A 217,217-nucleotide genomic window follows, 5' to 3' on the forward strand; every position below is an offset into this window, starting at 1 on the left:
AAGGTTTTGTTCACATCGGCTACCAAGAGCGTTATCACACAGTCATCAAGAACAGCTGGTGCTCTTGTGCATACTTCAGTGTTGCTTGCCTCAAAGTGAGCATAAAAGGCATTTAGCTCAAATGGTAGGCTCGAGTCACTGGGCAGCTTGTGTCTGGGTTTCCCTTTGTAGTCCGTAATAGTTTTCAAGCCCTGCTACAACCGACTACCGTCAGAGCCGGTGTCACTTTTCAGCCTTGGGTGAATTTTGACTTGTTCTATTGTCCAGCCTATAGATAGCCAGAGCGAATTTACAGAAGCACCCGAATGTCCATTGAGAAAGCACAACGACTATACCATTTAGCTAAGCTTAGAATGACAAGAATAATCAAGTCAATAAACGTTGGGTAGTTAGATAGCCTTTAGTTAAAATTCTGGCAAGTTTGTTGTATAACTACTAACATTAGGTAGCTAGCTAACATACCAGTACATACTGCTGTAATGATCTGCTATGTGGTTCGTAAGGACAGCGTAGCAAACAAATTGTCAGCCAACATAACGTGTAAGGTAACTTATTTGAAAAGTCATTACTTTGAGTAGCAAGCTACCCCTTGGTCATTAGGAAAAATCTGGTCTGTGATAGGAGTTTAGCTCGGCTATTAGACTATTCTTCAGTAAAGGTTGAATAGTCTATTGTTCAGCTATTAGCCCTCTTCCCCAACTTGCAACAAATTGCTGTTCCCACCTCATTCCTTTCCCTCTTCCACGCGTCATCATTCTGCTCCTGAGTGGCTTGCTTGTGGGTGTGCTGGCAGGATATGGCAGCATCTTCGGTTGTGCGTCAAGAATTCTGCGGACACCTACGAAGATGGCATCTCAGGTAAGCAGCACTGGGCTGTATTGACATGTCCTAAAAATGACATCTGCTGCCTTAGATTGAACGGTCATATCTCAGTTATTGTTTTCATATCTATAAAAAATAATCTGTTTTCTTTACTTTCAGAGAGTGAGCTGACCAAGGGGTTGAAAATGTAGATATTGCCAGATGTTCACTGTCCGAGGAACAGGCCGTGGAAGATTTATTGCCGGCAAAAGTGTCCATAACCAGAGGTAATTAAACTGTTCTGTGTTCTTTTTCTCCATCTCAGGCGTCTTGTTGTACATGGAACCTGTCTCACATGCATTAATTAAAAAAACCTTAAGATGTCAGCTGCTAGTTTTCAGATTTACACCACATAAACACAGCCATTTTCACTGGACTAACTGTTGCTGCCAAGTCATGATTTCCCTGGGGGTTAGTCTTGCAAGAACCAAGTGGTGAGACACATAGCCCTCTATATTTAAATGTTTCAGGTACACTCCGATAGGTGTCAGCGTCACATACAGTATCTTCTATTGACAGTATCTTCTATTGTTTGTCCTTTAGACAGGTCAACATTCACAAAGCCTTTGGGCCTGACGGATCACCAGGATGTGTAGTCAAAGCATGCGCGGACCAACTGTCAAGTGTCTTCACTGACATTTTCAACCTCTCCCTGACTAAATCTGTGTCTGTTTTTCAGCATAAAGTACTATGTAGCCACTTAGTGTGGACATCAGGTGAGACCACACACACACAATAACAGTCTCTCTTCTTCACTTCGTCTCTCCCCCCTTTCTCCCTAAATCCTCTAGGTTATATCAACTGTTTTGGTGAACCCTTCCCACATCTGAACTGGCTGACACAGAGGGCACAGCATGATCATAGGTGAGATGTGACATGGTCGGGTCAACAGTAAGCATTATTAAAGAGATGTAGTAGTCCCAGAGGTAATGATCCAAGGTCAGTTTTGCATTTCACCTCCTGATTTAACTGTGTTAGAATAGAAAAAAAACATGCTTATTCATGCTATCTCTCTATCCATTTGTCACTCGTCTGCAGGTATGCTTTGATGTGAGAGAAGAAGCCAGTCCCGTCATCGCCAACTCACCCGCTCTTAAGATAACCTTCGGGCCAATTGGGGGCCCAAGGCTGGTTAGGAGACACCATTGTGATGAACTGAGAGAATATTAGGGTAGCACTGTAATTCATGAATCATATGCTGTCTGTCGCTGTTTTTACCTCTTTCCTTTTCTGTCTTCTACACCTCTCTCCCCACCTCGTCTTTCTTCCTCGTTTCATAATGCACACCATATGGGCATTGAATTACAGATTGAACTTGTATTTATAATATTAAAATTGTATATAATTATAATGCATTTATGTATCTATAACACCTGGATAATGAACTTCTTTCAATAAAGCTTTTCACATTCTCCACTGGTTGAAATTAAGTATCTAATTTAAATACTATCCTGTGTCCTCAGATTAATGCAGATGAAGGGAGTTAGATATGCATATGTTGTTCTCTGTATATATGAATTACAAATCAATCATGTTTCTAGTCTATTGCATAGTGAAAAATGTGTAATCATTGATGTCCCAGGAGCGGTAAACACAGTTGAAGTGTATATTTGTTATACATACATGCAGACACAGCATCATTCAAATAATGGAGTTTGATATGACTGAAAAATAATGTCTCAGAGATTCATACCTGAACCACACCTTTATTTACCAAGGAAGAGTATATGATCAGTGAATATATTCAATGTACAGGCTACAATGCAGGAATCTCATGCGTGGTAATAACCACAGTACATGTGTATGTAGGACTTGCATCCTTAGCACAATAAAGTCATTATATTCTACTTTATCCATAGGCTTCATTAATGCCATTCAGACTTGAAGTTGATACAACAACTCTGACAGCTGAGGTTCATAGATTTGTATGAATATTAGTTCAGAACCTAATGTTTTAGGGTCCATACACAGATTGGCTACATACTGTAGCTAGCCACACATCCATAGGCATACAGTTATTTTTATCCTCCACTACCCAATAAGCAAGTAAATAGTTAGCAGGCTATGTTACTTCAGGTCAAATCAAATCAAAATCAAATCAAATTTATTTATATAGCCCTTCGTACATCAGCTGATATCTCAAAGTGCTGTACAGAAACCCAGCCTAAAACCCCAAACAGCAAGCAATGCAGGTGTAGAAGCACGGTGGGTAGGAAAAACTCCCTAGAAAGGCCAAAACCTAGGAAGAAACCTAGAGAGGAACCAGGCTATGAGGGGTGGCCAGTCCTCTTCTGGCTGTGCCGGGTGGAGATTATAACAGAACATGGCCAAGATGTTCAAATGTTCATAAATGACCAGCATGGTCGAATAATAAAAAGGCGGAACAGTTGAAACTGGAGCAGCAGCACGGCCAGGTGGACTGGGGACAGCAAGGAGTCATCATGTCAGGTAGTCCTGGGGCATGGTCCTAGGGCTCAGGTCCTCCGAGAGAGAGAAAGAAAGAGAGAAAGAGAGAATTAGAGAGAGCACATGTGGGGTGGCCAGTCCTCTTCTGGCTATGCCGGGTGGAGATTATAACAGAACATGGCCAAGATGTTCAAATGTTCATAAATGACCAGCATGGTCGAATAATAATAAGGCAGAACAGTTGAAACTGGAGGTGCATTGCAAGGCAAGCTTACAAAATTGTACATTCAATTTGCAGTAAATGCTTTAGCTAGCTAGATTCTTTACATCCACTGTTTCACAAGACGGTTTTCTCAGGAGTCCCTAAAACATTAAACAACACAAATTATAAATTCATTATCCTAACACTAGCTAGCTGGCTAATGTCAGCTAGTCAGATAACTTGCTAAATAGCGATTTTTGTAAATTAACTTTGTGACAGAAAAATATGTACAAACGTTTGTCTCTACATTAACTAACATATTCCTCTCAATTGTCAATTTTTAGCTTGACTCGTTATGACGTTATAACAACTTACATCTGGTTCCACCGTAATGTTTTGTCAGCCATCTTTGTTGAAGAACGCCACAAGGCAAGGGTGGTTCGCGTCAAATTTCATGATTGGAACCTCTAAATATGATTGGTCATATAAAAACCTTGGGACCCAAAGGCATAATGAGTGCTCTAACTCCCCCTTGTGGTGGTCTGGAGCAATGAAGCCGTGACGCTGGGTACTTCTAAGTCCCGTGGTGCAAGCTCGCAACTTTTAATGGAGGAACCACTGTAGTAGGATTCAATCTTAATCCTGTATTGACGCTTTGCTTGTTTGATGGTTCGTCTGAGGTCATAGCGGGATTTCTTATAAGCGTCTGGATTAGTCTCCCGTTCCTTGAAAGTGGCAGCTCTAGCCTTTAGCTCGATGTGGATGTTGCCTGTCATCCATGACTTCTGGTTGGGATATGTACGTACAGCCACTTTGGGGACAATGTCATCGATTATTGATGAAGCCGATGACTGAGGTGGTGTATTCCTCAATGTCATTGGATGAATCCCGGAACATATTCCAGTCTGTGCTAGCAAAACAGTCCTGTAGTGTAGCATCCGTGTCATCTGACCACTTCCGTATTGAGCGAGTCATTGGTACTTCCTGCTTTAGTTTTTGCTTGTAAGCAGGAATCAGGAGGATAGAATTATGGTCAGATTTGCCAAATGGAGGGCGGGGGAAAGGTAAAGGTGGTCTAGGATTGTTTTCCCCCGGGTTGTACATGTGACATGCTGGTAAAACTTTGGTAAAACTGATTTAAGTTTGCCTGCATTAAAGTCCCCGGCCACTAGGAGCGCCGCTTCTGGGTGAGCATTCTCTTCTTTGCTTATGACCTTAGAGAGTTGGTTGAGAGCAGTCTTAGTGCCAGCTTCGCTTTGTGGTGGTAAATAGACGACTTACGAATAATACAGATGAGAACTCTCTTGGTAGATAGTGTGGTCGACAGCTTATCATAAGGTATCTCGAGACGTCTTTAATATTAGACATCGCGCACCAGCTGTTATTAACAAAAAGACACACACCCCCACCCCTCGTCTTAACAGATGTAGCGTCTCTGTTCTGCCAGTGCATGGAAAATACCGCCTGTCAGTTTCTTCGTTCAGCCACGTCTCGGTGAAACATAAGATGTTACAATTTGTTATGTCCCGTTGGTAGGATAATCTTAATAGTAGGTTATCAGTTTTATTTTCCAACGATTGCACATTAGCAAGGAGAATGGAAGGCATTGGGAGTTTGCACGCTCGCCTCTGGCTTCTCAGAAGGATCCCCGATCTGCATCCCTTTTTCCGGGCGTCTTTTCTTCACGCAAAAGGCGTGGATCTGTGCCTGTTCCAGTGAAAGCAGGATATCCTTCTCGTCGAACTCGTTAAAGGAAAATGTTTCTTCCAGTCCGCAATGAGTAATCACTTTTCTAATGTCCAGAAGTTATTTTCAGTCATAAGAGACGGTAGCATCAACATTATGTACACAAGTAAAAAAATAAGTTACACAAAACGCAAAAACAAAATAACAAAATTGCACAATTGGTTGGGAGAATGTAAAACCTCAGCCATGTTCTTTGGCGTCATCTTCATGATACGACTCTATGGATGAAAAAAGTTGCTTGAAAGGCATGAACTCTGCTTTGTTTTTTTGCACATTAGTCTCTCATTCACAATTTGATAATGCCTCAAATTTTAAGGTGACATCCCCTTTGAGTGGCAGTAATGCATCCTAAAAAAATCCATGACTTTTGCTGCCAGTGGCCGTTGTGCCCTTGGCCCAGAGTGCTGCATTGTTCCCTTCTCCTTGAGTGCTGCCGGGTCTGAAGCACCTCTCACTCACATGGCTCTCCGTCACTTCATCGGGTATTTCTCACAGGCTAGAAGTGAAGACAGACACATCGGGGATGCAACTGCGGGTGTCCTTATCCAATTCCGAGGTGCGTATTGAAGATATTGAAAGAACTGTCCACATTTATTTTTCATCAAGCAACAAGATGAGTAGGCCTAATGAACAGCTAAAGCACTAGCCTATGTCAATCTACTATCCCACATAGTACAAAAGTTGACCTATTCTATTCTATACGAGAAATTAATATTCCAATATTGGGGATATGATAGATCCCAAATTAATACAACCACTAGCATAAAAAAAACGTTTTTATTCAATGTGACTGACACAACAGATCACAATGTTTAGTTTAAAATGCCGATAAACTATTAGGCTATTTCTTCACAATACGATTATGCATGTAATACTTTTATTATAAAGGTGCATTTTTATGGTGAAAATGATCTTCCCCAAACTTGAAACTCAAGCGCTGCTTATGTATGCCAGTTAGACTCTACACCCCTTGTAAAGTGAATTAATGTGTTTAAATTTAAGTTATTTAGTTGTGATACAAACCTTATCAAAACATATTGGCCTATGGGCTAGGCTACATGAGGTGTGTGACTATGATTAGAAAATGTCACAAAAAAAGTAATTGTTTCTTGTCTTATGCTGGGCATCATTCACAAGTGATAATATATCATTCACAAGTGATAGGCTAATATTGTCACCCATCAGACTATTCTTGATCTAATCTTGTCTTTACACATACTAAATAATATATGTGTGAGATTTGTTTGGATTTAGAATGGACCATTATCATGCACCTGTCTCGAAACAGGGACAGTGGGAAAAAATACATACACTTAAAATAACAAATGGAGGATGCTCTTCCCGTGGTTCATTTTCATGCTATCCAGGTAGGCTATATTCCTGTTGTAAAGATAAGCAATGTGCTTAATATTAACAAAGTTGAGAAATAAATATATTAGGCCTAGCCTATAAATCAAATCAAGTCACATATTATTTGTCACATACACATGGTTACCAGATGTTAATGCGAGTGTAGCGAAATGCTTGTGCTTCTAGTTCCGACAGTGTAGTAATATCTAACAAGTAATCTAACAATCCCCAACAACTACCTAATACACACAATTCTAAAGGGGTGAATGAGAATATGTACATGTAAGTAAATGGATGAGCGATGGCAGAGCGACATAGGCAAGGTGCAATAGATGATATAAAATACAGCATACACATGTGATATGAGTAATGTAAAATATGTAAACATTATTAAAGTGGCATTATTTAGAGTGGCATTGTATAAAGTGACTAGTGATCCATTTATTAAAGTGGCCAGTAGTTGGGTCTCAATGTAGGCAGCAGCCTCTCTTCCTCTTTTTAATAGAGGCCATCACTCTGTTTTCTTGCGCAATTGCATAGCCTATAGAAATGTTGCGCAACATGAGCTCATCGGCTAGATTATCGATTACATTTGCATTGATGTCAGCGTGATTAGAGGGACAATACAGTTCTGAATACCAGGGAGTTAGGAAGTTGGTAGGCTATTAATGACCATCAACAGCATCAGAGCTTGAAGGAGCCTAATTATCCTGACTAAACAGTCACGTAGAATTTTACTGCATTCATGACTCATGACCTTCCTATCTGGCCAGCCATACCTAGGCCGACCCACTTACAGTAGCTATCTGGCCGGCCAGCCAGCCGGACCTACCTCTCTGGACGGCCGGCCAGCCATAGTTACAGTGCATATAGAAAGTATTTAGACCTTTACTTTTTCCACATTTTCTAAAATGGATTAAATCATTCCCCCCCTCATCAATCTACACACAATACCCCATAATGACACAGCAAAAACAGGTTCTTAGAAATGTTTGCAAATTAATTGAAAACAAAAAAAACTGAGAACCTGCCGAGTGGCTCAGCGGTCTAAGGCACTGCATCGCAGTGTTGCTGCATCACTACAACATAGGGTTCAATCCCACTACAGCCTAGGGTTCAATCCCAGGTTTGGCGGGTCATGTTTCGGAGGACGCATGACTCGACCCTTGCCCCTCCTGAGCCCGTTGGGGAGTTGCAGTGATGATACAAGATCGTAATCACGAAATTGGGGAGAAACAGGGGATAGAAATTGCAACAATTAAAGCCCCCCCTCCTGCCCCAAAAAATTAAATATCGCATTTACATAAGTATTCAGACCCTTTACTAAGTACTTGGTTGAAGCACCTTTGGCAGCGATTACAGCCTCAAGTCTTCTTGGGTATGATGCGACAAGCTTGGCACACCTCTATTTGGGAAGCTTCTCCCATTCTTCTCTGCAGATCCTCTCAAGCACTATCAGGTTTGATGGGGAGCGTCTCTGCACAGCTATTATCAGGTCTCTCCAGATCAGTTTCAGTCTGGGCTCTGGCTGGGCCACTCAAGGACATTCAGAGACTTGTCCCGAAACCACCCCTGCATTGTCTTGGCAGTGTATTTAAGGTTGTAGTCTTGTTGGAAGGTGAACCATCACCCCAGTTTGAGGTCCTGAGCGCTTTGGAGCAGGTTTTCATCAAGGATATCTTTGTACTTTGCTCCTTTAATCTTTCCCTCGATCCTGACTAGTCCCCCAGACCCTGCCGCTAAAAAACATCCCCACAGCATGATGCTGCCACCACAACGCTTCACCGTAGGGATGGTGCCAGGTTTCCTCCAGACGTGACGCTTGGCATTCAGGTCAAAGAGTTCAATCTTGGTTTCATCAGACCAGATAATGTTGTTTCTCATGGTCTGAGAGTCCTTTAGGTGCCTTTTGACAAACTCTAAGCGGACTGTCATGTGCCTTTACTAAGGAGTGGTTTCTGTCTGGCCACTTTACCATAATGGCCTGATTGGTGGAGTGTTGCAGAGATGGTTGTCCTTCTGAAAGGTTCTTCCATCTCCGCAGAGGAAGTCTGGAGCTCTGTCAGAGTGATCATCGGGTTCTTGGTCACCTCCCTGACCAAGGCCCTTCTTCCCCGATTGCTCAGTTTGGCCGGGCAGACAGCTCTAAGAAGAGGGTTGTTGGTTACAAACTTCTTCCATTTAAAATGATGGAGTCCACTGTGTTCTTGGGGACCTTCAATGCTGCAGAATTATTTGGTACCCTTCTGTGCCTCGACACAATCCTGTCTTGGAGCTCTATGGACATATGGCTTGGTTTTTGCTCTGACATGCACTGTCAACTGTGGGACCTTATATAGACAGAGTGTGCCTGGATAAGAACCCTGCGTCAGCTAATGTGCATAGCCAGAATGTACGCAAGCTAGAACAGGCTGGCTACGTGGTGAAGCTGTCACCGGAGGATATGAGAAGTGCCAAGCAGAACTGGTACATCCCCCACCACGTTGTTTACCATGACGGTAAGAGCCGCCTGGTTTTCAATTGCTCAGCAGAGGGGGTAACCTGAATGACCAGCTGCTGCCGTGGCCTAAGCTGGAACCCTACTCCACCGAGTGCAAAACCTCCCTCAGTATCAGCCTCTCCTGTGTTTCAACAGCAGGGCAACGAGGACGTGCTGGATTCATTGGAAAGGGCGTTGTATGTCGACAACTGTCTATAGTCCCTCTCCTCTCCAGAGCAGGCCCGGTAGCTGCTGGACAAAATGAGAGCCCTGCTGGCCAAGGGCGACTTTGAGATCAGGCAGTGGGCTAGCAATGTTCCAAAGGTCGTGGTCCACATGCGCACGGAGGCCAGGTCAAAGAGCTACTTTCCCACCTGATGGATATTACCATGCCACACTGCTACACACCCCTCAGTGTCGACTTGGATATTACACCTGCCAATCTTCTTTTTTGTGATGCTTTCGAGAGGTCCTACGGCTCTGTGGCCTACTTGTGTGGCATGGATGAGCAGGGCCACACACACAGACACACACACACACACACACACAACACTCACCATTCCACGCCCCAAGCTGAATGCAGCTCTCACTGGGGCAGAATGTAAGGAGCTGTCTGTGCCCCTAGGTCAGATCCCTTCATGGTCTGACTGCACTACTGTGCTCACCTGGCTTAGCTCAGAGTCCTGCAGGTATTGCCAGTCATGTGAAACCATAGATTAGGGACTAATTTATATATTTTAAATTGGCTTATTTCCTTATATGAACTGTAACTCAGTAAAATCCATGAAATTGTTGCATGTTGCTGTCAGCATATGCACTACTGGTGTTGAAGTCAGGTGCAGGAGAGCAGAGAGTTGTGATCAGGCGCACACTTTATTTGACAGAAGCAAACAATAGACGGACGCAACAGTGTCCAACAAACCTCCAGCCAAAGGTAAAAGTGCTACCAGCCGGGACAGTGCGTCTGCCTTAACATTTTGGGAACCTGGTCTGTAGGACAGGGTAAACACAAAACGGGTAAAGAACATGGCCCACCTTGCCTGACGAGGATTCAGTCTCCTAGCTGCCCGGATGTACTCCAGGTTGCGGTGGTCAGTCCAAATGAGGAAATGGTGTTTAGCCCCCTCAAGCCAATGTCTCCACGCCTTCAAAGCTTTAACAGCTCTCGGTCCCCCACATCATAGTTCCGCTCCGCTGGGCTGAGCTTCTTCGAGAAGAATGCACACGGGCGTCGCTTCGGTGGCGTGCCCGAGCGCTGAGAGAGCACGGCTCCTATCCCAGGCTCAGACTCGTCCACCTCCACTATGAACGCCAAAGAGGGATCCGGATGGGCCAGCACGGGAGCCGAGGTAAACAGAGCCCTTAGGTGCCCAAAAGCCCTGTCCGCCTCAGCCAACCACGGCAAATGTACAGGCCCCCCTTCAGCAGTGAGGTAATTGGAGCAGCCACTGGCCGAAACCCCGGATCCGGTAGTAATTGGCACACCCTAAAAACCGCTGCACCTCCATTACCGTGGTGGGAGTCGGACAATTACGCATGGCTGAAATGAGGTCACTCTCCATCTCCACCCCTGGAAATGTAGAAAATGCGATACCCTAGGAAGGAGACGGCCTGCTGGAAGAACAGGCATTTCTCAGCCTTGACGTGCAGGTCATGCTCCAACAGTCGTCCAAGCACCCTGCGCACCAAGGACACATGCTCGGCGCGTGTAGCGGAGTATATCAGAATGTCATCGATATTCACCACTACACCCTGCCCGTGCAGGTCCCTGAAAATCTTGTCTACAAAAGATTGGAAGACTGATGGGACATTCATCAACCTATACGGCATGACGAGGTACTCATAATGCCCTGAGGTGGTACTGAACGCCGTCTTCCACTCGTCCCCCTAACGGATACGCACCAGGTTGTAAGCGCTCCTGAGATCCAGTTTAGTGAAGAAGCGCGCCCTGTGCATTGACTCAATCGCCATGGTGATGAGAGGTAGCGGGTAACTGTACCTCACCGCGATTTGATTGAGACCTCGATAGTCAATGCACGGGCGCAGACCTCCCTCCTTATTCTTCACGAAATAGAAACTCGAGGAGGCGGGTGAAATGGAGGGCCGAATGTACCCCTGACGCAGGGATTCAGAGACATATGTCTCCATAGCCGCCGTCTCCTCTTGCGACAGGGGATACACGTGACTCCTGGGAAGTGCAGTGTCTACCAGGAGATTTATCGCACAATCCCCCTGTCGATGGTGTAGTAATTGAGTCGCCTTCTTCTTACAGAAGGCGAGAGCCAAATCGGCATATTCTGGGGGGATGTGCACAGTGGAGACCTGGTCTGGACTTTCCACCATGGTAGCACTAACGGAAAACCCTACACACCTCCCCGAGCACTCTCGCGACCACCCCGTTCGAGCCCTCTGTTGCCATGAAATGGTGGGGTCATGACTAGCCAACCAGGGAAGGCCTAGTACCATGAGAAATGCAGTAGAGTCAACGAGGAAGAGACTGATTCTCTCCTCGTGACTCCCCTGCGTCACCATGGCCAGGGAGATGGTTACTTCCCTAATTAACCCGGACCCTAACGGTCGACTATCCAGAGCGTGTACCGGGAAAAGTCTAACCACAGGAATAATGGGAATCCCTAAACTAAGGGTGAACGCGCTGTCAATGAAATTCCCAGCCGCACCTGAATCGATGATTGCCTTATGCTGGGAATGTGGGGAAAACTCAGGAAAACAAACATGCACAAACAGGTGGTCAGCAGAGGGCTCTGGATGAGAGTGGTGCAGACTCACCCGGGGTGACGCCAGAGAGCCCTGCCTGCTGCCTCGACTCCCAGAGGGACCAACCCGGCACCGACCGGCAGTGTGCCCTCTGTGGCCACAGATGGTGCACATGAAGGCCCCTCCTCCAGCCTCCCTAAGCGTAGCCCCCCCCCCCCCCAGCTCCATGGGTGCTGGAAGACGGAACCATTAAAGCCCTCTCTGGACGTCCGCTGGTGACCAACAGGTTATCCAACCGGATGGACAGATTGACCAGTTGGTCAAAGGTATGGTGGCATCCCTGCAGGCCAACTCCCGCCGGACGTCCTCGCGCAGGCTGCATCGGTAGTGGTTGATAAGGGCCCTGTCGTTCCATCCTGCTCCGGCTGCCAAGGTCCTGGGGTCCTTGGGGCAAACTCCTGGGCGCTCCTCGTCCCCTGCCTCAGGTGGAAGAGCCGCTTGCCGAGGGAGCTGGGTGAACGGTGGCCAGGTATAGGTCCAACTTTAATAGGAACCCCTGGCACTGTGCTGCCGTCCCATCATACTCCCTGGGAAGGGAGAGACGCATCCTACTGGGACCGGATACGGGGGGGACGGGTATAGGTACCCCTGGTTGTGCTGGTCGAGACTCCCTGTCTCTCCCAGCGGTTCATGGTCTGGACAACGCGATCCATCGTGGCGCCGAGATGTTGCAGCATTGCTGAGTGTTCTCGGACGCGTTCCTAAACTCCTCTAACCGGGGTTCCTGCTCCTGCTGACTCTATGGGTGGGTGTGGGATTCTGCCAGCGTATGTGCTACTGGTGTTGAAGTCAGGTGCAGGAGAGCAGAGAGTTGTGGTCAGGCGCACACTTTATTCGGCAGAAGCAAACAACAGATGGATGCAACAGTGTCCAACAAACCTCCAGCCCAAGGCAAAAGTGCAAAGCGCGACAAAGTCACAAATAAGCAAAAATGTTTCACAGCGAAAGCAATCCAGTTTATCAATCGCTCGACAAAACATTATGTACACCTAGCATCAAGTAGATTAGTCACAAAAATCAGAAAAGCTATCAAGTTAATTGTTTACCTTTGATGATCTTCAGATGTTTTCACTCACGAGACTCCCAGTTACACAATAAATGTTCCTTTTGTTCGATAAAGATTATTTTTACATCCAAAATACCTCCGTTTGTTTGGCGCGATATGTTCAGAAATCCACAGGAAAGAGCGGTCACGACAACGCAGACAAATTCCAAATAGTATCCGTAATGTCCACAGAAACATGTCAAACGTTTTTTATAATCAATCCTCAGGTTGTTTTTAAAATCTATAATCGATAATATATCAACCGCAACTTGTCCTTTTCAGTAGGAGAGGGAAAGGCAATGGCTGCCCAAACTCTGTTGCGCCAAGCAAAACGCTGCTGGCACCCAGCCATACAATGACGCAATGTTATCTTTCTCGCTCATTTTTCAAATTAAAAATCTGAAACTATGTCTAAAGACTGTTGACACCTAGGCCTGATATCCCTTTAAATGGAGCAAAGGCAGGCTATGGAACATGGAGTTTTCAAAATAGAAGCCACTTCCTGGTTTGATTTTCTTCAGGGTTTCGCCTGCAATATCAGTTCTGTTATACTCACAGACAATATTTGAGTATGAGTGTTTTCTATCATAATCTGTATATCTGTATATATCTGTCAATACTTATTTTCTACCATAATTTGCAAATAAGTTCATTAAAAATCCTACAATGTGATTTTCTGGATTTTTTTTCTCATTTTGTCTGTCATAGTTGAAGTGTACCTATGATGAAAATTACAGGCCTCTCTCATCTTTTTAAGAGGGAGAACTTGCACAATTGGTGGCTGACTAAATACTTTTTTGCCCCACTGTATGTATAGATTTGTAGTAAACCACTCTGGTGCCCTTGTAACATGAAAGCTGCTGCAAGGTCACATATTTCTGTCTGGGTAGTGTCTTCAAGTACAGAACCAGGCAACTGCAATAACATTGTAAATTATTGATCCGACAGACATTTACTGTTTGCAAATGTTTGACTACAAAATGAACGACCACAAGTGCTTAAAAGAACGCCTAAACTTAGGTCCCAGGCAAATGTTAGCAATATGTTAGCCAATCAGCCCAATCTTCTGTTTACGTCCAGACATTTACATATTTTGTCTCAACTGAGGCAGCGCTGGACAAAAAGTCTGCCTTTTGATGCATTCACTTACAATGCATATCTCTGGATTAAAAACAAATCCCTCTAAAGAGTCATGCTGAATTCCAGGAATGATAAGCATTCTTCTAAATCAGAGAACACAAAATCTTCTCCTTCTTCTCCTGGCCCTCCTTTTTCTGTCTTTCTTCATATGATAAATTAATCTGGTTCATCCATCCATACTTTTCCACCACCCATGCCATACCCACTCCAATCTGTCCCCCTCTATTTACCCTTATCTACACAAATTGGAACAAGGCTTTCAACCATCACCTCCAGAAAAATATGTACTGTAGATACCAACCAAACAAAAATATGGTTTCCCAGAATGCAGCATGTCTGACTGAATATACCTCATCTCAGTGTAAGGTTCTCTCTACATCTCCTCACAGAGGAAAGGAAACTCAACAGGAATGTGTATCTACTGCCAGGCCTGGGTTTTTCATTCTGTTATAATCCAATAATGCAGTGGAATGGCCAGCTTTGGACTTAGTTTGTGTGCTGCTGAATGCTGCTGCCTAACCAAGATAGAAGTCTATGTAATTTGTGAAAGCAATTTTGAATAAGCGAGAAAGTGGGTTGACTTTCATTAACGCTTTTATAAAGATCACCTTCCAAACCAGTATTATTGGCTATATTGCTGTCAGGGACACAGTCAGATGAATTTTCCATAATGTTCTGTCACATTTCAGAGAGCATAATGGCTTTCAGCGTTTCAACTTAAGCCCATAAACTTGAGATGCTAACATTGGGATTCTCTATAGGGATAGGCCTAATGTACATATAGCAATAGGTTCTGGGAACATTTTAATTCACCTCCCTAGTCTACATTTTGCAATGGACTCCTGTGGTGATATCCATATGAAGTATTACTACAAGACCCAATCAACAAGAGAACATGGATTTAGCTCTGTTTATTTCAAGGCACATCCAGAAAGACGATGGCAGCAGTTTACAGAAACCAGTATTTTTTTTTATGTACAGTACTGATTATTGTAATTCACCACATATGTCTATGCATCATGAGATTAATACAAAAAAACAGCCCTAAAACAAAACAATGGCATAATGATAAAATTGCTGCAGAAATTACATTTTTTAAACCAGCATGTAACATAAAACTAAATAAGGAGTGAACTACTTTCACTCACACATTTTTGTCTCAGCACCTTCCCCTTTTGATTTGTGCAGTATACAGTCATTACTCCATTCTATACAAGTCAACATTTGAACACAAGACATGCAACAAAGGGGAAAAACGGTTTCCTATCAAGGATGTGAAGGCCAATATCCCTGATCTTACTCACAAGACACTCCAAAAACCATCAAAGAACAGAATAACAGACATGCATTCTCTCTCTGAGAGAGAAAGAAAACCACAAGCAGAAATGCATCTAACACCCTCTACATCTCAATTTTAAAGCTGTTTAGTGTTTGGGGAAGGTAAAATACTCTGAAACATTTTTTGAAATGTGTGCTGAATGTTTACATGACCATGACACCATCTCACTTTCCGTTTTCTGTAAACAGTCTTGACAATTCATTACTAATTTCCTCTTGGCATTGTAAAGCTGAATCATACTGATAAGATTTCTCCATAATTTGTGGCGTACAGTTGTGAGATTTGAAAACACAACCATCAGCTAAGATTTACTGACAGTACCAAGGCTAGAGTGAACTTGAAAGTCCATCACTGCAGTTCCTCAAAGTTACCACAACGTAGGAGAAGAAGCCATCTTCTGATCCAGTTTCCTAACAGAGTTCACAGTCAGACCATACAGGGTCTGTTTTGCATGTCTCCCACAGCCGCCCAAAACAATAGATATTTAAAAAGGTGATATTAGATCATTACTATCCACCATAAAATGAATGGAAGAAGAAATACAAACTGCAATAATTTTTATTCAAATTAAATAATTTGTATTTTTGTGTTATTTTTGTGTTATTTTTACTGCATTGAGAGCGTGTCACTCTGGATACTAAAAACATATTCCACTCAGGGAAAGAGGTAGCCTAGGCCTAGCTGTTCCCAGGCTTTTTGAGAAACCGTGATTGAGGCCGTTGGTACTATGTGCCAAGAATTACAATCGGCAGAAAGCCTGGACTTGAACACCTCCCATTCCTTCAGTTAATTTCACACACCAACTGACCATAAAAAGGTGGAGACTCGTTTGAAAGAACCAAAATAAAGAATTATTACATATATTTTTTTTAATGCTCAGGAGTCTAAACTGTTCACTACACAGTTGAAGAAGTGAAGGCACATTTCCTAAAAACTCGCCTGGGACAAACGTAGTATCCTTAGGCAGACAGGTTGCCTCCCACATTAACAATGTTCCAGCACACACGTCTGCACAGGTAAAAGTGTTGGTTGGGCTAGGCGGAAATGGACGCACAGAAAATACAACCAAAGCCTTATCCAGTAGCGGATTTAGGTATAGGCGACATCAATCTACAATACACACACAATACACCAGAATAACAAAAAATATTTGCAAATGTATTACAAATAAAAAACTGAAATATCACATTGACATAAGTTTTCAGACCCTTTACTCAGTGTTTAGTTGAAGCACCTTTGGCAGTGATTACAGCCTCAAGTCTTCTTGGTTATGACGCTACAAGCCTGGCACACATGTATTTGCGGAGTTTCTCCCATTCTTCTCTGCAGATCCCCTCAAGCGCTGTAAGGTTGGATGGGGAGCGTTGCTGCACAGCTATTTTCAGGTCTCTCCAGAGATGTTAGATCTGGTTCAATTCCGGGCTCTGGCTGGGCCACTCAAGGACATTCAGAGACTTGTCCCTAGGCTACTCCTGCATTATCTTGGCTGTGTGCTTAAGGTCGTTGGCCTGTTGGAAGGTGAACCTTCACCCCAGACTGAGGTCCTGAGCACTCTGGAGCAGGTTTTCATCAAGGATCTCTCTGTACTTCACTCCATTCATCTTTCTCTTGATCCTGACTAGTTTCTAAATCCCTGCCTCTGAAAAACATTCTCTCAGCATGATGCTATGACCACCATGCTTCACCGTAGGGATGGTGCCAAGTTTCCTCCATACGTGACGCTTGGCATTCAGGCCAAAGAGTTCAATCTTGGTTTCATCAGACCAGAGAATCTTATTTCTCATGGTCTGAGAGTCTTGAGGTGCCTTTTGGCAAAGTCCAAGTGGTCTGTCATGAGCCTTTTACTGAGGAGTGGTTTCTGTCTGACCACTTTACCATAATGGCCGAATTGGTGGAGTACTGCAGAGATGGTTGTCCTTCTGGATGTTTCTCCCTTCGCCACAGAGGAACTCTGGAGCTCTATCAGAGTGACCATTGGGATCTTTGTCACCTCTCTGACCATGGCCCTTCTTCCCCGATTGCTCAGTTTGGCTGGGTGACCAGCTCTAGGTGGTTCCAAACTTCTTCCATTTAAGAATGATGGAGGCCAGTATGTTCTTGGGGACCTTCAATGCTGCATAAATATTTTGGTACCCTTCCCCAGATCTGTGTCTCGACACAATCCTGTCTCGGAACTCTACAGACAATTTTGCTCTGACATCCACTGTCAACTGTGGGACCTTATATAAACAGGTGTGTTCCTTTCCAAATCATGTCCAATCAATTGAATTTAACACAGGTGGACTCCAGTCAAGTTGCAGAAACATCTCAAGGATGATCAATGGAAACAGGATGCTCTTGAGCTCAATTTTGAGTCTCATAGCAAATTGTCTGAATACTTATGTAAATAAGGTATTTCTGTTTTTGCAAACATTTCTAAAAACCTATTTTGGCTTTGTCATTATGGGGTATTGGGTGTAGATTCAAATCAAATCAAAGTTTATTTGTCACGTGTGCCGAATACAACAGGTAGACCTTACAGTGAAATGCTTACTTACAGGCTCTAACCAACAGTGCAAAAAAGGTACTGGGTGAACAATAGGTAAGTAAAGAAATAAAAACAACAGTAAAAAAAACAGTGGAAAATAATAGTAGAGAGGCTATATACAGTAGCGAGGCTATATACAGGCACCGGTTAGCCGGGCTGATTGAGGTAGTATGTACATGTAGATATGGTTAAAGTGACTATACATATATGATGAACAGAGAGTAGCAGAAGCAGAAAAGAGGGGTTGGTTTGTGGCGGGACACAATGCAGATAGCCCGGTTAGCCACTGTGCGGGGGCACTGGTTGGTCGGCCCAATTGAGGTAGTATTGGCATGAATGTATAGTTAAAGTGACTATGCATATATGATAAACAGAGAGTAGTAGCAGTGTAAAAGAGGGGTTGGGGGGGGGGGGGGGGGGGGGTCACACAATGCAAATAGTCTGGGTAGCCATTTGATTACCTGCTCAGGAGTCTTATCGCTTGGGGGTAAAAACTGTTGAGAAACCTTTTTGTCCTAGACTTGGCACTCCGGTACCGCTTGCCATGCGGTAGCAGAGAGAACAGTCTATGACTGGTGTGGCTGGGGTCTTTGACAATTTTTAGGGCTTTGCTCTGACACCGCCTGGTGTAGAGGTCCTGAATGGCAGGCAGCTTAGCCCCAGTGATGTACTGGGCAATATGCACTACCCTCTGTAGCTTCCTGAGGGGGAATAGGCTTTGTCGTGCCCTCTTCACGACTGTCTTGGTGTATTTGGACCATTCTAGTTTGTTGGTGATGTGGACACCAAGGAACTTGAAGCTCTCAACCTGCTCCACTATTGATGAGGAAAAGACTGTAACATAACAAAATGTGGAAAAAGTATCGGAGTCTGAATACTTTCCGAAGGCACTGTACACACTACATGTCCAGAAGTATGTGGACACCACTACAAATGAGTGGATTTGGCTATTTCAGCCACACCCCTTGCTGACAGGTGCATAAAATAGAGCACACAGCCATGCAATCTCCATAGACAAACATTGGCAGTAGAATGACCCTTACTGAAGAGCTCAGTGATCCTATGACGTGGCACTGTCATAGAATGCCACCTTTCCAACAAGTCAGTTCTTCAAATTTCTGCCCTGCTAGATCAACTGTAAGTGCTCTCATTGTTAAGTGGAAACGTCTAGGAGCAACAACGGCTCAGCCGCCAAGTGGTAGGCCACACAATCTCACAGAACGGGACAGTGCGTAGTGCTTAAAAATCGTCTGTCCTCGGTTGCAGCACTCAGTACCGAGTTTCAAACTACCTCTGCAGCACAAGAACTGTTCGTCGGGAGGTTCATGAAATGGGTTTCCATGGTTTGTTTGATGTTTGATGAGCAGGTGATTTGGTCATGTAGTGTGTATACAGTGCCCGTCAAAAGTTTGGACACACCTACTCATTCAAGGGTTTTTCTGTATTTTTGCTATTTTCTACATTGTAGAATAATAGTAACCAAAAAAGTATTTGGGATTCTTCAAAGTAGCCACCCTTTGCCTAGATGACAGTTTTGCACACTCTTGGCATTTTTTCAACCAGCTTCATGAGGTAGTCACTTGGAATGAATTTCCAATGAAGTAGATTTGTGGAATTTCTTTCCTTGTTAATGCGTTTGAGTCGATCAGTTGTGTTGCGACAAGGTAGGGGTGGTATACAGAAGGTAGCCTTATTTGGTAAAGACCAAGTCCATATTATGGCAAGAACAGCTCAAATAAGCAAAGAGAAACGACAGTCCATCATTACTTTAAGACATGAAGGTCAGTCAAGCGTCAGCTGGAAGAGTACATAAAAAAAGAGTATATCATTCCAGTCACCTGATGTAGACTGTCCTGGAGGCCAGGGAATTTAGAACAGGTACATCATCAAAGATTTTAGAATGCATGAAAAAAGTCTTCCATTTATCCCCAATCATAGAAAATACAGTAGATATATTCAGTCAAGCAAAAAAATAAAGAAATAAAGTCTACAAAGAAGAGGAACACACACACCAGTCTCCTTTTAAAGTGTGTATGTAAAAACAGTAACATAGTACCGAGGACAGGTGGTCCTCCCCTGGTCACACCATTCATTTGTTTGTGTTTTACTACCACCTGGTGGCTACATTGTAGACAAAGTAATAATAGTGTTTTAGCATAAGACGGAGGTGTATTCATTACGGAAACCGTTTATCGTTTAAGAACCAAACGGAAGCAAACAGAACAAAACGAGAGCTTCTATTGGACAAATTCAGCTAGGTCCCGCCCATTTGTTCCGTTTGCTTCCGTTTAAGAAATGTTTTGCAACCGATTCGGCGTAATGAACACGCTCCAGCGTGATCAATGGAAGATGGCGACGCGAGTCCTTCAGAGATTTGGCAATGGCCTGAGTCAGGCAAAAAACACGGCCCAGTCAACAGGACAGACCGTCGTTTTATCCAGGTGTGACTATTATTACTTTTTACGTTTAGGATTTAAAGCGTTTGGGTTCTGACTTTTGTTCCATTGACGATTTTGGAGAATAGAGGCTCCCACTGACTCGTTTATGCTGCAAGTGTGCAGGAGTGAACCTGAACAAATGACTGCTAGCAAGCTAGCATAAATAGCTAGCCAGTCAACTATTGGCCTGTCGTCTATTTGATAAGCTACTAATTAGTGCACCTTCTAATTTGAGCTATTCTAAAATGGTTACATTCTTGAAGTTAATGCACGGCATACCCAGTTACTAGTGTACGTGTCTGTCTAACAGTGAATTATTATCACACATGCTCAAGGTCATTATTATAAAGGTAGTGCTACTGTTGTGGATATACACTACATGACCAAAAGTATGTGGACACCTGCTCATCGAAGATCTCATTCCAAAATCATGGGCATTAATATGGAGTTGGTCCCCCCCTTTGCAGCTATAACAGCCTCCACTCTTCTGGGAAGGCTTTCCACTAGATGTTGGAACGTTGCTGCTGGGACTTGCTTCAATTCAGCCACAAGATAATTAATGAGGGCTGGGACTGATGTTGGCCGTTTAGGCCTGGCTTGCAGTCGGCGTTCCAATTCATCCCATAGGGGTACGATGGGGTTGATATCAGGGCTCTGTGCAGTTCTTCCACACCGATCTTGACAAACGGTTTCTGTATGGACCTCGCTTTATGCACAGGGGCATTGTCATGCTGAAACAGGAAAGGACCTTCCTCAAACTGTTGCCACAAAGTTGGAAGCACAGAATCGTCTAGAATGTCAGTGTATGCTGTAGCGTTAAGATTTCCCTTCACTGGAACTAATTGGCCTAGCCTGAACCATGAAAAACAGCCCCAGACCATTATTTATCCTCCACCAAACTTTACAGTTCACACTATGCATTGGGGCAGACAGTGTTCTCCTGGCATCTGCCAAACCCAGATTTGCCCGTTGGACTACCAGATGATGAAGCGTGATTCATCACTCGAGAGAACGCGTTTCCACTGCTACAGAGTCCAGTGGCGGCAAAAACTTTACACGCTTGGCATTGTGCATGGTGATCTTAGGCTTGTGTGTGGCTGCTCGGCCATGGAAACCCATTTCATGAATCACCCAAAGGAACAGTTCTTGTGCTGAAGTTGCTTCCAGATGCAATTTGCAACTGAGCGCAGATGATTTTTACATGCTACACGCTTCAGCACTCAGCAGTCCCGTTCTGTGAGCTTGTGTGCCGGCGTTGCTCATAGAAGTTTCCACTTCACAATAACAGCACTTAAAGTTGACCGTGGTAGGTCTAGCAGGACATAAATTTGACAAACTCACTTGTTGGAAAGGTGGCATCCTATGACGGTACCTGGTTGAAAGTCACTGAGCTCTTCAGTAAGGCCATTTTACTGCCAATGTTTGTGTATGGAGATTGCATGGCTTTGTGCTAGATGTTATACACCTGTCAGCAACTGGTGTGGCTGAAATAGCCGAATCCACTAATTTGAAGGGTTATCCACATTTGTGTGTGTATATATAGTGTAGCTTACTGTATTTTGCATGACATTAATTGACTATGTTACTACATCAGCATTTCTTTACCTTATGTCAACTAGTCAATGATGCATCATTTTTATTTTAAGAATTTTTAGTTCATAAGCACCATGATTGCGCGTGTGTACTGTATGTGCAGCAGTGGTAGTCTGTGGCAAGCTGTAACTGTCAATGCTTGTTGTTTACTTTGGAAACAGCCAGAGACATGCAAGAAATAGTACTGCATGTAGGAAACTACTGTCCATTTTCTCAAACATTGTGTGTAGGCAGCTTGGGTATCAACATCATACAGTGCATGTGTTACTATTATTATTCTTAGATAGACCTTGCTGTCATTCACCCGTGGAGAAATGTGGAATACATGCATGGGCAGATCTGACTTCAACTCACTACTCAGCAGTGCAATCCTTTGCTGCAGGAATAGATGAGTCAGTAACTTCATAAGATGTCTCCGTTCACATGTGTATTAACACTACCATCTGTATTTTTTTCTCCAGGGGGTTGTCAGCGTCAAACCATAGGAGTCGTGAAGACAGCTGGTTCAAGTCGCTATTTGTGCGTAAAGTTGATCCCAGAAAGGATGCCCACTCCCACTTGCTTACCAAGAATGAGGAAAGCAACCTCTACAAAATCCAGTGTAAGTTGTGCTTTACTGTAACTTGTTCACTTTAATTACTTTTTTATATTTCAGAGTTTTGAGTGCAGTGTAATAACCATAAGCATAATGTAGAAATGTGTAATTACAATACTTGTTTCACTGTACTTCCAGACCTTGACTGTAATGTAAAGTGTGACCAATTTAACCCCTTCCAACACAGAGGGCACTATGTCTAATAGAGCTTGTTCTGTTACAGTCCATAACGTGAAACCAGAGTGCCTAGATGCCTACAACCAGCTTTGGTAAGTAAAATGGACCTTGTTCAGTCTAGGCCTTTATACCTGAAGCCGCTCAAGTAGTAGCCATACTGAGGGTAGTACTGTCGCAAATGGTTGTTTAATTTGGTTGTTGAGTATGTGTGAAATATAAGGTAAACGGTAGTAGTAGCTGGGATATTATGACTGCACAGCTGGTGTCACTAGTGGGTTGTGCACCCTTACAGAAAAAACACATGCTTTCATGTGTGGAAAATCACATGACGTGAAAACGTGTCTTTGGAACACATGTTGCCACATGGTATGAAATTAACGTCACATAAGATCACGTGAAATTCATGTGGTTTTTCCGTAAGGGCAGGGTTTAGCCGAAATGTTTTCAGTTTTATTCCTGTGATGCAATTGACTCACTGGCATGGCAACAGTGTGTAGAATAATTTATCTATGCTTATACTTAAGATGACTAAATAATAATATCCTTTTACTTATCGTATAATCTGCACAACTGGTTTAGACACAGAAGACACCACCAAAATGCATATTTGAAACATTTGGGGTGGGGATTGTTATAGAGCATTCTATTTAGCTGTTGAAGTCCTAAGAGAAACCTGACAAGAAAGCTGCAGTGGTGTCTGTGCTAACATCAAATTATTGCATCCAGGCATCAATAATAACAGTTAATCTGTTATAGTCATAAGTCACATTTTTATATTATATATCAAACAATTATTATAAGGGGAACCTAGTCAGTTGCACAACTGAAGGCATTCAACCAAAATCTGTCTTCAGCATTTAACCCAACCCCTCCGAATCAGAGGTGCGGGGGGCTGCCTTAATCGACTTGCATGTCATCAGCACCCGGGGGGTAGTGGTTGTTAACTGGTCAAAGGCCGAACGGCAGATTTTTCCCAGCTTGCTGGCTTAGGGATACGAACCACCGACCTTTCGGTTACTGGCCCAACGCTCTTAACCGCTAGGCTCCCTGGTAGAATGTGTTTGTTATTGTTTTCCCTTGACAGTGAGGAGACCCTGCCATCTATCCATAATGATAAGTACTATCCATGTGAGCTGGTGGGTACCTGGAACACCTGGTATGGAGAGCAGGACCAGGCTGGTAAGAATGCTGGCAGCAGAGTACACACTCCTCCACTTTCTAGTCTAGTTGAACTGCACATTCTCTGGAATTGGCACACCTGTAGGGATATGCAACCTTAGTTCAGGAGAAATGGCCTTCATTGAACCAGTCTCGCACATTTTCGTAGTGATATGATGATTCAATTAAGTCGGCGTTACACCCACCTGGCAATAATAACAAAGCCTGCAAATAGTGCTGAGCGATTAACCGAAATGTTGGTTATTTTTAGTTTTTTAAACAACTAATCACAGGAGGTTGGTGGCACCTTAATTGGGGAGAACGGGCTCGTGTTAATGACTGGAGCAGAGTATGTGGAATGGTATCAAACACATGATGTACAGGTGTTTAATGCCATTCCATTTGCTCCTTTCCAGCCATTATTATGAGCAATTCTCCCCTCAGCAGCCCCCTGTGCAACTAATTGACGAATGTTGGTTCAATTATTTGAATACCATTTCATTAGCTTTTTTGTGTGAGCTCAATGCGCACATTGCACAGGTTCTCTAGAGTTAAATCAAATCCAGCCTGAACTGTGCGACGTAGTAGGGAGTTGTAGTTTCCAACAGGCCAATATTCTACATAGTTTAGCACATAAAACGTGGTAATTACCTACAATGACCATAATCCATTGTGCATATACTTGGCCGGTCTGTGTTTCTTTTACACCTGCTACAGATGAGAAGAATGTGCAATCGTGAGTTGATATAGAGAGCAGTTGTTACCTCAAAATACATGATATAAGTGATTAATAGTTGGTATTCAGCAGTCATAAAAGTATGCCTTATTTACTTTGAAGAACTACAAAATAATGATTTTGTCAGAAAGCATAGACAGCTGCTCTATAGAGATGAGATGTTGACTTGGAATTAAATAATAAAGTAATCAAATAAAACAAATGTAAAATACACAACAACTGAAATCATGTATTCAAGTAAAGTAATGGGCAGTGACTACCTGCTTATCAATTAATGGTTATTAAGTAATAAGAAGTAATGGGCAGTCACAACCATCATGGGACTTGTATTAATTGTTTTATTCTGTGTTACAGCAATCAACCTTTATAATTGAAAACTGTGATTATAGTTTTTATAGTCGAACCGAAACCAAAGCGACCTCAAAAAGCACTAATTGCTCAGCACCTGCAGACCTTTCCAGGACCAGTGTTGCCTAACCCCAGCCTACCCATATCATGTCTACACATGTCCGTAGTTACCTGGCTGTTGGTTTTGCATTGCTGAAATAATGCCCTTACACTTATCAGAAGGATTATGGATATGTCTCTGAATATGCTTATTATTGCTTTGCAAAGTAATTGCTGTTGTGTGTTTTTCCAGTCCATATGTGGCGGTATAGAGGAGGATACCCAGCTCTGACTGAGGTCATGAGCAAACTTAGGCAGAACAAGGTAACAAACTGTTGCATGACTGTCAATTCCTCCCCGGCAGCATCTAGAAGCCTTCACTTTGAACATAGTATTCTAGAATATAGCTTCATATGCTAGTATTGTCTGATGTTGCCTGTCACATTAAGTCATATACTGGGTGGCCAACCTTCCTTCTGAAGAGCTACTGGGTGTGCTGGCTTTTGCTCCAGCCCTACTATAACCCCTGGCTTATAATCTACAGCTAAAGAACCCCTCTTTAGATAGACAGTGCGGTATCATATGTGCTTATTGATATGAGGTTGACACCCAGATTGACGTTCATCCACAGGAGTTCATGAAGTACCGGGAGGAGAGAGGAAAGATGCTGTTGTCTCGTAGGAACCAACTGCTCCTGGAGTTCAGCTTCTGGAACGAGCCCATCCCCAGGAAGGGACCCAACATCTACGAGCTCAGGTCCTACCAGCTCAGAGTGAGTACTTAGTGACTGAACCTCATTAACCATAGTACTACTAGGGGTTTAGTTTAGGATGGTGCTATATTTCTGAACAAATATGAATCACCATGAGATAATGCAAAAGGTGGGCAATTGTTGACACAAACTTTGGAGAGTTTGTGTATGCTCTATGGAAACATTATGCTCATAAATGTAGGCCTATATTGCAATCCAGGTGAAAGGGACTTTATGATTAATTTTGAATCGTGGAGGAAATTGTGTCACACACTTTGATATTCCTGTAAAATACAAAACCTTTTTTCTTATGTTTCCTTTTTCCAGCCTGGTACCATGATTGAGTGGGGTAATTACTGGTAAGGTAATCTGATGACATTTGAACTACTCATCATCTTTACTTTCAGCATATAGTTTTTTTCTGGTTAACACTTTCTTCCCCACTTTCTCCTTAATTAAAGCTATTCCAGAGAGACACTATTTTGATACTCTGTTAGATCCTAGAGTGCTCAGGACTTAAAGGGAGATTATACTATTGTCCTTGCTATTTTCAGATTGAATTTAGTTGTTTACGTTCAACAGGAGCCTATGAGCCTGGATGACTCCATTCTCTCAGGTTTATGTTGAAAACATTTGTTTGTTTATGACAAATATTCAATATTTCAATGTTAATTAATTGTCCTGAATTATTCAAACTTGTCTGCCAAAATAAGTTTAATTTGTGATTGTGTGTACTCCCTCTGATTTATTTGATTCAGTAATTGATCAGAGTTATCAATTCTAATTGGGGAAAATGTAATTTAAAAAAAAGTCATGCCACATTGTTAAAACAACATGAATTAAGTCAGTATGATTTGGCTAATTAAAATTACTGTACATGATTGGTATTGATATGATTGTATATACGATGACTAATGGGACTGCTTCAGAGCCAATAGTGAAATGTCTCCAACCCCACACCATACAGTTTGCAGTCTCAATGCATGAGTACGTCCAATCCAACTGTCTGCATAGTTAACTGGTTCTGCTAAACTGGAATGTTAGTTTTCAAGCAAGTTCAATCAAACTGTATGAGTAGTCAAATGAGTGTCCAAACAGAGACACCACATGCACAGTAGCCCATTATAATTGTATATGGCTGCTGTGCTCGCCTCTTTGACAGGTCATCATGACAAATAAGAATATGTTCTTAATTGAATACTTGTATAAAGTAAGGTTAAATAGATATACAAATTATAATCTGCATGGGGTGGCATTGAGCAAATGTGAAGATGAAGCATTGGTTGTGGGGAAGTGTTGTGACTGATGCTGTGATTGGCATGTTTTCCCAAGGGCCAGAGCTATTGGCTACCGCCAGCACAATAGTGAGGCTGTCGGAGGGTTCTTCTCCCAGATCGGAAACCTCTACATGGTGCACCACCTCTGGGGTGAGGCCAGGCAGACCAGCTGTATCGCTCCTCTCTCCTTTCCCCTCGTTCATTCACACAGATCTAACATTCTTGTAGCCTCTCAGCCTAAAAGCCTAGTACATCTTATATACAAAGGTGTTATTCTTTTTCTAAAAGAAGTCTAACATTAATTTTATAATACAGTGTTTCATTGTTGATTTCAGCTTACAAAGACCTTGAGGCCAGAGAAGCCACAAGGAACGCAGCTTGGCAACATGAGGGTTGGGATGAGGTTGTGTATTATACAGGTCAGCAAAATCAGTTATGAAGTGTACTTTCACATAGTGTGCACACTTTTTAAATGAAAAATATGAACTCTCATCTGATCATGTATCTCTGTTTCAGTTCCTCTCATTCAGCACATGGACTCCAGAATCATGATCCCAATGAAGGCTTCCCCGCTGCAGTAACCTATGAGAGAACACAGAAGGCCGAATGCCAAACCTCACCTGTTTTTAAATGTAACAAAGTAAAAAATCTCACTGCCGTGGTCTCAAACTCTAGTTAATGTTGCCAACCAACCCCCCTCTGATTTGCTTTGTATTTTACTTTACTCATTTCTGACTTTGTACCCGCAAGCAATATTTGGTACTCAAAAAACATCACTGAGACACAGGAGGTTAAAATATCGTATCCCATCTGGAAACTGTTGCCTAAAATACTCTTTCTATAATTGGAAGAACTCTAAGGGACTGGCACAGGGCTCAACACTGCAAAATCAGCGTATTGAAACCTCCTGATAGTGGTTGGCTGGAGAACTGATGTCCAACATACTGGGTCATATTAACACTGGTCACTTGGCCACAGCTGATCTAGTATGTATATATATTTTAGAACCAACCAAAGTGCTGCTTTGGAAAGAAGGCTAGCCTAGCAGTGTGTTCTGTTTGCAGTGAATAAGATTTGGGCAACTGGGGCTCGACTTGACAAAAAAAATCACTATAGATGCACAATGTGTGATTTAGCGGTTATTTTGTTTATTTAATGTAAATATATGAATCACATTGTTGCATTGCAAAATTACACTTTTGGATGAAATCTGATCTAAGAAATGCTGTTACTGATTAAAACAGAGTGCTAGAAAGACAGTCCAAATGGCAAGTGCATTGTTACTGTATTTTGTCAGAGAATATCTACTTAATGGTCAATTATGTAACTTTGAAGTGAAGGCACTGAGCGGGATTATTTCTTCTTGGGATAATTTGTGTATTGTACTGTTAGACATTTACTGCACTGCTGGAGCTAGAAACAAGCATTTCGCTGCACCTACTTTAACATCTGCTAATCTGTGTACGTGAAAAATAAACTTGGATTTATTTGAGAACTGGTATGATGAATACAGAGCTAAAGCCCATTGCCTATTTTAACCCTAAATGTCTTGTGAATTTTTTTCAAGCGCATGTATTGATTGCAATCGTGGGCATTCTCTCCCTATTTCTTTCCCATCTGCAATAAGCTTGATGTGTTATTGTACTGGTTTAGTGCACATGGCTTGTTTTAGCCTTGTGGAGAAGATATTGCCCAGTTTGATCAGATTTAACATGTTTTTGGTTCGGCATAATGAATAATCTGTTCTGTGTTAAACCACAAGTCTAATATCATGGAAGATTTGTGCCCAGGTACAACTACCAATGTACTGAAATGAAAGTTTAATTGTGGAGTCATGCTGCTACTCGTTATGATTTTAAGATGTTTAAGGGTTGATAGTAACATGCCTCACACTAGTTTTTATTCCCTGATTTACAGGGTATTTATGAAAGGTGGCAAGAATTGTCAGCACAAAGTTATTCAAAGAGAAACTGGTAACTGGAAACTGCTTCCCTTTGTTGCCAGACTGTGCGCTAGCCAGTACAATATGGATGTGTTTGTCATTGTTTAGTGGATGGTACCATGAGTCTGACAAAGAAAACAAGCAATTAAATGACCACGCACACTCAGAACTGCATTTTACACTTTTACTATTATTAGTGTCAATAGCAAAATTAAAACATCTATAAATGCACATTTGATGGCACATATTGTACAATGCAGTAGTTATATTTTCCTGACCACTAAAGCATTGAAATGAGGACAAAACCACAAAAGTGCAGTTTAAAACATCCAGGATTGGGGTCAATTCAATTATTCCGGAATTAAACAAATGCTGAATTGAAATGGAATTGACTCCAATCCCTCCAAAAAGAATAACATTTGGTTAACCTGAATTATATTCTCTAGTAGAAAATGTAAGGGTCAAACCCAAGAAGACACTATTGTTGTAGAAACATTTTAATTAAAACATTTTTTTATTTTTTATTATTGACTGGAAGAAAAAAAGTGTGCATTGGATAAAACCATAAAAGGCACACCATTAGGTGAAAATAAAACACTGATGTTAGCATTAGTAACACTAGTTGTAAGAGGTTTCAGGTTTGTAGGGTATTTCTTTGTTAAATCTTCTCCAGTTCTTTTAGCAGCTCTCCAAAACTTGTGACGTACCACAAACTTTTCTCCTTTACTTGCTGCCTGACCACATTTCCACCAAATCCAATGAATGCATTCTGAAAAACAAAACAGTGTGCTGAGGAAAATTGCTTAAAAGGCAACCAGTGTCCATTATTCCAGTGTTACTTTACATTATAGCTGCCTTTAACACCTGACAATCTGGTACTGGGGTGTATTCATTAGACGCAGACCATAGCAAAACGTTTTGCAATGCAAACTTGAGTTTCTATTGGACAAATTCAGGTAGGTTCCTCCCCGGTTCATTCTGTTTGCTTCTGTTTGGTTCCTAGTGAATACACCCCTGTAATTGTGTCTTTGAAAAAGGCAATAATTAACTCCTCCACAGGCACTGCTCTGCTTTGCTGTTAACACTGCTCCCCCTAAAATGTGTTGTATGTGTGTTTCTGTGGTGTCTAGGAGTGTTGGGAGCAGAGACAAATATACACATTTCCTTCTCAAGATAGATAATGAAGTATTCTATGACAGAAAGCCGGAGATTACATAAATAGCAGCTTTAAATACTAGCTTGTCACCTGTCTTTAAGTGTATTGACAAAACACTTACTGCAGGGGGACAGGCCTCCAGGTCTGTGGCTCCATCGCCAATCATCACCACGTTCTTGAAGCCGTGCTTCTCCTTGAGCATGCTGATCACCTTCCCCTTCCCATTACTCTCAGATGTGGGCTGGGTCTCGTCAAAGCCAGCATACTCACCTAGGAGGAAAATATTATGGTTTGAATTAGTAAAGAATTCCTCCCTGTAGAGGCCAATCTACTGCTTGCTTGGATGAAACCAGCCCTTTGAAGTTCAGTTCAAGTTTTATTAAGTACAGTAAAATGCTTCACTTGCAAGCGCTACCCAACAGTGCAGTAATCAATATCAAAATAGTATAACTAATGCAAATAAAAAATATACAGACCCGCTAAAATTTTGGGCACCTACTCATTCAAGGGTTTTTCTTTATTTTGCAAAATTTCTACATTGTAGAATAGTGAAGACACTGAAATAACACAACACATAACCTAAAAAGTGTTAAACATGAAAATATATTTTATAATTTTAGATTATTCAAAGTAGCTACCCTTTGCCTTGATGACAGTTTTGCACACTCTTGGCATTCTCTCAACCAGTTTCATGAGGTAGCCGCTTGGAATGAATTTCAATTAACAGGTGTGCCTTGCTAAAAGTTAATTTGTGGAATTTATTTCCTTCTTAATAGATTTGAGCCAATCAGTTGTGTTGTGACAATGTAGGGGTGGTATACAGAAGGTAGCCCTATTTGGTAAAAGACCAAGTCCATTTTATGGCAAGAACAGCTCAAATAAGCAAAGAGAAACAACAGTCCATAATTACTTTAGGACATGAAGGTCAGTCAATATGGAAAATGTCAAGAACTTTGAAAGTTTCTACAAGTACAGTCGCAAAAATCATCAAGCACTATGATGAAACTGGCTCTCACGAGGACTGCCACAGGAAAGGAAGACCCAGAGTTACCTCTGCTGCAGAGAATAAGTTCATTAGAGATACCTGCCTCAGAAATTGCAGTCCAAATAAATGCTTCAGAGTTCAAGTAATAGACACATCTCAACATCAACTGTTCAGAGGAGACTGTGTGAATCAGGCCTTCATGGTCAAATTGCCAAGAACCCACTACTAAAGGACACCAATAAAAAGAAGAGACTTGCTTGGGCCAAAAACCACAAGCAATGGACATTAGACTGGTGTAAATCTGTCCTTTGGTCTGATGAGTCCAAATTTGAGATTTATGGTTCCAACAGCGTGTCTTTGTGAGACGCAGAGTAGGTGAACGGATGATCTCTGTATGTGTGGTTCCCACTGTGAAGCATGGAGGAGGTGTGACGGTGTGTGGGTGCTTTGCTGGTTTCACTGACTGTGATTTATTTCGAATTCAAGGCACACTTAACCAGCATGGCTACCCAGCATTCTGCAGCGATTCACCATCCCATCTGATTTGCGCTTAGAATAATTATCATTTGTTTTTCAACAGCACAATGACACAACACACCTCCAGGCTGTGTAAGGGCTATTTGACCAATAAGGAGAGTGATGGAGTGCTGTATCAGATGACCTGGCCTCCACAATCACCCGACCTCAACCCAATTGAGATGGTTTGGGATTAGTTGGACCGCAGAGTGAAGGAAAAGCAGCCAACAAGTACTCAGCATATGTGGGAACTCCTTTAAGATGGTTGGAAAAGCATTCCAGGTGAAGCTGGTTGAGAGAATGCCAAGAGTGTGCAAAGCTGTCATCAAGGCAAAGGGTGGCTACTTTGTAGAACCTCAAATATATTTGGATTTGTTTCGCACTTTTTTGGTTACTACATAATTCCATATGTGTTATTTCATAGTTTTGATGTCTTCACTATTATTCTACAATGTAGAAAATATAAAATAAAGAAAAACCCTTGAATGAGTAGGTGTGTCCAAACCTTTGACTGGTACTGTATATAATAAAGAAAACAATAATTATATATGCAGGGTCAGTGCCAATACCAAATGTACAGCGATACTGGAGTGAGAAGATGGCCACCTGTTTTTGCTTCAAGTCGTCAAACCAAAATAACCCATAATATTCAAACATTAATGATCATACAGTAATCAACTACAGTTCATCCCTGCAACAGTGTGAGGTGATTCTGATGCTGCTCTGATCTGCTCTTACCATTGAAGTAGAACTTGAGGCGGTTGGCATACACGTGATGGAGGGGAATGCTGAGTTGAGTGGCAACATGCTCCACGATACAGCGGAAACCGCCAGTGACCAGGAACACCTTCACGTTGCGCTGGTGCAGAGTATCAACAAGCTCCCTGGACAATGGATGGAATTGTGTCCATTTATTCTACAACATGCAGAAATTAGTACATGTTTCATAGGCAATTGTGCAACTTGAGGTTAGACAACCAGCTTGAAGAGACTACTGGAAGTTCAACCATTTTATGTGCGAATGACAATAAAATTACAATAGCCTCTGCTAATAATTAAATAGTGTTGAGTGGAAAAAAAATTGAGCAATTGAAATCAGCAACCACTTACTTAATACCTGTCGTCAACTGGGGAGGGTGGTCAGTTATCAGTTTGTTCACTTGTTCCCTCGAGCATCGGATGATTGACAGGCGCTCTGTCAGAGCGGTTTTAAAAGTCACTGACCCCCCCATGGCCTTGCGAGTCCTGAAATGAGAGAAACTCAATGTACTCAACAAATATGTTGAGAATGAAACATTTAGAACATAACATGTAGAAAATTATGGCACAGAGAAATGTACAGGGGAATGTAGATGGGCCTAGATAAACGAGAGAAGAAAGCACATGCTTTTCATCTTAAAATCATTAAGAATTGCTACACAGCATACATTTCTGTGACAGCATCTCCAACCCCGCAGAATTTGGCTAGCTCATCAATGCCTTCTTCTCTGATAATAGTGCTGTCAACATCAAAGCACACAGCGTCTGCTCTCCGGAAGATTTCCTTTGTCTGTGATAAAGTTGTCATTATGCTGAAACAAAAGCATGCAGGAGAGACAAAAACATAATTGATTGTTTAACTGACAGTGGTAATTTCTATTTGAACAAGACAGTACATTGAAAGTGCATCAGATAACAAGTAATTCAATTTGTCAATAGTAGACAGTTACAGAGGTCATGAGAAGGGAAAGCAAAGCCTTAACTACTTGAGCATGCATGAAGCATGCATAAGAGCATCAGCTGTTCCGGACGACTGTGTAATCACGCTCTCCATAGCCGATGTGAGTAAGACCTTTAAACAGGTCAACATTCACAAGGCCACAGGGCCAGACGGATTACCAGGACGTGTACTCAGAGAATGCGCTGACCAACCTGTCCCTGACCGAGTCTGTAATACCAACATGTTTCAAGCAGACCACCATAGTCCCTGTGCCCAAGAACACCAAGGCAACCTGCCTAAATGACTACCCTCACGTCTGTAGCCATGAAGTGCTTTGAAAGGCTGGTCATGGCTCACATCAACACCATTATCCCAGAAACCCTAGACCCACTCCAATTTGCATACCACTCCAACAGAACCACAGATGATGCCATTTCTACTGCACTCCACACTGCCCCTTTCCCACCTGGACAAAAGGAACACCTACGTGAGAATGCTATTCATTGACTACAGCTCAGCATTCAACCCCATAGTGCCCTCAAAGCTCATCACTAAGCTAAGGACCCTGGGACTAAACACCTCCCTCTGCAACTGGATCCTGGACTTCCTGACGGGCCGCCCCCCAGGTGGTAAGGGTAGGTAACAACACATCTGCCACGCTGATCCTCAACACGGAGGCCCCTCAGGGGTGCGTGCTCAGTCCCCTCTTGTACTCCCTGTTGACCCATGACTGCATGGCAAAGCACGATTCCAACACCATCATTTAAGTTTGCAGATGACACAACACCGTCAACGATGAGACAGCCTGTAGGGAGGAGGTCAGAGACCTGGCGGTGTGGTGCCAGGATAACAACCTCTCACTCAACGTGACCAAGACAAAGGAGATGATTGTGGACTACAGGAAAAGGAGGACCGAGCATGCCCCCATTCTCATCGATGGGGCTGTAGTGGAGCAGGTTTAGAGGTTCAAGTTCCTTGGTGTCCACATCACCAACGAACTATCATGGTCCAAACAGACCAAGACCGTTGTGAAGAGGGCACGACGATGCCTATTCCCCCTCAGGAGACTGAAAAGATTTGGCATGGGTCCTCAGAGCCTCAAAAAGTTCTACAGCTGCACCATCAAGAGCATGGTTGCATCACCGCTTGGTATGGCAATTGCTCGGCCTCCGACCGCAAGGCACTACAAAGAGTAGTGTGTACGGCCCAGTGCATCACTGGGGCCAAGCTTCCTGCCATCCAAGACCTCTATACCAGGCGGTGTCAGAGGAAGGCTCTAAAAATTGTCAAAGACTCCAGCCAACCTAGCCATAGACTGTTCTCTCTGTTACCGCATGGCAAGCTGTACCAGAGCACCAAGTCTAGGTCCAAAAGGCTTCTTAACAGCTTCTACCCCCAAGCCATAAGATTCCTAAACAGCTAATCAAATTGCTACCCGGACTGTTTGCATTGTCCCCCCCAGCCCCCTCTTTTTTTTTTTTACCCTGCTGCTACTCTCGGTGCTATATGCATACTAATATGCATGCAATAACAATGGTTGATACTGCAAATATATATTATTGAATGCCTAAATCAATTACACTTTCTTTGATATTTAGCTAACATTTCAACCTGGACTTAGTAAACATAAATCTGTCTCCCCCTATGTTGTTTTGTATGGTATGTATTCATTTGTGGATGTCCATCATCTATTTCGTATATGTTACGAATTACAATTCGTATTGTAAAAATACAATTCGTATTTTTATTTTATTTTTTACCTTTATTTAAGGCAAGTCAGTTAAGAATAAATTCTTATTTTCAATGAAGGCCTAGGAACAGGGGCAGAACGACATATTTGTACCTTGTCAGCTCGGGGAATTGAACTGGCAGTGGCGCTGGCAGTAGAAACAAAGAGCACAACAGCACCCTGCCCTTGGAGAAAACCATCCCGCAATTGAATTGTTGTGTAACACTCTCCCCGAGAAAAATGAATTGCATGCGCGCAAAAGGTAATGAATGCCATTGCCGGATTGCGTTTTCACTGCAATACATTTGTGCACGGTTGGCATCACAGAGCAAAACAATAGAGTTCATTTGAAATCATGCAATGCGTTACATAATGTATCAATTTAAGGACAATTTATGAATCTGCATTACCTGTACAAAGTGTCCTTGATGGTGTTAAATGGTACTCTTCATGTATTTTTTGGCATGTGCTGGACCTGCAAGCTAAGTCTAATTTATTCAATAAGAAAACAATTTTGTGTGAAATGTTCTTGGTTGATATAGCACTGTCCCCGGTTTCAGCATTGTCCGACTTCCCAGATGCATTCAATAGGTTCACTGGTGAGGAAGAGAAAGCTGCGCGAATCAAATGAAACCCGGTACGTGAGACCGCCCACTACTGTTTCCTTTTACGTAACGTTAGTTTACCCACTACGCAGTGGTGGCCTAATGCCACGATCGGTATAGCTCCTCCAATTGCATTGTCTTTTTGACAGTGTGACCAATGACATATCTCTTTTTACATCTACTATTTGCTTTTTATGTTCATACTCATAGCATTTCATTTTACACATGTGCAATACAAAGTTGTTGCTCATGATGGTAGAGCTTAGAAAGGCGCAGTGAGTGTACTTTGTAATTGATTTATAAATCACATACATTTATAAACAGCTCAGTTTGAACAGATTTGTATTATGTCCCGTTCAGCGCCAAATTGAATCTCGTGAACAAACAGGTTGACTCCTTTCTTTCGATATTTGAGTGAACTGTTGTTCCACCAATCAGGGTAATTTGGATTTCCGTCTAACAGCTGGCCAATGAAATACAGTAAGGCGGGACCACTGTCAATTTCCGCACGTGAAGCCCAGAGAGTTCCAGAAACCGGCCTCTGTTAGTTTAGCCGTTACTGTAAATTATACAGCGTGGATTAACTGAATAGCTCATGCTTACACCATGACTGCAATAAAGGCATTAAACCCGAAAGCTGAGGTGGCCCGTGCTCAAGCCGCTCTTGCAGTAAATATCAGCGCTGCGCGTGGTCTTCAGGATGTGCTCAAAAGTAATTTGGGACCAAAAGGAACAATGAAAATGTGAGTGCGACTGGTCATGCTAGCATGCTACTACTACTGCTGCTAGCTTTAGCTAGCATCGTGGTAGCCTGGCAGCCTGTAGGCCATTTATGGTATTAAACATTTTTCTTTTGTCAGATCCATTGTAGACCGTAGTTTCTAAGAAACTCATCTTGCTAGATAGTGGATTTCCTAGCCAACACCAAAATACTTGTTTTAACTAACGTTACTGTTAGTTAGCTTTGATTTAGCTAGCCGAATATGTACTAATAGGAACCTACCGTTACTAGTACAGTAGTACTCCTTAAAGGGATACTTCAGGATTTTGGTAATGAGGGCCTTTATCTACTTCTCCAGAGTTAAACTCGTTAAACTCGTGGATACCATGTTTATGTCTCTGCGTGCAGTTTGAAGGAAGTTGCTAACTAGCACAATTGAACAATGCACTAGCATTAGAACAGTCACTAAAAGTCTGAGCATAGCCGCGGGAACTATATATATATATATATATATATATATATATATATATATATATATATATATATTAGTGCCTAACCTCATTCCAGGGTTAAAAAATATATATATATATAAATTATTTTCTACATTGTAGAAATGGAGTGAAGACATCAAAACTATGAAATGACACATGGAATCGTGTAGTAACACCTCAAAATATATTTTGAGGTTCTTAAAAGTAGCCACCCTTTGCCTTCATGACAGCTTTGCAAACTCTTATCACAATGCTAAATAAATCATACTGGCTGGATTTCTGCCTGCTTGAACTCCAATAACTCAGATACACATGAAAACATGAAATGACCCTGGGAATCGATAGAACATCGCTCAGATGCACAAAAACAATATAACATTAAAAATGGGTGAAGCTTATCTTTAACCATAATCTAACCCCTAGTAGGCTGGACACATGACATTTGTAACGTTTTTCTCTAATAAAAACTAGTTCATTGCATCTGGGCGGCAGGGTAGCCTAGTGGTTAGAGCGTTGGACTAGTAACCGGAAGGTTGCGAGTTCAAACCCCCGAGCTGACAAGGTACAAATCTGTCGTTCTGCCCCTGAACAGGCAGTTAACCCACTTACATAGGCTGTCATTGAAAATAAGAATTTGTTCTTAACTGACCTGGTTTAAATAAAGGTAAAATAAAAAAAAATATGTCCCAGCTGCCTGCCATAGTTTAAGTAATCATGAAAAAAACAGCCTTATTTTAGGGCATTTTTTCACCCTGCCAGCTCCTATTAGTTCTGTCGAGCACTATGGCATCAACTCGCCTTCCGAACGTTCTAATCCCAGTTTATTGTTCAACGTCACAATTAGAGGTGGACCGATTAGTCGTAATGGCCGATTAATTAGGGCCGATTTCAAGTTTTCATAACAATTGGAAATAGGTATTTTTGGGCGCTGATTTGCCGATTTAAAAAAAAAAAAAAAAAAAAAAAAAAATTATATATATAAAATTATATATATAAAATTATTGATACCTTTATTTAACTAGGCAAGTCAGTTAAGAACACATTCTTATTTTCAATGACGGCCTAGGAACGGTGGGTTAACTGCCTGTTCAGGGGCAGAACGACAGATTTTCACCTTGTCAGCTCGGGGGTTCCAATCTTGCAACCTTACAGTTAACTAGACCAACGCAATAACGACCTGCCTCTCTCTCGTTGCACTCCACAAGGAGACTGCCTGTTAGGCGAATGCAGTAAGCCAAGGTAAGTTGCTAGCTAGCATTAAACTTATTTTATAAACAACAATCATAATCACTAGTTAACTACACATGGTTGATGATATTACTAGATATTATCTAGCGTGTCCTGCCTTGCATATAATCTGACTGAGCATACAAGTATCTATCTAAGTATCTGACTGAGCGGTGGTAGGCAGAAGCAGGCGCGTAAACATTAATTCAAACAGCACTTTCGTGCGTTTTGCCAGCAGCTCTTCATTGTGCGTCAAGCATTGCGCTTTTTATGACTTCAAGCCTATCAACTCCCGAGATGAGGCTTGTGTAACCGAAGTGAAATGGCCAGCTCGTTAGCGCCCGCTAATTGTCGTTGTATTGCTGGTTCGAGCCCAGGAAGGAGCGAGGAGAGGGACGGAAGCTATACTGGCAATACTAAAGTGCCTATAAGAACATCCAATAGTCAAAGGTTAATGAAATACAAATGGTATAGAGAAATAGTCCTATAATTCCTATAATAACTACAACCTAAAACTTCTTACCTGGGAATATTGAAGACTCATGTTAAAAGGAACCACCAGCTTTCATATGTTCTCATGTTCTGAGCAAGGAACTCAAACGTTAGCTTTCCTACATTGCACATATTGCACTTTTTCTTTCTTCTCCAAAACGTATTATTTAAACCAAATTGAACATGTTTCATTATTTACTTGAGGCTAAATTGATTTTATTGATTTATTATATTAAGTTAAAATAAGTGTTCATTCAGTATTGTTGTAATTGTCATTATTACAAATAAAAAAATTGGCCGAGTTAATCGGTATCAGCCCTTTTGGTCCTCCAATAATCGGTATCGGCGTTGAAAAATCATAATCGGTCGACCTCTACTTTAGAGACTAACTTAAAAGCTGACTGTATCATAGTTTATATACAACTAGTCTTATTGCCTTCTAGCTATACTCACATGTTAGCGACATAAGTCTACAATGCATCTAGTAATGTATTAAATATGCAAACATGACTCTCTAACAAATTATTTTTGTGTGCTTACTTGCAGGCTTGTATCAGGGGCTGGTGACATAAAGTTGACCAAAGATGGTAATGTCTTGTTGCACGAAATGGTAAGAAAAATGTTCCCATGAGTTTGATGCACAGTGAACACCCATGTCTGCTTCTTTTGTATCTCCCCTGGATTTTACTCTGTGCTAGAGTAAAGTTTGGTCTGTAACCTCTGTATTGGAGGAGTTGCATTCTCCTCCACATGTATTCAACAGACTAGTACATTTCATCTAACAGCTGTAACCTTACTAACTGTGAGATAGATTGCTTTATATTCTTGCTTTGACACTTATGTATTTTCTTCAATCAGCAAATCCAGCATCCGACGGCATCCTTGATTGCCAAAGTGGCTACGGCACAGGATGACATCACAGGTGACGGTACAACATCCAATGTGCTCATCATTGGGGAGCTCCTGAAACAAGCAGACCTGTATGTGTCAGAGGTGAGATTTGGCTTGGGAGAAGCCTCCAACATGTCATTGAAATACCCTTTTCAACACTGGTAGTTTCATTGTTGAAAGAAGGGATTTTGATGAAGAATTTCATTTTTAGCAAGGTTGTGTGATAGTTAATTGATAAATGTAGAATCGGTGCAACTAAAGCAGGTTGCAGAATCTGCATCCCAGTACCATTAGTTAACCCCCTATTCCTGTGTTTTTTCCCCCCCTATTCCTGTGTTTTTTTCCCCTAACCGGTTTTGTGATTTTCCCCCACCAAAAAGGGTCTCCACCCACGGATAATAGCAGAAGGTTTTGAGGCAGCCAAGGATAAGGCTCTGGAGGTGCTGGAGGAGATGAAGGTGACCAGAGAGATGGACAGAGAGACCCTCATCCACGTGGCCCGCACCTCCCTCCGAACCAAGGTCCATGCTGAGCTGGCTGATCTCCTCACAGAGGTAGGAGTGTGTGTTTGACTGTTTGTTGTGAGTGGTGGGTTGGAGAGTTCATGAATCTGGCTTACATTACTTTATTGCTTGTCAAGCAAGCACTTGTCCAGATCTGTGTTCAAACAATTTGAAATCTTTCAAATACTTAGAGCAGGGATGGGTAACTCCAGTCCGTGGGGGACGGAGTGATGTCACACTTCTTCCCCATCATGATCATCATCATCATGATATTCATTTTAGCTGATTTACTTGAGTCAGGTGCTGTTGCACTGTCTACCAGTACCAAAACGTCATGATGCTTATGATACCAACATTTTAGAATACCGTAGTAATGTTTCATATGATACTATTTACTTTTTTAGCCCTAGCGTTCTAAAGAACCTGATGGCACCTGTTGATAAAATGTTTATAAAGTCAGTTTTGTTTAAATATAGGTGAATTTAACTTCTTATGGTATAGGGGACGCTTGCGTCTCACTTGGGGGGAAAAACAGGGAAAATGCAGCGCGGCAAATTCAAATAATGATATAAAATCAAACATTCATTAAATCACACATGTAAGATACTCAATTAAAGCTACACTCGTTGTGAATCCAGCCGACATGTCATATTTTAAAAAGCTTTGCGGCGAAAGCATTAATATCTGATGATAGCACTGTCAATAAAGAGGTTAGCATATTTCAAACCTGCAGGCGCTACACAAAACGTTGAAATAAAATATAAAACATGCATTACCTTTGACAAGCTTCTTTTGTTGGCACTCCAATATGTCCCATAAACATCACAATTGGTCCTTTTTTTCCGATGAATTCCGTCCATATATACCCAAAATGTCCATTTATAAAGCACGTTTGATCCAGAAAAAAACAGCTTACAAAAACAGAACGTCACTATAAAACATTTCAAAAGTTGCCTATAAACTTTGCCAAAATATTTCAAACTACTTTTGTAATACAACTTTAGGTATTTTTAAACGTTAATAATCGATCAAATTGAAGACGGGGCAATCTGTATTCAGTACAGCAAGTAAACGAACTATGCTCCTTTTTACATCTTGTGCAACTCTCAATAGGGTAACCTTGTTCCAGGATGTGCTTCTTCTTCTTTGCACAAATGAATAACATCAACCAAATTCCAAAGAAAGGTGACATCCAGTGGAAGTGGTAGGAACTGTAAAATGGTCCCTATCAAATATCCCTTGGCAAAGACAGAGGGAACGGTCAGAGGCAAAAAAGAAAATAAAAAACCTGAACAGTTAGTCCTCTGGGTTTTGCCTGCAACATAAGTTCTGTGCCCGGTCTAGACGGCATGTAATGTTTTAAAAGTTGGTATGTGTGTTTGTGGGAGAGTGGTGTGTGTTTAAGAGTGCATGTTAACTGAATAGTGAAGGTTTCATGAGTGTTTTCCCCTTACTTACACAATGACATGCAGATCATTATGCATGTATATCACAGGCGGTTGGTGGCAGCTTTATCAGGGGAGGACGGGCTCGTGGTAATGGCTGGAGCGCATTTGGTGGATTGGTGTCAAACACATGGTTTCTATTAGTGATGCGCTGATTTTGCGGCCTTTTAACCACTTAACTGTACTAGAATGCTTATCACACACACATGGACGCAGCGGTCTAAGGCACTGCAACTCAGTGCAATAGGCATCACTACAGTCCTTGGTTCGAATCCAGGCTGTATCGCATCCGGCCTTGATTGGGAGTCCCATAGGGCGGCGCACAATTGGCCCAGCGTCGTCTGGGTTTGGCCATCATTGTAAATAAGATTTTGTTCTTAACTAACTTGTCTAGTTAAATAAAGATTACACACACCACACTGACCAAAAAGTTATTTTGTTGCCATTTACATATGTCCCCATTACCAGTAAAACATAATCAAAACCGATTTCTTTCACTTACTTGCTGTGCTGTTTCGTTGTTAATTTTGTCGTTTCATTCTCCACCAGGATTTCTATAAAATGCAGTTTGGGTCTTTGGTCAAATAGTGTTATTTGACACGTTCATACATTTTTTTTACATAGCGTAATCGATTTGTAATAACTATCAATCGTATTTCATGTCACAATTATTCATTCATCAATACGTATGCTATGATGCTGGTAGAGTTGTCTCGTGCTAGTCATAAAAATAAAATAAAGCTAGCTAGCTCATGGATGCAAACAATGTTCTTCCCCAAAAACATAGCAAAACGACATCTGTTTCAGTAGCTACAGTGGGGCAAAAAAGTATTTAGTCAGCCACCAATTGTGCAAGTTCTCCCACTTAAAAAGATGAGAGAGGCCTGTAATTTTCATCATAGGTACGCTTCAACTATGACAGACAAAATGAGAGAGAAAAATCCAGAAAATCACATTGTAGGATTTTTAATGAATTTATTTGCAAATTATGGTGGAAAATAAGTATTTGGTCACCTACAAACAAGCAAGATTTCTGGCACTCACAGACCTGTAACTTCTTCTTTAAGAGGCTCCTCTGTCCTCCACTCGTTACCTGTATTAATGGCACCTGTTTGAACTTGTTATCAGTATAAAAGACACCTGTCCACAACCTCAAACAGTCACACATCAAACTCCACTATGGCCAAGACCAAGGAGCTGTCAAAGGACACCAGAAACAAAATTGTAGACCTGCACCATGCTGGGAAGACTGAATCTGCAATAGGTAAGCAGCTTGGTTTGAAGAAATCAACTGTGGGAGCAATTATTAGGAAATGGAAGACATACAAGACCACTGATAATCTCCCTCGATCTGGGGCTCCACACAAGATCTCACCCCGTGGGGTCAAAATGATCACAAGAACGGTGAGCAAAAATCCCAGAACCACACGGGGGGACTTAGTGAATGACCTGCAGAGAGCTGGGACCAAAGTAACAAAGCCTACCATCAGTAACACACTACGCCGCCAGGGACTCAAATCCTGCAGTGCCAGACGTGTCCCCCTGCTTAAGCCAGTACATGTCCAGGCCCGTCTGAAGTTTGCTAGAGAGCATTTGTATGATCCAGAAGAAGATTGGGAGAATGTCATGTGGTCAGATAAAACCAAAATATAACTTTTTGGTAAAAACTAAACTTGTCGTGTTTGGAGGAGAAAGAATGCTGAGTTGCATCCAAAGAATACCATACCTACTGTGAAGCATGGGGGTGGAAACATCATGCTTTGGGGATGTTTTTCGGCAAAGGGACCAGGACGACTGATCCGTGTAAAGGAAAGAATGAATGGGGCCATGTATCGTGAGATTTTGAGTGAAAACCTCCTTCCATCAGCAAGGGCATTGAAGATGAAACGTGGCTGGGTCTTTCATCATGACAATGATCCCAAACACACCGCCCGGGCAACGAAGGAGTGGCTTCTTAAGAAGCATTTCAAGGTCCTGGAGTGGCCTAGCCAGTCTCTAGATCTCAACCCCATAGAAAATCTTTGGAGGGAGTTGAAAGTCCGTGTTGCCCAGCAACAGCCCCAAAACATCACTGCTCTAGAGGAGATCTGCATGGAGGAATGGGCCAAAATACCAGCAACAGTGTGTGAACCTTGTGAAGACTTACAGAAAACGTTTGACCTCTGTCTAGGCCAAAAGAAGGGTATTTAACAAAGTATTTAAATAAACTTTTGTTATTAACAATACTTATTTTCCACCATAATATGCAAATAAATTCATTAAAAATACTACAATGTGATTTTCTAGATTTTTTTTCCTTATTTTGTCTGTCATAGTTGAAGTGTACCTATGATGAAAATTACGGGCCTCATCTTTTTAAGTGGGAGAACTTGCACAATTGGTGGCTGACTAAATACTTTTTTGCCCCACTGTATATAGTTAGCTAACTAACTATATAGGTAGGTATCATCTAAAATAACCCTAATTTAGAAGACTGTTCTTATCTGATTAATGGTGGTTGGTAGGGCTGCACATTTTGGGGATTATTCAGACGTGGAAACTTTCCATGGGAATTAACAGAAATGTATGCAAATTAATATTAATACCATTTTTAAATATAGATGTTTTTTGCATTGGATATATTTATCATATGGAGACAGAAACAAACCTTTTTACCTTATAGTAGACATAATTGCAAATAGAAATAAAAACAATTTAGTTAAGAATTGAACTTTTAATTGAGTTCACTCTTCACATGGGATGATTTTATGGAACAACAAAAAGGGAATATTGAATGATCCCCAATGATCCATCGCATCTCCCAAAAATGTTTTGAACATGAGTAAAATGATAGTCCAGAAACTAAAGCTTTGGTTGTCTTCCTCACAGGCTTTCATGCCTTCTCACTGAACCTCTTCAATGTCCACCTATTGAACCTCAGATGCTGAGTGAGGCCTCATCTTCACTGTCACTTTCCAACCTTGTTGAGGATGGATCGTTGTCAAGCTCAAAAGGCCTAAGATTTGCCCGGATGGCCACCAACTTTTCAACCCTTGTATTGGTCAGCCTGTTGTGTGCTTTGGTGTGTGTGTGTTCCCAAACAAGGACCAGTTGCGCTCTGAGGCGGCTGATGTTGGTGGGATTTGGAGGATAATGGAGGCAACGGGAAAGAGCCTCAGATCCACCAAGTCCTTTCCACCAGGTGGATGATGAGATATGTTGGCACGACTGCCATATTGCATCTCCATCCCAAAGCACTTGATTTGAAGTGTACACACCAGACTGCTAAGAACCTTGCCCTCATCCAGGCCAAGGTGGTGAGACACAGTAGGGATGACACCATATTGACCATGTTGATCTCTGCACCATACAGGCTGCTCTTGCCAGTATGCTTGGGGTCCAACATGTACGCTGCGGCATGTATGGGCTTCAGGCAGACGTCTTCATGCTTTTTGATATATTTCAGAACTGCAGTTTCCTCTGCTTGGAGCAACAGTTAGTGGGCAGGGCAGTACGGATTTCTTCTCTTACAGCTGCAAGCAGAGTCTAAACATCAGACAGGATGGCATTGTCTCCCTCAATCCATGCAATGTCTACTGCTATAGGTTTATGGCTGCTTACCACTCTCCCAAATATATCATCCAGGAGGATCCTCTTGATGGGGCTGTCCACATCGGCAAACTGTGATATGGCCATTTCTCGGAGAGACTCCTTCCTCTCCAGGAGACTGTCAACACCCCAACGGGTGTTGCTGGGCAGCTTCAATGTGGTGTTCTTATTCTTCTCACTTTTCCTGGTGAGGTAGGTTGCTGCTATAACTTGATAACCATTCACATACCTAACCATTTCCTTGGCTCTCTTGTAGAGTGTATCCACTGTTTTCAGTGCCATGAGGAGCAGATTCAATGCATGAGCCGCACAGCCAATGGGTGTGATGTGAGGGTAGGACTCCTCCACTTTAAACCAAGCAGCTTTCATGTATGCAGCATTGTCTGTCACTAGTGCAAATACCTTCTGTGTCCAAGGTCATTGATGACTGCCTGCAACTCATCTGCAATGTAGAGACCGGTGTGTCTGTTTTCCCTTGTCTGTGCTGTTGTAGAATACTGGTTGAGGGGTTGAGATGATGTAGCTAATTATTCCTTGCCCACAAACATGCGACCACCCATCAGAGATGATTTGCTTGACCTTCACTTGAACTCTGTTGAACTCTGCATCCAGAAAATGAGTAGATAAAGCATGTCTTGTTGGAGTGTATGCTGGGCGAAGAACATTCATAAATCTCTTCCAATACACAGTGCCTGTGATCATCAGAGGTGAACCGGTTGCATACACAGCTCGAGCAAGACATTCATCAGCATTTCTGACTACGTTCCTCCATTTGGTCAAAAAACATTCTGATTCCAGGAGAACCATGAGCTGTTGCTATCGATAATGTGTCTGATTTATAGTTTTCACCTCAAATAGAAGTAGAGGGACTTTTGTCAGAGATTGCTTCTTGTGAGCGCTGAGGGAACATTATGCACTTGGCCAGATGATTCTGCATCTTTGTTGCATTCTTCACATATAATTTGGCACAGTATCTGCAAATGTACACAGCTTTTCCTTCTACATTAGCTGCAGTGAAATGTCTCCACGCATCAGATAATGAATGACCTTGGCATTTTCCTGTAAAGATTAAGGGAAAAACTTTTTTTTAAACCCCAAATACAATTCCATGTACAGATAAATAGTTAAGCAGTTAGATTAAACAACTCCTTTGTAAGATACATGTTTTAAAATGAAACATGTATGGAAACAGGTGAATTAACACACCCCAGTTAGCAGGTTCAAGCAAGCTAAAAACCCATATGGTAGCAAAAACTGTTAACAAGTTAGAAATGATTTAAACACACTTTGCTGTAGGCTTCTATTTACTAGTCAACAAAAAAATCATGTCATAAAATATATTCACCCAACCCAGTATTGTAATCAAAACATACCAGAGAGCATGCAGTCCTTGACTCAGACAGTGTAGTAGTGTGGGCTCAATAGCATCTCATTAGTGTGCAAGATCTTGAGAATCAGCTCTACATGTGATGGAAGAGTGCACTGCACGTGTGATGGAAGAATGCACTGTGCATGCAGAGGGTTGCAATTCCATTGAATTGGGGATAGTTTAACCAAAAAAATGCCACAAGACCTTGTGTATGGTAGTGGTGGCGCTTGGCTTGCATGTGCAAATTCAGAACACACAACATTCTAGAATAGAACTGTCATTTGACATGTCAAATGAACCGCTTATTTAATGCGTCAAATAGTGTTTGACGTGTATAATTTGACACGCAGACCCAAACGGCGTTCCATAGTATGTTGTGAAGCTAATAGCAGTGATGCTATTACTGTGGTACTCCGATAGGGCAACATCTGGAAAATAGCACACTTGATAAATGTTGTGAAGCTAATAGCAGTGATGCTATTACTGTGGTACTCCGATAGGGCAACATCTGGAAAATAGCGCACTTGATAAATGTTGTGAAGCTAATAGCAGTGATGCTATTACTGTGGTACTCCGATAGGGCAACATCTGGAAAATAGCGCACTTGATAACGTTAGTGTGTACCGGTGCTCGACCAGTCGCGAAAGCCAACATCACCCACGACAGAAAACGGTTGCTTGTTAAGGGCAATGAATTCCATTATCTTGCCGTTTTTTTATGGATTTCGCCTTTTGAGTTGTCTCACGGAAATTTTATTTCAAATGACTGCTCGATCCACACAGCAGACATTGTGGGTTAGGTTAGGAATGCCGTGTTGCACAAAATTTTCCGTAGCATCATTACGTCATTTACATATATTACATAGGTATGCATATCAACTTTGACATCGGTTTTGCACATCGCCATTAAACTAGACATCGGGCAGATCCCGATGTTGGCATTTTTAGCTAATATCGTCCGATTTCGATATGTTCACCGATATATCGTGCATCTTTAGTTTCTTTGTGTTTGATGCCTTTCCATTTGTGCCGTTCCAGCCATTATTATGAGCCATCCTCCCTTCAGCAGCCTCCACTGATGTATATTCCTTCCTCCCATTCAATGTGTGTGTTGTATTGAGTAGAAGTGTGAATTTCAGTGACAGGTTTTTGGAGAACATTTTGCAAACGTGAACAAGCGTCCGGGGCGAGCATGACGCTAGGCCACTTTTTTTGTTGTTGTGATTTTTACATTTTCACTCTGTGGACAAGCTCAATCAAGCAATACTGTAATTGATGTACTTGTACTTATCATTCAATCAGATGACATCTAACTTCACCCCCTCACTTTGTGGATATTTTGCAGGCTGTGGTGGATGCTGTGCTGGCTATCCACAGACCCAACGAGCCTATTGACCTGTTCATGGTGGAGATCATGGAGATGAAGCATAAGACTGACAGCGACACACAGTGAGTGTACATCTCTCTCATACACACTCACATGACAGTCACTGACACGGAGTCCATTCAAATTCTGTCCAACATTGTGACTTTTGTGTCCCCTCCCTAGGCTGATACGAGGCCTGGTGTTGGACCACGGTGCCCGTCATCCTGACATGAAGAAACGGGTGGAGGACGCTTTTGTGCTCACTTGCAACGCCTCTTTGGAATATGAGAAAACGTCAGTATAATGTTGGCGCAGCTAGCTTTGCCTTTTACTATCTGGAATATATTTGTAGGCATGGACACATTCTGTGTTACTCTCAGTAGTAGATGTATTCAGACAACATGCAAAAGCATCCTTTCACATCTTTACTAAGGTGAGTGCTGTCTTGTGCCTCAACTACTGCATGGAGAAGTTAATAGAAGTACAGCAGTTGAGTTAATTTAAGAAATTAGGCAATGCTCTTTTTAAGCAGCAGTGAATTTTGGTAATTGGAAAGTCACTATTTATAGGATGTAACTACTACAGTAAGGGGGCTTGTGGTGTGTCCGCCTATGTTGTATACTTTCCCAATGGAGTGTCCTCAGCAGTTTGAAAAGAGCATGCATGGGTTTATAAACTGTCAGTTCACATAAACCCCTGCTTTACTTTCAGCGAGGTGAACTCTGGCTTCTTCTACAAGAGTGCTGGCGAGAGGGAGAAGCTGGTGGCTGCTGAGAGGAAGTTCATTGAGGAGCGCGTGAAGAAGATAATCGAGCTCAAGAATGCAGTGTGTGCTGATAACAACAAAGGCTTTGTGGTCCTCAACCAGAAGGTATGACCAGGAAGTTGCTTTTTTCACCAGTGAAGAAATTATTTTGGAAATGTGGACTGTGATCTTTCAAAGGAAATTATTTGAAGACTCATGCAATACTATGACAGTACAATGAACATCCCTGTGTGCTTTATTTGAGCTGCATTCTCCTCCACATGTATTCAGCAGACCAGTACATTCAGTGTTGCACCATATTAAAGTTGTATTGATTGGAATTATATTTTTGATATTTAATGAACCCAACTGTATTTTCCTCACAGGGAATTGACCCATATTCCCTGGATGCTCTGGCCAAAGAGGGCATTGTAGCTCTGCGTAGGACCAAGAGGAGGAACATGGAAAGGTAAAATAAATATAGCCTGCCTCCATCTTTGTTTACAAGCTTAAACAGTGCATTTGGCTGAGGTACACTTCTTAGGCTTGGACCAATTATGTTACTCTTGTCAGTGGTAGAATCAGTCCGATACAATGCAAAAGCATATTTTCACTGCTACTTTACTAAATGTGAGTGCAGTCCTGTGCCTCACCTACTCAGTGGAGGAGTGAATACAATGTGTCTGTGTTACTACTTTTGAATTATTTACTTTGTTTTGTTGACCTGTCTGCCCCCGGTCTCTTCCCGTCCCCTCAGACTCACCCTGGCCTGTGGAGGTATCGCCATGAACTCTTTTGAAGACCTCACTCCAGAATGCCTGGGCCAGGCTGGTCTGGTCTATGAACACACACTGGTGAGTTAACATGCTGGTTCTTTACCTCATGACCAGAAAAAGCAGTCATAAATAGTCTATACCAGTCTGCTTCCCAAACAGTTGGTACAGAATTCCTCCTGTTGTGTGTGTGGAATCACTGTCCAAATTCACCACACTGAGTAAGGATACTAAAGGGGCCTATCAGCTTGCCTTGTCCCTTCTTTCCAATACTATGAAAATCTATGATTTGGTAAAAATGTGTATAAGATATCATGGTGGTGAAAGATGTAATGTTGTGGTTTATCATGAAGTTAAATATGTAGTGGTTTCTCCCCCATACAGGGTGAGGAGAAGTACACATTCATAGAGAAGTGTGGGAACCCCCGGTCAGTGACCCTGCTGGTAAAGGGACCCAACAAACACACCCTGACCCAGATCAAAGACGCAGTCAGGGATGGGCTCAGGGCCGTCAAGAACGCCATCGAGGACGGTACGTAACGCTGCAATGGAAGTTCAAACCCTGTTCATCTGGCACTCCAGGCAGGATTAATCTGAAACTATTTGAATCCTGCTCCATTAGGCTTTACCATAAGATGATATATTGAGTGGGGGAGTCTTTGATTTGATCAAGATGTGGCTGATTCTGTAAATGCTGATTGCTGAAATAGATTTGTAGGCATGGATGAATTCTGTGTCACTCTGTCAGTAGTGGATGCAGTCAGACACCATGCAAAAGGATCCTTTCATTTCTTTACTCAGTGAGTGCTGTCCTGTGCCTCACCTACTCAATAGAGGAGTGAATACAAGTCAAGCTTGGGACTATAAGGTTCTATCTGCTTTTTTATCTTATTTTATTGCCATAGCCTTGTTCTGTTCAATGTTCTCTACTTATGTATATACTTTAAATACCTCAATTCATGTGATTAAGTTCAAAAGAATACAAGATAGGAATTGCTGATACCATTCAAACCAATGAGGGTTCGGAACTTTAAAGCCAATTATCTCAATCATATTTTTGCAGATAGAACCTTATAGATAGAACCTAAGCTCTCGAAGTAGCTAGTTTTAGTGCATACACAAATTTCAGGTTACGTCCCACTGTCAAGACCCAAAAGAATGTTGATTAGTCTGGTCAGATGGCATCCATTCACATCTTCAAACTTAGCCTCAAATCACTTTATTGTGTTTGTCAATGTGTGCCTGACTGAGCTCTTCAGTACTGCTTATCAGCTGTTGTTCAGAGACTGACCCCAGTGTTGACTTTGCAGGCTGCGTGGTGTCAGGGGCCGGGGCCTTTGAGGTGGCTGTGCATGATGCTCTGATAAAGCACAAATTGTTAGTGAAGGGCCGGGCTCAGCTGGGTGTGCAGGCTTTCGCGGATGCCCTCCTCATCATCCCTAAGGTATGTAATGAGTCTTAAAACAAAGGTTTAAAGTTTTCTTTGTCAATGCCTTACATGCTTTGACATTCTATTGATATAATGCTGGCAATTAAGGATATCTAGCTTTTAGATTAAGGGATACTTTAGGATTTTGACAATTAGACCCTTTATCTACTTCCCAAGAGTCTGATGAACTTATGTTTCTGCGTGCAGTTTGAAGAAAGTTGGATTGTGAAACTACCTCTTAACTTCCTTCATACTGGACACCGAGACAAAAATGGTATCCACGAGTTCATCTGGCTCTGGGGAAGTACATAAGGGCCTCATTGACAAAATCCTGAAGTAACCCTTTAAGAAAAGTCTTGCTGTCTACTGCTAATTGGCTTTGTTTCTTTCTCTCCAGGTACTAGCTCAGAACTCTGGGTATGATCCAATGGAGACCCTGGTCAAACTCCAGACTGAGTACAAAGAGAGTGGTCAGCTGGTTGGAGTGGACCTGAGCTCTGGTATGGAATGTTTTTTTCCTAAAAGCTCAAATTGGGTGTATATATGGCTTTTTCACATCATACCCATTTCCTATGTCAAATAAAAAAACTATTAAAATTGACGCATTACCTTTCTTTAGGTGAACCAATGGTTGCTTCAGAAGCTGGGGTTTGGGATAACTACAGTGTTAAGAAACAACTCCTTCATTCATGGTAAGAAGAACACACCCTTTTAAAATCTCATATCAGTATTACCCTGTAGATTTAAGAATCAATGACCCTTTGGATTAAACTGATGTTGATTTGGTTTTTTTTCTGTACACAGCACGGTAATAGCCAGCAACATCCTGTTGGTGGATGAGATCATGAGAGCAGGCATGTCATCCCTGAAGGGCTAAGGTCAGAACCGATGACCTCTTGTGGATGACTACCGCTTAAGATTCTAGTTATTAGAGCAGTCTCGTAGAATAACTAGGGGAATAAATGGACCAGTATTAGGTTCTCATAGGTGATGAATGGAGAATGCTCTTGTTCCCCTGCTTGTTGATATGTCCCTTCTGTCATATTATACATGGACACTCCATTTCATCCCACAAATGAGTTAATTTCCCGCCCAAAAAATGTGTTCTTGTTTTGTTTTTTGCTATGGATCATACCAAGAATGTGTATAAACCTCACTCTTAGTATGTAATAAACCTGTAGCTTGGCTCTGTGATGTTGAGTTTGCAGCTCATTATAATCAGTATATTTAGTCATACATTTGCACAATTTAGGATGCATCAATTTCAGATTTATAATAAATAAAATTCATCCAAAAAATTAGCACACAATTTAAGTGTTCTAACACTCCCTTAAGCAATTTGCAGTATAACCTACAATGTACAGTACCAGTCAAGTTTCTTTATTTCTACATTATAGAATAGTGAAGACATCAAACTATGAAGTAACGTAAACAAATCCAAATATATTTTCCATTTGAGATTCTTCAAAGTAGCCGCGCCTTGACAGCGTTGCGCACTCAACCAGCTTCATGAGGTAGTTACCTGGAATGTAATTCAATTAACAGGTGTGCCTTAAGTTAATTGATGAAATCTCTTTATGCATTGAAGCCAATCAGTTCTGTTCTGACAAGGTAGGGGGGTAAACAGAAGTTGGTATTTTACCAAATAGGGCAAAGTCCATATGTAAAGAACAGCTAAAATAGGCAAAGAGAAACAACATTCCATCATTACTTTAAGACATGGTCAGTCTGGAATATTTCTTCAAGTGCAGTTGCAAAAACCATTAGGCGCTATGATGAAACTGGCTCTCATGAGGACCGGAAAGGAAGATCCAGAGTTACCTCTGTTGCAGAGGATAAGTTTATTAGTTAACTGCACCTCAAATGTTTCAGAGTTCAATTAGGAGACTGCATGAATCAGGCCTTCATGGTTAAATTGCTGAGAAGAAGAAAGAACAGACTTGCTTGGGCCAAGAAACACGACCGGTGGAAATCTGTCGAGTCCAAATTTGAGATTTTTGGTTCCAACCGCCCTGTCTTTGTGAGAGACAGTAGGTGAACGGATGATCTCCGTGTGGTTTCCACCATGAAGCATGGAGGTGTTGTGATGGTGCTTTTTTTGGTTAGAGATTTATTTAGAATTCAAGGTACACTTAACCAGCATTTTGCAGCAATACGCCATCTGGTTTGCGCCTATCATTTGTTTTTCAACGTGACAATGACCCAACACCTCCAGGCTGTGTTAGGTGCTATTTGAGCGAGGAGAGTGATGAAGTGCTGCATCAGATCACCCGACGTCAGCCCAATTGAGATGGTTTTGGATGAGTTTGACCGCAGTGTGAAGGAAAAGCAGCCAAGTGCTCAGCATTTGTTGGAAAAGCATTCCTCATAAAGCTGGTTGAGAGAATGCAACGCTGTCAAAGGCAAAGGGTAGCTATTTAAAATATTTGTTTAACACTTTTTTTGGTTACTACATTATTTCATAGTTTGTCTTCATTATTGTTCTACAATGTAGAAAAAAATAAAAAGGAAAGAAAATCACTAGCTTGATGGTACTAAGAAGCTTTTGCAGCAGTGCTGAGTTGAAGCGACCTTTTTAACCATAATGTAACACACTTCCCATCTAGGAATAATTCAGTAGGGTGCAATATTTCAGAACACAAATCTATATAATACAATGGACACCATTCTTTATCAATGCAGTGTCACTGGCTTTGAGGTCCAGAGTTGAGGGTATAAGTGATTGTTATAAACAGATATTTCACTGTGGATGTCATCTAGCTACTTGTTCTGTACTAAACACAGCGGACCAATATTCCTCAGTGCAGGTCTTGGAGGGTATAGTTCTAGGACATTTCTCACGTCTTCGTTATAATTAATCTATTGTTTAAAATGGTGGTTCTCAAACCTCTACTCTGGGACGCACAGAAGTTTAACAATTATGTTGTAGCTCTAAACTAGCTCACCTGATTCACCTATATAAGGCATTGATGATTAGTGACGAATCGAATCAGGTGTGCAAGCTCTGGAATAGATCAAATATATGAAACGGCTTAGAGTCCCCAAGGAAAGGTTTGAGAACCACTGGTTTTAAAGACATACCAGTCAAGCGACAAATAGCTGCAATCCATTGGCATGGATTTTTAGACCCAGCCTCCCCCTTTTTCCTCCAAACATAACAATGGTCATTATGGCCAAACAGTTCTATTTTTGTTACATCAGACCAGAAGACATTTCTCCAAAGAGTACGATCTTTGTGCCCATGTACAGTTGCAAACCGTAGTCTGGCTTTTTTATGACGGTTTTGGAGCAGTGGTTTCTTCCTTGCTGAGCGGACTTTCAGGTTATGTCGATATAGGATTTGTTTTACTGTGGATATAGATACTTTTGTACCGGTTTCCCCCAGCATCTTCACAAGGTCCTTTGCTGCTGTTCTGGGATTGATCTGCACTTTTCGTACCAAAGTACATTCATCTCTAGGAGACAGACTGTATCATTTCTGAGCGGTATGATGCCTGCGTGGTCCCATGGTGTTTGTACTTGCATACTATTGTCTGTACAGATGAATGTGGTACCTTCAGGCGTTTGGAAATTGCTCCCAAGGATGAACCAACCTTGTGGAGGTCTACAATTTTTTTTCTGGGGTCTTTACTGATTTCTATTGATTTTCCGATGATGTCAAGCAAAGAGGCACTGAGTTTGAAGTTAGGCCTTGAAATACATCCACAGGTACACCTCCAATTGACTCAAATTATGTCAATTAGCCTATCAGAAGCTTCTAATGCCATGACACCATTTTCTGGAATTTTCCAAGCTGTTTAAAGACACAGTCAACTTAGTGTATGTAAACTTCTGACCCACTGGAATTGTGATACAGTGAATTATAAGTGAAATAATCTGTCTAAACAATTGTTGGAAAAATTACCTGTGTCATGCACAAAGAAGATGCCCTAACCAACTTGCCAAAACTATAGTTTGTTAATTAACAAGAAATTTGTGGTGGTATAAAAGCTAGTTTTAATGACTCTAACCTAAGTGTATGTAAACTTCCGACTTCAACTGTATCTTAAGTCCATTAAAGGGACAATAATGTTTGTATTATGGTGTTATTTTGCTTACTGATGTTGTCCATTCCATAGACTTCTTTGAGAATATCAATCTCCTTCACTGTGGCCACTTTGATCTCCTCGATCTCTGCAGCCGAGATCTTGTCAGAAGGAGTGATGTCGATGATCTTGACTGCATAGTCCTGAGGCACAAGGACAGGAAAAACAAATGTCAAACAGCATCTTATTTAAAGGTAGTAAGTTACATCACACATTTCACGTTTTGATTTTATTTGTACAGATGAATACTTAAGTGGAACTGCACTTATTAGATTGCCATGTGTTCCTGAACAAAGAAACAATGTGCCCCTCCAGGGATTTGAACCGACAACCCTCTGATCACCACTCTATTCACTTTATAGGATGTAATCTCAGACACCAGAACTAAAATCTTGTGTAATTGCGTCAGTCACTATTAAATTCTGGGGGAGCATGGAGGTACTATAATTAGAGGGTAAACGTGTTAGAAAATGTACTGACGAAACTAGCGAAGTCTCAATCTCTTTAAATTGAAACTCTCAGCCAGTTTCGGGCCAGTCTATGGGCAAAATGTCCCCTTCCCAAATTTCAAAAATGCGAAATCATGATGTCCAAATGATAAGCGACAAATAATCTGCGTACCAGAACCAAGTTTCTCATTAGTCGTCGAATTCCAGTCTGTCGACAGATGCACATAACACAAATGGTAGTAGCATCTGTCCACGAGATTATATAGGACGTAATCCAAACCTAAGTAAACCAATACAGGACACAATGTATCTAATGCAGAACATTTACTTGAGCTAAAATCTCACAAGGCTGAGACTGATTGTCTATCCCTATCAGATAGATATTTACATATTTGAAGCACAGCTTTATATATTAAGGCAGCCTCTTCTACAACATGTTCATCCTTACCATTTTCTTTTTGAGAACCCTCTTCGAATGTAGGCCTACACCATATAATGACAAAGCTGCATTAGGCCACAAAAGCAAGTACCTCTCAGTATATTGAAATGCAGGTGTTCTCTCCATGTGTGCAGGAAACTGACACGATAATACAAGGGATGTGGATGTTATGCAATACTATACGGTGCGCTTTTGTGTGACCATGTCAGAGCCCACTGGCCCAATCAGAACAGTGGTATAGTGCGTCACCAGGAGTAATGGCTCATTTATTCACACACCCATGGTTAGGGGGTGTGTCCACTTCAAAACAACACTCTAGGGACATAAAGTGCACATACAATAGCTAGGTTGGAGTACTGTACATACTATAATACATTATCTCGTGATGGGATCTGGATTTGAGGTTTATAAAGGTTTTCTTAAAGGCAAATGGTTAGCTTGTGCTGACATGGGTAGAATGGCTCGGTTAGTTGGAGCATGATGTTGGCAACACCAGGGTTGTGGTGGGTTTTATTCCCATGTGGCCCACATACTGCATGTGTTTTTTTATGTACAAAACACTACAATGAATTGTCTCCTCTTTGATCTGTCCTGTCTTTGTTACATTTTTGTGAATTGTTGTGTGAATCCGAGTGGGATGACATGACTCTACAAGCTGACCAATGACTGGTAGTGTTCAGTGCCAAAACCTTGGTCCTAAAACATGTTCAAATGAACACTGCCCGGCTCAACAATGCAGTTTAGTTACGTAATGGCATACCGCTCGACTAACAAACTGCACACAGTGACACAAAGGATGTCACTGATGACAGGGTTTACTATTGAGTTCACAGAACCCAAACTCCCTTCCATAACCAGTCTAGACTGAGGTGAGGTTGGTGTGTGTTTAGAGTTGGACATCTCATTGAATTGGTTCTTTTGTTTAGAGTTTCATTTCTGTGGAGATTATTTATGTTCTAGTCTGGTCCCAGATAATATGGTCATTGTGATGCATTGCCAAACATTGTTGAGTTGACATGCAAGTTTGTTACGGGTGTGCAACACAAACAGATCTGGAGCCAGGCTATTTCTATGCAGTGAATGAATAGAAAATGGGTTCATGCTCTTTTTACCTCCTGCGAGGTTCATGTCAACAATCCCATATGACATACAAATGATACCATACCTTCCAGGATCTCCTTGGGGTCATATTTGCCGTAGAACTCCTGAGCTCCCACCCAATCCGGGATCTCGTCCTCTTTGGTCATGTTGGCGTGACTGGTTATCTAGGGCTACTAGACTACTGTACTGATGCTGCTGCCCACAAGCTGAAGAAAAAACACAGCAGGTAATATACAGGGCAAACTCACTTTCTCATTGAACTGAGCTGCATTTGTGAAGTTGATTGCCCTTTTAACAAAACATGTAATACATTTATCAAATCTAACACAGTGAAATGTATAACATTAAGTAAAAATTATATTCCCCAAAAATAATTCCATTCCGAACTCTAACTGCAATATAAGTAAGCACATAGGAGACAATTGATGTAGGTTTTTGATGACGGTAGCCCTATTGTTTTGAAAACAATGGTTGTATAAAATAAACACACAGGAGGCATGTGCAAACGGCAAATGGACCCTTTAATGATAGGGTCTGGATATAGGTCTAATAAACAATAGCTAGGTTGGAGACCCGGGATAGAGATGCAGATGCCATGTTGAACTGGTGTAAATGCGGTCTCTGTACTGACATTTCGAAGCGCCCCCCGCGGGTAGCCATGAAGAGGGAAAGAACAACGTGTGACAGAATGTAGACATATCTATGCTATTTCACACTAGGTAATCCATGGCAATATAAAAAATAAACATTGATTTCGTTCACGCGTTATGCCGGAACTAGGATACTGGTAATGTTCGAATAGCTAACTGGTTGCAGTTATACACGTGTCGCTTCAACCAGTTAGCAAGTCGGACATTTCTTAGTTCCGACTAGCACGTGAATTAAATCGGCATTATATGATTACATTTTAGTAAAAAATATTCCAAGTGTCCAATATATTTCAGAAATAATATTTTTAATATATTATATGCACTGATAATAAATGTAACCATTACTAGATAGAATTGTCATCATGATGCAAGCGAGCGTTGCATTTTGTGGGATACACGAGACAATATTGTTCCGTTCTTAGTGAGCATCGTCAGCCTTTGTCACACGTTGATAGTAATGAGGCGAACCGATTGAATATCAAGTCATTTTGGAGAAGAAACAAATCAGCCATAATTGCTGTCGTACATTTGGCTCCTATCAACATTTGCCATTTTAAATAGCAATCTTGTCAAGTTGAACAAACACGACATTCTTACGATCAACACTTACCGTATCAAGAGCAAAGGCACTCAACGCGTGTACACATCTTCATATTCATGAAATAACACACTAACACACGGGTTAACATTCTCACCTGTGACAGTACCCCCCCCCCCCCCCCCCCCAAAAAAAAACGATTCCTCTCTGCTAGATCCCCTTCAGTTTGCATGCAACATAATCGTATAAAACTGGGCATAACAGCTGGCACAGACGTACTGTAGTAGTAAACCTTCAATAAAAGAAACGGCATAAAAATAACTGCATGTTCTTCTTGCTGTAGCCTAGCGTTACTAAGACAAAGGTTCCACAATGATTGATGATCCAATTGATGTAATACTGCATCACATTATCAGGGATAGAAGAATGTGATTCAGAAGAGTCTTTAATGTGAAGAGCTTTATTAGATCCTAAACTTGTTACAAGCAAATTGCGACTGTACAACCCTAATCCAGATATGGAAATGGGTGGACCAAGGGAATATCTACCAACAATGAAGTTTACATTGTGATCTATGAGGGAGTTAGCCTGGCATCCGAACGGATTTCAAACACTACTTTCAGTCTGATTTAACCAGGCTGAGGGAATATTACTGTTAAAAATAAGTCAGGTAGATTTACAACCAATCTTGTCCCCAGCCGGCTGAGACTAGGGACCAGACTAATTTACAACAGGGGTGTATTCATTACGATTCTGTAGCAAAACATGGTCGGTTACAAAACGTTTTGCAACGAAAACAAGTTTCTATTGGATAAATTCAGGTAGGTCCCTCCCCGTTACATTCCGTTTGCTCTGGTTGGTTCTTAAAAAGGTAAACAGTTTCCGTTACAATACGCAATGAATACACCCCATGTTTAAGCATTAAAGACAAACGTGTAGTTTATTTTTTTGCATGTTTTCATTTGAAATGACTTATTACAAGCTTCACAGCATCAACCCTAGGAACATTTTTAATTTGTCCATATATGATGATTAACAGTTATTTGATCAAGTGCCAAATCAAAGCCAAGTCTATCAAGTGTTTGTAAATTACTTCTTTAATAGTATTGTGTGTGTGTGTGTGTGTTGAGTGTGTACGTTCAGCGTTGCTGGGGTTGTTTGTCTCAGGACATCCCTGTGGAGGAAAAATACAAAATTACATTAGGGAAATTGTACATATTTTTATTGATAGAGGACTCCAGAGGCAATGCATGGCAGCAGCACAACCCCAAGATCAACAAAGAAAACATTTTGTGAAATAAAAAATAAAAAACAGTAACTCCCTAACCGGGAATGGAGGACAGTCCTTACTCACAGTGAAATCAAATATGTGAGAGCCTGGCATGAGCGCCTACACATTTCATGATTTAAAGTCCCATAGTTCTGCATCACCCTGTGGCCACTCAGTGTATTGCATACATTTGTGGTTAAAGATCTTGGGGGCCAAGAATATTAAGTGGGACTTTAACTATGACGACATACATTAAAGTGGGCCTAGGTACAGTTTGAGTGGTGTTCAACAAATGAGGTCAGTTGACTCAAGTCAGTCTTAATGAAATGAATACCTGACACCTACAGAACACTAGTCTGGTTCCTCGATAAAGAACAGTCGCTGCCATAAAACTTTATAAATTCAGCAAAAAAAATAAACGTCCTCACTGTCAACTGCGTTTATTTTCAGCAAACTAAATATTTGTATTTACATAAGATTCAACAACAGACAAACTGAACAAGTTCCACAGACATGCAGAAATGGAAAACAGAAATGGAACAATTTGTCCCTGAACAAAGGGGGTGGTGGGTCAAAATCAAAAGTAACATGAAGTACTGCAGCGCATCTCCTCCTCATGGACTGCACCAGATTTGCCAGTTCTTGCTGTGAGATGTTACCCCACACTTCCACCAAGGCACCTGCAAGTTCCCGGACATTTCTTTCATTTCACCCTCCGATCCAACAGGTCCCAGACGTGCTCAATGGGATTAAGATCCGAGCTCGTCGCTGGCCATGGCAGAACACTGACATTCCTGTCTTGCAGGAAATCACGCACAGAACGAGCAGTATGGCTGGTGGCATTGTCATGCTGGAGGGTCATGTCAGGATGAGCCTGCAGGAAGGGTACCAATTGAGGGAGGAGGATGTCTTCCCTGTAACGCACAGTGTTGAGATTGCCTGCAATGACAAGCTCAGTCCGATGATGCTGTGACACAACACCCCAGACCATGACGGACCCTCCACCTCCAAATCGATCCCACTCCAGAGAACAGGCCTCGGTGTAACGCTCATTCCTTCGACGATAAACGCAAATCCGACCATTACCCCTGGTGAGAGAAAAAACGCGACTCGTCAGTGAAGAGCACTTTTTGCCAGTCCTGTCTGGTCCAGCGACGGTGGGTTTGTGCCCATAAGTGACGTTTTTGCTGGTGATGTCTGGTGAGGACCTGCCTTACAACAAGCCGTCAGTCCAGCCTCTCTCAGCCTATTGCGGACAGTCTGAGCACTGATGGAGGGATTGTGCGTTCCTGGTGTAAATCGGGCAGTTGTTCCCATCCTGTACCTGTCCCACAGGTGTGATGTTCGGATGTACCCATCCTGTGCAGGTGTTGTTACACGTGGTCTGCCACTGCAAGGACGATCAGCTGTCCGTCCTGTCTTAGGCGTCTCACAGTACAGACATTTCAATTTATTACTCTGGCCACATCAGCAGTCCTAATGCCTCTTTGCAGCATGCCTAAGGCACGTTCACGCAGATCAGCAGGGACCCTGGGCATCTTTATTTTGATGTTTTTCTGAGTCCGTAGAAAGGCCTCTTTAGTGTCCTAGTTTTCATAACTGACCTTAATTGCCTACCGTCTGTAAGCTGTTCCACAGGTGCATGTTCATTAATTTTTTATGGTTCATTGAACAAACATGGGAAACATTGTTTAAATCCTTTACAATGAAGATCTGTGAAGTTTTGGAATTTTACCAATTATCTTTGAAAGACTGGGTCCTGAAAAAGGGATGTTTATTTTTTTGCTGAGTTTATTAATCCTATTCCAAAAGGTGACAGTGACACCAGGTAAGGCAAGCGATAGGCAACAAGTCAATTGATCAAATCTAATGAATGCATAAAATAGTCATGATAGAACATCACTATTTAAAACTTTCAGGGATACATAAAAGCACCCTCTTTTTCACAAATATGTCCAGTAACAGCTAAGATTGTATTAACACACACTTTTAGACTCACCATTTGAGAACTTGCACTGCTTGAGCACCTCGCTGAAGCCCTCACAGAGTTTCAGGTCGCTCTGCGTCTGAGCACACTCAATAAACTGCTTGAGCTCATATGAGCAGGATCCATGCTGTGGTGCAGGCTCCTGCTGGAACATGGACTGGGGCTGCTGCTGATACTGGGCTGGCTGGTACATGGGAGGTGGCTGTTGGTACTGCTGCTGGTACTGCTGGGGCTGCTCCTGAGAAACAAAGCATTGGAGGTTAGTGTTGATGTTATTCTGAACTATTTAGATGCTCTTTAAGGCCTGGCACAGGGTATAATCCTAAATGGCTTATCCTCTCTCTTACTCACTCATACTCATCACTACTAACTGGGCTACATGACACAAAGCCACTTCAATCCCATGGCCCTGTCACTCACTGTGACTAAGCAGTGATCACCTACCTGGTAGGTGACATCAGGCTTGGCAGCCTCTTGGCTTCCTCCGCCCCCACCCATTCCTCCAGTCATTGCGTGGCCGATCATGTGCCCTGCGGCTGAGCCAACGGCTACCCCAGCGGCTGTGGTGGCCATCTGCGCAAACATGCCTGGCTGCCGGGGGGCAACAGCGGCTGGGGCAGCCATGGCGGACGGGGGGGCATGGGCAGGCGCTGGGGCGTAGGATGGAGGTGGTGCAGCCCTGGCCATGGGGGGTGGCGGTGGAGCCATCCTGGTTTTTAAGAGAGAGTGCGTTCATTACATGAGCAATCAAGTGGCAACACTCAATCATGTGTCACTGAAGAACTTGAATTAGGTCCATGAACAGCATCAACCTCAGTAAATTATTCTGGGCCAATTCAGTAACATAGATCAAAGTAAATTAGGGTAGTGTAAACATTAGCCTACCAGATATTTATTCAGTACATTTAGTTACTTGTCTTATTATTATCAGTCACCTAACGTCACCAGCAGTGTCTAGCAAGCTAGCTAGTAGTTGTGCCAGCTGCCTAGCTAGCTAGCCCAGAATACCATATTTATAACTAACTACTATATTTGTTATCTGGCTAACGTTAGCTGACTATTATAACACCTTTGAAATACAGACACCACGTGAAATATAGACTAGGGAAATTATACAAGCCTTGCGAGCAAGTAAAATCAGGCAACTAGCGTTAGTAAATTTAGCATCAAGCTAGCTAAGTTAGCTGGCAATGCGTTGTTAATGTCATGACTTTGTCAATTTTCATACCGGGCTGGAGGGGCCATCCTTGACGTCCGACTTCTGCTTCCTCTTGGCATTTTTGATAAAGATAGCTAGCTAGTCAAATATAACAAGAAAAGTACTTCGTATTTGAAGAAAGCAACTCAGTACAGTAACTAATGTGTCTGTGTCTAAACGACCTTCGTAGGACTAAAAGGGACTGCTGTTCCGGAAGTTTCTACGTGTCACGTCCGGTGAAAAGACGACTAGTTTTGAATCTTTTGTAATCTGTTGTAATATGTAGCCTTTCATAATCATGACTCCGTGCTAAAAAAAAACGTTACGTATGTAAGGCTAGCTCATGACGCTAAGTATTCTCTGATATATATTTTGTGGTTTTAGCATATTACATTTTCGAGTGCTGAAAAAAATCTAATCTCCAGTGCCCAGTGAAGTTTTCTATCTTTCCACTAGATGTTGCCCTTGGACATTGAATTTCAGTTTATGCAAGTGTGAAACTTTTTGTTGGGGAGTTAACAGTGCATTTGTATTTTCAATGTCAAAAACTTGAAATGGAAGAAGTATTATTATTAGTAGTATTAGCATATTCATTTATTTATTCTAGCCTACATAGGCCAATATTTGTCAATTAAATAAAGCGTTGAATCCTAATGGTGGTGGAAGAGTTGGTGGTGGAGCAACCTGGACTCAGGTGTAGACATAACATAGAAAATGTAAATCTGAGATACTCAAACTAGTATGATATGTTATGTTTCTTATGGTATATTAATTAGTGGATGTTCATCATCCATTTTGTATGATATGTTATGAATTCCAGTTCGTGTGATATGTTACGAATTGCAATTGGTACAATATATTACTAATTTGGGAAACGTATGATATGTTACAAATTTCAATTTGTTGTGGCTAGGTGGCTAATGCTAACTTTAGCTAGGCTAGAGGTTAATGTTAGGAGGTTAAAGTTGCTAATTAGCTAAAATACGAAAGTTGTCCATGATGAGATTAGAACACACAACCGTTTACTATGTTACGTCTGGTGTATTAGACCAGGCTGGATGGAGTTGACTGTGTAATTAGTTTCACATTTTAAATGGGAATGTTTACAGATGTTTTTTATTCTTATGGTTAACTGAGGTTATCAGGTAGGCTATTGGTAGGAAGTAAGTAATTGGTTCTACAATTACATTTCTATAATGTGTTGATCTAGACCAGGGCTCTCCAACCCTGTCCTGGAGAGCTACCTTCCTGATGGTTTTCACTCCAATTCTAATCTAGCTCCCCTGATTCTAATAATTAGCTGGTTGATCAGCTGCATCAGGTTAGTTACAACTGGGGTTGGAGCAAAAACCTACAGAGGGGTAGCTCTCCAGGAACAGGGTTGGCGATCCCTGATCTGGACTAAAAAGAAGTTGAATTACCATTGAATTTGATCAGTCCTTTTGTCGTAATCTTTCATACAGAAGGCTAGTGTAGCCTACCTAGTTAGACTGATCAGCAATCAAGGAAGGCTGATAGGACCAATTTGTTCACTTACAACCTTCTATATCAGAGACCCTACAGAGATGCATTAGCTTTTAAATTAACGTTAATGGATTAAAAAAACTATGTGATTGTGCTGTCTATTATAGAGACCATTGACTCTGAGTAGGCAAGGATAAGTGTGTCCTCGTTGACCTCATATTGTGATACCTCTCTGTATAGCCTAGTCCTTGAGTCCCCAAATTTAGTGCTTAGGGCCCATGTGTGGCATCCTGTCATGCTTTCGGCACACTCCCTTTAGGAGCCCTGCCATATATACAGATGCCCTGGAACAATGGCAGTTCCAATACTTCAGGATGCTGTGTCTTTTATTGTGGTGCTGCTGGCCCTTGCTCCCTGAAGCCTTGTGGCTATTGTAGCCTTGTGGCTACCCCAGGGTAGCGCCTATACAAAGGAGTGGGACACATTCCACATGCAGACACAGGCAGGGCTGCAACCCAGCCTAGGCTGGGACTCTGGATCTGTCCACACAGGGTGCCATTTGTTCAAGGACTGCCTCACTGGCATGAACGAGAACATACCTGAGACAGAGGCATCATGAAGAAGTGGGAGAGGGAAGGTCAACAAATATCTAATACTCTGTATCTAATAGGCTACTCTTCCACAGTTAGGCCAATTGAACAGCAATTTGATTTAGTCAGTCATTGAACAATAATAAACAATTTTCTAATTTGGAGGAAGATGTTAGGCTAGCGCACTTTTATTGCAAGGGGCAGTAACTGATTTGAATTGTCAAATGTATATGTTTAGGGTGGTACAAACAGACTTCGGGAGGTAACTGTTGCACAGCGACGCATCAGACGCGCAGGTTTAAGTAGGTGCAATGGATTCTCTGGGGAACAGCCTACTTTCACTCGCATCATATTGGAGACCGCCTTGTCAAACCACAGGTTCATTCGCGCACAGGCTGCGCACTGGGGCATAGGTAACTGCTAAATAGTTATTGGAATGGACCTGAATGAATGAGTTGACAAATATGCCACCATTTTAGTTTTTTAGATTTTAAATGTAATATATTATTATGTGGCCATTTCCATTAAATCAGGAGCTATGGATCGACTTGGTGAATGGAGTTTCAAACCGAAGAAGATGAAAGTGGAATTGGAGGATGGTTTTTATTTTGATTATGATGCGGAAGAAATATCTGGTTATCAAGACCCCAATCAACTTTTAGCTGCTTTGAAACAAAAGGAGGAAGAAGTCCTTTTGGCGGCCCAGCTGGGAAATGCATTGCTTTTGGAAAATCGTCAGTTGAAAGAACAGAGCGACAAACTTAATGAACAGTATGCACACAAACTTGAGGTAAGAGAGAAGTGTTAAAAGCAGCCCTGTGTGTTGTACGAGATGATGAAGGTTGTTGTGGTCGCTCCAGTGAAAGTGTAATATACGCGCTTGTTCCTATCTTAAATTTAATGAAAACATGATTCACAAAGCGCATCTAATTTAGATCTTGAAAAGAAGGCCTATGAAATGAGTCAATTTATAAACTATTGTTCAAGATTTATTTTGATAGGGTTTATTAAAAACAATATTTAGGGTAGGTTTTTTCCTCTTTTTTTTTTTTTACATTTCTCATCCGACTATGTGACAGCAAATAACAGCACTGAATAATAATACTGTATCAACCAATGTTTTGACTATGCCATTGATAGAATGTGCATTTCGCTGAACCTGTAACAGTATAGACTTTACGTCGGTCCCCTCGTCCCGACCTGGGCGCGAACCAGGGACGCTCTGAACACGTCAACAGTCACCCTCGAAGCATGGTTACCCATCGTTCCACAAAAGCCGCGGCTCTTGCAGAGCAAGGGGAACCACTACTTCAAGGTCTCAGAGCAAGTGACGTCACCGATTGAAACGCTATTTAGCGCGCACCACCGCTAGCCGTTTCACATCAGTTACACTACAACAGCTGCAAAATATGTGTACATTCTTTGAAAAAAAGGCGCTATCTAGAACCTAAAAGGGTTCTTCGCTGTCTCCTCAGGAGAACCATTTGAATAGGGGGTTCAAAGGGTTCTCCTCTCTGCTGCCAATGACTGGAACGAATTAAAACAATTACTGAAGTTGAAGACATATCTCCCTCACTAACTTCAAGCGTCAACTGTCAGAGCCATTTACTGGTCGCTGCAGCTGTACACAGCCCATCTGTAAATAGCCCATCCAACCAACTACCTACCTCATCCACATATTTGTTTTTGCTTTTCTGCTCTTTTGCACACCAGTATTTCTACTTGCACATCCTCATCTGCACATATATCACTCCAGTGTAAATTGTAATTACTTCGCCACTATTGGCCTATTTATTGCCTTACCCCCTTACTTAATTTGCACACAATGTATACAGATTTTTCTATTGTGTTGTTGACTGTACGTTTGTTTATCCCATGTGTAAATCTGTGTCATTGTTTTTGTGCACTGCTTTGCTTTATCTTGGCCAGGTCGCAGTTGTAAATGAGAACTTGTTCTCAACTGGCCTACCTGGTTAAATAAAGGTGAAATGAAAAAATAAAATAAAAAAACTTTGAAGAATCCTTTTTGGTTCCAGGTAGAACCCCTTTCTCACAGATTGTTCTACATGGAACCCAAAAGGGTTCTCCTATGGGGACAGCCGGAGAACAGTTTTGGAACCCCTTTTTCTAAGAGTGTACATGGCCAATAAAATTGTATTTTATTTGCTATGTGTTGACATATCATTCAAGGTAAACAACAACAAACAAATAGTTGTGGAAATTACCAGCAGGGACACCTGAAGTCAGTCTTAAATTAATAATTATTTATTATCAGCATGCTGGAGAGGTTCCAACAATCTTAATGCACCATAGTACACGTCGGTCGGGAGCTCTGCCCGGGGCAGTCCAGTTAGTTCTCTTATATACTGCTTACAAGTTATATTTGCGTGATTTACATGATTCATTATTCATCATTAATTCATTGTTAACATTTGGTTCCTGTCTGTGACCGACCAATACCTCAAGAGACTTCTTCTTTCCAAGCTGAGACCTTGAAACTGAGATACCCCTTTCGTTTCTCAAAGCAATGTTCTGGGCGTACTGCCAAATTACTTTTACGATAGGGAGAATTCCTCCCAGGCACGATCAATCAGTCACTTGCATGAACCCAATCGAATTGGTTATTAGAAAAGCACAAATGTAACATTTTCCCTCACAGTCTTTACATCATGCAAGTCTTTATAATACAATGTATAAATAGGCAATTATAAAGCAGCGCAATTTCACCCAAATTATTAAACTTCAGGTTCACCTGTGGCTTGAGAAAGAATTAAAGGTTTTTAGGTAGGCCTTTGAAAATATTCACAAACATGTCATAAGTGGATGGATGGATCTAGTATTCTTAGGGTTCTACAGCCAATAAGACCATCCTTTAAGGAGGCTAGCACTTCCCTCTTCAAAGGAGATGTCATAAGAATGTACTGAGTCTGAGCTTCCGTAAAACAAGGCCAATGTTATAACACTGTACTCTTTCTCTGCTCTCTGAATAGCTATTTTGTGTTTGTGTGATAAGCCTGAGTTCTACGCACCCTTTCCCCTCACTGGGTTGCTAATTAATATGGACATCTCATTAAAACAGCACAGAGATTTATTCAATAAATTGCTTGCTCCATGTGAGGAAAAGCATATAACTTTAATCCAACATCAGGTAGGGAAGGGTGTTACACCTGCAGTCTGCATCTTCCTCAAATGTCTGTCTAGCTTCTCAGGAACAAAACAAGCACATTCTGTTGTTTGTGCACCTTCTGTCCTTGACAGGTCTAGTTCGAGCCATCTGCAGTTTGTTGCACCCTCATTCCCATTAGGCCTGACCATGTAGTAAACACCACCGGAAACATATGATGCCCTGTCTGTATCTGGAGAGTATTAATTCATAAATAGCCGTGGGAAGTAGGGGTGCTGAGGCTGCTGCGGCACCCCCTGATAAATCAAAATAAAATAAGTCATAATAATCACAAAATGTGTGAGCTAGGCCTTTATTGCTCCTGAATGAGTGGAAAAAAAATAATTGTCCCCCCCTCCCCATGAAGTAATGTAGTTACTGTTGTCACCCAGTCTCTCAGATTTACAATGTTTCTCTTACTGCAATGCTGTATGGAATTTTATAAGTTTCCCAGAGAGGGCTGTAGCTTTCCTAGATCCAATAAGTGTCTTTAACAGCCAGGGATGAATCCACATTAGGAGATGTTTCAGAGACAGTTTTACTGCTGTCTGTGTGGATGGATAGATCTAATGTAGGGCTGTCTAGGCATCAGAGGTGCAAAAACATGGAATATTATATAGACCAGTCACCAAACTGATTTATTGGTTTATTATTATGAAATAATTATAGTTTCTATTACAGAAAGTATATTACACACTTGTCATTATGTCATAGTCTAACCATGTCTAGTCTTCAATGCTGTGAGCTCTGTAGAGTTTATAGTTACAATAAAAAGATAACAGAGGTGTACCAGACTTTTGAAATACCAATTATGCATCACCTATCTTCAAATAAGTACACAGTAATAACACAGCAATAGCTACTGTACAAATACTCTTAATGTTCTCTTTCAGTAATATTATGGATTAGAATGAAATAGCAGTGGTATCAGTCTCCTAATCACAGACCAAAGAGACCCCCATTGGCACGCATTCACTGTGCCCATCTGTTTGTTATGTGTTGCCCACAGGAGTTGGAGCAGAGCAGGCATGACCTGCGGTTGAAGCTGGAGGGGTGCCAGTCTGGGTGGGTGAGCCAGGTTGGGGACCTGGAGAGAGACATGAGGGATCTGAGTGGCCAGGTGGCCAGGCTGACCCAGGCCCTGACCGATGCAGAGAGGGACAAGACCAGGGCCCAGGAGGAAGACGCAGAACACACCCAGCGCCTCAGAGAACAGCTCAGCACCGTGAGTACCTACCACCCCTTCACACCTGGGTCATGTTCATTAAGCACCAAATGGACGTAAACAGACTGAAACTACATTTATTTAATTCGCTAGCAATAAGCCCAGCAAGGAAGGCTAACCTTTTATCTCAATCTCTTAATTCAAAGTCTCAATCATGAACACTCTTACTGACAGTTGTGGCTGCTTTGTGTGATGTATTGCTGCCTCAACCATTTTGCCCTATGTGCTGTTGTCTGTGCCCAATAATGTTTGTACCATTTTGTGCTGCTACCATGTTGTTGTCATGTTGTGTTGCTGCCATGCTATGTTGTTGTCTTAGGTCTCTCTTTATGTAGTGTTGTCTCTCTTGTTGTGATGTGTGTTTTGTCCTATATTTCTCTATATATATATTTTTATCCCAGCCCCCGTCCCCGCATGAGGCCTTTTGCCTTTTGGTAGGCCGTCATTGTAAATACGAATTTGTTCTTAACTGACATGCCTAGTTAAATAAAGGTTAAATAAAATAAAAGAAAGAATGCTGTATATAAGACCCTTTGTTATTTTTGTCATATAAAGTGACATGTGAAAAGATTTCTCTATTAAGGCAGAAGTAAATAAAAGCCAGTCATTGTAGTAACACATTAACCTTAGTGAAACCTAACCACTCTATGCCTGGAGATAGCGCCAACAGCGATCAGGTGGGGTGTTACCCAATCTACCTACTGAAAATAAATGTACTGTACTAAGACTACCACTGTATAAAGCAAGGCCACAGATATTAGGTAATACGTAGTAATATTAGCTAAGTAATACACAGACTGTACATATAAGCAATAAAATGTAGATAAAAAACGAACCTGTGATTAAGTGAAACCACTTCAACAGTTCAGGATCAGGTGATAGGTCAGGATCTTATTACATGAATGTCATTAAGGTACATTGCCTAAAGGCAACCCATCTAGCTGGGAGGCTATAGGAGTGGATGCCAGCATTTTATAAAGAGGAGTAGGGAGTGGGACTGAAAGAATATCAGCTCAATTTGAATGTGGTCTAGGTCTTCAGAGCAGGGAGACATCAGTGGACCTTGGGAAAAGTCTCATATCTTAAATTGGTCTATGAATTGTATCTGTCATCACTGGAATTAATTGTATACTGAGCCATGTGGCTCTGAGCTGTAGAAGACCTAGACCACGTGATTGGAAAACCACAGCTGTCAGGCTGTGTACTCATGCTTCAATGTGACTCATGTTTACTTTATTATAACTATATCCACAATGATACCTAATACTAACCCTACAACACTTTTTTTGTAAAGGTGAGGTCCTGGGTTATCCCTATAAATGCTGTGTAGGTGAAAACCATAATACCTAAGACTGGAAGCTTTCCGTTGCAGTCAATTAGGTATTTTATAGTCTCTTATCAGTTTTGTAGGTACAGTAGAAGAACTGATTGGCTAAATAACAGGCAATTGTGTACTAGGCTAGCAACCTTGAGTGGGCCGCTAGACTAGTTCTCTGCCAACTAACAACAAGGATGTTGTTTTGCATTGTTGAATTTTATGATTGTGACGTAAACTTACAGTTAATGAAACACATGACTAACCACCTGGACTCTGTGCTTGTCTTAAGTGTGGAAGTTGAATATCTAACTTAATTCCAGTGCATGGACATAAGTCAATGGAAAAAAGCACAACCTCCCTTTGTATGCTCAGTATTCTTCAGTTCAGATAGAGGAACCATGATCGTCACCACCCTGTGGTCAGAAGATGTAGAGGACGTAGTTTCTATTTATCACTCACAGTCTTCCAGAATTCCAAAAGGGGCAGAAAACGTTATGTTTACAGGAGCTCTCTATCTGAGTTCTGGAGGAGGAGGAAGTGGAGAGAAGTGGGTTCATTCTGCTGACTGGCTTCCACCATGGATGACTCTGAGTTCTCTGGACATTTTAAAGTAAAAGAACAGCTAGAGAGTAGTACTTCAGAAGCTGTTGTTGTGGAGAGGAAAGGTTTGAAGAGTGTTTCTCTTGGTCCGGTCGCTGACGTCTTCTTACCGGACGCGGTAGTGAACGGTGGTGGTGCTACCCCTCTCTCCAGGTGTGCAGCACTGCCTGGCACGGTGAGTGTGTATGTGAGAGAGAGGGGGGGGGCATCGATGTGTTTAATATCTGAATGGTGGTTTGTATAACTATACAATCAGTGTATAGAGAGATTTCAATAGGGTATGTGTACAACGGTGCCTGAATGGGATTGTATGTGTGGTTGAAGTGGTTCTATATTACCAGGGTCTGATGGGTGTAACTGTAGTGTGAGAAATTAGACAGAGCATGACAGGAATCAGGGGGAGGGAGGTTACCACTCAAAGAGCTTCGATATATCACCTTGACTACCAGGTATTAAACTAACATCCATAAAACAACCTATGGTCACACTACCAGGAAAACAGAAATCCCTTTCAGCTAATAAATATCTCTAGAGACCACTAGATATGCTTACTGTTGCTCTTCACCTCAGTTGTAAAGGAAGTGTGAAAACTATGTTGATCTTTGCCAGTCAGAAACTGGTTCGTTATCAGGTTTTGCTGCATCTATGAAGGTTATTCAAACATTTGAGTGTGAGAGGAAATGAGTATTTAGACATCTGTGACTGCCTGGCAGTGTCATTGTTTTTTTTTACATTCTCTATCCTGTCAGCAGTTTTGAATGTGAACATGGACATGATACAAAAGTATTGATGGATCTTGGCCTCACTGTTCCACAGAATACCTAATCCGTATTCCTCTGTGAACAATGCTTCACTCAGAGTCTAGCATTCACTTCTGTTGGTTCTAGTGTACTTCATTCATACAGATGTTCTGTGGAAGCTCAAGTCAAACACTTGCATTGAAATAACATGATGGACACATACTTTTGGCGAAGGAACACGTTACTCTGAAGGGAGTATGTTTGCGGTTTGATAAGCTGGAAATGAGAACAACTCTTGGTTGATTAAACATCTCTGTTTGTTAGTACCTTTTCAGAAATGACGTTATTGTCCAATCTAACTTACAGGAAAAGGCCTTCAAGGAAATCATTTATTTTTCCAACATAAGAAAGAAACAAGTGCACATGTTTCAAACAAGGAAGTGAATAAGATTGCTTTTTCATCACTGGTGTGATGAATCATGCCATTCTACAGGTGAAAAAGACATTCAGCCTAAAAGGGTTTAGCTAAGGTTTTCAACTTTAGATTTAGACACCAATAAAATTACTCTGTAACCTGAAACACCTGCACTTTCCTTGGGATTTTGCCAACAGGATATACTTTGATTTCCATAGTGATGGCACCTGTTAAATCCCTCACTCCTGATTTACGTTTATGTAGAATTAGACACGCAATTTGAGGCCCCCTTTTTTGACCTTTGACTCAGACAGCGTCACGCCGTGTAGAGAGGGAAGCGCCAGGAAGATCTATCATTGGAGAAGATATACATCTATCACTCTTTCCATTGAGGGGTTTACTCCCATGATGCGTGTGCTAATGTTATCTATGAGTCCTCCCATCCCAGGGGAATGCTTTGTCCCACCACTCTGAGAGGGCTCTTGGGGGTCTACTACTGCAGTAGGAATCAGCTTCTATGTGCATCATAGTTTAGATAAGGGAAGGCCAAGTCTTGTAGCTCAGTAGGGGGGTATTGTATTTGATTTTGTGTCCCTAAAAAATGGAGCATCCCTCTGTGGATTCCTAATGGGCCGCTTGCCCCATTGTCCGTATTCGTTCCAAGATAAGCCGCAGACGGGACTCTGGGGCTGACTGACACAAACATGCATCCTTGCCACTCCCCCTATAGTGTGTGTCTACATGCCCCCTGCTTTTGTTTCTGTCCGTCAGTGCTCATTCAACTACACAAAATGAGTTCTACATTGGAACCTATAACCTTTTTAGAAAGGGAGAACTTTTACTTTCCTCAACTCTCTTGGTACACTCTTAGGAAATAGGGTTCCAAAAGGGTTCTTCGGCTGTCCCCATAGGAGAACCCTTTTTGGTTCCATGTAGAACTATTTTGGGTTCCATTTTGAACCATCTATGTTAAGGGATCTGCATGGAACTCAAAAGGGTTCTACCTGAATCCAAAAATGGTTCTTCAAAGGGTTCGCCTATGGGGACAACCTAAGTACACTTTTAGGTTCTAGATAGTACCTTTTGTGTAGGCATATGTCAATAATTGCTTACTATGCCATCTGGTAGTTAATGGAACACTGGTCCCACAGAGAGATGTTTCTAGTTATTTTGTTATAACAAAAACATAAGCACATGTGCTGGAGGCAAGAACCATTCCTTTGACTGTAGTATGTGATCTTAGTTTTCCATTTGCAGCGTAGCTAACAGCAACCAATAATACAGATTCACTTATTTAAAATTACACTTCCTCGTATTATGTCTATATTTTAGATATTTATCTCTGGATCTAATATCTAGTGACTTAAATGTCTCTACTATTTTAGTCTCAGGTATCTCATGTCTCCTAAACCTGGTGCCTGTTTCTCTTGCCTCCCCTGTCTCTCTATGTATATCTAATACCTGTCTCTGGTGTCTGTCTGTGCTGCGGTCTAGGCGATGGAGGTGGAGAGGGCAATGACCAGTCAACTGCAGACCCTGAAACTGGAGCTCCGTCAGAGAGGCCACCATAACAGACCACAGGATGAGGAGCTGCTCAGTGCCATGAGTGAGCAGGTAGGCTACGCACACGCACGCACGTACACACACAGTTTTGCATTGCTATCCTTGTGGGAGCCAAATAATTGATTCCCATCCAAAATCCTATTTTCTCTAGACTTCTGGTCTCCACAAGGATTGTTAAACAAAAACACACACACACACACACTTTGTCTCGCTCCTTGTGTGTGTCCAGGTGGTGCGTCTGTCCCAGAGGGGTCAGGCTCTAGAGGAGCAGCTGGAAAGTGTGTGTCAGGAGAACGCAGACCTACGGGACAGACTGGCCTCCCTACACACACGCTCCGCTCTACAGGACCAACACAACCAGCAGCAGAGCCAACAGGTATACACACATAATTTAGTTTTGGTATCTTTGTCTTTGTTTACTCACTAATATCACGTCAATAGTGCACACTTGTCTAAGTGACTGTGACCCTGGGATACACTGTTGGTAACTGGGGTTTAACAACAGAGTGATGTGTAAAAGATGTGTAAAATTACAAGAACATTTGCTTTAAAACGGCAACATTTTCTTTGCACCCCATGACAAAATGTGTAGAATTGCAGTAAATAAGTTTCAAACCTGCAAAATGTTCTCTCTGCCCACAAGAGGGGTGTGAACAGTTTGTGTCATGAACAGTGCTTGTGCCTTTGAAATAGACGTGGTGCGCGAAAGGGGGGCCGGGGATAAAAAGTTTGGGAACCTCTGATCTACGGAAAACTTTGCTTTACAATAGACTCATCCCTCCCATTGTCACAAGTCATTTCATCTTGCAATGCTGGATTCCACACGGGCGATAGTGGAGTTTCTGCACCAGACTGGATTCTGGCATGTCAGTTTACATTTTTGACATAACTTTACAATAGCACTGTATGTTGATATTGTGCACATGTTGTCTAATATGTGATTTATGGATGACATTTGCATGTTATGTATACTTGTGTGTTTCTAGAGCTAGATCTGCTTTGCAATACTCAGACTGATGGGGTCTGAATCTCATTGTGTTTGAATAATGTGGTTGATTTTAGATCACACTGACCAGACCTTATGTATCTCTCTTTGTGTGTGTTTCCCTCTGTGTGTTTTTCTGTGTGTGTGTGTGTGCCCCTCTCTGTGTGTGGGTAGCTGACGGAGGCATGGCAGGAGGCTGCGGCTGCGAGGGGGCGTTCCCAGCAGCTTCATGTCCAGGTGGAGGAGCTGCAGGAGGAGGTCTCTCTGCAGTACAGGAGTAGCCATGGAAACACATCCCTACTGTCTGAGCTGGAGACCAGTCTGGACACCATGGGCTTGGGCCAAGACAGAGAACAGGTAACACTATAGAAACTAGGAGACATGGGACCTGGGGCATAAGATACAGAGGACCACGGATATAAGAGACAGGGGGCATAGGACATAAGAGACATAAGACAAAGGCAATGGTTAGCACACTTATCCTGGGTTTAATACCCTTTGGTGCATACATAATCTTAGTACATACAGTGGAGCAAAACATTATTTAGTCAGCCACCAATTGTGCAAGTTCTCCCACTTAAAATGATGAGAGAGGCCTGTAATTTTCATCATAGGTACACTTCAACTATGACAGACAAAATGAGAAAAGAAAATCCAGAAAATCTCATTGTAAGATTTTTTATGAATTTATTTGCAAATTTTGGTGGAAAATAAGTATTTGGTCAATAACAAAAGTTTATCTCAATACTTTGTTATATACCCTTTGTTGGCAATGACAGAAGTCTTCACAAGGTTTTCACACACTGTTGCTGGTATTTTGGCCCATTCCTCCACGCAGATCTCCTCTAGAGCAGTGATGTTTTGGGGCTGTTGCTGGGCAACACGGACTTTCAACTCCCTCCAAAGATTTTCTATGGGGTTGAGATCTGGAGACTGGCTAGGCCAATCCAGGACCTTGAAATGCTTCTTACGAAGCCACTCCTTCGTTGCCCGGGGCGGTGTGTTTGGGATCATTGTCATGCTGAAAGACCCAGCCACGTTTCATCTTCAATGCCCTTGCTGATGGAAGGAGGTTTTCACTCAAAATCTCACGATACATGGCCCCATTCATTCTTTCCTTTGCACGGATCAGTCGTCCTGTTCCCTTTGCAGAAACACAGCCCCAAAGCATGATGTTTCCACCCCCATGCTTCACAGTAGGTATGGTGTTCTTTGGATGCAACTCAGCAGTCTTTGTCCTCCAAACACGATGAGTTGAGTTTTTACCAAAAAGTTATATTTTGGTTTCATCTGACCATATGACATTCTCCCAATCTTCTTCTGGATCATCCAAATGCTCTCTAGCAAACTTCAGACGGGCCTGGACATGTACTGGCTTAAGCAGGGGGACACGTCTGGCACTGCAGGATTTGAGTCCCTGGCGGCGTAGTGTGTTACTGATGGTAGGCTTTGTTACTTTGGTCCCAGCTCTCTGCAGGTCATTCACTAAGTCCCCCCGTGTGGTTCTGGGATTTTTGCTCACCGTTCTTGTGATCATTTTGACCCCACGGGGTGAGATCTTGCATGGAGCCCCAGATCGAGGGAGATTATCAGTGGTCTTGTATGTCTTCCATTTCCTAATAATTGCTCCCACAGTTGATTTCTTCAAACCAAGCTGCTTACCTATTGCAGATTCAGTCTTCCCAGCCTGGTGCAGGTCTACCATTTTGTTTCTGGTGTCCTTTGACAGCTCTTTGGTCTTGGCCATAGTGGAGTTTGATGTGTGACTGTTTGAGGTTGTGGACAGGTGTCTTTTATACTGATAACAAGTTCCAACAGGTGCCATTAATACAGGTAACGAGTGGAGGACAGAGGAGCCTCTTAAAGAAGAAGTTACAGGTCTGTGAGAGCCAGAAATCTTGCATGTTTGTAGGTGACCAAATACTTATTTTCCACCATAATTTGCAAATAAATTCATAAAAAATCCTACAATGTGATTTTCTGGATTTTTTTTCTCATTTTGTCTGTCATAGTTGAAGTGTACCTATGATGAAAATTACAGGCCTCTCTCATCTTTTTAAGTTGGAGAACTTGCACAATTGGTGGCTGACTAAATACTTTTTTGCCCCACTGTATCAGAGTTAGATGCCTAGATTGTTGTGATATTTATCTATACACTCTTAGAAAAAAAGGTGCTATCTAGAGCCTAAAAGAGTTCTTTGGACATAAGAGACGGGGTGCCTAGGACAAAGGCAAGATTTAGTACACTTATCCTGGGTTAATACTCTTGGTACATACATAGTCTTGGTACATATAGGAGAACCCTTTTTGGTTCCAGGTTAAACCCTTTTAGGTTCCATGTGGAACCCTTCCCACAGAGGGTTAACATGGAACCCAAAAGGGTTCTACATGGAACCAAAAAGGGTTCTACCTGGAGCCAAAAAGGGTTCTCCTTTGGGGACATATGAAGAATCCTTTTGGAACCCTTTTTTCTAAAAAGTGTATACAGTATGAGGTGTTAGAAAGATAAAGAGAGATATGCAATCAAAGTCCATTCACAGTATGTAAAAGGAATTTCCAGGTGAACAAAAAGGATAGCAGTCTTTCAAAAATCTATCTGGTTGATTACAAGTTGCACCAGCCTCTTGGACTTGATTACAAGTTGCACCAGCCTCTTTAAACACCAGCCTCTTGGACACAGGCCCTTTATATCCTAATTGTAGGAAGTCAAAACAAAAAGGCAGTAACTTTGTCAGCTTCTACAGAATCGCACAGTGTCCATAGAATGTCATCAATACAATAGTGAATAATCCGTGTGTCCTCTGCCCTTGTACCTCCAGTCTGGCGTCAATCACTATCGACAGATATGAGAATAATCCATAACATTCAGCGTCAAGTCTAGTGAACACTGGAAATGATGTGTATTACAGAAACTCTATGCTAAATTTTGTGTTGATCACTTAAATATTCCCACTACACTGTAATGGAAGAATGATACATAGCAACATAACATTCTGGATATGTTCTTGGTGACTCTGTGTGATGGTACAGTACCTACCTCTTGCAAGAGCTTTGCCGCTAGCTACTGAGGTGTATTACAGCTCCTGAGTACAGGGTACAATTAGTAGAAAACATTGTGATAATGAATGCTTGAAACCAAACATAAAAGGTAAGAAAGAAAGAGACAAATTATTCCACATTTTGACTGTCTGATTCTGTCATTATTTCAATTTGTTTTGTTCCATACCAGGAAACTGATGTTTTAGTGCACCCATGAGTCATTCGCTAGCCTACATTTCCTGTTTGGTTGAACCACATAAGCTAGATGGATCTTTCCACCGCTCACTGTCAGAGAGCACACACATTCAGTCAGGTTTTGTGTTAACGGGGTTATACCTATGGAAGGTTTTTTCCTATAGAACTCAGTAGTCTCAAAGAAAGAAACTGTGATCTTTGACTCATAAAAGCGCTAGGGAAAGACCGATTAGGTAGTGAGGTGAGGTACAGTGCCTTCGGAAAGTATTCAGACCCCTTTACCTTTTCCACATTTTGTTGTTACAGTCTTTTTCTAAAATTGATTAAATAGTTTATTTTTCCCAACTCATCAATCTACACACAATAACCCATAATGACAAAGCAAAAACATTTTTTTAAAAACATTTTTGCTAATTTATAAACAATAAAAACCGAAAATATTACATTTACTAAAGTATTCATACCCTTTACTAAGTACTTTGTTGAAGCACCTTTGGCAGTGATTACAGAATCGATACTTGTTGTGTACGAGACTATAAGCGTTGTATTTGGGGAGTTTCTCCCATTCTTCTCTGCACATCCTCTCCAGCTCTGTCAAGTTGGATGGGGAGCGTTGCTGCACAGCTATTTTCAGGTCTCTCCAGAGATGTTCAGGTTCAAGTCCGATCAGGTTCAAGTCCGGGCTCTGGCTGGGCCACTCAAGGACATTCACAGACTTGTCCCGAAGCTCTCTGACAGAGAGCTCTGTCAGAGTGACCATCGGGTTATTGGTCACTTCCTTGACCAAGGCCCTTCTCCACCGATTGCTCTGTTTGGCCTGGCGACCAGCTCTAAGAATTTAAGAATGATGGCCACTGTGTTCTTGAGGACCTTCAATGCTGCAGAATTGTTTTGGTACCCTTCCCCAGATCGGTGCCTCGACACAATGCTGTTTCACATCTCTACGGACAATTCTGTCGACCTCATGGCTTGGTTTTTGCCCTGACATGCACTGTCAACTGTGGGACGTTATACAGACAGAATCATGTCGAATCGATTGAATTTACCATAGGTGGACTCCAATCTAGTTGTAGAAACATCTCAAGAATGATCAATGGAAACAGGATGCACCTGAGCTAAATTTTTCGAATCTCATATTTATGTAAATAAAGTATTTATTTTTTGTTTTGCAAAAAAATTCTTCAAATCTATTTTGGCTTTGTCATTAAGGGGTATTGTGTATGGATTGCTGAGGATTTTAAAAAATGTAATCAATTTTAGAATAAGTAACGTAACAAAATGTGGAAAAAGTCAACCATCGTGTTATATAAATAATTAACACAGCCCTGCACAATGTTCCTTCCTCTGATGTCATCTAAGCCTAAGAAGTGTAAATTTCAAGAAAATGGGATCACCAACTTTTTAATATTGTTAACCCACTTTTACTATTCTTTTACCTTTTCTCCTCAGGAATGAGTTTGACACTTTTGAAAGGAAAGAAGACTAGTCATAATTTAGGCTGAACATAATGCAGTGGCCTTGAGCTACACATTCATACTGTAGTGTTAAATAACACAGAACTTACTGACCTAACACACCATAGTCACATCATTAGTCTTATTATCTTTCAAATGCGTTTTCTCCTTGCCACGGTGCTACTGCTTGTTATAGACGGACAGGTTTAGGCCGGTTTACCAGGGTTAAAATGTTTTTGTTGTAAACGCTATCCAATACAATTTGATTTAGTTTAAATTTTAATCTCATCTCTCTGTTTCGCTCTCTCTTTCTCTCTGTTCTCTCTCCAATAGATGACCCAGGAAGTTCTGTCCATCCTGGAGCTCCTGCGACCCCTGACCCGGGTAGTGAATACTCCAGAGAGGTCAGAGTTTATAGGTCAGGAGGAAGGAGATCTGCAGGCCATGCTCCTACAGTTAAAGGGTTTAGCTCAGAAACTGGCCAACCACACCCACATCCCTCAGGTGAGATGTCTTCCTTGAAACCAAGCCACTAACCAGGGCAAGCTAAATAACTCTAACAATAGGCCAGTGATGTGCAGCCAGGGTAGGCAGGGTGGCTTTATTAACAGAATAAAAAAAGCTGTTGTCTAAAGGTTGTTATGCTTAAAATCCCCAAATGTGCTAAAACTGCATCAAAAGCTCTTGTCGATCTGTGCCTACCGTCCCATCCATTCAAATCCATTTGGGGGGGTACAAGAAGCAATACAAGAACCATTAATACAAGAAGCAAGCACGAAAAATTGGCATTGCACATCCAACATCAGATCACCCTAAATTAATTGGGGGACACACGGATCGATCTGCTGTTAAATGAGCAGCAAAACAGCAAGTCACCATGCACAATGCTAAGGTAAAGGAAAACCGTGAGATTTTGAAGGACCTTACTAGGTGGGAAAAATTTGTTAGCATTTCGGGGTAGTCTTATGATGAGAGTACAAGCTAATGTAATCATGGAAACTATGTATAGTTAATGTATGTATACCTTTGTTGAAAAAGACAAAAGTTTAGCTACAGTTGGTATTATAAGTATTCACCCCTCTTGGTTTTTTTTTCACATTTTGCTGCCTTACAAAGTGGAATTGAAATAGATTTAATTGTGCTATTTTTTTGTTATTGATCTACAAAAAGAAAATCTTTACATTTTTACAAATTAAATAACTTAAATATAGTTGTTGCATTCACCTCCTTTTGTTTAGGCATGCTTACATTTGTTCAGGAGTAAAATTTGGTTGAACAAATCTCATAATAAGTTACATACAAGTAATAGGGGTTTACTTTATTTTTTTGAATAACTACTCCTTCCTCTGTCCCCCATACATAGAACATCAGCAAGTTCTCCCAGTCAAGTATAGAATTTTAAGCACAGATTCAACTACAAAGACCAGAGAGCTTTTCAAATGCCTCATAAAGAAAGGCAGTAATTGGTAGATGGGTAACAATAGCAAATCAGACATTGAATAACTATTTAAGTTAATAATTATGCTCTGGATGATGTATTAAACCACCCAGACACATCAACGTTAGTCATCTTTCTGAACTGAGCTGCAGGACAAGAAGGAAACTGCTCAGTGATGTCAACATGATGTCATTGGTGATTTTAAAACAGAGTCCAATGGCTGTGATGGGAGAACAATAGCAAATCAGACATTGAATAACTATTTAAGTTAATAATTATGCTCTGGATGATGTATTAAACCACCCAGACACATCAACGTTAGTCATCTTTCTGAACTGAGCTGCAGGACAAGAAGGAAACTGCTCAGTGATGTCAACATGATGTCATTGGTGATTTTAAAACAGAGTCCAATGGCTGTGATGGGAGAACAATGTTGTTGATCCATCCTCAGTTTAGTGACTTTGCAATAATGACCAAAATAACAGAGTGAAAAGAAGAATACAAATATGCTGACCTGAATATGAGATGAATATGAGATGAATATGAGATGAATATGAGATGGACAACAGGTATGCAACAAGGCACTGCAAAAAAACATGGCAAAGAAATACACTTTCTGGCCTAAATGCAAAGCCTTTATTCAATTTCCCCACTTAATTAATATATGCTCTGTTGTTAGAGGTTGAAAGACAGAAACACCACAGTCTACCTTACCTGCTATTGTGTTTGTGTCATACAATACTATGGACCGGTATAAGGACAGATGACGTTGGAGTTATGTCAGTGCTGTGGTTTTTGGTTTGCGTCTCTGTTGAGACATTGTTGTTAGAAGCCTGTGGCTGCGATCTGGGAGAGGAGTGGTTGGGAATGTTGAGTGCTTCACAGATCACAGCAGGTAAGGTTTATTATTCCCACTGGGAACCCCATTTTTCCAGGAAAGTGCCTGTCAAAACAATGCAAGTGTTGTTTCCCCTAGTTTTAGTGCCTACACTGGTTATAGAGAGGGAAAGGGAAACGAGACTGGTGAAATCATGATAATATCAGACAAAAAAGGAAAATAACCAAAGGATGAAACGAAAAGCACTAACAGAAGATGAAAATGAACATCGTCTACAGGAGAACTGACCTGAATATGAGATGGACAACAGGTACAGCAACAAGGTCAACACTGATACATAGATAATACTAAATCACCTCCACCTCTTACAGTCTGCTCAGCCCAGCACACGAGGGCTCATTGTTCAGAGTCCTCAGTGCAGTGCCTGGGTTCTCACATGGATTGCCGGCCCTGACAACAAAGTCCTGATTCATCCCCTCAGAGACAGAGACATTAACACAGAGATCAGGTGTCAGTCAAGCCTGCGTTCCATGGAGATTTAGATTTAGACACAATAAAAGCAGTGGTGTAAAGTACTTAAGTAAAAATACTTGAAAGGACTACTTAAGTAGTTTTTATCTGTACTGTACTTTATTTATATTTTTGACATTCATAAAGAAAATAATGTAAATGGTCCAATTCATGCACTTATCAAGAGAACATCCCTGGTCTTCTATACTGCCTCTGATCTGGTGGACTCACTAAACACAAATGCTTGTTTTTAAATAATGTCTGAGTGTTGGAGTGTCCCGCTGGTTATCGATAAATTATAAAAACAAGAAATTGTGCCGCCTGTTTTGCTTAATATAAGGAATTAATTAATGTATACTTTTACGTTTACTTTTGATACTTAAGTATATTTGAGCAATTACATTTACTTTTGATACTTAAGTATATTTTAAACCAAATACTTTTAGACTTTTACTCAAGTAGTATTTTACTGGGTGACTCACTTATACTTGGATCATTTTCTATTAAGGTATCTTTACTTAAGTATGACAATTAGGAACTTTTTCCACCACTGATTAAAATGAGTTTCTGTGTTGCTGGTCTATTTGTGTGGGGCTCTAGGAGCTGGGGACAGGGCTGGAGAGAGAGCGAGAGGGGTTTTTCGGTACAATGACAGTCAGTCTACAGTTCTGAATGTCCAGTAAATACCATGAGCTTCTGTTTTATAACACAACACCCACCTGTCCTGTGTGTTCACTCATCACCCCAGGCTATAAACTATGCCCTCTAATGTAATTTTAACCTAATTTGGACATAACTAAGTACCACAGACACTGAATACTCTGCTTTAGTCGTGTTTACATTGGCTCATCTCAGTGTGTGTGGTTTGTGCACCACCTTGTGGTCATTTTGGTTATGAGTTCTTGATACAGCAGGAGTTGAACCCAAGACATTGGAGTTGCTTATATTGGACTCTGATTTCAGTTCACTATATTCTCTCTTGTCCTCTCCCCTCCTTTAAAATCTCCCAGCTCCAGGAAGAGAATGCTGAGCTGAGGCTGAGGCTCGGAAACAGACAGGATGAAGAAGAGGTGGCCCAACAGGCCATCAGAGATAGAGATGAAGCCATAGCTAAGTAGGTGTGGTTTTGCCTTTATCGTTTAGTTATTTTCTGTCATTATCATTTAATTATTTACACTCTTTGTAATTTCCGTCAATGTAATTTTCACACAGCATTTGTCATTCTTATCAGACATGTCAGACATGTTATATTTATACAGTGCCTTGCGAAAGTATTCGGCCCCCTTGAACTTTGCGACCTTTTGCCACATTTCAGGCTTCAAACATAAAGATATAAAACTGTATTTTTTTGTGAAGAATCAACAACAAGTGGGACACAATCATGAAGTGGAACGACATTTATTGGATATTTCAAACTTTTTTAACAAATCAAAAACTGAAAAATTGGGCATGCAAAATTATTCAGCCCCTTTACTTTCAGTGCAGCAAACTCTCTCCAGAAGTTCAGTGAGGATCTCTGAATGATCCAATGTTGACCTAAATGACTAATGATGATAAATACAATCCACCTGTGTGTAATCAAGTCTCCGTATAAATGCACCTGCACTGTGATAGACTCAGAGGTTCGTTAAAAGCGCAGAGAGCATCATGAAGAACAAGGAACACACCAGGCAGGTCCGAGATACTGTTGTGAAGAAGTTTAAAGCCGGATTTGGATACAAAAAGATTTCCCAAGCTTGAAACATCCCAAGGAGCACTGTGCAAGCGATAATATTGAAATGGAAGGAGTATCAGACCACTGCAAATCTACCAAGACCTGGCCGTCCCTCTAAACTTTCAGCTCATACAAGGAGAAGACTGATCAGAGATGCAGCCAAGAGGCCCATGATCACTCTGGATGAACTGCAGAGATCTACAGCTGAGGTGGGAGACTGTCCATAGGACAACAATCAGTCGTATATTGCACAAATCTGGCCTTTATGGAAGAGTGGCAAGAAGAAAGCCATTTCTTAAAGATATCCATAAAAAGTGTAGTTTAAAGTTTGCCACAAGCCACCTGGGAGACACACCAAACATGTGGAAGAAGGTGCTCTGGTCAGATAAAACCAAAATTGAACTTTTTGGCAACAATGCAAAACGTTATGTTTGGCGTAAAAGCAACACAGCTGAACACACCATCCCCACTGTCAAACATGGTGGTGGCAGCATCATGGTTTGGGCCTGGTTTTCTTCAGCAGGGACAGGGAAGATGGTTAAAATTGATGGGGAGATGGATGGAGCCAAATATAGGACCATTCTGGAAGAAAACCTGATGGAGACTGCAAAAGACCTGAGACTGGGACGGAGATTTGTCTTCCAACAAGACAATGATCCAAAACATAAAGCAAAATCTACAATGGAATGGTTCAAAAATAAACATATCCAGGTGTTAGAATGGCCAAGTCAAAGTCCAGACCTGAATCCAATCGAGAATCTGTGGAAAGAACTGAAAACTGCTGTTCACAAATGCTCGCCATTCAACCCCACTGAGCTCGAGCTGTTTTGCAAGGAGGAATGGGAAAAAATTTCAGTCTCTCGATGTGCAAAACTGATAGAGACATACCCCAAGCGACTTACAGCTGTAATCGCAGCAAAAGGTGGCGCTACAAAGTATTAACTTAAGGGGGCTGAATAATTTTGCACGCCCAATTTTTCAGTTTTTGATTTGTTAACAAAAGTTTGAAATATCCAATAAATGTCGTTCCACTTCATGATTGTGTCCCACTTGTTGTTGATTCTTCACAAAAAAATACAGTTTTATATCTTTATGTTTGAAGCCTGAAATGTGGCAAAAGGTCGCAAAGTTCAAGGGGGCCGAATACTTTCGCAAGGCACTGTACGTAGTTCATGCTATTTTATGTGTAAGTGTAAGATATGTCCCTGTGCTGGGTTGTCGTTGGAGAATTGCCATATTTGTTTGCTATGAATCTATGATGTCACTGTGACCTAACATGTGTTTGTCCCGCTGTTACATCATGGCAGGAAGAACCTGATGGAGGCGGAGCTGGTGAGGAGTAAGAATGACATGATGTGTCTGAACAACCAGCTGCTGGAGGCTATACAACGCAAGTTGGAGCTGTCTCAGGAGCTAGAGGCCTGGCAGGTGGGTTTCCACGGTCTCTCTGTCTGTCTCTGTTTCTGTCACCCCCCCTCACTCTCTCTCTGTCTCTCTTTCTCCATCTCTGGATCTCTCTTTATCCTATTTCTGTCTCTCCCTTCCTCTGCTCCTCTCTTGCACTCTCGTAACACATTAGGGCACTTTCATAAGCTCTGTGAAAATATTATTACGCCTATTATCTTTAGGGCACCTCCTATAGTCTCAATGTAATCTAATCGCTGGTCACAGAGTCAGAACTCTAGTGTTCCATAGAGACTGCTCTTTAACTGTAGTATCCTCACTGGTGTTAGGGACACAGCAACCTTTAAACAGCCCTCTAAGTTGGAGTGAAGGGATCTGAACCAAACGACAGGTGGCCAAGACTAGAAGAGTCTCTCTACTACTCTAGTCTACTGCTGAGTCATGGTGCTAGTGCCAGGCCATCTGCTTGGTGACTACTTCCCTCTAGTGGTCATATGAAGACATGGCAACACATTCACTGTAACTGACCAGTTCAATAAAGACGATTGAAACTTTCCCACAATTTCAACCTCATGCTATTAGAAGCGTATTTAATCTCTTGTTATATCCAGCTTTTGCATTTAAAATGTATGTAAAGTGTAATCAGGCTCTTTTGTTCTACTGTATTATTGACTGTATGTTTTGTTTATTCCATGTGTAACTCTGTGTTGTTGTATGTGTTGAATTGCTACGCTTTATCTTGGCCAGGTCGCAGTTGCAAATGAGAACTTGTTCTCAACTAGCCTACCTGGTTAAATAAAGGTGAAATAAATAAATAAAAATGATCAACAGAGGTGTAATATTCTTACTTATTTTCTACAGGACGATATCCAAATCATCATCAACCAGCAGCTGAGGACCCAGCAGCAATTGGAGCAGGTCGAGAAGAAGCCTGCCTCTAACCCCATGTCCTTCTGGAGGAGACCCAGCACAGCTTCCTCCACCAGGCCCCGCCGGCCCTCCTCCTCCCCCGCTTCCTGGACCTCAGAAGCTGGGCAAGAGAAGCCCCAGTCCCCCTGGAGAAACTGGCTTCGACGGGGCAAGGCAACAGAGCCAGGCAAATAGTAAGCTGGAATGTCTGTTGCTTCACCTTGGAGGACTGGCACATTGCACAGAAATGTCTTGACCAGCTGGCCATTGAAGAAGGTGAGTTGAGTCATCAAGACAAGCTGGTGGAACACTACTGAGTGGAACTATCAGTCTTGGTAGATAGAGTACCAAGCAAAACAGGACAGGCTGAACACTCAGTAATGTTATATAGTAGACTTCAGTAGAGTATTAGAATTCAAGACCATGGTGTGTTGGAAACGAGGGCCAGATAGGAGCCCTAATGGACAAAGAGTTATCAGTAAGTAGACAGTTTCCCCACTGTCACGGAGAATAACCTAAGAACATTCAAAGCATGTTAGAGCAGGTTAAAAAGCCTCTAGCAGGGTAAATACTAGAATGGCCAGGGAGTCACACACTAGGATAGTAACTGCTAGCATGGCCAGGGAGTCACACACTAGGATAGTAACTGCTAGCATGGCCAGGGAGTCACACACTAGGATAGTAACTGCTAGCATGGCCAGGGAGTCACACACTAGGATAGTAACTGCTAGCATGGCCAGGGAGTCACACACTAGGATAGTAACTGCTAGCATGGCCAGGGAGTCACACACTAGGATAGTAACTGCTAGCATGGCCAGGGAGTCACACACTAGGATAGTAACTGCTAGCATGGCCAGGGAGTCACACACTAGGATGGTGAGTTACGACAACAAAAGAGGCTTAGAAGTTGTGCCCGTCTTCTGCCTTATAATGAAGTCATTGATGCCCGAGATTGTAAATGTATGTGTGAATGTCAATGTTTGAAAGAATACTGACAGTATTTGCTCAGACTAATTATTTCATCCATCCAAGTTGATAGAGTGACTGGACTCCAATCATAACACATAATGAATGTTGTAAATATTTAGGTTTTTAGAAACACAGAGGATCCAGATCTAAGTGGTGTTCCACTCACTACAGCCTTTTCAAAAGATGTAATAAGATTAAATGTTGCCTGCTGTCAATGCAAAATGTGTTCCATTATGTATTCATAGAAAACAGGCCTTAGTAGAACATAACCAAATACAAAATTGGTGCTCATAAATAAACCAATCATCTACAGAATGTCATGAAATGTTGTGGGAACTAGATACATTATGAAATATGTCCAAAATGCATTTCTTGCATTGCATTCTTACCTTATGTGCCTTAGTTTTTGCCACACTACTGAAGGGGACATTTTGGGGGAAGGGTGCAATATAGATCAATATAGATCAACGATGTAGATCAACTCTAACTAGGATGGTCAGGTCATATAAGGTATTTTGATCAAAGTACCAGAATAATCTAATGGACCGAATGCATGTAATATGCTGTCAATACATGATGTAAGTTGGTCCTGTTGTTCATCAACATTTGCTAATTGTTTATTTTCATTTATGTTTTTCTTGACAGAATCAGAATGTCCTCAGATTATTTGATTTAGTAAAAAACACAGGACAATGTTGATTGAATGACTGAAACGTCTAGTACTTGCACCTGTTATTACTGAAGAAATATAGCAAAAATCTAGATTCATATTACTTATTGTTGTAATATATGAATGTTATCAAAGTCCATGCATGTTGTGTATCATGATGTATGTAGTTTATGTATTCTGTATGTAGATGGTGTTTATGTAAATAGTAAGTGACTTGCCTAGTTAAATAAACAAAAAATCTGTACTTTAATTGTTTTTTATTAGTGAACACAGAATGTCCTTTACACTGAAAATAAAGTAATGTTTCATACAGTACTTAATATGCTAATGCCTTTGCTTGATAGTTTGCATGGACTGCATAAAATACTTTGTTGCATACATCACATAGGCCTACAAGATAAAGCTGGTTATCCACATTAACTCCATATAGAAGCATCTTCACCTTGAAAAAACATTAAATCATTTCAGGTCAAACTTGAAAGATCAAGAATACATTTTAACACATAATATTGTAACACATTCTATTTTCTCAAAACTATATCTGCTATATGTAAGAAATGTACTGTAGAAGTATTCAGATTTGGAAGTATTTATTTCATCGACACTGCATACCGGGATGGCCCATCTGCTAAATATTCTTAAATAACTTAGTACTTTTTTTGAAAGAAAAACTTGAAGAGAGCATGGTCTAATTGACTCAACAACCAAAAACATATATCTAAGTTAACTTTCTTAATGACCCAGAAAATCAATAGTTATTTCTGGTTGCTTATAAAAGTTGGCTGGCTAATTCTTGATCCTGCTTTGAATTATACCCCTCTGGCCTGGCCAGGCTCATAATAAGGGTGTGTATTACGCTTGGTTTGCCAGTGCCAAACAACCTGGATCTATAAGTCTTGTTCTATTCTGTTCCGACACCACCACTGATCCTTACAACAGATTTGATATTGTTCACAGTTTCACCTGAAATAGTCTGGGATCTTGGAATCTGTTCAATGGTCATTTCAATTCTTGATATTTACCTGTTGATTCTTGAAGAAAATGACTTAGGAATGCCTTATGAGGTTAGCACACATGTCTTCATCACAACCTAAAGAATTTGAAAGGCGTTAAACATTTCTCCAGCACCATCCCTCAGCTGAATACCAAAACATGTCTCGGGGATGTTGTTGGGTTGTTTTTCGAATCGCAGACTATACATTCAAAAAATGTGGGGTTCACCAAGGGTTCTTTGAAGAACCTTAAGGTTCAAGGCACTGAAAATCGCCCTCAAAATGTTATTCGAAGAACCTCTTTAGTTGGTGGGGGTTCTTGCAGGAACCTAGCTAACCAACTGAAACATTTAGATTTGAATTTGAAAGGACAGCAGGTGCAGGCACATAACTGATAAATGTAAAGGTCTCAATTTAAGGTAAGGGTTGTCCTTTGTATGATCTAAATTGATAGTTTTTTATGATGATACGATCTATCTTTTCATATTTGTGCAAATCTTTCTAAAACAGAAAATGAACAAAATTCAATGGATATCAATCAACAAAGAGTTAAGAATATGTAGGCTATAAGAATATGTTGAAGGCTAGCTGTATTGGGTGCAGATGACTGAGCTGCTCACTTTTGTGTCTGTGTCTGCAGGTGTATAGATGAAGAGGCATACAAATGCAGTTCCCATTTATGCAGATGTTATGCAGATCACATTTACCATCCTCCTCCCTTACCTCGTCAATGAATATCCCATAGGCCTCTACATTATGGACAAGGTATGTGTAAGAAAACCATTATCAAAAGAGTGTTTTTCATTCACATTCACCACAGAAAACAAGGTATGAATACTGTCATGTGCATTTTTTGTTAATCATCTGTATAAGTACAATTTTTTGGATTCACAGACTTCCCCCTTCCTACACCTCTGAATATAACAGGAAACATGTTCGATCACCATGCACTGCTAAATCATTCTGGCTGTGGATACAGAGAACATCAACATCAACACGCCAGAGGATATACCCAATGGACTTGGGGCTCTGCTGGGAGCTTACCTCATATTTGGATTTTTTTATTCTGCTTTGTCACTAAAATCATAAACACTGACAACTAAAACATTTATAATAATAGTGGAGTGGGCGTAGTTCAAAAATGAACCACAAAAGGTTATTCAAGGATCCTTTTAAAGGGTTCTTCAAAGAACTTATAGGGGTTCCCTCACAGTTTCAATTGGAAGAACCCTTAAAGGATACTCCAGGAACTTTTTATTTTTAGAGTGTAGCTTCAAAGTTCTGGTATGCAGCTAATGGGGCATCTCTCTCAGAATAACGAGGTGTTTAGACAGGAACATGATAGGCAGTAAACTTCTGGCTGTGTTTTGGAGTGGGATAAAAGAAGGAAAGCATACATGGCCTGTGTGGTTGGGCTTCAATCTCAGGCCTTGTTTGCTATTTTCATAGATTAAGTCAGTTGGAAGACAGAACACAGGAATGTAGGGAGGTTAATAGCAACAAGAAAAACACTGATATGTGGCAACTGTTGTTTATTAAAGATGGGTGTCAGGTACAGGCCGTGCTCTCTGTCTCTGACCGTCCTTAGGTGAGGCTATTGGCAGAGGGTCTGCTTGGATATCAACCCCCCAGGAGTGGACTTAATAAAGGGGCAATCAGCAGTTTCTACATCTATTTTTGGACATATTATTGAATTATATGTACCCATTGATTCTTGAAGAATATAACTTGTAAATGCCTTGTGAGCTTAGTTTAACTGTCGTACCCCATCAGAACCCAAAATATAAGCTTGTTTCACTCCAATGTTTGTAAACAAAGTAAATATTAACAAACACTTTATGGCCTCAAAACATGGTTAAAACTATCATTTTCATATCATGGATGGTCAGTCCTTGCATCCATAGCTCTGTCTATGAATTTGAGAGTGGACCATCCCTCAGCTTTTTACCGAAACAATGGCAGGGAGTACTCTTTAGTATTGTTTCAACTGCTGATTGGACCTTTAAGACATTTGTGAAACCACCACAAAATAGATCTAGAATGATTGGCTGTGTGTGGACGGACCTGGATAACGATGTTATGCTCACCTGCTTCATGATATCATTATCTGTTGGCTGTTAGCTGTTAGTTGTTTGTTTATCTTCCATTTACTGATGAAGATAGAGGAAGAAGACATATTGAGAAATGGCTGGAAGTAGCTTCCGCAGATCAGTCACTTTGTTAGCCACACTTGGTTTATTGCACCAAAACTATAGTGCCTCATCTGCAAAGCAACAAGCCATTGGAACCATACTGTAGATCTTAGCATATTTTTTATTGTGGGAGCATGTGAGCCAACGGCAGTGTCTAAGTTTTTGTTCCGACAGAGTAGACAGCACAGGACCCACAAAGGGGCTGTGTTGTTCCTTTCATGGTGGATGAATAAAGGAAGGCCTTTTCCCTGGCAACTCCAGCAGACTAGCAACTTCTCTCTCTGTTCCATCCTTCACATAGCTCAGTATCGGTCATGTGATCAGCCAGGGTTTCGCTGTCCAGAGCCAGCAGAGAGAGAGAGAGACATCTAAACTGCATATGTAACACAGCAGGTACCACTAAACGTGATCAGTCTAATAATAGTCTCTCGCCACCTCTGAACTCCAATTTTATGACTTGTGCTTTGTTTACCATGTCAACATTACTTTCCTTAGTCCTTTCAATTTAATATGTTGCACTGACTGCTGTATAACCCCCAAACCAAATGTACTTTATGAGGCATAGAGATCTCCATTCCTCCATGGTAATACTGCTGAAATAACCCTGAGGTGGGATCAACGATTAACACCCTTCAAACACACTAAACTGCCTGTCTTATAAAGGAAAAGTCATCTGAACTTCATATGTAGCAGGTATCACTGAACATGGTCAGTCTAATAATAGTCTCTCGCCAGCTCTACATATGTTGAAACTGAAGCTTTTGGGCATTACACTTCCAAGATATCCAACCCTCTTAGAAATATAAATTATATCCCATTATCCTAACTTTCATTTAGTAGGACCATCAGTCAGCCAACCAAAACAACGCAAATTACAAATACAGTGGTTTTGTTTTTCAACTGTATGAAATGTTGTTGCAATTTCAAAAGGCTGTAAATTGAATAGTCAACTGAAAAATGTATGAACACCATGCATCAATAACCATAGAGATGCTTATTCTATTCATATCTCAGCTTTTTAATGTACATTTTATCCCCCTATTTGGAGGAAATAATCTGAACAATGGACTGTATACTAGCTGAAACTGTACAGTAGTTAATATCAATGGATCCAGTCATGGTGGCTACATGTCAAATGACTTGATAGATCTTTTGTTAGAGTCATATTGATATGTAGAGGAAGAGACTCAACAGTGGGCTGATAAAGTGCTGGTAAGGTGAGACTCCAGTCTCCAGGAACTTTTCTCACCCATATTTACTATGAGATCCTAATCAATATTTCACATAGAGGCTTTTGTAGAGGCTTTTGTAAGGTGCTACAAGATGTGTTTTAAACATGAGACTGGAAGTCTTCAAGTCACAGCCAGCATGAAGGAAACAGACTTGAAAATACTTATAGAAACAATTGCAAATTTCTATTTCCTTAATAATTGAAGATGACATATACTGTACTCTAGGCCTGCTTACTGATTATAATTCTACCTTTTCATTATTTCTTTCAGTCTTCTTTGTCCTTCTCTGCTGACATAACATTTGTCACCTGCACCTATGAGGTGATCTCTTGTTGGTACTTGTTTAGAGCTGTTGTGGTGAAGTTGCTGATTGGTGGCCGGTAACATGGCCTCTTGGATTGCATACCTTTACACTGGCACATGTACTGATCCTTATCCCAGCATCCGTCACCTTCTCATTAGGTAAAAAAATACATGACAAAACTGCTGAAGTATATTGTTGATAGTGTGAACCTCTGTGTGCAGATGGTAATTCAATAAAACAAGAGAAAAATATACAAAATTGATTATTGCTTTCTGAATTTTTTAATTTTTTAAAACTTTATTTTACCTTTATTTAACTAGGAAAGTCAGTTAAGAACAAATTCTTATTTTCAATGACGGCTTAGGAACAGTGGGTTAACTGCCTGTTCAAGGGCAGAACGAAAAAATCAGTAGAGATGCCAACCTTAACAAAACAACAACTACCTTTACTAAAAAGCAGGTGATGTGCAGTTAACACTGCAGGACTAACACACACATTAGCACTGTTCTGTATGGACACAGGTGCACAATGCCCCCATTACTCCTCCTTGCCCCAAAACACTGAGGCCTTCAGTTTGTCTGCTCCCAAACTGTTCCCCATTCCCTCTGTGCACTGCTAGCCACACTCTGTTTAATACATCTGTCATCTGTCGGGAGTTCAGGTGACAGAATTCAGTACAGATACAGTACTCTGTATGTTAGTAGTATTTAGTATTTTATTTGGATCCCAATTAGCTGCTGTGTACATACTGATTTTGTACACTCTACTGTATTCTTGCAGTAAAAGAAAACCCTTTCCACCTCTATCTTTTTGTGAAAGCATCAGTCAAATGTTGTCTTTTTAACTGTGTTCCTTAGTTTCTGAAGCCAAAGCAGTGCCTCATTTATATGAGCCAATAACATAGAGAAATGTCAATGAGAAGATAATGAATGAATATTCTACAAGGTAGTATTTGATGTAGCATAGTTAACTGAAGCTAGGAAAATAATTCAATGTTAGTGATTTAATATATAAATGGACTCAATGACTAACATCTTAGAGACGAATATTCATTAAAGTACAAACATTATGTAAATGATTATATGAGGCTTGTGAATGTTTTTAAATGAGCTTGATATAGTTTCAATGAATATGCATAGCTCACCAATAATTCAACACTTAAAACTTTTTAATAATTAAAACATTTAATAACTCCTGATCTTATTCTTAATTTCCTTTGTTCTCACTAAACCCAAATGGAAAGTACATGATCTTTCTCAAATGTTTTCTTACACAGCCAGAACTTCTATGCTTTCCTTTCAGAAGAGATACTACAGAGACAAATACTGTACACACATAGACAAATCCAACAAAACAATGATAAAACACATCCCTTCATCACGGAGTCTCCTTCATTCATGAAGCCCTTTCTTAGACACACCATTAGAAACAGGTGTAGAATAACGTTTTTGGTTGTTACATAAATAGTCCTTGTCCCATCCATTGTCCCATCACACATAGTCTTTTCTCTGGAACCCAGGCCCACCTGGGGCAGAGCCTGGGGCAGAGTATGCCATCTGTGAGGGCTTGTACTTCATAGGGGGACAGGAGTAGCAGAGGAGGCTTCCCCCGAGGATCATGAGGGCTGAGGCCCCCCAGCCAATGTAGAGCGCTGCCCCTAGCTCTCTGCGCTGTGCATCAGTCAGCAGCGGGTTGTAAAAGTCCCTGATGATAGTGTTGGCCGACCAGGACACTGGGATCAGCTGCATGACTCCTGACACGATGAAGAACACCCCAGAGATTATCATGACTTTAGCTTTGGATGCCTTGTCCTCGATGCAGTTGGTGCACTTGGCGCCGGCGATGGCGATGAGCACAGCCAGGATGGCCAGGAGGATGGAGATGACCGTGAGAGCCCTGGCAGCCTGAAGGTCCCGGGAGAGAGCCAGCATGGAGTCATAGACCTTACACTGCATCTGGCCTGTGCTCTGGACCACACAGGTCATCCACAGACCCTCCCAGATGATCTGAGCCGTGACGATGTTGCTGCCGATGAAGGCCGTTACTCGCCACATGGGCAGGGTGCAGGACACGATGGCAATGATCCATCCTAATACGCATAGAGCGATCCCGACTAACTCCAACCCTGCAGACATGGTGGTAATTCTGTTGTTGCTGGAGCTCCTTCTGTGTTCCGTTCAGTGCTCCGTGTTCCGTCACACCTGAGAGACCTGAGAGGATCTGACAGAGGATCTGTGAGAAAGAAGGAGACCAGACAGAGCCAGAGACAATAACACCAATTGATTTAGCCTGAGTACCTGTGAGTGTGTGATGTGTGATGTTCTGGCATCCTTTATATCCCAGATCAGCTGAAGGGAGGAGCCCTGGAAGATCCCCCCAAAAATGCTTATCTGTGACATCACAGTGTGGGATTAAAAGTAAAAAAACAATAGTGATTTTCAAAACCTGCAAGGAGTTTTCTAGCCAGAGGGAGGGTATTATTTTGCTCCCCACATCACTGTGAATCTCATAGTGTTTGGAAATCACTGTTTTTAAAATGTTTTAACTTTTGATGATGTCATTGGGTAGAACCGATTAACCTTTTAAATAAATGCGCAGTTTTTACATAATGTGCTGGACATAATGAAAATGAGGTTGAAGAGTGGTGGAATTGCCCTTTACTCATTAATAGATTAGCCCTAATCTAGTCTCCTCAGAGCAATCACTCTCTCACAACATTATTTGAAGCAGCTTGTAAAAGAAGAATGCCTGACCTCAGTTCCTTTGCAATAAGCTATCTTGTTCACTCTATTTGATGTGGTCTAACGGCCATGTCTGTCTGTCACTGACTCCAGTGCCCTTGAATTCCTTAAAACTGGAGTGTCTAATTATGGGTGGTGGTTTATGCCTAATTATGCCCCAGAAACTGGGATAATAGTCTTTCCCCCCAACATTTCATGACCCAGTGTTGATAACTCACTCTGACCTCCATCGTGCTATGAAACGGACCCATTGTTCTGGGGGCCATTTTGGAATGGCTGAATAGTGGGGGGCTGACAAAGCAAGGCTTCTTGTTATCTAAGGGCCAACAGATATGAGAGTCAGCCAGGTAGATAGCAGCTATGAAAGACAATCCAACTCAACACATCACTACCATAGATACCCAAGGATCAGTGAAGGAAAATGCCTGTTATATCCTGATCTGGGCAGAATGAATGACACGGAGGCAGTTAGCCTTAGCCTACGTCTTTTTTTGGCAGCAGATTCAAACATATTTTTTCTTATAAACTGCATAGCTAGTACCACAGGACTTAGTGGCACTTCTCATGTAGCAAAGCATTTACTAATGTTAATTAAATGTACTGTATAAAGTAACTTATTGCAACAATGTATTTTTCTGTCATCGTATTAAAATATTTTAAGAAAAAATGCAGGTATTATGAAACAGTTTTTATTGTGAAATTGACACACTTTACTACCAGCTACGCAGGTCAGTTCAAACATAGTCTCTTTTGTCATAGCCGCTGGGGGCCACAGACCTGATTGGGGAGTACACCATCCGTGAGGGTGGCCCTGCATACCTCTTCTCAGGCTGTGGGGGGCAACTACAGCACAGGACCCCCCCCCCCCCCCCCCCCCCCCGATGAGGAGTAATGCGGCTGCTGCCCAGCCCAGGTAGAGAGCCCCTCCAATCTCCGTTTCTGAGCCTCAGGAGTGATGGGACTATAGAAATCCATGATGATTCTGTTGGCTGACCAGGACACAGGGATCAGCTGAGTCAGGGATGCTACGATGAAGGCCACCCCGGCTGCGATCATCACCTGGGCCTTGGCCGTCTCGTCCTCAACACAGTTGGTACACTTAGCCCCCACCACGGCCACCAGCACCCCCATGATGCCCACAACTATAGAGATGATTGTGAGGGCTCGGGCTGCCTGCAGGTCAGAGCTGAGGGCTAGCATGGAGTCGTAGACCTTACACTGCATTTGGCCCGTGTTCTGCACCATACAGGTCATCCAGATGCCCTCCCACATGGTCTGAGCTGTGATGATGTTGACCCCGATGAAAGCGGACACACTCCACATGGGCATGGCGCAGGACACGATGCTTAATATCCAACCCAGGACAGCCAGGATCACTCCCAAGATCTCTAGTCCCAACACAGCCATTTGTTGTTTTACCTTCCTTTGTAAGTAAGTCTACATGTGTCTTCACTCTCTTAACTGTCTCAACTTCACACACAAAAGGGTTTCACTGTCTGGGTTCTGCTTTGGAATTCTCACCGTCTGTATACTCAGAGCTATCTTTATAGCACTCCACCAACAGAAGGTAGAGTCTCATGGGCATTGGCCAAGGAGGTTTTCAAATGTTTTTTCTTTTCTTTCTTCTCAACAAACCCCATGTGAACGGCTTGGCTGCACAGATTAATGATTGAATGGTTGGGCCATGGTTGTTCCCCCACTGTTTGGGCTGAGGGGGAAGGTCAATAAATGGCCAAAGTACCAATACTAAATAGTTAAAGGATAACGAACAGGTTAAGAATAAACAAGTTAATAGTTACACGTGGAGGAATTGGGAATAACATTTACAAATGTGTTCATTCAACAAGTGTCTACCAGTGTACAGTTATTTTCAGGTCAAAATAAATATTTAGCTCTCTATGGAGCGTTAACCTCTGTGTCTTACTGCTAACCCTGAGAGAGAGCTGCCTAGGAACATCTGTGGCAGCCTACTGTATACAAGCACTGTTGGCTAGTTTCCAACCCAAATACCCTGATGAAGGCATAAGATGAATTGCATTGGTTTTAATAATCAATATATTTTTAAACAAACTTCCATTGACCTATAGAAAAAGTTGCTTAATATTGTTTCATCTGGTTTCCAACCCCAGCAGCAGGGCTCTTTCTTGGATCCGTTTCTTTCAAAATGAACTGACCTGGGTCAGGAGCCAATGAATGCTCTCTCTGGTACCAGATAACATCATTTTTGGAGATGACGTTGCACAATGAATTAATGCAAATCTGCATTTGCTCATTGTTTCCCACTGCCATGATTCAGGAAACAGACAAGCCTGAATTTCATAGTAAATGATATCTTGTTTCTGACTGCCATTGAAGATTGATGACAAAAAGTGAGAATCCGTTATCTTTTGTCTTGATTGGCTGACAGATTTAGGGATCAAAGTTATAAACGTGTCTATCAGCACAATAAGTTCCACACACAGGCACTTTACTTGGTTATAGACGAGTACTTATACTCCACAAGTGAACAGATTGACTATCACAATTGGAGGCTATGTTTGTTTGTACGACACTCAAACTTCCCTAGCAAGTACTTTAAGTCTATGCTATAAGAATGTCTTAAAAGTAATTTCCCCTATCTTGTTCTTAGACTAGAATGTAAATAAAGCCATTGTCTTATCTTTAATAAATGGGAGGATTGTGAAAGAAATTGGTTCAACCTATGATTACAGTGTGGGTTACCTACACTCCTCCTTATCAAAATGGCTGCTTTTTGTCGTGCTCAGTTTCACTCTCCCAAATTAAACAAAAGGGTCAATGTTGCTACTCACATTTGCATTGAAATCATAAACCGTATTGTGCGGGGTAGAGGGGCTGAGTTTTCTAGATTTCAGGTGATATGGACCTGCAGTCATTCCTGCCCCATATTTTGGTCTATTTCTTTAGACCCTGTGTCTTCGATGGGATGTCCTGTCCTGTCTCAGTGTTCTGTTGGTAGCCTGACCTTATTAAGCCAGATTTGTCCTTAAACGTAGGCAAGACTACCTCTCCTCACTCACATAACATTCCTGTGGTGACATCCTCTGTGATAAGACCTTACTTTCAGATGGGAATGGCCCTGCTATAAGCCAATTAAGCAAAGAAAAATAAGTTGCTTGTATACAAACATTAGTTAACGCAATGCATGATTTCCTCACATTATGAAATCAAGGGTGAACTTATCTTAATTTTGTATCACCATGTGCAAGAAAATTCTGAGTGTGCAAAAATGACTTAAGGTTAAATGGAAATGTTATTATTTATTTTTTTAAACTAAATTAAAATTTTCATGATCTACATCGTCATCACTGAGTAACATTCATGTGAAATTTAGTACAAAAACTAATTCCGAAAAGCAAAACATGAATAAGATTTTTCTCTAATCCTACCATCTACATTTACTTGAATTGTCTATAAATGCATGTCTCCAACTCTACAGAAATCATATATGTAAAACACAATCTAGCATTAATCGCCAATCGTTCATACTGCATTTATTCTTCGCTAACCCAGTCAGGAAAGGGGGGGCGCTAACACTAGTTATCCCCTTAGTCCCATCAGTCTCAAGGGGCTGTCTCTATTCTAAAGCCATTGAACACACTCTCTCACACATAGTCCCTCCTCACATATCCATTGACAGACATGGGGTATTTGACCGCAGAGTAGTTCATCACCCTGTTGGGTCCAGACCCAGCCCCGCTAACACCCTGGGGTGCTTTCAGGGGACAGGAGCAGCAGAGCAGAGCTCCCCCTAGGAGAAGCAGACAGGAGGCAGCCCATCCAAAATACAGTGAGTTCCCAAACTCCCTCTTCCCTGTCTCCTCCATCATTGGGTCATAGAAATCCAAGACGATGGTGTTAGCCGTCCACGATACGGCCGTCAGCAGCAACAGCCCCGCCACAATGAAGGTCACTCCGGCCCCCAGCACAATGCGAGGCTTGCTGCCTGTGTCTGAGCTGCAGTTGGTGCACTTGGCCCCGGCTACAGACAGGCCGATGCCCATGATGCACAGCACCATAGAGACGATGACCAGGGCACGGGCCGCCTGTAGGTCCACAGGGAGTCCAAGCATGGAGTCGTGGACTTTGCAGTGCATCTGGCCCGTGCTCTGGACAGAACAGTTCATCCACAGGCCCTCCCAGATCACTTGAGAGATGACGATGTTCTGGCCAATGTAGGCAGCTACTCTCCACATTGGCAGGCCACAAGCCACCATGACCCCTAGCCAGCCTGACACACAAAGGATCATACCCAGGATCTCCAGGCCGGCCGAGGCCATCTCTGGAACTAGTCTCTCCCTGTCCCTAGGTGCTCTGGTGCTGGTCTGTGGCTGTCGTCTCTCTTTGTCCTTGGTGCTTTGATCTGGGGCAGTGGTCTGTCCCTGATTCTGGGCTGTCGTAGTCTCCCCTTGTCCCCTGGTGCTGGGCTGTTGTCTCTCTGGGTCCCTTGGTTCTCTGGGCTGGTGTTGGGCTGCAGCAGTCACTCCCTATCCCTAGGTCTCTCAGGTCTGGTCTGGATAGAAGGTGCTCTGTGTCTCAGAGCACAGCCCTCTAAAGACGATATCAGATCTCCTTGGCTCAGAATGCCCTGGATAATACTTTAGTCCGTTATCGAGAGAGGGGGAAAGAGAAGAAGAGTGGGATAAACCGATTATTCCTTTCTTTATACTGCTAAGAAGACTGTAAGGTGGAGTCAGTTTACATTCAAATAACACTAAACGCTGAATCACCGTCTCTGCAAACGAGAGAAAATTACAGGCTTTGTTCAGTCAGTTAGACAGACACATTATACCTCTTGGGTAAAACTGCTCTGTTCAGAACAGGCCTGGCACTGAACATGTGTCTCTGAACATGTGCATGTTTTGTTCAATAAAGTTTGTCTTAAACCATAAAAAAACACGTGACCTGAACAGGAAAAACTCTAGTAGCCCTATCATCGTTTGCCCTTGTTTGTTAGCGTGCTCACTCAAGTTGTAAGGGATGTCCTCTGGATGTAAATACAATGACAAAGGGTGGCTCTGTACACTTCACTTATCAGACAAACAACTGTCCTTTTCTGGTAGGGTTGTTAGGGTTGGCTGGGCAGCTCTATGTGATCTATAGCCCATTATAGGCCCTTGTCTCACTAACAGGGGTCATCATTGGGGTCATAGGTCAAAACAGGGGTCATTGCTTTCTCATACCACCCACCTGATAGTGAAATCAACACCCAAGAACACGTACCATCTCACTTGGATGATCTTCTCTACAGGTTGTTGGAAGGCTAGAACATTATCATCACTGAATCATCACCGAATTACCAAATACCTTATGAACTCTCTGTTTTTTGTGAGATGCAGAATGTCCTATTCAGATCAGAACGGGGAGGTTGCAGCCAGAGTTGTTTATGGGTGTGTATAATGTTTTTACAGCCAGAGGGAGCAACGTGAAGTACTGGTACAGTTAAACTGTACTGAACATTATCATCCCGTGAGTGTCTTACTGAATAGCTGTCTGTCTGTCGAAATGGTCAAAAGAGGATCTGGTTTACACCGGATCTCAGGTTGACCCTATTGCAGTTTTGCCTCCAGCACATTGTATAAAGCTCATTAAATGTGGTGTTAAATGAAAACTACAAAAATAACTTAAAAAGTGTCAACCTAACATTCAAAGATCTCAGTGGTTACTTCCTAATACGAAGGGGAACTGAGGGGTAAAAAGAGACAATTGATCTCTGTTTACTGAAGACTTCAGTGCTGTGTGAGAATAAGCCTCAATAACACAAGCCTTGTCATGAAAACTGAAGCTACGATTAAGTTCAACATAATTATGTTGTATATATTAGCTCCTGTTACTGTAGTTACTATAATATTCGCAAACAAAATATGTGTGAGCAGCTTTGTGACTCAAAATGAATCAGAAATGCATAGTTTCGTTGTTGCAAAATGCCTATTTTCCTAACAATTGGCAGCAGCCTTGTACCAGTCTGTGGTAGCGTTAGGGAGACTGGCTATAATCCTAGACCCATATTACAATACAAAAAAACGTGTCCAGGAACACCTAGAGAAGGCTCCCCACAGACAGAACACCTCCTGGAAACTGGTCTAACCTGCTCCCGTTCCCATGGCAGGTGAACAACTGGGAAGGTGTTTGTGCTTGTTCCCTTTCCAGGGAGAACTCTTACCAAATACCTGCTTCAAACCTGATGACTCCCTAAATTATACCAATAGTAAACATTTAATTTCCACAGAAATAAATGTGTTGGTTAGTCGCACCTAAATGGTCAGAAAATAAGAAAATAACTTGCAAACAACTGCATAGTCATAGTCAACAGCTAACTTCCTCCACCACATGGTGTCTCCTTCAGTTGCAGTCTGTTAGGGTAGGTTGCACCAACATGGATTAACTCCTAAACTGGGTTAAATCATCGTATGAAGGAGTGGACCAAAACGCAGCGTGGTAAGTGTTCATGGTAAATTTAATACTCAAAACACTCGAACAAAATAACAGCGAGGGAAGCCCGAAACAGTCCTGTCAGGTGCAGACACTAAACAGAAAACAACTACCCACAAAACCCAAACGAAAAAGGACAACTTATATATGATCCCGAATCAGAGACAATGATAGACAGCTGCTTGGGAACTACACCAACATAGAAATAAATAAACTAGAATGCCCACCCTAGTCACACCCTGGCCTAACCAAAATAGAGAAGGGTTGGCCCAGCCTTTCTTTCCAGTTGCATTACAGAGTCCTTGGAGAAGCGGTAACTCCTTGAAAACTGATCACTATCATAAAACTCAATAGGATTCAACCTGTCTCTTATTATTCTCAGAGGAACTCTGTCATTTTGGTCTCTGCACAGTAGATATGCTGCCATTGTATCAGTAAAGCAAACTCAAGTGGCAGTTTAGAATTAAATTCCAATCTAAATGTATCTTCATTTTTTAAATTTATTGAGCAACAGGCTTAAAAGTAATCTTGGTTTAAAGTGAAAACTAAACTTAGATTGGAGGAAGGATTTCATTTAACTAGGATTCATTTAGAACTAGGTTAAACATTTGGTGCGGCAGGGTAGCCTAGTGGTTAGAGCTGTTGGACTAGTAACCGGAAGGTTGCAAGTTCAAATCCCCGAGCTGGTAAGGTTGTTCTGCCCCTGAACAGGCAGTTAACCCACTGTTCCTAGGCCATCATTGAAAATAAGAATTTGTTCTTAACTGACTTGCCTAGTTAAATAAAGGTAACATAGATAAACCTTGATTTAACCCAGTTTAGGAGTTAATCCATGTTGGTGCAACCTACCCTAACAGACTGCAACTGAAGGAGACACCATGTGGTGGAGGAAGTTAGCTGTTGACTATGACTATGCAGTTGTTTGCAAGTTATTTTCTTATTTTCTGACCATTTAGGTGCGACTAACCAACACATTTATTTCTGTGGAAATTAAATGTTTACTATTGGTATAATTTAGGGAGTCATCAGGTTTGAAGCAGGTATTTGGTAAGAGTTCTCCCTGGAAAGGGAACAAGCACAAACACCTTCCCAGTTGTTCACCTGCCATGGGAACGGGAGCAGGTTAGACCAGTTTCCAGGGTAACAGGTGCCTGGCAAGCTCGTCACTACCTCCTGCCCATGTATAGATACACTACACTATACACACCAGGCCTGCCTTACATTAATAACTAACAATTATAAACTGGATGGTTCGAGCCCTGAATGCTGATTGGCTGACAGCCGTGGTATATCAGACTGTATACCATGTGTATGACAAAACGTGTATTTTTACTGTTCTAATTACGTTGGTGACCATTAAGGCACCTAGGGGGTTTGTGATATATGGCCAATATACCACAGCTAAGGGCTGTGTCCAGGCACTCCGCGTTGCATCGTGCATTAGAACAGCTCTTGGCTGTGGTATATTGGCCATGTACCACACCTCCTCTGGCCTTATTGCTTAAGTAGAGACTCGCCTTCTGGGAACAGGTGGAACGAGCGGGTGGAAGGGAGAGTGGAAGGTACACTGTTAGAAAACAGGGTTCCAAAAGGGTTCTCTGGCTGTCCCTATAGGATAATTCTTGTTGGTTCCAGGTAGAACTCTTTTGGGTTCCAAGTAGAGCCCTCTGTGGAAAGGGTTCTTCAAAGGGTTCTCCTATGGGGACAGCTGAAGAGTGTCGGGAGTGTAGGAAGGGAAATTCTTCAATTTTAAACTTTATTTGGTGACTCTTTTTCTTCTAGTATCTGAAATAATGAAACAACCAAAAGTAAACAGAGAGAGAACTTTGGGAGAAATGTATTTCTCTGACGTTCCTGTATTCTAGTACATTCACAGTTAAGGTAAGGTTCCAGAAAATAAATAACAGAAAATCCCTGGAGGCGGAATTCCTCTCTCTCCCTGTCACTCCCTACCTATTGCACAATCCAGGCTGTAACTGTTGGTGTCTCTGGTGCCACACTACGGCACATCTCTCAGCATAAAAAAAAAAATGAAAAAAGTGTTCATTGCCTCTAAATTGATCCCTTATTAAAAAATATGAAATTACAGGGGGATACATTCAGCATGTGAGTTTAAAGGAACTTGTGAGTTGACTGTGTCTGGAGGACAGTCACCTAAATCTTCTGAGAATGGTAAAGATTCTCATGATAAGAACTAAAGTATTATATCAACTCTTATTACACCTGAATCCCCTTTGATTTAATGTACATGTCATGATGCATGTTATGATGCATGTTATGATGCATGTTATGATGCATGTTATGATGCATGTTATGATGCATGTCAATCCAGAACCACATGAGTCATTGAATGTCCCGTGCTTCTAATGGTTTCTAGGTAACGTGAGATCTTTGTTGCATGCTTGGTTAATCCACTGAAACTGTGACTCCGTCCCCTTGAGCATGACTCTTGGGCACGGAATAATACATCATAGATAACACACAACAACCTACCCCTAACTCCTGCCCAACCACCCACACAGATACACACACAGATATCCGTATTTGTAGGAGAAAATCACACATCCCAGTTTTATCAACCATTATACTGATACCAAATTCTCCCATAGTAGCATCAGGGGGGTGCAACATGCCTTCTAACCTTTAGTTCACACCCACAACAATAACAATATCTAAACATAGTACTTGTGAGCCTCTATATAAGCTAATTCACACTTTTAAGAATTATAAAATGTGTGGTTGGGTGATACCACCTAGTATTATATAAAATAAGCCTTGATCTCTGAATCACTCATTCAAAAAGGTACAGTAACGATGTTTGACTATCCAACCCCAGGAGTTATAGTTCTATGAGCACTACACTTAGGTTGTGTTTACACAGGCAGCCGAAGTCTGATCTTTTTATAATTGGTCTTTTGACCAATCAGATCAGTTCTGAAAAATATCTGATGTGAAAAGATCTGATGTGATTGGTCAAAATACCAATTTGTGGGAAAAAATGTCAGAATTGGGCTGCCTGTGTAAACACAGCCATAGTGACCCAGCCAGTTTACCCCCCCCCTCCCACCAAGACTTACGCACAGGTGGATTGAACTACCTGTAATGTGAAATAACTTAGCTTTAGTGCCAAACTGTTTCATTCACAGTGGCAATTTTCTACTTAATCTGCAACATCACTGTAAAATCAGCTGGAATTTAGCTCAAAAACTATTTTCACATGCCAAAATGAGTTTAATTTCGAGCACATTTTCGGCACTTTCTGTGGTGTGAAGGGTATTAAAGGTACAGGTTAGACCAGGGCTGTTAAATTCCGGTTCTGGAGGGCCGAAATAGTTCTGTTTTGGTAGTTAATTGCTCTCACCTGGTGTCCCAGGTCTTAACTAGTCTCTTATTAGAAGGAGAGGATGAAACCAGAAGTGTTTTGGCCATCCAGGACCGACATTGAACAACCCTGGTTTAGACAAGAGTAGTAGTTGTTTTTGTGTCTTTGTGACCAACGTCATGTGATCCTGGGAGTAGTGTGTGCCCATTATTTGAACTGCATGTGTCTCAACAAGCCTTTATTTGTCACACCCAGAACAACAATAACAATGTGTGGAAATACTACTATCCTGTTTCAGCTGCCTCTTTATTAGGAGTTCCACAACAATGAGATCAACATTACACCATAGAACCAGATGTATGCTGTTTGAAGCAGTACAGCTGATGTTTGAGTGTTTGACTACATGTTTACTACATGATCTGGTGTAGGACTCCTGATCCTAAAATAGTGGACCCTCTGAGGCCTATCTGATTCCCAGTGCTTTGAGTATAATCTCAGTTTGAAGGCGATACGCTCCAAAACAATCTCTCCTCCTCAATGCGTAGTACCTGAGTGTGGTACTCAATCTCCTTGGGTTGCTCCATGCCAGGGTATCTTTAATGTGCTACCTGCCTGGGTAAAATAGAGGCATTGTTCCTAAAGGTAATTTTAGCTCGCTAACAGTGGCCTCTTTCATATATGGAAACAATCTGTATCTCTCTCTCTCTCTCTTTCTCCCCCCCATTCTCTTTACAGTCCGACAACTGTGATCACTTTGGTGTTGTTTGTGGCACGTTGAAGACAGACCCGTCCACAGAACTAACCAGTCAAACTCCTCGTCCGTCAAAGCAGACACGTCCTCCAGGCGAACGGAAGAACGACAGTGTATAGCCCTCCAACCCCCAAGGACTGACGTCACCTTGCAAGGTCAGCTTTCAAGTATTCTTTTTTTGTCTTGCCTCTTTACAAAATGGTGGATGAACTGAATGACTTGCCAGCTGTGAATCTATTAACTGCTCAGGTGACATAAAGAATGATTTGATTGGTTGGTTGATTGATACTTTAACAGACATGGCTGGAGGGGACTTCACTTTTTCTCTCTTGAGAATGAGTAGAGTAACAGGACAATCGTTCACTGACTCAATACGCTATTTTTTTGGTACGGGATCGCCCCCAAAATGTTTAATTACCTCATAATTTCTAAATCAACGTTTGTACCGACAGATGTAGCCTATTGAATATTATTATAGAATATGCTAAAATGCATCCTCCAAATGCAACGTCTGCCTACAAGAAAATGTTTATTTTTTTATACCCTCAAACACCAAGTTAGGCTCACCTAATTTCAAAATAGGCCATCATCACTGTCAATCATGAATGATCATTTTTCACATTTTACCGGTGAAATGTCCAAGCTGCATCTGCAAGCTCTCAATCAGTTTCATGGGAATATGCATTTACATTTTCTTGAATTACTGTTTTGTGAGTGAATTAGAACAGAGGGTGTTAACAAACAATTAGTCTTTCTTGCATTTTGTTTCAATCAAAGCATACTGTAAATCCTGCCTAGTGGCATCCACTGTTGAGTTTTGGCTGCATGAGAAAAGAAATGCGATAATTCAGCTTCAACTAACCGTCCTAAAATCTCACTACAAATGAGGAGGTGTTAAAGGCCTACAATTCTATGCTACTATATTCAGTTATGTTATTTAAAATACTAATTCATCATTATGCAATCTGGCTAGTAATTGATTCAACTTAATAATTTTCAATAAATATTTTTACTAGCTCCGTGTATTCTCAAATTGAAAAAAGTGAGGGAGCACTGCTTCCTTGTGCTCCTGCAGCCCTACACCCCTGCTGAAATGAAACTTTAGTTTTAGTAGTTGTACCGTTTCTGTAAGGGAAAAGAGATTATCTCTTGGAAAGGGAACATGTCTTCATTCTTTTGACAATGTCACAAGCCTGGGAAACCAAAGAGCACCTTACATATTTACTGTTGTTGCAGTCTTCTAACATATTCTATGTGAGGGATTGTAAAGTCAAGCAGGAAAATAATAAGTTACAGTAGGCCTATGTATTCAAGGGGATCTGTAGGATGATACATTGGTTTTTCACATTACTAAATAAGTGAATATCTTGGTGTAATCTGGCATTGTGTTGGGGCGGCAGGGTAGCCTAGTGGTTAGAGCGTTGGACTAGTTAGAGCGTTGGACTAGTAACCGGAAGGTTGCAAGTTCAAACCCCCGAGCTGACAAGGTACAAATCTGTCATTCTGCCCCTGAACAGGCAGTTAACCCACTGTTCCTAGGCCGTCATTGTAAATAAGAATTTGTTCTTAACTGACTTGCCTAGTTAAATAAAGATAAAAAAAAAAAAAAAATTGGTGAAGGTGAAGAGTGAATGTCAAGTAATAGATAGCCAAAGTAAAATAACATTTAGTTAAAACTCTATAATCTTCAGCTCTATGTAGAGCTATATTTCATTTGAGCAATTAAAGGGCTATGTTCATATTAAGAGGAAAGAGGTTGGAACTCATTTCAATATAATTGTGTAAATGTCAGATTATAATTATACCTGTCTAATTTTGATATTTGAGTTTGATGTATAAGTAGAAAATCCTTATTCACAGATTTTCTCAGATATGAACAGATGTTTTTCTATTAGTTTCATTCCACAGAGTGTAGTGTCAGCATGAAACTGGCAAAGAGAGAAGAGAATACTGATACCCTGATACTGAGTTTATATTTTAAGGGTGTTGGCACACACGGTTCCTTTTTAGTTTGGCTAAAACTGTTTGAACAATGGTGAGTCACAAGGAGACTGTTCCACTTGTACCATTTAACTGACAAGAGAAGACAAAAAACGGAATTACGACATATGCCTTGAGGGAGAAGCCGCAAGTCATGTCAAAGGTGTGTTGGAATGTTTGTGTGCCAAGCCCCTCCCAAGTCAGGTGTATAAAAGCACATGCTCCCAGAATGGCTTAAACAATGACACTTGGATATTTTTCAAGCAAGACACACCAAGCAACTAATTTCTAAGAAGACACTAATTTTTGGCAGATTTCCTTCATCGACTCCTCCAGGACTTAAAGAAGAAGAAAAGATGGCATCTGCTGGGTTTCAGATGTTGGGCACAGCCCTGGGTATCATTGGCTGGATCGGGGCCATCGTGGTCTGTGCTCTTCCTCAATGGAAGGTCACAGCCTTCATCGGCGAGAACATAATCACAGCCCAAACCACTTGGCAAGGCATCTGGATGAACTGTGTGGTCCAGAGTACAGGTCAGATGCAGTGTAAGGTATACGACTCCATGCTGGCACTACCCCAGGACCTCCAGGCCGCTCGTGCTCTCATCATCATCTCTATCATGATGGGCCTGGTGGGCATCCTGCTCTCCGTGGCCGGGGGCAAGTGCACCAACTGCGTGGAGGATGAGAGGGCCAAATCCAGAATAGGCGTGGGCTCGGGTGTAGTTTTCATCATCGCTGGCATCCTGTGTCTCATCCCCGTCTGCTGGTCGGCCAACACCATCATCAGGGACTTTTACAACCCCATGCTGATGAGCTCTCAGAAGATGGAGCTGGGGGCTGCGCTCTACATCGGATGGGGGGCCGCGGCCCTCATGATCATGGGAGGAGGGTTCCTCTGTGCCAACTGTCCCCCTAAAGAGGACAATTACCCCACTAAGTACTCAGCTGCCAGGTCCACAGCACCCAAGGACTATGTTTGAGTGGGAGAAACGCCCGAGAGAGAAAGAAGAGAAAGAAAAGCAAGAGAGATTTTAAAAGACAGAACGAGACTATGTATATTTATACAGGTGCTGTGCAGTGTGATCCTTACTGTCTCACATTGTGATTTTGTGATTGTTCGGTCATGTTTGTATGATATCACAGCTTGTTTCCACTGCTAAATGACAAAATTCCAATGTATTTCATTAAAGACAGACTTCCAGACAGTGGCACTTGTATAAGTAAGAAATTACATGATGGCATGTAACGCACCCAGAAAAGGGTGTGGATGGACATTGTCAGCTAGTACTCCTTCTGACGTATATTCACAATACACAGAATGAATAAGAACTAGCCAAAGCTATTATTTGAAAACATGTATAAAATATTTCAGAATGATCTGAATGGGTTTCCCATAACGTTTGCATTGAATGCATACATTTCTTTCAACATTTTGACTAAATATATTTTTTAAATGTGTGTGATTCAGAAAATGTGAATTTCAATGGTGATAAAACTGTAAATAAATATTTTTGTTCAACTTCAAATGCACTGTCTCATGTTTTCTTTGACTGAACATGAGCAACAACCTTTGATCATATCTCAAATGAATTAATCTTTATCCCTCAGCACGGTCATGCTTATTCTTAGCTCTTCAGCCACACCCCACACCAACCGTCAAACAGACGATTTCATTGAGAAATCACGGAGTAGATAGATTAGACTACTATTTAGTAGACAATTTCACCTTAAGAGTAAACAGCTCTATTCTCTTTTAAATATATACCATATACACCCTCTAGCCATGCTGAAATGTAGGCCTAACATTTCCTACAGTAGCCCAGTTTGATAACAAGCACCAAAATTGGTACATTTAACATAAGAGGAAGAAAAAAACTGATTGATGGCTAGATAAGACCTGAGGTTGAGAAATGCTTTGCCTTTGGAATGGGACTGTTACTTTAGTCTACACTAGAATTTCGAGTAGGATGACTCACCTTTGAAGTTCCCATAGCATCTTGAGAAACCTTCATTGTCCAATGATGCTCCCTATAGGAATAGAAACATAGAACATCCTCATAAGAAGTAAAAACAACATTCAGTTACATGGTCCCCATCACTGCTAACTACACTGGTTAAGTGTTCCTTGAATTCTAAAAAAATCACCAACAGTGTCACCAGTAAAGCACCCCCACACCATCACACCTCCTCTTCTGTGAAACTTGGGCTGGAATTTCTGAGGCTGGTAATTCTAATGAACTTATCCTCTGCAGCAGAGGTAACTCTGGGTCTTCCTATCCTGTGGCGGTCCCCATGGGAGCTAGTTTCATCACAGCATTTGATGGTTTTTGTGACTGCACTTGAAGAAACATTCAATGTTCTTGAAATTTTTCATATTGACCGACCTGTCTTAAAGTAATGATGGACTGTCGTTTCTCTTTGCTTATTTGAGCTGTTCTTGACATAATATGGACTTGGTCTTTTACCAAACAGGGCTATCTTCTGTATACCATTCCATACCTTGTCACAACACAACTGATTGGCTCAAACGCATTAAGAAGGAAAGAAATTCCACAAATTAACTTTGCACACCTGTTAACTGAAATGCATTCCAGGTGACTACCTCACAAAGCTGGTTGAGATAATGCCAAGAGTGTGCAAAGCTGTCATCAAGGCAAAGGGTGGCTGGCTACTTTTAAGAATCTCAAATATAAAATATATTTAGATTTGTTTAAAAAAAATGGTTTACTACATGATTCCATATGTGTTATTTCATGGGGCGGCAGGGTAGCCTAGTGGTTAGAGAGTTGGACTAGTAACCGCAAGGTTGCAAGTTCAAATCCCCGAGCTGACAAGGTACAAATCTGTCGTTCTGCCCCTGAACATGCAGTTAACCCAGGCTGTCATTGAAAATAAGAATATGAAACTGACTTGCCTAGTTAAATAAAGGTAAAATATAAATAAATAGGTTTGATGTCTTCACTATTATTCTACAATGTAGAAAATAGTAAAAATAAAGAAAAACCCTTGAAGTAGGTGTGTCTATTGACTGTATATAAAATATACATTTATTTGTATATATTTTCCCCTAACCCATAATTGTAGTATACTAATAGACAACAACACTTAAGCTCCTACTTCCAGTTTATATATACTATATACATTTCACAGTATATTTTACAGTAGTTATCTTTTGTTTGTTTTTGGTCCCATCCTTCAGCTCTACTCGACACCTCCCATCTATCTCTGAACACCATCCAGTCCCATCCTTCAGCTCTACTCGACACCTCCCATCTATCTCTGAATACCATCCAGTCCCATCCTTCAGCTCTACTCGACACCTCCCATCTATCTCTGAATACCATCCAGTCCCATCCTTCAGCTCTACTCGACACCTCCCATCTATCTCTGAATACCATCCAGTCCCATCCTTCAGCTCTACTCGACACCTCCCATCTATCTCTGAATACCATCCAGTCCCATCCTTCAGCTCTACTCGACACCTCCCATCTATCTCTGAATACCATCCAGTCCCATCCTTCAGCTCTACTCGACACCTCCCATCTATCTCTGAATACCATCCAGTCCCATCCTTCAGCTCTACTCGACACCTCCCATCTATCTCTGAATACCATCCAGTCCCATCCTTCAGCTCTACTCGACACCTCCCATCTATCTCTGTCTCTGAATACCATCCAGTCCCATCCTTCAGCTCTACTCGACACCTCCCATCTATCTCTGAATACCATCCAGTCCCATCCTTCAGCTCTACTCGACACCTCCCATCTATCTCTGAATACCATCCCGTTTTGATTCGTATTTGACATATATTTTTCAACTGTGCTGGGATGTTTCACAAAAGTTCTGAACCTTTCTATTCTCATAATGTCTGCATATTGTAAATGAAAGTTAATCATGAAACTAAGAGTATTATTATATTATTGATCAATTGACTATTACTTTTTTTTTTATCACCCAGCAGTGATATTTGCAGAGTTTGATCCAGGTAAATGTTGCAATTCTTCAGTCATTCCTGAACCTGCGACCAAAAACGACATATGGACAGTACCAAGGCAAATGATCTAATGATTCTGTCTCTTCGAAAAACAAAATCTGCACAGCTGGGATGGTTGTATCCCCCATATATATAGCATTCTATTGGTTGCAAGAATTTTGTATAATAATTTAAATAGAAAAGTCGAAGTTTTGAATCCAGTGTAGTTTTGTGTATCAGTTCATAAACCATGTGCCTACTCTTTCCAATCCATATGGCACAGCTTAAATGAAACTGGTATACTTTTTTATTCATCACAATTTTCTTTAACCGATTTTGGTCTTTAATGCAGGGCCGACAGACATGTTCCTCACTTTCTCCCCCTTCCACTTGGATCTTCCATTTTTTGCGACAACGCTGTAATTAGTTGGTTGTAATTTTGAGCAGACATTTCCATATATTTTTGTTAACTGCATGTGTGCCATCATGTCTGAGATGTTGTTCATGTCAGTGTAATGTTAAAGATCCACTTAATTCAATTCAATTTAAATTAGGACACTGTGCTCAAAGGACTTGTCTGACAGTTCTTATACCGAAAACAGTGAGTGTTGTAATCACAAAGAACTTGAATGGGTTTGTTGAGTTAAAAGTAATAATGTTGTGAGTTATTTTATAAGTGTACTATGGTTGGTTTTTAAACACCTATTTTCTCAACCACTAAAGTACCCTGTTTATATCCATTAATGTAAAATAAAAATCTATTAGGTTAGAAATATATCAATTGAGTTATGTCTCCATTTTGGCACTGTTTTAACATTGTTCCTGTGATCATTGTAAATAAACAGTACAATTTAATCAGTCTGTATTATCCATTTATATATGAAAGTGCAACAATTAATCCCTCAAATGTGTACTTTGACTGGAGTTTTAGTGAGGAGCATTATCTCTCTGTTGTGGTAAAACATTTGAGCCAGGACCAGTACATACACCCCTATATGCTCTGCTCTGCTTGGTGGGTAAACCTTGACCTATTTAGAATGACTTGTGAGAAGCTTGATAACAACCAGAGATGCATGTTGACTTGACCATAAAACAGTAAGAGATTTACACAGGCAGCCCAATTTTGATATTTTTTCCACTAATTGCCAAATCACATCAGATAATTTTGCATCAAATCTTTTCAGAGCTGATCCGATGGACCACAATACCAATTAGTGAAAAAAGATCGGAAATGGGCTGCCTGTGCAAATTCTGCCTCTAAAACATCTGTCCCTTCTGGCATTGTTAGGCCTATTACATTAGGTTTCAGTCAGACCTACTGATTCGCCTATCACACCAACGGGCCAATCCGCACAGCACCAGACAATTGTTATCAAGTGCAGTTCATCTAGATCACACAGGTGCATACAAACCGCTTGCCATGGCATGGTCGACAGGTACAATCATAGGCTACACGCTTTTATAAAGGTAACCACTGTTGGCATTGTAACACCATTTAGAAGTAGCCTACTATGCCTTCAGCTTGTTCGCTAATTCTGGGCATTAGCCTCAGTGTGACCGGATGATTTGGATACATTATTATCTGTGCGCTTCCCTTTGGAAAGTGATCGCGTTTATTGGCAACAACATTGTCACAGCACATATACTGTGATTGGCCTTTTGGTTAACTGCGTGGTAGAGAGTACGGGGCAAATGTCGTGTAAGGTCTTCGACTCCATGCTGGCACTACCTTAGGACCTACAGCCTCCCCGTGCCCTGGTGGTCATCTCCATCATGGTTGCACTCATCGCCATCCGGCTGTCTATGGCTGTGGGGAAATGCACCAATTGCATCGAGGACAAGCGGTCAAAGTCCACAGTCCCCACAGCAGATTTTTCATTTTCGCTGGCATCCGGGTCTGCTTGCAGTACCGGTGCGTGGGTAAAATCACTGGGGAAGCCAAAAAAATGTAGTCCAATCAATGTAAGCTAAATATGATGTGGCTGTCCATGGTCTTTCTGTGGGGTTCAGGTAGAAAACATGTTGACTCACCCTACTTGTAGAGAAACGCCAAATGCCATCCTCATCTTCTTTCATGTTGACGAAAATGTATATGATTCTGCCATACAGTATACACTTGTATTTTTTGTTATATTAGGCTACCTGGCTAAAATGCTTGCTAATTTCCATTCATGGGCAACGTTAGCTAGTTAACGTTAGCCTTCTACATCTCAGGCCAGGGGGACAAAAGTGTATGAAATAATGGTTGGATCAGAATTATAATCATTCGTCGTTATAATCATTGGCCAGTATGGAGAATTAAGTAAAACCACAAGTCCAAATCCCTATCGCCATCCATAGCTAATTTAGGAAAGGTTCAATTTTAGCTAGCCACCGGAGGACAAAACAACAAGATGCATCAAATCATGTTTTTCTGTCAATGGACGTATGCTTTCAATGGACGTGTGCTTCAATGGACGTATGCTCTCAATGGGACTTAATAGGGGCTCGCTGGCTTCGCTTGCCTTCAATTCTACTGGCGGCAACAATGTCATACTTGTTTAGACCAGACAGTATCAGATATAAATATATGGCCTACACTTAGAGAGATAGGGGCACTGTTTATATCGTTCGTATGCTTTCTCATGTGAGATACATTCAGCCTCTTGCGAATTGAAGGAAAATTATGAAACACAGACAAATTATTTGGTTCGTTTTTTTTTTAAACGCCTGGCTTCCCTTGGCATCCGTGAATACACTCCACTGTATGGATATAGATGTTCTGTATACACATTTCTCCTCTAGCCACTCCCAGTTACCACACATTTAGATATTGTTCAGACTTGCTTTGTTTTGCTTCCCACTTCGCTGCTAAAAATACATTGAAAATGTAATAAACCGGAATAGTTTTACTAGTGAATTCCAATAAACGATTTTGCAACAGTGAGCCTGCAATGGACAAAGCAAGATCAGTGATTCAGTCACTAAGTCACAACATTGAGATGCGATATATCTTGTTAACTTGACATGAGCTTGATTTTACTAAATAAAATTAGATACAAATTAAATGTATTAATTTCCGTGACTGAGTATCTTTTCCCATCAATGTTCCTATTAGATAAATATCACGGGATGTTTACAATGGTAGGTGGCATTTACACAGGCAGCCCAATTCTGATATTCTGAAAGCACCTAAGGCTAAGATAATTTACTGTTTTTTATTTATTTTATTAGGCAGGTCAGTTAAGAACAAATGATTATTTTCAATGACAGCCTAGGAACAGTGGGTTAACTGCCTTGTTTGTCATAGTTTTTGTCATGTGGGTGGCAGACAGTTTCTTCATCATAAAATAACTATGCTGAGAGAGGGCATACGTATATACCACTAGATAGCAGTAACGTGTCATCAGTGTATTTGATGGAGGGACATAACTGAGGTGTTGTACTATAATGCACGTTTCTTTGAATAGAAAGAGAACAAACAGTAATTCAGAAACAATTATGCTATAGTTGATACTGGGCAGAATATGAGGATGATTTGGTCATTCAATGAACTGTCTCTGTAACACTACTGAATGACTTGATATTAGACTTCATCTTAACACAATAACAAAGCACCTAAGGCTAAGATAATTCACTGTTTATTTTATTGGGCAGGTCATTATTATTTTCAATGACAGCCTAGTCGAGTTACTAGTCCAACTGCCTTGTTCAGGGGTAGAAAGACAGTTTTTTACCTTGTCAACTCTGGGATTTGATCTTCCAACCTTTCAGTTACGAGTCCAACGCTCTAACCACTAGGCTACCCTGCCACCCCCACTTGTGAGACAAATTAGAAAAATAACTAAAGGAAGGGATGTCATTTTAAGCTCTTTCAACATTTTCTGCATGAGAACGGCATAACTCGAACCCCTCTCTCTCCCCGATCGACAGATCTGATAGCATGGGAACATAATACTGCTTTCACACAGTTTAGTGTGAACCGACTCAACTCACTCCAGTCTTTTCAAAAACTCAACCATTAGTTATTATTTTATTGATTTAGATGCTACTAGAGTGGATTGATTGCCTCTTTACAATAATAGATCAGAATTGCCGTTATACTCATTGGCCAGTATGGAGAATTAAGTAAAACCACAATTCCAAATCCCTATCTCCAGCCATGGCTAATTTAGGAAAGGGCCAAATTTATCTAGCTGGCTAGCTAGCCACGAAGGACAACAACACAACGAGATGCAACAATTCAAGTTTTTCTGTCAATGGCGTGTGCTCTTAATGAGATTTGATAGTAGCTCGCTGGCTGCCCTTGCCTTCAGTGCTATGGGCAGCAACAATGTCATACTCGTTTGGACCAGACAGCATCAGATAGATGGCATACACGTAGAGAGATGCTGTTTCACTCGCTCTGATTTTTTATTTTTTATTTTTTTATTTCACCTTTATTTAACCAGGTAGGCTAGTTGAGAACAAGTTCTCATTTACAACTGCGACCTGGCCAAGATAAAGCATAGCAGTGTGAACAGACAACACAGAGTTACATATGGAGTAAACAATAAACAAGTCAATAACACAGTAGAAAAAAAGAAAAAAAATAGTCTATATACATTGTGTGCAAAAGGCATATGAGGAGGTAGGCGAATAATTACAATTTAGCAGATTAACACTGGAGTGATAAATGATCAGATGGTCATGTGCAGGTAGAGATACTGGTGTGCAAAAGAGCAGAAAAGTAAATAAATAAAAACAGTATGGGGATGAGGTAGATAAATTGGGTGCTTACTCCTGTGAGATACATTCGGCCTCGTGCGAATTGAAGGAAAATTAGTTGAAAGATACATTATTTTGTGTTAAAAAAAATAATGGTAAAATTTTTTGTCCTTCCCTTGGCATCCATGAATACACTGTCTGCTTTTCAGCTTATTTTAATTACAATTTAATTGAACCTTTATTTAACTAGGCAAGTCAGTTAAGAACAAATTCCTATTTACAATGACGCCTACCAAAAGGCAAAATGCCTCCTGTGGGGACAGGGCCTGGGATTAATAATTAATAATAAATACAATATAAATATAGTCTTGGGGCCTGAGTGATTAATGCTTCTGGGTGGAGGGATTCTCTCTAGCCAGTGTCCACCAAGCCAGGATCGGGGACAGTCCTCCTAATATATCGCGGCGAGATTTATAAAATCCTACGTGGCAAGAGCAGACTGTGTCAGCAGATGGCAATATTGGCTTTGAACATTGAATAGCCTAACAATGTTGCTTTGAGCCTTTGTGTTAAAGGAATTAAATTGCTCTATGTTTTAATACCCAATTAAAATTAAACACTGTCAATTCATAAGGATTTGTAAGACCCTTATTCTATAATAATGGACAGAGCCCAGTCTTAAAGTAAATCAGCAGAGTTTATTCACGAGAGTACTGAATACGATAGAGTTTACCACAGGTTATAAACTGAAAATGACGTCATTAGTTTCAGCACCAACCCGTGCCATCTCCGTTCCAGTACAAAGGCTGTATCTCAAGCCTTCCCACATCCGTCTCACTTCCAATTTATTATAATTTACGAGCCAAGGTCTTCTCGTGTAGATAAGCATTCTAGCCAGTCTGAAGATATCGTTCATTCATTCCTACCAAGGAACAGACAGTCATTGTTCTAACTCTTGACCACATTCACACACATTATATTCAGTACTGGGATCAAGAAAGAAAACTCATACATATACAGAATAGTATTCTGATTAGTACATATACAGTAACATAATAGTATTCGGATTAGTACATATACAGTAACATAATAGTATTCTGATTAGTCAGTCCTGATTGAAATGTATACATAATTAGTCATCATTGATAAAAATTCCCTTAACACTTTGTGAACTGACTTTTTTGGTTTTTACTCCAATCATTTTAATTTCAAAGTTTTTACATTTCAAATTGTTTTTATTCCATATTTTAATGAGTGATATCAAACTGTTGATGTATTGCATTGCTGGAATTGTGATTGGGTGTTGAGTAGTTGGACAGCTGTAGGATAAAGTCCTTGTTTAGGATGGGCTACTCAAGTCTGGACAGTTAACTTTTGCGGCAACAGGTAGCCTAGTGGTTAGAGCGTTGGGCCAGTAACCGGAAGGTTGCTAGTTTGAAACCCAAGCTGACAAGGTAAAAATCTCTCGTTCTTCCCCCGAACAAGGCAGTTTATTTATTTTTTTATTTCACCTTTATTTAACCAGGTAGGCAAGTTGAGAACAAGTTCTCATTTACAATTGCGACCTGGCCAAGATAAAGCAAAGCAGTTCGACACATACAACGACACAGAGTTACACATGGAGTAAAACAAACATACAGTCAATAATACAGTATAAACAAGTCTAAATACGATGTGAGAAAATGAGGTGAGATAAGGGAGGTAAAGGCAAAAAAAGGCCATGGTGGCAAAGTAAATACAATATAGCAAGTAAAACACTGGAATGGTAGATTTGCAATGGAAGAATGTGCAAAGTGCAAAGTAGAAATAAAAATAATGGGGTGCAAAGGAGCAAAATAAATAAATAAATTAAATACAGTAGGGAAAGAGGTAGTTGTTTGGGCTAAATTATAGGTGGGCTATGTACAGGTGCAGTAATCTGTGAGCTGCTCTGACAGTTGGTGCTTAAAGCTAGTGAGGGAGATAAGTGTTTCCAGTTTCAGAGATTTTGGTAGTTCGTTCCAGTCATTGGCAGCAGAAAACTGTAAGGAGAGGCGGCCAAAGAAAGAATTGGTTTTGGGGGTGACTAGAGAGATATACCTGCTGGAGCGTGTGCTACAGGTGGGAGATGCTATGGTGACCAGCGAGCTGAGATAAGGGGGGACTTTTTTAAAGTCGAGGATTGGTAGGATGGTCAGTTTTACAAGGGTATGTTTGGCAGCATGAGTGAAGGATGCTTTGTTGCGAAATAGGAAGCCAATTCTAGATTTAACTTTGGATTGGAGATGTTTGATATGGGTCTGGAAGGAGAGTTTACAGTCTAACCAGACACCTAAGTATTTGTAGTTGTCCACATATTCTAAATCAGAGCCGTCCAGAGTAGTGATGTTGGACAGGCGGGTAGGTGCAGGTAGCGATCAGTTGAAGAGCATGCATTTAGTTTTACTTGTATTTAAGAGCAATTGGAGGCCACGGAAGGAGAGTTGTATGGCATTGAAGCTTGCCTGGAGGGTTGTTACCAGCAGTCACTCACCAGCAGCAAGAGCGACCTCATTGATGTATACAGAGAAGAGAGTCGGTCCAAGAATTGAACCCTGTGGCACCCCCATAGAGACTGCCAGAGGTCCGGACAGCAGACCTTCCGATTTGACACACTGAACTCTATCAGAGAAGTAGTTGGTGAACCAGGCGAGGCAATCATTTGAGAAACCAAGGCTGTCGAGTCTGCCGATGAGGATGTGGTGATTGACAGAGTCGAAAGCCTTGGCCAGATCAATGAATACGGCTGCACAGTAATGTTTCTTATCGATGGCGGTTAAGATATCATTTAGGACCTTGAGCGTGGCTGAGATGCACCCATGACCAGCTCTGAAACCAGATTGCATAGCAGAGAAGGCATGGTGAGATTCGAAATGGTCGGTAATCTGTTTGTTGACTTGGCTTTCGAAGACCTTAGAAAGGCATGGTAGGATAGATATAGGTCTGTAGCAGTTTGGGTTAAGAGTGTCCCCCCCTTTGAAGAGGGGGATGACTGCAGCTGCTTTCCAATCTTTGGGAATCTCAGACGACACGAAAGAGAGGTTGAACAGGCTAGTAATAGGGGTGGCAACAATTTCGGCAGATCATTTTAGAAAGAAAGGGTCCAGATTGCCTAGCCCGGCTGATTTGTAGGGGTCCAGATTTTGCAGCTCATTCAGAACATCAGCTGAACGGATTTGGGAGAAGGAGAAATGGGGAAGGCTTGGGTGAGTTGCTGTGGGGGGTGCAGTGCTGTTGACCGGGGTAGGAGTAGCCAGGTGGAAAGCATGGCCAGCCGTAGAAAAATGCTTATTGAATTTCTCAATTATGGTGGATTTATCAGTGGTGACAGTGTTTCCTATCTTCAGTGCAGTGGGCAGCTGGGAGGAGGTGTTCTTATTCTCCATGGACTTTACAGTGTCCCAGAACTTTTTTGAGTTAGTGTTACAGGAAGCAAATTTCAGCTTGAAAAAACTAGCCTTGGCTTTTCTAACTGCCTGTGTATAATGGTTTCTAGCTTCCCTGAACAGCTGCATATCACGGGGGCTGTTCGATGCTAATGCAGAACGCCATAGGATGTTTTTGTGTTGGTTAAGGGCAGTCAGGTCTGGGGAGAACCAAGGGCTATATCTGTTCCTGGTTCTAAATTTCTTGAATGGGGCATGTTTATTTAAGATGGTTAGGAAGGCATTTTTTAAAAATATCCAGGCATCCTCTACTGACGGGATGAGATCAATATCCTTCCAGGATACCCCGGCCAGGTCGATTAGAAAGGCCTGCTCGCTGAAGTGTTTCAGGGAGCATTTTACAGTGATGAGTGGAGGTCGTTTGACCGCTGACCCATTACGGATGCAGGCAGTGAGGCAGTGATCGCTGAGATCTTGGTTGAAAACAGCAGAGGTGTATTTAGAGGGCAAGTTGGTTAGGATGATATCTATGAGGGTGCCCGTGTTTAAGGCTTTGGGGAGGTACCTGGTAGGTTCATTGATCATTTGTGTGAGGTTGAGGGCATCAAGTTTAGATTGTAGGATGGCTGGGGTGTTAAGCATGTTCCAGTTTAGGTCGCCTAGCAGCACAAGCTCTGAAGATAGATGGGGGGCAATCAGTTCACATATGGTGTCCAGAGCACAGCTGGGGGCAGAGGGTGGTCTATAGCAGGTGGCAACGGTGAGAGACTTGTTTTTAGAGAGGTGGATTTTTAAAAGTAGAAGTTCAAATTGTTTGGGTACAGACCTGGATAGTAGGACAGAACTCTGCAGGCTATATTTGCAGTAGATTGCAACACCGCCCCCTTTGGCAGTTCTATCTTGTCTGAAAATGTTGTAGTTTGGAATTAAAATTTAAGTTAACCCACTGTTCCTAGGCTGTCATTGTAAATAAGAATTTGTTCTTAACTAACTTGCCTAGTTAAATAAAGGTTAAATAAAAACCCAGAGGAAGTGTGGTAAGATTGTCCACAAAGTAAATTAAACCAAATGCCAGTAAAACTCTTTAAATCTCCTGAAGGGCTCACTTGCTGACTGCAAACTGTTCTCAGAGCGTTCTGTATTATTCTGTCCATAAATCCGTGTACGTCTATTTGTTATGTTTCTTATGGTATGTATTAATGTGTGGATGTCCATCACCCATTTTGTATGATATGTTACGAATTACAATTCGTATTATATGTTAAGAATTTGGAAAAAGAAGTGTATATGTAATTAATTTTAAAAATGTATGATATGTTTTGAATTCTAGCTAGGTGGCTAACATTAGTTAAGCTAGGGTTTAGGGTTAAGTTTAGGAGTTAGGTTAAAAGGTTAAGGTTAGCTAAAAGGGTTAGGGGAAGGGTAGCTAATATGCTAAGTAGTTGCAAAGTAAAATGCTAAAGTTGTCTGTGATGTGATTCGAACTCGCAACCTTAGGGTTGCTAGACGTTCGCGTTATAAGTCCACTTACCCTACTTTTGTTTTTGCTTTAAGTAACTATCTGTCTTATGTAACCATACCAACCGTAACATATCATACTAATATCAGTGTCTTGGATTTACATTGTTACGTTTAGTCTATGAGACCAGGCTGCTTAATCATATATATCTCACATGTGCCCTCCTCCTCTCCTTCTTCACCCCTCCTTGGTAGGCTAGGTCAATGCCTGACATAAATATTTCTAAATACTGTAGTGGTTTGGGGTCTCCATGTTTGAACAATTTTCCCAATACCATGTGCTCAATGTATTTTAAGCATAATCTAAATGGCTCTTGTGATTAGATGAGGGCTTTTGGGATGAAGACACGTTCTTATGTGGTTTGAACATGTCACCAATGCCATTTTCCCTAAATAGCAAGTTGTTGACAGTTTATTGTAACCTGCAGTTGATGAAATGCAACATGATCAGACTGCAGTGAGTCACTTGTGGAAACAAATAACACATTGACTAACTGTGAGTGGAATGTTACTTTCATCATAACACATCCTATCTTTGCATCTTTGAAGTATACTATTTCCCAATGTTGATAAACGGTGTCAGTAAAACCAATGTTCTTATTTGTAAAATAAATAGCCCTGCCTATACGGGTATTTACATTTTCAAAGTCACAGTGAAGGTTTGGGATTGAGCATTTTGACAGATGGTCATGCCTTCATGGAAGTGCCAGTTTCAGTGTCTATTGATGGAAAGAAGTGTGACTATCTGAACTCCATGTTGTTTTGAACCTGTCGCACATGAAAGAGAGCTTTCTGAAAATGACAGTATTGAGTAAAAGATTGCCACCACTCCTTCAGCTCTGTCTGAGTGTCACACAGTATCTACAGCGTGACAGTCTGAGGAATCTGGTCTGTCCAGAACAACTCACCTCGTGACAGGAAACTACTCCTCCTGCACATTCATCCTCCTCAGCAGGCTCCAGTTGTTTCTGACCTAGGCAGCCAAATTGATCTTTTTCTCAATAAAGACACAGCCTCTCGTCATGGGGAGGATTGGCAAGGAGGTGTTGGGCCTACTGCTCAGATTAATCGGCTTCGTGGGGGTGGCAGTGACCATGGGTATCCCCATGTGGAGGGTGACCACGTACGTACATTGGTGCTAACATTGTGACAGGCCAGATCATGTGGGATGGCCTCTGGATGAACTGCAAGATGCAGAGCACGGGACAGATGCAGTGTAAGATAAATGACTCAGTGATGAGGCTATCCATGGACCTCCAGGCAGCAAGGCCCTTGGTCATCATCTCCATCATCTTCAACTTTGTTGGCCTGTTTTATTGTCACCTCCATCGTGGGCCAGTGCACCAGCTGCCTGAAATCGGATTCCTCCAAGAGTAAATTGACGATCCTTGGAGGCATCCTGCTGCTCATTGGTAGTCTTCTGGTCCTCATCCCTGTTTGCTGGTCAGCGACGTTCACTATCTCCGACTTTAATAACCCTCTGACCATCGAGACCCAGAGGAGGAAGATAGGAGCCTCCATCTACATCGGCTTGGGCTCCACAGCGCTGCTCCTCATCTGGGGGATCATCCTCTGCACCTCCTGCCCGCCCCAGAAGATGTATGGGTAACCGAGCTATCCTCAAGGAGCGCCCATGTACCCCTATCCAGGCCAACCAATGGTCCAGGCAGGGCCCTGTGGGAGAGTTTACACCCCAACCAGCAGGCCCTACTCAGGGACAGAGTCGTGTGCACCAAGCAAGCCGTATGCAGCACCAATAGAATACGCTGTACCTGGACGGCCTGGACAGTATCTGTAACAAAGTGAAATGGAAAGAGGAATGTTCTCCCTGAATATTGACTGGTATTCTCGACCTTGATGTTTTCAAGCTATTGTTTTGCTTTGCTTTGCCTCTGCAGAGTGTGATTGTGCCACCAAAATGTACTTATTTCACTAAGCTAACGTATTAAATTGTTTTAAGATGTTCATACCATGATTCATGTAGCTATTTGATTTGGAATTTTAGGACCCCTTCAGGTATCAAAAAAATTTTTTGAAAAATATTGCATTTGGCCTTTTCTACAAAAGCCAATAGAAGCACATTGAATAACACATTCATAAATGGCAAAAATACAGTAAAAAGTCAATCATGAGGAATAAAGTGTTGAAGTGTCTGTGCTACATCTAGAAGATATAAGAAAGCTCTGGATATATATATATATTTTATTTATATATATTTTTTTTTTACACATATTTAACCTCTTTATTTTTGTTGCCACAAAACCTTCTCCATACATCTTCTATTCTTTTTAGGGTTACCTTAAGATGAGTCCCGTGACACATAGTTTGTAGCCCAAACAGTTTGGACGCTACAGAAAATGGCACATCAGCGTTACTGACATCAGACGAGTCCTGTGGGGCTTGTAGGGGTTGTAGAGCAAAAATGGAGAAGTCTCATCTTTCCATATTAGTTTTGTAGGCCAAACCGTTCGGACGCTACTGACATTTTCGTGAGAAGGCCAATTTTAGGGGTGTCTCATGGGCTGACAAACATCGCTGTAGCTCGGCCACCTTCCACCGCAGATGCGGAAGGTCGACATAGGTGGATGTGGCTGATTGAGACACAGCCAGTGCAAAAAAAAAAGATATCTCTAGCTTAAACTGATGGATGTTGATGGGGTAGACTCTTAAGGATTTTAAGGGATCAACATCTTTTAGTTACATAATGACGTAACTGGTAATTTCTGTTTATTTTGGCGATAGCATGGTTTCTCATAAGCTACCTCATATCTCCTCTCTCCAAATATACAAACATCCCACTGGGCACACACTGGTTGAATCTACGTTGTTTCCACGTAATTTCAATAAAATTAGGTCCGTTGAACCAACGTGGAATAGATGTTGAATTGACGCCTGTGCTCAGTGGGATAGTTTTGAGATTCTAAACTGTAACTCAAATCGGTTGTTTAATTAGATTACCAACAGCTTTCTTTAAAATGAAGGTCTCTTAGATCTGAACCGGCTTAAAGGCAATGTTCTGTAATGTGTTTATTTAATGTATTGGTTTATTACAAGAAAGAAATGGGTTCAGGATCAAAACCAAGAAAACAGAAAGTGAATATAGGCCTAAACTTACTTCTGGCTATGACAAATCACAATTCTGGTGTTATTAGCAACTTGACTAGAGGAAAAAATTGTTGCAATAACAATGTCATCATGAAAACATGGAACAAAATTAGTAGCTTCGAACTTCCGGCCATGACTAATTCAGGTGGCATTGTTGACAGTTTATGTCTCTACCATAACCTGTGGGCAGACAGGCCTAACCTCCCAGCTATCCAGCATTCACTACAGAGGCATTGTTTGAATGGACAAATTACTATCTCTTCACAGGTCTTGTTTTCGTTAGCGTGTCTCATCGAAACCGGTCGCCAACCACACATACCGACCGGGGAAGTGAAAGAATCTGGCCCAGCATGAAAATTACCATGTCAACTGGTTTCAGGTCAGGGGGAAAGAAGTTGACTCCACCCTTTCAGGAGCAGAGAGGTCCATATAACTTCAGGGGACGTGACTGAGCCATTAGTTAACAACGATTACAACCAAGCTGAGCTGACCTGCGTTGACTCTCCTCTACAACCTCTGCCCCTAGCTTCATTGATTTTACAACAAAAAACAAGAAGTCTTCAAAATGGTGTCGATGGGAAGACAGATGCTGGGCTTCATCCTGGCTATCATCGGGTTCCTGGGGACCATCATTGTGTGTGCCCTGCCTATGTGGAAAGTCACAGCCTTCATCGGAGCCAACATCGTGACTGCTCAGGTCATCTGGGAGGGCTTGTGGATGAACTGTGTAACCCAGAGCACGGGACAGATGCAGTGCAAGATCTACGACTCCCTTCTGGCCTTACCCCAGGACCTGCAGGCTGCCAGAGCTCTGAGCGTCATCGCCATCATCGCGTCATGCTTCGGCATCCTCCTGGGAATTGCTGGAGGAAAGTGCACCAACTTCGTGGAGGATGAAGCTTCCAAAGCTAAAGTAGCCATTGCCAGCGGGATCATCTTCATCGTGGCTGGCGTCCTCATCCTCGTCCCTGTCTGCTGGTCCGCCAACACCATCATCAGGGATTTCTACAACCCCCTGCTGGTCGAGGCCCAGAGGAGGGAGCTGGGGGCCTCGCTATACATCGGCTGGGGCACCGCAGGGCTCCTGATCCTGGGAGGGGGGCTCCTCTGCAGCTCCTGCCCACCCAAGGAGGAGCGTGACAACTACCCAGTGAAGTACTCACAGGCAAGATCCACAGCTACCAGCAGAGCTTACGTCTGAGCAGGAAACTGTTGAAAGAGAGACTATAAATTATTTGATTACCTTTGGTAATCCTCTGTGAATTGAAAATACCCTGCAAGACTTGGCATTTTCAAGTCTTGTTCTTCTGCATTTTACATTTTGAAAGTGATGTGAAATCAAAACAGAATGAATCTATGAAAACAAATTTACTGAGTACTTTAGGACTGCAAGAAAAAGACAAGACAGAACTCCTGCCCATAAGAGAAGTAGTGTGACTGTATATGCTGCCTGTAGGGATCATCTCATGAGTCATGAAGGGATGACTGAAGTGAATTGAAGCCATTCCCATAACCCTAACTTCTCTTTTGCTGTATAAGGACACTGTACCAGAATGATAATATTGATATTCATGTAAGAACATGGGCAATATGATTTGAGAGTTAAACCATAGGTACAGTATATATGTATTATTCACTTGTCATAACTTTGTACTGTAGATCACAGTATGTTTTGCAAACATACAATATATGTTCATTGATTATGTCTAAAGAACTTATTCAATTGCTAACTTTATTTTTCTATAAAATGTTTCCAACAAAGTTTACACATTGGTCTTAACTGTCTTTTTTAAATAAATAGACTCCAAGTTACTGTGATTTCCTTTATCTCAGCGGAAATCTTAAATGTCTAATAGCATAGTATTTAGGTGAAATTACCTTCTGATGATCCTTCCCCACTGTCTTCTGTTCGAATTACACCAAAAAGTGGTTTTGGAAAGTGGGATTTTACATCCCATTGATTCGAGTAAGAAAGTGAGGAAAATATTTAGTCCGGTCACACAATCCTGAGAACACCTATTTCTTCTAACGATTTGAAATAAATTTACCCCATTATACCCTCTGAGACATTTACTGTAAGACTGGCAGTGACAGATTGACACCAATTCGTTTTCTAAATCTTTAAAGTGGGGCAAGAATGCACAGATTAACCAGTTACCCAATTTACGTCAGGTGAGATAAGAAAACAGTTCTGTATTTTAAACTGGCTTCCTCTCAGAACCAGCTATGTAGAATTTAGGTCCGCCAGACAAACATTAGAGAAACTGGCAGAACCGGGTTTGTTTTCATTGTTGAATAGACTATAGTCCCTACTTTCTTTAACTGTGAAGCACTAAGAACAGTATTACCTTATCACCCCTGAAACTACATCGTAATTCCTTGTGACATGTTTTGGTATAATTGGCACATCTTCTTGTGAAAGTGACACACTTTTTACATACTGTACATTACATAATGCTTTAGTTAACAGTGCACATGGAGAAATATGTTGTATGACTTTAAACAGATTAGATTATCTCTCGCTCCCCCCCCCCCCCCCCCCTCTCTCTCTTCTGTCCATTGGTGTGCCAATGCCATGTGAATGTCTCCAAACCGGTTGGGGCATACTGCATGCTCTGGATACTATGGTGACGTCTCGAAGCCAGTGAGAGTGAAGCTTGGCATAGGTGTGTAAGCAAAGTAAAACACATCACTGTTGTTTTTTAAGTTGAGAATGTGTAAACTAAGAAGGTATGATGAGTTAAAAAATCCTCTCTTTTATTTTCTGCCCTCCAACAACTATATATAAAGTTAATTCAGCACTATTTGCCATCTATTGCTGATAATGTCAAATCCCATTGAAAGTTTATTTAGCAGTTTGAGCTTTTAAGCTGCTGAGTTTTCTGGCACATACCTACATCCTCGTTCCTCATCGTGTGTTTGAACCATAACAGCTTTTGTAAACCGATCTACCATCTCCAAAAAGGAGAATAAAATGAAACACTCACCTTTATTGTCCACAGACAACAAAGAATCCTGTAAGGCTGAGATTCTTTGGCTGGCTCTCTGTTTCTTATAACAGCTAGTAACACTCTTCTTTCTCATTTTCAAATGTACATAAACACTTGATCAGCTTCCAATATTAACTTGGAGACACAAAGAGTGAGTCGACGAGTAGCGCGAGACAGAGAGTCACTGCATTCAGAATGGGTTCTATGGGCATGTACAGTGCCTTGCGAAAGTATTCGGCCCCCTTGAACTTTGCGACCTTTTGCCACATTTCAGGCTTCAAACATAAAGATATAAAACTGTATTTTTTTGTGAAGAATCAACAACAAGTGGGACACAATCATGAAGGGGAACGACATTTATTGGATATTTCAAACTTTTTTAACAAATCAAAAACTGAAAAATTGGGCGTGCAAAATTATTCAGCCCCCTTAAGTTAATACTTTGTAGCGCCACCTTTTGCTGCGATTACAGCTGTAAGTCGCTTGGGGTCTCTATCAGTTTTGCACATCGAGAGACTGACATTTTTTCCCATTCCTCCCTGCAAAACAGCTCGAGCTCAGTGAGGTTGGATGGAGAGCATTTGTGAACAGCAGTTTTCAGTTCTTTCCACAGATTCTCGATTGGATTCAGGTCTGGACTTTGACTTGGCCATTCTAACACCTGGATATGTTTATTTTTGAACCATTCCATTGTAGATTTTGCTTTATGTTTTGGATCATTGTCTTGTTGGAAGACAAATCTCCGTCCCAGTCTCAGGTCTTTTGCAGACTCCATCAGGTTTTCTTCCAGAATGGTCCTGTATTTTGCTCCATCCATCTTCCCATCAATTTTAACCATCTTCCCTGTCCCTGCTGAAGAAAGGCAGGCCCAAACCATGATGCTGCCACCACCATGTTTGACAGTGACGATGGTGTGTTCAGCTGTGTTGCTTTTACGCCAAACATAACGCTTTGCATTGTTGCCAAAAAGTTCAATTTTGGTTTCATCTGACCAGAGCACCTTCTTCCACATGTTTGGTGTGTCTCCCAGGTGGCTTGTGGCAAACTTTAAACGAACACTTTTTATGGATATCTTTAAGAAATGGCTTTCTTCTTGCCGCTCTTCCATAAAGGCCAGATTTGTGCAATATACGACTGATTGTTGTCCTATGGACAGAGTCTCCCACCTCAGCTGTAGATCTCTGCAGTTCATCCAGAGTGATCATGGGCCTCTTGGCTGCATTTCTGATCAGTCTTCTCCTTGTATGAGCTGAAAGTTTAGAGGGACGGCCAGGTCTTGGTAGATTTGCAGTGGTCTGATACTCCTTCCATTTCAATATTATCGCTTGCACAGTGCTCCTTGGGATGTTTAAAGATTGGGAAATATTTTTGTATCCAAATCCGGCTTTAAACTTCTTCACAACAGTATCTCGGACCTGCCTGGTGTGTTCCTTGTTCTTCATGATGCTCTCTGCGCTTTTAAGGGACCTCTGAGACTATCACAGTGCAGGTGCATTTATACGGAGACTTGATTACACACAGGTGGATTGTATTTATCATCATTAGTCATTTAGGTCAACATTGGATCATTCAGAGATCCTCACTGAACTTCTGGAGAGAGTTTGCTGCACTGAAAGTAAAGGGGCTGAATAATTTTGCACGCCCAATTTTTCAGTTTTTGATTTTTAAAAAAAGTTTGAAATATCCAATAAATGTCGTTCCACTTCATGATTGTGTCCCACTTGTTGTTGATTCTTCACAAAAAAATACAGTTTTATATCTTTATGTTTGAAGCCTGAAATGTGGCAAAAGGTCGCAAAGTTCAAGGGGGCCGAATACTTTCGCAAGGCACTGTAGATGTTGGGCAGTGCCCTGGCCTTGCTCGGCTGGGTGTGGACAATCATTGTCTGCGGCGTGCCCATGTGGAGGGTAACAGCCTTCAACGGCAACAACATTGTCACCTTGCAAACCATATGGGAGGGCATCTGGATGAGCTGTGTGGTCCAGAGCGCGGGCCAGATGCAGTGTAAGGTAAATGACTGCTCGCCCTCAGCTCCGACCTGCAGGCTGCCAGAGCGCTGGTCGTGGTGGACATCGTGGTAGGAATCGCCAGCCTCCTCATGGCGTTCACCGGGGGGAAGTGCACCAACTTTGTGGTGGAGGAGGTAGCCAAGGCACAGATGACAGTGGGGGCAGGGGGGGGGGGGGGGTGCTCTATCATCAGTGGGTTCCTGTGTCTCATCCCTGTATCCTGGACGGCCAGAATCTTCATCCAGGACTTCTACAATCCGCTCCTGGCGGATGCCCAGCAGAGGGACCTGGGGGCCGCGCTCTACATCAGCTGGGGGGCTGGGATCCATGGTAACTGCTCCCCCAGGGAGCATGACAAATCCCCCTATGTGAGGGGGCTTAGTCGTCAGGAGGTCACATCAAAGCAGCAGGTTCTGCGGCAAGCCCCTCCACCCCAACAAAGACCTACATTTAACATAACAGTTCATGGGACAAACTGGTCGGCATGAACATTTCAAAAGGTATTGGTGGTATAATGTCACGCCCTGACCATAGTAAGCTGTTTACTTTCTATGTTGTTTGGGGCGTGATAGTGACTAGGGTGGGTCATGTAGGTTTTTTGTATGTCTATGTTGACCTGATATGGTTCCCCATCAGAGACAGCTGTTTATCATTGACTCTGATTGGATTGGGGATCATATTTAGGTAGTCATTATTGACTGTATGTTTGTTTTACTCCATGTGTAACTCTGTGTCGTTGTATGTGTCGAACTGCTTTGCTTTATCTTGGCCAGGTCGCAATTGTAAATGAGAAATTGTTCTCAACTTGCCTACCTTCTTAAATAAAGGTGAAATAAAATACAATTCCTAAATTGTGTTTTTTGGGATCTTGTCTACATTGAGTTGCCTGAGTGCACACCAGTAGCGTCACGGTTCGTTTATGCTTTATTGTTTTTTTTTGTGAGTTTCAGTTTATTAAAAATATGTGGAACTCTATTCACGCTGCGCCTTGGTCAACTCATTATGACGAATGTGACATATAATGTATATGGACAGACAATGGAATATGAAGGAAAAGGTCCCAGTGGAAGGATGTTGTTTGCACAGACAGTGTACTATGAAGGAAAAGGTTCCAGTGGAAGGATGTTGTTTGCACAGACAGTGTACTATGAAGGAAAAGGTCCCAGTGGAAGGATGTTGTTTGCACAGACAGTGTACTATGAAGGAAAAGGTTCCAGTGGAAGGATGTTGTTTGCACAGACAGTGTACTATGAAGGAAAAGGTCCCAGTGGAAGGATGTTGTTTGCACAGACAGTGTACTATGAAGGAAAAGGTTCCAGTGGAAGGATGTTGTTTGCACAGACAGTGTACTATGAAGGAACAGGTCCCAGTGGAAGGATGTTGTTTGCACAGACAGTGTACTATGAAGGAAAAGGTTCCAGTGGAAGGATGTTGTTTGCACAGACAGTGTGCTATGAAGGAAAATATGCACAACTTTGCTTAGCCAGGGAAGCACTACACTCTTAGAAAAAAGGGTTCCAAAACGATTATTCAGCTGTCCCCAAATCAAATCAAATTGTATTGGTCACATACACATAGTTAGTAGATGTTATTGCGAGTGTAGCGAAATGCTTGTGCTTCTAGTTCCGACTGCAGTAATATCTAACAACTACCTAATACACACAAATCTAAGTAAAGGAATGGAATAAGAATATATAAATATATGGATGAGTGATGATCGAGCGGCATAGGCAAGATGCAATTGATGGTATAAAATACAGTACATACAGTGCCTTGCGAAAGTATTCGGCCCCCTTGAACTTTGCGACCTTTTGCCACATTTCAGGCTTCAAACATAAAGATATAAAACTGTATTTTTTTGTGAAGAATCTACAACAAGTGGGACACAATCATGAAGGGGAACGACATTTATTGGATATTTCAAACTTTTTTAACAAATCAAAAACTGAAAAATTGGGCGTGCAAAATTATTCAGCCCCCTTAAGTTAATACTTTGTAGCGCCACCTTTTGCTGCGATTACAGCTGTAAGTCGCTTGGGGTCTCTATCAGTTTTGCACATCGAGAGACTGACATTTTTTCCCATTCCTCCCTGCAAAACAGCTCGAGCTCAGTGAGGTTGGATGGAGAGCATTTGTGAACAGCAGTTTTCAGTTCTTTCCACAGATTCTCGATTGGATTCAGGTCTGGACTTTGACTTGGCCATTCTAACACCTGGATATGTTTATTTTTGAACCATTCCATTGTAGATTTTGCTTTATGTTTTGGATCATTGTCTTGTTGGAAGACAAATCTCCGTCCCAGTCTCAGGTCTTTTGCAGACTCCATCAGGTTTTCTTCCAGAATGGTCCTGTATTTTGCTCCATCCATCTTCCCATCAATTTTAACCATCTTCCCTGTCCCTGCTGAAGAAAAGCAGGCCCAAACCATGATGCTGCCACCACCATGTTTGACAGTGACGATGGTGTGTTCAGCTGTGTTGCTTTTACGCCAAACATAACGCTTTGCATTGTTGCCAAAAAGTTCAATTTTGGTTTCATCTGACCAGAGCACCTTCTTCCACATGTTTGGTGTGTCTCCCAGGTGGCTTGTGGCAAACTTTAAACGACACTTTTTATGGATATCTTTAAGAAATGGCTTTCTTCTTGCCACTCTTCCATAAAGGCCAGATTTGTGCAATATACGACTGATTGTTGTCCTATGGACAGAGTCTCCCACCTCAGCTGTAGATCTCTTCAGTTCATCCAGAGTGATCATGGGCCTCTTGGCTGCATCTCTGATCAGTCTTCTCCTTGTATGAGCTGAAAGTTTAGAGGGACGGCCAGGTCTTGGTAGATTTGCAGTGGTCTGATACTCCTTCCATTTCAATATTATCGCTTGCACAGTGCTCCTTGGGATGTTTAAAGCTTGGGAAATCTTTTTTTATCCAAATCCGGCTTTAAACTTCTTCACAACAGTATCTCGGACCTGCCTGGTGTGTTCCTTGTTCTTCATGATGCTCTCTGCGCTTTTAACGGACCTCTGAGACTATCACAGTGCAGGTGCATTTATACGGAGACTTGATTACACACAGGTGGATTGTATTTATCATCATTAGTCATTTAGGTCAACATTGGATCATTCAGAGATCCTCACTGAACTTCTGGAGAGAGTTTGCTGCACTGAAAGTAAAGGGGCTGAATAATTTTGCACGCCCAATTTTTCTGTTTTTGATTTGTTAAAAAAGTTTTAAATATCCAATAAATGTCGTTCCACTTCATGATTGTGTCCCACTTGTTGTTGATTCTTCACAAAAAAATACAGTTTTATATCTTTATGTTTGAAGCCTGAAATGTGGCAAAAGGTCGCGAAGTTCAAGGGGGCCGAATACTTTCGCAAGGCACTGTACATGAGATGAGTAATGCAAGATATGTAAACATTATTAAGTGACATTATTAAAATGACTAGTGATCCATTTATTCAAGTGGCCAATGATTTCAAGTCTGTATGTAGGCAGCAGCTTCTCTGTGTTAGTGGTGGCTGTTTAACAGTCTGATGGCCTTGAGATAAAAGCTATTTTTCAGTCTCTCAGTCCCAGCTTTGACGCACCTGTGCTGACCTTGCCTTGTAGCGGGGTGAACATGCAGTGGCTCTGGCAATTGTTGTCCTTGATGATATTTTTGGCCTTCCTGTAACATCAGGTGCTGTACTTGTCCTGGAGGGAAGGTAGTTTTGCCCCCGGTGATGCATTGTGCAGACGCACCACCTTCTGGAGAGCCTTGTGGTTGTGCGTGGTGCAGTTCCGTACCAGGACGTGATACAGCCCGACAGAATGCTCTCAATTGTGCATCTGTAAAAGTTTGTGAGGGTTTCAAGTGACAAGCCCAATTTTTAGCCTCCTGAGGTTGAATAGGCGCTGTTGGACCATTTCCGTTTGGAATGCTTCCCTCTGTTGAAAGGGTTCTACATAGAATTCAAAAGGATTCTACCTGCAACCAAAAAGGCTTATTCAAAGAACACTTTTAGGTTCGAGATGGCAATTTTTTCTAAGTGTATGAGTGTATTAATATGCCACTATTTTGATATATGTAAATGTTATTTGTTTCTCGGAGTATTGCATGGCAATGTAATTTTCAACCATTTAAAGGAAGTTGATTATATATACACTGTTGCAGATTATATTAGTCAGCACGTTTATACTGTTGTATGTCCTCTTTTATTACATAAACAATTGTTTCCATATTTCAGGTGTGTGTGTTGACTCAGTACTCCCACTGATGTCCTTGTTTTCCCTAAGCATTCATCATCATCATAAAATGCTCTCTGTGAGATATAAAACAGTACAATGAGAAAACCTGTTTGACAGGATCTGGTGTCAAATAACTCTACCCAGGCTTCAAATCCAATAACTACATCACAGCCTGTAGGGAGGAGGTCAGAGAACTGGCAGTGTTGTTCCAGGACAACAACCTCTCCCTCAATGTGAACAAGACAAAGGAACTGATTGTGGACTACAGGAAAAGACCGAACAGGCCCCGATTAACATCAACAGGACTGTAGTGGAGGGGGTCGAGAGTTTCAAGTTCCTTGGTGTTCACATCACCAATGAACTATCACGTTCCAAACACACCAAGACAGTCGTTAAGAGGGCACGACAACACCTTTTCCCCTTCAGGAGACTGCTGCACCATCGAGAGCATCCTGACCGGATGCATCACCGCCTGGTATGGCAACTGCTCGGAATCTGACCGTAAGACGCTACAGAGGGTAGTGCGTACGGCCCAGTACATCACTGGGGCCAAGCTTCCTGCCATCCAGGAACTTCAGTTGAAGTCTGAAGTTTACATACACCTTAGCCAAATACATTTAAACTCAGTTTTTCACAATTCCTGACATTTAATCCTAGTAAAAATTCCCTGTTTTAGGTCAGTTAGGATCACCGCTTTATTTTAAGAATGTCAGAATAATAGTAGATTAGTATTTGGTAGCATTACCTTTAAATTGTTTAACTTGGGTCAAACGTTTCAGGTAGCCTTCCAAAAGCTTCCCACAATAAGTTGGGTGAATTTTGTCCCATTCCTCCTGACAGAGCTGGTGTAACTGAGTCAGGTTTGTAGGCCTCCTTGCTTGCACACGCTTTTTCAGGTCTGCTCACAAATTTTCTATAGGATTGAGGTCAGGGCTTTGTAATACCTTGACGTTGTTGTCCTTTAGCCATTTTGCCACAACTTTGGAAGTATGCTTGGGGTCATTGTCCATTTGGAAGACCCATTTGCGACCAAGCTTTAACTTCCTGACTGATGTCTTGAGATATTGCTTCAATATATCCAAATAATTTTCCTTCCTCATGAAGCCATCTATTTTGTGAAGTGCACCAGTTCCTCCTGCAGCAAAGCACCTCCACAACATGATACTGCCACCCCCGTGCTTCACGGTTGGGATGGTGTTCTTCGGCTTGTAAGCATCCTCCTTTTCCCTCCAACTATAGTTTGTTAACAAGAAATTTAGGGAGTGGTTGAAAAACTAGTTTTAATGACTCCAACCTAAGTGTATGTAAACTTCTGACTTCAACTGTATATACTAGGCGGTGTCAGAGGAAAGCCCAAAAAACTGTCAGGGACTCCAATCACCCAAGTCTTAGACTGTTTTCTCTGCTACCGCACGGCAAGTGGTACCGGTGCGCCAAGTCAGACAGCTTCTACCCCCAAGCCATAAGACTGCTGAACAATTAATCAATTGACTACTGGACTATTTACATTGACCCCCCCCCCCCCTCCATTTGTGTTGTACACTGCTGCTACTCTCTGTACCCCCTGTATATAGCCTCGTTATTGTTATTTTATTGTGTTACTTTTTATACGTTTTTAACTTTCGTTTATTTGGTAAATATTTTCTTAACTCTTTCTTGAACTGCACTGTTGGTTAAGGGCTTGTAAGCATTTTACGGTGAGGTCTACACTAGCTGTATTCTGCGCATGTGAGATATAAAGTTTGATTTTGATTCAATGTGTTTTTCGACCAACATATACAATTGAAGGCATCCAAACATTGGGTTTACTGTATGTTTATTGTGACAGTTATTATTGTAAAGGGGAAATCAATCCACTCTTAACATCTAAATCAATAAAATAACCAATTATGGTTGTTTATAAAAAGACTGGAGTGAGTTGAGTCGGTTCACACTAAGCTGTGAGAAAAAAGTGCCATGTTCCCATGCTATCAGATCTGTTGATCTGGGAGAGAGAGGGGCTCGAGTTATGCCGTTCTCATGCAGAAAATGTCTCACCATTAAATTCTCTTAGCCTTAGGTGTTTTGTTATTGAGTTAAGATAAAGTTTAATATCAAATAATTGATTGTCACGTTATATTCAGTTGTGTTACAAAGACAGTTCATTAATATTATGTAAGATTGAATGATCAAATTATCCTAATATTCCACCCAGTATCAACTTTAGCATAATTGTTTCAATCTGAATGACTGATTCACTGCTTCTTGTTCTCGTTCTGTTCTATTCAAAGAAACCTGCAATATAGTGCAACACCTCAGTCATGTCCCTCCATCAAATACACTGATGACACACTACTGCTATCTAGTGGTATATACTCATGCCCTCTCTCAGCATAGTTATAATATGACAAATGATGAAGAAACTGTCTGCCACCCACCTGACAAAAACTATGACAAAGCACCTAACAATGCTACCTACCTCCCTCACTAACTTTAAGCATCAGCTGTCAGAGCAGCTTACCGATTATTGCACCTGTACATAGCCCATCTGTAAATAGCCCACCCAACTACCTCATCCCCATATTGTTATTATTTTTTGCTCCTTTACACCCCAGTATCTCAACTTGCACATTCATCGTCTGCACATCTATCACTCCAGTGTTTAATTGCTAAATTGTAATTATTTTGCCACTACAGCCTATTTATTGCCCTACCTCCCTAATCTTACTACATTTGCACACACTGTATATAGACTTTTCTATTGTGTTATTGACTGTATGTGTTACGGTTTTCTTGCGGTGAAGGAGAGTCAGACCAAAATGCAGCGTGGTATTCTTGAAACATGTTTAATGACGAAGAAAAACGAACAATATGAAAACAACAAACGTAACGTGAAAACCTATACAGCCTATCTGGTGCAAACAAACACAGAGACAGGAACAATCACCCACGAAACACTCAAAGAATATGGCTGCCTAAATATGGTTCCCAATCAGAGACAACGATAAACACCTGCCTCTGATTGAGAACCAATTCAGACAGCCATAGACTATGCTAGAAAACCCCACTAAGCCACAATCCCAAAACCTACAAAAACCCCAAGACAAAACACACCACATAAATAAACCCATGTCACACCCTGGCCTGACCAAAATAATAAAGAAAACACAAAATACTAAGACCAGGGCGTGACAGTACGCTTTTTTATCCCATGTGTAACTCTGTGTTGTTTGTGTCGCACTGCTTTGCTTTATCTAGGCCAGGTCGCAGTTGTAAATGAGAACTTGTTCTCAACTGGCCTACCTGGTTAAATAAAGGTGAAATAAACATAGAAAATACCTTTGTAAAAATCCTGTGATGTTTATCTAATAGGAACACTGATGGAAAAATCTGCTCAGTCATGGTAATTAATACATTTACTTTGTTTTGTATATCACTTTATTTAGTAAAGTCAAGCTCATGTCAAGTTAACGAGATACATCACATCTCAATGTTGTGCTGACTGAATCACTGACCTTGTATAGTCCATTGCAGGCTCACTGTTGAATAATCAATTCTGGGAATTCACTAGTAAAACTATTCTGGTTTAGTAGATTTTCAATATATTTTTAGCAGCGAAGTGAGAAGCAAAACAAAGCATGTCAGAACAATATCTAAATGTGTGGTAACTGGGAGTGGCTAGAGGAGAAAACTGTAAACATAACATATTGTAGTAAGTCTATGTCCAATAATCATTATGGTAGTACCCCAAGTTCCACTGTAAAATAGATGATCCACTTCTGGAGTTTTCATGTGAAGTGGCAAAGATACTTCATAAAAGGTTATCTATCAATGGACTATCCCTCCCTTCATGTCCAATAGGGAACAACCCCTTGTTTACTGCAGTTGGCAATGGAACCGGGCAAAGCCAAAACATAATTCAGACAGGGCAGGTTATTAGTGTCAGAGATACAGTATTATTCCAATTAAAGAGTTTATTCATTTTAAAATGAATTTCCTAAAAGGGTATTGATGTGGGATCTAAAGGTGTGATAGGCAATAAACTGAGGGGTGAAATTAACGGTTTCTGCATTATACAAGCTGATTGGCCTCTACTCCCCAAACAGAAACATCCCTACTCATCTCTGTCCTGTAGTGTGCCTGTTAGGAAGAACTGTAGGGTGGACAATGTCCAACCTAGAACCACACAATGCATCATTGCATTGGCGTTCCTTTCAGTCAAACAGACAAAGTGCATAAACCTCAGTGCTTCAGCACGGACAATTGGAATTCATGGACTTTTTGACTGTGGAACAAGCGGTATCTTGTATTGCAACTTGCATTACCAGAGTTTTGGGTTCGATTCCCATGGTAGAGCAGTACGAAAATGAATGGAATCAATACTGTAAGTAGATCTAGAGAGCGTCTGCTAAATGATCAAAACATTTTTCGTTGTTGTCTTTGTAAAAAAAAAGTGTGGTAATTGCTAGGTTGAAATCACAGCGATAAAAGAGCAAACAGCCATGTTGAGCATATTTTTCCCTTTCTTTTATCCCCAGTTCTGTGCAAGCTGTAGCCCCCCCCCCCCCCTGTCCCCTGTAGCCCAAACACCCCCCCCCCTGTCCCATGACCTCCAGGCGGCCCGGGCCTCATTGTCATCAGCATGGTACTGGGCTGCCTGGCGTTCCTCGTCTTCCTCCTGGGGGCTAGGTGTACCAACTGCCTGAGCCATCCCAGGGTCAAAGCCTGCATGGTGCAGGCCGCAGGGATCACCTTCACCCTGGCTGGGTTAAGCATCATAGTGGCTGTGTCCTGGACAGCCCAGTCTATCATTAGGGACTTCTATAACCCGCGGGTCCCTGAGGTACTGAAGAAGGAGATGGGGGTGGCCATCTATGTGGGCTGGGTGACCTCTGGGTTCCTGTTCTGTGGAGGAGGGGTGCTGTGTACCAGATGTCCTCCAGGGGGGAGAGAGGGCAGGCATGGTTCCAGCAATAGGTACACCCTGGCTAGGATGCCCACTCACACTCACAGCAGCTACGCCATAAAGAACTATGTGTGAGAGGGGAGTGCTTTATTTGCCTGTTAACTTCAGGTAAATCATGCAGGTGTTGGCACTCTGAAGAGACATGTCACAGCATGTTTTTCCATCAGAACATTGTAATTTTGAACATTGCATGTGCATGTCTGGTCGTTCAGTGTATTGTCTGACTTTGATGCATTTAAAATTGCCCTGGAACTATTTGATACAGTAGCTTTGGTGGAAGTTATTAAAAATAAGATAATATTAGTTAATTATTGTTATAAAATAAGTCTGGCTTAGGTAATTGTAGATATTCAAATGTTCACTATCCCCATGAAAGATGTTTGTTGAGGAAATATCTGTTATTGAAATATAATCACTGAAAATCAACAGGTTACTGTTATTGACAGTACAAGTACGTCCACATTTTTTACATCCTATTAAACTGTGGTTATTTCTTGTAATGTGTTTTAGGAACAATGTTTTTCACATTTTACTTTGTGACTAGAATCTGCTTTAAAATAAAATATATGCAGCATTTTAGAGGGCAGCAAATCATGTTCTTTGAATGATTTGCGATTTGAACCGAATATAAATAAACATTTTGATTCTAAATTACTTTTGTTGCATCTCTTTTATCTTATTGGAAAAAGGTGTATCAAAACTGATTAGAAGGGAGAACATTGAACATTCAGAATTAAGTGTGAAAGACTAGATGCTGTACACGGTGAGGCACACAAGGCTTATTTCCTACAAGATCACAAAGTCAGAGGCTGAAGTCAACAGAAGACACAGTGGAATCTTTGTTTTAGTGGCTGTGGTGAAACTGAAAAAGACGAATTGTTGTGAAACCATGGCACAGTAAACAGAAGGAAACCCCTTTATTCCCCAGCTGTAGAGCTGTACTGATGCCCCACGCCCTTTTCAGGAATCCGGGAGGAGTGGTTTCAAATCACACAGGCTAGACACACACACAAGCACATACTCACACAGACACCCACCCTGCTGTGCCTGCAGCTGGTTAAACCCTGCTGTTAGGCCTCTTCCTGTGAGGAGCTAAGCTCAGCTCAGTCATGAAGCGGCAGTTGGAGCTAGCGGCATTGGGCCTGGGCATTGCAGGCTGGCTGTGCGCCATCCTCACCCGCTGCCTGCCCCTGTGGAAAGTCAGCGGCACTCTGGACAACTCCACAGCCACGCTGCCAGCATACTGGGATGGGGTGTGGCTGGAATGGGACCACTGGGACCTCAACCATGACGGTAGCCTCCACTGCTCCTTCTACCAGTCTTTGTTATCCCTCTCTGGAAACTTCCAAACATGGAGAAGCTTGATCATGGCTTCTATAGGTGCTGGAGCTTTTGCTGTGGTCATCAGTATCATTGGAGAGGTGTGGTTTCCGAAGAGGAATCAGGTGAAAGTTGTCTCCGGTGTGGTGTTTGTGCTGTCTGGAATGCTGCTGCTTGTCCCTGTCGCTTGGACCTGCCACCACACTAATGAGCCACTGGAGGGCGCTGTGGTGCTGAGGAGAGACTGGGGAGCTGCTCTGTACACAGGATGGATCTCCTTCTCTCTGACGGTAGTAGGGGGAGGGTTTCTCAGTACTAGATGCCTCATGTTCCAGCAGCAGGATGAGTCAGAAAGAGGGAGTTACCCTCCAGGTTATCCTGTGGCAGAGCAGGAGCCAACCAACCCCCTGGATACTATCCACAGGACTGCTTTTAGACACAGCCAGTATGCTCGGGCAACAACACGGCCTTCATGAGAAGATGCAATCACTCTGAGGGCCTTGAGTGAGGAATCTTCCACCTATGAATTATTCTTCTGTGAAATTCTACCTAAATTGCATGTGTACTAGGTATGAATGGATTTCTAGGTACTATAGACAATGTTAGAAGTCATTCTTCTACTGCAATGAAGCACTTTGAAAGATGTTGAAGAATTTATAATAGGAGTAGGAGTAGCACTACCCATGGAGAGTTAATTGCGCTTTCAACTGTAATAATTGGGTCTGAAATGTTGTCAACTTGCTTAATTTTTGTATTGGTGGTGAGGGTTAAGCATCTAAGTGTTACATTGCCTTCAGAAAGTATTCACACCCCTTGACTTTTTCCACAATTTGTTGTGCTACAGCCTGAATTAAACAATTATTACATTTAGATTTTGTGTCACTGGCCTACACACAATGCCCCATATGTCAAAGTGGAATTCTGTTTTTTATAAATTGATAAGAAATGAAAAGCTGAAACGTTTTGAGTCAATACGTATTCAACCTGTGTTACAGCAAGCCTAAATATGTTCAGAAGTACACATTTGGTTAACAAATCACATGAGCTGCATGGACTAGTGTTTAACATGATTTTGGAATAACTACCTCATCTCTGTACCCCACACATCTCTGCCCCAATTATTTGTAAGGGCCCTCAGTCGAGTAGGGAATTTCAAACACAGATTCAACCACCAAGACAAGGGAGGTTTTCCAATGCCTAGCAATGAAGGGCATCTATTGGTAAATGGGTAAAAAATAAAGCAGACACTGAATATCTCTTTGAGAATGGTGAAGTTATTAATTACAATTTGGATGGTGTATCAATACACACAGTCACTACAAAGATACAGGCATCCTTCATAACTCAGATTCCGTATAGGAAAGAAACCGGTCAGGGATTTCACGAGGGCAATGGTGACTTTAAAACAATTACAGTTTAATGGCTGTGATAGGAGAACTGAGGATGGATCAACAACATTGTAGTTACTCCACAATACTAACCTAAATGACCAAGTGAAAAGAAGGAAGCCTGTACAGAATACAAAATATTCCAAAACATGCATCCTGATTGCAATAAGGCACTAAAGTAAAACTGCAAAAAAATGTATCAAAGAAATTAACTTTTTGTCCTGAATTACAGCAAATCCAACACAACACATCACTGAGTACCACTCTTCATAATTTTCAAGCATGATGGTGGCTGCATCATGTTATGGGTATGTTTCTCATCGGCAAGGACTAGAGTTTTTTTTAGGATAAAAAGAAACGGAACAGAGCTAAGCACAGGCAAAATCCTAGAGGAGAACCTGGTTCAGTCTGCTTTCCAACAGACACTGGGAGACAATTTCCCCGTTCAACAGGATAATAACCTAAAATACAAACCAAGTATTCTGTACACTGGAGTTGTTTACCAAGACAATATGGAATGTTTCTGAGTGGCCTAGTTACAGTTTTGACTTACAGTACCAGTCAAAGGTTTGGACACACCTACTCATTCAAGGGGTTTTCTTTATTTTCTACATTGTAGAATAATAGTAAAGACATCAAAACTATGAAATAACACATATGAAATCGCATAGTAACCAAAAAAGTGTTAAACAAACCAAAATATATTTGAGATTCTTCAAAGTAGCCACCCTTTGTCTTGATGACAGCTTTACACACACTTGGCATTCTCTAAACCAGCTTCATGATGTAGTCACCTGGAATGCATTTAAATTAACAGGTGTACCTTTTTAAAGGTTAATTTGTGGAATTTCTTTCCTTCTTAATGCATTTGAGCCAATCAGTTGTGTTGTGACACAGAAGATAGCCCTACTTGGCAAAAGACCAAGTCCATGTTACAGAGTTTAATGGCAACTCAAATAAGCAAAGAGAAATAACAGTCTATCATTACTTTAAGACATGAAGGTCAGTCAATCCGAAATGTTTCTTGAATGTTGAAAGTTTCTTCCAAGTGCAGTCGCAAAAACCATCAAGTGCTATGATGAAACTGTCTCTCATGAGGACCGCCACAGGAAAGGAAGACCCAGAGTTACATCTGCTGCAGAGGACAAGTTCATTCGTTTCCAGCCTCGGAAATCTGCAATTAACTGCACCACAGATTGCAGCCCAAATAAATACTTCAGAGTTCAAGTAAGACACAACTCAACATCCAACGGTTCAGAGGAGACTGTGTGAGTCAGGCCTTCATGGTCGAATTGCTGCAAAGAACCACCTCTAAAGGACACCAATAAGAATACGAGACTTGCTTGGGCCAAGAAACATAAGCAATGGACATTAGACCTGTGGAAAACTGTCCTTTGGTCTGATGAGTCCAAATTGGAGTTTTGGTTCCAACCGCTGTGTCATTGTGAGACGTAGAGTAGATGAACAGATGATCTCCGCATGTGTGGTTCCCACCGTGAAGCATGGAGGAGGTGTGATGGTGCTTTGCTGGTGACACTGTGATTTATTTAGAATTCAAGGCACACTTAACCAGCATGGCTACCACAGCATTTTGCAGCAATACGCCATCCCATCTGGTTTGCGCTTATTGGGACAATAATTTGTTTTTCAACAGGACAATGACTCAAAACACACCTCCAGGCTGTATAAGGGCCATTTGACCGAGGAGAGTGACAGAGTGATGCATCAGATGACCTGGCCTCAACAATCACCCGACCTCAACCCAATTGAGATGGTTAGGAATGAGTTGGACCGTAATGAAAGAAAAGCCAATAAGTGCTCAGCATATGTGGGAACTCCTTCAAGACTGTTGGAAAAATCAGTCCTCATGAAGCTGGTTGAGAGAATTCCAAGAGTGTGCAAAGATGTCAAGTCAAAGTGTGGCTACTTTGAAGAATCTCAAATATAAAATATATTTTGATTTAACACTTTTTGGCTGACTACATGATTCCATGTGTTATTTCATAGTTTCTGTTTTCACTGTTAATCTACAATGTAGAAAATAGTACAAATAAAGTTAAACTCTTGAATAAGTAAGTGTGTCCAAACTTTTGACCGGTACTGTAAATCAGCTTGAAAATCTATGGCAAGACTTGAAAATGGCTGTCTTGCAATGATTAACAACCAGCTTGACAGAGCTTGTAGAACTTTTTCAATAATAAATGTGCAAATATTGTATAATCCAGGTGTGCTAAACTCTTAGAGACTTATCAAGACTCACAGCTGTAATCGCTGCCAAAGGTGATTCTAACATGTATTGACTCAGGGGTGTGAATACTTACATAAATTAGATATTTCTTTATTTAATTTTCAATAAATTTGCTAACATTTATAAAAACATGTCTTCACTTTGTCATTATGGGGTCATGTGTGTAGATGGGCGAGAAAAACAATCTACAAAATGTGGAATAAGTCAAAGGGTATGAATACTTTCTGAAGGCACTGTACAATTTCTGCTCGAGTATTGTCAGTAATACATTCTTGATATTGCCCCTTTACCTGCGTAAACTTGGCTTGGCTTCAGTTTTTGGAGAGACAATGCTATAGTAATCACAAAAATGAATAACAAATTAAATTATTACATTTTTATTTGCAATTGTTTATAAGGAAAGACTTGTGAAAGAATATATAAATTAAGGGGTTATTATTTTTAACTAGTAATAGTAAAATATGACTTCATAAGTATGGTGAAATGCCACACTGGGTAAAATGAAAGGCAGGGTCAAAACCATATTAATTACTTGAGTAGAAGTTGACTCACAAAAATAACTTAATTCAATTATATAGAGCCATTTTTTGTTCATAAGCAAAGGTCACATTCAAGTGGTGCACGCACCTGATCGCAGCAAAAAGCCCTGGCAAGATAGCTAGCTATACACTGATGTCAGGGCCTTGACAAACTTAGCAGTGAGTGATGACCATGAAAAAACACAAGACTGATGGCTATAGCTATGTTCAACAAGTATATTATTCTTCTGGCTTAATCTAGCTCCATTTGTGATATTTTACCTTGCCTTGATGGCTTGCTAGGTAATCAATCCTCTGATGTTGTAGACGTTAACCATCTGATTACGTGTTTATTAACTTGCACAAGCTGCGTTTGATGTTGCATGGGTCAATATAATGATTGAAAATGACTCGTCAGTGTTTGCCAAAACTCATAATATGTAGTGAAAAACTGGTCAATACCTGACAAGCCTCAAACTTGTTTTGTAAACTGAAGAAATACAGAGCATCTCAATGTTTGAGTTCAGGTTTCCATCAACCTCCAGCTAAAGCATCATGCAACTTACAAGAGGTCATACATCCAGCAATCGAGACCAAGAAGCAAATCAGCAGTCACGAGAGACTATACATCCAGTAGTTGTACGTAGAGCAGGAAAAAATGTATTCTGTTCAGTTAAATAATTATCTTCAAATAAACAGAGGTTGGAAAGGGATCCATTGGTATTAGAAATAGCGGTCTCTTTAATGAAGGGTTTGCAGTTTGTGTGGCAACGGTGGTGGTAAGATAGTGTATGTATGTAGTCCTATAGTGCTCTGTGTGAAGGTTATTCCAGCCTCTCGTCTCCCTCTTCCACATCCTTCAGACTGAGCACCTCCAGGGAACCTTTACCTTTCGTCTCACAGCGGATCAACTCATCTATCTCCCTGAAGCAGCCTGGGTCCACCAGACATACCTGGAGGATGGAGGGAGGGGTTGAGAAATATATATAGAAAGAGGGGGAGGGAGAGAGTGCTTGTTGCTGCATTACTTGAACTATTTACTACTCATAGCGTATACAATGTATTCCAAATTCATTTGGATATGTCTAGATAAGATATAACCATTTTAGTTAAGAGCAAGGGTGTCAAACTCATTCCATGGAGGACCTAGTGTCTACATGTTTTTGTTTTTTCCTTTCAATTAAGACCTAAACAACCAGGCGAGGGGAGCTCTTCACTAATTAGTAACCTCAATTCATCAATCAAGTCTAAGGGAAGAGAGAAAACCCGCAGACACTCAGCCCAGCGTGGAAAGAGATTGACACATGCGCTTTAGAGACACACTGTGTAGGACAGTATAAACCAGAAGGATCTGTCTCTCACCATCTCTAGCTGGTCGTCAAAGTCTTCACTTTCCACCACCTTGAGGAGGGGTTTGAGTTTCTCCTTCAGCCTCTTGCCCTCCTTGGCCGGCAGCACCAGCCTCAGCCTCATGTGGGCCCTCTGGATCTCTATGGAATCCTTCAGCTGCCTGATCACCTCCAGAGCCTAGGAACAAACAAACAGCTGTTAGATTCATCGGCATTAGCATGACAAAGACTCATTTGTTGGTACGTACTAAAAGCCATCCATGTAAGTATTCTGGTTTATGTAGCTAAACAACATACAGGTTCAGAATGTTTGATATGAAAGATCAAACTCTTCACATTTGAAGGGAATAATTTATGGCTAAATCTTGCCACTGCTTGTACCCACAGTATGCACAGTGAGTGAGCATTAAAAACAAAGCCGGTCGTTCATGTTTCCTTGCCAATATTAAAATAAGGAAAATGTCTAGACTCCAGTGTACTGTAGCAACAACACTGTGTCCCAGCCCTACCTGCTGCTTGGTGCTCTTGTTGGCCTTGACAGAGTAGTGGATATCCTTCATGGCCCGCTCTATGAGGTTGACAGTGTATGGTCGCTTGGTCTCTAAGTTCACACACTTCTCCGCCACGATGGTTGCAATGTCTCTGAAACTCGTCTCTAACTGGCTCTGCCTCTCCTTATCTGAAACCTGGAGTTCTCCTTTAGCTAAAATCTGACCGACAAAGAAAAAGACAAATATAGAATAGGCAAATATCATAGCAATACATAATGTTGAATGAATGTGTGTAATATGAGTTACTGGTGTTTGTATTTGTCAATGTATTTACTTCTTTGCATATCTCTGTCAGGTCATCTGTTCCAAAGGCTTTTGACAGATCATCTTTCTTGGCAACCTGACCCTTGGAAACATTATTGAAAACAGAACTGGTCTGCAACACTTCATCCAGGTCCTTCTCTCTGTGTAATTGGCAAATGGAAATTGCATGGAGATGTATTAAGTGTTTACAGTAAGTTTTGCTATCACTGTTTTTTAATCCTTGTCTTGGGGACCCAAAGGGGTACACATTTTTGCCCTAGCACTACACACCTGATTCCACTAATCAAAGGTGTGACAATGAGTTGGTTAGTGGAATCAGATTAATAGTGCTAGGGCAAAAATGTGCACCCTTTGGGTCCCCAGGACCAGGATAGAAGCACTGTGCTAAATGCTTTCAATACCTAAAACCAAATATTGTATGAACTCTGAGCAGCTACTGGATTTGGTTCTGGGGGAGGTCGATGGGGTGTCCCATTTTTTTTCTTATTCAAAAGATGCCAGAAGCAAAACACATGGCACATAGACTGTTCCTCAGATCCTCATTATTCCACAGCCTCTCGACACTGGGCAAGAATATGATGCACGATTCAAGGCCATTGATAGGTCATGACTTGCTCCTCCGAAACAGCACAACTTGTTTATATACATATTTAGTTACATTCGGAGCTCATTATAAATAAGTCAAAGATGAAAACATACTACCATTAGTCTGACATACTCGTAGTGTTTGATGTGTGCCTCGGTGGGTATCAAACAGATCTAACTAGCTATTATAGCTAGCTAGCCAAATTCCTTAAACACTCACGCTCCAGATCTCCAGCTCATCACTTTATTTTTGTAGCAGGCGATTTCAAATCGTTTTCCTCCCTTTTTCATCCTCACCACCGCCACATTTGTGAGTCGGATCTGGTTTGTTGGTGTAAATATAGACATATTTCTGCTTTACAAAACAGAGTAATCTGTCAGTAAAACGATAAATTTATTGCGGCGTTGGTGTGCTATGAGTTTCACATCAATTCTGCCGGACTGAAACGCATACTAGGTACAAAGGTTCCGACTTTTTGTTGATCTTCTTCGATGAGGTTTAATATGTTGCATTGCCGTCACCTACTACACTGGAGTACAACTGCCTTATACTTCACTTGAAAAATAAATAAACAAATACCCTACCATCTAACTTTACCCTCACAAAAAATACAGCACCCTACTCCACTATTTAGATCAATTTTGTCCTACCTCATGCCAACAACCGGAAAGGATAGGACATCACCACTTAACACATCCTGTAACTCTTCTGATGTCAAGTCTCGCACAATCAAATACTTCTCTGCAGCTGCCACCACAGCTTCAATTTTCTGAGACTTACGTTCTCTCCCTGCAGTACAGTTGATTAACATTGCTATAAATGCTAAACATCTAATTTTACTGAAACATATCACTTGTTGACCTATCCCTCTCTACTGGTACATGTCTACTACTCACAACACTCCTCTCAGGATTTCTCCCCCTTGACCCATATTCCTCTACTTCCTGCACCCCTACAATTAACACATATGTAGCGTAGTTCGTTCTGCGTTGTGTACTTTTAATTAGGACGCTGCCACAACTGAAGGTCTGCTAGTTGAATTGTTTTTATTTACCCTGCACACGATGAGACAACACGCATTATGTTAACCCTTGGTGCGGTTTTAGCTTTTAGGCACCTTGCTATCTGAAGGTCAGGCAAAAGAGAACAATAAGGGAGTATGGAAATACAGATAATCCGCGATGGACCAAACCAAAATATACAAAACTTTTACAATCACATGTATGTACAATATTGATATGAAAAAGTGTTTGTACACCAAAGAAAAACATTAGCTATGCAGCTGTAATTAAATAAAAAAAATACACTGAATTATTATTATTATTATCAAATTATTAACATCCCCTCTTGAACTGGCCTTTTTGAATTGGTCCTTGTGTGCAATTTGGTGCATAATCTAGGCCTAGGGGAACAACATCACACTGCTACACATACAGTACCACTACTTTCCCCAATGTTACACATTCCTTTGTCTCATGCCATTCTGCACACTTCTCACACCTAGAAACCTCCCTCCTACACACTGCTGCCACATGCCCATAAGCTTGACACCTGCAACAACGTAATGTATTCGGTACAAAAGCTTGTACAGGAAACATATACAGTGGGGAGAACAAGTATTTGATACACTGCCGATTTTGCAGGTTTTCCTACTTACAAAGCATGTAGAGGTCTGTAATTTTTTTAATCATAGGTACACTTCAACTGTGAGAGACGGAATCTAAAACAAAACTCCAGAAAATCACATTTGATTTTTAAGTAATTAATTTGCATTTTATTGCATGACATGAGTATTTGATCACCTACCAACCAGTAAGAATTCCGGCTCTCACAGACCTGTTAGTTTTTTTTTAAGGAGCCCCCTGTTCTCCACTCATTACCTGTATTAACTGCACCCGTTTGAACTCGTTACCTGTATAAAAGACACCTGTCCACACACTCAATCAAACAGACTCCAACCTCTCCACAATGGCCAAGACCAGAGAGCTGTGTAAGGACATCAGGGATACATTTGTAGACCTGCACAAGACTGGGATGGGCTACAGGACAATAGGCAAGCAGCTTGGTGAGAAGGCAACAACTGTTGGCGCAATTAGTAGAAAATGGAAGAAGTTCAAGATGACGTTCAATCACCCTCGGTCTGGGCTCCATGCAATATCTCACCTCGTGGGGCATCAATGATCATGAGGAAGGTGAGGGATCAGCCCAGAACTACACGGCAGGACCTGGTCAATGACCTGAAGAGAGCTGAGACCACAGTCTCAAAGAAAACCCTTAGTAACACACTACGGCGTCATGGATTAAAATTCTCCAGAGCACGCAAGGTCCCCCTGCTCAAGCCAGCGCATGTCCAGGCCCGTCTGAAGTTTGCCAATGACCATCTGGATGATCCAGAGGAGGAATGAGAGAAGGTCATGTGGTCTGATGAGACAAATAGAGCTTTTTGGTCTAAACTCCACTCGCCGTGTTTGGAGGAAGAAGAAGGATGAGTACAACCCCAAGAACACCATCCCAACCGTGAAGCATGGAGGTGGAAACATACTACTTTGGGGATGCTTTTCTGCAAAGGGGACAGGACAACTGCACCGTATTGAGGGGAGGATGGATGGATGGGCCATGTATCGCAAGATCTTGGCCAACAACCTCCTTCTCTCAGTAAGAGTATTGAAGATGGGTCGTGGCTGGGTGTTCCAGCATGACAACAACCCGAAACACACAGCCAGGGCTCTGTAAGAAGCATCTCAAGGTCCTGGAGTGGCCTAGCCAGTCTCCAGACCTGAACCCAATAGAAAATCTTTGGAGGGAGCTGAAAGTCCATATTGCCCAGCGACAGCCCCGAAACCTGAAGGATCGTGAGAAGGTCTGTATGGAGGAGTGGTTGGCCAAAATCCCTGCTGCAGTGTGTGCAAACATGGTCAAGAACTACAGGAAACGTATGATCTATGTAATTGCAAACAAAGGTTTCTGTACCAAATATTAAGTTCTGCTTTTCTGATGTATCAAATACTTATGTCATAAAATAAAATGCAAATTAACTACTTAAAAATCATACAATGTGATTTTCTGGATTTTTGTTTTACATTCCGTCTCTCACAGTTGAAGTGTACCTATGATAAAAATTACAGACCTCTACATGCTTTGTAAGTTGGAAAACCTGCAAAATCGTCAGGGTTTCAAATACGTTCTCCCCACTGTATATCTCACTAGGTCAGGGTATTTTAGTCTCCATATATCCACTAATTCCAATATATCCATGACATTCATGATTTCCTTAAGTGCCTGAGGGTGATTTCCTTTCCAGTCCATAGAGGTATTTATGACCGTATTAAAATGTCCCACCATAATAATAGAGTCTAGTGTTGCTTGTAGAGTTGATAAATTCTTATATTTTCAAAGAAGCTTGGATCATCATTATTCGGACCATATAGGTAAATAATCCATATCTGTTTATTGTCCAATAACATATTTAAAATAATCCATCTACATTGATGATCTGTTTGGTCAATTTGCAAATTTGGATCAAATTTAATGTTAATTAAAACCATAACCCCTTTTTAATTTCTTTGCCCATGGGAGAAATACATTTTGCCTTGGGAAATGATGTTGCCATGTTCCCTTGCCAGGAAGAGCTCCTTCTCCTTATATCGATGGATCCGCATTATGATGGGACGCAGTCGGCCGCCTGGGCGAGGTTTCGGTGCAAGGCTGCTTTGGGCTCTATCGAGTTCACGGAGATTGGGAAAGACCTCATGGCACAAAACTTACTTGAACAGCTCAGCAATGAACTGGGTTGGAGATCCTGTCTCAGAATCCTCTGGTAGTCCAATCACGCGGATATTCTGGTGTTTTGAACGTGAAATCAAATCTTCCACTTGTAGCTGCAGAGACTTGTTGGCGGCGGCCACATCGTCAAGTCTGGTTTCCAGCTTAGTGAGTTGGTTGCTTTGGCCCGGGCTCAAATTCAGCCAGTGTGGTAGTGTGAGATGCTACAGAAGCCCGGATGGTTTCCATGATTGCCTAAATTGTAGCCAGTGCAGCCGCAAGTGAGTTATTCAGCAATTCGGTGAGTTTTGCCAGCTCTCTGACAAGGATCTCCAGTGTTATCGGGTTAGCCGTATGTCCGGAGTGGCTATTGAAGCCGTCAATGAAGGTGGGATGGTAGCCATTTTAGCTGAAGTTGATTTGGTGGAGTGTGACGTTTTTCTGTCAATTTTCCAAAGCGTGTGACTGGTTTGCTCATGCTAACTTAGGTATACTCTATTACTGGGTAATTAGAATGACTTTGAGGATAGGCAAAATTGAGGATTATTTACAAAAGTTGTTGGAGAAGAGTCCTTGTGCGACTTCTGTTAGTGTTTAAATACTGGAGAGTTGAGACCAAATCACGGACGCTGGACAGAGTGGATTTCAGTTGTAACAAAAGACAGTTTTAATGAGTCAAAGATATCTTGTCCCGCAGTTTTACGTGCACGGATCTAGTTCATATAACTTGGCAAGGAGTCAGGTGAAAAAGAGGCCTTATACAAAGGTTACATTCATTTTTATACATAGAATAAAGTAGGTGGAGTCTTGTCGTTTTGGTCTTCTGACTGGTCACGAAGGGTTGTAGGCGGGCCTTGCTCTAGCCAGAGCGGGCCCCATTGGTGCACAGCAGAGTCTTGTTCTGAGCACCCGACCAGTAGAGGGGGATGAGATGTGTGTTTATACAAGGAGATATTTGTGTGTCTGGAAATCTGATACAGGAGAGCAGAGGGGGTCGTGAAAGAAGAGAACAGAGGGGGTCAGTCTTATGGCTGGGTGTATGTGTTCTTGCGATGGAATGTCTTTGTTTCCTGGGGTCGGGAGACAACCAAGCTGAGGGGATAGTGTTAGGGGGTAGTTTTATTGCTGGCTGTGTGAGCTAGTTCCTGTTTTAGCAAGGGTACTTAAGATGACTTGAGTCAGGCGGTTTGGCTTGGCGCTGTATAATATATGAGCTATGTGTATGAATATTTATGTAACACTTCTTTCTACATTGTTCAGCCGGAAAACGTGAGCCTTAGTAAATTCATCAGTTATTCTGCGCTCTTGCACACTCAGACGAAATCGGACTAGATAGCCAGAGCGAATTTTCGAATGCACCGCAAGAGTAAAATCGAGCGCTTGGGACTATAAGGTTCTATCTGCATTTTTGTCAAATTTGAGTTCTACCTAATATAGTTATCTAGAAGCCCCAATTAATGTTGTTAAATAATACAATATAAAGATAGCTGAAACCATTCAAACCAATGAGGGTTTGGAATTATCAAACCAATTATCTCAGAATCATATTTTTGCAGATGGAACCTTGTAGTCCCAAGCTCTCCAAATGAATGACTATCACTGGGACTGAATCTAAGTGACTCACACATGTTATTTTTCTCTGTACTGTCGTGTCTTTGGCATCATTAAACTGAAGATGAATCTTCATCAAATAACACTCTGTAATTATTATTACACGACTAAACTGATTAGTCATGTAACTGTAATTAACTAGGAAGTCAGGGCACCAAGGAAAATATTCAGATCACAAAGTTATAATTTTCCTATTATAAATTTTCAGATATTCTCATATCTGATCATTTGTCTTCTGATTAATGAATTCTTCTTTACCTCACGTTAGTCTCATTCCAAACTTAGTAAATTGTTGGTTATCTGCACAAACTGTCTTCACTGTGAGTCATCCATACATCAATTGTCTTAAAATCATTTATTTACTAACTAAGTAATTCACAGAAACGCATAAACAAACAACAGATAGTTTCAAGGAAATGATAACGGAGTTTCCCTAGTGGGATAAACCGGCATCGCGGCTTGGTGTACAAAAGGGAAGTGGGGGTCGACTGAGAAGACAACACACAGTTGATAATTATAACAATTGAAATGCTAATCCTTTGCAAATGAATGCTCACTCATTCGGGAACAACTGCAATCAGTATATATATTTACGCTCAGTGTGTCGTCGGGGTCTGTTGAAAAGTTTGTCCGCCCTTTATGTCGTGGTTAGAATGGATAGTTCAGAGTGACATTCATTCATGTCGTTATGGATAGTTGTTTCGGCGATTGTCGGTCTTCGCGTTCAATGATACCGAATTCCTAGCTGCAGACTAGTAATTCATATCAAAGACTTGTTCTTATTCTGTCTGTATCGATAGTGTAAGAGTTTAACCACGTGGAATGGTTAAAAGATTCTGCAGTCTGGTCTCAAACCTTGGCCCTCTCGTTATCGAGGTAAGTGGTGGTTACAGTGTTGAGAAAGAGAAACTGGTTCATGTATCTGAAAAAAAAGATCTTCTTTGGAAAACAGACTGGGATTGCAAAGGTAAGAGGTTGATTCTGCAACTATGGACTTTTTGTTGTGGTACAGGGGCCGATTTTTAAGAGAAACAATAGTTTTAGGGATACATAGTTTTTATTAGTTCTCAAGAACCCAAGGGGTCATACCCAGCTCTTGGGTTCTTATTTTAACTTAAGAACCACAGCATGGTCCATGTGTACTACAGTCCTAATGCTTAGGAATTTTCATTATCTTCCCTTGAAATAAGGTTTTGGAAACCTTTAAGCCTAACTTTCATATTATTACTGAGAAATAATTGTACAAATGCAAAAGATAACCTTACTGTATGCAGTTTTAGCACAGATGCACATGGCTGTGTTTTGATTAATACATGCTTCCAGCCAACAGAACACTTCCCACTTATCCTGACATTTCCATTGGAGCGCAAATGGGAAGGAAGTGTCATACATTGGCTGGAAGCGTGTTATTAAAAACAGTCGTGTGCTAAAACTGCGTACAGTAAGTATATTGTTTATGTATATTTTTTAAATTCTCGATGATATGAAAGTAACGTTCCAAAGGTTTCCAAAACCGTATCGCAAGGGAGGATTATTAACATTAGACAGAGAGTCGGGGTGCTTATCATATTCCCCCCGCATGGCAGGTACAGTGCCTTCAGAAAGTATCCATACCCCTTGACCTATCCCACAATTTGTTGTGTTACAGACTGAATTCAGAATGGATTAAATATTTTAAAAATTCACCCATCTACACACAATACCCCATAATGACAAAGTGAAAGTATGTTTTTATATATTGTATCACCTTTTGTTGAAAATGAAATACAATAAATATCTAATTTACATAACTATTCACACCACTGAGTCAATACTTTGTAGAAGCACCTTTGACAGCGATTACAGCTGTGAGTCTTTTTGGGTAAATCTCTAAGATCTTTCCACACCTGGATTGTACAATATTTGCACATTATTCTTTTCAAAATTGTTCATACTCTGTCAAATTGGTTGTTGATCATTGCTAGACAACCATGTTCAGGTCTTGCCATAGATTTTCAAGCAGATTTAAGTCAAACTCGGCCACTCAGGAATATTCACTGTCTTCTTGGTAAGCAACTCCAGTGTAGATTAGGCCTTGTGCTTTAGGTAGGTTATTGTCCTGTTGAATGGTGAATTAATCTCCCAGTGTCTGGCGGAAAGCAGTCTAAACCAGGTTTTCCTCTAGGATTTTGCCTGTACTTAGCTCCAACCCATATATTTTTTTATCCTGAAAAACTCCCCAGTCCTTAATGATTGCAAGCATACCCATACATGCTGCAGCAACCACCATGCATGAAAATATGGGAAGTGGTACTCTAATGTGTTGTATTTGATTTGCCCCAAACATAACACATAACACAGGACAAAAAGTAAACTGCTTTGCCAATTTCTTTGAAGTATTACTTTAGTGGCTTGTTGCAAAAATATATTTCTCTACATGACTTCCTTTCACTGTCAATTAGGTTATTATTGTGGAGTAACTACAATGTTGTTGATCCATCCTCAGTTTTCTCCTATCACAGCCATTAAACTCTGTAATTGTTTTAAAGTCAACATTGGCCTCATGGTGAAATCACTGAGAGGTTTCCTTCCTCTACGGCATCTGAGTTAGGAAGGATGCCTGTATCTTTGTAGTGACTCAGTGTATTGATACACCATCCAAAGTACAATTAATAACTTCACCATTCTCAAAATGTTATTCAATGTCTGTTTTTTTACCCATCTACAAATCAGTGCCCTTCTTTGCTAAGAATTGTAAAACCTCCCTGGTCTTGGTGGTTGAATCTGTGTTTGAAATTCACTGCTCGACTGAGGGACCTTACACATAACATAAGGGACCTTACACATAACAGAGATGAGGAAGTCATTCAAAAATCATGTTGAACACTATTTTGCACAGAGTGAGTTTATGCAACTTACTAGAAGCACAAGCGTACACTTGCAATAACATCTGCTAACCATGTGTATGTGACAAATACAATTTGATTTAAATAAGTTCAGCAAATGTTAAGCAAATGTGTACTCCTGAACTTATTTAAATCAAATTGTATTTGTCACATACACATGGTTAGCAGATGTTATTGCAAGTGTACGCTTGTGCTTCTAGTTCCGACAGGGCAGCAATATCTAACAACTAATCTAACAATTCCACGACAACTAACTAATACACACAAATCTAAGTAAAGGAATGGAATAAGAATATATACATATCAACATAAATATATGGATGCGCAATGACCAAGCGGCATGGGCAAGATGCAATAGATGGTATAAAATACAGTATATGTACATATGTGATGAGTAATGCAAGAAATGTAAACATTATTAAGTGACATTATTAAAGTGACTAGTGTCGTGGAAAATTCAGTACTGAGAGAGACTTGGTCATTTCTTCAAACAATCGTCTTTATTTAATATTGATGAATTATTGCAATAATGAGGCTGGTCGACCCCACACCCTTGAGTGTTGGACCGAGTAACCTAACCTTTACACAAATGCAGAGTACTATATATAGGTGACACTAAAAATGTTTAGTCATGATTGGTTTTACCCATCCCGTGCAGATTGGGGCATCATAAGCCACTCTGGGTTCATCATGTCATTATCTGCACATGGGTTGTGGTCTTAACCCCACCCTGGTTTAGTTTCCCAGATGCAAGGATGATTTTGAGACAACGATGGATTGTTCTACTCCTAAACTATCCCTAGTAAAACACATTCTTGTCTATGTAATGCAGTCTTTAACTCATTTGTCAACTCAAGCCATCTCTGGTGACCATAAACCCAGATTAGCTGCAGGGAACTAGAGTGGAGACCATAAAAAAAACAGACACTAGTAGGACAGAAATGTCTTTACTATTAGTTAAATATTAATTGTTAACCATTAATATTCAATAAATCAGGTACATTTAATTTTTTTCTCACATTCTCCACTCAAGATAATCTTCTAGAAAAATTCCAGTTTGTTAAGTACACATTTCATCCATGGTAAACAACCGTCCTCTGGGTTTCTGAGCTTAATACCTTTATCAAAACACTGTCAATTTGTAACATAATGAAACCCTGAAAATTAACATCACACACAAGCTTAATTTCAACAGATAGGACAGTCATCATGCTGGCACCACGCACAAAGGTAGGGGTAAGCATGACAAAAATGTCCAACCCATTTAGAACAAAACCTTCCTACACCAGTGACAGACACCCCTCTCTGGACACTTTGTACACCCAGTAGTAACATGAGCTCCTTATGCTCAGGATTGGGGTCCTCATCAGAGATGTAGTCAGGAATAGGTCAGGGAAATCATTCAGTTCCCAATCATAATCAAAACCCAATTAATTATCCAAACATAATTTAGAATGAAATTGCTCAGTGATTCACATTAGTTTTATCACCCAAAATGAAAACCCCCAATTTAACACAGATTAGTACTGGGAGAATGTACATTTATATTAACATACAATATATTAATCTCATAATTAACCCAATTAACTAACTCATCAGGGTTATTATTACAGATCAGTATCCCAATGCATTCTTAAGCCTAAATCATTATAAATTTAGCAGTGTAGACCTCCCCCATCAACCAGATACCCAAAATAAATATTTCAGACAAGTCTAAATCAATCAACCCACTCCCTTCTCCAGCACTCAATCTTCTGGCATTTCTTCATTTTTCTTCAGATAGCTTCACAGTTCAAAATGGATGATCCATGTCAATGTCCCAATTTCAATGTCTCACCTGAACCCCAACACAACTCATGTCTTGTCCATTTGCATACCAGTATACCAGCGTTATAAGAAAAGTTTTGGAACGGATCTCTATCTCTATGCTCACTCCGCATGGACTTCTTTTGCAATCTTGAGAGAAAAGGCAGTTGATGACTTCAACTGGATGCTGTACATCAGTTGCTGGCTCGGACTCAGGTCTCTCGATAAAAGTGGTGCAGGACAGGGCCTTAGTGAATGCTATTTCTTCAGCTGTTTAGAGGGGGTTTTGAGGTCCACATCGTTTGGTCAAATTGTCCCTGCTTATGCATCAAGACGCCATCTGTAGTAACCTCGAGAGTGATGATAGATCAGATAGTTCAGTTAATTTCTGATTCAGAAAATCCAGACAAGCATTTTAAAGAAATCCAAACAAATGATACAATACACTCCTTCATACATCACTCAATACATTTCTATATATCACTCAAGGTGTGTCAACTTCAATCCAAAACCCTCAAAAGACTTGTAATTACCCCATTTTTACACATAATTCACATCATGACTAATGTGTAAAAACAACAATACTACAAATAAAAATTCTAATTACTACCCTTAATAACTAATTTGTAAAAAAAACATTTGTACCCATAACTTCATAGTAAAAATAGACTAGAGACAGGTCTATCCTTCTCACGGTCCAATTGCTTGTGGCTTCTATTAGTGTCTTTGTGGCTTTGCTACAGTGAACCTCCATTAATTTATTTCCGGTCCTCTCTCCTCGCGGTTTTAATATATGCCAAACTTTTCTGAGACTATCTCCCAGATCCTGTAGACAGTCATATAATGCTTTAACCTTAACTCTAGCTAATTATCCATAAAAAAAAAACCTACGTACATCTATGCATGGGTTGTTTAAGTTGCATCTCATATTCCCAGTATTACTTTATCAAATCTCAAGTAATCGATTATACATACACATACCATTTCTCTCTTTTTTTCCTCCATGTCTTCACAGAATCAATAGATAACGTAGGACATCTTAGGTACTCGCATTAATGAATCACTCCATGTGCGTTTCCAACAACTCTTCACACTCTCAGTGGAACCCAAAAACGTTTGTTTCTCGGACGCTGCCCTATGGTAATAATTCTCAACAGTTCTCCAATATTCCAGCAATTATAGAATAACATCTAGCACTTAATAATACCAGTCCGTAATATTATATAATGGGCAGTATTGTACGGTAGTCAAAGGTAACTCTACATATCTTATTATCCAAATGTAAGATGAACACTTTTCTAGACTCACAAAACTCTCATTCACATTCACACAGTACTGTTCCTAAAACATACTTCCCTCATACACTCTCATATCACATTCACAGAAAACACAAACAGAGGGGAATGAGACAGACAAGGAAAACTGGTTAACGCTGTTTTTAGATTTCAAAACTCTGTCTATATGAACAGGGAAACCCATACCATTATCAAAATATTGCCTAATTAGTGGTCCCACAACCGGGTGTTGTATCCACACTGGGATATGGCCTACTGTGATTACTATGGTAAATATTATTTTATGTCTATCCAAATGTGCAAAACTACCTACAGAGTACCCATGTCTGCTATCCAATTACGTAACACGGTCCCCAAAATGTCAATCTTACCTCGTATTTTCTAGGCATCAGGAATAACAAAGCACTAACAATAGTAACCCAGGGCATACCTGTTTACCTTATTTAACAAAACATTTAATCAATTACATACACGTTAAAATTTGAACTTCAAATCAGATGCTCTCGCAAGGCGTCACCTGCACTATAGTCCCTCATTCAATGAGTTTCACCAAACCGAGTTCTCGCAAGATTACCCGCGCTCTAGTCCTTTACTCAACATTAAAATTCACCAATTCCTACTGTGATCAAGTCAGTACCACGGATTGAACTTTTGGTTGCCCGCAAATGGCAATTAACAATTAAGCCCAAGGATACCTCACTTAAAACCTGTTAAGGATATGGCAGACATATGCCCCCTTTGGAGAGATTGGGTACCCCTAGTAAACTGAAAAAAAATCTGTCAAAAATTGCTAATATATGCATATAATAATTATTATTGGATAGAAAACACTCTAAAGCTTCTAAAACCGTTGGAATTATGTCTGTAAGTATAGCAGAACTCACAGGGCAGGCATTCTTCCAAACTAGTTTTTGTGGTCATGAAAGTTGGAGCAACTTTGACGTCATCGCCCCCACCCTTCCCAACCAGTTATGATTCTGGGGAGACTTTCTATGTCTTCCACTATATGTCCTCATTCAGTAGAGCTTTAAATCGTTCAAATCCCGCGAGAATTGACCCTATGGGAGTGAAATTAGTGCGTGCCACGAGAAAATAGGTTGTGCGTTGTGGCGCGAATTGGTCCCAGCCATTCCTTTGTTCCAGCACTCAAGAGAAGGACAGACGATGGCCGATTGAATTGAAGTTTGTTTTGTGTGTCTAAAACATCATAAAGCTTGCTTCTGCACTTAGTTTGACCTGTTTAGTCGACATATAATATGTAATTTTGAAGTTTTGATGCGCAACTTTTCCGGACCAGAGGACATTTTGGGTGCATTTCAGCTGATGTTATTAGCAGTAGCTAATACAAAGACGCAAGACTTGAAACCAAACAATGTATTGGGTAAGTATGAAGCCTTCCAGAACATTCTGAACGAAGACCATCGAAGGTAAGGGAATATTTATGCTGAAATCTGTGTTTCTGTTGACTCCAACATTACGGAGAAATGTAGCTTGTATCTGAGCGCCGTCTCAGCATATTGAATAGTGTGCGATTTCTGTAACGTTAAAAATAAATCTAACAAAGCGGTTGCATAAAGAAGCAGTGTATCTTTCTAACTATGTGTAGAACATGTATATTTAGTCAAAGTTTATGATGTCTATTTACGTTATCTTGCCGCGCTACCTAGATTTCCTGCGGACATTTTTTTTCTCAACAGGGGCTATTCTTTTTTTTAAATGATTGACATTTTTTATTTAGAATTTCATCACTTATTGATTGTACAAGTTTGTGTGTATTCATTGGTATGTAGGCTACGTGTGCCTTTTTATAAATATGTGTAGTTCTGTCCTTGAGCTGGTCTTGTCTAATGATGTTCTGTATTATGTCATTATGTATTTTTGTTTCATGTTTTGTGTGGACCCCAGGAAGAGTAGCTGCTGCTTTTGCAACAGTTAATGGGGATCCTAATCAAATACCAAATATTTCTTAACGTAGCTCTTTATTAGCTAGCTATAACTGGCATGTTCACGTGTCTCATACCATGATCAACTGACCATGACCTCACCACCTGGGTGGTCTTAACCAATCATAGTATGATAGGCGGTAAAATGCATCCAATTACAATTCAGTATGTTTACACATGTGAATATTACATCCCCCTTCTTTTAAAACAAAAAGAACAATGTTTTACATATTCTAAGCGTTTCTTTTGAATACATGCTCTGTAGTTTGAACTCAAGGTAAGTAACCATTTATACTGCACACTGCACCAACTGAATCAACATAAAAGACAATGATTCAGGATACTGTTGTATTGTATTTATTAATGATCCCCATTAGCTGCTGCTTACTCTTCCTGGGGTCCAGCAAAATTAAGGCAGTTTATACAATTTTAAAAACATTACAATACATTCACGGATTTCACAACACACTGTGTGCCCTCAGGCCCCTACTCCACCACTACCACATATCTACAGAACTAAATCCATGTGTATGTATAGTGCGCATGTTATCGTGTGTGTGTATGCATGTGTCTGTGCCAATGTTTGTGTTGCTTCAGTCCCTGCTGTTCCATAGGGTGGTTTTTTTCTTCAGTTTTTTTTAAATTAAATTTTACTGCTTGCGTCAGATTCTTGATATGGAATAAAGTTCCATGTAGTCATGGTTCTATGTAGTACTGTGTGCCTCCCATAGTCTGTTCTGTACTTGGGGACAGTGAAGAAACCTCTTGTGGCTTGTCTTGTGGGGCATGCATGGGGGTCCGAGCTGTGTGCCAGTAGCTTAGACAGACAGCTCGGTGCATATGTCAATACCTCTCATAAATACAAGTAGTGATGAAGTCAATCTCTCCTCCACTTTCAGCCATGAGAGATTGATTTGCATATATTTTAATATTAGCTCTCTGTGTACATCCAAGGGCCAGCCATGCTGCCCTGTTCTGAGCCAATTGCAATTTTCCTAACTCCTTTTTGTGTCACCTAACCACACGACTGAACAGTATGTCAAGGTGCGACAAAACTAGGGCCTATAGGACCTGCCTTGTATATAGTGTTGTTAAGAAAGCAGAGATACACATTATTATAGACAGACTTCTCCCCATCTTAGCTACTACTGCATCAATATGTTTTGACCATGTGGCAGACCAGGGGGTTTGGTCAAGACGTTTACCAATATCAGACATGGACAGAGAAGGATTAGCTCAGTTTCAAGGGTGTTTATTTAAATAATAGATCAAAAGAAAATGATAGGTCTCTCCTATGAGACCCTCTCCGGGATGCCGTCTTCTGGTATTCCGGGTCTAGCGGTATCCTGTCGGACACAAAACTGAACTCCCTCTTCTTACCTCTGCAACCGTCAACCATACCACGGGAGTCCTTTCTTCCTCCATTCCTCCTGTGTGCTGGCAGCTTTATGGGCCTTGCACAGCTGGTGAGCAATCTGCCCTTGATTACTCACCAGCTCCCAATCAGCCCCAATTAGTCCGGGCTGGGGAGCCCGTCGAGACCTGGCACGTCCAGCAGATGGAGCCATCACCTCATGATGTATACTTCATCTGTTACCAGGCCTCAACGATTCTCCCCCTGGTAGCTGACATGCTGTACGCCACAACCATGACAGTTTACAATCTAAGATTACTCCAAGCAGTTTAGTCATCTCAACTGCTCAATTTCCACATGATTTATTACACAATTTAGTTGAGGTTTAGGGGTTAGTGAGTGTTTTGTTCCATATACAATGCTTTTAGTTTTAGAAATGTTTAGGGTTAACTTATTCCTTGCCACCCACTCTGAAACGAACTTGCTCAGTTCATTTATTCCATTTCCTTATTGCTCTAAATCGAAATGTTCTTTTGCCTATTTCGCTTTTCTGTCTGGATAACGCATAGATGGTGGACAATCTATTCCTAGTATTTACAGAATGTCTGTCTCTTACCAACTGAATACCGTTGTGAATAGAACTTGGCCGTTTTAAATGATGTATATTATGAAATAAAATAAGCATGTTTTTTTCAATTATCCTGTCGATTGATGACCAACCAAGAACACTGACTGCAACAGAAGAACCATATATCCACCTTAAAACAATCCTTGCTGCTTTGTTCTGTGCATTCTGCAGCCTTCTAACTTCACTTAATGATGCATTTCCCCAGACCACAGAACAGTAGTTCACCTGACTCTCAATTAATGATTGTGTAATTTGCTGAATAATTCTTCCTGGTAAACATTTAGCTATCCTTCTGATTATGCATGCTGTTTATTTTTTTATATATACATTTTTTTTACATAGATTAGTTATTTGAGACGACCATGACAAGCAGTTGTCTAGCTGCACTCCCAATAGTTTGGTTTCTGCCACTTCTTCAATTTGTACTCCTTCCATACTTAATTGTATCCCCTGCTGTTTTGGCCTTTTCCTAGTTCAACAGACCAACATAACTTTGTTTTTTTAAATGTTTAAAACCAGTTTGTTTTGGAAAACCATCTCCCTGATATTCTCAAAATTTCCTTGTAAAGCTTGCTGTACCTGTTTAACCGATTGTCTTGCTGCATAAATTGTAGTATCATCTGCAAATATAGTAGCTTGAGTTTCAGCTAAGGCATAGGGAAGATCGTTGGTATATATTAAATAAAGAAGTGGCCCAAGGCAGCTGCCCTGCGGTATTCCACAATTTAACACATGAGGGGAAGAAAATGAACCATTGATATAGGTAGACTGTTTCCTGTCAGTTAGATATGACTGTACCCAATTCAATGCTACCTCCTTAAAACCATAATGCATACATTTTATCAAAATTATTTAATGATCCACTAAATCAAATGCTGCACTGAAATCTAAAAATAGTACACCCACAAACTTTCCATTATCCATAGCATTGAGCCACTGGTCAGTCATGTCAACCAATGCAGTAGTAGTGGAATGGTTTTTACGATAAGCATGCTGATTGGCTGTAATCAGATCATTCTTTTCCATGTACTCCCATATTTGTCTACTCACAATACCCTCCAATATCTTCTTGAGTGTAGGATGTAGTCTAATTGGTTGACTATTGGCATGAGTAATGGGTTCTTTGCTGTCTTTCGGAATAGGACACAGTTTCGCATGCTTCCATACATTTGCAAACATCCCCTTTTCCAGTGACCAATTAAATATGTATTTCAGTGGAACTCCAATCTGGGGAGCAGCACAGCGAAGCAAAAAATTGTCCATAAGACCATAACCTGTAGATTTACCATCAGGTAATGACTTCAATAGGTTTAACACCTCCTCCACTGACACTGTTTGCAGACTAAAAGAGCAGATCTTCTTCTCATTTATGATCATCAATCCATTGGAGATGGAACGTATGTTTACATTGTTGCTCAGTAATTTAATTTTCTTTGTAAAAAAATCTGCAAAAATGATTGGCAATATCAACTGGTTTTGTTATTATTCTCCCGTCAACCTCCACACAAGATGGGCATGATGAGTTAGATGTACCAAGTAAGCCCTTAACTGTGTTCCATACCTTTTTAGAATCATTTTTAGAATCAATAAACGCATCGTTGTAAAAAAAATGTTTTTTCTTTTGATTCAATTTAACTGTATAATTACGTAATGTTCTATAATTCTGTTAATCAATTTCTAATTTTGACTTGGCTGCTAAGACTTTTGCCATATTTTTTTGAGAAAAAGCCTCACCCAGTTCATCATCAATCCATGGAGATGGACGAGTACAAACTGTACTCTTTCTTATAGAGGCATGATGGTCCATTACCTCAGTGAGCAAATCAATAAAACATTCTGTAGTGTGATTTAAATCATCCTCTAGATAAATCATCTCCCAGGGTACAGCAGCCAAATCATTTAGAAGTAGCTCATGATTAAATGTTTTAAATTGTATTTTGACCACAATCCTAGGGGGTTTCTTTGGAACCTTGGTGTTCATGGTTATGGTCACAGTATTATGGTCTGTCCAGCCCACTGGCATTGATCTGGCTTTTAAGCATTGCAATGGTATATTACAGAAAATCAGATCAATGCATGTGTCTGAACGATGACCCAACTTAATTGAAGATCTAATAGGATCATTAACCATTTGTTTCAAACCACAGTTCTTGGCATATCTCATCAATTTTGTTCTATTCAAATTATTGTGATCCTTCCAATTTATATTAACATGACCCATGATAAATAGATCTCTGTTGCTATCTATGGCCTGGTCAAACCCAGTACACAAGTCATCCAGATATGACACCTTAGAGCTAGGAGGTCTATACACACATCCTACCAATATGGGTGCCTGGTGAGGCAGATGTACTGGAGCCCATAGTGCCTCTATTTGACATACATTAAGGTCATCCCAGTGGCATGTCTTTAGTAAAAAAAAATAAAAAGCAAAGGGCCTAAACAGCTACCCTGGGGAATTCCTGACTCTAACTGGATTATATTTGAGAGGTTTTCATTAAAGAACACCATCTGTGTTCTGTTAGACAAGTAACTCTTTATCCAAATTATAGCAGGGTGTGTAAAGCCATAACACAAGTTTTTCCAGCAGCAGACTATGATCGATAATGTCAAAAGCTGAACTGAAGTCTAACAAGACAGCCGCCACAATCATTTTATCATCAATTTCTCTCAGCCAATCATCAGTAATTTGTGTAAGTGCTGCGCTTGTTGAGTGTCCTTCCCCATAAGCATGCTGAAATTCTGTTGTCAATTTGTTTACTCTGAAACAGCATTGTATCTGGTCAAACACAATTCTTTCCAGAAGTTTACTAAGGGTTGGTAACAGGCTGATTCGTCGGCTATTTGAGCCAGTAAAGGGGGCTTTGCTATTCTTGGGTAGCCGAATGATTTTAGCTTCCCTCCAGACCTGAGGGCACAGGCTCTCTAGTAGGCTTAAATTGAAGATGTTGCAAATAGGAGTGGCAATATCATCTGTGTCACGTTCTGACCTTGGTTCCTTTGTTTTGTCTTTGTTTTAGTATGGTCAGGGCGTGAGTTGGGGTGGGCAGTTATGTTTGTTTTTCTATGTTGGTTTTTGTGTTCGGCCTAGTATGGTTCTCAATCAGAGGTAGGTGTCGTTAGTTGTCTCTGATTGAGAATCATACTTAGGTAGCCTTTTTCCACCTGGGTTTTGTGGGTGTTTATTTTCTGTCTTTGTGTTACGTGTGTATGTCACCAGACAGGACTGTTTAGTTTTGTTCGTTCATTTTGTTATTTTTGTAGGTGTTCCGTGCTTTCTTTAATTAAAATGATGAACACTTACCACGCTGCACATTGGTCTGATCCTTGCTACTCCTCCTCGTCCCGTTACAGAAACACCCAAGGACCAAGCAGCGTGGTAACGGGCAGCAGCAGCAGCGGCTAAAAACACAGGACTCCTGGACATGGGAGGAGATTCTGAACGGCAAGGGACCATGGGCACAGGCTGGAGAATATCGCCGCCCCAAGGCTGAGCTGGATGCAGCGAAAGCAGAGAGGCGGCGGTATGAGGAGGCAGCACGGCAGCGCGGCTGGAAGCCCGAGAAGCAGCCCCAAAAATGTATTGAGGGGGGGCACACGGGGAGTGTGGCGAAGCCAGCTAGGAGACCTGCGCCAACTTCCCGTGCTTACCGGAGAGCGAAAGGGACCGGGCAGGCACCGTGTTATGCGGTGGAGCGCACGGTGTCCCCGGTGCGTGTGCATAGCCCGGTGCGGTACATTCCAGCTCCTCGTATCGGCCGGGCTAGAGTGGGCATCGAGCCAGGTGCCATGAAGCCAGTTCTACGCATCTGGTCTCCAGTGCGTCTCCTCGGGCTGGCGTACATGGCATCAGCCTTACGCATGGTGTCCCCGGTTCGCCAGCACTGGCCTGGCTACGGGGAGCATTCAGCCAAGTAAGGTTGGGCAGGCTCGGTGCTCAAGAGCTCCAGTGTAGCTTCACGGTCCGGTTTGTCCGGTGCCACCTCCACGTACCAGCCCTCCGGTGGCAGCCCCCCACACCAGGCTTTCTCTCTGTCTTCTCCCTACAGGTGCTCCCGCCTGTCCAGCGCTGCCAGAGCCTTCCTCCTCTCCAGTGCTGCCAGAGTCTCCCGTCTGTCCTGAGCTGCCAGAGCCGCCAGTCTGTCCTGAGCTGCCAGAGCCGGCAGTCTGTCCTGAGCTGCCAGAGCCGCCAGTCTGTCCTGAGCTGCCAGAGCCACTAGTCTGTCCTGAGCCGTCAGTCAGCCAGGTGCTGCCAGAGCAGTCAGTCAGCCAGGAGCTGCCAGAGCTCCATCACATTCTCTTTCAGGGGAACAGTTCATCTCGTCAGTGTATTGTTATTTTGTGTTCAGTAGGTGACGACGATTGCGGCGGTACACCGCTTCTTCTGCTGTGAGGACGTGATGTGAATGTTCAGTGTCAGCTGGCTGGATGACAACTGCTGGCTTTCAGTGGCCATGCTCCTGGATTCTAACTGACTCTCTGTCATTCAGTGGTGGCAGTGGTCTAGCTGACATGTCGTAGTATCGCTTTTGTTGTTGTCTCTGTGCACGTTTTTCATGCATTTCCTTGTAGCTGACGACTTCCAGTTGCAGCTGCTGGTTGGTGCTGGGAAAGATTGAGCGAAGTCTGTGGCTCATCAACAGCTGGGCTGGTGATTTGAAGTTGCCAAGTGGAGTGTTGCGGTATTTAAGGAGACTGAGGTAGGGGTCTCTCGTGTCTGCTTTTGCTTTGTCCATGAGGGATTTATCAATCTGCACAGATTTTTCAGCAAGGCCATTACTTTGAGGGTAATGTGGGCTTGTGGTGACATGTGTGAACTCCCATGCCTTTTGTGAAGGATTCAAACTAATTTGATTTGAAACAGGGGCCATTATCAGATATTAAAGTCTCTACAATGTCATGCCTGGCAAAGATTGCTTTCTGCTTGTGTATCACAGCTGCAGATGTGGTGCTGTGAAGCTTGTCGAGTTCAAAGTATCTGCTGTAGTAGTCACAACCTGCCAGGGTCGGTCTGGGATATAGTGAGGTAACATTGGCTCTTTGGTGTTTAAGGGGCGTCGTTCAAGACAGGTGGCGCATTTACCAACAATGTCCTCTATTTGTTTGCATATTCCGGGCCAAAACAAAATGTCCCGTGTGCTCTGTTTTCACTTTTCCAAGCCCATGTGTCCAGCATGGATCTTTGTCAAAATCTCTTCTCTGAGACTGGTAGGAATGATGATTTTCTCTCCTTTGAAAATGATCCCATTTATCACGATGGTTCCAGAACTCTGAGACACTCAGGGCATTTTCTCCTCTCCTCAGGCCATCCATCCTGTATGACTTTCCTCAGCTGTGTGCGTTATGAGCCCTTTTCTGTTTCTTCTCGGATCTCCTGCAGTTTTGTGTCACTAACTGGTAAGTTGCTGTACACAGTGTGCACTTGCATGTCCATGCCTTCACTGAGGCTGCTGTCCTTGTAGGTAAGAAATATCCTGTCGAACTGCATTTTATTATTTTTTACGAAGCGTGTAAATCAAGACATGGTGTCAGAGTAAAAGGACTAAAAGGTGTATTTTGCTGGAGTCCCTTCACCTCAAATGGACTGGGAGTCTACAAACTTACCTGACTCATGGCATAAGTTGAAACAGCATGTGGAGCTAATGTTCACGGGTTCTCTGAAGGAAAGAGGAGAAGAGGAAAAATGCTGCTACCTGCTCCTCTGGACGGTGAAAAGGGAGAGACATTTACAACACATGGACACTTACCGAGGCTGAATCAAAGGTACTGAAAACATACTACAACAATTTTGAAGCATATGTTGTGCCCAAGACCAATACGATTTTCGCTAGGTACAAATTCCATGAGAAAGTACAGGGAGCTAACAAATCATTTGAACAGTTTGTGACTGAGCTGTGTCTACTTGTGAAAAACTGTGATTATGCAAACAAGGATGAGATGGCGAGGGACCGTATTGTATTTGGAATACACTCACGGTGAGTGAGAAACTTTGAATGTTTGGTCTGAGCTAACGCTGGACAAAGCTATGGACATAGCCATATGGACATAGCCATACGAGCTAGCACAGGTTCAGATGAAACCATTTCAGTTAAAGTCTAAAACTATTTGGTTTTTACATGTACTTAAGTATCAAAAGTAAATGAAATTGCTAAAATATACTCAAAGGTAGAAATCATTTCAAATTCCTTATATTAAGCAAACCAGTCAGCACAATTGTTTATTTTTTATTTACAGATAGCCAGGGGCACAGTCCAACACTCAGACATAATTTACAAACAGTATTTGTGTTGAGTGAGTCTACCAGATCAGAGATGACCAGTGATGTTCTCTTGATAAGTGCCATTTTGGAACATTTTCCTGTAAAAATGTAACGAGTACTTTTGGGTGTCTCGAAAAATGTATGTAGTAAAAAGTTATGTATTTTATTTAGGGATGTTGTGAAGTAAAAGTAAAAGTTGTCAAAAAATATAAATAGTAAAGTACAGATACCAACAAAAAACAAATGAAGTAGTACTTTCAAGTATTTTTATATAAGTACTTTTCAACACTGACCCAGATGACAGACTAGCTGATGAGGTATATGATGTTTCCTTTAACCTGGAAGAAAATGATTCTATAATTATGCTTACCTTAATTGGTATCTAGCTGGGCAGTCCTGTTTAAATTTGTGAGTAACTATAACATATAAAAACACGTTATCATTCACATACAGTGCCTTCGGAAATGATTCAGACCCCTTAATTTTTTCTGCAGTTTGTTACAGCCGTATTCTAAAATGTATTAAATAATAATAAAATAATAAAAAATCCTCAGCAATCTACACACAATACCCCATAATGACAGCGAAAACAGGTTTTTAGAAATGTTTGTACATTTATTAAACTTCAAAACAGAAATACCTTATTTACATAAGTATTCAGACCCCATGATTTGAAATTGAGCTCAGGTGCATCCTGCTTCCATTGATCATCCTTGAGATGTTTCTACAACTTGATTGGAGTCCACCTGTAGTAAATTCAATTGATTGGACATGATTTGGAAAAGCACACTCCTGTCTATATAAAGTCCATCAGTTGACAGTGCATGTCATAGCAGAAACCAAGCCATGAGGTCGAAATAATTGTCCACAGAGCTCAGAGACAGGATTGTGTCAAGGCACAGATCTAGAGAAGGGTAGAAAAACATTTCTGCAGCATCGAAGATCCCCCAAGAACACAGTGGCCTCCATCATTATTAAATGGAAGAAGTTTGGAACCACCAAGACTCTTCCTAGAGCTGACCACCTGGCCAAACTGAGCAATTGGGGGAGAAGGGCCTTGGTCAGGGAGGCTACCAAGAACCCGATGGTCACTCTGGCAGAGCTCCAGAATTATTCTGTGGAGATGGGGGAAACTTCCAGAAGGACAACCATTTCTGTAGCATCACCAATCAGGCCTTTATGGCAGAGTAGCCAGATGGAAGCCATTTCCCAGTAAAAGGCACATGACAACCTACTTGGAGTTTGCCGAAAGGCATCTAAAGACTCTCAGACCATGAGAAACAAGATTCTCTGCTCTGATGGAACCAAGATTGAACTCTTTGGCCGGATTGCCAAGCATCACGTCTGGAGGAAACCTGGCACTATCTCTACAATGAAGCCTGGTGGTGGCACCCCCCTGCTGTGTGGATGTTTTTCCGTGGCAGGTACTGAGAGACTAGTCAGGATCAAGGCAAAGATGAATGGAGCAAATTAGAGAGAGATCCTTGATAAAAACCTGCTCCAGAGCGCTTAGGACCACTGGGGCTAAGGTTCACCTTCCAACAGGACAACGACCCTAAGCACACAACCAACGCAGGAGTAGCTTCGGAACAAGTCTCTGAATGTCCTTGAGTGGCCCAACCAGAGCCCAGACTTGAACCCGATCGAACATCTCTGGAGAGACCTGAAAATAGTTGTGCAGCAACGCTCCCCATCCAACCTGACAGAGCTTGAGAGGCTCTACAGAGAAGAATGGGAGAAGCTCCCCAAATACAGGTGTGCCAAGCTTGAAGCTATATACCCAAGACGACTCAATGCTGTAATTTTTCAAAAAAGTACTGATTAAAGCGTCTGAATACTTTTTTATTATGTTGTTATTATGGGGTATTGTGTGTAGATTCATGAGGGGGAAAAAAAGCAATTTAATCAAGCAACTACTTGATTTCGTGCAGTAATGAGGTGCTACTATCGTAGCTTCTAGGGAATTTGTCTTGTATTCGCTGACAGATAAACAGATGAAATAGCAAAATTATACAGTCTTAAAGCTTTGCACTGGCATAATTTTCCATCCCAAAGTTTGCCACTTTTTTATTATTACTTGTTTTTTTTTCAGCAAACCAATGGCTGGCGCAGGTATGTTAAATAAATCCTGTTCCACCAGGAAAAATGTATTATTTTCAGCAATATTCCATTTTGTTGGACAATAATTCACTCCATCTGAGTGGATTGGTCGCCTGGCGCAGCAGCCTGATAGGAAATGGCCATTTATTCAACAGGGCTACTTTACAGTTTGGAGATAAAAATCCCTCTCCCCAAAGAGAAATGACCACGGGTGCTCGGCCCGGCCGGCGGCCCAGAGATCTAGTTACAGATACTCTGTGCATTGACTCTCTCTACCCAGTGATCAGTCATGATGCTTTCTCCTTTGAGCAGCATAGATTGCTGCAGGCAGCTCTTTGCCGTAGGAAACCATGGGGCTCAGGGCACCATACACTGGCTGCCCTGTAGGGCACATATGTCAGAGTCAAGGCCCGCGGGCCACATCCGGCCCGCAAGAAGGTTTTTTACGGCCCCTGGGATGATCTTGATTTATTATTAGAACCGGCCCGCAGCAAGCCGGCAGCCCGCAGATCTTTTACACGCACCAATACTACATTTCCCACAATGCAAAGGTGACGCACCGAGCAGTAGGCTGCTTCATTTCAATATTTATTGGCACAGCAGTCGTCAGCATCACAGTAAAATTAACTTTCAGATACCCATCAAAAATGGCAAAACGGAAGGTGGATACTGAGAACCGGGGGTTTCAAACAAGGTGGGAGTCGGAGTATATGTTCACGAAGGTAGCTGGAAAACCTGTGTGTCTTCTGTGTGGAGAAAGTGTGGCGGTACTGAAAGAGTATAATCTGAGACGACATTATGAAACGAAACACGCGGACAAAAACAAGAATATGGACATGGAACAAAGGCTACAAAAGGCAGAGGAATTAAAACGAGGCCTCAAATCTCGACAGGCTCTGTTCAAAAAAGCCAAATCACAAGGCCAGGCTGCTGTCAAGGCCAGTTTTATTTTGGCAGAAGAGATCGCTAAATCAGCCCGGCCATTTACGGAGGGGGATTTCATCAAAAACTGCATGATTAAAGTTTGTGACGAAGTTTGCCCAGAAAAAAGGCAACTCTTTTTAAATGTGAGTCTGAGCAGAAACACCATTGCCGAGAGAGTAGACCAGTTGTCCATCAATCTAAAAGAGCAGCTTGTGAAAAAGGGAAAAGATTTTATTGCATATTCCTTGGCTGTGGATGAGAGCACCGACATTTCTGACATTGCCCAGTTGTCAATTTTCATCCGCGGAGTGGACTCCAACCTAAGCGTGACAGAGGAGTTTTTGGCTTTACGTCCTATGCATGGCACAACTACGGGGCATGATTTGTATGAAGAGGTGTCAAGATGTGTAAATGAGATGGAGCTGCCTTGGGAAAAACTCGTGGGTTTGACAACCGACGGAGCACCTGCGATGTGTGGACACAGGAGCGGACTGGTGGCGAAGATACGGGAAAAGATGCAAGAGGAAAACGCGACAGGTGAGCTGACAGCTTATCATTGTATCATACACCAGGAAGCGTTGTGCGGTAAAGCCTTGAAAATGGAGCATGTAATGAGCATCATCACGCGCACAGTTAACTTTATCAGAGCCAAAGGTTTGAATCACCGCCAGTTCAAGGCATTTCTGACGGAGTTAGAAACGGAGCATGGTGATTTGCCTTATCACACAGAGGTGCGATGGCTAAGCCAGGGAAAGGTGCTTCAAAGATGTTTCGAGCTTCGTGAGGAGATTTGTCTGTTCTTGGACAGCAAAGGGAAAGACACAACACAACTCCGAGACGAAATGTTTCTGTGTGAAATGGCTTTTCTGTGTGACATTACGAGTCATCTGAATGCAATAAACTTGCAGCTGCAGGGTCGGGATCGTGTCATCTCTGATATGTACAGTACAGTGAAGGCATTTAAAACCAAACTGACTCTGTGGGAGACGCAGATGCGGAAAGAAAATTTGAGCCACTTTCCCAGCTGCCAGACCATGAAAGAGAAGCTCTCTACCAGTGCGTTCCCGAGCACACAGTTGGCTGATAAAATAGGTATGCTTGCCGCTGACTTTCGACGCCGATTTGCTGACTTTGAAGCACAAAAAAGCAGGTTGGAACTGCTCGGTAACCCATTTGCTGTTGACGTGGAAAGCTCACCACCAAACCTCCAAATGGAGTTGATTGACCTCCAATGCAATGATGCACTGAGGGCAAAATATGCGGCAGTGGGTGCTGCGGAGTTCGCCCGTTTCCTCCCCGGCACAATGCCCCAGCTGCGCATCCAGGCTGCTCAAACGTTGTCTATGTTTGGCAGCACATACCTGTGTGAACAACTGTTTTCTTTGATGAACCTGAACAAAACATCACACAGAAGTCGACTTACTGCTGAACACCTCCACTCAATTCTGAGGATTTCTTCAGCTCAGAGCCTTACCCCGAACATTGATGAACTTGTGGAAAAGATGGGACACCACCAAGTATCACCCTCAACCTCAAACAAGTGAACATTACTGTGCAATCACATATTTAGAGTTTTTACTCAGTTCAAGTTTAAAAGTTAAAATTTAATATTTGTTTTCACTGCATGTTACTTCTCCTTAAACAAAGTGTTGTTTTTGATTAATAGATTTTTGCACTTTATTTTTTTGTATTTCAATCCAATTATATTTTAAAAATATTTCAGTTGAGTGGATGATAGAAAATTGCTATTATTGTTTTTTCTTTGAAGTAAATTTAGCCCACTTTTGCTAAAATAGAAAATATAGTCTACTGATGGTGCCTTGAATACCGGTTTCTTTCATTTAATGTTCATGTTATGGGGATATTTATATAAAGGAAATTTGTCTTTTGTGTCTGTTGAAAATTAAAGATTACTGACAGAGCCATAAGAAAATATTGCTTTATTTATCTGATCATATTGTAATATATTTGTTAGGTTTTCAGTAGGTTCAATTAGGTTCACTAGACTATATGCGTCATTTAAAATTTTTTCAATGAACATTCGAACAGTCCGGCCCTCGTCTTGTAGCTGATTTTTTTATTTGGCCCTCCGTCCATTTGACTTTGACACCCCTGCTGTAGGGCTTATATCATTTACAATGTTGCTTTACATTGGAGATTTGTTCTGCATTCAAGATGTTGTCCTCATACTTTATCATAGTGCTCCCAATGCAGCTGATCTTTTATTGATTCCTACTTTCACTCTGATTGCATGCAATGCAGTAGGTTGTCCATAGCTGCATCCTGTTTCCTATGAAGTGCACTTAATTTGGCTCTGTGCATTTGGCTCTGTATTGCATTTTATAAAGAAATGGGGGCCATTTCTATCTCTCACTGGAAATATATACCAGAGATATCCTTTATCCTTATTCTATATGTCTATGCTACATATTCAGCATTTGTTTACCTTGTCATCAAAAATGTGGAAAGTGGCACATCTTTCTCTCCAGTGCTCCAACAAGTCGGTCTGTGTGTTCCTATTGGCTACGTACACTGACGGACAGCCCACAGAGAATGCTGAATGGTTCTGTAAGTGGCTGGAGGAGGCATCCACTGACTTCAGATATGGGAAAACCTACCTGAAAGTACTGAGATGTGCAATTTTTGGCCTGGGCAACTCTGTGTATGGCAGCCACTACAATATGGTAAGAGATCTGACAAAAAATGTCCCTATCGATATGTTTCCACTATGTGTGGTGCTGCTACTTACACTTATGAAATGCAATCGGCTTCTTTGCTTGTCTGATACTTTGATGGATATTTTTTGCACATTATACATTCCCCTTTTTTAACACACTAGAATACTAAGCTCTTTTAGTTGACTATCATTACCACTATGACTGTTATCTCCTGTCCAATAGCTAACCATCCACATTCTCAAGACTCACTGAAAACACATGAAAACACTTCCCTCTCCTTTTGGTGAGTAAGAATGTGGACAAGTGGCTGTGGATGCTGAGCGGCATTTGTGTTCTGTCCAGAGGAGATGGCAACTGCAAAGTTGTGAAGACCCATAATGGCAGCGTGCAGGCTGACTTCCTGGTCTGGAAGACCAAGTTCCTGAACTGCATGCAGGCCCTGGTTGTAGGACAGAAGAAGGCCTGTAGTGGAAACTGTAAGACGGACGGCTCCTGTAAGACCAGGAACAGGAAGAAACCACAGGAGAAGACTGAGGATGACCAGGCATATCCAGAACAGCTCAGCTCAGAGGTAACACTGAACTTAACTACTCTTAACATGCACACCTCCCATTACTAATGCTATCTCATAGAGCTGATTCATGGTTCACGTAGCTCGATGTAGGTTTATTCTGTCCACAATAGGGTATTTCTTATCACACTTTTATCTGGAGTGGATTCCTTGACACTACTGCTATACTGAAAACACATGTATGCACATACCCTCTTTCTCATATTGTCATGATAATGTGAGTTCGCCGCGCTACTTTCTCCTCCTGCTGTCTCCGGCAACTCTATGCAGCAGGGGCGAAAGTGTACAAATAAACTAGTGTGAAGGCTAATCATTATGATTTATCTACCGTGCATCCAGTTAGGCTTTATTTAATCTTGCCAACGCCGATGAACATGTGGTTGGCAACATAATTTTAATCATCCATGCACCCTGAGGAGTTCCCAAACTCCATGCATATGCTTATCTTTATTTAATCAAGCAGCTCCAACAAAATATAATGACTTTTAATCAAATGTATCCCATATTGGATCCTGGATGTGTTTAATCATGGATGTATTTAAGATTAGTTGTGGATTTATGCCTTCATAAATCTGAAGGACCTTCAACCTCTTTAGGAGATGCTTGAAGTAAGTGATGCAAGTCTCTCGTGTAGAAGTGATCTCTCCCTATTTTTCTCCCACTTACTCTCTCTGTTCTCACCTACCTTTCTTATTCTGTCCATCTCTTTCTTTGTGCCACCACCTTTCACTATCTACTCCTTTCCCTCTCACCTGCTGCCTCCCCTCCTCCTCTTTCTCCTTCTTCCCTTTCCCTCTCCCTCTCTCTGCAGGAGGTGCTGGTAGAGTCCAGTAGTGATGAGGAGACAACTGGGTCAGAGGTGAAAGACCCAGGCTCGGTCATCGATGTGGAGAATCTAGGAAACATGAATGGCATCAAGAAAGCCAAGGCCATTCAGACACAAACCATACTCTGGGTTTTACACTAGCATACTACTTAGAATTATGCAATGTAATGGGCATGTGTTATACGAGGTTTGCTAGTATGGACAATTGATTGGAACATAGCCATGGTTTCAGTTTCAACATAGTTCATGGTATCCTATCTGTGAGGCTGAAGGGTAACCATAGCATTTTCTAACCTCCTACCATTGCTCCATAAGCCATTGTCATGACGTTGGCCTGGGGGTAGGTTTATGACAGTCATAAATACCTCTTCCCCCCTTTTTCCTACCCTACTGATGTTACATTTTAAAACCCCTTGGTTAACATAGAGATTCTGGGAACATCAGAAGGTGTGGGGAAATGAACTATATTCTGGTAATCCGACCAATTGAACATATGCAGTGGTACTTAATGAATATGATGTCAGTTCGGTTGTCATCTGAGACATTCTCATCAATAATAAGATGACAAACTCTACAGTGGAAAGTCTACACATCAGAGTTATCGGATTCACATGGAATTGTTGTTCAATGTAAATGTTTGAATATGAAATTATTCGTGATGGGATGAAATGTGATTTTAGCTTCTAAAATGTGAGAATTGGGTTTTCATAAGGTTAGGGCTCTGCTCAATCAGTGGCCCGCCCCTGTGAAGAGTCATGGGTTATAAAACTTTTCAGACACACCCTTCTCGTTCCACTATATAAAGCCTTGACGAAAATGTAACCTCCTGTTCCGAGGATGTGAGGACGACGGTCCGGTTTTCAGAATGGTTCAGATAATAACTACAGAACGAAGCCAACATCGGCGTGAGCTTGGGTTGCGAATGGTATGAACTTTGAACTCTTATTCACTACAGAAGTGATACCTCCTAGCCGTTGAGTTAGCAACAGCAGCTGCAAACGAGGTTAGGAAGGAACAGACAGAGTATCCCGTCTACCACACAACGACATTACTACAACGTATCCAATTGACCACCAGAGACATTCTTCAAAGGTCTCGGTTTGGCAACACAGCCTTCCCATCTACCACCATCCTACCGAAGCGCAGCTCAGAGTAAATATTTATTGCATTTTCCTTTTCCAAATGGGCGGTAAATTAGAATGCATAAGAAACTGTATTTACGATAGCACACCTTCTTCCTTTGTTATTCAATTTTCCCGCTCTTTTACTCAAACACAGCCCCCTTTCTTTTGTGTAACAAGCTGTCATATCTGTTCCGCCCGCCAGGGATGTTTTCCTTTGATGTAATTTGTAATCAAGTTGTGATTAATTATGTGTAATTCTGTGTGATTAGTTACGTATTTAGTAAATAAATAATTAAACCCACTTTTGTATTGCTGATTCAACTTGTTAGCCAGGGTTCGTGCAGATAACCAAGAATTTACAACTTTCAATTGAGACTGAATTAAGATGATTAATATTGACCGTTGTTGATGTAAAATATTACTAGGTCTTTAACAGTTTATTCGGAAGATAACAGCTCTATAAATATTATTTTGTGGTGCCCCGACTCTCTAGTTAATTACATTTACATGATTAGCTCAATCAGGTAATATTAATTACGGAGAAATGATTTTATAGAATAGCATGTCATATCACTTAATCCGGCACAGCCAAAGACACGACACCATTATGTTTTATTTGTTTTAAAGCTGCTTTACAACTTCCTCTGCCTGTTTTTGACATAGTATTGTAGCACAACGCAGTCAAAGGCCTCCCATCCTCTGATTTGCCGACAAGCACATGCTCTATTTGTCTTCTGTGAACTCAGGCTCCATGGGGACACCAGAGTGAATGGTGTGAAGCCTCCCTGCCTTGCTTTAGCAGCTAACACATAAGCTGAACATGTGACTGTGGAGTAAACGTGGTTTCATTGAAGGAAAAGCAGAGCGAGCGGCAGATGGTTTGGTAGACACCAGCCTGGGCAGGCGAAGTGGGGACTTGCGTAAAAGTGAGCTGTGGACGCCCACTCCCCAGACTTCTGGGGACGAGTGACTCAAGATGAGAAGTGGGAGAGGAGACATTTTACTCCTCATCTCATTTTAGTCACACTCACTGGCGGAGAAAGGAGGGATGGAGAGAAAAAGTAAAAGCTGCAAGTACCCATCTCCTCTGTCTACCTGCCCATTTGATTGGCATGTCCTTTACATTTGAACCAGAATGGGAACGTTTTCAACATTATTTAGCGAGGTTGGATTCCTCAAAGATGATTACAGATAATTATTTATGTACACAAAATAATGTACAATGTGGTGCAAAATGTCTTTAAGAAGGTGTTTTTGTATTGTGTGATTATGAGGTGCTGTGTAGTATAAAGACATTTCGGCCATCAGGAACTGATACTGGTGGGTTGTGCAGTGCAAACAGAATGAACACATTTAACAGGACTTTGCCGCTAATGATAAGGATGTGTGTGTATGTATTGCAAAGTTCGTATCTTTACTGCAGTATGAAACTTTAAAAAGTCAGCACAGCAGTGTTTTAGAGTGCCAGAAAGTTTTCTGGCATCCTTCTTGTTTAGGGACCATGGGATTGATATCTCCCCTGCTCCAGACCGATGTTGTTGGACTGCGAAGGAAAGGACAGCAATGTCCATGTGGGGTGGCAGGGTAGCCTAGTGGTTAGAGCGTTGGACTAGTAACTGGAAGGTTGCAATTTCAAACCCTTGAGCTGACAAGGTACAAATCTGTCGTTTTGCCCCTGAACAGGCAGTTAACCCGCAGTTCCTAGGCCGTCATTGAAAATAAGAATTTGTTCTTAACTGACTTGCCTCATCTCTGTTTGGGAAATCCGGCAGTCAAGAGTTTTCTGCTCTGTTCTGGTCTCTGTGATGTCACTTTCCCTCAGTGTCACCTCCCTGCTATGATCCCATCCTGACCTCAATAACCAGGAAGGAGCACTTCTGTCCCAACTGTCAGTCTTTGTGTTTGCCCGCAGGTATGCGTGTGTGTGTTTGCTCAAGACGCGGTGTGAATTAAAGTTGTGTGTTTTCAGCATCTCAGGATGGCTGAAGGGCAGTAAAGGCCATGACTTGAGATTCTCTTTTTCACAATGTGTTTTGTTGAATGTATGACGTCTCTAGGTGTCAGTGATAGATTTGAGGAGAAAGATACATGAAAACGAGTGCAATGTGTTCAGACAGATTGAGAGCCTGCATCAATCTATTCAGTGTATCTAGGGAGATATGTGAGGAGGAATGTAGAGCATATGGGAGAGATTAAAATAGACAGCAGAGTTCTGAATAATATTTTTTTTTTCTTACAATCTTTCCATGCTTGTCAATGTTCATCCACATTCAAAGAGAATAGTTTATTTTGTAGCAATAATTAAGACCTATATGAGCATTTAGTCCAGGAGAGATCTTTTCAATTCATGACTGTTTGCTTCCTCATTGTCAAGAGATATGTCTTGAGTTTTGTTCAATTTTAAGTTTGAGTTTCCTTAGGCCCCTAGATGGACATATAAAAAATAAATCCAGCAATTTACCACAATGCTACAGTCTACATTCACTTAAATAACAGAAGATTACTTTCAGAACATTGACACAGAAGGAACTATACATATGGAATATGGAACACTGAGCTGAAGAAGTTCCAGAATGCTAAGGAGAGTTTTTAATTGGTCTCAACACAATGCAGTCATTACTTATTAAAATTCATCACCCATTTTGTGAGCTGGGTGGAGGAAAAAATCCAAACACTTTCAGGTACGTTGGCTGGCTGTGAGTGAGTAGGATGTTTTGGGTCAGGATGTCACACATTAGATTTATAAGCTGAGTAGTTTGGAATTAGCTGGTTCTATCCAGAGCCATATACAGTGCATTCAGAAAATATTCAGACCCCTTGACTTTTTACACATTTTGTTAGGTTACAGACTTATTCTAAAATGAATTAAATAGTTTTTCCCCTCATCAATCTACACACAATACCCCGTAATGACAGTAAAAATGGATTTTTAACTGAAAAATCACATTTACATAACTATTCAGTCTTTTTGGGTATGACGCTACAAGCTTGGCACACCTGTATTTGGCGAGCTTCTCCAATTCTTCTCTGCAGATCCTCTCAAGCTCTGCCAGGTTGGATGGGGAGCGTCACTGCACAGCTATTTTCAGGTCTCTCCAGAGATGTTCGATTGGGTTCCATTCCAGGCTCTGGCTGGGCCACTCAAGGACATTCAGAGACCTATCCTGAAGCCACTCCTGCTTTGTATTTGCTGTGTGCTTAAGGTCATGTTCCTTTTGGAAGGTGAACCTTTGCCCCAGTCTGAGGTCCTGAACACTCTGGAGCAGGTTTTCATCAAGGATCTTTCTGTACTTTGCTCCGCTGAAAAACATCTATACAGCATGATGCTGCCACAGCCATGCTTCATGGTAGGGATGGTGCCAGGTTTCTTCTAGATGTGGTGCTTTGCATTCAGGTCAAAGAGTTGAAGCTTGGTATCATCAGACCAGAGAAGGCTTCTCATGGTCTGGGACTCCAAGCAGGCTGTCATGCGCCTTTTACTGAGGAGTGGCTTCCGTCTGGCCACTCTACCATAAAGCCATTATTGTTGAAGTGCTGCAGAGATGGTTGTCCATCTGGAAGGTTCTATCTCCACAGAGGAACTCTGGAGCTCTGTCAGTGACCATCGGGTTCTTGGTCACCTCCCTGACCAAGGCCCTTCTCCCCTGATCGGTCAGTTTGGCCGGGCGGCCAGCTCTAAAGTCAAATACATTTTATTTGTCACATACACATGTTTGGCAGATGTTATTCAGGTGTAGCCAAATACTTGTGTTTCTAGCTCCCAACAGTGCAGTAATATCTAACAATTCACAACACACACAACCTAAAAGTAAAAGAATGCAATCAAGAAATATATAAATATTAGGATGAGCAATGTCGGAGTGGCATAGACTAAATACAGTAGAATAGAATACAGTATATACACATGAGATGAGTAAAGCAAAAATATGTAAACATCATTAAGCTAATCCACAACAAACACATCGGAGCCAACACACTGGAGCCAACACCCTGCGCAGCCAACACCCTGCGTAGCCAACACACCACAGCCAACACACTGCACTATGCATAAAATAAAATATTAAAATAAACAACTAGGTTGCGTTTGCAAGCCAAGCCGGTTAAAGAGCTCTATTCCATCTGCATCACTGAAGTGTGGCTCAGTTTGTAGAGCATTGTGCTTGCAATGTCAGTGTTATGGGTTCGATTCCCACGGTGGCCCACTATGCAAATGTATGCTTTCACTACTGTAGTGGCTCTGGAACAGAGCCTATAGCAAATGTTGTGGATAGAAATTTAATTTTGTACTCAGCCAACATATGCAGTGTTTAACGTGAATGCAGTCTCCGCTAAGTTTCAGTGCCGCTGAACGTCGGCAATACGGATTGAATAGAGCCCATCAGCTGATGTACAAGGCCACAACAGCCCATCTGATGAGTGCCTTCTTTTCCAGTGTTCCAGTTTAATACCAAAAATGTGAGGTTGAGAGGCAAAGTGTTCCAGTTTAAAACCGAAGATGAGAGGTTGAGGCATGGAGAGTATTAATACCAAGATCACAGCAGGGGGTTGCTGGGAACTGTGAAGAGAACAGAGGAGAGAGAGAGAGAACAGTGGAGAAGAGATAACTGAGGAGAGAACCGAGGAGATACGAGGCGAGAACAGAGGGATAGAGTAGTGGAGAGGAGAGAAAAGCCTATGAGAGGGCCGTTGGAGCATCGTGGAGTCTCACCGCAGAGAAAGATGTATTTGAAACACTAGCCAGCCTCCACAGTGTTCACTTTAATTAGCATGATTCAGGGTCTAGAGCATATGAAAGTCAAACTTCTCAGGTGTTTCCCAGCAGAGGCCCTCAGGCAGCACACTGTTCTCATCATTCACTCCAGGTATAAAGACCGAAACGTGTTGATGGCCACACCGCTGTTCATTGAAGATGTGTAATTTCTAAACATTGTTTCCTGAGCAAAACAAGTCATGGTAAGAAGCTTTAATCAAAGAAAACACCAGACATAGACTGTCAATACACACCGTCTTTCCTGTGACAGATCAATGAAGCCAAGGTCCACCAGGGACCTATAGAGTTCTAAAACTATAACCCATTCATATTAGTTGCACATTCCATATTTGTAATCACCTCAGAATGTTCTGCTGTACTCAGTGTCTCAAGTACAGCAGTATACCACCCTGCATCCCACTGTTGACTTGCTTCTGAAGCTAAGCAGGATTGGTCTTGGTCAGTCCCTGGATGGGAGACAGGATGCTGCTGGAAGTGAAGTAGAACAGTTTTAAAGTGGCCAGTAATTTCAAGTCTATGTATATGGGGCAGCAGCCTCTAAGGTGCAGGGTTACTTAACCGGGTGGAAGCCACCTAGTGATGGCCATTTAACAGTTCGATGGTCTTGAGATTGAAAAACAGCTTCTGTCTCTTGGTTGTCCTTGATGATCTTTTGGCCTTCCTGTGACATCGGGTGCTGTAGGTGTCCTAGAGGGCAGGTAGTTTGCCCCCGATGATGCGTTGGGCAGACCGCACCACCCTCTGGAGAGCACTGCGGTTGCGGGCGGTGTAGTTGCTGTACCAGGCGTTGATACAGCCGGACAGGGTGCTCTCAATTGTGCTGTAAAAGTTTGAGGGTTTTAGGTACCAAGACAAATTTCTTCAGCCTCCTGAGGTTGAAGAGCCGCTGTCTGTGTGGGTGGACCATTTCAGATCGTCAGTGATGTGTCAGCAGAGGAACTTGAAGCTTTCCACCTGCTCCACTGCGGTCCCATTGATGTGGATTGGGGTGTGCTTCCTCTGTTTCCTGAAGTCAACAATCAGCTCCTTTGTTTTGTCGACATTCATTGATTGGTTATTTCCCTGGCACCACACTCCCAGGGCCCTCACCTCCTCTCTGTACAGCGTCTCGTCATTGTTGGTAATCATGCCTTCTACTGTTGTGTCATCTGCAAACTTGATGATTGAGTTGGAGGCGTGCGTGGCCACGCAGTCATGGGTGAACAGGGGGTACAGGAGGGCGTTGAGCACACATTCTTGTGGGGACCCAGTGTTGACGATCAGCGAAATTGAAGTGTTGTTTCCTACCTTCACCACATGGGGGTGGCCCATCAGGACCCAGTTGCACAGGGCGGGGTTCAGACCCAGGGCCCCGAGCTTAATGATGAGCTTGGAAGGTAATATGGTGCTATAGTGCTATACAGAAACCCAGCCTAAAACCCCAAACAGCAAGCAATGCAGATGTAGAAGCACAGTGGCTAGGAAAAACTCCATAGAAAGGCAGGAACCTAGGAAGAAACCAAGAGAGGAAGCAGGCTCTGAGGGATGGCCAGTCCTCTTCTGGCTACCACCAAGCCAGAGGCACCATGAAGACCAAGGAGCTCTCCAAACAGGTCAGGGACAAAGTTGTGGAGAAGTACAGATCAGGGTTGTGTTATAAAAAAATATGTAAATCTTTGAACATCCCACGGAGCACCATTTAAATCCATTATTAAAAAATTGAAAGAATATGGCACCACAACAAACCTGCCAAGACAGGGCCGCCCACCAAAACTCGCGGAGCAGGCAAGGAGGGCATTAGTCAGAGAGGCAACAAAGATAACCCTGAAGGAGCTGCAAAGCTCCACAGCAGAGATCTTCGCTATCTGTCCATAGGACCACTTTAAGCCGTACTCTCCACAGAGCTGGACTTTACGGAAGAGTGGCCAGAAAAAAGCCATTGCTTAAAGAAATAAATAAGCAAACATGTTTGGTGTTCACTAAAAGGCATGTGGGAGACTCCCCAAACATATGGAAGAAGGTACTCTGGTCAGATTAGCTTTTTGGCAAAGGAAAATGCTATGTCTGGCGAAAACCCAACACCTCTCACCACCCTGAGGACACCATCCATGTTTTTCATTGGCAGGGACTGGGAAACTGGTCAGAATTGAAGGAATGAAGGATGGCGCTAAATACAAGGAAATTCTTGAGGGATACCTGTTTCAGTCATCCAGAGATTTTGAAACTGGAACAGAGGAGAGGAGCCTCTTAAAGAAGAAGTTACAGGTCTGTGAGATCCAGAAATCTTGCTTGTTTGTAGGTGACCAAATACTTATTTTCCACCTTAATTTGCAGATAAATTCATTAAAAATCCTACAATGTGATCATTCATATCTCAAGGGGATTTCATTGGGGACTCTGGTGAATACATTCAAGCTCAGATTTCTGACTTCCTATTTTGATTTCAACTCAGGATTTTGCCTGCCAATATGAGTTCTGTTATACTCACATACATAATTCAAACAGTTGTAGAAACTTCAGAGTGTTTTCTATCCAATACTAATAATACTATGCAAATATTAGCAACTATGACTGAGGAGCAAGCCGTTTGATATGGGCACCTTTTCATCCAAGCTACTCAATACTGCCCCTGCAGCCATAAAAAGTTAAGGGCAAACATTTAAATGTCTTGAAATGGCCTAGTCAAAGCCCAGACCTCAATCCAATTGAGAATCTGTGGAATAACTTAAAGATTGCTGTACACCAGCGGAACCCATCCAACTTGAAGAAGTTGGAGCAGTTTTGCCTTGAAGAATGGGCAAAAATTCCCGTGGCTAGATGTGCCAAGCTTATAGAGACATACCCCAAGAGACTTGCAGATGTAATTGCTGCAAAAGGTAGCTCTACAAAGTATTGACTTTGCGGGGAGGGGTGAATAGTTATGCATGCTCAAGTTTTCAGTATCTTTTGTCTTATTTGTTTCACAATACAAAATATTTTGCATCTTCAAAGTGGTAGGTATGTTGTGTAAATCAAATGATACAACCCCCCCAAAATACATTTTTATTCCAGGTTGTAAGGCAACAAAACAGGGGAAATTCCAAGGGGGGTGAATACTTTCGCAAGCCACTGTATCCCTGAATCTTGACTCAAACTCCAACTTCAACTCTTCCATCACACGCACAAATGCAACATAGCTAAAATGTTGCAGTATGTCTGAGTTGGATGTGGCGACTGCTCTGAGTTTTGTGAAATGAATAAACTGTCTGTCAGGTATGAACAGTGTGGTGGTTTTATTTTGAAATGCTGTGACCACACGCAGCATTTTGCCTGGAGTTTTAGCTTTCCCTTGGAGCTGGAGATTCACCGTGTTCAGGTGGCAGGTGACGTCAGTTAAAAAAGCCAGCTTTTACTATCCACTGTAGATCATTCAGCTCTGGCTCCTCTCTCCCCTTGCTTGCAACGAATTCACAGAATTCAGTTCATCCTTAATTCTCGCACAGCATCCAGCATAGCTGACGCAATTCTAGATTTTTGCACACTTTTTTCTCTGGCCTCCATCAATTTAGTCACCCGAATGTTGCCCTTACAGAAGTGCAGTAACGGAGACTATGAGAATAACTGCAGTGTCCTGCAGTTGAACTGCAGTTATACTGCACTGTAACTGCAGTTACACTGCAAAAGTACTGCAGTAAAATGTTCAACATACTGCAGTTATTCTGCAAAATTACTGCAATCTTTTTTTGTAAGAGTGGCAATCCTACAAGGGGTAAAAACTCCAATAACTTTGAATGGATTATGATAGAGACATGAGGTTTGGACCAGAGGTTTTCTTAGAGTAGTATACACAATTAACATTGGTCAAAAGATGCATTAATGATTGGACATCCTACTGGCAGTGAATATAGTAATTACAATAAATTCCTTGAAAATGTCTGCCCTTCTCTTGATAATTTATTTAAATAAACATAATTTACTGTTGTTAATATTAGTGTGAAAGGCACTGCTCTGGTTTACAGTGTCTTTGTCTCAATATGCAGGAGTCCTGACTTGTCTCTACGTCCTTGTACACATTTGACCATTTGACATCAGAAACAAAGTCAGCGACTATGGACTGTAGGTGTTAAACTCTGTTTTCATGTATCAACCCCTCTCTGGCTCTTGACTTTGTGTTGTTGACTCTGCCAGTCGGAAATACAGTATGATGCTTCACTATTGTTCCTCATATTGATTATCTTTGACTAATCACCTTGGAGAATAGCTTGGTCAAAATCTATTCATAACTTTACTGCCACATTAAGTCCAGTGAGCTTTTCTGATACTGATGGCCGTGCATTAAAAATGTTGATATTTGCTAGCCTCTATCTGGGAACAATGCCAGACAGTGAGTGTTAAATGGATCTTTGGCCTTGCTGCTAGGCTGCTTGCTGGGTTGGGTCTGTTATGTTGTGTGAGGACCACCTGGACTGGGCCAAGCTGTCATTAGTGGGTGAAGGAAGGGTCAGTGAGTACAGATATGACCTGTTTCATTGTTGATTCTCCTCAATGAGTATCTGGGCCAGGTCTGAGTGGAGGGGAATAAGGTAGAGCAGCAGTTACAGCCAGAGTCGCTCAGCTTGGCTGTGTCTGTCTAACCATAAGCCTAAATAAAAGTAATATATGCCATTTAGCAGATGCTTTTATCCAAAGTGACATGTGTCTGAGCCCTTCCCAGTTTTCTCTCTCTCTTTCTCTGTCTCTTCTCTGTGTCTCTGAGCATCACACAGGGACATGCAGGGCAGTGGGCAAATGTTTGGACCATACAGAACTACAGGGATATATAGTGCTCACACTGACACTCCAGTTGCAGTACTCTCAGACTTATGTTGTATATCTACTGAAAAATCGAATCAAAGTTTATTGCTCACATAAACAGTTTAACAGCTGTTATAGCTGGTGCAGCGAAATACTTATGTTACTTGCTCTTAACAATGCAAAACAAATTACAATAAAAAACAGTAGTCATCTCAGATCTGATGTCCAGAAGCGCTTGTCAGTCATAGGAAATAATACTAGAAACCTTCTGAGCAAATAAAGTAAAAAATAAACAAAAGACTGCTAAGTTGGCTGGGAGATTGGCTTGCAATCAATCAATCAAATTTATTTATAAAGCCCTTTTTACATCAGCAGCACAAAGTGCTGTACAGAAACCCAGCCTAAAACCCCAAACAGCAAGCAATGCAGATGTGGAAGCACGTGGCTAGGAAAAACTCCCTAGAAAGGCAGGAACCTAGGAAGAAACCAAGAGAGGAAGCAGGCTCTGAGGGATGGCCAGTCCTCTTCTGGCTGTGCCGGGTGGAGACTATAAGAGTGCATGGCAATTTAAGGCCACATTGAACATCTAGAATAACAAACGCTCATAGATGACCAGCAGTGCAACAGGTCAGTACATCAGGAATAAATGTCAGTTGGCTTTTCATAGGAGAGAGAGAGAGAGAACTTACATTCACACAGGACACCAGATAAGACAGGAGAATAACACCAGATACCCCCCCCCCCCCCCCCCCCCCATCCCCCGGCACATAGACTATTGCAGCATAGATCCTGGAGACTGAGACAGAGGTGGGTCGGAGGACACTGTGGCCCCGTCCAACGATACACCTGGACTGGGCCAAACAGTCAGGATATAACCCCACCCACTTTGCCAATCACAACCCCCACACCACAAGAGGGATATTAATATACCACCAACTTACTACCCTGAGACAAGGCTAAGCATAGTCCACAAATATCTAATCCACCGTAACGAGCCTGAGGGGGCGCAAAACTGGACAGGAAGATCATGTATGTGACTCAACCCACTCAAGTGACACACCTCTCCTAGGTACGACATGGAGGAGCAATAGTAAGTCAGTGACTCAGCCCCCGTAATTTGGTTAGAGGTAGAGAATCCCAGTGGAGAGATGGGAACCGGCCAGACAGAGACAGCAAAGAAGGTTCATCGCTCCAGTGCCTTGCTGTTCACCTTCGGGACCCCTGGGCCAGACTACACTCAATCATAGGACCTACTGAAGAGATGAGTCTTCAGTAATGACTTAATGGTCGAGACCAAGTCTAAGTCTCTCACATGGGTGGGCAGGAGAAAGGATATAGGAGAAAGCCCTGCCTCCAGCTGTTTGCTTAGAAATTATAGGTCTTGTGGTCTCTGCGTCTTGTGATCATAGCGTACATGTAGGTATGTACGGCAGGACCAAATCGGAGAGAGAGGTACGTAGGAGCAAGCCCATGTAATGCTTTGTAGGTTAGCAGTAAAACCTTGAAATCAGCCCTAGCCTTAACAGGAAGCCAATGTAGAGAGGCTAGCACTGGAATAATATGATCAAATTATCTGGTTCTAGTCAGGATTCTAGCAGCCGTGTTTAACACATACTGAAGTTTAATTTGATGCTTTATCAGGGTAGCCGGAGAGTAGAGCATTGTAGTAGTCTAATTTAGAAGTGACAAAAGCATGGATTAGCTTTTCTACATCGTTTTTTGACGAAAAGTTTCTGATTTTTGCAATCTTACAAAGGTGGGGAAAAATCTGATACGTTCGTCAAAGAGAGATCAGGGTCCAGAGAAACGCAGAGGATCTTCACAGTTTTATTTGAGGCGACTGTAAAACCATCAAGATTAATTGTCAGATCCAACAGCTAATCTCTTTGTTTCTTAGGACCTAGAACTAGCATTTCTGTTTGTTTTGTGCAAGATTAAAATAAAACATTTGCCTCCATCCACTTCCACTTAGAACCCGGAACAGATATATTCACTCCAGATATCCTGTTGAGTGTAGGGGGCAGTATTTTGATGTTTGGATGAAAGACGTACCCAAATGAAACTGCCTATTTCTCAGGCCCAGAATCTAGAATATGCATATAATTGTCAGATTAGGATAGAAAACACAAATATTGTCTGTGAGTATATCAGAACTGATATTGCAGGTAAAAACCTGAGGAAAATCCAACCCGTGCTGTTTTTACTGAAAGCTCTCTGTTCCATTGCCTGCCTTCGCTCCATTTAAAGGGATATCAACCAGATTCCTTTTCCTTATTTTGAAAAATGAGCGAGAAAGATCACATTGCGTCATTGTATGGCTGGGTGCCAGCAGCGTTTTGCATGCGCAACAGTTTGGAGCAGACATTTTTTCTCTCTCTCCTATTGAAGAAGGTTGAAATATTATCGATTATATATTGTAAAAACAACCTGAGGATTGATTATTTAAAACGTTTGACATGTTTCTACGAACTTTACGGATGCTATTTGGAATTTTCGTCTGCCCGGTCGGGACCATTCGAGCCTGTGGATTTCTGAACATAACGCGCCAACCAAATGGAGGTATTTTGGATATAAAATAATCTTTATGGAAAAAAAGGAACATTCATTGTGTAACTGGGAGTCTCGTGAGTGCAAACATCCGGAGATCATCAAAGGTAAGCGATTAATTTTATTGCTTTTCTGACTTTCGTGACCAAAATACTTGGCTGCTAGCTGTTTGTAATGTTTTGTCTGCTGAGAGAGATGTCCTTACATGTCCTTACATGTCCTTACATGTCCTGACACGCCAGGTGGATTAACAACAAGCTAAGCTGTGTTTTGCTATATTGCACTAGTGATTTCATGAAAAATAAATATTTTTAGTAATTTAATTTGAATTTGGCGCTCTGCAATTCAGCGGATGTTGACGAAAATGATCCCGCTAATGGGATGGGTGCATCAAGAAGATATAGCCCGTGGTTTACTCCCGTGGTTCACTCCAGACTGCCCTTATCCAGCACAAAAACACCCTGTGGTATATTGCATTACCATCGAAAAGCCTCTGCGATATGCAACTTTTCAAGGAAGTTATGAACCAATATACACAGGCAGTTAGGAAAGCAAAGGTTAGCTTTTTCAAACAGAAATTAGCATCCTGCAGCACAAATTTCAATAAGCATTTTTTTACAGGCTGGCCATGCTTTCCACATGGCCACCCCTACCCTGGTCAACAGCTCTGCACCCCCCACAGCAACTTGCCCAAGCCTCCCCAGCTTCTCCTTCACCCAAATCAAGAAAGCTGATGATCTGAAAGAGCTGCAAAATCTGGACCCCTACAAATCAGCAGGACTAGACAATCTGGACCCTCTCTTTCTAAAATGATCAGCCAAAATTGTTGCAACCCCTATTACTAGCCTGTTCAACCTCTCTTTCGTATCATCTGAGATCCCCAAAGATTGGAAAGCTGCCGAGGTCATCCCCCTCTTCAAAGGGGGAGACACTCTAGACCCAAACTGCTACAGACCTATATCCATCCTACCCTGCCTTTCTTAAGGTCTTCGAAAGCCAAGTTAACAAACAGATCACCAACCATTTGGAATCCCACCGTACCTTCTCCACTATGCAATCTGGTTTCCGAGCTGGTTATGAGTGCACCTCAGCCACGCTCAAGGTCCTAAACGATATCATAATCTCCATCGGTAAAATACAGTACTGTGCAGCTGTATTCATAGACGTGGCCAAGGCTTTCAACTCTGTCAATCACCACATTCTTATCAGCAAACTCAACAGCCTTGGTTTCTCAAATGTCTACCTCGCCTGGTTTACCAACTACTTCTCAGACAGAGTTCAGTGTGTCAAATCGGAGGGCCTGTTGTCCGGACCTCTGGCAATCTCTATGGGGGTGCCACAGGGTTCAATTCTCGGGCCGACTCTTTTCTCAGTATACATCAATGATGTCACTCTTGCTGCAGCTGATTCTCCGATCCACCTCTACGCAGACGATGCTATTCTGTATACTTCTGGCACTTCTTTGGACACTGTGTTAACTAACCTCCAGACGAGCTTCAATGCCATACAACTCTCCTTCCGTGGCCTCCAACTGCTCATAAATGCAAGTAAAATTAATTGCATGCTCTTCAACCGATTGCTACCAGCACCTGCCCGCCCGTCCAGCATCACTACTCTGGACGGTTATGACTTAGAACATGTGGACATCTACAAATACATAGGTGTCTGGTTAGACTGTAAACTCTCCTTCCAGACTCACATTAAGCATCTCCAATCCAAAATTAAATCTATAATCAGCTTCCTATTTTGCAAGAAAGCATCCTTCACTCATGCTGCCAAACATACCCTCGTAAAACTGACTATCCTACCGATGTCATTTACAAAATAGCCTCCAACACTCTACTCAGCAAATTGAATGCAGTCTATCACAGTGCCAACCGTTTTGTCACCAAAGCCCCATATACTACCCACCACTGCAACCTGTATGCTCTCGTTGGCTGGCCCTCACTTCATATTAGTCGCCAAACCCACTGGCTCCAGGTCATCAATACGTCTTTGCTAGGTAAAGTCCCAGCTTATCTCAGCTCACTGGTCACCATAGCAGCACCCGCAGCACGCTCTCCAGCAGGTATATTTCACTGGTCATCCACCAAAGCCAATTCCTCGTTTGGCTACCTTTCCTTCCAGTTCCCTGCTGTCAATGACTGGAACTAATTGCAAAAATCACTAAAGCTGGAGACTCATATCTCCCTCACCAACTTTAAGCACCAGCTGTCAGAGCAGCTCACAGATCACTGCACCTGTACATAGCCCATCTGTAAATAGCCCATCCAACTACCTCATCCCCATACTGTTATTTTTTTGCTCCTTTGCACCCCAGTATCTCTACTTGCACATTCATCTTCTGCACATCTTCTATCACTCCAGTGTTTAATTGGTATATTGTAATTACTTCGCCGCTGTGGCCTGTTTATTGCCTTACCTCCCTTATCTTACCTCATTTGCACACACTGTATATTTTCTTTTTTTAAATTGTGTTGTTGACTGTATGTTTGCTTATTCCATGTGTAACTCTGTGTTGTTGTTTGTGTCGTACTGCTTTGCTTTATCTTGGCCAGGTCGCAGTTGTAAATGAGAACATGTTCTCAACTAGCCTACTTGGTTAAATAAAGGTGAAATAAAATAAATAAATTAAAAAATGTCTGAAATACAGGCTTCCAGGGTAGGCAATTTTGGGGCTTTACCATGTTTCATTGAAATGTACAGCTGTGTGTCGTCTGCATAGCAGTGAAATTCTGTTTCCCAATGACATCACCAAGAGGTAGACTATATTGTGAAAACAATAGTGGTCCTAGAACGGAACCTTGAAGAACGCCGAAACATACAATTGATTTGTCAGAGGACAAACCATCCACAAAGACGTACTGATATATTTCCGACAGATAAGATCTAAACCAGGCAAGAACTTGTCTGTGAAGACCAATTAAGGTGTCTAATTTCTCCAAACGAATGTGGTGAACAATGGTGTCAAAAGCAGCACTAAGGTCTAGGAGCATGAGGACAGATGCAGAGCCTCGGTCTGACGCTATTTAAAGGTAATTTACCACCTTCACGAGTGCGGTCTCAGTGCTACGATGGGGACTATAACCAGCCTGAATTGGTTCGTATTCATTATTTGTCCTCAGGAAGGCAGTGAGTTGCTGTGCAATAGCTTTTTCAAAAATGTTTGAGAGGAATGGTAGATTCGATATAGGCCGATAGTTTTTCACATTTTCAGGGTCAAGGTTTGGCTTTTTCAAGAGAGGCTTTATTACTGCCACTTTTAGTGAGTTTGGAACACATCCGGTGGATAGGGAGCCATTTATTATGTTCAACATAGGCTGGCCAAGCACAGGAAGAAGCTCTTTCAGTAGTTTAATTGGAATAGGGTCCAGTATGCAGCTTGACGGTGTAGATGCCATGACTATTTTCATGAATGTGTTGAGATACAGGATTTAAAAAACTTTAGTGTCTCCTTTGATCCTGGGTTGGTGCCCCCCCTTGGGTTGTGCTGTGGCGGAGATCTTTGTGGGCTATACTCGGCCTTGTCTCAGGATGATAAGTTGTTGGTTGAAGATATCCCTCTAGTGGTGTGGGGGCTGTGCTTTGGCAAAGTGGGTGGGGTTATATTCTTCCTGTTTGGCCCTGTCCGGGGGTGTCATCAGATGGGGCCACAGTGTCTCCTGACCCATCCTGTCTCAGCCTCCAGTATTTATGCTGCAGTAGTTTATGTGTCGGGGGGCTAGGGTCAGTTTGTTATATCTGGAGTACTTCTCCTGTCCTATCCGGTGTCCTGTGTGAATTTAAGTATGCTCTCTCTAATCCTCTCTTTCTTCCTTTCTCTCTCTCGGAGGACCTGAGCCCTAGGACCATGCCTCAGGACTACCTGGCATGATGACTCCTTGCTGTCCCCAGTCCACCTGGCCGTGCTGCTGCTCCAGTTTCAACTGTTCTGCCTGTGATTATTATTATTTGACCATGCTGGTCATTTATGAACATTTGAACATCTTGGCCATGTTCTGTTATAATCTCCACCCGGCACAGCCAGAAGAGGACTGGCCACCCCACATACAGTGCCTTGCGAAAGTATTCGACCCCCTTGAACTTTGCAACCTTTTGCCACATTTCAGGCTTCAAACATAAAGATATAAAACTGTATTTTTTTGTGAAGAATCAAAAACACAATCATGAAGTGGAACGACATTTATTGGATATTTCAAACCTTTTTAACAAATCAAAAACTGAAAAATTGGGCGTGCAAAATTAATCTGGTTCCTCTCTAGGTTTCTTCTTAGGTTTTGGCCTTTCTAGGGAGTTTTTCCTAGCCACCGTGCTTCTACACCTGCATTGCTTGCTGTTTGGGGTTTTAGGCTGGGTTTCTGTACAGCACCTTGAGATATCAGCTGATGTACGAAGGGCTATATAAATAAATTAGATTTTATTTTATTTTATGTTTATCCTAGGTCCTGGAATTTCTGTGCAGACTCAGGACAACTGAGCTTTGGAGAAATACGCAGATTCAAAGAGGAGTCTGTAATTTGCTTTCTAATGATCATGATCTTTTCATCAAAGAAGTTCAGGAATTGATCACTGCTGAAGTGAACGCTATCCACTCTTGTTTAATGCTGCATTTCAGTTAGTTTTGCAACAGTATCACATTTTTTTATGGGGATTGTTCTTATTCTTCTGAGTTAGGTTGGAAAAATAGGATGATCGAGCAGGTAATTGCACGCTAATGTCTTTCCAAGCTAGTTGGAAGACTTCCAGTTTGGTGGGGCGCCATTTCCACTCCAATTTTCTGGAAACTTGCTTCAGGGAAGTGTACGAGGGAGCACATTCTTTATTCCAAACGTTTTTTGGGGTGAAACTGCATCTAGGGTATAACACAATGTTACATTTAGATTCTCAGTTATGTGGTTAACTGATTTGTTGTACTCCAACATCCTTGGGTGGGTGCAGGGAGTCTGAAATGGCATCTAGGAATCTTTGGGTTGTCCGAGAATTTATAGCACAGCTTTTGATGATCTTTGGTTGTGGTCTGAGCAGATTATTTGTTGCGATTGCAAACGCAATAAAATGGTGGTCCGATAGTCCAGGATTATGAGGAAAAACATTTAGATCCACAATATTTATTCCACAGGACAATACCAGATCCAGAGTATGACTGTGACAATGAGTAGGTCCGGTGACATGTTGGACAAAACCCATCGAGTCGATGATGGCTCCGAATGCCTTTAGGAGTGGGTCTGTAGAGGGTCGGGATTTATACTACTGTCTGTACTTACTGGTGGCACAGACTCTGTTTCATCCTTTCCTACACTTAAATTGCCCTTGCCTAACGATTGCATCTGAAGCTGTGCTTGAAGCATGGCTATCTACACCATAGGGTGATAGTTCTCCTGTATATTATGAGTACAGCGACTGCAATTAGATGGCATAGTGTTAATGTTACTCCTCACCTTTTTTTCGGCTGGTGGAGGTTCTGTAGAACCATGTCCAGATAAAGCGTCAGGGGTGAAAAAGTTTAATGAAAAAAGTTGAGCGAGGAAAAAAATGAAGACGTTGGTAAATAAACAGCACAACAGCACTGAGACAAGTCCGGAAGTTGAGGGTGGAGGTGCGACTATCGTCAGCGCCATACTGATAGGTATAGTCAGGTCTATTAAGTCAAGGGATGAGGTGTTGATTGTGACATCATGTTGTAATATTTCTCACAGTGTGAAAATGTTCCCAGTTCAGTAATCTGCTCTGGGATGGCTGAGCTTGTGCGGATGTCTCTCTCTCAAACCCTCTCTCGCCCTTGATTTAGCTAGCTAGCATAATTATCAGTCAGCTGGTTGAGATGGCTTGTTCTCAGAGGTGTGCAGTTTCAGCTTGTTTGTATAGCTAAATAAACAAATATAAAAGATAGTTTTCAGCCAAAGTATACACAACTGTTTTACATTGAGCTATTTTTACATGACACGGGGCACAGTACAGTAATCCTTTACACGGTGGAGGAGGATGTGGGAGGACTGTCTGACACGGAGTGATGGGTTACTTATTAAGTCTATCCTACGACAAAAGCCCCCCTCTACCAGGGATGCCATGGCTGTCAGGGATGCCATGGCTCGCTAAGCAGGGCTGAACATGGCTTGTCTGACTGTAGACCAGTCCAGTCGCCTGAATTGCAAAGAAGAGGGGAAAAAAGGCATGAGTTTTGTTATTGCTGTATATAGTACACAGTATCTTCTAGGCCCCGGTTCTGAAACATGAATAATTATAATTTAAATTTTACAAATTGTTTAGTAGGCATCTTTAAATAATGATACTATGGTACTGTGATTAAAAACAGATGTGATGCTTGATAATACAATAATTAAGATATGTTTTTTTTCTGGTTAGAATTAGTTTTTTTTCTCATGTTTGGCTTAACAAAGTTGATTTACTTTCCCAAAATTCAGATATTTTCCAGAAATCCTGGTTGAAAAATTCCAATAATAAGCAGGAAAACCAGGCCCTCCTACCAGGATGTCACGTTCTGACCTTTATTTCCTTTGTTTTGTTGTTATTTAGTATGGTCAGGGCGTGAGTTGGGGTGGGCAGTCTATGTTTGTTTTTCTATGATTTGGGGATTTCTATGTTTCGGCCTAGTATGGTTCTCAATCAGAGGCAGGTGTCATTAGTTGTCTCTGATTGAGAATCATACTTAGGTAGCCTGGGTTTCACTGTGTGTTTGTGGGTGATTGTCTATGTTAGTTGCTTGTGTCAGCACAGTTCTTATGATAGCTTCACAGTCATTATTTGTTTATTGTTTTTGTACAGTTTACTTCGTGTTTTTTGTCATCTATTAAATGATGTATTCACACCACGCTGCGCTTTGGTCCGCTTCTTACGACGATCGTGACACAGGATTTCTGGAAAACCTGTGGTCCCCGTGACTGTCATTCCAAAAACATTATACCAAAAGACAAAAATCTCTTGAAAGGTCACTAGTTGTATTATTTCATATCTTTTATTGTTATTTGCTCGGTCACCACAGTTATTTTACTGTTAAACAGGAAATCAACTTTCTATGGCCTTGTGTTATTTTATTAATAATTTGTGTACAGTCTCGTTTGTGTACAGCTGTTCTTTTTATAAAGTTTTCAAAAGGTCGAAGGTCAGCTAATAATCAGGACCAGTGGTTGGAGCTGTCATGTGAACCTGCTGCAAGCAGACAGTCCCTGGTGTGAGACGTCACCTGTCTAAGAACAGCATTAGTCCCGAGCCGAATGTACAGTGCACTCGGAAAATAATTCAGACCCCTTCACTTATTCCACATTTGGTTACGTTACAGCCTTATTCTAAAATGGATGAAATAGTTTTTTCCCTAATCAATCTACACACAATACCCCATAATGACAAAGCAAAAACAGATTTTTGACATTTTTGCAAATAAATAAAATATTTTAAAAATCTGAAATATCACATTTACATAAGTATTCAAACACTTTACTCAGTACTTTGTTGAAGCACCTTTGGCAGCGATTACAGCCTTGAGTCTTCTTAGGTATGATGCTACAAGCTTGGCACACCTGTATTTGGGGAGTTACACCCATTCTTCTCTGCAGATCCTCTCAAGCTCTGTCAGGTTGGATAGCGTTGCTGCATAGCTATTTTCAGGTCTCTCCAGAGTCGTTAGATCGGGTTCAAGTCCGGGCTCTGGCTGGGCCACTCAAGGACATTCAGAGACTTGTCCTGAAGCCACTCCTGTGTTGTTTTGGCTGTGTGCTTAGGATCGTTGTCTTGTTGGAAGGTAAACATTTTCCCCAGTCTGAAGTCTTGAGCACTCTGGAGCAGGTTTTCATCAAGGATCTCTCTGTACTTTGCTTTGTTCATCTTTGCCTTGATCCTGACTAGTCCCCCTGTCCCTGCCTCTGAAAAATATCCCCACATCATGATGCTGCCACCACCATGCTTCATCATAGGGATGAAGCCAGGTTTCCTCCAGACGTGACACTTGGCATTCAGGCCAAAGAGTTCAATCTTGGTTTCATCAGACCAGAGAATCTTGTTTCTCATGGTCTGAGAGTAATTAGATAACTTTGGCAAACTTGCTTGCTGTCATGTGCCTTTTACTGAGGAGTGTCTTCCGTCTGGCCACTCTACCATGGTTGTCCTTCTGGAAAGTTCTCCCATCTCCACAGAGGAACTCTGGAGCTCTGTCAGAGTGACCATCAGGTTCTTGGTCACCTCCCTGACCAAGGCTCTTTCCCCCCGATCCCTCAGTTTGGCCGGGCAGTCAGCTCTAGGAAGAGTCTTGATGTTTCCAAACTTCTTCCATTTAAGAACGATGGAGGCCACTGTGTTCTTTGGCACCTTCAATACTGCAGAAATGTTTTGGTTCTCTTCCCCAGATCTATGCCTCGACATAATCCTGTCTCGGAGCTCTATGGACAATTCCTTTGACCTCATGGCTTGGTTGTTGCTCTGACATGCACTGTCAAGTGTGGGACCTTATATAGACAGGTGTGTGCCTTTCCAAATGATGTACAGTCAGTTTAATTTACCACAGGGGAACTTCAATCAAGTTGTAAAAACATCTCAAGGATGATCAATGGAAACAGGATGCACCTGAGCTCAATTTCAAGTCTCATAGCAAAGGGTCTGAATACTTATGTAAATAAGGTACTTGTTTTTATTTTTAATACATTTGCAAAAATGTCTAAAAACCTGTTTTCACTTTTTCATTATGCGGTATTCTTTTTTAAACTTTTGATTTAATACATTTTCGAACAAGGCTGTAACGTAACAAAATGTGTAAAAAGGGACGTGGTCTGAAATCTTTCCGAATGCACTGTATGCACGCTTGCATGAAAAAACACACTATCCACTCTCCACTTTCACACACACAAACACGTCCACAACTGGACAGAGTATATCAGCCCAGAGATAACTAGCTCCTGAAGAGCCCTTCTACTTTGCTACTCACAGAAGATTACATACAGTTCCCTGTAGTCAGGTTTGAGCAGTGTCAGCAGTACCCAATACAAGTAATTGGGTTTGACCGATGGCGGTGCGGGTGCCGTCACTAAACATGGTTAATATCTAAGGCCAGTCGTCCATCATCATGGCGTCTGAAAACATGACTCTGTAATACCTATTCATACATTCCGGGAAACTTTCCATTAGGACTTCATTTATCTTGTGTCTGTGTTGTCGTTAAACAGCGAGTCCCTGGAAGCATGGTGTATTTACATGGTGTACTGTATGGTGTGCCTCTCTCTCATGCAGTGTAATTTACTGCACCAGTCTGGCAGATTGGCTGGAGGGAGGGAGTGTACCTGTCTTAAAGAGCCCAGAGTGGTAGCACTGGGTCGGGTACTGGAGAGGACTTCTACCTCTGGTCCCTGGAGCCCACGTTGTTGTGGTTGTGCTTGATGGCTATTTAACTAAGTTAAGTTTTGATTGATGAGCTCTGATTAATTGATTGATTGAAGGGATTTCCTATTGAAAGACAGACTTCTTCATATGGCTTGGCTATAGTAAGGAGTAGCTAATCTGTCAATCAAGAAGATGAGTGTCAACATTGATTTCCGCAATTTGCTTTGCTGTTAGAAAGCTCTTTAAAGATTGTTGCAGCTTGGTTGATCAAGGTGGGAATCTGTCTGTTCCTATCTGTCAGGAATTGCTTAGTAGCTGCAAGGCGAGGCTTGGGAAAAGTCACTGCTCCATGGGCATCAAGTCATAAAGAGATCTACAGTATATTGCTGTGTGGGTGTCCATTGTCATCCATGAAGTTGTGACACTTCAGAAAGAATCACTTAACCCTTGATTTTCACAGTCCGGTCAAACATCAAAGAATGAACTTGGGAGTTATTTAATTTAAGAGGAAGTGCTTTCAACTCTGCTTGAAATAGTCTTAATTTGCTGCCCCCCCCCCCCCCTCTCGTCATCCTTTGAAGAGTTATCCATCTGTTAGATGATAAATATTACATCACAAAAATTCAACAGGTGTTTGAAGTAATTGTCTGCCCTACCGTTGCTTAGAATCAATCTTCCCCTTTTGATTTGATATTGTATAACTTTTTGTTCTATTGACCTTTCCTTGTAGCAGCAGACAATGTAACAGCCCTGAAGACCTTCTATTCTGTACCGTACATTAATTGAATCACTATCGCCACTCTCAGCATTGCAGTGTATTACCGAGGGGCATGATTCATGTCTGTGATTGGTAGTGCAATGTCCTAAAGCAGGTTCCCTTTTGTCAGCATTGTTCTGGTAGTGAAATTTACAGCTGTAATATCAGTGGTGCTCAGTGACTCATAACTTCATGGACAACCCTGTTGGGCATAGAGCAGTTAGCAAGGCCAAGAGGGTTGATGATGCCTCAGATTGGCAAATGTGAGGATGTCCAACCTAATCTCACCCCATCCTGGGCACAGATCTGTTTAGTGCTGTAAAGACTATGGTGGTTGTCACACACAAACTGGTCAGGGACCATTTTAATCCTAGCCTGTTCAGAGATGATGCCCATAGGGTCACACACAATGAAGTGACATCACATATCAGTTGCTCTATAAATAATGTCTTGTGTATTATTTATAAATACCGGTTTAAAAGGCATCATGTTCTCACTGTCACTGTCTGTGATTTGCCCTGAGACAATTGACCCATTGGAATACATGTCCCACTGGTGTCTGTGATATTGGAATTTGCCTGTCATGATTGTCACCCAAACTACAAAATTACATATGGGTTTCCTTACCATGTAAGCAGTCAATGGACAAGGTATGATAGTAATCCATGCTTTGGTTTAGTTTGGTAGTTTTGGTTTAGTCTGGCACTGTTTCCAAATACTAACATTTTAGCATTTGTGGCAAAAATCCCATAATGTGTGAAAATACTAATATCGGTACCATGACTTGACACTGAGGAAAAAAAGTTATAATTTACTTGGAGAAAATTGAAGGGGTATTATGGTGGGGAGGGAGTCTGTGTGTTTGTTGCCTAACGGGGTGAGGAACGGGACCGGGATGGAGTGTGTGTGGAGAGAGTGTATGCGTGTTGCTATGCAGAGAGGAGTGGGCTAGTGTCGGGAGTGTGTGTTGCCTAACGCAGCTTAATGATGCAGCCCTGTCCAATTACCTTCTCTTCCTCCTCTCTACTGCTGCTCCTGCCGAGGGCGTCCCAGGAGACTTCACTCTCTTCTCCTCTCCCCAACACAGGTGGTGTCTCTTTCTCCCCTATGGCTATAGCCTTGAATAGTGGTCCTCAACATAAGGTGAACATCAATATGGCAGGTGTAATATATTTATATAGATTTCCATCCTGCATTTGTAAGAAAGCTCTATTGCCAAGAACATGCTAATCAATACACTGGTTGGTTGACTCTGCTCTGCAAAAAAATACTTTTGTACCATCAGAAGTCTTAGTTAGGAATACTTTTTCACCTGCATTTGGTTTGCAGTACAGTATTTAGGATGGCAATATAATTCGATGCTCATGTAGAATATGGTAGTATGAAGGTATTGTAGATTTACATACAGTACCAGTCAAAGGTTTGGACACACCTACTCATTCCAGAGTCTTTTTTTATTTTTTACTATTGTAGAATAATTTTGAAGACATGAAAACTATGAAATAACACATATGGAATCATGTAGTAAGCAAAAAAATCAATTAATTATCCTGAGACCTTGTTGGCTGCTTTTCCTTTACTCTGCGGTCCAACTCATGCCAAACCATTTCAGTAGTTTATCCCCTCTTGCACCTTACTAGCTTACTGCTTGTCAACATGCTGCCTGAGCATGAGTAATGAACATTATAAACAATTAAAATTAAAATACTGAGCTATATTTTATTTAAAAAAGGGGGAAATTATCTTATTTTGTAATAATACCATTGCTCAGAGAAAGAGATTTTTTTTCAAAAGCAGTTATTTTTTCCTCTCGCAAAGGTAATTATCAAAATAATGGACACTTAGACAATTCCTCGTCCATTCCTCCCATGATTCACCCCAGAAAAGTCCACATTTTGTGCACAAATTAGTTTACATCCCTGTTAGTGAGCATTTCTCCTTTGCCAAGATAATCCATCCACCTAACAGGTGTGGCATATCAAGAAGCTGATTAAACAACATGATCATTGCACAGGTGCACCTTGTGCAGGGAACAATAAAAGGCCACTCTAAAATGTGCAGTTTTGTCACACAGCACAGATGTCTCAAGTTTTGAGGCAGCATGTAATTGGCATGCGGACTGCAGGAATGTCCACCAGAGCTGTTGCTAGAAAATTGAACGTTAATTTCTCTATCATAAGCCGCATCCAACGTCGCTTTAGAGAATTTCTAAGTACATCCAACCGGCCTCACAACCACAGACCACATGTATGGTTAAATTAAGGTTAAAGATTAAAATGGCATTGTGTGGGCAGGCGGTTTGCTGGTTTCAACGTTGTGAACAGAGTGCCCCATGGTGGCGGTGGTGTTACAGTATAGGCAGGCAAAAGCTTCAGACACTGAACACAATTGCATTTTATCGATGGCAATTTGAATGCACAGAGATACCATTACGAGATCCTGAGGCCATCACCTCATGTTTCATCATGATAATGCATGGCCGCATTTCACAAGGATCTGTACACAATTCCTGGAAGCTGAAAATGTCCCAGTTCTTCCATGGCCTGCATACTCATGTCACCCATTAAGCATGTTTGGGATACTCTGGATTGACGTGTACGTCAGCATGTTCCAGTTTCTGCCAATATCCAGCAACTTCGCACAGCCATTGAATATGAGTGGGACAATATTCCACAGGCCACAATCAACAGCCCGATCAACTCTATGCAAAGGAGATGTGTCAAGCTGCATGAGGCAAATGATGGTCACAGCAGATACAGATGAATATCTGTATTCCCAATCAAGTGAAATCCATAGATTAGGGTCTAATTAATTCATTTAAATTGACTGATTTCCTTATATGAACTGTATCTCTTTAAAATCTTGGAAATGGTTGCATTTTGTGCTTATATTTTTGGTCAATATATATCTATATCCATACACAGAGTGCACAAAACATTAGGAACACCTGCTCTTTCTATGACTTAGACTGACCAGGTGAAAGCTATGATCCCTTATTGATGTCACTTGTTAAATCCACTTCAATTGGTGTAGATGAAGGGGAGGAGACCGATTTATAGAAGGATGTTTAAGACTTGAAACAATTGAGACATGAATTGTGTATGTGTGCCATTCAGAGGGGAAGGTGCAAGACAAAGGATCTAAGGGCCTTTCAGCAGGGTATGATAGTAGGTGCCAGGCGCACCGGTTTGAGTTTGTCAAGAACTGCGACTCTGTTTCCCATTTATATCAAGAATAGTTCACCACCCAAAGGACATCCAGCCAAGTTGACACAACTGTGGGAAGCATTTTAGTCAACATGGGTCAGCATCCCTGTGGAATGCTTTCGACATATTGTAGTGAAGGCATAATGTGGCCTAGCACATCAAGATAAACTAATTGAAGTTGTGTATCAACAGAAATGTAATTTGGGCTCTATTCTCTACAGATTTCATCAATATTTAATCAGTATTAGCCTAAAACTTGAGCCGCAATGAGTGAAAAGTTTGGTATTTGTCGATGTTAAATGTATTATTCATTCCAGTTGGGGAATGAACAGGTCTGTAGAGAAGCTATTCGACAGGACTGAGAAGGAGACAGAGATTGAGAAACTCAGCTCAGTTCATATCCTGTCCTGTGTATTGAGTGTATTGATAGTGTAGTGCTGTATTTTGGCCTTCAGGGTTTCCTAGAGAACCCAGCGTTATTGATAAGGGAGGAAGATCTCTGTGGAAAGTGAAAACATATGTTATTTTGTTGAAATGTAGTATACCTTCACGTCTCAATTTTAAGGATACGGCTTACTCTTGGTTTATGGGTAGACTGGTGACTGTCTGATTACTTTCATGTAGCCGTGGGAGATTAATACAGTGTGGATGACTGCAGTTGTTGTGGGTGGCTATAAGTCCTACAGCAGCCCATGTTTGGAGGTCATATCTCTATCTCAGATCCACTGAGAGGAGCAAAGCCTAGTCCCATCTACCTCCCCCTCGCTCGTTCTCTTTCTGTGCAGAAACATAAAAGGCAGTTGGAAATGAAGGTTTTTACCTGATGAACACAGGATGGGAAAGGCCCCTCAGATTAGACTCAACACTAACTCCCACTAGGCCTTGTTCTCTTTTCTGTGCTACATCCAGCACCGGCCAGTCTTGAACACGAATTGAAATAAATCTGAGTCGGATCAACAGCCCCAGCTCCCAGCACCTCCAGAATTTGCCCGCCATGGGTCGACAAACAAGTCATTAACAAAAGTTAGCCTATCCTCAGGGGGATGTGGATAAGAAAATGATTTTCTGTGTGTGTGCGCGTACGTGCGTGATACAACTGATTTCCTGCGGGTGTAAAACAGGCATCCTGGATCGATAGCCAGCCCTCCAGTGTTTGGGTAAATGGTAAGTGCATCTTAATCCCCCATCGTGCATCACACCATTGGGCCTTTGCTAGCAGTGCAATAAACTAAGGTTAAATTTATTTCCTTTATTTCACAGCATAGCATAATTACACCAGGCTTTAACCTATTAAATAACAGGAGGACACCAATAATAACTCACTTTTGAAGAACATCAATTCTGACACAACTACAATACCTCTTTCGCCATCTGTCTTGGATCCTTAGTCAACACGGCGCACCGCCGCACCAGACGTCGGAGCAGACACTTCCATTAGCCCCGGGCTACTAACTTTAAACGCTGTGTCGCCCGCGTGATAGCGTGGTAGCGACTACTTCACGGCTCCCCTGTTCCTTCTATTGCTGCCCCCTGGACCCTATGATCACTTGGCTACATAGCTGATGCCCGCTGGACTGTCCATTAATCACGGTACTCCATTCTGTTTGTTTATTTATTATTATGATTTATTTATTTTTATCTGTCGGCCCCAGCCGCGAACTCAGGCTCTGTGTGTAGTTAACCGACCCTCTCTGCCCAGTCATCGCCATTTTACCTGTTGTTGTTTTAGCTGGTTAGCTGTTGTTGTCTCACCCATTGTTGTCTTAGTTAGCTCTCCAAATCAACACCTGTGATTACTTTATGCCTCAGTGTATGTCTCGCTCTGTATGTCTCTCTCATATGTCAATATGCCTTGTATACTGTTGTTTTGGTTAGTTATCATTGTTTTAGTTTACTGCAGAGCCCCTAGTTCCATACCCAGCTACAACATTTTCTGTCAAGATAGAACTGTCAAAGGGGGAGGAGTTGCAATCTACTGCAGAAATAGCCTGCAAAGTTCTGTCATACTTTCCAGGTCTATACCCAAACACTTATAATATTAAAAATTAACCTCTCCAGAAATAAGTCTCTCACTGTTGCCGCCTGCTATCGACCCCCCTCCGCTCCCAGCTGTGCCCTGGACACCATTTGTGAATTGATCGCCCCCCATCTAGCTTCAGAGTTCGTTCTGTTAGGTGACCTAAACTGGGATATGCTTTTAACACCCCGGCAGTCCTACAATCTAAATTAGATGCCCTCAATCTCACACAAATCATCAAGGAACCCACCAGGTACAACCCTAAATCCGTTAACATGGGCACCCTCATTGACATTATCCTGACCAACTTGCCCTCCAAATACACCTCAGTTTTTTTCAATCAGGATCTCAGCGATCACTGCCTCATTGCCTGTATCCGCTATGGGTCCGCGGTCAAACGACCACCCCTCAACACTATCAAACGCTCCCTAAAACACTTCTGCGAGCAGGCCTTTCTAATCGACCTGGCCCGGGTATCCTGGAAGGACATTGACCTCATCCCGTCAGTTGAGGATGCCTGGTCATTCTTTAAAAGTAATTTCCTCACCATCTTAGATGAGCATGCCCCTTTCAAAGAATGCAGAACTCAGAACAGATACCCTTGGTTCACTCCAGACCTGACTGCCCTTGACCAGCACAAAAACATCCTGTGGCGGACTGCAATAGCATCGAAGAGTCCCCACGATATGCAACTGTTCAGGAACCAATACACGCAGTGTCGGGAAAGCAAAGGCTAGCTTTTTCAAGCAGAAATTAACATCCTGTAGCTCTAACTCCAAAAAGTTTTGGGACACTGCAAACTCCATGGAGAACAAGAGCACCTCCTCCCAGCTGCCCACTGCACTGAGGCTAAGTAACACGGTCACCACTGATAAATCCATGACAATCGAAAATTTCTCAACTGCTGGCCATGCCTTCCTCCTGGCTACTCCAACCCCGGCCAACAGCTCCGCCCGCCCGCAGCTACTCGCCCAAGCCTCCCCAGCTTCTCCTTCACCCAAATCCAGACAGCAGATGTTCTGAAAGAGCTGCAAAACCTGGACCCGTATAAATCAGCTGGGATAGACAATCTGGACCCTCTCTTTCTAAAACTATCCGCCGCCATTGTTGCAACCCCTATTACCAGCCTGTTCAACCTCTCTTTCGTATCATCCGAGATCCCTAAAGATTGGAAAGCTGTCGCGGTCATCCCCCTCTTCAAAGATGGTGACACCCTAGACACAAACTGTTACAGACCTATATCCATCCTGCCCTGCCTATCTAAAGTCTTTGACAGCCAAGTAAATAAACAGATCACTGACCATTTAGAATCCCACCGCACCTTCTCCGCTGTGCAATCCGGCTTCCGAGCCGGTCACGGGTGCACCTCAGCCACGCTCAAGGTACTAAATGATATCATAACCGCCATCGATAAAAGACAGTACTGTGCAGCCGTCTTCATCGACCTGGCCAAGGCTTTCGACTCTGTCAATCACCGTATTCTTATCGGCAGACTCAATAGCCTTGGTTGACTGCCTCGCCTGGTTCACCAACTACTTTGTGTGTCAAATCGGAGGGCATGTTGTCCGGACCTCTGGCAGTCTCTATGGGGGTGCCACAGGGTTCAATTCTCGGGCCAAGTCTTTTCTCTGTATACATCAATGATGTCGCTCTTGCTGCGGGCGACTCCCTGATCCACCTCCAGCTAGACGACACCATTCTGTATACTTCTGGCCCTTCCTTGGACACTGTGCTAACTAACCTCCAAACGAGCTTCAATGCCATACAACCCTCCTTCCGTGGCCTCCAACTACTCTTAAACGCTAGTAAAACCAAATGCATGCTTTTCAAACTGTTCGCTGCCCGCACCCGCCCCGCCTTACTAACATCACTACCCTGGACGTTTCCGACCTAGAATATGTGGACAACTATAAATACCTAGTTGTCTGGCTAGACTGTAAACTCTCCTTCCAGACTCATATTAATCATCTCCAATTTCTATTTCGCAACAAAGCCTCCTTTACTCACGCCGCCAAACTTACCCTAGTAAAACTGACTATCCTACCGATCCTCGACTTTGGCGATGTCATCTACAAAATAGCTTCCAACACTCTACTCAGCAAACTGGATGCAGTCTATCACAGTTGTCAACGGAATTTCATAATTCCTATATGTGTTCATTAATTAAAATCACTCAGTCTATTTATAAGAATTTGTAAGATTCTTATTTGCATAAAATAGACAGAGACCAGACCAAAATTAGATAATAGTATTTATTCTCGGATTGCGCTCCCATTGAACCACGAACAACAGTTTATATGCAAATTATGACGTCATTGGTTATAGAATGAATCTCCTCCTCTCGATCAAGACAAAGCAAGTTCAAAAGTTCATTCCAACCCACTAGCCCACTCCTGACACACACTATATCAAGATGAACTTCTGAAGTCTCACCATGCTCTAGTTGGCAGACAGTTCCAGATAACGAAAACCTAGGGAGGCCCTCGCTGTCTTAATCTAAATGCCCCAGAGTTATAGTTGAGTCGGTTCAACCATAGGTTAATGACCCTCTCTGCTTACGCCAAACACATTCAACACATACCTCTCCAACTAAGTTGGAATGGTGTTTATTATGTTTAATTATTCCTTGTTCATGCTACATAATCTCTTCCTTAAGAATTAACATTATTAATCAGATATAATAAAACAGGGTATAGTTTAATTAGCTATAGTTCTATTTAAATGTAGATATTGTTTAGTCATTTTTCCTAAAATTCTTATCAACAGTGCCATCCATTTTGTTACTAAATCACCTTATACCACCCACCACTGCGACCTGTATGCTCTAGTCGGCTGGCCCTCGCTACATATTCGTCACCAGACCCACTGGCTCCAGGTCATCTATAAGTCCATGCTAGGTAAAGCTCTGCCTTATCTCAGTTCACTGGTCACGATAACAACACACACCCGTAACACACGTTCCAGCAGGTATAACTCACTGATCATCCCCAAAGCCAACACCTCATTTGGCCGTCTTTCCTTCCAGTTCTCTGCTGCCAGAGACTGGAACGAATTGCAAAAATTGCTGAAGTTGGAGACTTTTATTTCCCTCACCAACTTTAAACATCAACTATCTAAGCAGCTAAATGATCACAGCAGCTGTACATAGTCCATCTGTAAATAGCCCACCCAATCTATCTACCTCATCCGCATACTGTTTTTATTTTATTTACTTTTCTGCTCTTTCGCACACCAGTATCTCTACTTGCACATTATCATCTGCTCATTTATCACTCCAGTGTTAATCTGCTAAATTGTAATTATTCGCTCCTATGGCCTATTTATTGCTTACCTCCTCATGCCTTTTGCACACACTGTATATAGATAGACTTTCTTTTTTCTACTGTGTCATTGATTTGTTTATTGTGTTATTGGCTTGTTTATTGTTTACTCCATGTGTAACTCTGTGTTGTTGTCTGTGTCACACTGCTTTGCTTTATCTTGGCCAGGTCGCAGTTGCAAATGAGAACTTGTTCTCAACTAGCCTACCTGGTTAAATAAAGGTGTGAAAAAAACACAAGATAGCTGACTTATACAGTATCTCCCAGGTGGGCAAGGCTATAGTTAGTGCATTTGGAAAGTATTCAGCCCCCTTAATTTTTCCATGTTTTATTACATTACAGCCTTATTCTAAAAGTGATTAAATAGTTTTGTCACCCTCATTAATCTACACATAATACCCAATAATGACAGAGCAAAAACAGCTTTTTAGAATTTGTTGGTAATTTATTAAAAATAAAAAAACTTAAATATTACATTTACATAAGTATTCAGACTTTGTGGAAGCACCTTTGGCAGCGATTACAGTCTCAAGTCTTCTTGGGTAGGACGCTATAATCTTGGCAAATCTGTATTTTGGGAGTTTCTCCCATTTTTCTCTGCAGATCCTCTCAAGCTCTGTCAGGTTGGAAGGGGAGCATGGCGGCACAGCTATTTTCAGGTCTCTCCGGAGATCTTAGATCCGGTTCAAGTCCGGGCTATGGCTGGGCCACTCAAGGACATTCAGAGACTTGTCCCGAAGCCACTCCTGTGTTGTCTTGGCTGTGTGCGTAAGGTTGTTGTCCTGTTGGAAGGTGAACCTTCACCCCAGTCTGAGGTCCTGAGTGCTCTGGAGCAGGTTTTCATAAAGGATCTCTCTGTACTTTGTTCTGTTCATCTTTCCCTTGATCCTGACTAGGCTCCCAGTCCCTGCCGCTGAAAAACATCCCTACAGCATGATGCTGCCACCACCATGTTTCACCATAGGGATGGTGCCAGGTTTCCTCCAGACGTGACAGTTGGCATTCAGGCCAAAGAGCTCAATCTTGGTTTCATCAGACCAACTCCAAGCGGGCTGTCATGTGTGTTTTACAGAGGAGTGGCTTCCGTCTGTCCACTACCATAAAGGCCTGATTTGTGGAGTGCTGCAGAGATGGTTGTTCTTCTGGAAGTTTCTCCCATCTCCACAGAGGAACTCTGGAGCTCTGTCAGAGGGACCATCAGGTTCTTGGTCACTTTCCGGACTAAGGCCCTTTTACCCCGATTGCTCAGTTTGTCCGCGCGTTCAGCTCTAGGAAGAGTCTTGATGGTTCCAAACTTCTTCCATAAGAATGATGGAGGCCACTGTGTTCTTGGGCACTTTCAATGCTGCAGAAATGTTTTGGTACCCTTCCCCAGATCTGTGCCTCGACATAATCCTGTCTCGGAGCTCTATGGACAATTCCTTTGACCTCATTGCTTGGTTTTTGCTCTGACATGTAATGTTAACTATGGGACAGGTGTGTGCCTTTCCAAATCATGTCCATTCAACTGAATTTACCACAGGTGGACTTCAATCAAGTTGTATAAACATCTCAAGGATGATCAATGAAAACAGGATGCACCTTAGCTCAATTTCGAGTTTCATAGCAAAGGGTCTGAATACTTATGTAAATTAGGTATTTCTGTTTTTTATTTGTAATACATTTCTTAACATTAATAAAAACCTGTTGTTGCTTTGTCCTTGTGTGTAGATTGATGAGAAAAAAAGTGTGGAAATACTTTCTGAATGTGCTGAAGCTGGTCAGTAACCAAAGCACACTGGGTATCCTACTAGGATGAAAGATGACCGGTCAATGCGGCCATTATGAGCACTCAACATTGCAACACCTGAACTGTCATGTGTTTTTATACCTCTCATGGCATCTATATCATGCTGTGCTACAGTACCTCACACACAGGACTGAAATAGAACTTCCTAGAAATGCAGTGTCTTTTGAAATGGATAGATGGGAAGAGCCCCCTCAAATCCCTACGGAGAACCCTTGATACTGCACTGGCGTGTATCTGGATGATTAAAAGAGACAAATACAATTATTCTGTTTGATGGGGCTGACTTCAGAGCAGAGCCTGTCAGATCTTTAAAAAGTGTAAAGGAGTAGTCCAATCCACAGCTAGTATAGACAACCATTCATCATCATGTACACTTATATTTCACTCAGTTTCAACGCCAAATATGTCGATAATTGGAATATGCGTGCTATGCTATTGGGAAATCACACAAATTGTCACACCTGCTCCCCCCCCCTGGTGCTCAAGGGTGCCAGGCTACCCGTCATCATACACGCCTGTTATCATGATTACGTGCAGCTGCGCTCATTGGACTCACCTGGACTCCATCACTTTGTTGATTGCCCCTGCATATATGTCTGCTCCTCTGTGTTGTTCCCTGTAGTAGCATTGTTTGTCGTGTTGTGTTTATGTCCAGACACTGTTCTTGTTCTGTTGCATGGCAGTATATATTAAATGGTTCACTGTACCTGCTTCTCATGTCCTGCGTTGGGCGTAACACAAATACCTTCATTTATTTATGCTTTTGGCAAGTAGTCTGGTGACCTCTCACATGTTATGCAACCATTATTACCATGTCGTTACCATGTAACATTACACAAGTTGTAATCTATTCATTTATGTTGTTGTTGGGACAATACATTTGTTGTTTCTCTACAGAACCGCTTGAATTCCGCGATCCGGTTGCTTTTTTCAGGGCAATGTGAACGCAAAGCTCCCCAGGTCCGCTTGTCATTGTTCCCGCACCACACACAACTACTGCAACACTGTTTTCCCTGCCATAACCCATTCACATTGGAGTGAGAAGATGGTGTGCAGATTCGCGGAAAAAACATGCACTGTTTTTTGGATATTGATTAGTGATTGTCAAGGATGCACAGAAATTCCAAAGTGTGTGGAGTTTTGTAATGACATGATGTTCAAATTATTTCTTTGCAATATGTTGGTCTATAGGCTAAGAGCTTCATAAACTGTTTATTCTATTGTGGGGTTTGAATAGTGTGATAAGGCAACATTGGTGAGAATCACAACCTAGGTACAAAACCATTATAGCTCTTAAAGGGGCAGAAGCATACATTGGGTGTACAATTTTCAGTTAGGCCTTCAGCATTATTTAATCTGCAGTTATACTACTGGTATTTAATCACTTACCAATAATATTTACATGTTCATGTTATGTTATGATTATTATGTATTATGTCTAATCTTTTAACAAAATGCAGTCTATTAGCTTCCAAAATGTAAGTAGGATGGAATGGCCTGTCTTGTTGTCATTAGGCGTGTGTATAGGTGGCAAGGAAGTCAGGAGCAGGAGAATTTATCTTGGTAAAATGGAGCAGTTTAATGACATAAAGACAACTCCAAAACCATGAAAAAATACACTAAACAAAGTGGGTACGGCTGTACTGCAGCGCCAGCTGTGCCATCAGAGTCCCTGGGTTCGCGCCCAGGCTCTGTCGTAACCGGCCGCGACCGGGAGGTCCGTGGGGCGACGCACAATTGGCCTAGCGTCGTCCGGGTTAGGGAGGGCTTGGTCGGTAGGGATGTCCTTGTCTCATCACGCACCAGCGACTCCTGTGGCGGGCCGGGCGCAGTGCGCGCTAACCAAGGTTGCCGGGTGCACGGTGTAGCCTCCGACACATTGGTGCGGCTGGCTTCCGGGTTGGATGCACGCTGTGTTAAGAAGCAGTGTGGCTGGTTGGGTTGTGTATCGGAGGACGCATGACATTCAACCTTCGTCTCTCCCGAGCCCGTACGGGAGTTGTAGCGATGAGACAAGATAGTAGCTACTAATTGGATACCACAAAATTGGGGAGAAAAAGGGGTAAAATAAAAAATATATATATATATATAAAAATATAAAAAAAGTGGGTACGAGGACCCGGCGCACCAATACAAACACCACAAAAATAATAACAAACAATCTCTGACCAAGACATGAGGGGAAACAGAGGGTTAAATACATAACAGGTAATGAATGGGATTGGAGCCAGGTATGTAGGAAGACGAGACAAAACCAATGGAAAATGAAAAATGGACTCTGATGCCAAGGAGCCAGAACCGGCTGATACCCTAATACACATTGAAAGGGAGAAAGGTTAGTGGAGGAGTGGCGGGAGCGAGTTCTGTGCCATCTCTGCCCAGGGCACGAACTTCGCCCACTCCCCCGGCCAGTCCTGGCAATAAGACCGCAGAAACCTACCCAAATCTTGATTAACTCTCTCCACCTGCCCATTACTCTCGGGGTGAAAACCTGAGGTGAGGCTTACCGAGACCCCCAGACGTTCCATGAACGCCTTCCAGATCCTTGAAGTGAACTGGGGACCCCGATTAGACACTATATCCTGTGAAGGTGGAAGATCGGTTAGGAAATCCACCGACAGGTGTGACCACGGCTGTTGTGGAATGGGTAAGGGTTGTAACTTACCTCTGGGCAGGTGTCTAGGAGCCTTGCACTGGGCACACACTGAGCAGGAGGACACATAAACCCTCACATCCTTAGCTAAAGTGGGCCACCAGTACCTTCCCCACATCGATGGGGTGGTAATTGAGTCGCCTTCTTTTTACAGAAAGCGAGAGCCAAATCGGCATATTCTGGGGGATGCGCACGGTGGAGACCTGGTCTGGACTTTCCACCGCGCTAGCACTAACGGAAACCCCTAAACACCTACCTGAGCACTCTTGCGACCACCACGTGAGAGCCCTCTGTGGCCAAGAAACAGTGGGGTTATGACAAGCTAGCCAGGGTAAGCCCAGCACCACAGGATACGCAGGAGAATCAATAAGAAAAATACTAATCTTTTCCCTGTGACCCCGCTCCGTCACCATTCTCAAAGGAGCGGTGGCCTCCCTGATAAACCCTGACCCTAATGGTCAACTATCTAAGGCGTGAACAGGGAAAGGCACATCCACAGGAACAATGGGGATCCCTAAACTGAGCTAACACTTTATTAATGAAATTCCCAGCTGCGCCTGAAACTACTAGCGCCTTATGCTGGAAATGCGGGGAAAATTCAGGAAAAGTGACAGAGAAACATATGTGCAACAGAGGGCTCTGGATGAGAATGATGCCTGCTCACCTGGGGTGACGCCAGAGTGCGCTGCCTGCTGCCTCGATTCCCAGAGTAACCAACCCAACATATGGTGCCCGAGCGGGAACCCCCTCCAGTCTCCCTGCGCACTGTCCCTCCCAACTCCATGGGTACAGGAGAGGGGGTGCGGGAGGATGGAACAACCAGACCCCAATCTAGACGTCCACGAGTAGCCAGCATGTGGTCCAGCAGGTTGGACAGGTCCACCAGCTGGTCGAAGGTGAGGGTGGTGTCTCTGCAGGCCAGCTCCCGGTGGACGTCCTTGAGTAGACTACAGCGGTAATGGTCGATCAGGGCCCTGTAGCTCCAGCGCCGGCAGCCAGGGTCCTAAACTCCAGAGCAAACTCCTGGACGTTCCTCGTCTCCTGCCTCAGATGGTAAAGGCGCTCACCCACCGCTCTGCCTTCGGGTGGGTGGTCGAATACTGCCCGGAAATGGCGGGTGAACTCCTCAAAATGGTCCAACGCCGCATCCTCTTGTCCACACAGTGCTGGTGAGGCAGGTGGCGAGGGCGAAACTCTTCTCACGGTCCGATGGAGCTGGGTGGACCGTGGCCAGGTAAAGGCTTAGTTGGAGGAGGAAACCCTGGCAGGTGGCAGCACCATCGTCGTACCCCTTTGGCATCGATAAACGTATCCCACTGGGTTCAGGTGGGAGAGGGGCACTCAGGATAGACCACGGTTGTGCTGGTGGAGGCGCTGGAAAAACTCCCTGTTTCTCCCAGCGGTCCATATTCTGGACAACGCGATCCATGGCGGCACTCAGATGATAAATCCTCTCCGTATGTTCCTGGACGCGCTCCTCCACCTCCATGGCCGGGGTACCTTCTCCTGCTGACTTCATAATTTAGGTCAGAGATTCTGTCATTAGGCGTGTGTATAGGTGGCAAGGAAGTCAGGTTTTAAATACATAACAGGTAATGAATGGGATTGGAACCAGGTGTGTAGGAAGACAAGACAAAACCAATGAGAATGAAAAATGGATCAATGATGGCTAGAAGACCGGTGACATCGACCTCCGAGCACCGTCCTAACAAGGAGAGGCATCAACATTGGCAGAACTTGTGACACTTGTACTTTTACTAATGTGCGCGGGGGGGGGGGGGGGGGGGGGGGGGATTTACTTTAAAGAGGACTGAGATTGGTTATTTTAAAGAGGACTATATGTGAGTACACCCTAATTCTGTCAAATATGTCTGGTTTATGTTTGATTTTAGAACAAATAGAGTCTAGTGGGATGTAGCTAGATAGTTCAGTCCTCCAGTTAGTTAATGAGGGTGGATATGAGGCGTTCTAATTGATAGCTATACATTTTTTTGCAGCAATTAGACCTAGATTATAAAACTTTCTCTATTGATAACCAATGTTTACATTTCCCAACAGACATAATTGTGAAGATAGAAGGATATAAATTCCTAGACACAATGAAATGATAACACATACATTATCCCAAAATGTTGTCAGTTCGTCACAGGACCACAGGGCCTGCAAACCATTACAGACTACAAAGGGAAGCACAGCCGAGAGCTGCCCAGTGACATGAGCATACCGGATGAGCTAAACTACTTCTATGCTCACTTCGAGGCAAATAACACTGAAACATGCATGAGAACACCAGCTGTACCAGAAGACTGTGTGATCACGCTTTCCGCAGCCGATGTGAGTAAGACCGTTAGACAGGTCAACATTCACAAAGCCGCAGGGCCAGATGGATTAGCAGGACGTGTACTCCGAGCATGTGCTGACCAACTGGCAAGTGTCTTCACTGACGTTTTCAACCTCTCCCTGTCCAAGGCTTTAATACCAACATGTTTTAAGCAGACCACCATAGTGTCTTTGCCCAAGAACACTACTATGACTTTACTAAGACAGAAAATAAACATAACAAAGAAAATCACTTATGTTTGGCTCGGTCCTTCTTCTCTACTGTGGCTTGGTGTCGGTCTCTCCCCGTTCTCTCTCGCTGTGTGCCATTGTGCTCCTTTTATTTTGCCTCCACAGCTGGTTGGAACTTTCCTTTAATTACCTCCACTTAGAGCTGTCCGTGTCGGGGTGCCCAGCTCCCGTATTCCTAGCAGAGGGAGCCAACGTTGTCTCAAGTACCTCCCCTCTATTACCATCCCCCGGGTAGACCTCCTGGGATACCACAGTAGCCATGAAGTGCTTTGAAAGGCTGGTCATGGCTCACATCAACGCCATGATCCCAGAAACCCTAGACCCACTCCAATTTGGATACAGCCCCAACAGATCCACAGATGATGCAGTCTTTATTGCACTCAACACTGCCCTTTCTCACCTGGACAAAAGGAACACCTATGTGAGAATGCTATTCATTGACTACAGCTCAGTGCCCTCAAAGCTCATCAATAAGCTAAGGACCCTGGGACTAAACACCTCCCTCTGCAACTGATCCTCCACACAGGGGCCCATCAAGGATGCGTGCTCAGCCCCCTCCTGTACTCCCTGTTCACTCATGACTGCACGGCCAGGCATGACTCCAACAACATCAAAATTTGCCGATGACACAACAGTGGTAGGCCTGATCACCGATAACAACAAGACAGCCTATACGGAGGAGGTCAGAGACCTGGCCGTGTGGTGCCAGGACAACAACCTCTCTCTCAACGTGATCAAGACAAAAGAGATGATTGTGGACTACAGGAAAAAGAGGACCGAGCACTCCCCCATTCTCATCGACGGGGTTGCAGTGGAGCAGGTTGAGAGCTTCAAGTTCCTTGGTGTCCACATCACCAACAAACTAACATGTTCCAAGCACACCATGACAGTACATCCCTGGGGCCAAGCTTCCTGCCATCCAGGACCTCTATACCAGGTGGTGTCAGAGGAAGGCCATAAAAATTGTCAAAGACTCCAGCCACACTAGTCATAGATTGTTCTCTCTGCTACCACATGGCAAGTGGTACCGGAGCGCCAAGTCTAGGTCCAAGAGGCTTCTAAACAGCTTCTACCCCCAAGCCATAAGATTCCTGAACATCTAGTCAAATGGCTACCCAGACTATTTGCATTGCCCCCTCCCCTCTCCACACCACTGCCACTCTCTGTTGTCATCTATGCATAGTCACTTTAATTAACTCTACCTACATGTACATACTACCTCAACTAACCAGTGCCACCACACATTGAGTCTGTACTGCCACCTCCCTGTATGTATTGTTATTTTTTACTGCTTTTTAATTACTTGTTACATTTATCTCTTATTCTTATCCATATTTTTTGAAACTGCACTGTCGGATAGGGGCTCGTAAGCAAGCATTTCACTCTATCTTAACTCTACACCTGTTGTATTCAGCACATGTGACTAATAACATTTTATTTGATTTATTTAACAGGGTTCCTTTGTGCTTTTTGCATCTCCAAGAGCGATCTACTCATTCATAATGCATGCTACTCGTTTAGACAGGTTATGATGGGGAGTAAAATGTGACTATTCTATATCTTTTCTGTTCTACAGGATTAAACCCCATAGGATATCACCCAGGAGTCAAAATTTGTCCTTGGACCAAGGTAAGGTAGTTAAGATGAGTTCTTTCTTATATGGGTAATCTCACATTCATAAACATGTATCTTCGAATAACTAAATGACATGTATTTTTCTTTCTGCCAGTCCATTCTAAGAGAAAGCGGAGGTTGTTACAAGCACTCCTTTTATGGCATTGAGTCCCACAGGTGTATGGAGACTACCTCTAGCATCGCCTGTGCCAACAAGTGTGTATTCTGTTGGAGGTGGGTGCAACTGAACTATGATTGTTGGTGTGATGGATTTAGAGATTTTAGAATAATTAATGCACCCGTTTATTACAGTATATTACATTATTCTCATACATTCAGTGCAGTCGTACTGTATCCTCATCTTAACCCAATAACCAGAGCTGCATTTCACAATATGGTTAAGAATTCCTAGACACTTTTTGTGAATTGCTGCAAGTTCCAGGAGACCATAGTATGGAGGAAACCTGTCAGTGCTCACCCCGTCATTGACTGATGGCCATGCAATTGCTTAGCGAACCAAATCTAACGAGGCAGCTAATGATTAACGTGTGGTTGATTAATGATCGTGCTAATTAAAGGGAGAGAGGTTAGAAGTTGAATCACATAATGTGATACTGGCTGGGACTAGAGGCCAGATATTTCTCCTCATGTTACCTTCGAAATAGCCTGGTCCCTGATCTGTTTGTGCTGTCTTCCTAACTTCTTATGTCTCCCACGGTAAGACTGCACAAACAGATCTGGAACCAGGCTAACCTTTGCAAAAATGAGGATAATAAAACTCTTTCTGAAAGGTGCCTGTCAGTCCAGGCCTCTGGTGAATGGGGTGCTGTCAGTGTAGAGAGTCCCGTCTGAGTTGAGGTCCCTCTCCGGGGCAATGGGTAACAGCTGAACATAGTCAGACACAGAGGTATTGTCTTAGCTGTCCTTCAGCAGCAGGGGGCACCAGAACTGATGGGTAAAGTGAATGTTCCTAGAGCCCCTGATTGATGTGTGTGGATTTCCTCACTTTATATTTTTCCATATTTTATGTCACCGGTTGCAGTTCAGAGGTAACACACACAGGTAACACACACATAGTAAAAACATGATCCAACAGTTCAGAGGTAACACACACAGTATAAACATGATCCGACAGTTCAGAGGTAACACACACAGTAAAAACATGATCCGACCGTTCAGAGGTAACACACACACAGTAAAAACATGATCCGACAGTTCAGAGGTAACACACACACAGTAAAAACATGATCCGACCGTTCAGAGGTAACACACACACAGTAAAAACATGATCCGACCGTTCAGAGGTAACACACACACAGTAAAAACATGATCCGACAGTTCAGAGGTAACACACACACAGTAAAAACATGATCCGACAGTTCAGAGGTAACACACACACAGTAAAAACATGATCCGATCGTTCACAGGTAACACACACACAGTAAAAACATGATCCGACAGTTCAGAGGTAACACACACACAGTAAAAACATGATCCGACCGTTCAGAG

At 41.9% G+C, this 217,217-nt stretch overlaps 12 protein-coding genes, 1 long non-coding RNA gene, 2 other non-coding genes and 3 pseudogenes across 17 annotated transcripts; 11 read left to right on the forward strand and 7 right to left on the reverse strand.

Annotated features, from left to right (window-relative positions):
* Positions 1-19,992: 19,992 nt before the first annotated feature.
* LOC110503883 (protein NipSnap homolog 2) lies at positions 19,993-28,520 on the forward strand. Its single transcript, XM_021582498.3, has 10 exons — positions 19,993-20,311; positions 22,363-22,502; positions 22,720-22,765; positions 23,758-23,852; positions 25,208-25,278; positions 25,586-25,726; positions 26,033-26,064; positions 27,038-27,132; positions 27,318-27,401; positions 27,499-28,520. Exons 1-10 carry the CDS (start codon positions 20,166-20,168, stop codon positions 27,561-27,563), a joined length of 915 nt encoding a protein of 304 aa, XP_021438173.2. The 5' UTR covers positions 19,993-20,165; the 3' UTR covers positions 27,564-28,520.
* A 574-nt stretch (positions 28,521-29,094) lies between these two features.
* LOC110503884 (phosphoserine phosphatase) lies at positions 29,095-35,663 on the reverse strand. Its single transcript, XM_021582499.3, has 6 exons — positions 35,420-35,663; positions 33,009-33,152; positions 32,692-32,826; positions 32,320-32,465; positions 30,202-30,350; positions 29,095-29,693 (listed from the first exon to the last, which is right to left on the reverse strand). Exons 2-6 carry the CDS (start codon positions 33,146-33,148, stop codon positions 29,583-29,585), a joined length of 681 nt encoding a protein of 226 aa, XP_021438174.1. The 5' UTR covers positions 33,149-33,152; positions 35,420-35,663; the 3' UTR covers positions 29,095-29,582.
* A 41-nt stretch (positions 35,664-35,704) lies between these two features.
* Positions 35,705-51,847, forward strand: LOC110503881 (T-complex protein 1 subunit zeta). The gene is made up of 14 exons (XM_021582497.3): positions 35,705-36,357; positions 39,092-39,155; positions 39,404-39,538; positions 39,817-39,990; positions 47,686-47,789; positions 47,890-48,000; positions 48,418-48,577; positions 48,838-48,920; positions 49,209-49,305; positions 49,609-49,756; positions 50,535-50,668; positions 51,051-51,153; positions 51,273-51,345; positions 51,458-51,847. Exons 1-14 carry the CDS (start codon positions 36,221-36,223, stop codon positions 51,528-51,530), a joined length of 1,596 nt encoding a protein of 531 aa, XP_021438172.3. The 5' UTR covers positions 35,705-36,220; the 3' UTR covers positions 51,531-51,847.
* Positions 39,182-39,320, forward strand: LOC118944117 (small nucleolar RNA SNORA22). Its single transcript, XR_005039438.1, has one exon. It is a non-coding gene; the product is annotated as a small nucleolar RNA SNORA22 (small nucleolar RNA).
* LOC118944116 (small nucleolar RNA SNORA15) lies at positions 49,943-50,074 on the forward strand. Its single transcript, XR_005039437.1, has one exon. It is a non-coding gene; the product is annotated as a small nucleolar RNA SNORA15 (small nucleolar RNA).
* Positions 51,848-54,311: 2,464 nt separating the features above from the next.
* Positions 54,312-58,147, reverse strand: LOC149972381 (uncharacterized). Its single transcript, XR_016491344.1, has 3 exons — positions 57,988-58,147; positions 56,792-56,933; positions 54,312-54,881 (listed from the first exon to the last, which is right to left on the reverse strand). It is a non-coding gene; the product is annotated as an uncharacterized LOC149972381 (long non-coding RNA).
* A 212-nt stretch (positions 58,148-58,359) lies between these two features.
* Positions 58,360-62,824, reverse strand: chchd2 (coiled-coil-helix-coiled-coil-helix domain containing 2). Its single transcript, XM_021582501.3, has 4 exons — positions 62,401-62,824; positions 61,617-61,881; positions 61,185-61,410; positions 58,360-59,089 (listed from the first exon to the last, which is right to left on the reverse strand). Exons 1-4 carry the CDS (start codon positions 62,448-62,450, stop codon positions 59,079-59,081), a joined length of 552 nt encoding a protein of 183 aa, XP_021438176.1. The 5' UTR covers positions 62,451-62,824; the 3' UTR covers positions 58,360-59,078.
* Positions 62,825-64,681: 1,857 nt separating this feature from the next.
* Positions 64,682-87,888, forward strand: LOC110503886 (BICD family-like cargo adapter 1). Of its 2 annotated transcripts, XM_021582502.3 has the most exons (9): positions 64,682-65,214; positions 68,597-68,812; positions 73,380-73,499; positions 73,678-73,824; positions 74,608-74,790; positions 79,455-79,625; positions 82,918-83,021; positions 84,929-85,049; positions 85,887-87,888. In XM_021582502.3, exons 1-9 carry the CDS (start codon positions 64,963-64,965, stop codon positions 86,127-86,129), a joined length of 1,557 nt encoding a protein of 518 aa, XP_021438177.2. In that variant the 5' UTR covers positions 64,682-64,962; the 3' UTR covers positions 86,130-87,888. The 2 variants fall into 2 exon arrangements, with proteins under 2 accessions (XP_021438177.2, XP_021438178.2); XM_021582503.3 differs by lacking the exons at positions 64,682-65,214; positions 68,597-68,812 and adding an exon at positions 70,449-70,905.
* A 5,570-nt stretch (positions 87,889-93,458) lies between these two features.
* On the reverse strand, positions 93,459-95,091 carry LOC110503887 (claudin-3-like). Its single transcript, XM_021582504.3, has one exon. The coding sequence runs from the start codon at positions 94,426-94,428 to the stop codon at positions 93,784-93,786; it is 645 nt and encodes a 214-aa protein (XP_021438179.2). The 5' UTR covers positions 94,429-95,091; the 3' UTR covers positions 93,459-93,783.
* Positions 95,092-95,707: 616 nt separating this feature from the next.
* LOC118944080 (claudin-4-like) lies at positions 95,708-96,441 on the reverse strand (annotated as a pseudogene).
* LOC110503457 (claudin-4-like) lies at positions 95,708-101,703 on the reverse strand. Its single transcript, XM_090218525.1, has one exon. The coding sequence runs from the start codon at positions 99,330-99,332 to the stop codon at positions 98,658-98,660; it is 675 nt and encodes a 224-aa protein (XP_090074651.1). The 5' UTR covers positions 99,333-101,703; the 3' UTR covers positions 95,708-98,657.
* A 6,190-nt stretch (positions 101,704-107,893) lies between these two features.
* LOC100642186 (claudin 30) lies at positions 107,894-108,520 on the forward strand. Its single transcript, NM_001246273.1, has one exon. It carries the CDS (start codon positions 107,894-107,896, stop codon positions 108,518-108,520), a length of 627 nt encoding a protein of 208 aa, NP_001233202.1.
* Positions 108,521-122,143: 13,623 nt separating this feature from the next.
* Positions 122,144-123,057, forward strand: LOC110503458 (claudin-4-like; annotated as a pseudogene).
* A 1,071-nt stretch (positions 123,058-124,128) lies between these two features.
* LOC110503888 (claudin-4) lies at positions 124,129-125,992 on the forward strand. The gene has a single exon (XM_021582505.3). It carries the CDS (start codon positions 124,792-124,794, stop codon positions 125,425-125,427), a length of 636 nt encoding a protein of 211 aa, XP_021438180.1. The 5' UTR covers positions 124,129-124,791; the 3' UTR covers positions 125,428-125,992.
* Positions 125,993-129,052: 3,060 nt separating this feature from the next.
* LOC118944098 (claudin-4-like) lies at positions 129,053-138,472 on the forward strand (annotated as a pseudogene).
* On the forward strand, positions 136,267-140,587 carry LOC110503889 (claudin-4). The gene has a single exon (XM_090218526.1). It carries the CDS (start codon positions 139,507-139,509, stop codon positions 140,191-140,193), a length of 687 nt encoding a protein of 228 aa, XP_090074652.1. The 5' UTR covers positions 136,267-139,506; the 3' UTR covers positions 140,194-140,587.
* Positions 140,588-143,716: 3,129 nt separating this feature from the next.
* Positions 143,717-147,626, reverse strand: LOC110503890 (ribosome maturation protein SBDS). Of its 2 annotated transcripts, none has more exons than XM_021582507.3 (5): positions 146,841-147,626; positions 146,046-146,175; positions 145,730-145,930; positions 145,234-145,398; positions 143,717-144,824 (listed from the first exon to the last, which is right to left on the reverse strand). In XM_021582507.3, exons 1-5 carry the CDS (start codon positions 146,966-146,968, stop codon positions 144,696-144,698), a joined length of 753 nt encoding a protein of 250 aa, XP_021438182.2. In that variant the 5' UTR covers positions 146,969-147,626; the 3' UTR covers positions 143,717-144,695. The 2 variants fall into 2 exon arrangements, with proteins under 2 accessions (XP_021438182.2, XP_021438183.2); XM_021582508.3 differs by having other exon boundaries at positions 147,272-147,555.
* Positions 147,627-173,309: 25,683 nt separating this feature from the next.
* Positions 173,310-176,688, forward strand: LOC149972382 (S-adenosyl-L-methionine-dependent tRNA 4-demethylwyosine synthase TYW1-like). Its single transcript, XM_090218527.1, has 2 exons — positions 173,310-174,437; positions 175,249-176,688. Exons 1-2 carry the CDS (start codon positions 174,180-174,182, stop codon positions 175,402-175,404), a joined length of 414 nt encoding a protein of 137 aa, XP_090074653.1. The 5' UTR covers positions 173,310-174,179; the 3' UTR covers positions 175,405-176,688.
* The last annotated feature ends 40,529 nt before the right edge of the window (positions 176,689-217,217 follow it).

This window comes from Oncorhynchus mykiss, chromosome 24 (assembly GCF_057628025.1).
Source record: "Oncorhynchus mykiss isolate SJ-2025 chromosome 24, ASM5762802v1, whole genome shotgun sequence".
NCBI lineage: Eukaryota > Metazoa > Chordata > Actinopteri > Salmoniformes > Salmonidae > Oncorhynchus > Oncorhynchus mykiss.

Bases quoted from the DNA above. Each gene is read 5' to 3' on its own strand.
- LOC110503887 (XM_021582504.3), bottom strand. From the start codon at position 94,428: ATGTCTGCAGGGTTGGAGTTAGTCGGGATCGCTCTATGCGTATTAGGA.
- LOC110503883 (XM_021582498.3), top strand. From the start codon at position 20,166: ATGTTTTGCAACCGATTCGGCGTAATGAACACGCTCCAGCGTGATCAA. The intron at 23,853-25,207 runs GTAAGAATGCTG...GTGTTTTTCCAG, and splicing joins TGGAGAGCAGGACCAGGCTG to TCCATATGTGGCGGTATAGA. The intron at 25,279-25,585 runs GTAACAAACTGT...GTTCATCCACAG, and splicing joins GCAAACTTAGGCAGAACAAG to GAGTTCATGAAGTACCGGGA.
- LOC110503889 (XM_090218526.1), top strand. From the start codon at position 139,507: ATGAAGCGGCAGTTGGAGCTAGCGGCATTGGGCCTGGGCATTGCAGGC.
- LOC110503888 (XM_021582505.3), top strand. From the start codon at position 124,792: ATGGTGTCGATGGGAAGACAGATGCTGGGCTTCATCCTGGCTATCATC.
- LOC110503890 (XM_021582508.3), bottom strand. From the start codon at position 147,432: ATGTTAATCAACTGTACTGCAGGGAGAGAACGTAAGTCTCAGAAAATT. The intron at 146,176-147,271 runs GTAGGACAAAAT...CCAATTACACAG, and splicing joins TTTCCGGTTGTTGGCATGAG to AGAGAAGGACCTGGATGAAG. The intron at 144,825-145,233 runs GTGAGAGACAGA...TCCATCCTCCAG, and splicing joins TTGACGACCAGCTAGAGATG to GTATGTCTGGTGGACCCAGG.
- LOC100642186 (NM_001246273.1), top strand. From the start codon at position 107,894: ATGGCATCTGCTGGGTTTCAGATGTTGGGCACAGCCCTGGGTATCATT.
- LOC110503884 (XM_021582499.3), bottom strand. From the start codon at position 33,148: ATGACAACTTTATCACAGACAAAGGAAATCTTCCGGAGAGCAGACGCT. The intron at 30,351-32,319 runs GTAAGAGCAGAT...TTTTCCTCCTAG, and splicing joins CCTCAAGTTCTACTTCAATG to GTGAGTATGCTGGCTTTGAC. The intron at 29,694-30,201 runs GTAAGTGTTTTG...TTTGTTTTTCAG, and splicing joins TGGAGGCCTGTCCCCCTGCA to AATGCATTCATTGGATTTGG.
- LOC110503457 (XM_090218525.1), bottom strand. From the start codon at position 99,332: ATGGCCTCGGCCGGCCTGGAGATCCTGGGTATGATCCTTTGTGTGTCA.
- LOC149972382 (XM_090218527.1), top strand. From the start codon at position 174,180: ATGCTGAGCGGCATTTGTGTTCTGTCCAGAGGAGATGGCAACTGCAAA. The intron at 174,438-175,248 runs GTAACACTGAAC...CTCTCTCTGCAG, and splicing joins CAGAACAGCTCAGCTCAGAG to GAGGTGCTGGTAGAGTCCAG.
- LOC110503881 (XM_021582497.3), top strand. From the start codon at position 36,221: ATGACTGCAATAAAGGCATTAAACCCGAAAGCTGAGGTGGCCCGTGCT. The intron at 50,669-51,050 runs GTATGTAATGAG...CTTTCTCTCCAG, and splicing joins CCCTCCTCATCATCCCTAAG to GTACTAGCTCAGAACTCTGG. The intron at 51,154-51,272 runs GTATGGAATGTT...ACCTTTCTTTAG, and splicing joins TGGAGTGGACCTGAGCTCTG to GTGAACCAATGGTTGCTTCA.
- LOC110503886 (XM_021582502.3), top strand. From the start codon at position 64,963: ATGGATCGACTTGGTGAATGGAGTTTCAAACCGAAGAAGATGAAAGTG. The intron at 65,215-68,596 runs GTAAGAGAGAAG...TGTTGCCCACAG, and splicing joins AGTATGCACACAAACTTGAG to GAGTTGGAGCAGAGCAGGCA. The intron at 74,791-79,454 runs GTAACACTATAG...TCTCTCCAATAG, and splicing joins TGGGCCAAGACAGAGAACAG to ATGACCCAGGAAGTTCTGTC.
- chchd2 (XM_021582501.3), bottom strand. From the start codon at position 62,450: ATGCCAAGAGGAAGCAGAAGTCGGACGTCAAGGATGGCCCCTCCAGCC. The intron at 61,882-62,400 runs GTATGAAAATTG...CTTAAAAACCAG, and splicing joins AGGATGGCCCCTCCAGCCCG to GATGGCTCCACCGCCACCCC. The intron at 61,411-61,616 runs GTAGGTGATCAC...TTTGTTTCTCAG, and splicing joins AGCCTGATGTCACCTACCAG to GAGCAGCCCCAGCAGTACCA.